The following is a 259,450-nucleotide window of genomic DNA, read 5'->3' as shown; positions in this document are numbered from 1 at the left end:
GGAATGCATTATGGATTCTCCCTCCTGACTTTCCTCCGTATCTTCAGTTAGATATACATTTCTCATTTCTCTTATGTATTTTGTGGAGCTGAATCCATTTTTCAGGATGGGGTTAAAAGCCAGATAAATGTCCCACATTTATTCAAGACAGGAATAGGATTACACAGATCCTCTATGTGGGATATTAAGACAGGCATTGACACACTCGAGATGAGTCCCCCAGGTCAGGTGGGCACAGCCTGAATTTTCTGGTGGGAGCCGCTAGTTTATTTCTCTAGTACACAATTTTCTCTCTATATCTTTTCACCATAAGCAAGAGGATTTTTGCCAGGTTGGATTATGGATGGACTATGGATGGACTATATCTCAGAAGAAAAGTTTACAGCACCCCCATTTCCACCAAGGTCAACCTTGGCATTATTGGTGCAGATTCCAAGCACAAAACAGAAAAGGAACATTTACTAAATACTTGTATGATGAAACATCAGGCACTGCTTTTTTCCCATGTCATTTAACCTTTTCTTGTATGATACAAACAGTCCCCAGTTTCTGATGGTTCAACTTAAGATTTTTTAACTTTTCAATGGAGTGAAAAATCTAACCTAAATCTAAAAAATCTGTTTCCCATGTTTAGTCAAGTAGTCAATAAATTACATGAGATAGTCAACACTTTGTTATTCACTAGGCTTTATGTTAGGTAATTCACTCAACTGTAAGTGAATATAAATTTTCTGAGAACATTTAAGGTGGGCTGTACTAAGCCATGATGTTTGGTGGTAAGTCAGATATACTAAATATATCTCCAACTTATGATTTCAACTCACAATGAGTTTATCAGGAAGTAATCCCATCCTACATGGAAGAACATGTTGAAAACCTCAACACTAATGGGCTGGCATTAGGAGGTGGGCTTTGGACTTGATTGGATTGTGAAGGCACACCTTCATGAATGGGATTAATGCCTTATAAGAAGCCCTAAAGGGTTGCCTTGCCTCTTCCATATTGACTATCTATGAATCAAGACATGAACTCTCACCAGAATGTAAATCTGCCAACCCCTTGATCTTGGATTTCCCAGCCTCCACAACAGTCAGAAATAAACTTCTATTGTTTATAAGCCACCTGGTTTATGGTATTTTGTTACAGCACCTAAAAAGGGTTAAGAGGGTACCACAAAATTTTACTGGAGCACAGCCACACTCAGTTTTTTTATAGGTAGGCAGGTTGCTTTTGCACTTTAATGGCAGAGTTGAGCAGTTTCCACAGAAATAACAGAATACGAGTGACTAAGGCATGGGGAAATAGGCAGAACATCATACCAGTGGAAATAATGTCCACATGACAAGGAGAGCCCAACATCCGTATCCATCCCACATGTCCAGTTGCTTGTCTTCTGCTTCTGCCACGCTGTCCTTCTCACCCTCCTCCCATTTCTGAGGTATAGAATACTCCCACAGCTTCCCCATATTTCACATGCCTGTTGGAAATACATGACCACAAAGCTACATATTTTCCTTGACCATGACCACAGGCCCACTGTGGCTCCCACAGCCCCAGCTGACTCAGCCCTGGTCAGGACGGACAGTCTGCAGAAGGCCCTTGATTTTGCCACAGTTTGAGTCATCCAGAGTAATTATAAGAGCTGATAAACTCTGCAGGAACCAATTTCTTCTCTCCTGTAATCAGAGGCACAGCTCTGCCTCTGTCTGGTACAAGGTGAATGACAGAAGGTCCTGGCCCAGTAGAAGTTCCCTTCAGCTCTACTACTCCTATGGGTACCTGTTTGCTTCAGGAAATGATGCACACCTTGAACTTATACTCTGACATCCTTTTTTTTTTTTTCCTGAAGAGCATGGGCAGTATGTTAAGAAGGACCTGTTTTGCATCTAGGCTCTCCCATTGGCTATGTGAGTGGCCACCTTGCTTCTTCTCACTTGCAAAATGAGTACAACGAGCTCTTCCTATAGACTGCGGGAACTGGCATGGACTCCCCACCCAACTTGAAAGCTTCTCCTGCCTCTGCTAATCCTCTCTTGTTTGAAAACTTCCCTCCACTTGTCCTGGCATCATGCTTCCTGTCCAGCTCCCCTAGAAAGTTTCCAAGTCCCAGGCTTGTTTGGTTGCCATTCCCCTGTGTCTCCTGTCCTCCCCACCCGCCTCCATGTCATAGCCCTTAATGCTTCCAAATTATTTCCACGCCTGCCTGCCTCACCTATTCATGAGCTCCTCCAAGACAGGAAGCTTGATTCTTTGTTCTTCATTTTCAAGTTCATTGCCTGCACATTGACCACTCTGGAAGGCAGGGTGAGGGGGATGGGATGGGAGGTGTTCCTATCACAGCATTCTATGAGAGTTCTAAAAAATCTGCAATTCATCCCTTTCAGTGTCTGCAACTGGCCTCTTAGAAATCTTAAAATCCGACCTCATATAACTGAAAACTTTCCTTTAAAGGCTGTCTGACACAAAGCACAGCAACTTAGCAGGAAGTTTTTCTGTTCCCGCACCACCCCCCCCTCGAGCCACAACCTCCCCCCACACACACACACTGCACACAGCACACACCACACCGGACTGGCTCTGCAGCTCCAGGCCCCTGATTACTGAATCTTTGGGGGTGGAGTGTCTGTCCTGGACACCACCACCCCCATCATGTGCGTCATGTGCACACAATCAGTAGCCTGTCCAATGCAAACAGCCCAGGAAAAGACAATACCAGTCTGTTCCTAAGAGAGAGGAACGCTAAGCAGTTGCTATTTCCTGGATGACTGAGTGTTCTTTACCCTGAAAACATGGACAGTCTAAACAGAAATTATTCCATAGCCTGTGTTCCCCTAATTTCATGTTCAGAGATGCAATGTTACCCCTGACCCATGGATGATAGTTATGTCCAAAAGAGGGAGGTCTCCAAAGAATATTTCAGAACTATTGCCGCCTCCAAGGAGTATGCAAATTCAAGTGCAAAAACCATAAATAAGAGTGCCAGAAGAATGTCAAGTGCAAGCATGCCATTTTCTAGTAGATCTGTAGGTATAATTTCTACCTCCAGTCAGTCTCCTTGTGCAAATGATTTTGCATGCACCATATAGACATATTTTTTTTTAGCTTAAATATCAGCCAAAGGAGGAAAACAGTGTGGTCCTTTATAAGAGAAGGCATCTCTCTCAGGAAATAATTGAGGGCCCCAATTGCTCCAGTCTTTCAAAAGAGACTGTACAAAGCACCCCTGAAACCCTGTGGGGAATAATTCTGTGTTCGCTGGGGAATTGGTTGGATGATCTAATAGGTCTTTGCCCTCACTCTAATTTCAATGATTCATGTGTGACTTATTTAATTGTTATCATCTATTGCAGATATATAAAAGAATGCTTTTATTCTTAAAAAAATCTAAATTCAAATCATCTTTAATATCACCAAGTTTTTACTCCCATCACCCTTCAGAACATTGACATATTAACTTTTTGACCTACCCTCAACCCTCCCACTACCTCCCAGGATACAAAAAGTACATCTGCTGCGCAGCTGGGTGTAATGGGGAGCCCCCACCCAACAGTGCATTGAAAACAGGTTGGAAAAAACTAAGGGTTAAATGAAATCCCCCAGGAATTCCAATCTGTTGTAAACTGCTAAATCAGAAGCTGCCTGGGGCCTAAGGTGTAACCACAGCTAGGGAAACAATGCCTAACTGCCTTATCCTCCATAGCATTTAGCATTTATCATGGTCAGAAAACCACCTGTTAGCTGAAAGAGAATCAAAAGAATTCTGAGCCATAATTAAAGCAATAATGAATAAAAACATATTGTGAATTGCTACAACAAAACCCTGGGCAGATGTGCTGTTTAACTGTTGGCCTGATCTGTGATATTAATTCAGAATAAAAACACAGACAACAAAACATATACCAATTCAAGATCCCTCTTGCCCCAGGGTTTTGGGGTTTTTTTTTTTTTTTTTTTTTGAAGACTTTGACAGTTGTGGTTAGTAGCCTAACTGCAAGCAGAGCTGATACATCTTGCAAATCTGACTGTGCTAGACAATACATTAGAACAGAGCTAGCAGCCAATCAGAATCACAGGAACCACTGGATCACTGCGAATATCCAAAAATGACAGTTGAAGCAGATGACAGATGAGCAGCATGAGCCCTTTGGTGTCCATCCTCCCTCTGCAGAGGGCTCTCTCTAGCCCAGGCCTTTTAACCCTGTCAAAACCAAGGGCCAATCTGCCCCGGAATGCATACCTGACTACCCAGCCCCAGCCAGAAGATAATTCCAGTGTTTCACTAGGCAACATCTGAAAACACAGCCAATAGGCAGTTAAACACAGAAACACAGGGAAGGTCAGTGGCAGGGTGTGTTAAGTTTCTTTTGGAGAGTTCTACTCAGTTTGGCAGCCACCGGTTTGTCTTTAAGGCTCTGGTTCCACCTCTGTAAGCTCCTTCTCCATCTTCAGAGAGGAATGTGCTCCAGAGAGGGTGAGGGTAAGGGCATGGGGATGTGAACCGAGGAAGAGAGGGGCAAAGCAATTTTGTGGTACGCGGGTGTTCATAACTTTGTATTAAGCATTGCTCTTAAAAGAATTCAGAGTTCAGTTGACAGATCTATGCAAATGTGTGAAAAGTGGAAAAAAGACAAGCTAGCATTCATTTAGGAGGTTGAAAGCATCGCTTTGATTTGCGATGATCTTTAATCTACCTCTTTCACCACAAGGAAACACTGCAGAGACAAAAGCCCCAAATGTCACAAAATAAAGCCTGCTAGTGTTCTGTTGGCATATCTTTTAATTCTTGAACAATTACCCTGCCATATACGTTTATTCTTGAATTTTATATAGTGACACATTAAATTTTGAAACTAAAAGAAAATGACACACGTACATACCTCCAAGTGCAAAACTGACTTTAAAATGCACTCTACTGGTAATGTGTGTGAGTGTGCGGCCATGGGTCTGTGCTGTGCGTGTACTAAGTCTGCAAATGTCTCATGTATTGTAATTGACTTAATATCACTCTCAAAGACTGGATGTACATTTTCCTGCCCTGAAAAGGTTTTGAGTAGATCTTCTTGGCACAGAAGATCTTCTATATTGAAGACTCAATCTCTATCCCTAGTTAAGTTACACTAATGAGAATTCATAGTAGAGAGTGGCCTTCATGTGGCCACAAGAATATTATGACCCTTCAATGGCTCCCTAGTACCTTTCAAAGATTCAAGACTGCCCAGCATAGCTCCACATCCTTTTTCTGGATTCACTTTCCATTACTCTACAAATGTCACACCAGCCATACAGAACTGCTGGATGTTTTATAAAGCTTGCTTATCATTCTTCATGCCTATGTCTTTGGCCATCCTATTTTCTCTTCTCAAAATGCCCTTTCAAACTCCCCCCATCCCAGTTAAAGTTTTACCCCAAAGTCATTCCCTAGGTACCCTGACTACATCTTATTTGTGGTTGTAAATCAGCACAATTCCCAGTGAAGGGTAGAGATTCAACCTGCATCGAACGAATGTATTTTCTATATCCTATTCAGCAATGCATTTTTAAATCAAGCCTTTTCTGATTCTGTCCTCGGCAGAGCATGACATTGAAGTTCTTCTGGTGTCTTTCATGTTCAGTCTGGAATCACTGTTCCTCCTTAGCCTTCCCTGCCCTCATCCCAGATCACAGTCTCCTCCACTTGCCAACTACCTGCCGAAGTTGTTGATTCACAGACCTCATGCACCACTTGCAGTCAGTCCATGTTGAATAAGAACAATAATAGTAATAGCTGAACAGCATAGAAAACTTAGAAAAGCACTCTCCCATTCCTTACCCATGTCATTCCTACAATCAGTCCAGTCAGCCCTCTATACCTATAGGCTCTGCTAGCTTGGATTCAATGAATTGTGGGTCGAAAAAAAAAATTTTTTTTAAAGAGCACATCTGTGCAAAACATGTATAGAGTTTTTCTTATCATTATCTCCTCAACAACACAGTATAACAACTGCTTGCATTATATGTTAAGGTAATCTAGAGATTATTTAGCATATGAGGGAAGATATGTGCGGGTTATATGAAAATACTGTTGTTTTATATAAGGGTATTGAGCATCTGAGTATCTGCTATCCAGAGGGGATCCTGAGAGACAACAGATACTGATACTGACAGACAACTCTATATAAAATAGGAAGGGCTACCATTTGGTAGATAATAATCACAGACAATATTTATGGAGGGCACATGAAGTACATAACCTGTTTAACCTTCAAACCCCTTAAGAATAGCCCTGTTTTTGTCCTCATTTTACAGAGGAGGAATCTGCAGCCCACTTCCTCAAAGTCAAAGACCAAGGGCACCCAGCTAATAACAGACACATGGTGCATGGGCCAGGTGGCTGTGATTCCAAGGTTTGTCCACGTGGTCATTGCCCCTGACTGAAGCTTCCAGAGTCCATCTTAATATCTCAGAGCTAAGACAGGATGTCCATGCTTTCCACCATACTCTCCATCTAGTATACTCTCCTACTAACCGGTATGGTATTGTGCAAGGTGGTTAGTATCTCTGCACCTCTGTACAGTGTAGGCAATAATAGTATCTCTTAAACAGGGTGTTGGAGACTGAGTTAATGTATGGTACACATAAGGACAGGAGTATATTTTATATACACAGGTGCCTTACCCCATTCAGTGGGGTCTGAAGCCAATGGATGATCCAAAGAACATTTTCTCAGGCTTTTGGGTTCTATGTTAGGACCACCTCTAAACATTCCAGAGAATGAATGGCCCTCACAGTGGGGGGCATCCTAGCCCCAGTATCATGACTTTGTGGTCACTCTACCATTTACCCAGCCTCGCCTGTGTGCCAAAGGCTGAGGCTGACACCTCCTGCTGGGGAAACACGGGCCTCCTGGTCTCATCCTACCAGCTCCTCCCAGAACTCACTGCTGGCCCACTGGGAATACACTAGCAACCATACAGATGCTCATTTTGTCCTTATTTCACACATGGGCCTCCAGATGGGACTGACATTCTACACTGTCCCATTTTCCATTTGTGCACACTTAACCCAACTAAAAGGCCACCAGTGGTGCCTGGGTGCACAAGCTCCCAAGCCCTCTTATCTGTCCATCTCTCTACTCCTAGCTCTCTGCCTCTCTCTTCCTTTGTCTCCTATTGCTCCACTCTCCTTTTCCCGGGGTCTCTCCCTCCATCTCTCCCAGTCTGCATCTGAGTTTTGTTCCTCTCAGCCACTTTCTCACAGAACACACGCATCTCTTTCTCTTCCCCCACCCTGGCTCTTAAACACAGGAACCACAATAACAATAACAACAACTCCCGCAACAACAGGACATGCTAATTGGGCTCCCCAGTGAGTTTGTTTCACCCCTACAGGCACAAGTGACTCAAGACGGGTTAGAAAGAACATACTTCACACCTGTCAATTAAGCTCAGTCGCTGATTGTGTGAAACAAGACCCCAATGCCCAGGGACAGGCCGACCTGGCTGGATTGGGTGAGCCTCAGCTGTCCCTCCAAACTGGGCTCAGGGAACAAATGCTCCTTCTGTTCTTAGTGGATGAGAGCATTCCCTGGAATGTCCGGGAAGCAGCTGTGGGCCTCTCCATAGGGTGGACAGTGGGGTCTGTTCTCAGCGAGTTGTTAGAACTATATGTACCGCAGTTGGTCAGCTATTTTTACAAAATTCCAATTACACAGCAAAAAGACCAACACTGCAGAAGGAGGAAGTCGGTGATGTCCTGGCACTGATGTGGCTTGAGTATCACAGCAGCAGGGAAATGTCTTAAGGGCTGGACTGGCCATAATAGGAAAGAAATATTACCCCAAACAAAGGTGCCTCTATTAATTTATTACTTTCGACTTATAAAGGTCTGCCAACTGGAGCCAAGCCCATAGGGAATGAACACTGGCTATGGCTGCAAAGAAGAAGAGGGAATATTTTTAAGAGTAGGCTGAGATCCAAAGCTTCATCTATCATTTCCTTTACTTGCCTCTTACTTGAGGGCTTCCAGCATTGAAATCCTGGTGTTAGCCACAGGGGATGTCCCCCCAGCCTCACAGAGCTTACAGTTTAGAGAATAAGGACACGTGAAAAAGAAATAACTATTGTGTGCGCTATTAGGAGCATGGAAGTCCAGGGACCTGTGTGCAAAAAGCAGACAGGTTGAAGTAGGTGAGGAGGCAGGTAGGACTCTCAAAAGGAGGAACATGGAGGCTGAGATCTGATTCATGCATGGGGACTAAGGAGCAAAGAGAAGGAAAGTCTGTTCTAGGTATAAAGGACAGGAAGCACAAAAGCCCCAAGTAGAGAGAGGTCAGGGAGTGGGGGAGAAGGCAAATGACAAAGGGTCTGATGGGCCCCATTAGGGAATGTGGGTCATGGAGTTTTAAGTGCAATGTAAGGGTACAAGGTAATCAGAATGCATTTCAACACTAGGGCTCTGGCTGTGGTGGAAAGAAAAGAATGGAGGCAAGCAGGAGGTGCTGCAGTAAACACAGCGGAGAAGGAAGGAATCAAAAGGCATTTAGGAGGCAAATCAATAGGGCTTGATGGTTGATTGTGTGAGGGGCTGGTTTAGAGTGAGAATCAGGATGACCCTTTGCCTTCACTGTGAATGGTGATGCCATGTCCTCCTGCAGGGACTTGTGGAAGGAGGGCAGAGTAGTCAGGAGGTGACAGGGCCCACCTGGAGCATGTTGAAGATGCTCATGGATATTGTGGCACCCAGATGCCAGAGTGGCCCCATGAAACCTTGGTGTTCCCACCCTTGAATAATCGCCTCCCATTGTGTGCAGGCAGGACTGTGACTTTGCTTTAACCGACAGAATATGGCAGAGGTGAGATGATGTCACTCCTGTACTTGCATTATAAGACACTCAGCTAGAGCTGGGTGCGGCGGTGCACATCTATAATCCCACAGATTTGAGAGGCTAAGGCAGGAGGATTGCAAGTGCAAGGCCAGCCTCAGAAACTTAGTGAGGCCCTAGGCAACTTAGCAAGACCCTATCTTGATATTTAAAAATAAAAAGGGCTAAGGATGTAGCTCAATGGAAAAGTGCCCCTGGGTTTCATCCTCAGTCAAAAAAAAAAAAAATTAAAGAAAAAAAAAAAAAAGACAGTCAGCCAGGTAAGGTGATGTGTGCTTGCAATCACAGCAACTTGGGAGGTTGAGGCAGGATGCCAAGTTCAAAGCCAGAAATGCAGTGAGACCCTCCGAAATGGCAATGTAGCAAGACCCTCAGCAACTTAGCAAGATCCTGTCTTAAAATAAAAAAATAAAAAGGACTGGTGGGGTAGCTCAGTGGTAAAGTGCCCCTGGGTTCAAGCCCCAGTACCAAAAAAAAAAAAAAAAAAAAGATTTACTTAGCCAGAGGGACTGAAGCTCCCCTGGGGGCTGGATGAAGTGAGCTTGTTGGGAAACCCCACGTGGCAAGGAACTGTGAGCAGCCTCTAGAACCTGAAGACAGCCTTCAGCAACAGCCAGCAGAACCCCGAGATCCACAGTCACACGACCACCAACAACCTAAGCAAGCCTGGAGATAGATTCCTTCCCAGTTGAGCCTCAGGATGAACACAGCCCAACCAAGACCATGACTGCAAGCTTGAAAGACCCTGACCAGAAGATGTGGTTAAGTCAAGCTCAGACTCCTGGCTCACGGGGACTATGAGATAATAAGTATGTGTGGGTTTAAGACACTATGCCTCTGATAATTTGTTATGAAGCAAGAGGGAAAATAATATAGCATCTCATTGGAGATGGTAAACAAGTAACTGGGTATTTGGGTCTGGACCCCAAGACAGAGGTCAGGCCTGGAGATAACACAGCTGACAATGGTTAGCATATAATCTGTGGCCAAAATCAGGAGAAAGTCTAGGACAGAAACCAGAGGACTTACAGAGGGTGCTAGGAAAAAATGGCCAGAGAGGCAAGAGGAAAACAAGGAATAGTTTTGTTTATAAAAGGCAACACTGACTAGGAATGTTCCATGCACCAGGTACTGTTTGTTCTAAGCAGATGACAGATATTAACTCATTCCATCTTTACAACCCCACTATCCAGCAAGTGCTATCATATTAGCCTCCTGATATTACAAATGAGGTGACTGAGGCACAGAAGGGCAATAGGTAACTTGCCCAAGACCACACTGCTAGGAAGGCAAAGTGATTCATGTAGCTGCTCCAGAGCCCACTTCTTACCCATGTATGCTATATTGATACTTTCTGTTCCAAGGAGCAAAACAATGCAAGCTGGTGGGTGTGGCATTGCCACCTGTAATCCCAGTGACTTGGGAGGCTGAGACAGGAGGATTGCAAGTTCAAGGCCAGCCTGCACAAGTTAGCTAGATCCAGTCTCAAAATAAAAATTACCAACGGTGAGGAATATAGCTCTGTGGTAGAGTGCTCAAAGGTTCAATCCCCGGTAGCAAAGAAAAAGAAGAGAAGGAAACAAACAAACAAAAAAAAACCATCTCAAATGCAAGCAGATTTAACCATAAAGGGGAATTACTGGTTCCCCAAAACTAAAATAAAAAGATAAGGGGTGGAACATATAACGTATACTGCTCAGCAAGGCCATTATTGAGGTCACCTTCAAAGTTATGTCAAGATCCAACAAGTTGGCACACTAGAGGCTCAGAAGTGAGTCACTCTCCTACAGCTAACACCTTCAAATGGACAGATTGTGTAAGTCACTCCAGATAAGAAGGATATGGGTAGCTGGATGTAGTTAACCTGGGGAGACTAAAGGTGACTCCCCTCCACCCCCAGCTCCGAACAGCAGCCACCAGCCAAGGCCATGGGTGAAGGATGCTGTTTCCATTCAATAAGTAAAAAGGGAAAGGGTTTTCCCCCCCTCCCCCATAGCAGCTCATCTTCCATTCTGCATGCCAGGGCTGAGCTTGCATTTCCAAAGAAATTTTTTTCTCCTTGAATTCTTTGGACACAACTAGATAAGAGAGCTGTCCCAGTTGTGGGCCCCAATTTAATCACAGAAAAAGCAGAATGGCTCTCGTTCCTTTGATCCTTTTCCAAAAGGTGAGACAGTTTCTGAGCTTCTGTTTTTTTTTTTTTTCTTTTATGACCTTCTTCTTAGGAACTCACCAAAAGGCAGTTACCCCATTTTATCAGTCCTAAGATGTACATTTTCCTTCCATGTGATCATCTCAGGAGGGGGGAATGCATTTTATAGTCTGTGGCACCTTAGTAGTAGTTCAATTGGTCCATTGTACAATCAAAGTCTTTGTTTTGATGACCACAGAAATTGCCCTTCAAGTGAATGATTCGGTGCAGGTACTTAAGTTACTTAAGTGTTTTCTACAATTTTAACCGCAACCCCATTATTTTGATATGACTCTCCCTGTTACAGTAGTACTCAAGGGTTAGACAGATGGGATGACCTGTTGAAGGTCACGTGATGAGGAAGTAATAGTGAAAAAGTGCAGTCATGCTGCCTCCTGAAATACGTCAGTCGGAAGCACTAACTACATCCATTGAACAATGCTGCCACTGTGGTGATGTGTACCCCAGAAGCTCAGATATTGCAAATTTGATGCCCAGTGCAACAACATTGGAGATGGGATGTTTGGGAGCTGACAGAGTCATAAGGGAGGAGCACTCATGAATAAATGTATTCATTTGTGGATTAATGGATTAATAGGTTTTCACAGGAGTGGCTTTATTATAAAAAAAAAACAGCTCTCTCTAGTATACCTCTGCCAGTCATGTCATGCCCTCTGCCATATTAACATGCAGCAATGAGGCTCTTACCAGGTAGGTGCCAGGTACTGTGCTCTTAAACTTCCCAAGCTCCAGGACAATGAACTTAATGCACTTCCATTATTTATATATTACCTAGGCTACAGCATTCAGTTACATCAAGGAAAGCAGACTAGAGGAGACAGGGGAACAGAAAGGGAGAAAATGAGCAAAGTACATAGGAGACTTGTAGCTTAAACTATTTTCAACATACTATGCAGACATACAATGACAGCCAAATACAGAGCATTTCAAAACCAGCAGTGGCAAGAAGCAACCATAGAATTGTTATCTCGCTAGAATCTCAGGCTCCTCCTCTGTAAATATGGTCACAATAGCAACAGTGGCTACCAATTGACTGAGGACTCGCCCATTATGGTAATTATGCCAAGCATTTTGCCACATTTGTCTTATTTCATTCTCACCATAGCTCCTCTCCTCCCCACCCCACCCCACCACCCCCCCCAAAAAAAAACAGATATCATTGTCCTCATTAGAAACTTTCTTAGAGTGTTCAAGTAGCTCACCAAGATGGCAGAGATGGCAAGTGTGGGCCTGGGGTTCAGCTCTACCTGTCTACACCAGGAAGCACATGATCCTTTTCTTATTCAGCATATCCATCAAGGGAGGTGACTGGACCAGAGGACTTCTGATGTCCTGTCTCTATGAAGAAATAGTCCTGCTTTCACAAATAAGTATACAATGGTCCCATGTTTGATGACCTTGACCCATGATAAGGTGCTTAAAGTGATTTGGCTTTATAGGATTCCTAAAAGCTAAACATAGAATGACCACATGATCCAGCATGTCCATTGTTAAGTATACACCCAAGGGCTGAGGATATGGCTCAGTTGGTAGAGTGCTTCTTGTCTTGTATTCACAAGGCCCTAGGTTCAATCCCCAGCACCACACACACACACACACACACACACACACACACACACACACACAAAGTATACCCCCAAAGAATTAGTAGTAGAAACTCAAACAGATACTTGTAAATTAATATTCATAGCAGCATTACACAGAGCAAGATGGAAACAATGCCAATGTCTGTCAACAGAAGAACTGACAAACAAAATGTGACATAGCTATACAGTGGAATATTACTCAGCCTACAAAAAAGACTGAAATTTTGAAATGCTACAACATCTATAAACATTGAAGACATTGTGCTAAATGAAAAAAAGAATATATATGATTCCATTTGGATGAGATATCTAGTCTAAGTAAATTCATATATACAGAAAGCTGAACATAGTCTCTTAGGGGTGAGAGGTAAGGGAGAATGGAGGGTTCAGAATTAATGGATAGAGTTTCTGTTTGGGATGATGGGAAAGTTCTGGAGATGAAGGGTGGTGATGGTTGTGAATGTACTCATGTCACTGAAGTGTGCACTTAAAGATGGTTAAAATGGCAATTTTTATGTCATATGCATTTTTCACCACATTTTTTTTAATCTCCAAGAAAAAAAGGATTTGAAGCTAAGTATGCCATCCCAAATGAAGAAAAGAAAAAATGTGGAGACCTGCGTTAGGGTAGAAGTGAGAAATCAGATTCCAGGAGGCTGGGCTGGAGGAGCAGGTGAGGGCCTGAGGAAGAAAGGCCAAGCTTTCTTGGGGAAAGGAAGACACAGAAAAGGCAGAGGACATGAGTTCTGCTAGGCAATCTTGGGCACAATCCCAGAGCATCTCAGAACAGATGGCAAGTTCCGTCTTGACAGCAAGAAACGGCCAAGGGATTCCATGTCCTTGAGAAATAAACCATGTCTCAGGACTTGGGGGATTTACTTTCTTAAACACACACACACACACACACACACACACACACACACACACACACTCACTAGCCCACACATATCAAACAATACCATATCCTTCCTCAACCCCAAATAAACATCTGTGCATCCTAATTTTAATTGCAATAAGGAAACAGTTGACTAATGAAGTCACTAGTTGGCCTTCAAGCGACATTGGTGCAGAGTCCAAATCCAGATTGCTGTGCTGCTCATGATAAATGCGTGCTGACGGGCAGTTCCTGCGTGGCAGGAGGTACTTCACAGGTGGACTCTGAGGGGCTCTTTCCCCATCAGCCGGACGGAGATGGAACAGTAGGAAGTCACCAAGCACCAACTCATGCCACACCTGCCTCCTGTCGAAACCAGCAGCACCCTGACCAGAGGCTTTCATACTGTCTTTTTCAGAGAAAGGAATCAAGTACTATGTTCAGAAGAATCAGGAAGGACTCTAGTAGTCAACCCGTCTCAACTCTTGTTTGTGTGGGTGTTGTGGGCGGAGATGAGACAAGAGATGAGACGGTGCATGTCTCATCTGGGTATGGTGGAGGCTGTGGAAGAGTCTGCGCTGGTTTCAAGATTTATCAGAAAAACAAACAAAGGAAAGTATTCTCTGAAAAAGCAGCAAAAGTCCCAACTCAGGATCAGAGGTCGATCTCATTTAATGACTCCAGTGGGTTTCCGCCAGTCTGCAAAGAACCTGGGTTTTACCTGCCCAGGGTAGGCAGCGGGGGTTGGTGGCTGGGCCTGAGCAGCAGCCAGGGCAGCTTGTTCAATCTGCAGTGGCTCCATGTCTTACTCCCAGATGGGGGTGTTTCTAAGGGCATTATCTATGCAATGTCTCCCCAAATACTGCACTTAAAATTTTAAAGGATAAGGGCGCTATAGCACATAATGATAAAATTCATGAAATAGGAACAAATTTGGGGTTGAAGATATAGTTCAGTGGCAGAGCATTTACCTAGCATTGGGGAAGTTCTGAGTTTCCTCCCCACAACACACATATACACACACATTACCACCACCACCACCATCATCATCATCATCATCATTGACTCTAATTCTAGTACCCTAACAAAAATACTTTAGCTTTATGAATTTTTAAAATATCTTTATTTATTTATTTTTATGTGGTGCTGAGGATAGATCCCAGTGCCTCACATATGCGAGGCAGGTGCTCTACCACTGAGCCACAGCCCAGCCCTAGTTTTATAAATTTTTAATCTTGCGGGATAAACGATGCATCGCTGGCTCTGAAAAGTATTGAAATGTTTTAGCTAATTTTTTTTTCTGAAAATTAATACACTTGATTTTTTTTTTCAAGGTTAAGCCTTTATACTTTCTAAACTCCAAGGTCTTATTCCATGTGGTGATGACTCTTGGTGAGTGCCAAGGGCTTAATTGAGCCCCCACCCCAATTTATATGTTAATGCTCAAACTCAAGTACCTCAAAATGTGAAATGTATCTGAAGATAAGGTCTTTTAAGAGAAGTGATTTAGTTAATGACATGGAACCATTAGAATAGGCCCTAATCCAAACTGACTTCATAAGAAGTAAAGATTGGGGTCACAGACACAGAGGAAGGGATGCCATGTGGAAGACCCAAGAAGGCAACCATCTGCAAGCTAAGAAGAGAGGCCTCGGAAAACCAAACCTAGTGACATGGTGATCTTAGCTGTCTAGCCTCCGGAACCATGAGAAAATCAATTCTTGCTATTTTTAAATAAAATTTTTATAGTTGTAGTTGGACACAATACCTTTGTTTTATTTATTTATTTTTATATGGTGCTGAGGATCGAACCCAGGGCCTCTCATGTGCTAGGCGAACGTTCTACCGCTGAGCCACAACCCCAGCCCCAATTCCTGCCATTTTTAATCCACCCAATCTGTGGTGCTTTATTATGGCGGTTCTAACAAACTAACACAACGATGGATGGCCTTTCTTGGTAAACAATACCAATCACATGTAAAAAGCACTGACCACAGAAATGCATTAGAGACCCAGGAAAACACCTACACATACATAGACATACTTACCCACACACATTCCTTTCATTGGTACAAACTTATTAAATTATAACATCAATGTGTTTTGCAACATTTTTTTTTATCCTTTAACAGAACTAGGGTCTTGCAAAGTAACCACATCCTCTGCCTTCAGCTGCTTCTCCCTTCCTGCCAATCAGTGACAGTCACGCCGATGCTACAAGAGTGAGCCCAGGACACGCACTTAAGTGGAGAAACTGCCTCCAACCGACCCTGACTCTTGAGTTCTTTCTGAAAAGATCTGGCTAACAGTTATCCACTTTTCCAAAAGAAGAAAGGAGAAACACCCCCTCCCACCCTCTCTACATGCCCAAAGCTTCTTCACAGAGTTCTAAGCAGGAAGCATTTGCCAGAGATCAGACCTCTGATGGTTCATTTCTACAGGGCCACAAATACTCCAGTGATTCCCAGCCACAGCCACAGCAGCCCCATTCACCTGTGGTAATGAGCACAGTGACATTATTGTTTGCTTTTGAATTTAAAGCTCCAGCTACCTCTTTCAGACCTGGGTGGCAGCTGCTTAGAGACTCAAATATGTCCTGATTACTGTAGCTTTAAACAACAACAAAGAACAGAGGGGGAGTCAGGCCGTCTTACTGTAGGTGAACAGGTCCATCAGTTGTGAGCTGGGATAACCAGAAACCACCAAGAGTTGAAAAGGTAAATAGTTCACCTTTTCTTCATTCCAGCAATGTTCTAAAGAGAAAGTAGAGGCTGACAGGTGAGTGACTGGTGCAAGACCAAATAACACAATGGAGTTGCTAAAAACATCTAGAGCCCAGCACCCAGGATAACCTCCAAGGGTAGGAAGCACAAATAAGCATCAGACCAAGAGCATGCTAAAAGCATCTTCCATGTGCTGAAGAGGAAGGGGTATGAAACAGAGGATTTCTGTTCTACCAACCAGCAACAGTGCCTGGCGTCATTGCTAAACAGCACCACCACCTTAATGAATATCAACAACCACTGCTGTGGTTACCACCTCACCTCCTTTCAGCTTCTGCCTCAGCCTCAGCTGGGCAATTCAACCTCTTTCTCTCATGGGGAACTCTCCCATGACCACGGTCACCTCCTCTCATTAAAAATCCTCTGCTCATTAGCATTTCCTTTGCACTGTCATTGAGGCCACAAGGTTGTCAGAGAGAGAGTGATACCCCAACTGGCCCAGCCCATAGGGCCTCCCTGCAGCCTCCCCAGGAAGTGAGGCTTCCCAGGGTCTCCCCTCCAAATCGAGGCTCCCCGAAGGAATTGCAAAATAGGGAAAACCATCATGGTCAGAGTCATCAGAGGAAGGACAGCCTTCTACCATTCAAAGATTTCAATGTCTGCATGTTTAGAAGGCATTGAGGAGACCAAGTCAGGTGGCCTGTCTCTGTGTGGACCTTTCCATGTATGTTTTCCCACTAACTCCCCATAAATTTGAGAAATATTAGTACCCCCTTTCAACAGATACTTCCCCTTCCTTTAGTCCTCTGCTCAGTATCAACACCGTTGGGAAGCCTTCCCTGACTGCAGTCTAAAGAAGCAACACACCACTCTCCTTGTGTCTTTTTCCTTACTTCTCTTATAATCTGTCTCCCAGATTAAAATACATAATATCTATAATTATCTAGTCATCCCACAGTATTCTCAGGGAATTGGTCCAGGAACCCCTGAGGATACCAAAATCTGAAGAGATGCTCAAGTCCCTTATGTAAAATGACATAGTATTTGCATATATCCTACACATACACTCCCAGACTACATTAAACTACATTATTTATAATACCTAACATAATATCTTATACAATGTAAATATCATATAAATAGTTGTTATACAGTATTGTTTAGGAAATAATAGCAAGAAAAAAGTTTGGACATGTTTAGTACGGAGCAAGTTTTTTGGTACTGGGGATTGAACCCAGGGGTGCTTTACCACTGAGCTACATCCCAGCCCCCCCCCCCTTTTTTTTTTAAGAGACCAGGTCTCTCTAAGTTGCTAAGGCTAGCCCTGAATTTTTGAACTTCCTGGTTCAGCCTCTGGAGAAGCTGGGACTATAGGCATGCACACCATGCCTGGTTCAGATGCAATGGAGTTTTGTTGTTTGTTTGTCCTTAATCTGCAATTGATTGAATCAACAGAAGTGGAATCTGCTACATAAAGGGCTAGTCTAGGGCTAAGCCATATCCACTTTGCTCAGCATTTCATCCCTTAGAGTGGTGCTCAGATAGTAGAGGCTCACACAAATTGGGTCAATGAATGAAGAAAGCACTGAAGCTCCCCAGGTTTGAACCCATCAGTTCAAGATATTAGAAGGCAGAACCAGTGCTGGACTGAAATTTTCAATATGTGATCATCTCTCAGGTCCACATGGCATCCCCTCCTCAGAGAAGTCAAAAAACTGCTACATAAGCTGGCATCATATGGAGACCACCAAACAAAATTAGTGCAAGAGGACCCAATGGGGAACAAACACATATTGTTTGTAACTTCTTTGAGGAGGAACAGAAAGTGACAGCTAATTCCAGGATGGCAAAGGAAGAAAAACATAGGAAGATGAGGCAATATGAAAATAAGAACAGAGCTCTGGGGCACATGAATCCCCTCCATTCCTGGGCAAGCCCACCAGCCCTTTTTATTTTGTATTTTGAGACAAGTTTCTCACTAAGTTGCTTAGGGCCTTACTAAATTGCTGAGGCTGGCTTCAGCCTCCAGAGTCACTGAGATTACAGACTGGTACGACCATGCCTAGCTCCCAGGGCTTTCTTTAGCAGCAGAGAGAGAAAGGAAAAATTTGTATAGCTTCCTGGAGAATCAAGAAAGGACAGAGAATGAGCAACATCTAAGAGATAAACTTCTGAAGAGCCTGAAAGACCTCTGAGGGTTGGTTTGAAGGAGGGGTAGGAATGAGGGTGAGGGGAAAGAAAGGGGTCCTAAACCAGGATGGAGAGGGTGGGGCAGGGAAGGCTTTTTTTTTGGAGTAACTCAATGAACAGTCAAAGAGTCTGGCTGGGTACAGGCCTCACATTGAAGCCTAGCGGAGTGAAATCTAAAGGTACCTCAGAGTCTTTCCAAAGCAAAAGTAATCCACACGGCTGGGCTGCTTCAAGGCCCACATTGGTGTCAGGAGGTTATGCTGGGCTTCACTGCCGGCCATTCCCAGGAACTGCGGCAGGAATGCCCTTTTCCAATATGAGTAATTGTAAGAAGGGGAAGGTAGCCCAGGGCAGCTTCCCTTGGGGTATGAGTTCAAGTCCTTGGAGAAGAGCCTCTGATTCAAAATATAATTGTGGGTTCACATTTTTATGGACATCACCCAGCCCAGTGAGATTCAAAGCTCCATTCTGGGGGAAGATGCCTTGTTAGGCAAACACTCCAGAGGAATCGATAGTCCTGGGAGTATACGATATAGACTGGGGATAACTACTGACGTTGAAAGACGTGGATCAGGTGGTACCCGAGGCCTGGCCAAAGCAGCTCGCCAGAAGATCCAGTGACACTCCAGCTCCTGACAGGCTTCAGTACAGAGGAAACCCTCAGGGGTGTTCTCACACCAAGATGTAGGCATGGCTTTTACAGAGAGAGGTGCTGGACTCCACCCCAGTGTGAAATGACCAGAAGGAAAGCTGGACTTCCTGGAAACACATAAAAGGCTTCTCCAGTATCCCCTGTAGAGTGTAGTGCTCCCAGCTTACTACGGAATTAAAAATCATCCATATGGGCAAAATGACAGGACAACTGGGATTTGCTTTAAAATTCTCCAGCAAACCAAACAAGTTGGGGGAGGGGATGAAGGAAACATGAGAAAATGTTATACATATTGAATCCGGAAGAGGGTTACCTAGGAATTTATTATATCAGTGGATCTCCCAGTGCCCTTTACAAGTCAGCAGTATATGGGAAAGCTAACAAAGTCACAAATTCTCAAATAGGGTCACCCCAGATTTAGTGAAAAAAATACACAATAAGCAAAACAAAACAAAAACAAAAACAAAAAGACAAAACCCTCTAGAATGGAGCCCAGTAATCTGGGACCTCCAGAAGATTCTGCTGAGAAAATTCTGCCCCACAGTTCTCAGACACCCTCATATTTGAAACCTGCTGAATAATATCATTCTGTTTTGTACGTGTGCCATGGATTTCCTTAATAAAAGGTTTTTAAACCATCCCTGTGGACATTTTTGTTGTTGAGTTGTTTATTTGTTACATCATTTGTCTCCAATTGCTATTTAACTATTGTTTTGATCTTTTCCAGGAGCCTGAACAAAAAGTCAGGAAGCAGAAGCCACCAAGACTCTCTCCCTCTCTCTCCTTTCTCGGATTCAAGTGTAAACTTCCTGTCACAGACACCCGGCTGGCCGGCGTGCACTCCACTCACACCTGAAGACTGCGGCTGCCAAGTGACCCGAGAGCAGCTCCCAGGGCGAGGTGCAGGCCGCACTGCGGAACTGCCCAGCTGTCTCTCGGACCTCCGGCGCAGCTCGCGGCGCACGACTGTCCTGGCCCCAGGCGCGCCCGCCTCCCGCCGTCGAAGCGTCGGGGGCCCAGGTGGCTCCATCCTGTTTGGTCACCGGGGCTTACGAGAAACTCTACCCAACCCCCATTCCCCTTTGACTTTCAGAATTGCAGCAAACGAAAAGTGGGTCCCCAGATCCTTTCCTTCCCCCTTTCAGAGGTTCAGTAGAAAGAAGACAGGGAAGGGGCAGGGAGGACAGTTTGAGGTCGGGTCACAGAGCGGTCCCCTTCGTGAGTGATCGTCTCCCCCCACCCCACCCCCCATGTTCCGGATCGTGGGTGCCGGTGGGAGGCTCAGAGAGACTTGTGCAGCAGCGGGAGAGGAAGGGTTAAGAAGCCAGGACCACCTCCCCCTCCCTGCATCCAGTGCCCCGTCCCCCCCTACCATCCCCGCCCCGTGCGCCTTCCCCCCTTGTGTGCTGTAAAACAATCCTTTTGTTTCCTCTTTAAGACATTAGCCTCAGGGGCCATTATAGGAAAGAAAGGTAGCCGGGCTCTTTTATCTGCAAGAATCCATTAAGCGTGGCCTCTGTGCAGCAAGCCGCTCGTTTATGGGTAACTCCTCGAGGGGTTCATGGGGGGACCCGTCCCAAAGCAGGACCCAGACGCACCTGTATCCCATCCCACTTCGTCCCCCTGGGATCCCTCCCAACTGGGATCTGGAGGCCCCCAAACAAGAGGTCCAATCGTAGAGTTGTGGAGCTCGGCCGCGAGGAGGGTGAACCCCCAACCTTCCCTCCCGCTCAGTTTCACATCTTCCGGCCCTTGCGGCCATCTCGTCCTACACACCCCGAAAGGAGGGGCAAACTTTCGATGGCGAAAGGGGAAATGACCCTCCCCTTCGGTTTCCTCTGTTCTGCACGCCAGTCTGCACACGTTTCCCCGGCCGTCTCGGTGTCGCGGCCCGGCCACCGAACGCAGAGACAGGACGCGCAGTTGCATCTCGCCTGGACTAGGTGGCGGGCACACGTGTGGCTGTCGGGCCGCGTGGCGGCGGGTCCGAGGGCACGAGTGAGCTGTCCGCGCTGCGGTCGGACGGGCGGGCACTCAACCGCACTCGCTGCCTTCCTCGCCCGCTGGATTGCGGTACTGCAGAACAGTCGCCAATTTTGCCCCTGGGAGACCAAAAGAGAGGGCCTTTTACCTTTCTTAGGAAGCTGTGATGCAAAATGCCGGCCGGAAAGCGCCAAGGCACTGAAGGTTTCGTGTGTCTCATCAGAGAGTAATCTAACACCGATTAATTATTTATAGCTCCCCCAAGAACCTGTCGCCCCAAATGCCCACTCTGCCTGTTCGCTCCGCCTTACCTAGTCGCCTAGTCAAAACCACAAACGCCGCCCGAGCAGCCTAAGGCACAGGCACAAGAGATGGCTTTGAGTGCTGGTCTTTGGGGGCCGAGGCAGGAGGAGGGGAAAGGGGAATCAAGTTGGGCAGGGCCCAGGCAAGGCCCAGTGTCAAGTTTAGGGGGAGGGATAGTCCCTGTTCCGAGGGCCAGCAATTCATATTAAGAGGAGGATAGATGGCAAGGAGAGCAACGAAAGAAATCCAAACTCTTTAAATTCTCCGTGGTGTCTGAGCCAAAGACAGAATACCAGGTCTGCAGCTCTCCTGCTTAAAATCTCAGTGGAATGACCCTCTTTGGATCTTCTCCTGTTCTTTCACCATGAATATAAATATTTTCTCCACTTACCATATGTTACCCACGCACTTCCACAGACCCCACCGCCACTGCCCTGCTGGGCTCCTTGCAAAAGGAAAGCGGCCCTCTCTCAGCCGGGAGGGCAGAGGGAGGAGGGAGCAGTGTTGTATAAGGGACAATGTCACTTTCCTCTTCATCAAGATTCTTTGTCAATTGCTGGGGAAATAATTGACCTCAAGCTACTTCAGTCACAACCAATAGAAAAATGGAACCGTGATGTGTCCAGCTGTTAAGGGGAGGCAGGCGAGCAGGCTGGGGAACAAAGGTGGCGGGGAACAGAGCTGACAAGGAAAATATGTAAAGCTTCACGTGGGAATTCTTGGCAAACAGGAATTTCACTTAGAAATCCAGCAAACAAAAACTAGAATTCTGTTGATGTGTTCTATCTCCAAGGTTTCCATCTTGAATGCCTGCCTTTGAACTGCTTTAAAAGGAGAATCCCAACACAGGAGCCCTTTAATACAGTTGCTGTGGTTTTGGATCTGTGACCCTTTCCTTAACTTGCACAATAGTACTTTCTTCCAACATCCTCCACTCAATTCATAGCCAGAATGATTCTGTCAGTGTCCAATTCAGGGACCTGGGGAAAATTCTAGAGTTCAGCCAGGATTGCTGGGGGGAGGGGTTGTCGTTTGAAAGCAGTGGGAGAGAGTGGCAGGGGAGAAAAAGGGGCACCAGGAGGAAAAAGAGGAGGGGTGGGGTGGGGACATAGCTCAGCAGAGCACTTGCCTACCACGTGCAGAGCTCTGGGTTTGATTCCAGAACTGCCAAAATAAATAAATAAATAGAAGTTCACAGAGACAAAGCCATGAGAAAATTCAGCATTGCCTTTCAGCAGTGGGTGTTCCCTCAGAGAGGTGATGGTTAAGAGTGATTTGTTAAAATAGATCTCATATTACAGACCACAAGATGTCCCATTTATGAGGCTGATCCTGGGCCAGTTTGCAGCAATCATGCAAAAATCAAGAAGGACATTTGATGCCATCAATGTGGGTAACAAGAAAGAGCAATATCAACCAGCCACTCGACTAGATCTCCTATGTGAGCTCTGAGCCTGACCTGTGTGGTCTCAGAAAAAGACGTCTGGAGGCAGACGGGTGGTGGAGCCAAATGCATTGGTGCTACACATTTTCTCCTTTAGTGTACAACGAAGTGATTGTAATAGGTGAGAGTGTTGACAAGCAGCCACATTTGGAAGAACCAAGGTCCCTGACTTCTTTGGGCTTAGCACTGAAATACAAAGGGCAAAGGTAATAATCAGTATGACCCTATCAGTATGACACAAACTCCTGTCACCTGGCAGGAAAGTTCATGAGAGCCATAAAAGTATTTCTCAACAGCCTTCCTCTTCTCCTTGGAGTTTCAGGGAGTGCTGGGTGTGTGCAAATCATTCTGGAAAGAAAGCATCAAAAGCAGTTGTATAGTTAAGACTGGTGATGATAAGTGGTATATTCAATGACAATATTTGGCGTTGCTTAGAAATTTCCCTAACAGCAGGATGCATTTTCCTTCAATAGAATTTTTTAAATCTAGTTTCTGCTCTAAGATGATCCTCAGTAAATGAGCTAATGGGTGCTTTGGGCTGAATGTTTGTGTCCCTTCGAAAGTCATATGTTGAAATCCTAGCCTTCAACTGGATTTGGGAGGTGATTATGCCATGAGGGCAGAGCATCCATGAATGGGATTAGTGTCTTTATAAAGAAATCTGAAAGAAATCCCTCACCCTTTTCACCACATTAAAACGTAGTAGAAGGCTCCATTTAAGAATCAAGAGGCAAGGCTTTACCGGGCACTGAATCTGCCTTCCTTGATCTTAGACATCCTAATCCCCAAAAGTGTGAGCAATAAATTTCTATTATTAACAAGCCCCTGAGTCTATGGTGTTCTGTTATAGCAGCTTGAACAGACTAAGACAGTGTATTAGTCAGTTTTTCATGGCAATGACCAAAATATTCTACATGAACATTTAAAGAAGGAAAAATTCATTTTGGCTCTCAGTTTCAGAGATTTTTGCCTGCAGTGGGCTGGCTCCATTGTTTTGGGCATGAAATGAGACAGTATATGATGGTGGGAAGGCAGAGGATAGAAAAGCTTAACAGTTTAACAGCTTATGAGATTCTGGAGGAGAGAAAGAGAGAGAGAGGGAGGGAAGACAGGACGGACCAGAAACAAGTCCCCAAAGGCACACGTACCCCACTGACCTGCTTCCCCAACCATGCCCCACCTGCCTACAGTTCCTCCTACCTCCCAGTAGTACATTCATCTATCAATAGATTAATCATTGATGAAGTTAAAGCCACTATGATCCAATCACTTCCCAAAAGCCCCACTTCTAACATAGCTGCACTGTGGACCAAGACTTCAACACATGAGACTTTGGGGGACAGTTCATATCCAAACTGTAAGAGACAGTCAGGGGTTGGGGCTGTAACTCAGTGGTAGAGTGCTTGCCTTGCACATGTGAGGCTCTGAGTTCAATCCTGAGCACCACATAAAAATAAATAAATAAAAGTAGATATTGTGTCCATCTACAACTAAAAAAAAATTTAAAAAGAGACAGTCAATATGGGCTAGGGCTGTAGCTTCATGGTAAAGTGCTTGCGTTGCATGTGAGGCACTTGGTTCAAGCCTCAACGCTACATAAAAATAAATAAAGATATTGCATATTTATCTACAACTAAAAAAAAGTTTAAATGAGACAGTATATTCCCCAAATTCTCCAACCTCCCACAAGCACTCTTCCTGATCTTCTCCAGGGTTCAGTCATGTCATGACACAATCAATAGCAAAATTTTGTCTCTCTCAGAATAACTCCGACCAGCCATAAGTGGTGGTACATGCCTATAATCCCAGTATTTTAGGAGGCTGAGGCAGGAGGATCATAAGTTTGAGGACAGCCTCAGCAATTTAGCAAGGTCTAAGCAACCTAGCAAGACCCTGTCTCAAAATTAAAAGGCTGGGAATGTGGCTCAGTGGTAAAATGTTCCAGGGTTCAATCCCCGGTACCAAAAATAAATGGAAAAAGGAAAAAGAAGAATTATTCCTGCCAAGTGGTGGTTACTTAACGAAATCCCTCCTGTAGGATTTCTCTAGTTTCCATAACTCTTTGGGCTCCCTGCTTCATTTGAAGTTAGAGACATTTTTACATGTAACATCTTGAAATGAGTTAGCTCTGGACTCATTGTTTTTTCCTGACTGGATCTAGTAATTTTGTTCTAGAATTTAACAATCATTCAATCATAAAATATTCTAACTGTGTCTATTAAGCTCCCCTTACTAGTTCATCAAGTTCAGCTAATGGTTCAAAACCAGAGCTGTCTATAACAATAATGGATCTACAACGAACCCTCCATGTTCTCTTTCAGTCTTCCTTGTGACCACTGACACTTGCAAGGAGAAAGCCCAAAATTGAGGTGAAATCTGTGGCCATATTAGTTAGTAACGCTAATTGGCTCATCTTAGGATGAAACCTATGGCTTGGCCTTGTTAGCCCTACATTAAATCTAACATATCTAAGTTTGAATGGGCATAGCTTTTGCCTGGAACATATTTGCAAACTGGTAGCGTCCAACATGGTAGAATCCTACATGGTAGAAGTCTACATGGTAGAACCCAAAATTGACATGGTCCTCAATGATGAACACCGTCCTATCCTTGGGTACAACCAAGGAAATTAGAGTAAGATGTCAATCAATACTCTAGATTAAGAAAAATCAAGTGCTTTTTAAAACATGTATCTTTCATTCTGAAAATGAAGTTTCAACATCTTACAACACTCTATTTTTATTGTGCATAAATTGTAATTCTATTTAAGTAAAAACAAAAATGCACCAGGAGCAGTGGTGCTAAACAACTCAGTGAGATCCTGTCTCTAAATAAAATACAAAACAGGGCTGGAGATGTGGCTCAGTGGTTGAGTGTCCCTGAGATCAATCGCCAGTACCAGAAAAAAAAACAGAAAAAGTTAAACAAAAAAAAAAAAAAAATCAAACAGTTTATATGTCTTTATTTATGTGGCAGGATTATGGGTAAATGACTTTTCTTTATCTCATTGTCCCAATGAATGATTGCAGCTACTTTTTAATAGAATAAAATATATGATCATCTCATAAATATTTGTTGATGTTCATGCATTGGAATCACCACAAAAAAAGTGACTTAACAAGTATATTTCCTGTTTTCTGAGAAAATAGTGGCTTGAGCAAGCAGAAAGGAGAAGTAACAGGAGAAAAGGAGCAGTCACTAAGTGCTTTCCACCATCTGTCGAGCATTTCACAGAGTTATCTCATTTAATTCATTCTCTCTCTCTCTCTCTCACACACACACACACATTATCATGGATTTTCCAGAGCAGGAAACCAAAGCTCTGTGAGTACAGTGTTTATAAATTGCCCAAAATTTTCCTGGCAAAGGGAATATTCACACTCAGCTTCATGTGCCCAGGTTCTTTCTTTCTGCAACTCTGCCACTTGAGAGATATAGAAGCCCCAGAATCAACATTTTTGAGGTTAGACAAGTAAACATATATCAATACTCTGTACTACCAAAAGCCCTATACTCTACATTACAACTGATTAGACCACACAGAAACACACACACACACACACACACACACACACACACACACACACACACACTGCTGTCACTGCTTGGACCAAAAAAAATAGTCATTTGACCTAAAGCCACCACATTATTGATTTCTCACTGGCCAATTAGATCCTTTCTTCTCAACAGTTTGAATTAAGAAATGTATACATTGTAGTAAAGTCCCTAGTAAGCTTTTAAATTCAGATCATTAAGTCATTTGGAGGGTAGAACAAGAGTCAGTTCTCAGGAGAGCAAAGTTATGCAGGATAAAGTCTCCATATATAAGCAGAGAAAAAGGGCCTACAAAGTGGGGGAGAAGGGAGCAGAAATGAAGGAACAATTGGCCACATTCCTCTGTGGAGTCCAGAAGAGCTGATCCCCTCCGAGAGTATCCCTGTGAGCAATGTTCCTCGTGTAGCCCTCTCTATTGGAACAATACCATGCTTTATTTAAGATAACTGGAGTGAATTTTTTCCCGTTACATCCAAAGACCTCAGATTCCAGCCGAAATAACTATAACTTATGGGAATCACTTTCTTAAGTCTATGCCTGACTTTGCTAATGATAACCAGTGTTCCCAAATGCATGCCTCTCCCAGGAACCTCAAACTCAATATGCAGAAAAGCAAATCCACACCTTCCTTTCATAATTTCTTTCCCTAGCACATTTCCAGGCTCAGTGATGTCCCTAATCCCCTTCCAGTTGTTTAAATCAGTGATCTAGGAGTTACCCTCAGCTTTCCTCTCTTCACTTCCTTATCCAACTTATTACAAGTCCTGTCAAACCTGCTCCAATCCATCCATCTCTCTGCCTCTCCCCTACCCCACCATAGCTCAGCCATCATCACTTCTCATCTGGCAAGCCCAACAGCCTTTTTACTGGTTTCCTAACTGGGTCTTGATCCTCTCCAAAAGCCAGATGGACTCTCTTAAAGTCTAATGGATGTACACACACACACACACACACACACACACACACACACACACACACACCAGCATTGAAAACCCTCCTGTGACTTTCCTTTGCCTTTTAGGGTAAAATCAAAACTTGTGTACATGTTCTACTGGCCCCTGCTCATTGCACGCTCTCCAGTCCGACCTCTCAGCATCCTGCCCACACTCTGCCCAGGCTGAACCTCTTTCAGTTCCTTAAAAATGTCATGCTTCTGTGCCTCAAGGACTTTGGTGTATCCTGTGCCTCTCAATGTGAACCTCTCCCTCTACCTGGTTGACTTCTACTCCTTTCTTATGTCTCAGCTTAGATTCTGGGTCCTCCACAAAGCCTTATCAGATTCCCCAAGCTTAAGGTTAAGTATCGATATCTAATCTGCATTCCTTCGACCTTTTGTCCATGATCACCCATAGCCCTTTAGACTTTCACTGTAATTACTTGTTTGCACTCACTGTCTTCCTTGCTTGACAGTAAACTCCAAGCACACAGGTCATGGCTCAGTTACATTCCAATGCTGAGCTCACAATCATGCTTGGGAAGCACTGGGGGAGTGTCTGTACCCGTGTATCAAAGCATTGCTCCTGTCTCATAAAACATGAGCATTTCTTCCAAACCAGCTCTTCTACTCATTTAATTACAGCTTACACTCCTTAAGGATCTGGAACAAGCCTGAAAGGAAAGGCAGGGGATGAAACTAGAGAACAACAATAATAATATTTATCATTAACATCATTATAAGCCCACCAGAAATTTCTCCTCCCTTATCACACCTCCACCAGTAGCTTATACCTATACTACTCTTGATTCTTCTCATCTGAAGGGTCAGTCCTTGCCCAGAACTATCATGCATATCAATCTGACAGATCTTTCCAGAAGTCTCTCTTCTTAACATTAAACCTATGATGGGTCTAGGCCAAAATACTTATGCTGGACATGTAAGAGTGGATCATGCAGAGGAGGAAACAGAGATCCCAAACAGTGAGGCTGAGACCACAATGTTCTCCCTCTCCACAGGCTGCCAAGAGTATGGCAGGATAACCAGAGGAGAGAATTTGGAGCCTGGGGACAGTTAGGTAGCATCGAGAGCATCACAGCCACGAGGTTCTAAAACCTAGACACCTATGACAGTCTTGGGAAAGAAACAGTTTTAAGTGGGAGACCTTGTGAGTATAGATGTTCCGGATGGAGAATAGATAGAGACAGTGGCTGAGGAGAATGATGCATGGCATTTTTGCCAGAACAGAGTGGTTGAGAGGTGATACCAGCAAGCCATTGATATAATGGTTATGTTAAGCTGTGTATATTAGACCCCTGCTGTCCACCATCTCGTGTGGATTCCCGGAGAGTTCCCATTAGTTGGGGAAGTGCCAGAGGAGGGAATTCCGGTGTGTATGGTTCCTGGAGGAGCCGGCGTGGCATTTTGGAGAGTTCCCGGGGAGCGTGTGTGGAGTGTGCTGGTGGAGTTCAGAAATAAAGTTTGTTCCTGCTTCAGTGGCTCGTGATTTGTGCCCAGCCAGACTGCGGCAGAAGAGTATGCAAGGAAAGATAGAAACAGTACAGCCCCAAGATGGACCCACTCATTTGCAAGTTGGGAAATTTGTGATTGAGAGGGAAGATGATAATTTGGTGTTTTGACAGATTTGATTTGGGATACCACAGGAAGCCCAAGGGGTGCCAGTCACAGAGGAGGTATGGGATGAAGATAACAATTGGGAGGTGATCTAAAGTTGATAGTGGTAAGATGGATAAGGGTGATTCTAAAGGGTGAGCCAATTCCCTCAGACAAAGAATCAGAAAAGAAGATGGAAGGAAAACTTCAAGGAGAGAGAGAAGGCAGAGAGCAGAGGCCATCCAGAACATGGATGGGGCAAGAAGTAGGAAGTCAGGAAGGTTAGAAAGGACGACATTAAGAAAGCCAAGGGAAGAGGGAATCTGAGGGGGAGCCCACCTGCAGGATCCAGCACTGATCCTTGTAATGGCCAAAAGGTTTGCGTCTTTGTTTTAAGGAACTCTTCACCAATGATCTCCTTTAATTCTCATGGCATCCTATCATCTTTGTTTCACGAATCAGCTGAATGATACTCTGAGAAATTAGGCCTATCAATGGCACAACTAGGATCCAACCCATTGTCCTGGAACCCAGAGGTGGATCTTGGGAGATCAGGCCATGATGGAGTGGTGGGGATTAGGCAGAATATCAGTTTTCTGTGACTCTAGAAACCTTGATAAAACAAAGCAGAATTCTCTGCCTTCTGGAAGATGACTGAAGTTGGAAAAGACAGGAAGCCCAGGTATGCTTCTGATAACATGGGGAAAGGAAAGGGTGGGCGTCCGAGGATATGAGAGTAGAAGCACCTGGCTGCAAGACCCAGGGCCCTGTTTCTCTTAGCTGCTGCCTCTGCCTGGGTAGACTAAGCAATGGAGACTTCTCCAAAGCCTTTTCCTTTCACTGCCTGGAAAGGCAGCCCAGGGTTGGCACTCTGGGTACTAAGGGCAAGGAGCCATGAGCACTGGCCCCTGGGGGTTGGGAGATAGGCGGGAGAAAAATCCCTGCAACATGGGAAGAGGCAGAGGCCCTGAGAGAAATTGGAAGTGGGCAGCCCAACTTATTTAGATGACCCAGGGGAACTCCTTAGGCAAACAGCTGGGGTGTGGCCACCACATCCCATAAAGAAGAAGCCAGAACAAGAATCATAGCAGCTCCTGAGTTTGCTTACAAGTGAAAATGATTCTCTTTCCCCAGTGTCTCTCAATTTCCCCAATCCTTACTTCCTTTTCTTCCTAGGCAACATGGAATATTCTTACATTTCTTACCTTCCCTCATATTCTACTCCAGGATGGAAAAATCCTAGTCCATCAAGAATCCAAGTTGAGGCCAAGTGTAATGGTGCATGCCTACAATCCCAGCCACCAGGGAGGCTGGGGCAGGAAGATCTCAAGTTTGAGGCCAGTCTGGGCAACTATTTGAGACGCTGTCTCAAAAAAAAAAAAAAAAATAGAAAGATGTAGCTCAGTGGAGAGAGTAAATTCCCATTAAAAAAAAAAAGTCCAAGAGAAAATTAGAATTAGCTGGGAAAGAAGAGAGATGGACTGCTTTTCCAGAGACTCACAGGCAGCATGGCGCTTTATAAAAGAGAAGAACCAAATCTGCCAATTCACTCCCTGGATGCTGTAACAGAAGAGAAAGTGAAGGATAATGTGTGAGCAATCTGAAGCAGACTGAGGGGCTGAATGTAGGGCCCCTGGGATGTATACAGGAAGAGAAGGAAAAGGAGAAAGGAAGGTCACACCCAGGTCTAAGGAAATTGCTTCTGATGGGCACAAACTCACCTGAAGAAAAATAGTGGTCCTGCAGTCATGGGTCATGACCATAATCTGAGACAGATCATGGATGCCTCTCTTCAGAACTATGGAACTCAAGGAGCCTGTCCCTTGCTCTACAAGATGGGCTCACCCACAACACTAACACCATTTTTTTTTTCCTCTGCTGCATCTACTGCGTTCATTAAACATGTTTGGGGTTGATGTTCAGGCAAAGGAAATATGCAGGTGAAGAAGACACTTCTCAGTGGTTTCGCTGGCTTCCATTGGAAGTTAACCAGGGCAGGTAGGCTAGAGCCAACGACAGCGCCGCTGGCATTGTGCAAATTGCCAACTCTAGCAAACACAGAAAAATTACGGAGTTTCCCTACCACCCTATTTTTCCTCAACCCTAAGACACAGGACTTCTTTCTTTTTCCAGGTCTCAGGCCTCCCTAAGTCTCTCTGCTTCTCCCATGTAGCACCTTTGCTGCCTCCCTTTAGTTTTTAGGTCTTAGCTCAGGTTATCAGCTCCTTGGAGAGCTCTACTCTCTGTCCTGTTGTATTATCTTCAAAGTATATCCCTTCCCAAATGATATTTTAAAAATTATGTCTCTCTGGCTGGGCACAGTGACCCATGCCTGTAATTCCAGCGGGCAGGAGGCTGAGACAGGAGGATCATGAGTTCAAAGCCAGTCTCAGCAAAAGTGAGGTGCTAAGCAACTCAGTGAAACCCTGTCTCTAAGAAAAATTCAAAACAGGGCTGGGGATGAGGCTCAACAAGTAAGTGCCTCTCAATTGTTTAATCACCCTTATAAAAAAATAAAATCATTTCTCCAGCCAGGGATGTAACTTAGGTAGAGCACTTGCCTGGCATGTGAGAGGCCCTGGGTTCAATCCCCAGCATTGCAAAAAACTAAAAAATAAAACATACTTCTTAGCTCTGTCCCTGTAGAGTATGGAACCCCAAGAGTGTGTGGCCATGATGTGTGTTTTCTGCTCCCTCCCCCACCCAGGGCACTGTGGCTTGTAACTACCTGGCTTTTACTGAGCGATTTAGTCAAAGAATGTCAAGTTGAATTCATTGAAATCAAAGTTTTGGGCCACAAAACAAAAAACAAAACAAACAAACAAAAAAAAAAACAAGTAGTCAAATGTTCAAAATGCTTTGTTGATCAGCCATTAAAATTTAATTACAAATCATTAATTTTGCCCAGCTCTCTCAACGGTCGTCCTTCATCCCCTTCACCGTTCCTGCTTTCCTTTATTTCAACAGATATTACATTTGGAACGTTGAGAATATCTGTAGACCCCCGGTGGTTAAAGGAAACCCATGGCTTTAAAAAGACGGTCATCCTGAAAATCGTATTAAACACGCTGTAAAAGGAAAATCTCCAAAGGAGATGAAGGGTGTCAGGAGTGGGGTGTCTCCTTTCTATGAACAGCTCTGAGGTAGGGCCTGGTCCAGCTGCCCCACCCAGCAGGGAAACCTACAGTGGTGGTCTCCTTTAACCCTTCCGTGGCCCTCACCTCGGGAAGATGCTGGGGAAGATCAGAGGGATGCAAGCTCTACTTGCTGACTGGAAGAAAACAGCAAAAGGAAGGGGGGAAAAAAAGACTGATTCCAATGTTGCTCCCCCACCCCCCATCCTTTCTTCTCCCAAAGAGCCTTCTGTTCCCAGAAATTAAAGGACTCTGATAGCAGATCACAAATTCAGGACAGAAAAGCTCCAGTATGTAGCCAGAGACTGTATTGTAGGTCACCAGACGCTGGACACTTTTTTGCTTATGAACTTTTGGAGACCGTTTATATAAAAGACTATTTGTTCCTAGACAAACACTCACCAGCAAAGAAGCCCTTAAGAGGAGGGAGAATTTTTGTTTTGCATTTTCTCTTTGTAAAAAGAGAGAGAGAGAGAGAGAGAGAGAGAGAGAGAGAGAGAGAGAGAGAGAGAGAGAGAGAGAGAGACTTGCTCTACTTAGTTTTCAGATAGAAAAGCTTAGACTAATTTGTTTACAATTGCTGGCGATTCATGTTTACAAGTTCCTGTGCCATTGTGGTAAAAGAAATGCTATTTTTAAGAAGTTAAAAACCCACACAAACCTCCGCATTTAGGGCTCTTCTTCCCCTTCCTGTCTTCTCAATTCCCACTTTCATTTTACCAATGGTCATCAATACATGGGCCAAGTCAAAGTAGTCAGAAGATTCTTTTCCTCCTAGGTTCACTTTCAGACTTCCCTCAGAAAAGGCCTTCTGTGAACTTGAAAAGCCATCTCTAGGCAAAGTTCAGTGCAATTTGACTTGCCTCTTCAGTCACACCCAGACTTGCTTGCTTTTCTTTTAGCAAACCTAACTCCTGGCACATTCGAAATCCACACCCCAGGTTTCAATCCCCCCACCCCACCCCTTATAGTTTTGTTCTTCCTTGTGTACACTGACGGTTTCTGAAATGGAGCTAGCAAGAAGTTGAATGATGTCCTTTTAAAAGAAGGTGTGCCATAACTGGGTCACTAACTGTGTGACTAATCACAGTTGCCTGTAACCACAGTGACTGGGGCTTCAACCTGACTTGGTCATTTGTAAACCACAAAATGACCCAGCCATCTGTAGGGGCTGTCAGCTCTGAAGTCTGCAGCTCTTCCCAGCCTGACCCCTCTTCACTGGGTAGGAGGAATGGGAACAGCCCTTAGCTAAGGGCCTCCCAGCACTTGCAGCCTCTAGGGCCAATCACTTCAAACCTCTTCCTCTTCAAGACTTTCAGTCTTCCCCTGCAGAGACAGTCATAGCAAGCCCTTGCAACAGTTCCTAGTAACTGGTTCCACTTAGTAACACCAAGTCCAAACAAGAAAAGGAACAAGTCTACAATAAATTTCTTTTGAAGGAAAAAAAAAAAAAAGAAGAGGTAACAATAAAGAGAAAACTTTCCTCTATGGGAAGTATGGGGCCCTGTATGATGCCTGTCACTTATTTATTGCACCAAAATTTCAATTAGATCCACAAAGCTTTCTCCTATCACTAAAGCAATTTAAGGAATTTTGGGGCCAGTAACACTTTTGCCCAAGGGTAGAAGGTATCCTAAATTAGAAGTGCCTAAGTTAAGCCACCAAGGAACAATGCAGACCCCCCCCCCCCCAGGGATCACCTGAGACCAGAGTAGCAGGGACGTGCAATTAACCCTATTCCTTCCTGCTATCCAAGTTAGCACAGAACAGAGTGGCTAAAAAAAATCACTTAAGGTCAATAGGCTATTTATAAACGAGCAGAGTGGTGGCGGTGGCAGATCTGTTCTGGCTACCATTCAGCACAAGCCCCACTTCAACTCTATGGAAATAGACTTGATTTTTTTTTTTTTTTGCTTAGTTTGGGTACAGTTAGTTCAGGTACGGACTAAGCAACCTCTCAGGCCCCCATCAACCCCTCTAGTAAAAAAAACCCCAGTGGTTTGTTTGTTTGTTTGGTTGGTTGGTTTTCTTACTGCTTCTGTCTTGGGGGGGGCATAGAATTTTCTCCAAAAGGACGAACAGAAGCAACAAATGGAAAGGAAACAGACAACACTTGTGAAATCCCAAACCGGATTGGTAAGAACAACATCATAAATTATGGATCCCTCGAGCCGCCTCCGGCCTGTCACTGCGTGGTCTGTCTCCATGGACATGCCCGGCTCAGGCGACACTGTTGTCCGGGAGCATGGGCCTCCCGGCCTCAGATGTCCCACCCGGCCAGGCCCCAGCGCCCCGCGGGGCATCCAGACCTAGGGCCGCAGGGACAGCTAGGCGCTCAGCCCTGAGGGAAGCGCCAGCTGCGGGGACATCGCCCTCCAGCCGGCAGAACACAGGCTCGCCATTGTTTCCAGGGACTCCCGCGGGAACACCCTGAGCTGGCCTGGGCGGTCAGGTCCCAGCGGGGCCAGGCCTGGGCAGGGAACGCGAGGGGCACTCGAGTAGGGAAGGTGCGAGTTGCGCCTGCCACCCCCCCACCCCCGGGGCACGCAGGCCCGCGCTCTTCTTGGGCGGCGTGGTAGGCCCGCAGGGGCAGCGTGCGACAGCTGTGCGAGAGCGCGGAGGCGGGAGGGGACGTCGTCACACTCAGGACGCCCATCTGGACCTACTCTCCTCCCGGTGCCAGAAGCCAGGAGGGAGAAGTCAAGGTTAAACGCTGTGGCTGGGCTGCGACCGGCTCCGCCCGCTGCCCAGCTCGGCTCGCGCGGTCTCGGTCGCTCCAGGAGCCACCACGCTGGCCACAGCGGCCCCACCTTGCCCTTTGTCTTTTCTCCAGAGCAGATGCGCTGTGACCCCTGGGTTGTATTCTTACGGTCAAGATTAAAGGAGCCTCTCCCCTGTTTAGAAACTGCAAGTCTAGTCCCCTGATGCGAACCCCACTTCTTTTTTTTTTTTTTTTTCTGGCGACAAGTCAACCATTCATTGTCAGGTGGGCAAACCCCTGAGTTCGCATTTAAATTTATTTGTGTGCCAGTTTGACTGCTGTTACACCCGTTTGGCGGCTGTAACCAGAATCACAGAAACAATGAATTACGAGATGAAAGTTACCAAAAAACTCATCCTGCTGATGATGTCTGCGGCAGGCTGTTCTTTTGGCGAACATGTAAAGGGTCTTTGTGTGTGTGTATGTGTGTGTGTGTGTGTGTGTGTGTGTGTGTGTGTCTGTGTGTGTGTGTGTGTGTGTGTGTGTGCGCGCGCGGGGGGGGGTACGGGGAGAGGAGCCAACAGCCTCACATTTGTTCTTTGGTCATTTGTCGTCAATATGCCTTTTTGATTTAATGATGAAAGTTCTATTACCAGACTCAAAAAATAAGCAACCTTATCTGGCAAGCCTTAGTTCTAGCAATGAATGGGAGAGTTGGGGATTCTCATGGGGCAGTGAAAAGGGAACTCCGAATCAAGCTTGAATTGTGTATGACTCAGACCCCGGAGAAAATTGTGGGTAGAGGAAATGTGTGTGTGTGTGTGTGGGGGGGTGTTTCCTGGATTTCTGTTGCAGGAAGAAACCACCGGTGGGAGGGAGGAGGGAGGAGGGAGGTGGGAGAGGAGTTAGGGAAGGGTGAGGGAGGGGTGGAGGAGGAGAGCGAGGCCAGTGGAGGGAGGGAGCAGGGCCTCCTTAAGGCGGAGAGGGAGGGGCGGGTGAATCGGTAGGAAGCCGGGGCTTTCTTTGTTTTGTTTGTGTGGGCAGGGGCTGGGTCCTGTGAATGCGCTTAAGTGTGCACAGTGCGGTCAGCTGCCCGGCGAGGTAACAGCTGGCACCTGTGCGCGAAATGCAGCGTGCATTAGCAGCATCATTATTTAGCATTAGAGCATTACAAAGATAATTAGAAAAGCAGAGGACAGAGGGAATTGAAACCCCAGAGCCCTTAGTAAACTAAGTCCCAGGTTACAAGTGTAATTTCAAGAGAGATTTGGAGGGCCTCCTCTCACAGAGCTCCCAGTCTGTGACTTTAAAGAGAACTGCCATGGAGACCAGACAGCTGGAACCAGTGTGGGGAATTGGGGGGCGGGGAGATTGTCTTTTTCAGGACTCATCCTGGCTCAAGGGTCAAATTAGGGTCAATAGATAAGATGTCAAAGGTCACTGCACTAACTTGTTTGTGTATGTGGTACATGGAGATTGAACCCAGGGATGATCTGCCACTAAGCTACATTCCCTGTCCCTTTTTAATTTTTTATTATTGAGACAGGGACTTGTTAAATTACCCAGGCTGGCCTTGAACTTGCCATCCTCCTGCCTCAGCCTTCTGTGTAGCTGGGGGTCACAGGTGTGCACCATACAGTCCACTAACATTTTCTAATATCCAAAGCAGCTCTACCTGGAATTTAATGGGTCAAATAAAAGAGAACAGGTACTTTAGACTTCGGCTGATAATAACCTCAACAGATGACCATTGTTGAGTTTTTTGTATGCATCAGATACCATAGAAGTACTCAGTCCTCACAGCAGCCTTAAAAGTGGGGCAGGATTAGTAGGGCCTTTTGAGAGATGAGAAAACTGAGGCTTAGAAAGGCCTGGAAAAGTACCTCTGCCAATTTCTGTGACTTTTCACTTCTGCGTTTGCTTTCTGCTCCCCACCCCCCTGGGTTGGGGATCAAACCCAGGGCTCCGTGCATAAAGTACTTAGGCACTGAGCTACACCCCCAGCCCCGATCTTTGATCTAGTGAAGACTTGACCTACTCTGCCTTACATTTCCCATGGATAGCACAGGAATATTCTTTGACCCTCCTGCCTGGAGGTTGAGAGGGTGTCATGAGATGCTAAAAACTGACCAAAGAGCAAGGGAACTGAGTACATGCCTTTTGGTTTTCCCCAGCCAATAAAGACCCTTTCCTAAAGCTGGGAGAATTAGGATAAATGCTATCCTTCTAAACACATCTTCTCTCTACATATATCATTTGGTCAAAATTAAATTTTGCAAAAGTAAATATTGTAAATTCTATCCAATAAAATATTCTGAAGGAGTTCCTTTTTTAAACCAATTAATGAAAATATCTCACAAACTTCCTTAGCAAAAAGCCTGCATGCAATACATGAACTTAATTACATGACAATAAAAAGGGAGAAAAATTGAGAAATCCATATTTGCTTCAAATTCAAGTCCTGCCTAAGGACTCATAAGTGTGGCATCCAGGCAGCAAGGACTCACTTCCTATCTCCTTATCTAAATTTTTTTTTTCCTGACATTGTAGTGACTGAATTCAGAGAGGGCATTTGATTTCAGGTATACATGCTGAATTATTTCTTCTTCTTCTTCTTCTTCCTCCTCCTCCTTCTCTTCCTCTTCTTCTTTTTCTTCTTTAAGTTGTTGATAAACCTTAATTTTATTTATTTATATGCAGTGCTGAGAGTCAAACCCAGTGCCTCACACATGACAGGCAAGTACGCTACTGCTGAGCCCTAGCCCCAGTCCCTAACATGTTGTATTTATACCATCACTTTATATTGCCAAATGGAAGCATTATTGTTAGTAATAGTAATGATAATTGCTAATAAAAATCACTGACATAACCAGACAAATATTATGTGTCAGGTATTATATAAAACATCCTTATTTAGGGCTGGGGTTGTGGCTCAGTGGTAGAACGCTTGCCTAGCATGAGTGAGGCACTGGGTTTGATTTCTCAGGACCACATATAAATATATTAATAAATAAAGTAAAGCCTATCAACAATTTTAAAAATATATTTTTAGAAAAATCCTTATTTAATCTTTAAAATGAAAGTCCTGGCTTCCAGTCCTTTTTAAAAACTAAATGAGGTCAAGTCTTGCCCATGGTTAGAGTCTTCTAATGGCTTCCCTCTGTATCCAGGAAAATTTTAGCTGCTTCCCTTGGCCTCTGAGGCAACACCACCTGGACATGCATCTGGCCCTTTTATTCTATCAGCCACATCACTTTCTTCCAACTACAGGTCACCTGCTTGGTTTGAACAGTCTTTGAAGACACTCCTATCTCAGGGCCTTTGCACATGCACCTTCCTTTGCCTGCAATATCTTTTTTTCATCCTTCAATTTGAATGTCTTCATGTCAGTAAAGCTTCCTTGAAAGCCTGTTCTTTCTTTCACAGCACTTGTCATTATGTAAAATTCGTTTTTGCTTGCTTTCTTTTCAGTTTTCTCCATGAGTCCTAACAGCATAGAGTCAGGGACACTTATTCAACATTGCTCCCCACTCTGTCCTCAGTACTTGACACTCCAGGGACAAGCAACAACGTTTGTTAAGCTAATAAATAGGAACCCTCAGAGGTAGACACTCTTACTGTTCTCACCTTTTATCTGAGGACCCTGAGGCACAGCATATTTTAAAACTTTTCAAAACCTGTACCACTGGACCTAGAACAGGCCCGTGATGATCTTAGATTGCTACTATTTTTATTTGTTTCTTTATTTTTTGGTGCTAGAACCCACTTTACCACTGAGCCACATCCCCAGCCCTTTTAATTTTTTATTTTGAGACAGAGTTTTGCTAAGTTGCTGAGAACCTCATTAAGTTGCTAAGGTTGGCTTTGAATTTGGTGTCCTCCTGCCTCAGCTTCCCAAGCTGCTGGGATTACAGGTGTGCATCACCATGCCCAGCTCAGATTGCTACTACTGATTGAAACCAGAAGCAAAAAGGACAAATACACATGATCTAACAAGGAAATGTTAGAATCCAGTTGGATTCTACAGACTGGGTGGTAAGGAGCTTGCTTAGCATGTGCAAGGCCCTGGGTTTGATTACCAGCACCACACGAAACAATTGTATTTTATAAACAATTTGCTTATCTTGTGATCAACCTCAGTTTATACAAAGGCAATGTCTCCAAATACATCAGAGACAGACTGCATCCCTATTCCAGCCACACAGGATAACATTGAAGCATTTAGGGACTTTGGAGGCTGTTTCCTACTAGTTCTGACTTTTAAAAAAGTTCCAAAGCTTTTGAGCATGTCAAGTATTCTTTTCAAATAGTATGGGTGGGGAGCATTTTGTTCAGTCATTTTGTGCTTATCTAAAGAAGGGGGTAAACATATTCTTATGGTACCAAATCAGGCCCCATGCCTAGCCACAAGCCCAGTAGCCTCCTGGCTACTTTCTCAATCTTTGCATGACTTATTAGCAGCCCTCACCCAAGTTTAAATAAAAAAGGAGGGGATGTTTTCATGCTTGAATCACTAGAGTGCCTTTAAAATCGGGTTTACTGTTTCCCCAGATCTTGTAACTTTTTTTGTAACAAGTTAAAAAAAATCATGGGCCGTGTCTTGGTGCAGTTTGCATAATTTAGATAAACCTATAGGTCCTTACAGAGGAAATGCAATGGGATTTCCAGTAAGGGAGTCTAGCCTGCAGAAGTAGCAGCTTCCAGACAACTGAAGTCTCTCCTTTCCTTCCGGCAGGAACCAGAGATGCTCTGTAGGAAAAGACAGGAATATGATTCACATAGAACAAAAATCAACAACCCCGGGGAGAGGGAGGGGTTTTCCTGAAATATGAGTGTCCCTGTTTTCACATGACACTATGTATGGTTTGTACTTCATGTACCACAGGAGGTTGAAAATTGTCATTTCCTGGCCCCTCCAGTGGTGGTTTTCCAGCGTGGAGAGCATTCTGACTAACCACTGTTATTTTTTCTTTTTCTTTCTTTTTCTTTTTTTTTTTTTTTACTTTGAGTTTTCATGCTTCTGAAAGAAGGCTGTCTTACATTTGCAGGGGGAAGGGATGAGAAGGTGGCCTGCAGAGAAACAACCTCCGTTGGTCTTATTATCAATCATCTTTGCCCATTGTGAATTTTAACTAGCAAAACCTATCCACACAGACCGGCATTGACATGCATTTTCAGCATGTTACTTAAAGCACAAAATGAGACATCATCTACCTTTCAATCCCATGGGGTTTTAAATACAAATATTCAGTCTATGCTGAGATTTTTAGAGCTTTGTAACACATGAACTCAACTGTCACGACAGGAGACATTACACATACTTCCAGTGTTTTTGTTTTGTTTTGTTTTGTTTTTTAGGACATACTTGTGTTCCCACTGATTCGCTTGCTTTTTCAGATGCTGAAGTTGTGCATGGATGGGCACACATGCACACGTGTGTGGGGAGGAGGGGCTTTCAAATCCTGAGACCTCAATGCAATGACTATTTGCTGTTACACATAAATGAGGTTGAAGCACAGCAGAAGGCAGACAAAGCAGGCCTTCAGGTCACTTTGGTTTCATAAATACATCCATCATTTCTTCTCTTTTGTGTGGTTGTTAAAATTGTCCAGGCATGGAGGCACCGCTAGGGCCACTCAGACCTCCAGGAAAGGCTCCCTGTGACGTTGGGAAATCTTTAGGGCACCAGATGCAATGAAATGCCTGCAGAAATGGTAGACTCTGAGGAAGGGCCAATGAATATATGGCTTAGAGAAATTCAAAAATCCCAGCCCTGCAGGGCGATGAGCACATATTCTCAGAAAGGCAAAATTACGTCATTGAATGGGCTCTGGACTGATCACACTGGGTAAATGAAAGACTCTTCCAGAACCAAAATGATTAATATGGAGACTTTTAAAAAGAGAATTAGAACTAAAGATTATCACTTTCCGTCCAGTATTGCTGAGGGAGAGGGAGAAGAGGATGACCTGACCCCTGAAGAAAATTATCATGTACTATGGGATGTACCTCCCTATAACCAAGATGGCTGCAGGAGGCTTTTGTGGATAGCAGCCACCAGCATTATACATATCCTTAACTGCCTGGTATATTTTGCTCTAAGTATGAATGAACTGGGTTGATGGTTCTCATTTTCTTGTGGTTTTGGTTAAGCAAGAGGCCATCATAAGCCAAACACCTCCAGGCACCCTAACAAATCATTTCTTGTCCTGGGAAGTCTAGAACCAGACTGGGGGGACTCGCTTCCCCTGGGAGACCAGCCTGACCGGCCAAGCAGCCCCCCTCGATGACATCTCCAGCCCTTGGAACTGAAACCACCAACCAACAAACACTAAAATGAAGCCCCCAGACATCCTGAGCCCATGACAGGGAAAGTGTTCATTTCTTCACCACACCCCATTACCAGAGTTGCAACACCATCTAATATTTTTTTTATCTGATTCATTATTGGCAATCGAAAGGCACTTGTTTTTTTTTTTTTTCCAACACAATCTGAAAACAGCCCTAAGTCAAGGTTTCTAAGGATTTTTCTTCCAGAATTAAATGTCTAAGGAAGACTCCTCCCACATGAACATAACTATTTCTAGTAGGGCAAGAAGACTGGTATATTTTCCAACAAAACATTATGCTTATCTTTTTTTTTCAAAGTGATTATACCATTTTATGTTCAGAATATGCTTATCGTTTTAAAGGATGCTCAACTTGGAAAATATGGCCTCTTCAGAAGTGGAAGAATAAATAAGTGAATGTATGAATACAGAACCACTCATTAAGAAAATGAGTAAGAATCAGTCTCACTGTTTTCTGAGAAACATCCTTGCTTATAGGTTTTTTTTCTCTTTCTTTCTTTCTTTCTCTCTCTTTTTTTTTTTCCTGCTGCTTGGAAGGAAGGAAAGCTGTGCATGATGTGGTCATGTCAAACAGCCTGGAGACAATTAACACAGGTTTTCAGAGACCATTCTGGTCCTCTCTGGGCTAGCGCTTGCCTCTAAGCCTTCCTCATCAACCTCTGAGTTACTCAGGTGATCCTTCAATTTACCTGAAGGCGTTAGACGAGTAATGTAAAAATCTAGAAGAATTGAGCTCACAACGTGATAAGTAACAGAACTCTGCAAGCCTATTAGAGGGGAAAATTGGAAAGGTTGCAGCCAATTATTAATAAGACAGATGAACATGAGATGTCTAGAAAGTGCTTGGACTATGGAGGAAAGATTGCCAATGTGAAAATGCTCAGAATAGAAGTGGCCACCTCACAGCCCTGGGGACAAATTCAGTCAGGAGTGGGTGTTTTGATAACTCCACAAGGAGGTTTTCTTTCTTCTTCTTCTTTTTTTTTTTTTTTAATAAGCTAACATGAAATTGAGATTTTTTTAATTTAGAAAAAACTTCATTTCTACCTTCTTTTCTCACACACAGGCAAATGAAATTCTTCATTTTTAGTTTGAGTCCATCAAGCCAGGTCAGAAAGAAGTATGAAATGCTTTGCTCATCGGAACCACCAAAGTTTTGTTTTTAGGAAAATGAAACTACCACACTTCCATTGAAGAGGGCCTAGAGCCCAGGGCTCAGCTATTAAGGAGTCCACACCCCACTTTCAGGTTCCTGCAAGTGCAGGCTTAGCACTCAGGAGTGAGGGCCTCCTTAAATTTTGAGTTAGTCTCACCCTAGCTGGGCACACTAGTAATTACCTTGGGGAGGAAGGATGACAGAATGCAGCTATAAGGAAGGCTCCTTTATTAATTAAAATTGGTTAAAGAAGTGATGGGTTCTGAAACTAGAAGGGAAACCAGCAGAGTAGAGGAAGGGGTTCAGGTAGGGGGAAGAAGGGAGGAAAAGGGGAGGTACTGGGGAATGAGACTGACCCAATTATGTTACGTGCATGTACGAATATGTCACAATGATTCCCACAATTATGTGTAATTATAAGGTAGCAATTAAGAAATTAATTTAAAAAGAAGTGACGGGCTCAATATATGCATGTGTGGAAATGTCTGTACAATTACTATGTGTTAAAAAAAAGGTTTAATAAAAATAAATAAAGTCTACTTTAAAGTATCTTAAGAGAAAAAAAAAGTGATAGGCCTCCCATTTCTATTATATTTCAGAACTCAAATTACAAAGCTCCTAAATTTCAGTCCCCCGTCTACATTGAAGTACTCTATGGCCCAATATAGGAATAGGCTCTTAGAATATAGAAACTTCTCTCACTACTTCCATCTCTAGTTAATAAGCTTGTTTCTTGCTACCATTGAAACTCATCTGCCACCATCTTGGATCCCTATATGTGTGAAATAGCTAAGCAATGTCTTTTTTAACTCTTATTTTTCTTAAAACATCTGGTAGTCACCTTTGAGCCTTTCTTAATCCCTTTCACCTTTTCTTATCAAATACATCTTCCTTTAATCATTGAGATGAACTTACATCTAGTCATCCACCCAACAGTAGTACCACCTAGAGTTGAAAAAAATGTATTGTTTCCAAAGATCTCTTTATAGGCCCAGATCTTCACCACTTCAGCCTTGGATCTGACTTCCTTAACAAGACTCCTGAAGCGCAAGAAGTAAAATCAAGAGTCAATAAATGGGATGGATTCAGGTTAAAGAGCTTCTTCTCAGCAAAGGAAACAATTACTAATGTGAGGAGAGAGCCTATACATTGGGAGAAAATCTTTACCACATGGACCTCCAATAAAGCATAATCTCTAGGATATACAAAGAACTCAAAAAACTTAACACTAAACAAACAAATAACCCAATCAATAAATGGGCTAAGGAACTGAACAGACACTTCACAGAAGAAATTCAATTGATCAACAAAAACATGAAAAAGTGTTCAACATCTCTAGCATTTAAAGAAATCAAAACTACTCAAAACTACTCTAAGATTTCATCTCACTCCTGTCATTATGGCAATCATCAAGAATACAGGTAACAATAAATGTTAGCGAGGATGTGGTGAAAAAGGTTTGCTCATACATTGCTGGTGGGACAGCAAATTGTGCAACCATTATAGAAAGCAGTATGGAGATTCCTCAGAAAATTGGGAATGGAACCACCATTTGACCCAGCTATCCCACTCCTTGATTTATACCCCAAAGACTTAAAATCATCATACTATTGCGACACAGCCACATCAATGTTTATAGCAGCTCAATTCAATAGATGAATGGATAAAGAAAATGTGGCATATATACTCAATGAAATATTACTCAGCTTTAAAGAAGAGTAAAATTATGGCAGTTGCCAGTAAATGGTTGGAATTGGAGAATATCATGCTAAGCAAAATAAGCCAATTCCACAAAACCAAAGGCTGAATGTTTTCTCTAATATGCAGATGCAGTCCCACCAGCAATGTATGAGTGTACCTTTTCCCCCATATTCTTGTCAACATTTACTGTATTCCTGATGATTGCCATTCTGACAGGAGTGAGAATTAGAATTAGAATTAGAATCAGATAAAAAAAAATATTAGATGGTGTTGCAACTCCGGTAATAGGGCATTGTGAAGAAATGAACACTTTCCCTGTCATAGGCTCAGAATGTCTGGGGGCTTCATTTTGGTGTTTGTTGGTTGGTGATTTCAGTTCCAAGCACTTGGAGATGTCATCGAAGGGTTCTTTTGGCTGGTCAGGCTGGTCTCCCAGGGAAGTGAGGGGGGGCCCTAGGGAGGAATAGCCTTACCTTAGATTAGGTAGAGGGAAGTGATGGGAGGGGAGGGGAGGGGAGGGGATGTGGGGATAGGAAAGATAGTAGAATGAAACTGACATTATTACTGTATGTATATATGTGACTACATGACCAATATGATTCTGCAAGATGTACACTCAGAAAAATGATAAATTATATCTCATCTATGAATGATATATCAAAGTGCATAAATGCATTCTACTGTCATGTATAATGAATTAAAACAAATTTTTAAAAACCAAAAAGGATCTCTTTCAGTAAATGTGACTTTAGATTTAAATGGTATACATCCTTTATGAAAAATAAAACAGATCTTCTTTCCACCATTAAGCTCTGATTATTGTACTTTGAGCAAAGTAGGAAAAGGCTGTACCTCCACATAGATCTCTTGACTTACTACACAGCTCATGGCTCTATCATCCTGCTTGATTTTCCCAGGCAAAGGGAGCGGACCTGAAGGAGACAATCTGTAGACATCTTGGTGGCTTTGGGATGGCTTCCCATGACCACCTTGTTTCATAGGAGACCTGCTATACTGGACACTGATGAGCCCAAGTAGACATACTTACAGGGAACAGGAATGGGAGGTTTTTAAGGAGGGACAACAGCAGAGGAGCAAAGAATTCAACCACTAAGGTATATCCCTAGAGGTCCCCTGTATACCCCCCCCCCCCGCCACATACACAAAGTTGGCTCTCTTTTGGAAAGAAGTGGAAAGAGACCCAGAACCAATGGATAACATGGTTCCATGCCTGGTGACAGATTATTTCTGATCTGTCAACAATGTTTCTTGGCTCTATTGATTGTCCCTCCCCCTTAATTCTGCCAGATGGCAGATGTGGCTCCAGTTGATTGGATATTTGCCTTGAATGACCGTCACTCCCTGTTGCAAATCTCTCTCTCTCATCCCCATACTGCCCACTCCACTCTATGTTCTCGACTTTTTCTAGATCCTCTCAGTCATGTCAAATCTTTATCCTTTCTGGGGTTAGCATGGATCACGGGTGCTAACTTGAGTTTCCTTTTAACGTGACTCTTCAGCCGCTTGAGGTCAAAACACTTTGACTTCTTGCTGTGATGTTGTGATGGTGGCTGGTTTTAACTACCCTGTTTTCCCTGGGCAGGGATCCCACAAATGCTCCCTCCATAAGGTCAGCTGTGGCCACGGAGGAAATGGTACAGGTGTTGGTTTTATCACTGACAGTCACAATCTTTGTGTTGCTGAACTCTTATTCTTGGACATATTCAAAACACTGTTTTAGAATTATCACAAAGTTTACTTTCTAACAAGGCTTCCTTTAGCCTCTCCTAATGTGCTGGGGGAAAGACAATCCGAACATGCAATACTTCTCAAATGGATGTGCCTGGTGGTTGATATTTGGGTGTCACCCCCATGAACTTCACCCAGGGGTGCTCTACCACTGAGCTAGATCTTCAGACCTTTTTTATTTTGAGACGGTTTCTTGCCAAGTTTCCCAGGCTGCAATTCTCCTGCCTCAGCCTCTCGAGATGCTGGGATTACAGGCATGTGCCTCCCTGCCCACTAGAGACAACTATTATAATGATTCAGGGACTAAGTCAGATAAAGCTTGTTTCAAATCCTTATTCTTCTCAACATGGGGCATGTTATTTCACTCTCCTTGCCTCGACTTCCCTGAATTACCAAGGATGGAGATAATAATTCTATATATCTCAGAGATTGGTCATGGGGATTATGAGACAATGGGTAAGAGAAAATGTGCAGTAAATATTAGTTGCTTCTGGGGTACTCTCTCCCATCCTTAATTATTTATGCAGTGCCTGTGATAACTTCTATGTGTATAGATTATTGATAAGCAACATTCTCCTCTGGGCATCCCAAGGCTGTATAGAATGCTTAGGATGTCACTTTGATCTTGTATGTGTTTACAGTCAGCAAAAATTAATTCACTACTAGATTTGTCAGTTACCATAGGCTTCAGGGTCCCACTTAGGAAAGACCTTGAGCAAAACAAAAAAGAGGCATTTGATGTCAATATGGGAATTTTAATTTTCGCAGAAGCAGGCTCTGATTCAAATGAAGCAGCTTGAGATGTGAAACTTCTTGGAATGTCCTCAATAATCAGGTGGTGGTTTGTGACTTTACAATCCAGGAAGTGGTTGTAAGAAACAAGCCTTTTCAAGGACCCCAAATCCACACCAGAAAGAAAACATTAGAAATATCTCTGCAACAGGCTGCATCACACACAACTTGTTGAGAAGCGGCTTCTAGCATTTGCAATTTTATTTATTTCTATTAAAGGATGGGTTTTCTCCAAGCAGACACCATTGGGGAACTGATTCTTATTTTAGAAGAATAAAGAGACATCCTTTGATGAAAAGAATATCACATATATTTTCTGCTGAATATGTTTACTGCAGAGTAGCTAGTTAACTGTGGTTAGTCTCCACGTGTGGTTCACAAAAGGAGATTTAAATTATGAAATCATCTACTCATCTTTTAGAAAGTAAACCATTTCAGAAAGTAGGCTCTGGTAATATTCACTGTAATTTTAAACATTTCCATTTTATCTCAGTCATAATTAATTTCATGGCTCAGGTACATGAAAAGATTTAAAGTGATGTTTATAAAACGAATTAGCCTGTCCTTCATCTTATTTAGAGTCCTCCATTGTGAATATACTCAGAGTAATGGAGACACAATTTATGAGAAAGCTCTCTGGTGTCATTGATTCTGGATCCTCTAAGAGGATTTATTATTTCAGCTCTGTTCCTACCTTGGGGCCAGAAGACAGATCATGTGGCCCAAAGACAGCAGCTTTGCCATTTGTTTTTATTTTAAAAAACTGTTGAGAGCTGGGTTTGATGGTACAAACCTGTAATCCCACCTATTCAGGAGGCTGAGGCAGGAGGATTGCAAGTTCAAGGCCAGCCTGGGCATCTTAGCAGAACAATAAAAAGGGATGAGTATGCAGCTGGAAGATAGAGCACCCCTGGGTTCTATCCCTAGTACCCGCCTCCCACCTCCTGCTTAATGGTGAGGCCAAGGGGTGTAGCTTTGTGGTAGAGCACAAGCATAGGATGCAAAAATCCTAGGTTCAATCTCCATCACAAACCTCTAGAGAGAGAGAGGAATTGTTCTTCCAACATGCATCTGGGGTATTTTGATGAGGCTCCATAGTGAGAGGTAGGAAGGAGCAAAGTAGGGTGTATCCATAGATCATTGGTATTGTTTTGAAATTTATTTTTCTAAGTTTGTTCTCAGCAAAAGAAACAATCAGTGAGGTGAAGAGAGAGCCTACAGAATGGGAGCAAATTTCTACCACACGCACATCAGATAGAGCACTCATCTCTAGGTTATATAAAGAACTCAAAAAGACCAAAAAAACAAACAACCCAACAATTAAATGGGCCAAGGAACTAAACAGACACTTCTCGGAATCAACCAATAAATACATGAAAAAATGTTCAACATCTCTAGCTATTAGAGAAATGCAAATCAAAACTACTGTTGGGAGCCCGCGACCGCACCCTGAAAATGGCGCTGGCCTCCTGCTTCTGATGACTTAGCGGTTAGAGTTGTTAGAAGTAAACAACTCCTTGTAAGGCTGTGGGGCTGGGCTCTGGCCTGCTTCTGCTGCGCTGTACCTATTAGACTCCTCTACGTGGTGCTAGTTCATTGGCGAGGCTGGGTACTTAAGCTAGGGCAGACCGGCCGCTCACGCTCTTTCCTTTCTTGTTCCTGTTTTCTCATCATGATTCAAAGGTCCTGAGTAAACTGCTGAAAGAAGAATCCTGTGTCGTGTTTCCCTTGCTGGCGAGGGGTTGCGACACTCTACGATTTCATCTCACTCCAGTCAGAATGGCAGCTATTAAGAATACAAACAACGATAAGTGTTGGCAAGGATGTGGGGGAAAAGGCACACTCATAGATTGCTGCAAATTGGTGTAACCAATCTGGAAAACAGTGTGGAAATTCCTTGGAAAACTTGGAATGGAGCCACCATTTGACCAGCTATCCAACTCCTTGGTCTACACCCAAAGGACTTAAAAACAGCATACTACAGTGATACAGCCACATCAATGCTTATAGCAGCACAATTCACATTAGCTAAACTGTGGAACCAACCTAGATGTCCTTCAATAGATGAATGGGTAAAGAAATTGTGGTATATATACACAATGGAATATTACTCAGCATTAAAAGAGAATAAAATCATGGTATTTTCATGTAAATTGATAGAGTTGGAGAATATTATGCTAAGTGAAGTAAGCCAATCCCCAAAAACCAAATGCTGACTGTGTCCTCTGATATGCGGATGGTGATCCATGATGGGGATGTGAGGAGGAGCATGGGGGAAATGGAAGAACTTTAGATAGGGCACAGGGGAGTGAGGTGGGGGGAGGGGGCATAGGAGTAGGAAAGATGGTGGGTGGAATAAGATGGACATCATTACCCTAAGAATATGTGTGAAGACATAAATGGTGTGACTCTAATATGTGTACAACCAGAGACATAAAAGATTGTGCTCTATATGTGTACTATAAATTGAATCACATTCTGTCATGTATAACAAATTAGAATAAATAAATTTTTTAGAAATTTATTTTTCTACAATCCAGTACTTAAGTCTCTCTTTAACCATGAATTTAATTTATTATTTATTTATTTTTGGCACCAGCATTTTAACTCAGGGGTAATTTACCACTGAGCCATATTCCAAGCCCTTATTTATTTATTTATTTATTTGTTTGTTTATTTATTTATTTATTTGAGACAGGATTTCACTAAGTTGTCCAGGATCTCACTACACTGCTGAGGCTGGGTTTGAGCTTGCAATCCTTCTGCCTTAGCTTCCCAAACCATTGGGAGTGTGCCACTGCACCTGACCTGCAGAAATTTCTATGGGATGGTGCTGTCATCAGAAGGAAAATGTGATGCCCAAACCTGGTTTCTTTTCCAAGGAGTTGTTCTTCATTCTAATCCCAGAACCATAAAACATGATCTCCAAAGCCAGTTCCAAAAGCAATCATTTGGGGGAAGAATTTAAAGCATCCTGAAGACCTGCTTAAAAATCTTTTCCCCGCTGAATGCTGCCTGCTTCTCCCTCCCTCCTCCCTCTGGTAATGTCCTTCCCCTTGCCCCTGTATCTGGTATCCTGAATGTAAGTGTCCCAGCAAGAGGCAACAGCTACAGAAGAGAGAAAACAGTGCTTCCCTTACATTGAAAGGTGCCACCAGTTGGAGGGCACAACATTGTTTCCTGGTTTTAGTTTTTCACTTGGATATAATTTTGGATGTAGAGATAAGAGATGAAAATAATCCAAAGCTTCCCCGTATGCCTCCTACAGCATCAGTTCATTAATTCCTTCCATGACCACAATATATGTATAAAATTGAGAAATTCCCTTAGAATGATTCTAATAGACAAAATGCAGACTTTCATTTGGATTTCACTGTTTTGTTTTTTTGTTTGTTTGTTGCTAACGAATGTCCTTTTTCTGTTCTGGGCTACACTCCAGGACCCTACATTGCATTGAGCTGTCTTGGCTGCATGGCTGCCTCTGATCTGTGACTGTTCTTCATTCTTTCCTTGTCTTTCATGACATCAGCACTTTTGAAGAGGACTGGTGAGGCATTATGTAGAATGTCCCTTCAGTTGGCTTTGTGACTAGTCAGAGGTTATGCATAATCAGGAAGGACACTAGAGGCGATGTGACCTTCTCAGTGCTTTATACTACAAGATACGATGTATCATGCTGTCAAGGAGGATTATAGAGCCAGGTGCCATGGCACACACCTGTAATCCCAGCGACTGGGGAGGTTGGGGAAGGAGGACTGAAGTTTGAGGCCAGCCTCAGCAACTGAGAGAGAACCTAAGAAACTTAAGAGACACTAAGGAACTTAGCAAGACTCAAGTCTCAAAATAAAAACTGGGAATGTAGCTCAAAAAGTATTATGACTGGTGAGGCTGGGGAGGTTAACCTTGATCCCTTGCTTAAGGTGGCATCTGCCAGTTTTCTTTAAAGTAACATTATTGTTTTATTTCTATAAGTTATTTTTTAAAATGAGGAATGTCATGGTTTGGGTGTGAGGTGTCCCCCAAAATCTCATGTGAGAGACAATGCAAGACCATTCAGAGGAAAAATTATTGGGTTGTGAGAATCTTAACCCAATCAGTGAATTAATCCCCTAATGGGGATTAACTAAGTGGTAAGTGAAGTGGGAGGGTGTTGATGGAGGAGGTGGGAATTGGGGCGTGGCTTTGGGTATATATTTGTATCTGGAGAGTGGAGTCTCTCTGCTTCTTGATCACCATGATGGGAGCTGCTTCTCTTTGCCACACACTCCTCCATGATGTTCAGCTTCAACTTGAGCCCCAAGAAAGGGAGCCAGCCTTCTATGGACTAAGACCTCTGAAATCGTGAGCCCTCAGAAAAATTCTTCCTCCTCTATAATTGTGCTGGCCATGTTCTTTAGTCACAGCAGAGAAAAACTGACTAAAACAGTGAAGAAGGACATGAGCTCTTCTGAGGCTATGCAAATATCCTGTTGCTCCTCAAACTTTCTCTTACTAATTTTATCATTCCTACATGCTAAGATTGCCAGCAGCAATTAGTACTGTGTTGTTAGTAAATATTGGTTTAACAACAGCTATGGGGCATTAGGGGGGAAACCATATTAAATATATGAATTCTAAAGTCTATCCTGATTTCAGAAATATTAAAATAGAAACAAAGGAGACATTTTTGAATGGGAGAAATACAGCCAGTCAGCTAATGCTGAAGTCTCTGAGGCTTTCAGAAGTTGGATGAGTCTCCCCTCCTGCCCAGGATGCTGAGTCTGTTCTTTAACCCTCTATGGGAGCAACTCAGCATAGTGGGTAAGATAAGGTTACAGTTCTCCACGTGTGTGCATTTAAATACCAATCTCAAGAACTGGATTCACTATCAAGGTACAAATGGGTTCTAGAGAATTCATGTCATGGGGGCTGGGGATATAGCTCAGTCAGTAGAGTGCTTGTCTGGCATGCACAAGGCCCTGGGTTCAATTCCCAGCACCACCAAAAAAAAAAAAAAAAAAAAAAGAAAAAAGGAAAAAAAGAAAGAAAGAGAATTCATGTCATTTTTGGATTTTGGAGATTTTTGATGCACATTAATCAATTTTGAATTCCCTCAGGCAAACAACAGTAAAGACACATGTTCAACTTTCTTTAACTTGGAGTCCAAACCCAATTCATGGCAGGACCCATTTTTTTTTTCATGTGTAAATATTGTAAATATTTTCACATCTAAATATTGTCTAGCGGGGACCGTGTGCCAGGAACTCATTGTGGCGATCCTAGACAGATCTAGAGTCAGACACATTTCCCACTTACAGGCAGTTTCGCTTTCTTTGGTTTCAGCTACCTGTGGTCAACCATGATCTGAAAATATTAAATGGAAAATTCCAGAAATAAACAACTCCTCAATTTAAAATTGCATCCTGTTCTGAGAAGGATGATGAAATCTTGCTCCATTTGGCCCAGAGTGTGAGTCATCCTTTGTCCAGCATATCTACACTGTATATGCTACCTACCTTTAGTCACTGATCCTTCCTGGTTCTCAGATCAGCAGTCAAGTATTGCCTTGCTTGTGCTGAACCTTTATTTCACTTAATAATGAGCTCAAAAACAGAAAAAAAGAAACCATAAAGTGCTTCCTTTAAGTGAAAAGATGAAAGGTTTTGACTGTCTAAGGGAAGAAAAACAATTGTAGGCTGAGGTTGCTAAGATCTATGTTAGGAACGAATCTTCTACCTGAAACTGTAAAGAAGGAAAAAGAAATCCATTCTGGTTTTGCCGTCAATACCTCAAACTGCAAAAGTTGTGTGGTAAGTACTCAATGAAGATGGAAAGGACATTGAATTATAGGGTCTGGTGCAAGCTTCAATTTCAGGCATCCAACAGGTCTCAGAATTTACCTCCTGCAATAAGGGGAGACTCCTACATCCTGATTCTGAGTTTCGCTCAGCTATTATTTATGTAGTAATGTTCTCCCCTTCTTCACTCCCCTTTTGCCCCTGGAAGACTCCTGGAAGTCTGGGTACTGCTGCTAGAGTTCCACTGAATTATCAAAATGGGAGTCCACATGCCCTCAATGGTCTAACACAGTGGGCAACTTTGGCCCTCACCCTGCTTGACTTTTTTGGGCACACACCTTCTCATTATTCCTTACTGAGGCTCTCTTTTAATTCTAATATCCTTCTCTCTCCCAATTTTCCTCTTATTCCCCATACCCTTCTCCAGTTCTTTCCCATTTAAAAACTAAGCACTGAAGATCCTGGGAATCAATCTGTTCTTATCAATCTTCCTCTGCTTTCCCTAGCCAACCACATTGGCTCTCAGGTCAGCTATAAAAACCTATGTGCCTATGAAACCCAAATCTGTATTTCCAGGGTGAATCTCTCTTCTGTTTCTAGGCCCAACCTTCCAGCCCAAATGCCTTCAAATGCCTAAGCTCAGAAATTCCAAAACCCAACAGGTCTTCTCATTTATCCCATCTCTTATTCCTGTATCAGTCAAAAGCTAAATAGCCAGCTTGGAAATTCAAACCAGAAACACTAGGGTTATTTTAAATTCTTCTCCTTCATTCATATCTCATATCTATTTTATGACCAATCCTCATCAGTTGTGCCTCTAAAGGACTCTCAGACAAACCCCATCCATTATCACAGCCATTTCTTACTTCTGACCCGATTCCCAGTTAGAATCATCTTCTAAAATTCTCTTTCTGAAGCAGAAGTTTCATGTTTTTTCCCCCTCTTTCTTTTTTTCTTGCTTAAAAGCCTTTAACCAGTTCTCTTTAGAGGATAAACATCGAATTTAGCTTTCAAGACCTCTAAATCTATACCCAACCTTCTCTTTTTAGATTGATCTATCCTACTAACTTTGACTATTTAAAGTTTCTTGAATATTCCATCAAGTTTAATAAATTTTACACTCTGGAAGGATCTCTCTACCTGCCCCATCCCATCCTCAACTCTCCCTTCTCTTCAATCAGCCATTACTTAGTCCTCTGGTCCTGAAGCAAATATCATTCCTTCTTTAAGTTTTCCACAGTTATCTCAGTCAGAATTAATGATTCCCTCTTCTGTGCTAACATAGCCTTTATAAACATTGCTACTAAGCATATTTTGCATTATTTCATAATTACTTAAATTTCTCACACTAGACTCTAAACTCCATAATTTTAGGGACTTTATGTTATTCATTTATGTGTCTCCAAGACACACAATAGGTACTCAGTGAGAATCTCTTGAACTCAGCTTCTGATGCACCATGTGAACACGTTGTAGTAAACATTTACAAAACTTTTGGACTATTCGTGCTGTGGTTTGAGATAGGGTTCATCTTTTAAGGGATCGTGTGTTGGAAGTCTAGTCCCCAATGCAGTGATGTTAAAGAGATGGTGGGACCTCTAAGAGGAAGGGCCTGGTAGAGAGAGTACTTAGGTCAACAAGGCCATGAAGTGAATTGATGTCGTTTTGGTGGGAGCTCGGTAAATTCTTGAGAGAGGGTTGTTATTAAAAAATGAGCCTAACCGCTCCTCATGTTTGGCTTCCTGTCTTGCCATGTCATCTCTTCATCTTCCAAGAACGCCTGCTGGAAAGCCATCCTCCATGTTGTGTTGTAGCCAGGAGTTCTTCACAAGAGTCAGCCCCAAGTTGTGGGGGATTTTCAGACTTCCAAACTGTGAGCTAAATAAACTTCTGTTCTGTATAAGTTCCACAGCTTCATGTATTTTGTTATAGCAATAGGGAATTCATACAATCTCCTTCCTGGGTTTAGAAAGTACTTTTCTCATGAGTTTCCTTAAAAGAGATGAAAACATCAGGTCTTTCTTTTCCTGGTCTCCCGAATGGCTAGGGCAAAGTCATGACTCTAGTCCCCAATGCAGTGATGTTAAAAGGTAGTGGGACCAAAGAACAGATGTGCCCTGCATGAGGCACACAGGAGTGGCACAAAGATGTGAGAACCCCAAGAAGTTTCTTGGTACAATGACAGTTATAGCAAATCATGTCCCTGGAAGAACAAATTCAAAAAGTCCTGATTCCTGTGTCTCATGACTTGAGCCAGTGGGGTGAGGCGTAGGAGGAGAGCCACCGGTCTTGATGGTATAAATTTAGTGATGTAATTTGGGAATGTTATTCCGTGTTCTCTTAGCCTCCTAGAAATTCTATGAGATTCATGATATATTTTTAAAATAAATTTGTTTTATGCTTAAATCAACTATAATAAATTTCTTCTGCTTACAACCAAGAATGCTCACAGATGCAGAAATTGGAACCAGAAGTGGTTATAGGAAACAGACCTCACAGTAATGAGGGAAATCTGGGATTGGTTATCAGGGCTCTTTGGGGCTGATGGCAGGGGGAAAAAAAATAAAAACACAAGGATGTGACTCTGACAGGTCTTATGGCATGATGGCAATTGGCTCATCATGACCTGCCGTGCTACAAATGAAATGCCCATTCCCTCATGGCAGGCTTCAGGGTGACACATGGCCTCAGCCAACGGTGGTGTGAAGGACCTGAGGAATTCAAGACAAGAGTGGGGAAGGTATTTCTACCATGATGGACAACTTAAAGAAAGTTCAAATACATCAATTCTTGGTGCAAAGCAGAGTCATTAAACTTGGAACTGTTAAATTCTTTTTTCTTGCAATCATAGCCTTCTAAACCAAAATCCAAGTTAAATCTTGCAGGCCACTGAATTCACTCTTACTCTATCTTTCATATAAAATGCAGGGCATTGATCAGGAAAGAATAACAGACTACAAATTGGAATGGGGACTTGGGAGACCCAGTGAAGTCTGAGTGGTGGAGGATCTGTGGTTCTCCCTAGTCTTACCTGGACGCCAAGGATAGACATCCTCCCTTTTCTGACAAGGACATTGCTGTCTTGTGGAAGACTCTCTACAACTACTTTGCCTAAGTCAAAATGTATTCACACACCACACTCACAACTCTTGTAGACCTCTAATAAGCTCTACAACTAGGGTCACGCCCCAGAATGTTCTGAAAGGTCAAGTGTAATACCAGATCTGAATGGGAAAGACTTGCACACCCAATCAGTAATTTATTTTAGCAAAAATCTGACAAACACATATGGGGATGTATTCTAAAGTGCCACACCGAGGTGGCAAGTATACACTTGTAGACTGAACTGAATTTAATTGATGTAGGCAGATTTTCCAGAGAGTCTGGATTCATGGAGCCAGCTCAAGCAGCTGGGAGCAGTTTTAGTTGTTTGTTTGTTTATTTGACTGAAATCTGCACTCATTGATAGTCCCTGTTGAATGAGATTGAGATGCCAGACATTTGTTGATAAAATGCAGTTGAAGGAATACAAAGACTTGGGGGTTGTAGAGAAATAAATGTTGAAAGCAGATTTGTCATGAGTTAATGAGTAGAATGCATTTTTTTAAACCTTGCCATGTTTCCAAAGAGGGCCCCGGGAAGATACTCCCTTCATCAAAGCATTGAGAAATGCATGGGTTAGGGGAGGGCCAAATTTTCATTGTATAGCACGCTGATTGCCATTTTTTTTTGTAGGGTGGGTTACCGATATCCTTAGAAAACATCAAATCTTGTCAACCAGGATCACAACTACAGTACTCTAGTCACAAAGAGGGAGCTTTGGGAGAAGGAGGTAAGGAATAGAATTTTGACCAAAGTTCCTTTCAGTAGATTCAGTGAATTCTGAACCTCCCTCTGCCCCCTCTCCCTCAGTTACTATGTGTTTCATTTGAATAGTTAGAATCCTAGGTTTGGCTATCCTTTAGAGGTAGAGTAAAAACTACTATGGTTGAAAAATGGAATAAAAGTCCCTGAAATGTACTATTTCTAGCAAATAGTATATTAAAAACTGTTCTATGTTCTCTGAGGGAATTGCAAGGCTAAGTCCTTTTACCAAAGACTTCAGAGTTGTACTATATAGATAGTACATTTGTCAGCCAAAACCAGTTTATCTTGCTTCAGACTAAAGTTGCTCATTGCTAAAGGAACTGTAGCCAGAAGTGGTTACAGACAACAGACCTGATGCAGAGCATGGATGGGTTTTGGAGAAGGAAGGACAATGGATTATTATAAGATTAATAACATCCTTGTTCTAATTCCCACTACTGCGTGCAATGTGGTTTCTCGTTACTGAAATAAACCAGTTCAATTCCAAATACTTCCTATGCAGGTTCTGGCCTCAAAAATGCTTTCTCCTCCATTCAAATGAGGAGAAAGCATCATAAGAAATTTATTTTTTGCCTGACTGGGCACCAGTATCTCTTCATGATTTTGCTTCAGGGCTCCATGTCTAAAGACCACTGACCATCTCATTTCCCCCAAAGATATTACACTGGCCTATTACACTGTGATGGGACTTGGAGAAAAGGAACTAGCAGGTACCACAGATACCTTGATAATATATATATATATATATATATATATATATATATATATATATATATATATATATAACCAAAAATATGAGGTATATTCCATTAAAACAAAGACCATGTGTTAACTTTCTGCCACTACAATAAAACCTGAAATAAAACAACTTATAAAGAGAAAAGGTTTATTTGGGTCCACAGTTTTGGAGGTTTCAGTTTCATAATTGGTTGGTCCATTGCTTTAGGGCCTATGGTGAGGTAATGCGTGATGGCAGCAGCGTGGGTGGAGCAAAACTCTTCACCTTAAGACTGGAAAGTAATAACAGGAAAGAAAAAGACTGGACTCCCACAGTTGCCTTCAAGGGAACACCACCAAGGACCTAAAGACCTCCCACTAGGCCCTACCCCTTAAAAGTTCCACTGCCTACCAACTGCACTGCAGGCTAGGGACCAAGCCTTTAAACATATGGACTTTGAGGGTACATTTTAGATCCAACCTAAAGCAGGCCACATCAGTACAATTTCTGGAAAGACCATAGCAGTATGAAGGCATATCTTCTCAAAAGTAAAGAACAATTTGTTACATCTTGCAGACCCTAAGACAGAAGCACAATACTTTGTGAATCTTTTTAGAGTTTGGTGGCAACATATATTATATGTTCCAGGTTAACTAGAAAGCCTGCTGGCTTTAAGTAGGGCCTCACTAGTCTCCAAGTGTACAAGTGTGCAGTAGAAACAGCTCTCCTCTTCTGTTTGGATTTTTAAGACAATGAATCCAATGGGACCCCAAGTATATGTAGCAGAAGAGGTTACTATATGTTACTACTGCCAGGTTCCACATGGTATCACAGCTCAGGCCTCTAGGTTTCAGGGGCAAAGCCACATGCTGTTGGCAATAATTCTTTTTCTTTGAAAAGGGATTGCTACTGGACTCTGATGGATGTTGGAAATCTAATCATAGAACACCAGGTGAACCTGAACGGTGCATCATGAAGTAGGTTTTATCTCATCTGCCTGGCCATAAATTCAGGCATTCCCAGAAGCACCCATCTTTCAGGCTTAACGAGTTCTAAAGACATAAGAAAATAGTATGAGCAGATGGCTTACATGCCCAGTCTGCACCCTTCTTCTATATTATGACACTTCCTTCAACACACATGTAAGCCTCCTGGGGAATCTTCTTCATCATTTGATGGAAAGTGAAAAAAAAATGATTAGCGCATATATAACTTTCACAATATAAAGATGCTAACTGGAGACAGACCATTAAAGAGCTACCAACTTGGGGGTGACCTTGAAGGATGCTGTAATAGAAAGGAAATATTACTAGTATAAACTTTTTTTTTTTTTTGAGGCTGGGGATATACCCCCGGGCCTTGTGTATGCTAAGCAAGTGCTTTACCACTGAGCTACATTCTCAGCCCCCAATTCAACTTTAACTGGTTGTTTTCATTTTCTATTTTACCTAGGAGATGAGAGCTAAGGTCAGGCTATATGGATGGTGGTTGATTGTTTGACCATATGGTAAGTAATAAGGAAAGAGAAAGGTTTATCATTTGATGATACTAGGGAAGGAATATGGATTGACCTCTGAGAATAGGCACCCAGAGGTCATTATTTTGGTCTGCTTTCCATTGCTATAAAAGAAACAGTACCTGAGAGCAATCAACTTAAAGGAGAAAAGGTTTGTTTGGGTTCATGGTTTCAGTCTGTGGTCACTTGGTTCATTGTTTTTGGTCTGTGGTAATGCAGAACGTCATGGTGGGGAGCAGAGGATGGATAAGAAGCAAAGAGAGAGAGAAAGAGGAAGAGGCTGTGACTACTCCAGTGACCTACTTCCTGCAGCTAAGTCCCACCTCCAATAGAACCCCACTAGCCCATTAATTAATTAATTAATTTTTAAAATCTTATTTTATTTGTTCTTCTTAGTCATATATGACACTAGAATCCATTTTGATAAAGTTATACAAGAATAAGGTATATCTTATTAGTCCATTAAATTATGAACCCATAAATGGATAGATCCATTGGTGAGATCACACCTCTTATGATCCACTCACCTTCCAAAGGCCCTGATTCTGAACACTGCTGCACTGAGGACTAAGCTTTCAACACATGAGCTTTGGGGAATGTTTCTGATGAAAATCATAGCAGTCATGTAATACTTACCAAAAGTCCATTTGGTGGAAGAGGTTCTCTTCAATAAAATGGAGATGATGATCTACTGTCTGGATATCAGTTAGTCACTATCCCAGCAAACTAATGCTCACTCAAAAGGTTTTTGAGATAATTGGTTGTGGAGAAATGAAGAAAAGCTATGCACAGGCTCAAAAACATGGACATACCCTCACCTGGCTGAGTATCCAACTCATCTGCTGCAGAAAAGAACTCTGAGGGTCAATATGGCACCACACTCTGGAGAAGCAGCCTGCCTCATGGTAGCTGGTTGATTCCATCAGATCCTATCTATAATCAAAGAAGTAGCAATTTGTTCTCAGTGGAACAAACTTGTACTGTGAACTTGGATTGCATTTGCTTTCTTCCTAACGAGCTTCTTTCCTGGTCCACATGGTCGTAACAAATGCCTTATTGATCACAGTGGCATTTCACATTCATAAAATGTCTTCCCACCAAAGCACTTACTTCAAAGAGTAAGAAGACTGACAATGGTCTGATGCCCATGGGTTTCACCAATATTACCATACAGCCCATTTCTTAGAAGCAGCTGTCCTTACAGATCAGCAGGTAACTGAATGAAGTCACAGTTCTCACAACAGTGAAAATAGGAAAAAAAAAAAAAAAACTACCTTGAACCAAATGATATTGTCAGTATACAACCATTTTTTTGACCTACGAAATAGCAAGTTCATGCCATTCGACCTAACAGTTTGGAGTATACAGAATGTGCTGAATCAGCAATCAATATGTGATGTTTTTCTAGAGACAAAGTGTGGTCAGGGGAATGGTGTAGCCTCATGACCATTTACAACTGTCTTGCATAAGCTCTGGGCTTTATTTTGAGGTCTGACTACATAAGGGAAAAAATGCTTCAACCAGGCTAGACAGCAATAATTCCATTGTATTTAAACCTGAAACTCACATCTGGGTGTTTCAGGGCCCTCCTGCCATTGAGTGAAGAGATAGATAAATACATACATACATACATACATAAACACATGTGTGAGTGAGGGTATAGGATAGGTTTTCACTGAAGCAGTTGATCTTGACATCAAAAGACAATAGAGTTGCTGCTCCATAGTAGGACAGAGAGGAACATGGAGTAAGTCCCAAGAGAATTCCAGGGGGTGTTCATAGAACTGCAGTCTTCTTGGAATCCGGGTTAATGCATTCTGTTAAGTTTTCTCTTACTCCTTAAAAAAGCCAGATTTGGTGTCTATAACTTGTAACTAAGAACTCTGCCACCTTGGGCTGTACTGTTAAGTCTATCGCTGTAAGATGAAGGTAAGAAAACTGCCCATCCATAAGGTAATGGATAGGCAATTACTAAGCACACAGATCTATGTACTAGAGAGTTCATAATTTGAGTTCTTGCTCTGGCACTGTCTAGTTATGGATCTCAGGCAAGTTATTTGACATTTCCAAGCCTACTTTTTCATCTACAATCTAGGAATAAAATTACATCCATATCATGTAGCTTTCATGGGGATTAAACAAGATAATCTGCATGAAATGCATATAAAGGATCAATGACGTTTTTCTCAATTGATGTGAATATTACAGAAAAATACATAAAATTATGCAGGACTAGTTATTATTTGGGTTGTATGGAGTTCAGTGGTAAGGTGCTTGCCTAGCTTGAATAGGGCCCTGGGTTTGATCCCCAGCACCACAAAAATAAATAAATAAAAATTAAAAGTTAAAAAAAATTAAACACCATTTTCAGCGTGATCAACCTATTAAAATTTTAAGCAATTCTTTATGTCAGAAAATACCCAAGAAGAAATTAAAAAAAAAAATAATAAGGACCTTCATTCCTTGTAGCCACAAAATCTACAAAGTATGTATGAATTGGCCAATAATCCTGAAGTCTTCTGTGGATAAAATCAAAACTTGATGAATACAGAAGATGTTCTGAAAAATGGGAAGACATTTTATGCTTAGATGGATACATACTTAACAGTTTAAGTATGTCAATGTTTCTAAATAAATCCACAGTTTCAATGCGATCACAATATGATTAGTAATCAAATTTTTGAGCCACCCATATTTATATTACCAAGAATATAGAGGAATAAAACATCTAAATCCCTCTTTAAAATAGTTGAGAGGACTTTCCACACTAGATAATAAAACATATCATAGTAATAATAATAAAAAAGATATGATATTGGTGCAAGAACAGAGAAACTAGGGGAATATTACCCACAGAGAGATAGAGAGGAAGGGAGAGGAACTCAGTATATGATAATGGTAGCAATACTAATGAATAGAGAACGAGCAAAATTTTTAGTAGCTGGTAATGGAAAAACTAGCTCACTCTAGGGAGAAAAATAATATGGCAACTGTATGTAATAGCACAAATTTGACACCAGATAGATAAGATCCTATGCATGAAAGATAAAATTATGAAGTTAAAAAAGAAAAAAAGAAGTTGCATAAGACTTTTTTTTTCTTTTTTTTTCTTTTTGCAGTGCTGGAGATTGAACCCAGCTCCTTCCACACACAGGACAAAGTCTCTACCATTGAGCTACATCCCAGCCAAGACCTTTCTGACAGAGGGTAGAAGACTTTCTAAGTAAAATCAGATCTCTGAGAGAAAGGTAATCCCAGGAGAAAAATGGGCAAAGGGGTTCAACAGGCCCTTTACCAAAACAAAAATAAGAAAGCTTACAGCATGACAAGATATCCAAACTCACTGGTAATTAAAGAACAGCAAAATGAAACTATAATTTTACATCTGGTGCCGATTAAAAAGATAAACAAGGGCAAATGTTGATGAAGAGGTCCAGACAGCGCATTTCTGCAATTTCTGTAAGTCGCTGGACTGCAGACTGCCACAACCTTTTTGAACAACTATTCATACCCTACCATGCTAAATGTCTGTACCTGTCAATGACCCTGCAAATCCTAAGGAAATTTGTACATGAGGAGTCCATAGGAGGACATCAATGAGGCTGCTCTTTGCAGCCTTCTTTTAGTATCAGGAAGTAAAGGCCAACTTGGGACTGATCACTGGGAAAGTGGGTACCTAAAATGTGGTGGATTCATATCCCCTATGGTAGGCTGAAAAATGGCCTCCAACTTTACCCTGTTCTGATCCCTAGAAACTGTATATGTTTTCTTTATTTGTTGAAAGCAATTTTGCAGATGCAATAGTTAAGGATTTTGAGATAGGAAGGCTACACTGAATTATCCGGGTGGGCCTGACAGAATCACAACAGTCTTTATAAGAGGGAGCCAGAAGAAATCAGAGGAGAAGGAAGTGTGATAAGGAAAATAGAAAGGGACCATAGTCAAAGAATACACTATATTTGTGTTGTCTAAGGCATTAAGACTTTAATAATTTCAAAAGCAACATTATGAAACCAGTCCAGGTATACATCTATAGATAAACGGGTAAAGAAAATGTGATTGATAAATACACACACACACAGTGGAATTTTACTCATCCATGAAGAGGAATGAAATTATGACATTTGCTGATAAATGGATGAAATTGTAGAACAACGTGCTAAGTGAAACAGGCCAGACTTAGAAAGTCAAGGGTTCAATGTTTGGCATCAATAAAGACAAATAGATCAATGGACCAGAATCAAGAATCTAGTTAACAACAGCAAAAGTATGGTCGATTAAACAACAAATTAGTAAATTATTATTATCTTGATTGTCTCAATGGTTTCACAGGTGTCAAAACAGGTGTCAGTGTCATGTGCCAATTTATACTTCAATAAAGCTGTTAAAAATAAGATAAATTCAGAGAAGATAAAAAAGTAAAATGAGATATGTAACATACCACTTACATAATTAAAATATACACACACAAATAATGCTCATTTTGAACATACACATATATATGTAATAATCACATTAGAAAACAGTCTTTGGGGTTGTGGGGTTGTGGCTCAAGTGGTAGAGCACTTGCCTCGCATGCCTGAGGTGCTGGGTTTGATCCTTATAAAAATAAAATAAAGATATGTGTCCACCTAAAACTAAAAAGTAAATAAAAAGAAAAGAAAACAGTCTTAAGGGTGGGCTGGGTGGGTGGGAGCTGCGGGTCTAGACCTGGGGTAAAAGAATAAAGAAAGAAAGAAAGAAAACAGGACAGAGATTCATAAAGACAATGATGATAAACCAAAGGCTTCTGCAGAAAAACAATTGTTTCTAAAATTATCTTTATTATAGAAAAACATTTCCTAGGTCAATAAGATAGAATTTTGCCTTAATTTAAAAAGGGAAGAATTTTGAGACTTTTATAAAACTGATGCAATCATGTTACCGTCAAAGGGAGACAAGTTATATTTTAGCACTCTGGGAGACTGATTTGTGGATTACATATGCCACGTCTCTGAAAATCCTGTTAGACATTCTGTTAGCAGAAAAAAAGCTGCAATTCAATAAGGGCATAATCACCACAATGTTTATAAAGCTCCATCACACCCTCTACATAGGCCCATTGCACAGATGTTTAAGAACCCTCAAGCTGTGTTTTCATATGTAGACCTAACAACTAATTCCTAGCTGTAGTTTTCCTTTAAATAAAGCCAAGAGTAACTGAAGGTATGCTTAGCAGAGAGGTTTCCCTATGTAAAACATCATTTATTTTTCGTTTATTGTAGATGTAGGGAGGGAGTTAGAAAATAATTAGAAGTGTGTGCTTCCTTATAACATGCTATCTCCACTAACTGAACTTCTAACCTGACATAAATACATTGCATACTGTAACCTGTTTCTCCTGATTATTAACCTTGAGCATGGCAACCTATAAATCATCCCCGAAACAGCTGGCGCTCAGCATTGCCCCAAAGGTACATGATTACGATCGTTTTATATATATCTTGGTATGCAGACATGAAAAATTCATTGAAGAGGTTGGTATTGTAAGACTTATTGTAATGAATTTTCTCAAAAACATAGATCATGCTTAAAATAGGTGTCTGCGTATTATAATGCAGCCATTTATATCTTCTTGAATTACCTTGCCCATAGCTCAGCCATTTTCTTAAAGTCAAACATGATGATACCTAAACAGATTTACTGCATCACTTTGCACTGCTTGAAAGTAGAAGTTTGCTCTTTTCTTCCTGTGTGTGTGTGTGTGTGTGTGTGTGTGTGTGTGTGTATGTATGAGAGAGAGAATACCTACAGAAGCCAAGGGTACAGCTTTTTTTCTTTTCTTTTTTTTTTTTTTTTAAAGGGATTTATTTGGAAAGACATTCCTTAAAGGCGTCCACATTTGCCTGGGTTTGTCAAACATGAACTCATAGAGAAACCCCCAAACATGTTATGCATCTTACTAACTTATGAAGATGTCCCACTACTCCCTGCAAAATGTAGTTCATTATGTTAACATTAGAAAAATGAAACATTAGCACTGAAAGGCTCTGCAAGTCTTTTGCTGCAGAAGAGTGGAGAGAAGGTCCAAGTTTCGGGCCCACATCTCAGGTTCACAATAATAATGAAATAATCAGACGAATGCTGCTTATCAGGCATGAGTTCAGTGCTTAATGCCTGATGCCCGGACCTGGTGGAATTCTCACTGAAGTCTCATGAAATGGTCTATTAAGATCACCACTACCTCCACCATCGTCACTGTTCCAACTTCACATCTAAGGAAAATATCCAGACAGGTGAAGTCGCTTGTCCAAGGCACAAAACCTGCAATTGGCTGAGCGGGATTGAACTGGACTGGCTTCAACCTGCCTCTTTCCTCCTAACCACAACAGTAGATTGCTTTTTACTTCACATGGTGATTTCATACTTTCTCCTTTTTGATGTGGTTGGCTAGGCTTGTAAATTGGAATAGTAATGTGCACTCATAAGACAGTTGCCTCCTTTGAGAGGGCTGCCATAACAAAAGGAGTATGGACTGGGTGGCTTAAACAACAAAAAGGTATTTTCTCACAGTTCTGGAGTCAGGAAGTCCAAGGTCAGGGCATCTATAGGGTTGGTGTCTTCCAAGGCCTGGCTCCTTGGCTTGTAGAACTTTTATCTTCTCTCTGTGCCTTGGTGTCCCGGTCTCTTACAAATAAACACCAGTTGGATTGGATTAGGCACGCCCATAGGACCTCATTTTACCTCAATTATCTCTTTAGAACCCTATCTTCAAATGCAGTCATGTACAAAGATACTGGAAGTTGGGACTTCAACATATAAATGGGGTGGGGACATAATTCAGCCCTTAATGAATGGGATGCCTTTTTCTGGTGGAAAGCTGCCCATAAAGACGCCTGATTAGAAACCAATACGTCTGGTCCCTGTAGGTGTTTAAATCTTTCTTTGCCAGGTGAGAGCTGTTAAAACTAGCAAACTCTTTGTAGCTGCCTGTGCCTTTTTAAACTGAGCTTTGGGAAAGAGAGAGGGTTCCTGGAAGTCAACCTCTGGGGCCCATGTCCTGTCTCTCCTGGGCCCTAGAGCTGGGCCCCATAGCCCACTGGTCTCCAATTCAGTTTCCAGTCAGCTGCGTCTGCTGACCACAGCCCCCTGACGGTGACACTGCAGCTTGGGGTCCTAACATTCAGGGCTGAACAGTGAGGCTGCAAATAAGATGTTGAACTTTTTCATCAAGAAGGGAGAAATGATAAGCACTCTATGCAGAAAGGTCTTTTTGCTTTTCACCTCGGCTTCCTCCTCATCAGGAGGGAAAGCTGAAAGCAGCTCTCCAGGGCCTATTTTGTTTTGTTTTGATGTGATTTTTATACTGAAGGGCGAGTAGGAACAGGAGTGCGGGCCCTGGGCGTGCTGGGGCGGAGGGAGTGGCGACCGTGGGCGCTGTCTGCCATCTGGCAGGGGCGGGCACACCCTGGGCGTCCGGGAACCGCGTTAGCTTGGCAGGGATGCCATTCTGGTCCCGTGGCCAGCTTCCAGAAGCCAGACAGGGAGGAAACGACTCCTTTCTGTCTTCTGGCTTTGTGTGAGGACTAGAGAGAGGCCGAGAGGTGTATTCGATTGCCCCGATTTTCTCTGGGCCTCTGTGAATGAAGGAAATAATTCATTCCACCCCAAACAAACACATTTACACACATAAGCATTGGATAGATACAATGGGGACAGCATTCCCCGTGGTACTGCCACCCGCAGGGACAGTAAGCACAATAGTTGACATTGTGAGTGTTCACTCTGTACCAGTCTGCTGAGGAGCTCTAAGCATGATGTCATCAGCCCTCGTACACTGACACCCCCACTGTGTGCAGGGGACAAGGACAGTCTGCACTGCTGGCTTTGTCACACATGGAGAGGAGGGTCCTTGGCACAGAGATATTTGGGGGGAACACAATTTAACTGGATTTTCTTCTTCAGGGTCTAGTCCTCCATCAGTTTTCCATTTCTAAAATGGCACTGAAAGCGAAGCCCCATAACCTCATAGGGCTTTGCCACCTTATTTTCTTACTCCCCTATCAGAGAGGGGTCAAAAACCCTTTGAGGATCAAAGGCAATGCAGGGATCCTCTTTCAAGAGAAACACAAACACACACATAATTATGTCTCCAAGTTTAGGCAATTTGGAGCCACTGTTACAAATCCCTCTGTGGACTTAGGGAAAGAACCCTGGTTTTAAAGCCGGATTTTTCAAAGTGTAGGCTACCAAACATTTTGGATTATAAATCAAGTTAGAGGGGAGTATTTATTTATTTGGGGTACCGAAGATTGAACTCAGGGGTGCTGAGTCAGTGAGCCACATCCCCAGTCCTTTTTATTTATTTTTGAGACAACGTCTTGCAAAGTTACTTAGGGTATCACTAAGTTGCTGAGGCTGGCTTTGAACTTGCAATCTTCCTGCCTCAGCCTCCCAAGTTGCTGGGAGGTGTGTGCCACTGCACCGGCTTATTTATTTTAATGAAATAAAACACAACAGAAAATATCAAAGTGTATTAGAGGGAGCAAGAATATATTTTGTGAAGCCTGTTTAAAAAATTCATTTGAATATTCCTACTTGAATGTAGGAATGTACAGGAGGCCCCAGTGTTAGTTTTGATTGAGAACCTGATTCTAGAAGCCTCACACCCAGCCCTGGCTCGCTCCTCCAGGCTCAAGTCTATGTTGCTCTCTCAGCTGAGAACTGCCTGTGTTTCAGGATGGACACCAGCTCTATTCCTGTAGAACATTCCTTACAGTCCAGAACACCTGGCCCCACTGATTCAGTGGCTTTTACACAGCATTCTTCTATGCCACTTCTTTAGAACTCCTCAAGGGATGATGATGGCCAGGCATGGTGGTACATGCCTGTCATCCCAGTGGCTTGGGAGGCTGAAGCAGGAGGATCATGAGTTCAAAGTCAGCCTCAGCAACTCAGCAAGGCCCCAAGCAACTCAGTGAGGCCCTGTCTCTAAATAAAATAAAAGAAAGGGTGGGGATGTGGCTTAGTGGTTAAGCACCCTTGGGTTCATTGCCAAGTTATGCTTTATTGAGGGCCAATTCAGTGCCACATGCCAAGGACTTTACATATTCCCTATTTCTAATCCTTATACAACACTACAAAGAAGGCCTGACGATTATTGTTAAGTCCAGTGTACAAATGAGAAAATTGAGGCTCGGAAACGGACCCAAATCTCTTCTCTCACTGTGTGTGTGGTAGGAGCTATCTGGTTGGTGTTGCAACATGGAAGAAAAACCACATTATGTGGTTTAGTGTCCACAAACCTGCCTGCAAGATCCAGCGAAGCCAATGGCTCACTGTATGTCACTGAATCTTAATATCTTTAAAGTCCCAACCAACTTGCCTATTTCAAAGTGACAAGTATCAGTTGAGAAAATGTGTGTATGAATGCTCTAGAACATTTGATGTGTGTGATTTGTATTAACTACCTCAGGAACATGGGAAGGCCCTTAGGACCAAGGAGCTTGACCACATCCTCTCCTTCCCAATTCACCCTCCAATTTCACATTAAATATTTGGCAGTTGATTGCTGCTTAAGGACAAGAATGATGCCGATTGCTTTTCTGTTTGTCTAGTATAACAAGCTTTGAAAAAAGTATCCTTAATTAATTTGCAAAAAGACTCCATGACATTTGTTCTTAAGAGGCTTAATGTAGGAAGCCCAAAGAAAGCAAGCAAGCTGCATAAAGCTGCACTAACCCATCAATTGAGTGTCCAGGTCCAGAAGGAAATTGGCATGAGGACACTGGTGGCAGGGATGCCATTCTCTGGCCATGGCTGCCACCATCCCCACCCCATCCACCACCACCCCCATACACACCCCCATCCGCTTCTCTTTTTTGTGGTGCTGAGGTGTTGCAGATTGAACCTAGGACTTCGTGTATGTCAGGTAGGCACTTTATCACTGAACCACATCCCCAGCCCAGCTGCCACCATTTTTAGGTCACCATTGGTGGCACCTTTAAGTGAAGTGAGATATGAGCATGTTAACGCAGGAGAGGTTAATATGTGGGTAGTTTAACTGAAGTGCTTCAACTGTTTTTAATTTTTTGAAGTAATTTAGAAGCCTAGATGGTCTGTCTTTAGAGCAAAACAAGATTAATTTAAGCTGTCCCTTCTGGATGAGGTTAGGTGAGGAAGCTACAATTACAGGGAGCTGAGGACAACTGATCAAGTCACAGGTCCTCTCCCTGGATCTCTGGTTTCGGTATCTTCTTACTTAATTATTCAACACATTTAGCCATAACTGACAATCAACTGGCTAGGATAATTTGTACCTGTAACAGCTACTGAAACAGTAAGTCTGCCTAAACCTTCAAGTTCTGGTAGATTTCAGTGTCTCCCTGAGGGCAGGGAGAGGCATCAAGTGCTGTCTCATCCATGAAGATAAATATGCCACATCCACACGCATTTTAAATCTGCAGGGAGGAGTCCAATAGCATGTCATTGTAATCAAGTCTACTCTTTGTCTTTAGTTTTTAAGGCTATACCATACTACAAAGCAAGATTGTAAACTGCTTTGGAGAAGCTTTCTGATAAACATGTTGGAATCATTTCAACTGGAGATGAGTGTTTGGTCATTTAGTCATTGAAGCTCTAAATGCCAGAGAAAGTACTGATTCTCAAAGTTGCATTTCTTCTTGCATGTAGTCCAAAACGCCAGTATCTCCTAGTCCCCTCCCTCCTCTGGAAGGCTACTGTGGCTTTGCTCTTTTGGGCCTGATGAAAATCACATTAAGAACCCAACATAAAAACAAAACGCTCCCCGGCTCCATGATATCATAAACAATATTCAGATTTTGCAGTAACAATCTGCAACAATGAGGTTTATTGGAAATAAACAATCAATTGGTGCACGCGCATCAATAAGATAGCTTTTTGGTTGAAATGTAAAGCGTCCTCTTCCGCTTTAATTGTGTATATCCCTCACGGCCATGTATTCTGATGGCCAGTGGATTCTTTTCTCTAAGTGGGGCTGGGGGCTGAAGGGCCAAGCTCAGAACCTTACCTTGGGTTGTCATGGCCATGTTACTATTTTATCCTCAGAACACAGAAGTTCTGCACAAAATGGGACAGGCGTTGTTTGTAACTTTACAGTTTTAAGAGTGAGGGGGAAAGGGAGATTTTAAAATGGTTTTACATAACCCTGTGGGCTATTCTGAGTCAGTCCAGCTGCTCCTCAGAAGCTAGCTATGGCTGAAGGAGCAGACCCGGAGCTGAGAAACAGGGCAGCTTCATCTGGGGAAGAACAATGGCTCTGCAGTCAGACACAATGGCTGCCTCTCATTTTCCAGAGACTCTCACAATAAGATGGAAAGGACCATGGAGTTGCCTTGCAGGGCCCCCAGAGCCTAGTGAGGGAACACTAGCTCTGCAGCTACAGATATGCAAATCTGTCATGAGAGCTACAATAGCCCAGAAAAGCCCTGTGGGTGGGGACTGATCGAAGCAACACCAGTTCCACTGGGGCTAGCTATTTTCTGTCCTCACAGGAACCACAGGTTCCACACTTTGTCATCTCCACTTCTACAAGCTGGGGCTGCCTATTAGGGCCCTTCAGTTCCAAGGTAGCCAGGGACAAAGAAGCCATATTTCTATCCAGAAATCCTAGAGAATATGCAATAACATGCAAAAACATTTAGACTGTCAGTTGCATAGGCCATATCAGTATGCACAGACAGCATGCTTGCAACTGTTTAGTCATCTGTTTCTGTGTGTACACATATGTACACACACGTTTATATCATTTTAATGTTTCTGTAGTTGAATATACATATATTTTAAACTTGAATGTCTTTTAGACATCCTTTACTAGTCACTTTTGTACCATAAAATTCTGGAAACTTCTCATGTATTCTTCAGATCCTACCCTCAGTGGTTATTAAGACTTTGTAGCCAGATTCATTTTAGGTTTTTGTACTTTTAAGATTGTAGGTTGGATTGTTAATGGCAGCTTTCTACTTGAGACAGATGGTCCACAGCTAGCCACAGCTCCCACTGGAGAAGTCTAAATTCTCATTTTGGCCACCACACTTGTCTTAGCACTTGGCCTTGGGCAAATGATCTGACTCCGCAGGTAAAGGGGTGGTGGCAAGGACATGGATCTAACTCAATGGGGTGTGGCATAGATTAACTCACAAGTGCCTATTGACAAAAATGCTGAATTCTACAACGGGAGCTTCCTGGCTCCCAAGGAAGCATGGGGAAACATGTTAACAGGAGGGGGCTTCCATTCTCCAATGCTTTGTACACTCTGGAAAACTATTACATGTTCAGCCTGCTTAAGTTTTAGTCATCCATCCTTCACCCAAGTGGAAGCTTCTTCAACCGAGGCTGACAATGATGAGCCAGTTTGGGGTTGCAAAGCATATGAAGTCACCACAGGACCTGGCTCCTGTCACAGAAAAAAAGTCAAGTTCCTCTCCTCAGTAGTTTTGAGCTTTCAGACCAAAATGCAGAGACTGGTTGGGAAAGGACAAAGGAGGAAGCCACCTAGATTAATTCCTAAACAATATTTTGACCTGGAGGTTCTATTTGTTATACACTGGAAATCTATTGTGTTTTCCTTGAGTTACAACACAAAAAGTTCACCATGACATATTTCTCTTAGAACCCAGGGAAGACTGTAAAGAAGGAAGGCTCATAGGAAGGATGCTATTATGAAAAGGCACTGCCACACCTAAAAGACACATCTGTGAACATGTGGATACAAATTCTGCCATCTTTGCTCAAGTGATGAAAAATTTCGATATTTGAAATTTAGTCACTCCCTATTCTTCCATTTCTTTTAAATTATATGGTAAACATTTGATTATGGAGATCTAAATTAAAATTCAACTGTACATTGGAAGATACAAAATAAGACCTATAGACCCACAGAGATCCATTCGAGGCTGATTGTATGTGGTACTGGATAGCGACTTACAGATTCCAAAATACCTCGACAAGGACCATTCTCATCCTGACCAGGAAATTCCCCAAGTTGGATGACTCCTCCACCAAAAAAATTCAGTGATGAAATGCTTGTCACTGAAGGAGTCTTACATTAGATGAAATTTCAGCAGGTAATTTATCTTTTTTTTTGCCAAATGGAGTCTACTTTACTGTAAGACATCCTATGAAACTGTGGTAAATCTTACCTGTGCTGAGAAAATACATAAAACTGCTCATTAGAGAGCCATGTTGACTGAGTAAGAGCGATCTCAAGTTTTAAGTGCTTGTTAGTAAGAAGTCGTTTATGTTGTTTTGTGTCCTAATTTAAATTTATGGATGGCTTGAGAGACAGAGATGTTCACTGCACACACATCACTTGGGCATGCTCAGACATTCTCACCCACTCTACCTGTCAGAAGTCACTTCCAAAGAGATTTCAGAAGTAACTTCTAAAATCTCTTCCCCAAGACAATTAACAAATGTTTTTCATTGAATCAAAAATTAACAGGACATGAAGGAAAAAATTTGTTCTCAGTATTCTTATTCTATTCTCATAACACGAGTCTCAGCATTATTTTTTAAAAAGGCACAGTGGACGTTCTTTACCTGTTGGTTTTTCAGGTGCTTTCAGTAGTACTAGTCCTGAATTAATTGAATGTATTCACCAGAGTTAAATAGGAGGCTCTACCTCTTTAAAAATATATCTGGAATCCATCCACTGCTTTCCAATTTTGTCACCACCAACTACCTAGATCAAAGGCTGCTACAGCAGTCTCTCAGTTGGAATTCCTGACTCCCTTTTACAAGTCCTTATTTTTGCAATTGCTGCTGCACTGAACTTTTAAAAACACACATGATCGTATCACTTCCCTCCATAAAACCAAGAACTTAACTTAGTGCATAGAAGGACACCAACCCTCCCACCAAGGCCTTCCAGGACCTGTGTGATAGGGGGCTCCTGCTTCCCAATGCTTATTCCAAGTTTGTTGCCAATTCCAAATACTCTTCCCTTTGCCTGGAACATTTTCCAATCAGATCTTCATCTGCCTACTGCTTCTCAGCTGTGAGCCGAGTTCTCTCTCCACAGCGTCATGCTTCCTTACCACCTATTGCCTTATTTAATAGTATAATAATCCATCAGCCACCTCTTCCTACTGGAATGTTACATGACAGCAGGGATTGGTCTGTTTTCATTTCATTCATTTTAATTTCCAGCATAGCATCTAGCACAAGGCACCCAATATACGTTTGCCAGTGAATGTTGAACATGCTAGCACAGTAGCTAAAAGGTTGGGCTTTGGAGTTAAGCCAATCTGGGTTTAAATACCAGGTTTTAAATTGACAAGTTCTGTGATTCATTTGGGTTAAGTTTTTTTTTTTTTTAAAGACTTGATTTCTTTATGATATAAATATTTGTAGGGCAAAGCAAATCCAAATGTAAATGAGCTAACTGGGACTCAAGTTTACTTTGCCAGAGTTCACAACATTCATCTGTTATTCAAGGAGCAGGGAGACGTAAAAATACAGGAATATCAAACACTTCAGATCATCACTAGAAAATGATTTTCTTTCAAGACCCAAGAAGCGCTGTGCTTTAGAAGGGCGTGCATAGTCTCTGAAGTCAGGACTACCTGGTCCACACCTTGCTCCTGCACTTGCACGTTGGCCAGTTGCCCGCACTCCCCATGCCTTGCTCAGCTTCCTCGTGAAGAGCAGTATCTCCCTCAGAGACAGGCAGCAATGCCTGGGACAGCTCTCAGCACCTGGCTACTTCGATCACACTAAGTGTACACTGGTTACTATCAGACTGAATTGAAAATAGTTCTTAGACTAAAAATCTAATTATCAAGAATTCCACTGGAATGGAAAAATGCACTTCATCGATGTGCAAATCTGAATGAATTTAAAATCATGTCAACAGGTGAACCGTGAACAGAGTGGGCTTTGACTTAGCAACTCAGGGCTCCTGCTGGCTGCAAACAACTGATACCTTCCTTTGAAGTTCATCATCATTGCTCTTAACATTTGATGTTGTGGGGACAGTCATATTGCCTTCTCTATTTATGGAAGCTCACCGGAAAATTTCCAATACATATAGAATCACGGGAAAAGACTTCATAATGTATTCAACACATTCTCCCTACTCTTTCAGTTATTTAAATACTTCAATTCCCTGTACTTGGTGCAGAGCTGGTCTTACATTCCATGTCCAGTGAATTCCAGGTCAGAAGATATGCTAAGGCACTTCCTTCCAATGCGCACTGCCCATTAAAGTTCAAGAGATAATCGTACTAGATGCAAATGAACTGAATCCCGTGTCTAAAAAGGAATTTACACACGCTGTCTTATCACGAATTGGGTGGGGGATGGCCTGTGTGTATACCAGGGCGGAGGAGGAAGGGGAGGGGACAAAGGGCAGGCAGGGGGCAACACGAACAAATCAATTTCACCTACATTTCCTCTTCTTTTTGGCTGGATGGAAATATTGCTTTGTTTGTTCAGGTGACATAAAGGTGAAAATGGTAGGTCTCAATTTATATTTTACTTCAAATATCAAAGGTCATAAAGGGGTCTGCAAACCAAGGGCTCTTTAGACTTTGTGTGCGTGCATACGTGTGCTGAAGTGGTTCCGTTTTAATGCCACATGGGTTTTTCCACACACTGGTTTCTGGCATCAAGCTCTGGTCTGCAGGACTCCAGAGCGCCTTTGTGTCCCTTGCTGACACTATGGCATTGTGTTTTTCTACCCATTATCCAAGGATAAATGACCTAGATATTGTGCCTATTAAAGCCTCCTTTTTTCCTTTGCCCTTTTGTTCTTCGGTGTACCACATTATCACACGCTGCACACATTTTTAAGTATTCTCTGTCTCAGATGCCCTTTGGGGGAAGAGTAGGAGGAGGATTTTGTGTGCTTTTTCTGTTGAGATATCCGGCATAGAACTGAGTGAAGGTAATTCAAGGTTTTCCTTCCCGTCTAGTCTCGAAGACAATCAGTTTAGGGTATTACTAATAGCTAATCTGGTATAGGAGGATATATCAAGAAACTGTACAAAAGCCAGAATGCTGTATTTGCATCTATTGCGAATACAAAAAATAGAGTGAACACCAGTTTCCCTACATACTACATTCTATAATTACATCTCTGCATATCATGGGTCACTTTTATTAAAAGCATCATTACTACAGTTGGCAGCAATTTACATTTTATCTTACATGATAGCAGTTTTCAAAGGAAAAATAAAAGGACATCACAACAAAGAAAAACAATACATTTACAAAGTCATGTCTGTAAACTTCAAGGCTAGTTTAGAGCTGAGGTAATGCTGTTTTAGCTTTGTGGCTAAAGTAACAAAGTCCTTTAATTTAAAAAAGGTACCTGATTCTCACTTCTCTCACTCTTTATTTATTTTTCTATTTATTTTGTTTATACCAGTGCATTACAAGACCACGAGACAATGGAACTGTAGTTCTGTCTGGCAAGAACCCTCCCAGTAGGTTAATTTTCCAAAGGGACCCTTCACATTCAACAGCTGCCTTATTATTGCTGCGCCTCGGGACAGAGGCGTTCACACTAGCGTGGAGATTGTCAGAGTGTGTGGATGTGTGTGTATGCGCAACGTGGGAACCCCCGTACAGTCCAAAAGGGAAACGAATGAGCAAGTATGATATGTATGGTAAATTTCATCTTGACCTTCACAGCAAAAAAAAAAAAAAAAAAAATTAAAAGTTAAAATTAAAAAATTAAATATATAACTTCATACTTCCTTTGAGCAGCACTTCCTTCCATTAGTGCCACTCAGTTACAAATTGCTCTTTATTATAATACCAATGGTACCAAAAGAAAAAAAAAGCAGAGCATTATGTAAGTTTCCTTAAAAAGACATGATCACCTCTCAAATTTCATCTCTCCTAGGGATAATAAATAATGCACTGCACAATACTTAATGACCAAGATACCTTTTGACACACCTGTATAACATGACTTGGACTTTTTTTTTTCTTTTTTTTTCTTTTGCTACACTATGTTACAGAACAGCTTATAAAACTAGGTATGAACATTAACTGTGAGTGTAAACAGTAGGACTACCACTTGTCAAAAGTTTTAAACACTTTAACTGGAACTGGTACTGGTTATTCATCATTTTCATTGTTTTCTATCTCGTCCCCCCCATCGAGCGAGTCGAGCTCTTCACCCTGTGCTGTCTCGTCTTCGAGGACGGAGGACTCCGCAGTCTTGTCCAGGCTCTCCTCCGCATCGCTGCCTTCCAGGTTCTCTGCATCCTTAAAGGGGCCTCCCTCGGCCTTGTCAGCAGCCTTTTCTTCACTGGAACCCACGGCATTCTGGAGTCCGGCCAATGCTGGGAACCCAGGCAGCGTCAATCCCCCCAGTCCTGGAGGTAGAAACATGGATGGGTAGAAGAGGCCTGGGGCCATGGTGGACAGGAGGAAAGGGTTGAAGGCTAGCGGGTTGGAGGGCAATCCGGCCGGGGCAGTAGCAGCACCAACAGATCCATTCGCAGAGTCAGTAGCTGAAACAGCATCTGTGCTTTTCTCAGAGTCTTTGTTCTCGTCTTCGTTCTCCTTTCCTTTCTCTTCTCCTTTTGAAGTGCCGTCTTCCGGTTCTCCTTGACTAGAAGCAGTAGTGGTGTTTCCAGTAGCAGCTGAGAGAGGGCTGTTCAGCAGCCCGCCCAGTCCGAACACATTGGGCAGGCCTGCCATTCCTGGCAGCATCAGGGGCAGCACGGCAGCAGGGTTCTTAGCGTCGCCTCCGGCGGTGGCAGCTGTCGCCAGTCCTGGAGGGAAGCCCATGAGACCCGCCAGCTGGAGGGACTGGAGATTCTGGAGGTTCTGCAGGCTCGTCAGGTCCATCCCAGCAAACAGGCTGTTCACCAACAAGGGGTTGATCCCTGACGTGGAGGCGACAGCAGCAGCGGCTGCAGCTGCTCGGGCGATTTCGCTCTTGGGCCTTCTTCCTCTTCTGCTTGCTCCTTCTCCCCTCACCACAGGTCCAGTGAGAAGGCGGTCAAACATGGACTCGGGAACAAAACCCTAAAGGAACAACGGCAAAGGCAAACAACGGCTTCAGAGGTTGCAGAAGAAAACTTGATTTCACTGTGGGCACCTGTGATAACTGGAAGGGATATTCTAAAGGGAAATAGGTCAGCCATCATTCCCATTTTAAAAGCTCAATGGTAAAACTTAGGAAAGAAAAAGTTGTGTGTTCGTTATCATCATGCCAGCTTGCTGAATTGCAGAAAAATTGTCCAAGGCTACTCTATCACCAAGGTAAATGTCACGTCAACTACTTCTGTCATGCAAGAACTAAGCCATCAAAAAGCAGCCGATGACTGGTGACAGTATGTGACGCATACACACACCATACCACCACACCACCACGCTGTACCCCTTCAATGTGGATAATTTTCATGTGCAAATTAAATAGCTTTCAATTAAAAAAATGACTATGGGAGAAAATTTATCAAATAATGAAAGTTATATACATTATAGGATTTTTATACACATGACAATCTTTTCTTTTGGGTATTTAAAAAAATGAAATAATAAGAAAAAAGTAATTGAAAGAGATGGAAAATTGAATTAACTCAGATTACATGTTAGTGTCCATCCTAGAGAAATAAAAGTTTTTGTTTACAACAAAACCTGTATACAAATGTTTGTAGCAGCTCCATTTTAAATTTCAAAAACCTGAAGTCCACTCAGAGGTCCTTCTGTGGATGCTGGACTAACAGTGGAGGTATATCCAAGCAATGTACTATTCAATAATGGAACAGAACCAACTTTTAAGACACACAACCCCTTAGATGAATAATATAATAAGCAGAAGAAGTCATCTCAGAACGTTGCAGACTTTATATTTTCATTTTTACCTTCTCAACAACATAGAACTCTAGGGTATGGAGACAGGTCAGTAATAGTTAGGAGCTTGGGTCAGGGAGAGGGCAGCACAAGGAGACGGGCGGGAGGGAATCTATCCTGACCATAGTGGCAGTTCATGACAGTGATGCATGTCACAACTGATGGAACACACCAGCAGGAAATAGTCAATTATATTGTATAATCCAAACATATATAAAACAATCCATGTCATTAACCAGTAATTTTAAAATTGGAAATCACAATTAATACTCTTAATGAACTCAACCAGCACAAACTCCACTGTATAGAGGAGCTGTTCAATAGGCTTACCAGGAGCAAGTCCACCTCCAAGACTGTGAATGTGTTTCTACACAAGCCTTTTAAACCACAGCCAATTCACTTCAGATTAATGAGGTATTGATGTAAGAAATGATGATGTGTTAATGAAATAGTAAAATCATGTACAATGTCCGTTCTTTTAAGATAAGAATAAGTTACAGCTAAATAATCAATGGCCAAAGGAAGATAAAGGAACACAGTTGTATATGGATATCATTCTCAAAAGAGATGCAGAGTTTGTACTTACAGACTGCTTAACTATATCGGTCCAGTCTGGAGCAACTGCAAATTCAGGATTTTCTTCTAGCCACCTGGGTAGATCCTTCATTGGAGGTGCCATAGCTCCACCCATCTGGGAAAGGCATTTTAGGAAGGATTAAAAACCCCAAAGTCTTCCCTCCCAACTCCCCTCATTTCTTCTTCCTGCCCCACCTGTATACACACGCATACACATACTCTAGGAGAAATGGAATTCTTCCTCCTTACAAACAATGGCAGGAAAAGACACTTCTTTCGGGGTTTAAAAAAAAAAAGAAAAAAAATCATGGCGATCAAGTCCCTTTTCCAACCTTTACCTTCTTCCCATTTCGCTTATTGACAACAGGCACCCTTTCTTCTCCTGTCAAAGTGTTTATATCCAATTTATTAGGATTTCGACATCGATGTCGTTTCTGTTTCGGTTTCTGAAACGAGGAAAACAGCACATCTGTGTTCTTCTGCAAAAGAAAAAATGCATTCAGTAAAACTGTTTTTATCACCAATTCTTTCCTATACAAATGCCAAAGAGAAGAGTCAAGTCATTTTCAACTCTTATGGAGGTTTCAAGAACCATTTGAAGCATTCATAGGCTGTACTGTTCTTTAAAAGGAACCCCAGGCCCTGGACTATCAAGAACTAAGCAAACATATAAGCTAAGAATCTGCTCAATCAATAATTCCTTTAAAGGTTTTGTTCAAAAGTTTAACCAATTTATGGTATTTAAACAGCAAAACAGCTTTCTATAGTCCCTTCACTGATTTCTAGTCAGCAACTTGAACACAGAGACAACGTGAGATTTTTGTTCCGGAGTCTTGTGTATTGATGATGTGATAAGGGTGGGGCAGTGAGGAGGTCTTTAACAGCAAGAACTGAGCTGGCCTAAACCAACCACCACAACAACAATCCGAAACCAAGACCCAGAACACTTTGTATTTTTAAAAACACTAATCACGTAAGTATAGGAAATAAAAGATTTGTATTGCCAGCTAGCAAAGGGTTTGTAACCAATTGTCTGGAGATATTAACCACCTATTGCTTGATATTAGTCAATGAAATCTATGGCCATCAGGGCCTAGTGGCATGTATCTGTAATCCTAGCAACTCCGGGAGGCTGAGACAGAAGGATCTTAAGGCCAGCCTTAGCAACTTAATGAGGTCCTCGGCAACTTAGTGAAACCTGGTCTTGATAAATAAAACAAGTTGGGGAAGCAGCTCAGTGGTTAAAAAAAAAAAAAAAAAAAAAAAAATCTCGAGCCAAATTAACTGATCAAATCTCTGAAATGGTTAAACCTTGTCTGAAACCCCCTAAAGTGCATTTGAGACTGTTACCCCAACAATGAGTCCACCTGGGAAGCGTGCTACGGGAAGACCAGCTGAAGAAATCATGTCTCTTATGAGGGAGAAGTATAAAAATGAACAATGAACATCTACAAGGAACTCTAAGAACGTACTTCAGCAGGACAGAACCTGTAGCTAGTTTTTCTAATTTAAGAGACACAATGACAAGAAACTGGGGAAGGTTCAAAGAGGATGCATTCAAGCAAAAGGCAGAGGGACCTGTCATCAGGGATTTCCATGTTGGATGGGAATGAGGAGGCCTGGCCCGACAAGGTTCCTGCCAATTCTAAACTCCATAATACTTACTGGTACGTAACTTGGCATGTCAACAGTGTAAGTAGGGTGAAGCTTCAGCCATTCAACTAAATCCTTATTTTTAGGAGCATCTTCCCCCACCAGCCTTGTCCCATCTTCCAGATTGATAACAGGGATCCGAGTGTCTGGGTCCAGCTGTCCGGGAGAAGGAATGTTTCTTATTGGTGGAGTTTCTATATCTTCTTCAAAAGCTTTGGTCACCTCAGCATCCTCCTGCAGAAAGTTGACAATGATCTGAATTCTCAGATGAAGACAGAGATCCTGACAATGTCCTATCCCAAGAAAACACTCTTAGCCTAATGGATCTTTCAAAGGGGGGGGAAAAAAAGTTCCTTGAAACAATGCCGGTTTTGGAATGACTATTAAATTAGAACACGATGCTTTATAGTATTCTTCACAATGTAGAATTAGTAATTAGGCAGAAAATTCCAAGTCCGTCATGGCTCCATGCTTTGAAATGCTAGGCAAGCCACTAGAACACAATGTGGACAACGAGGTCTGAGCTCAACAGGCACAAAAGGTGGGCTGAGAAGCATCTGTTCAAGGTATAGTTTTGTTGGTGGAGTGACATTTTGTGGTAGGTATGTGGCAATTCTGGAAAGAACAACCCTAACAGAAGCCAGCATCCAGTTACTGGTCCTTAAACTCTATTCTCTCAACCTCCAGACCCCCATTTCTCTACTCCCACAGTTTCATCTTTTCCCACCATGGTCTTCCAACTTTCCCAAACGGTCTGATTCTAGTCCCAGCCCACTTCAATTCAATCTCCCCACTGCTCCAGTGGAATGAGTTTCCCAAAATACCACTTTGGTTCGATATTTAATGCTCCCTTACTTAAACCACTGTGACAACTGGATCCCTTGCTTTCAGGGTAGTCCAAGTTCCTCAGCATGGCAACCCAGGCCCTCCACAATCTGCACCTGCCTTATCTCCAAGCTTCTCTCCGCTGAAGTCTGCCTCCTCACCAAGTTTCCCAGCCAGTAACTTCCAGTTCATCAGACACTGAGGCTCTCTCTTGCTCCATACCTCTGGCTCCTACGTGATCTTCAAAACTTAATGAAAATATGACCATCTCTGGAAAAATTTCCTCCTGGATCTCCCTCCACCTCCCGCCCATGCACTCCGCCCATTTTCTCCTCCTTCCACTCCCAGTCTTCCTTTGGACTCAAAATGTACCTGGGGCACACCTTGGTCATGACACACATATTACAAGTTGAGCCTCTCTTTGAAATGCTTGGAACCAGGAAGTGTTTCAGATTTTGGATATTTTTTTAGATTTTGGAATATTTGCTTATACCTAATGAGATATATCCGGGATAGCCTTCAAGTCTAAACATGCAATTCATTTATGTTTTATATAACCTTTATACACAGAGCGTAAAGGTAGTTTTGTGCAATATTCTTAGGGGATCTACATTTTGACTGTGACCTTTCATGTGAGGTCAGATGTGGAATTTTCTACTTGCAGTGTCATGTTGGTTGAAAGTTTCAGATTTTTGAGCATTCTGGATTTGTGAATTAGGGATGCTCCACCTGTACTTATCTGTCATCCTAACCCCAATTGTGAGAGGGCAAGCACCAGTAACAGCAAGACCTTACTCTTTGAATCTCAATGCCTGTCACAAAAAACAAGCCCTGCTTCTACAATTTTTCTGGAGAGACCCTGACTTATCATGGCAGCAGGAAACAGTCTCCAGTTAGAGTGTTGACTAATATAAGATTTTAGGGTTCATTCTGCTCCACAGTGCTGACTTTTACATTTCTTCCCACTCATTGTTTATAGATCAATCAGCATTTTTTCTTATATTTTATTTGCATGCACATCAACCCTATGACATCAAATGGGGAACTCCCCCACCAATTCCAAAATTTGGCAATTAAAAAAAAGCCTTCAAAGTACACTCCCCTAAAATCTATTAGGGGTTTTCTGAGGCTTGAGCCAGATTGCTAAATGTGACTTCAGAAAAAGAAAAAAAAATCAACAAATTCTTTGAGATGGCCTAAGGTAGGTGAAGTGAATAAAGTCAGCCTCGAGTTTATTTCCAGGTAGGTCTTCACAATAGGGAAATAGCACCTGCACTGCACTATTAATTCCTTACACCTGGTCCCCAGATAAGTAGGCCTTATGGTACAAATACAAAACTCGAGAGGAAATGAAAAGAGGTGTTGAACTGTAGGAACTCCCCATCGTGCTCATGTGTATGGAGAAGAAATCTTTTCCGTCAATAAAGTAACAAAGTGCTAGGTAGTTTCACGCAGGAAGGCTAACCATCAGTGGGACAACTTTGCCTGGCTTCCACACCCTAGAAATGCATTCTAAATGTGGAACACACGTTAAGTCATAGCTGACCCATTGCAAAGTGTATTTGCCCAAGATTCTAAAAGTAACTGAATAATCAACAACTATATCCATTATTACAAGTAGTAAATGATTTTGAGAGTGTACCCTTAACCTCCTGTATACTTCTTTTTTTTAGGTCACACCAAGGGGCAAACATTGCAGTGAATGCTATTTCATCATTTCTCCACCAGGCCTTTTCCTAACTTATTAAAAAAATACAAAGTATGCCACCTGTGGTGGCACATGCCTATAATCCCAGTGACTCAGGAAGCTGAGGCAGGAGGATAACAGGTTTGATTCGGCCTCAGCAACTTAGTGAGATCCTGTCTCAAAATAAAAAATAAAAAGGGCTAGGGATGTGGCTCAGTGGTTAAGGGCCCCTTGGGTTCAATTCTTAGTACCAAAAAAAAAAAAAAGGAAAGAAAAAGTTATTATTATTTACCAATTATCTTGAACTTTCTCTAGATTTAGGAAATATAAAATTCAACAAATAATAATAGGGATGTAATAAGGAGAAACATGTTAAACAGCCATCTTCTCTTAATCTTAAATTTTTGTGTTTCCCAAACTATCCCACTTCCCATGGAAAGGGGGTCATAGAGGCCTGGGTCCAATGCTGCTTCACTGACTGGAGTTTCAATCAATAGACTAAGGACACTGAATGCTAATTAACCTTTCAGGAAGACAGCACAAGTAATAGGAGTTCTTTGGTTTGGTAAAACCTTTGTATTGGTGAATCAGATGCCACATTTTTGGGTGGCATGGTTGAAGCAAATAAAGGAAGAGAATTACTTTGATTATAATGCATTAATTTCCTGCAAATTGAAAAACAACAGTCAAAAATCCATCGGCCCATACATTTCATTCAAATGTAAACTAGCAAAATATTTTGAAAACATCCAGTCATGGAGGTAGGTGCATTTGCAATCACTGGCTTTACACATGAACATAAATCTTAAGCCTGAAACTAAACGTTTATACGAATCTAATAGATGCCAGGCCCTAAACATCAATATTTTTAAAAAGACAAGCTTTTTTCCACCTCAAGAATTCAGAGATAACAATCCTGGGCTCAGAAAAACTTGTTTTTGTACTGGGCTATCCTTCCAAGAACAATCGATACGTCAGAACCTTGGGAAGAATAAATATTCAAACTACACTTGGTTTAGGCTGAGTGATCTGTGTCAATGATCAACACAATCTTCCAGCTCTGAACCATGACTCTTCATTCTAATTCTGTTTCTCTGGTAGAAGAAGCCAGCTGTCCCACTACATCACTGAGAAGCACACAGCCAGCGTTGTCAGCAGGGCCCCTGGCCATCAAGGTGGGCACACACAGTGGAAGCCAATTCCCCAACTTACTGCACTCAAGGACGTCCGTTTGTGGCTCATGAAAAGCAGATCAAGGCCCTCCACGTTTTTCCTCCTGCCCCGCCTCCTCTTCATGGGAGGCTCTCCATCCACTAGGGAGCCATTAAGCAGATGCCTTGTGGGTGTGCGCGAAAGGCCTGCTTGGAGCAGTTCCATTTGAGTCTTAAAGGCATCGGACATGGGTGTCGAGACGTTAGGCAAGATGAACTTAGAAGTAAGAGATGAAAAATTTGAGGTAGAACTTGTTGCCTCTCTTGAGGCCTTTGATAAATCTACAACTTTTTCTTGTCCATTTTCTGAGACCACCTGAGACTCCCGCAGCTGGGCAACCATCTCCATGAGATTTCGCCTCTTGGCAGCTCTTTCAGCCTCAATTTCAATTTTTCTTCTTCGCCGCCGCCGCTGGCGAGGGACCGAGAGGTTGAGGGCATCTTCCTATTGAAAATGTCCAACAGAAAAGAGCTGCAATGAGCCAAACTGTACCTGCTATAGAGACTGGCAGTAGAAATAAGCAGCTTAGGAAATTAAACATTCATGACTGGGGACCAGAAAGGAGGAAATAAGCAACCACCTTATTTCTAAACTGAAACAGTTAGCAGAGTGGCACACACCTGGGACCCAGCTACTCAGGAGACTCAGGCAGGAGGATCACTTAAGCCCAGGGACTTGGGGTCACTCTGGGCCACATAGTGAGACCCTGTGTCAAAACCAAGTAGGATGGGGTGGGGGGGGGTTGTGGTTTAGTGGTAGAGCGCTGGCCTAGCATGTGAGGCACTGGGTTCGATCCCTGGCACCACAAAAAAATAAAGACAAATAAAATAAATGTACTCTATCCATCAAAACTAAAAAAAAAAAAAAAAATTTAAAAAAACAACAACAAAACAAAAAACCAAGGACGACAAGCAAAACACAAACTCCCAAACCACATTAAGATTTGGAAGCTAGGCCTAATGGTGCACACCTGGAATTCCAACAACTCAGGAGGCTGAGGCAGGAGGTTTAAGCCCAGCCTGGGCACCTCAGCAAGGCCCTGTCCCAAAATAACAAATAAAAGAGGGCTGGGGATGCTGCTCAGTGGTAACAGCCCTGGATCTGATCCATAGTACCAAAAAACAAAGAAAGAAAAGAAAAAAAAAATTTTTGCATTCTTTTTTCCTTTAAACTAAAAACACAAACCTCTCTAACTTACCTTTGATAACTGAGGGGAAGTGGTGATATCCTCACTCCCACTAATGCTGGCCTGCCCGACCATGGAGAGCTCGGCAAAGCTCCTCTTCTGCAAGGGACTGTCCACAGTGGTGGGTGTGTAGCCAGGGATGAGGCCCTGGAAATCAAACATCTGGCGCCTATTTACTGGCCATTTGCCTTTCAACACTGCTTCACAGATGTTGTCTAATCGGTTTATCATTACTCTATCCTGGAGGGAGAAGAAAAGTCACATGAAATTGTAACAAAGACCTGGTTAAAATTACTAGATAAATATATCCATCAAGATGTTAAAGAGCATAAAATGTTTAAAAGTCAATTGTGTGCGTTTATGGGGGTGGGAGTGGGGAGAACAAAGTAAGAAAACCAAACAAGAAAGTAAATACACAGAATCCACCAAAATGGCTTTGTTCTGATGAGGAGTCCTAGGTGGCTCCAATAAAGAAAGCTGACTGTTTTCCAACCATGAACACGAAACTGCAGAAAACATCAAATAACCGCCACCTTCAAAACAGCCTCGTAGTTTCCCAATGAACTCTCAGACTCCCCCTAGACCGGCTGGGGGACCGTGGTGGATGACAATGGGACACTGCACTCAGCATCTCCATGCAGTGTCCCAGCAGATCCACAGGCTAGATCGCAGTGTGTCCCAGGAAGGGGGACATCATTAGCGTCACTATTAATAAAGTTCAGCATTATGAAATGGGCACCAACCTAGGAATGTCAATTTGCATTCCCCACCTATTATCGCTTCAAATTTCATTGAAGCGTGCACATTAAAATTTTCTAATTACAGCTCTTAAACCAAGTTTCCATAGATTAAAAGTGCCTGCTACTATAAATCTTTGATCTGAAAAACTCCCTACAATATTCAATAAGGGAGATTAGCATAAGGTGGGTACTGAAAGGATATAGAGAGGGGTTCAAAATACAAAAAAAAAAAAATCTTGATACTACTGTCAAAAATTTCACCTGTGAAGCAACATTAACTCTGTGAAGACCTGCCTGGGGATGAGCCAATAAAGCCTGTTTGGGGGTTGCTTGTTTTAAACCAGACAGTGCTGTTATGGTGATTAGGATAATGATTTCCCCACTCTAAGAAACAGACTCAAATGACACAGGGACTTATTATAAAATTATGCTGTTTAGCCGAAAATGTAATTTCCATTTGTGTCTTGTTACAGATAACATTTGGAATGATCTCATGATGTATTGGAGCAAATGGGCCACATACACTTTCAAGATGAATTCACTGAAACAAGAATCCACTGGACAACAAGATTCTACTGGACAACTTGTGTAACTGACCTAAAATGGCCCCAGGAACCAAAGATATGAATAGTTCTGTTTCTTATTATTTTTCTTCTGGGTCTCTTTTCTTATAAAGTGTGCTATAGATCTTTTTCTTTGGGCTTTTTCACATCATTCTCTAAAAACGTAAGAAAAACCCAGTCATTGTGTCAAAGCTTACCTTAAAATTTGGAAGGGGGGGTGGAAATCAAACTAGAAAGATTTCCTCTACCTTGCTCTTTTTCAGTCAACAAAATAGCAAAAAGAAAACTTGCCAACCTTAGGCCAAAATGAGAAGGCAAATGTTCTTTCGTGAAGGAGCTGAGCTACTGAAGGATCTCCATCCTCCATGTAGAATCCATCTCGGGTTTCATCCCTAGCAGTGCTCATAGAAGCATTGCTTTCTTCATCAAAATTCTTCCCTCTGGAGACAGCTCCTGCTGAGAAATGAGTTCATGTGCATTACTCACAACCAGAATATCACTGAAACTGAAGTTTAGAAATGACACAGTTAAAAATGGGAATACCAATCAGGTCCATTTTATTGAGTAGTTACTATACATCTCGAATGGCCCTGGGCCTTGTATAACTCTTTGTCTTCTAAAACTTGCATGACCTTCTGATGTCGAGGGTGCTGTTTCCATCTCATAGGTGAGAAAGCAGAGGCTTATAGAGGTTTCATCACTATTGGTGTGGCCTTGTACAACTAAATCTCAGAGAAGACTGGAAGTTAAACCCTGTCTGTGACCCAAGAGCCTCTGCTCTTCTGCACAAGAACAAGGCCAAGCTTTGAACTGATGCTGAAGGTTCGAGCTATGGCCCAAGGTGGTGCCTTATTTCTACTTTGTGCCAGCCACAGCTAACTGCAACTTGAGGCAGGAGGATCCCAAGTTCAAAGCCAGCCTTAGCAACTTAACTTAGTTAGGTCCTAAGCAACTTAGCAAGACCGTGTCTCAAAAAATTTTAAAAAGGGGGCTGAGGATGTGATTCAGTGGTTGAGCACCCTTGGGTTCAATCTCTGGTACCAAATAAATAAATAAAATAAAATAAAACAATTAATAACATTTAATGACTCTCTTCCCTGACATTTGTCCAAATTAATATCACACAGGAAATTTTATACACTCAACCATGAAGCTATCCTCTCTCCTTCAACTAGCAGCTAGTAAATGCACACAACTCTTCTAATGTTTGAGTGCCGAAAGCAGCAAGAAGAAGACATTGAATCATGGCTGAAATCACCTCTTTGCAGAAGAAAATGGACACTAATTACTCTCTAGAGAAGGAAAAACCCAGTGCTGGTGGGGCGGGGCGACAGACTGAGCGAGCCCAGGTAAGGTGCCGTGAGTCGGCACAGAGCTCAGCTATTAGGAGTTACCTTCAGGCTGGGAAGACTCCTCTGACTTGTCGTCGTCCTCCAGCTTTTCTTCTTCATCTTCTTCAGAACCTTTCTCCGAGACAGACTTGGACCCAGGGTCTGCGCTGCCCTCTGCCCCTTTTAGCTCGCTCTTGATGGAGCTGGCCTCGGCTTCACAGCCCTGTGCGCTGTCCTTGCCCCCACCCTCGGCTTCGTCTTCTTCTTCCTTCACCTCTGACTTCTCTTTGGCCGCTAGGTTCTCAGACTCCTCCACTTTGCCTTCAGCCTGCTCTGCTGCCTTGTCCTCGTGACCATGAGCTGACGGGACGACTGGAGGAGTCTGGCCAAAGCCCACTGCCAGTGCGTTCAAGGAAGAGACGTTACCTGCCCCTCGGTTTTGAGCAAAGTTTTTATGTGCATCCAAGAAGGACAGCTCAGGGTCGTTGAGGATGTGGTAGTCTGTGCGACTGACCCCATGCTTAGCAGCGCCCACCAGCAGGTCCCGGTCATGCTTTCCGCACTCCCACCACTCGGGAAGATCCAGGCTGGGTTGGCAGAGCTTCAGCCTCTCCCCTAGCTGCGGGTGATGCAGGACCTGCTCACGGATCTTCCGCAGCAGCTCAATGCGGTACAGAGTTCTAGAGGCCCGCTCCTCCGTGATGGGCTCAATCAGGGAGGCGAGGTCAGGCGGCTCTGCAACACGGAAGCACTTGTGTTTACTTGGAAATCCCTGAGCACACGGTAAACCATACGCTTCCTTATTTCTCACCACACTGGTCATCTAGTACCGAATGCCGCTACTAAGTGTACCTACCATCATCTGGCTTGGCAGGCATTCGACACACCCGCCTACACATGGCCACAAAGCAGCTGAAGTATTTCTCCAAACTCTCGTCAGACTTTTTGTCAAGTCTGGCAAAGGCTCGGAACTGGTTCCAGTCAAACTGCTGTTTCACGGGGTCAAAAATAACCCCAAAGGTGGATACCACGCGGTAAAAATCAGCCTCTTCTCTCCTCGTCCACCTGTGGGGAAGAAGACACAATCACACTGGGGAAAAAGAGACCGTTTGTTTCTTCCCCTCTTCCCCCAGACCCTACCCATGGCACTTATTTGGGGTTGGAGATCCTTTCTGTGCTGGGCACATCTCTGATGTGACCACTGTCTCTGGTGGGGCTGAAAGGGCAGCGGGTAGGGAATGCACTGGGACCTTAAAGAAACTCACTTTTGCCGTTTCTCAGATATAATAGCTTCCCTTTCCGCCTCTAATGCTCTCACTTCCTCCCGAGGCCGCCGTCTGCGCCGGTCAGTCTTCATTAGGGCCTCTTGCCTCATTTGTTGCCGTTTATAGCTGCGCTGATAGGCAGTAATGAGCCGGCGCAGACGCGTAGTCAGGGTTGAGGTGTTAGGCCAGTAAAGTTGGCCTAGCTCAGCACTGCTCTCGCTGTGCTTGCCTGGGGAAGTGGGAAAGATGTTCTTGAGATGTGCTATTGCAATCTTGCAACACACAGGATTTTCCAACAACAAAAAAATGACTCATTAACATTGAAACAACAGCGTGGGAAAGGGCATCTCAGTGCCCTTGTTTTAAAAATATAAATAAATAATAATACAAGTATAGAACTTATAACCCACTTCTTTTTCAACTTTTAAGGGAATTGAAAAACAAGTCTGTCAGTCTTACACAAAGAAACATACTTTACATTATGAACTACTTGATAAGGATCCATCCTGTAAGGGACTTACTATAACAACCTTGAACGTAACAAATAATCGCATGACTGTTGCCTAATGATTTTACATTAAGTACAAAGTCAATATTCTAAACAAACTGGCAATATTTCAGATTAATACTTAGCCAATGTCCTACTCCCAAGAGACTTTTTTTTTAAAGACGCTTAAAATTTTTCACCAATCAGTATGAATATAAATCAATCATATATATATTAAAAAAAACCCCTCTATCATAAAGAAAGTCAATGTGAGGGAAAACTCAACCATAAATAAAAACTAAAAACTATTCACAAAGAGGTGGGTCAGCTTGGATGAAATGACATTTTAAGACACCACCACAGTAGTGTGGCTTGAGGCCCTGCAACATGAACAGTGGCTGTCAAGAGTTTTTCTGGGGCCTTACTTGCAGTGTGCATTTCCATGGGTTCTTCCTTATCCTCTGGAGGAGAATTTGCAAATTCCTTGAAAGCAAAGTAAGAAACAGTTACTTTAATTTGGGGTTTCATTTTGCTTTATCTTTTAAAGAAAAGGCCATTATCTATAAAGTTTAACAAGTCTTATATGGGCATATAATATTTTAATGGCACTGTAAAAGCCAATAACTCAAGTTCTTACATCTATTTCATCTTTGAATGGTGTTCTGGTTGGTTTATATTCTGGGTCTTCATCTTCTCTATCAAATTCTCCACTGTGTTAAAAAAAAAAAAAAGTTTAAATCACACCAATAAGTCGGGGGGTGGGCGGGCAAGAGTAACAATCTGGCTAAATGCTACTTTCAATTCTGTGTTTGACAACAAAAGCAGATCTATCAGTATTTAAAACAAGCAGGCATGACAGGGTTGGGGTGGAGATGCTACTTGGAAAAGACAAACAAGTTTCCGATTATCTAGATGTTGTATTTTGTTTAATATTTTGTATATCATATCATTATGATATACAAATGGAACGTACTGGTAAAAACTGCTGACGTTCAAATCAGACACAATACAGTGTGTAGCGTAGTATTAAGAACTGAACCCTGCTGGTAGATAAGAAAGTGACATAAAGTTTATTAAAATTTTAAAATGTCCTTCTTACCCGTCACCACCATCTGCTAGCATGTCTGTTCCTCTTTGCTCGGCGGCGATGGCCTTGGCATCGGGCATACCAACTCGTTCCAGAAAGCACAGTGCGGGGTCAGCTCGCATAGAATTGTACTTCTCATAGCCTGTGTCATGCCCACCAGCCCACAGAGGACGCACACAGAAACAAAGAAAGGCCCCGTCACTGTCAAAATCACAGCACCACCACAACACACAAGTTTGTTTCTCAGGGAAGATGACCATCTTTGGCCGAACAGACCTTGTTTTAGGGGAGCATTCTATAGACTGCTCCTTCTGAGGAAGCTTTGGGGGCCCAAGTTACACTTCAGGGACATTATCAGAATCACCACAAATACAAATAGAAAAACAGGTTCAAAATAACTGCGGGATGCCTGGGAGGATTTCTGGCCCTATTTTTCCCGAGATCTAATTTTGCTTGACATTTAAAAGGCTTCATAATGTTCCTTCATGACCTCTGCAGGGGTACTCCAAGTCTACCCCCAACCTCCTTGTGAATAGCTTCAGTCCTGCAGGAACTTGCACGGCTGGCTGAAAAATCCCCGTATACGTAAGGCCAACGAACCTGTCTTATTAGGTTTAGGATGATGCATGTCAGTAAGATGACACTGTTCCCTCTATGGTTTTCAAACTGCAATTTGCTTTTTGACTGCCCAAGTTGACTAGATGGAAAATGGCAGATCCCAACAGTGCACTGCGGGAAAATGATTTTGAGGCTGAGCTCACAAAACGCGGCTGCAGTACATAGGCAGAACAGCACAATTCAATTAGGATGTGTACTACAACACACCGCTCCTAACTGCTGTAGAGCCGCAAGCCAAACTGTAATCATGAAAGGTTTTATAAGCCATCATTCTCCCCTTTAGTCAGGCTGGGCTGCTGAGAATACCTCTGCGACCTCCAGAGAATTGGGATTATAATCAGGAATCGCTCACTGTATATATCATGCCAGTTCTGCATCCCCAGCCTTTCAAAGTTAACAAGGCTGCATCCCACTCAGGGGAGCCGCGAGTTCTCAGCACTGACATTTGTGAAATATTGCTTGGAACAAAGCCCAGGAGGCACTTGTACAGATTAATAGCAGAGGTTAAGCCCACCGTCCACTTTGACACTGGTTGGCAGAGTTAGCAAGGGAAGCCGTGCTGGAAGCAAAGTTTAGGGAGAGCTATAGTACAACTTGGCTATTATTAAAACAAATATGGTTTGGGTTTTATTTACAGCCAAGAAAGAAATGTTTTCTTCTCAAATGCTCAACAAACATTCAAAAACAGCATCTGATATTTACAGTTCATATTAGATTTTTAGTACAGAAAAACGGTAGACGTCAAGAGTCCTCTGGAACTATCCTCATTAATATTATGACTTTGGAAGAGAGTATGCAGAGTTCTAAATAAAGACAAATTCATTCTGTGGAGATGTATCAAACAGAAACGTCACTTACCATGTTTGAACACTCCAATTAAGAGGGATTTATCTGCTTCCTTATCCCACCAATCTGTAGGAACTTCTGCATGGAAAGGTTCAGGGATCCACACATCTGCTTCACTAGAAAGACAGCCATTTAAAAGGTATTTAAAAGAAATACTAGTATTAAAAAAGAATTCTAATTCCAAGTAGTGACTATGAGACCACACACTCGGGTGCTCCCCTCCCACAAGAAACATCTCATCGTGGTAAGGAGCATCCACCAAAGATGAAGGGTAGGGCACAGGTGAGTTGCCCTTCACCATAACCAGAAATGAACACTTAGTACCCCAATTTAAGGTCATCTCAGAATACCAGTCATTTAGTTCAGACCTTCTTTTTACACAAACATGGACACACACACACACACAGCCATTTCCTCATTCTCATCACATCCCCAAGCTCAGAGGACAAACACTGCATTCAAGATGCGGAAAAGGAGGCTGAGCTACTGATGGTTTGTGAAGATTCTGAGACACAACCCGTGATATTTTCCGACTACCTGGATTACCTCAGAGAGGTGCAGAACAAACGTGCGCTTGCACCAACCTTGAGTCGGCGCCCTCTAGGATCTTATCTGCCTGGTCTCCTATAACCTCTTGTCTTAGGTAGTACAGCATGCGGACACGCAGCAGGACCCTGGAGAGGAAGACAGAGGGGGAAAAAGTTCTTAACTTCAGGACTGTTTGCCAACAGTGGCTTTTGGCAGCTGCTGCTGTTCATCCATCATCCTGCCAAGGCTGATTAGCCATGCTGTATGGTAGGCTTGAAGCGTGACAGATGGTGGCACATAATCACCTCTGTGTGGTGCTTTCTGCTGGCTTCCAACAGGCCTGCCTGGCAACCGCTCACACTGCACAGAGAGGGACCGAGCTCAGCCCAGCCCAGGCGCACTTCATTTAGTTCTACCTAGTGCAGCTTGTGAAGTTTAGACACGTACCCTACCATTGCCTCTGAAGTATTGAAGGAAGTTTGTAAACAACTGAGCAGATGGCTTTCAGTAACTGTTCTGCTTCATTATCTCATAAAATTTCCTCAGCTGCTGCCTTAATACCATTTTTGGAAGCACATCAGAAGTTGTAGGAATAAACGAGATATAAAATCTGGTTTTACTACCTTACAATAAACCCTCAATATGGAATGTCAGGTTTTTCAGATTATACAACTTTGCTTCCGAGAAAGGAAGATGGTGACGGGGGTGGGGTAGGAGGTGGGTCCTTGTTCTTCTCAAGGAACACTAAACCTTTTTTTACTCCTTCTAGATTATATTACCCGGGAACCCACGTTGTAGCTTAGGGGAAAAAAATTACAAGGTAAAATGCATCCAGTTAATCGACAGTTTTAGTCATTTTCAAGGAAAGTTTATTTTAAAATCCCTGCAATTAGCAAGGAATCAGACAGTCAACCCTCTTTAGATTTCCTCAATTGCTAAAATACAATTCTTTCAATTAAGTCCACCTGATATATCTCAAGGATCTCCATCTTCTCTGAATGAAACATCCCCTGCTGGATAACCCCTGGTGTGCATTCTTGATTGAAACCTGAAGACCACCTTCTTGGTGGTGGGCAATTACACAGGGTGCCATTTCCCTAGCTGAATAATCCCATTACATACTTGCCTAACACTTTACAACCAATGTATCGCATTTACATATACTGGCTCATTTGCTCTTCACAATAACCCTATGATGAAGTGGGGCAAGTTACAATTTCCATTTTATAAACACAAAAACTGTTGGTAACAGAAGACAAGTGGTATCTCCAAGGTCACAGAGTCACCTTGAACATGGAACACTCAGAACTCGGTCTTCTGACTATCACATCACACTGTCTCTCAGGACATGACAACTAGGGGCAGTATCACCAAAACAGACTATTCCTGATCAGACAGAAATAGATATTAGGAAACACACCAGCCTGCCTTCTTTGCTTCTCACTGTGGTTCTACTCATGGCCAATGAGGCTCTGGATGGACTAAGTTTGAGGTTGTAAAAATATAAATATATTCCAAGACAAGCCATCATTTTGGCTAACAACTTTTAATTTTTAAAATTTTCTTTTATTAACTCCTAAGATTACACATGGGCTGTCTCACACTGAACCAATGAAGGCAAAGGGACAGCCCAAGACCCCGTGGCTGGACCTTGTTTCTCTTCTGGGTAGAGAAGAATCTGCAGGGTCGCTTCTGCTTATGATTCAGGATGCTCAGAAAGGGTAGTTCCAAAGGAAATACCCTCCAGCTTTGCCTAGACTCTTCACAATTCACAGCAAAATTTGATACAGGGCAAGGGAACTTAATGGTTCTCTTCCGTCTGGTAAAAGTCAAAGACTTCCACTTTGGGAGCAGTTTTAGCTCTAGGGAGACTTTCATGAACTAGCTGTGAATGTCACCTTTCTTAGAGAGGAGAAAATTCAAACCAATACCGCTGCTGAGCTGAGTGCCCTGTGGAGTGCACAGTGCTCGCCGGCTAAGGACAGGCAAGAGGACAGCCAGGACATGGCCCCTGATCTGAAGAGGTGGGTGCTCTCTGAGGCAGACAGATACTACTGTTACCCAATCCTCAGGCCTTATCCACATTCCTTCAGCTGTCCCACTAGTGACTGTTTCTGGACCAGCCCTCAGCCCAGGACAAAGCATGGCACAAAACTCTTCTGTCCCCCTCATCTCCTTTAATCCTGTTTTGGCGACTCATGCCCTTGAAACTTGTGAAGTTGCCAGTTATTTTCTAAGATGTCCTTCTATTGGGTCTCTTTTTCCCATGTTAACATCTACATTTGCTCACTTTAGATCTGTCAAGATCTAACCTCAAGGCATGATCTACTGGGAAAGGGCAAGGGGACCGCTCATTTCATCTCAGAGATGAACTGGATGGCGTCAACCGCCTTCTGAGACTGAATGGAAAGATCTGAAGAGCTCCTGTTACTTCTCATGCCCTAATTAGGGAGCTTGCACCATGGAAGCCTGTTACTGACAGTAAAATGGAAATTAAAAACCACTACCACCACACTGACATCCGGGAACAGGAGCCATGGTTCCCACACTAAACCACTTCACTTCCTTTGTTTGAATCCAGAACTCAAAAGGCTACTGACCCAAAGTTGATATGAACCACAAGGACATACAAAATTTTCTAACAGCTCTCAGCGGCGTAGAAATATTGAGAGAGAACTACCACGCCACTGCAGTAACAAGTTTCTGTGACATCAAATGGTTTGAGGGAGTGGTTTTGAAGACTCCTGGGAGCCTCACAGGAATCCCAAGGAGGTGGTGGTTGGACTTCTGAGATGAGGTGGGCAGATGACCTTGGTGGTGAGAACAAGGGTGCTGCCCACGTCTTCTCCACCCTTAACTGGTCAAAGGACTTCAAATAGTTATTCAACTCGTGTTTCAGTTTCTTTAGTTAAATGGGGTTAAAACAGCACTCCTGTCAGGTGTGGTAGGCAGCACCTGTAGTCCCAGCTTCCTGGAAGGCTGAGGCATGAGAATCACTTGAGCCTTGGAGTTTGAGGCCAATGTGGGCAAATATAAAAAGGCCCTATCTCAAAATTAAAACAAAAACAAACAAACAAAAAAAACAAAACCACCATTTCTACCTTAGAGAATTTAAACACATAATTTATACCTAAAGCACCTGACATACTGCCAGCATCATGTGCTCAGACTTTTGTCTTTTTAAAACAAAAATATGTGTGTGTTTATATTCTGCCTCATCCAATAGAGATCTTGATGCCAGCTCTATCTGACTCTCAGGAAGTGAGTACTGAAGACGTGGAGCAACTTGCTCAAGGCCACACAAAACTGAGGACTGGTCAAGCTGTTCAGTACCACTGCTGTCTATATTATTGATACTGAAAAATGTATACTGAGAATAAGGAAATGACATGTTAGTTTAATGTGGACACAATCAACAGAGTTCTAAGAAATAAAATCAATACAGATTCAATATTCTCCAATTATCTTTGAATTTCTGGAAATAAAGGTAAAGAATATGATTCTAAACTCATAAGACCCGGCAACTGAGATATTATTAAAGCAAAAATAACATGTAAACTTGCCAGACCACTATGGAAGCAGGGTGGGGTTGTATAAAGCTAACCACAATTCTCTACCACACTGGCTTAAAAAAAAAAAAAAATCAGTCATGTGCAATGTTCATAGAGACACTGTTCACAACAGATAAAGGTAGGAACAACCCAAGTACCCACAAATGGATGAATGGATCAACAAAATGTGACACATTTACAACGGGGTAATATTCAGCCATCAAAAGGGATGAAATTCTGATATACATTGCAACACGAAGGGACTGTGAAAACGTTATGCTAAGTGAAACAAGTCCAACACAGGACAAGTACTGTACGATTCACTTACGAGATGCCTACAATGAACTTAAGTGAATAGTGGTTACCAAGGGCTGGTGGGAGGGCAGTCACTATTTAACACAGGGTTCCTATTGGGGGGCGATGAGAAAGTCTAGGGTACAGACAGTGGTGACAAGTACACAGCACTGTGAATACAATTAATGCCAATACGTTGCTTCCGTACAAATAGTTGAAACAGTAAATGTCACATTATGTTTTTTTTTTTTTTTAATCATATAAGAAGCAATCAATCACCTGAAGATATGCTCTTTGAGGACTTGGCAGCATGTTTCAAGAAAAATGGGGAGGTTGTACAAAGGCAGCACCCACCGAGTGTCATGGTTTTCACACCATATGTCTTACAGAACAAGCAGCAGCCGAGCCCTGCACCCCAAACACGTACTTGTTGCAGTGGTGCTTCAGGTGCTTCTTGTAGCTGTCCTCCTGGAACAGTGTGTCCGGGTTGCAGCTGGCCAGCCAGTCAGCATCCTGCACCACTGGCTGTGTGCTCTGAGCTTTCACCTTCTTCCCCTTCCTTCCCCTGGGCACTGGGGCTGAGAGACCTGAAAGAAGCATCATCATCCTGAGCAGCAGCAGCAGCAGCAGCACTGAAGCCTTTGACACTCCAAGTTACAGTGTCAGAAGCAGATATTGTAAAGAGGAAAAAAAAGGGTCTGTGTTGTATCTCTTTATCAGGGTGTGTCACAAAGTTTCCAGTGAATGTCACCACATGAAAGGCATACAGCAGACCTACCAGAATGATTGACCAAGGCTCGAGTCTGGCCATCAGCCGTGGGTGTGATGAGATCCCAGATGAAGCTTTTGATATTCTCGTCCCCTTTATAATGGTGGAGACAGTACACCAGGATGGTTCGGCAAATGGTTTCCACATCTTGCTCCGTGAGTTGACGTTTGTAGCGTCCGTGGGAAAGGATGTCTGTCCACCTGCCCCAACTGTAAAGCAAATAGCTTGCATGCGGATGGTGCCTCTAACTACAGATCTGAAGTTGTACCTTAATAGTCAGGTACCAGTGTTGGGATATTCTGGTCAAAACTGTAATGTTTTCTATTAGGTGATAGGAAAGCAAACCAGGGTACAAAAGTTAAGCACACCCCCTTTCAGAGTGGCCCAGGAGTTCATTGCTCATAAGTGCAGGAGTTAAACTACCACCCTCAGGACCCAAACTGGATTTTCAAGGCAGAAGCAGGCCAGTGGCAGGCATTTTCAGGACTTGAATGTAATCCAGGAGGCCCAGAAATTGTATGTGCTGCTTCCTTCTGCTATGGTTTATGTGTTTGGATGCTGACCAACCATTTGAGATGAAAGGTGACTCAAGGTAGCTGTGACTACCCCCCAAAAGAATGCAATGCTGAGGAGTTCAGCTGCCCCAATCCACCACAAAGGGACATACTCCAATAACTGGTGCAGGACTGTGAAAGGCTTTGCCATCCCTTTTGAAACAGGGAGTAGTGACTCCCGAGGACAAGAACACTCACACACAGGTCCTTACATGGAAAGGGTGGGAGAAAAGTCTACGGGTAAAGGCAAACAAGTAACACCCTGCTGACCCTGACCATGCACTGTGTCACAGTCCCAGGCTGTACTCCTATGCTACCCTTTGGGAATTGTGGGTGTGACCAGACAGCAAACAGCATGGGTGAAGGAAAAGGCAGATGCTGCCCAAGACCCACCCTCCCACCCCTTACCCACTGTAACAGCAGACAAGCTAGGGCAGTGCTTATGGTGCAAACAGTCCTCTGCTGCCTTTGAAGATAACTAGCTGGTGGCTGCGGCATAGGGAGGACTTGGTCTTAGCTGCAGGGAGCAGTATGTGTCTCTTTTCCCATGCCCTGCCTTTCTCCCTGGTCTGGTTTCTTACCACTCTCTGGTCCTCTCTGGCTCCTATCAGTTCTTCCAAACACAAGGCCAGTCTCAACTCCACGCCTTTGGACATGCTGCTCTCTTCTCCCTACACAAACTCCGATACTCCCTCTTACCCTGGCTGATTAATGATGTCTACCTGTTCACAGACTGTACCTATTCTGTGCAATTCCTTCTTTGACTTCTACCCCAGAAGCGGGGGGATGATACCTGAGTTGTGTCTTACAGGTAAGGTGCTGTGCTTCTGTACTCCATCAGCCAAGTGATACCTGATACAGCAGCACAGTATACTGCCATTTCTGTTCACCCACTTGCCTGCCTTGGGATATGCCAATCTTGGTCACACTGTATAAATGAGTCTGAGACCACCCTAGCCCAGTGCCCAGGCCACAGCAGGTGTTCCAAGAAGTGTGATGACTATGGGAGAAGGGCAGGCTTGACAGAGACAACATGCCCTGGGCATCCTTCTTAACACTGGGAGTTATTAACATGTTCCATTCCTAGGGTTTCCAAGAATGTCCTAGACTCTGATCATTAGTTGAAACAAGGAAGCAGGTGCATGTCACAAAGGGCTTAGGTGGGGAGAGTCTCCCACATAAGAACGAGCGAAAGAGGATCTTGGATTTGCATAGATAATGAGTATCAGTGGCAAAGCTGTTGAGATACAGGATGGGCTTTTGCTGAACTTCACATATTCCATAAACAAGCCTTCATTCACAAGTCACTGAATGGGGAGTTGCTCTTGGCAGTGGGAACAGCCTGTGCAAAGAAAAAGATGAAGTGGTCTGTCTGAACAGAGGCTTGGGTTGCCGGTGGGCAAGAACCAACAGGGCAGACAAGGCCAGCTAGAGAGTTCTGTAAGCCATGCAAACACACGTTTGTATCTATTCTGAACTAACTGTGATCCACTGGAAGAAATCACTGCAGACAGGATCTCATCAGGTTGGCAAAAAGACTGCCTTGGTGGCAGTTTTATTTTAATGAAGTCTGCCTACAGTCCCACAATCTCTGAGAAACCTCTCATTTACTGATTCAGGTATTTTGTAGCACGCTGTCATACAAAGTACCCTGTGGGATGGCACAGCAATTCAGAGATGTTTTAGAGGTGGATCCAGCCTTTGAGGAGTCTGAAGTCCAGCAGGAGAAACACAACACATTCACAAAAGTCAAATGACCACTCATATTTTGGAAGAATGTTTTGAGAAAAATGGGGAGACTGTGCAAGGGCGGGACCACTTGTGAGCAGAAAGACAAAGATGAACAAGTGAGAATATGGACTTTACTTCTAGAGACCTGTCCACATCCAGGAGGTTCTGAATGACGTGATCACTTTAACCAAGTGACCCCTAAGCTGTGCTGGGTTACTATAGAAGCTTTCATTTGATTCACAAGGGGGGAGTCACACAGACCCAAACACAAATCGTCTTCGATACCATCTGGGAATTCTAACTACTGTCAGAACAAAATTTCACTTTATGTAGTGAGTCCACCTTACCCATAGACGAGCAGATTCTTCTCAACTCGGAAACACTCGCTCCTGGCATAGCCCTGTGACTTATCCTGGGGCCGCCGTGGTTTTGCACAAGGCTTTTCTTCTGAATCACTTTCCAAGTCTGAGAACTCCATCAGCTCATCCTCCTTCACCGCGCTGTACAGCCTGGTTTGTTTTCTCACTCTTGGAGTGTCGATAACCAGGTTGTTCTGACAAAAGAGCAGATACACTTGAAACTTCTGAAACAGCGACCCTTGGGTTACATCAGACCGACATCTGAATGGGATTTCTCACTCACCCTCCCGTTTAAGGCATCAATGTCCAATTCAGCCTTCTTAGCCCACTTTTGCCAGAAATTTGGATCATCCAAAGAAATATCGGTCCTATTTCCAGATGCAACAAAACTGGCCTAAAAGGGGGGGAAATGAAAAAACAAATGCATTACTTTGAAATGCTTTTCTCATGGTTAGAATGCAAGGCAGATTTTGTTTATTCATTCACTCAAGTATGTGTGTATGCTTCTCCACGTGTGCAGACACTACAGTGAATGGACCTGGGATGAGAGCCTCCTCAGGCAGCCTAGCTCACTGTAAAGAGGCCCAGACAGACCAGGAAACAAAGGTGCACACCTCAGCATGAAAAGTGACAGGGAACCGAGGTATGTGTAGGTGCAGGTAACACAAAGAGGAGGGTCACTTACTCTGGCAGGCCATTTCAGGGAACTGAGAAGCAAGGGGTCTCCTGGAAGGATGATACTTGAGCCATACTTTAAAACATTCATGAAACAGGACAGCATTGAAAATATTTTTTGGCAGAGCATATGCAAAGGTACAGAGGAGAGGAAAGGGGATGTGGGTACTCAGAAAAGAGCAGCCCAAGGGCAAGTTGATGACAGAGACGGAAGCCAGATCAAGCAGGGCCCTGTGTGAGCTGTTAATAGTGTCAGAATTCCTTCCTCAGGGAGAAGTGAGCAATTTGAAAATAAGGAGTCCTCTAAAGATGGACACCATCCTGTCCAGAGTCAGTGTTAGATCATACCAGTGTCTCAGCAGGAGAGTAGAAAAGGCTGCTGTAGTAGTTCAGAGAAGAAATAAGGAAGTCAGAAAACAGATACCATTAAAATGACGAAAAAAGAAGCTGTCTAGAAAGCCATTCTTTAAAAGGCAAAATTTAATGGAAACTCTGGGTAAATATGAAGCATGAAAAAGGAGGAGGAAGCCAGGAAAAGGAAAAAAAAAAAAATCAGTATTCAACTCTGTCACCTGAATGGCGTTACTCAGGCAGGCAGACAGGTGTGTGGGTGTGTGTATGAGTATGTGTGTCTTTTAAGGTGTGGAGGAACAGGGGTGATGAGTTTGGTTTTTGCCTATATAGTGCCTGTGACGACTGAGGTTAAAAACCTCTTTTAAGAGGCTGAAAGATGTAAAAGAGAAGAGGCTGTGTCACAGAACCCAGAGAAGAGCTGTTGCAGACTGGAACAGGTAGAAAGGGAATCCTGGGCATACCGAGCAGCTGGAGCCCGACCTCACACCACACACAAAGCTCAGCCCATAAGAGACTGCAGACCTGACAGAGCTAAAAATGTAAAACCTGTAAGAAGGAATGAATCTTTGTGGGCTAGACAACACGCTAAAAGCACAAGCGATAAAAGGAAAAAAAAAAAAAAAAAACAACTGGAAACTGGATTTTTTTTTAAAAAGTACACACACATTAAGAAAAAAACTAGGAGAGAATATCTGTAATCTACTATTAAACCTTTGTCTAGAATATATGGAGAAGTTATAAAACTCAGTAATAAAAAGACTAATTCCTCAAAAAAAAAAAAAAAAACTGAACAAGCATTTCTCCAAAGACTATAAATGACTAACAAATATAAGAAAATGCAGAGTGGGAGACCACATCACACCCACTGGATGTCTGTAACTAAAAATCAAATCATCTAAAGTACTGATCAGGCTGTGAAGAAAATGGAATTCAAATATACTGCTGGTGGGAGGGGAACATGGCATAATTTTGTTAGCAAAACGTCTAGTAGTTCCTTGAAGAGTTAAATTTGAGACATATGACCCAGCAATTCCACTCACATATGTCCACACAAAAAACAGTATACAAATGTTTATAATGACATTATTCATAAAACCCTAAAGTAGAAACAACTCAAATGTCCACTGTCAACTGATAAAAAAATGGTATACTCAGGTAACAGAATATTGTCCAGCAATTTAAAGGGACAAACTAATGATATATGCTTACAACATAGATGAACCTCAAAAATGTTATTTCAAGTGAATGAAGCCAGACACAGAAGATCATGTATTGCATGTCTCAGTAGGTAAATCTAATACAGAAAGAAAAGTACATCACTAGTCTCCAGGGACTGCAGAGGAGGAGCAGGAAGAGGGTTAGGGAGTAACTACAAACAAGCAAGAGGATCTTTCTGGGGTGAAGGGAATATTTGAACTTAGACTGAGCTGAAGGTTGCACAATTCTGTAATATGGTAAAGATGCTGAATTACATAGCCAATTTTATGGTAAGTAATGTACACTTTAATAAAGTTGATAAAAATAAAAATGTAGAGTGGTTCCTGGTGTGGATGGCTGGAATGAGATGCAGGGGGAACCTCTGAAGGGGCTCTCAGGTGGGTGGCTGGGTGCTCAATGCAGCCTTGGCCAGAGCAGTTCTGACAGGCAGGAGGAGGGCAGGATAGGGGGTGAAACTAAGTGGGAGGCAGGCAGTGGAGAAAGCTGGCGTGGACTACACTGGGTGGATCTGAATTATGAAAAGAGTTATAGAGTTGCTGTAGCTACAGGGGAAAAGAGATGAAAGATCTTTTAAAAACAGGAATGACTTGGTCATTCTTATAGGCTATTTCAGAAATCAGGCTCTGGGGAGAGGATGGGGTTAAGAACATAGATAAAGAGGGCCCCCACTGGTACCATATACACGGAAGAGGACCCAAATGTTTTGTGGCAGGGACTCCCTAGGGAGATAACTAATAATTTTGCTAATTCATAACATAAAGGTTGGTTTGCAGCTGGTGAGCACTTTCACAGGATGCTCTTACATGTACTCTATCATGCTGTTAGAGAAAACTTGGCCTCTTCAGACAGATTCACACCTTAGCAAATGTGGAACCTTTTCCTTCAGACTCAATGGTGATAGTGTGGGTTCGCCGTAGGAGAATTTGGTCGATGTCTTCTTCACAGAACTTAGACCCTTCATCTTCTTCATCCATGAGTGCACCATAAGCCCCCTTTCGTAGAAGATCCTCTATTTCTTTCTTGGAAAGCTGTTGTACCTGTTTTACAGAAATATTTAAAATGTTGGAAAAATAATCTAGTACAGAATAATTTCTTACTATTAGCTAAGAAAGAACCAGAGTAAATGAATGATTTGGGCAAGTCTTAGTTTACCCCATTGGTAGCATTTTCTCTTCCACTCATAGACTGCAGCACGGCTTTATCCAGACCAAGCTTCAAACTAGCCTTGTCGAACATTTCCCTTTCATAGGAATTTCTTGTAATTAACCTGTAGATTTTCACAGATTTGCTTTGTCCTATTCTATGACATCTAGCTTGAGCCTGGAAGCAAAAGAAAATTAATGGCTATTGCAATGCGTAAGTGTTTGTGTTCCCCCCAAATTCATGTTAAAACCACTATTCGAAAGTGACAGAACTTAAGAGATGGAGACTTAGGGAGGTAATTTTGTCTTGAGGGTGGAGCCTTCATGAATGAGATCAGTGCTTGGATAAAAGAGGCCAGAAAAATCCAAGTGTGATGGCACACACCTGCAATCCCAGCTACTTGGGAGGCTGAGGCAGGAGGATCGCTAAGTTTGAGGCCAGCCTAGGCAAATTAGTAAAGCCTGTCTCAAAATAAAATAAAAAGGGCTAGAGACACAGATAGGTGGTAGAGTGCCCCTGGGGTTCAATCCCCAGTATGGGGATGGGGTTGGGAGGGAGAAGAGTCCGGACAACGAGTTTGCTCTCTTTGGCTATGTGTTAACCAGGCAATTTCTTTACTGAGAACACAACCCTGCTGGCATATTAACTCAGACTTCCAACCTCCATAAATTTTGAGAAATTCATTTTTATTGTTTAAACTGCTCAATTTATGGCATTTTTGTTTCAGTAACCCAAATTAAGACAGCTATCAAATACAAACAAGTTCTAATAATTAAAGTAGCCATTTGGAAGCAGATTAACAACTTAAGAAATTTCTTCACACATTATTAATACATTTATTATTACTTGATTTCCCTCAACTTTAATTTTCTTTTTTTTAAAGGCATCGGTAAGATTTCCTTGTGTGTTTACCTGGAGGTCATTTTGGGGATTCCAGTCTGAATCGAAGATGATGCAGGTATCAGCAGCAGTGAGATTAATGCCTAGCCCTCCTGCCCTCGTACACAGGAGGAAAACAAACCTATCGGAATCAGGTTTGGAGAATCTGTCAATAGCTGCCTGGCGGAGGTTACCTCTTACTCGGCCATCGATCCTTTCATATGGGTACCTGAAAAAAAAATATTAATGAGGAGCTTGACAAATGGCTACAACAAAGGTGCTCCTTTTTAATTGTTAAGTAAGTATCAAAACATGGACTAAATACTAATAGAACAATCTAATTTAACAGAAATAATTTCAGAGCCAGCAATTTTTTTTATAGCTTTTCATCCAACTGGCTCAAAGCTCAAAGATTGTTTTTTACTTCCTCATCAGTGACACAGCTAAACTCTAAAAATAGCTGACCCTTTTAACAGTAAGATAACAAACAATTTCAATTTTAAGAACTATTCTCTAGTCAAATGAAAGCCATGGAGGAAAAACTGCTCACAGAAGTATGTAGTGTCTGCCTGTATCATCATAGAAAATAAACTGATGTACAATTAGTTTTGAGGAGGAGATGTCACACATTTTTCCCATTCTACCCTCTTTTATCATAAATGTCACTTCTAGGTGAACCACTTGGAGCCCGTGTAGGGCAATTTTTTCTTTCCTCTTTGTTATTCTGACACGGTGGCCCTCACCGTCTCTGAATGAGGTAGTCTTCCAGTATGTCCAAGCAGCGCACCATCTGGGAAAAGATAAGCACCCTGTGGCCACCAGCCTTCAGTTTTGGCAGCAGCTTGTCAATCAGCACTAGCTTGCCAGCAGCCTGGATCATTGCCTGGAGCTGAAAATCTGGAGACTCTGCATTGTGTGTTTCTTTAAACTCTTCCAAAATTTTCTCTTCAGCACCTGCAGAGATTGGACAGCATAAGTGAATACTGTAAAAGGTTTTTATTGCTAAAAACAATGAATTTGCCTTCAAAACCTACCGCAAACTGTAGGAACCAGAATACCACATTTTTGTTTGTCAACAAGAATCCATCCACTTACTCAAAGTTGGGTCTACACAAAACCACGGTGGTACAAAAGGGATCAAAGTTTTAAGCACAACACATTGAGGCATTTAGAGGGGAAAAAACCACATTTTCCAACAAACAAATGTTTGCTGTGTGTAAAAACTGAATCTCAACAACAGACTGTCAAGGCAGAAGTGGTAGAAACAAGCCAAGGGCCAGATACCTACAGAAAATTTGGAACCTAAATTGCTAAAGAAATGAAGAACTGTTTACTAGCTGAATATAAACACAAACAACAAAATCTGTTCTAAGAAACAAAAGGATGGAGTCCTAGCAAAGTGTGAGGGCTGTTCTTTGAGTCTATAATGGCATATTAATATTAACATAAGGATGACAGAAAGGGAAGCTCAGTTTCTGGATACTCTTCAGGGATTTTTTTAAAAAAAAAACCTGAGCACACATCTACTATTCTAATCTCTTAATCTCCCTCTGTGTCCATTACCACCTGACAATCTCTTAAAATGCAAAAATCCCATCTTGAATGACCCAAACCTTTTAAAGCTAAAAACACTGAAACAACCTTTAAGTATTTAGTACAAGACTTTCTTAATTCAAGATTTTCATGTTTAACTCTCTTTCTGCTCATAGCTCCACATGGACTTTTTGCTTGTTCAAAGACTTCAGGGAATTAGAAGTTTCAAGAAAATGGCTCCTTCCTAAGGAAGAGGCCCCACCACTTCCTCTCCTGACCCCCTCCCCTGTTTATTCAGGAAGCAGCAACTTCTTAGGTGGCTGGAATTGGAATTGGGCAGCACTGGCTGGCAGTCTTTGCCTCAGGCTACCAGGGCACAGCAACATGCTCAGCCCTCCATACGGTGGAGATGTGCTCACCTGTTCTTCAGAAAATACACCAAATGCATGCATCTAATGGGATCCATCCCCAGCTCAAACTGTGCTAGAAACTTTAAACTACACCTCCTATCACTGGCTTCAAACATGTGAACTAAGTAAACACAAGACAGGGCTACATAAACCTCAAAAGGGTTTTAAAGGTTGGGACACACAGGCCATCACAACAACTCAGATGGCACTTTTGCAAGAAGCGCAAGATGGAACAAAACAGCAAGCTGCTTTGCATTTTAAGGGTGCCTGTGGAACTTACCTTAAGGACATGGTCATGTGAATAAAGATGGTGTGTTTTATCGTGAATCAACAAAGAATTCACCGAGAACGTTAAAGTCACTTAGTGCCTTGACCAAGCACCAGGGCCTTCCACAAAGCCACCTTCTCACAAAAGGGACTGGCAGAAAATACCAGCTCCTTCGACAGTATTAGCCCCCCAGGCCTTCTTCAGTAAATAAAGCTAATATTCTGATTTTTTTCTATAAGTATAGAAAAAGAGCAAAGGGTTTTCACTAAGGAAAAAAAAAATGCTATTTAAGAGAATTAGCAAAAACGTTTGCCAAAGTAGTTAAACAATGTTTTTCAAAACATGAATTTATAAACCCGGGTTCTAGATTTGGGAGGTAGAGGTGCTTAAGAGGTGGGAAATACATTTAAGTTTATACATTACATTAGATCTTCAAATTTGTACTTTTGAATGATGTGAGAATTTTACAATGTAGAAATGGCAGATTAAGTATTTTTTATCCATATGAAACTAAATCCATAATCAAAATAAAAGATGATGTTTTAATAATTTAAAGCAAATTTATGATTAATAAATATTTTTCAAAAAATGAGATAATCATTTTAATGAAATAAAAAATCAAATTTTAGCAGAAATATCATTTTTAATATTAAACTTATTCAGAGATGAAAAAAAAATCTGCCTTTTCAATGCTACCAACAACTTCTCATCTAGAACAGGACAGAAAACTGTACTTTCTTACCCAACAAAACCTACTGCTAAATTATCAATTCAGCTCTTTGTTATGAATTTAGAGTATTCAAGTAGTAGCCAGATTATACTAACAAGTAATGTCAGCAAACATTTTCTGTATGGTGCTCTTGTGAAAGAAGGTATGGGGTAAATATTAGGGAGGAGGGCAATTTCTACCTTTTGGTGTCACACCCACGTTTTCAAAACTACCAATTAAAGATTTACCCTGATAATAGGTACATATCATTCAGGAAATTAACTGGAAATGTGTTATGATAAGTCAAAACACTTAGTTGGCTCTGCCCTAAATTGAAGTATGGCTGGTACTACATTTACAAGGACATGTGTTATTAAAGGCAACTTGTAGCAAGGATGTATTCACTTCCAACCTGAAGTCTTTTCACTTCAGCAGATGGTCACTATCAGGGCAGTGACAGTAATATCATCTAGTTATATTAGTTATGGACAGGAAAATATTTTATTACTGAAGATTACATTGGAAAAAAAACTACTATTGTTTCTCTAAAACTCATTCCATTGGGTAAGTCCTGTTTTTATTTTATTTCTGTTTTCTATTTTCTGTATTCTCCCTACTTCCAACCGTGACAGCCACCAACTCTGTTTATTTATTTATTTATTTGGCAGATTGGGGATGGAAAAGGAATGCTCTGTCACCGAGCTACAACCCCAATCCTTTTTATTTTTTTTTCATTTTGAGATGAGGAAGGGTCTCGCTAAGTTGCCGAAGATCTCACTAAATTGCGGAGGCTGGCCTCCAATTTGCCCTTCTCCCTCAGCCTCCAGAGCAGCAGAACTTACAGATGTATACCATTGCACCTGGCTAATAAAAACCAATTATTCCTAAGTTACCTCTGTCCATCAGGGGACTCTTGGATATGTTTTTCAACATGATTCTGACTCTTACATTAGGAAATCTGAAGTTGAAAATTTCATTCAAATAAAGGTTGGGCTGGTAAGAGTGACCTCATTTGTTACCGAGTTACCTGCTTAACTTTTAGCAAGAAAAACAAGTAGCAACAGTTGCTGGTGCTTATAGTGTGCTGGACACTGTTTCAAGTGCTTAAGTAAAACTATTAAGTCCATTAAAAGGATTTCTTAAGTACTTTGCATTCTACAATCCCCGTAGATTCTCTGCCTCCTGGGTAGGTTACTGCTTTCACCTTGTGCACACTGTTGCTTCTATTTTTCACAAGTGCAGAAAGGTAGTGCTGAATGGAACTAAAGTTTAGTTTGACAGGCAGCTTTACTCTGCCGTAACTCAGACCAATTTCAGCTTCATATTTCCTTCCAATGTTCAATAGTGTCCAGAGATGGCTCTGTGACAGGGTGCCATCTCCAGATGGTGGGTCAGAATGAACAGCACAGGCCCTGGAGCAACCTCTGTGAGAGGCAACTGTCTCCATGAGTTATTGGGAAAGCTGTATGCTTTTTTAAAAATTGTAATTTTTTAAAAAATTACAATTTTCCAAAAAATAAAGGCATAAAGACACATATGTAACAGATATTTCATAACTTGTGGTAAGGACAGAAGAGCTAACCTCAAGGAATGACCCATCAGAACAAATGCCTTAAAATCCAAGCCTCAAGAAGCCCTAGGAGGCTCCTGGGAAACTAGCGTCCTGAATCAGGTAACACTGAAGAGCAAGCAGCCCGGGGAAGGTCCCCACCAGCTGTGGGTCGGAGGAAGCCACCCGGGACTGCTCAATGCATGTCATTACACGTGATCTAACAGGGTGGACTTGTGGCTCAGGGACCTCTATCTGCTGTCACTGACGTTTCTCTCTTCACATCCACTCTACTGGCGGCATTCCAGTCTTGCTGTTAGTATATCCTTTTCTCTTCTCCCCACTTGGAGGCTTTTATCATTTATTTTCTCCTCATCATCTACTTTTTGTGAAATATGCTGTGTGCACACACGTATTTTCAAATAACACCATGACTGGGCCTAAGCCCCAACTCAACAATGGGCTGGTTAACGTGCCTAAACACACTGTGATTAGAAGGCTGGTATATTAAACATATAATCATCACAAACAACACTCTCTCTAGAAGACGAAGCTACAAATATTAACTTTTAAAAAGAAATTCACTGATGTCACATGAAAGCAATAAACGACCTCAGGGTCCTTGCTCTGAGCCCATCTTCCAGGGACAGACCACTTTTTTTTTTTTGGGCGGGGGGAATAACGGGGATTGAACTAGGGGCACTCGACCCCCAAGCCACATCCCCAGCTGTACTTTGTATTTTATTGAGAGACAGAGTCTGAGTTGCTCAGTGCCTGTTTTTTTGTTTTTTATTCTTTGTTGTTGTTTTTTTTTTGCTGAGGTTGGCTTTGAACTCGAAATCCTCCTGCCTCCGCTTCCCAAGCTGCTGAGATCACAGGCTTGCGTCACTGTGCCCAGCTTCAGGGACAGACCACTTTTTGTCCTATGATAACAGAAACTTCTGGATCCAGGGTACATTGTGAAAGGGGGAAAGATTAGGAACTCTTTAAATCAGCTGTTCTAGAACCTTGTGGACTGTGATAAAGAGAGTAGGCTTTGCTCCTTCTTCCCTGGAAGGCCCCTAACTGCACTGCAGGCCAATTGTAACTGTACACAAGAACCCTTAAATTAGCCTCGAGTCGCCATCTTTAATGCATATCACCTGCCCAGACCGCAGCCACCGCCTCGGAGCTGATTGGCCTGCTCGCCTGCTTCCCATCCCATTCTTTTTACACTGTTGCCCAACTCCTCATCCTGAGTCATGTACCTTATCACTGCTCAGCTCAAACACCAGCAGTGGTTCCCCTGCCAACACATTGGCCAAAGCCCAGTATCTGAGATCACAGGGCCCCGTGGTGTCAATCCCGTGGTGTCCAAGTGTCTGGCCCCACTGTTCACACATGTGCCTTACACTCTGGGCAATTTCCCCTTTGTGTTCCATGCCTCCATCTTTTTGCTCGTGTTATAACTTCCATCTGAACGTCATTTTTTTCTCTAATCCATCCTAGCAAAAATACCTTCTGCCCTTAAGGCTTGTCTCAAATGACAACTAACGGCTTTCCTGATCTCAATCCCTCAATATACTGCAGGCTCCTTGAGGCAGGTGCTCCCACAGCCATGAAACACGCACCCCTTAATGTTTCCTGAAAGCATAGAAGAGAGGTTCAGTCCCCATGTGTTAAGTAATACGATGGGTTTTATGAAGAAAAGAGTAGAGCCATATACGGTCCATTAGTAATAGGGATGAACCATGGCCAGGGCTTTGCGACCATCTCTTATTCTCAGGGAACAGGTGCTGAAGGCCTCCAGACTGTGAGGAATATGAGGGCTTTAGCAAAGGTCTTAAACAGCTGAGAGCTGTTGGCCCACACCACTGGAATTCCTCTTTAGCACCTCTGATTTAAACACACATTCACCAAGAAAACCTCAACCGGGGCTAATCTGTCTTTAGCTAGCATTTCTGATGATTTCTAGCCAGGGAGCACAAATGCTTCCCTTTAAAGGTCAAAGGAGGAAGGGGACAAGGTGAGAACATGCTCCCAGGACCACAGGGGCACCTGGCATGCGTCTTCAGCACCACAGAGGGAGGCATCTCAGAGAAGAGGAAGCTGGAGAAGCTCACACAAGTGGTCAGGGCAGTACCAACTGCACACCACGAAAGCCTTGATCTGGGAACGAAAGGGACCTCTGGAGCCTCTACGGTCGTTCAAGTAAAGTTCACAAGCAGGCAGGCTTACCATTGATTAGGTACGGATGATTGCAGCACTTCCGTAATTCCATCATAGTGTTTAAAAGGTTAGGTACGTTAGCTTGTCCACCACCTTTGGAAAGAAATGTAAAATTCTTCTCAAGGATGGCTCGGTAATATTTCTTCTGAATGTTTGTTAGCTCAACTTCAATAATAGTTTCTTCTTTGGGGGCCAAGTTCTTTTCTACATCCTCTTTGAGACGTCTCAACATCATTGGCTTTAGAATAGCCTGAAGTTTTTGCACCTAAAAAAGGACCTTAGGTAAATACTGGTATCAAGTTTTGCTTCATATTAAACATATGCTATGAAAAATTAGGAACAGCTCATTAATTTACTATCCATTTTCACTTTTCAAAGTCTAATAAGGGTATAAAGGAGCTAATCTTTTAGCTTTCATGAAAGAAATCTGAGAAGGGTTGGAAAAATTCTATGTCAAATGTACTGCTTCACCTACCCAAGAGTTCTGAATACCCAGAAGGGCTTGGAAAATAGTATATAGCAGGGGAGAAGAAATAAAGAAAGAACTTTATTCATTTAGCTTTCCCTTCTTTTTGTCTTAAGCCAAAGGGATGGTGAGGAACAGGAAAGAAACCATGTCACAGAGTGCTATACTTCTGTTCTTTTTCTCTGTAGAAAGAGCTAAAGAACAAGAACAAGGAGCCTCAATGAGCAGGGGAGAAATGTCTCTACCTGGTTCTCTTTTCTGCTGATTGGCAAGAGGACACAGCACAACATACAGTTTTAACTTTAGAAAAGCAAAACAAAACAGACGCCACTCTAAACTAAGCTAAGAAGTTTTAGTGAACAGAAGAAGGGGTACATAAAGACCAAGATTTCAACCTATCTCCACATTTATTTCAAAGATGGCACATGAAACATAGCAAATGATACCCGCATAACTCTTATGGTGTATATACAAAAGTATCCATGTGCTTGCTTTTCACACACAATACCTGATTTACTTCTCCTAGAAATCTTGTGGGCTAGTAAAATGAAAGGATCTGGACTTGAAGAAACATACAACGTGGCCAGGTATACATGCTTCAGAAATAAGAGTGGAAACCAAAACTTCAGCAGGTAGACAGCTCCACCAACTTCAGGGGCTTCTACCACTATCCCAGGAGCATGCAGAGCAAAACCACCAATATGAATAGCAGAGAAACCTCTGAAAATTACCTCAACAGCTATGTAACCTCTGTACAAAACCCAATAGCCCTCCATGAAGGTGAACGGACAAATGAACAAACCAAAAAACCTTCATAATGTTGAAGGTCCAAGGGAACAAATTGTAACATAACTTACATTTTTAAATACTTAAGCACTTTTCCATTTCATGAGTTAATCATCAATTTTGATGACTGAGATAAAAACTTGAAGTGATAAGTACCTGCTCTTCTGTTTTTAGATCACCAAATTCTTGCATAAAGGTGGTTTCTGAAGGGAAGCGACTTGGTTCCAAGAAATGCAGCAAGCTAAAGAGCTCTTCCACAGTGTTCTGTAGTGGGGTCCCCGTCAGCAGCACTTTGTGTTCCTATGGTAACACAAGAAGAGCAACTGACCACACTGCAACCAAATGGACTTCTTAGGACGAATGCTTTCCCCTAGGTCTCCATTTCTCTGCTTCTGTTTGTCAGTGGCAATTCAGCACCCACCCTACACCAAGTATAGAAATGAGGCATAAAGACAGAGACTTGGGAAGGATACGACTCCTGCTCCAGATGAGTGGACATGTGTGGGGTGCTCTCTAGAGCTCCACAGGCTTCTTCAGTGTCCTTTTGTTTCTTCTGGAGGTTATTAGGTCAATATTTTAATAGGATGGCTTTCTAAATCCCCTAAGTCTCAGTGTTTTTTCTCGACCAAAGTTAAGTTTTTCCCTGAAATCCCTAGGCCAAGAAAAGGCGTTCACGTTTCTTTCTGTTCTCTACATCAACAGTGCTCTCATCTTTCCATCTGCTTCCTGCATGACTCACTTTAGACACAAAAGAAGTTCTTCTAAATGCAACAGCATATGAAAAACTATTTTGTTCTGCAAAAATTTCCAACTGGCAAAGAGGTCATCTTGGTCTTAAATACCACAATCATTTGAAAAAAAAATCAAATGCTATTTCTAACTTTTGTCTCTTTGAACCAAGTTAGGTATTTCTTTAATTAATTCTCCCTGTTTATGAACTTTTTCCAGCTTTCCTTTTGTACTATGAGACAAAAAAGCTGTTTTAAAACAATCAGTCTTAAGAGTGATAAGTTTATAAATCTTAAGAGTCTTATTATTTCCTACCTTGGTGTATATTATTACCTTATTATTTCCTACATTTGGTGTTTAGCACAACTAATCTTCTAGTAGTTACAAAATCAATATTCTGACTTACTTGGAATCTGAGTAGACTTAGTTGTCAAACATACCTTACGCTCAGTAAATACTAGTTGAATGAGATAAAAGAAGAATACATTTAATTTTTCTTCATAACTATCATATCTTATTTGTCAATGAGGCTCTGTGAAAGTGAGGTGAAGCACTTCATATATTTTCCCCTCCTTTTCTCCCCTCCAAATAGATGAGATTGATCAAAGATGCATATGCCAATATCACCTTCAGAGTCTTAAATCATTAAGAGTAAAGAGTCTGCAAATCAGTTCAAGCGTTTCTAATTAATAACCATACTAGTGGAGTTACATGGGCCATAATGGCTGATATGGCCAAGTTCTGAATGACCCTATGAAATAATTTTTTTAAAAGTACTCAGGAAAACATTATTATACAGAGAGAGAGAGAGAGAGAGAGAGAAAGGGGGCGGGGGAAAGGGAGAGAGGTATCATATTATATTTTCTCCAGTTTTTTAATATCTTTTATTGCTGAGTTAAATTCTAAATATTTAATCAAATCCTTTAAAAGAAGTGATTTTAATTCACTAATTTCAAAATAAATGTACTCGTATAAGGGAAAGGAGGTCCTTTTTGGTGCTGCTTCACTTCAATGACTGCTTCACAGGCAAATACACCGAGTAATCACCAACATGACCTTTACAACCCTTTTGTACAGTTATATATGAGTAATGGAATAAAACTAGGTTTCAGTTTGAAAGTGGATAACAAATTTTAAAATATGGGATTACTACAACAGTGTAACAGGTGTCCTGAGAGACTCAGGCTATCAACCATACCACCTCCAAGCTCAACTATGCCAGCAGATATGCTTTTGTCCTGCAAATATTACCATTCTTTTTAGTTCTGATGGCGTGATACACATTTAGTTTCATTAAATTTGTGTGGGACCTCCTGGCAACAAAATGACAAGAAAACAGAATCCGTGAAGAACAACTACAACCTCCCTGGCTTCTCCTTGTCGAGAAGGGACAAGGGGTCAGTTTTGCTTTCCCATAGCTCCAATGGAGAACTGAGAAGATGGTGACTGTCCCTCCACATATCATCTCCACAAACAGTTTCTTTTCTCAGGAGAAGGGAAGACACTCAGTGGTCTTCATTTCCTGAGAATAACCTGGGGATCACCCTACCAAGGACATTTTCATCTAACTCAGTACAGCTCAGGTAGCAGCAGTTCCCTAAGACCTGCACTGGAATTGGGTACAATTACTACCCACTGTTTTGACTGTGACTTATTCCAGGAAAGGAAACATGAAGAGTGATAAGTGGGTAAGTTCTAATGATACTTATTTTAAGTAATGATTTAAATACCAAGCAATGAGCTGTTCAGAGCACACGAATACAATTATATTACGTCTCTGACCAACAACGTCCATCTTCCATCTTAAAAACATCTCTTCTGAGATTTAAAAAAAAAAATCCTAATTGTAAAAAGAAAATAATATTTTGGGGGTTGGGGATACAGCTCAGTTGGTAGAGTGCTTGCCTTATATGCACAAAGCCCTGAGTTTAATCTCCAACACCACAAAATAATAATAATAATAATAGTAATTATTATTATTATTTGTTCATTTGATAAATGGTGGTCCCTAGTCAGATAGCCAGAGATGAGTTACAGGTACTCTGAGTACTTGGGCTGGCCAGCAAGACTGGTCTCCTGTGGTAGTGGGCAGCCTTCTCTGTCTACCCCAGTGTGGCATACAGATATTATCATTTTATATGTATGTCATTATGGAAAAGGTTTAAGGAACACTGTGATGTAACAAAATTATTTAGACAAAAGATCCCAATCCACTAATGAAATATTAATATAAGTAACAGAAAATTCTTCAAAGTGTTTCAAAGACAATCGCACTGTCTGATGTTGATAGTTTAACTAATTTGTACTCATCAGTAAAGAACTATTTTGCAGTAAGAATCTACTATATGGGAACACAAGACTAGTAATAGAACAACTGACAAACTGTCAGATGACTATGTAGGACTTCAGGAAATGGTCTATAAGCCTCTAGTGGATCACCACTATGAATGTACCTTCACTAATGCTGAAGGGCCAAAGAGAGCCATGGGGTTTCTCCTTCCACGAGTATACCACATGTCTTCAAGACTATTCCCTGTTTCTAAGTGCTCTCTCCACTTGTCTTGTGGGTTAGCCACCAAATAATACTAAATTGCTTTGCATAAGACTTAGGACAGTGTCTGTAACAGTTCATTAGGGAGAAAAATGGGAAATTCTACCCTAAATAATATAACAGTCAGATGTCTTCCTTTAAACAAAACTCGATTTTGCCTGTTTTTAATTAAAAGAATAGTAGGCTAATCCAATCCCCCTAATTTAAGAATAAAAGGAGCTTCTTCAAAGAAGCCGCAACAGAAAGCTTTTAGGTGTTCTTTGCAGTAATACCAGCATTTAGTTAAAAAAAAAAAAAAGTATAGCTATGAACATACAAAATAGTCCTTCCCATCTCCAATTCACAATTAGCTAGAGATCAAATTTATAGAAGTCAGCATTAAAGGGATTTTTAATTTTATTTATTTAATTTTTTTACTTTCTTGGAGCTCATCAAATCACCTAAGACATCCTGAATGACAACAGCATTGTCTTCATACTGTACATTGAAAATAAAAACAAATGATCATAACCAATTTGTAAAACTATGGAGTGAAATGTCGTCCAAAGATAATAGGTCAAGTAGCAATTTCTGCTAGAACATCACACACAGCCACAGAGCATGACAAATCAACCAAATTCTACTATCCTACAATATGTGGTTCCCGAGAAAACTCCCAGGAAAGTTAATCTCAGAGAAAGCTAGAAGGGTATGGGATAGATGTGGCATAAAACTTCAGGTCAAACTTGAGGTCTTATAATGCCCCAAACTTTCATGCATCTTTGCAAACTGAACCAACACCAGATATCATAGCCAACTTCCTAAGAACTAGAATCCTCAAGTCCAGCTGGCCCTGGTAGGGCAAAACCTAGGGATCCTGGAATGTAACTGAATTATTACCCCTGAAATGAAGCTTGGTCTAACAGCTAAGGAATCAGATGACTTTGTGAACAAAAGGGTTGAAGCAAATACTTTAAACTCACATCACTGAAAATATCCTGACTCAACTCCGCTAGGATACTACTGTTTTAAAACACCAGCATACAATTTAAGAGTTAGGAAGGCAGTAACAGTTTTTGAGAATGGAGAATTCAGAATGCATCATGATATTGCACAGGCTTTGAAGATAGCCTATGAAGAGAGGCATTAAGTCATATTCAGAGCAGTGCAACTACCAAGTCAGAAAAAATTCTATTCAGATTCAGTGGTATCACCAATATGATCACTGACCAGGTCCATCATCTTGAGTCCCTCCAAGAGCTTGCAGTTCCTATTCTTCAGCCTGTGGGCTTCATCAATAACCACACAGCGCCATGGAATATTCCGCAGCTCAGGACAATCGGTCAAAATCATCTCAAATGTAGTGATGATGGCATGAAACTTATAGGACCCCTTTATCACTCGACCCTACAAGAAAAACTCAGAATCATTATTTAGCACTAATGACAACACTGATCATTTTAGGATGAATACATAGCATAAAACAGAAGTATTTGTCTCTTTGGACCCATCTTCATTTCAGGTATTCTGTTTGAAAAGTTATTTTGAAGGCTTTCAGGTGTTATGAAAAAACAAAGTTTTAAAATCTTTCCTTTTAAAAAGTAATTAGAAAACTATCATTGTATTTCAGATACAAGTCCCTTCTAGATCACATGCAGTAAAGTACCAGTAAATGCACCCCATCTACTGACATCCTACAGACTCTAAACAGTGAAAGGCCAAAGGGACTGGGTGCTATACTAACTTTTGAAACTTATAAAATGTTTGTTTTTTTTTTTTACTTTTGCAACTCATTTTATTCTTTTAACACTTCCTATAAAATGCTAAGACATTTGAAATTAAAAAAACAACATTCACTTAGGATAGAACTTTCCAAATCTCAAGATAAATACAAATATAGATTTCAATATTTTTCTCATTTAAAATTACATAATAATATGTCAGACTTCAGGAATAAAAAAAGAAACAAACATACATATATAAAACAACTTTTGTTTTCAATTACAGATTGAACTTCCATTTATTACTTATAGTTTAAAACTGTTTTAACAAATATGATCCTTATCACATCATTCATAATGTTTCACTGTTAATATCATTTTATAAACAGGCACTGAGAATAACAAAAATTATAGCACTTGCTACTAAAAGCCAAAGTATATATTCCTCCTCTGGTGTATATTTGGATTTTTGCAATGCTTAATATTTTTCAATTGTAGCAATAGTATTATAAAATATTCTTCTATTCACATTTAATATCATTTTTGTTTAGTTTTGTCTTAGGAATACAAAATAAAGCTAACATAGTAATACATTATATGATTTTCAGTGATCATCTAGGTAAAACAGATATTTTATTATATTTAAATAATCAAAATGAAAAAAAAAAGCTATAAAAATAAGGTCATTGACACTGCAGAAAGATAATACAAACTAACTGGGCAAGAAATCTCAAGCCATTTTCCCAATTTAGCAAAAACTGAGACCTTCCCTCAAGTCACCGAAAGTGACTTTTTAAGTCGAAACTTTCAACACCTTAAAATGCATGTAATAATAAGCACAAGGAACACAACCTGTGAAGTTTTACCTGGGGATCTTTGAAGTACATTTCATACAACTGAATGGTCCGACGACTAGCTTGACTCCCATGATACACAACCACGTTCAACTCTGTCCAGGTTCGGAATTCCCTTTCCCAGTTGGGGATCGTGGACAATGGGGCAATTACTAAAAAAGGGCCATGGATTCCTTTCAAATATATCTCATAGAGAAATGTAATGGACTGGATAGTTTTTCCCAAACCCATTTCATCTGCTAAAATGCAGTTTCGCCTTTGGGAAGGAAGTAAAATAAGAAAGTTTAGTGACTACAGATATTAGGTACTGATGTCTTTTATACACACACACACATACACACACACACACACATTACTCACAAACGCTAGCCATATGGATTTAGATTTTTTTTTAGAGTCAACAAAATACAATCTCAAACACAATTATCTGAGAAATAAAAATTGCTTCTACATACTTCTGTCAATCTCTGTATTAACATTTGTTAAATAAATATTAAAACTGTTACCAATGCTTGCTTAAAAACTTTTCATTAGAGTTAAATATTATTTACATTCTTTTTGATTACTTTTTCCAATAACTATAAAGAGCTACAATATTTTCTAAAAGTAAAGACAAACGTGTCATACATACATGTTGTACCAATTGAAAAGCAGCCAGTTCACTCCCTCCAACTGGTATTCCCTGAGTTTGTTATTGTTTTTATACTCCCTGGAACTCTCCGATTTCTTCCAATCATCAGCAGGAGGTCGCTCCTGTTTCAAATATAGTAAATCCCATTAGTGGTTTCTTGAAGACCACACCACTATGCTATTTTCAAATTAAATCCTCTACCATGAGCCAATTCTTACCACACGCTCTGTTTCCGGCTCCCTGGACATGAGTTTCTCAAACTCTTCGATCTTGGCTTGATCTATGTCCTGCCTCAGCTCCCACGTGCTGTCTTCATAGGGAAGTGAGCACCACTTCACCAGATAATGAGTCACAGGCTGGGCCAGGTTTAAATAAACCAAAATTGAATTCACTTGACCAAATATAATATAATAAGGAAAAACATGTGCTCTATTTCATCTATCAACAGATACTACTGCAGTGTCAGGAACGCCAAATTGACAGATGCCTTAAAACTATACCCACTGCTAAATCCTTGCTTCGAGTCTAAACTGGAAACAGAGTTATGGGGCATTATCAGAACAAAATTAACTTTTAATCTAAATCATTGGCAATGTTCAAAAGTCAAAAAGTGTACAGGAATAGCTAGTAAACACCAAGAAGCTAAAGCTGAGTCTTCTTTTCCCCTGTGCAAATCATTAAGAGTATGATTCAGGCTTCTCAAGTAAGATCATTGGCATACTTATGTTTATATAATTGGCTAGTTTCTTAAAGAATGAAAAATAGGCAGATTTATTAGGATATCTGCCTTTTCCTTGGAGAAAGAGATGCTGTTTGTATACAACCACATTTTAAAAATACTATATTTGAGCTCTAGAAGACTGGAGGGCAAAATATTTTGGGTAATGCAAACCAGTAGGATTTCCTCTTTGTCTTTCCTCTAGAAAACACTTTGGTTTGTTGACCTTCATTTCAAGAGCAAGGTACACTGACCTGGTTGATGTTAAAAATATTTGCTGTACAATGCAAACAAGGTTTGAAATAAAATTTAAAAAATAAAGATATTGTTACAGTCTTTGAAACATCATGGAATTCCACTATCTAGAGTTCGGAATAAAATGGGAGTCCCTTGACAAGTCTCTCTAGATAAGCAAGATCTCTAAACACTTAAAACATAAAACTCAATTTACTTGAAGCAGCCAGGAATGACAGAACTCATGGTAGGTCACCACACTGTCACCAAGACACATGCTCAGAAATCACTTGAACTGTTTTTATTCTTATGTCCCTATCAAATGTTCTTGACAACCTCATAGAGTTTGCAAAGCAACATAAAATGCCAGGTCTGGGATCTCATGAAAAGAAGTACTTTCTATTAGCCTCTGTGTACTTCATTAAATGAAGTTTATACTTCATTAAGGAAATCCAATGCTAAATAACATTAAACCGAATCCTGCTATAATCGTACTCTTGACTACATAAAGGAACTTTGTGCTACATGATGGATGCACACCAAAACACATTGAGGTCTTTATTGATCATATTCTAGAATTGTGAAAAATGTCAATGTAGTTCAGATTGAAAATTGATTTTTTTAAAAAAGCTCCAGACTAAACAAAAAACATATTTAGTATTATTATGTCATAAAACTAATAATAAATCATTAAATTCCAATTAAATTTAGACCATATGTATCATGATCAAGAATAGACCTAAGTTCCTCTCATCTCTGAACACACAAGCTGCCTGAACCACCATTCTGTAATACACACAAATTATCTCCTATTACCTCTCCCCGGTCATCTGTGCTACGTGCAAAGTCCATTATCCGGTCAACCTCCACATAATCTGGATTAAAAAGCTCATCCTCAATCTGCACCAAAGGGGAAAAAAAGAAATTAAATGTTTATTTCCTGAGAGGAAACAGTGTTTCACTTTTCACAAGGCAATAATATTTTGGATCATAGTGATACAAAATTTATATTTGGCAAATTCTATTATATTAATTGAAAAACTACAATTTAGCAAAATCACTCCCCATGAGGAAATCAGACTTCTTAGACTTTGTTAACAGAGTCTTTTAATTACTGTGTGAAATCTTTTACTGTGAGAGAATGTTTAAGAATATTTTAAATGAAGTGTGAAATTACAATTCGCTAATGAGCAATCCAAAAGGCTTATGGCATGCAATGCATTTAGCATTCTTGAAACTACAGTTTGCAATAAAGAATCAGAGCCATGCACAGTAAGTGCTACAGGAGTCTCATCACTACTTGAGTTGCCTGGTGCTCTACAGCATCATTTACAGAATGTTATTCAAAAGCTATAAACACTGAAACCAATGGATTTCCTTTTTTAGCATGAAAAAGTTTATGAGGTTTGGTAGTCTTTGCCAATCAATATTAGTACCTCATTTAGAATAACAGTCTTGTCATTAATCTTAAATGTGTGAATGATTTATTTGTACTGAATATAGAGTGAGTAAAAGAATTCAGGATAAAGAAATGAGGTCTAAATAATTGAGTCATTTAGCCACTATTTCAACAATTTTTACAAAACTAAAGTAAAACTGAGTGTTCACAAAGTCATCTCATGTGAAAGAATAGAATGTGGCTCAAAAGGAAGTTATAGACCAATTCATACTCAAAAGCAGCCAGGGTCAAATGAGTTTTCATATCTGAGTTATAAAGCAAAAGATACATCATTATATGTTGCTACAGGTTAATAATATAGCTTTGTTAAAATACTTAACAAAAGACATATTAGAAGTCACTTGGACACCATTGGTATCCCCTGAATTGCAGGTTGAAAAGACAAGCTATCAGTCACTCTATCAAGGAGAATGAACATTCTCTGAGTTACCAAACCCATTTAAAACACCCAGTTGGGTCCTTTGAATTGTGACTTATGAACCAAAAAGCAAAAATGCAAGAATGTGCTCTGTGTCAGGTTTTTTTCACATGGGTGAACAGTAATGAAACACACGGCAATGAAATGTCCAGTTAGAGTGTTAACGTACTCATACATTGGCTTTCTCAAAATCTCCTAGATTGAGAGAAACAATATGTATGTATGATTCGTGAACCCTAAAATGTTCCACAAAGCAGGTTTTGATGGCAAGAGCTCTCTTTAAGACAACTTGTTCTTCAACATAAGTTTTCATACTCAGTGCTAAATTGAACTTTTCCCACATCTCTGCTCATTAAGTGAGTAATCTATGTCATCATGCATGCGATGAAATCTCTAAACAATCTGCTGAAACAGACTTCAGGTGTAGCAGACTTATAAGGAAGCCCAACATGCAATAAAGAATGTAAAAGAGGGGGATAGGAAGGGCAGCAGAATAGACAATATGATTGATGTATACACATTCCATGTATGTATTATATGTCAAAATACATTCTGATGTCATGTATGACTAAAAAACAATACATAAATAAATCGTATGGTTAAAAAAAAAAAACAATGTAAAAGAAACTACAACTGAAAATGGAAAGTAGGAGAGCCTTGGAATACTGGAAGCCATGATCTCTTATGGGATAAAACAAACAGGTAGGTTGTGTGTGTGTGTGTGTGTGTGTGTGTGTGTGTGTGTGTGTGTGTAAAAGCAGGGATGAGTTATGTTGTTATTATTCTCTGAAAACTCTCATTCAGGACAGAACTTAAAATTTCTGGTTGCCAGTTTACCAGCAAGATAATGTTTTCCAGTCATGGTATATTCAACTCACAGAGGCGACAGGTTCAGACAGTCTGTGTAGCTAGGGCCAGGCACAAATCCCTACAGACCATATGACTACAGGAAACAGAGATCCAATAAATTTAATAAACAGGACCAGGATTTAAGGATGGAGGAAAGCTGCCATTGTGCTTTTCCCCTTTTTCCTCCCACAGACCTTCAGAAAAGGTCAGTAGAACATATGGCATCTTTCTGGAGGGAGGCTAATAATTTCAACTCACCCAATGTCACAAAAATTTAACTTTAGTTTCTCTACGAAGGGCATGGAAAACAGAAACTTATAATATTTCCTCAAAATCGCCCTTTCAAAAAAGAAATCATCTTAATATTCTCTGACATGTAAGAAATGAGTCATATTCAAGTAACTCGATGTCACTCAGTGCAAACTACTACACTGGCTAACAGGCTGGGTCCTCAAGTCACACAGCTGGTGGTCCAGAAGTGGGTCTGGGGAAGAGCACCAGTCAGATCTCCATACAGACTTAACTGTTCACTGGCTGGGATCACAGATATCAGGTTCCCGGGAGAGCAGAGACTGGTCACCTGAGATTGGAAGGATTTTGTGACATCAAAATACTAAATGCTCTTCTCACACTTCTCGTCTCCACAAAGGGGCTGGCAGTGCAAGGAAGGATATTAAGCCAGGTATTGTTTTGCATCAATTTTCATCCTTCTTTAGTTTACATTCAGTTAATTCTTTTATAAGGAGGGGAATGAAGAAATCAGTAAATCTTAATCTTTCAATGTTAAAGAGGTTTTTTTTCCATCTATTTGAAGCTTATAAGTAAAACCAAACTAGTGATCAAAAAGTCCATACACCCCAGGAAGCAGCTTGTGAAAAAAAAATATATATATATATTTGCGCAATTGATTATGCTGGGAAGAAATAACCTAGCACTTCTTGTACAGGCAGGTTTTCTCCCCTGCTGTAGGCATTGCCATTTTCCATAACTTACAACCTAGGATACAGGGGCATAGACAAAGACACCATTCCAGCTCCTACATCATGGCACAGCGTTTGTGAAAATGAGCACTGACTTGAACAGAAGAAATTTTCCATATACTTCTCCCAACAGAAGTTAAATTTTTATATCCTGGAACTTGTACTTCATATTGACTGTAGAGTTTTTTTTTTTTTTTTTTTTTTACCTGCCAACTCAACAGAATGTCTGTCTATACTTACTTTTCTCATCAACTACTAACTGCATTTTCATTACAAGCTTTTAATCATACCATCACCTCTATTTCCACATAATATCTTAAGGACCAGTATCTTCTAGACTAAGCAACAGGAAGAATGAGAAATTTCCTGTTTACAAAATTTTTAGCAATAACCAGTAACCAATATGCAAGTAAGAGCACCAAATGAAGCAAACTAGTTTTTCTTAATACGTTGCTGAACTAAAATACAAAATTCAGAATATTTTAATAAAGCAAATACTTTAGAAAATTAGCCAGGTATCTCATACCTCTGAAAGGAATTTGTTCTGGCCCTGTTTTGCCTTAAATCGTTTAATCTTTTGCTGAATTCTCTTATCTTTTTCCAGATCTTCTACGGATGCCCATTGACAATGAAGATAAGAGCTGAAAGAACAAAATAATAACATGTAGAAAATAATCCTTTGATATGTCTTCTAACATTCAAAAAAAATCAACAGATCATTAACAAAATAACCTCAATTACTTATAGGGATGCTCAGCGACATTCAGTAACTGGAGTAACACAGAAACAATAACAGTGCCTAGAATTCAGCCTCTGCCCCAAGCCTCCAACTCTCTTACTCCATACAAATGAAAAAAAAAAAAAAAACCCAAAGCAGAAAAAGGCCTATCAAGCAGCTTTTTTTCATAAGTGATTGAATTACACTTCAGTATAAAACAATTAGCACTACATGGAGGCCTTAATTGTGCATTTATGCTTTGAGCCTTATATTATTGAGAAAGAAGAGGTGTTGTGTGCCCATGACTCACACAAGGCCTATCATGCCTGCCCCCAAGATGAACCTGACCTAGTGTTTCTAGAGCAACCAGGAAGAGAGGACCACCCTCTGCACCCGCACCCATGGCCCATACACCCACTCAGTTCCTGTCTCCCAGTCTGTGCTCTTCCAGGAGCTGAAACAACTTCTCTGGTGAACTTTCACTCACCAAGGTACACGCGTGTGATGGGCAAGTCCCACCCACTTCAAACTCGCCACCCTGAGAGCACTTTTCTGCCTTCCCTAACCTGAACACGAACACACTCAACCCTCTCTTTTCCTTCCTGCGACTCCCAGGCACAAAGTCAATGTTTTTTTGGTACCTCCCACATTCTTCTGTTGGATATTTCAGTAGTCTTTTGCACTGTCATTTTCTCCCTGCCCAGCAATAGCCTCTCCTGTCTCATTTCTCTTTCTGATGATGACATTAAAAAGAAATGCAGTGCTTGAATGTAAACCTCTTCCAGAATCAAGGCACTGCAACTTAGAAATTACGTAGTCATTATAAAATCCTTTAAAATGGTTAGTAATATGGAAAATTCTTGTGATACAAAAAAATGACAAAATTGATATTTATACAATGTCTAATACACATTTTCAAAAGTTGGACTTATTCCTTCTATAACTGACTAAAGGAAAAAAAGGATCTTAAGTACATTGCATTATACAGATACGATTTAATAGAAACCCTCTATAGGAGCTGGGGTTGTAGTTCAGTGGTGGAGTGCTTGCCTCCCATTATGAGGCACTGTGTTTGATTCTCAGCACCGCATATAAATAAATAAAGGTCCATCAACAATTAAAAAATATTTTTAAAAAAACCCTGTACATGCACAGAAAATAGATCAAATGAACATGTATCAGAATGTTAATAATAATTATTTCTGAGTAGTAACATCATAGGTACCTTATTTTCTACTTTGAGGCATTCTTATTTCAAAAAATAGTTAAATAATGCTGTCATAGTCAGACAGCATTATTTAACTACTCTAGTTTTCTAGTAATTTGACTGAAAAGGCACATGTGTAATCAGTATTCCTGTCCTGGATACGGGAAAAATGCAAGCAAGGCACCACCAGTCTTCCCCTTCCCCAATAGGACACAGGCCCTGACACAAGGGGTCCAGCCATGCTCTACTGCTTATAACTGTGCTGATCATTCTAGTCAGTGACTTTGCTTTCTAACCCCTGATGATAATCCACTCTAGAGGCTCATTAAGGAAGAAGAGGAAGGAAAAGAAACAGTGTGCAAGGTTGGCTGCCATGTCTGAGTACAGAATTAAGGAAAACGAGGGAAAAAAAATCTTACTGATGGAACAGTAATAGTAATTTCATCTTTTTTTTTTTTTTTTAAGAGAAAGTGAGAGAGGGGGACAGAGAGAGAGAGAGAGAGAATTTTAACATCTATTTATTTTTTCCTAGTTCTCGGCGGACACAACATCTTTGTTGGTATGTGGTGCTGCTGAGGATCGAACCCGGGCCGCACGCATGCTAGGCGAGCGCGCCACCCCTTGAGCCACATCCCAGCCCAGTAATTTCATCTTGAAATACTAAGGAAAATATTACAAAGGAGTAAAACTCTACGCAAAATACCATAAAACTAATAAGAAAGTATCTGAACCAGACCCTACAAATAATATAGTTTTGAATTCATTTCAAAACATAATTTTTCTTAATGAAACAAGAGCAATAATATTTATATCTAATGCTAATAAAGACAGTACCAAAAAAACAAAAAGGAGGAAAAAAAGACCATAACTCTTCTACATATTAGGGCAAAGTTCTACATAGAATATTAGCAAACATGTTTCTACACATTAAGAAAAGAATATATTGGCCTGGAGATGTAGTTCATCAGTGGAGCCAACCAAAAAAAAAAGCATGCATCATGACCAAGCAGGATATGCTCCAGGAATGCAAGGCTGGTTCAATATAAGGGACTCTTAAAAAATACACAACAATAATGGGTCTGAGAAAAAAAATCACATAATTATACCCACTGATATTGCAAACGTTTTGACAAAAATTCGTATCCATAAAGGACTTTTTAAAACTCAAGAAAACAGGAATCAATAGGTACTTCATAACATACTTAAACATACAGAGATTTTAGTCCTAAAGCCACATTGTAATAATTTTAGAAACAACACAGGCGTTACCACAAAGAATAGAAACAAGGTTTGGACACCTACTACCTCTACTGGGCATCGAATATACCAAAACCATAAAAGGCACAATAACTCAAAAATAATAAATAACACTATCTCTGCTTGCAGATTATATGATCATGTACCTGGAAAACCCTAGAGAATCAATTAGAAAACTAATCTAAAGAATAAAACAAAATAATTCAGTAATACATCAGGATATAAAATTAACATTCAGAAGTCAATAAATAGCTTTCAATCACACAGACAATAACCAGCAAGAAGATATGACGCTCATGAAAACCTCTTTTATAATACCATCAGAGATGAAGTACTTAGCAACAAATTTAATAAGAAATGCACACAATTCATCCAAGAAAATATTTAAAGGCACACTTTAAAAATATGAAATTATCACTGAACTGGAAAGACAGCCTGTTTTTATGTAGCATAACTCAACATCCTAAATCATACATTTGTAAAGTTAATACAATATAAATATAAACAAGTATTTTCATGGACTACGAAAGTTAATACAAGACTTTCTATATAAAAATAAAGATGCAAGAATATCCATGAAAACATTCAAAAGGAGACACTACAGGGGAAAACTAGATCCACCAGGTAATAAAATACACTATAAAGCCTCTGTGAATAAATGTGATTCTGGCTCATGAACACAGACACAGATCAAAGGAATAAAGTACAGCTATAGGCCCTAATAAACACACAAGGTTAGCACTTCATGAAGACTGCATCTCAAATCACTGTGTCAAAGGCAGACTTTTTAATAACAGCATTAGAAAAATATAGTCATATGCTATATTTGTTTTGGTCAATGACAGACCACATAAAATAGTGGTCTCGTAAGTTTATAATGGAGTTGAATATTTTCAACTGCCTATTGATGCTGTGGATGTTTTAATGTCATAGCACAACACATACTTGTGTTTGTGGTGATGCTGGTGTGAATAAACCTACTGCAGTAGTATAGTATACACAATTACGCACCATTCATAATACTCAATAATAAGCAACTGTGTTATTGTCTTGTGTATTTAGTAGACTATTCTTTTATCATCATTTCATAGTGAACTCCTTCTACTTCAAAAAGTTTACAAAACTATGCCATGTTACCCTGGCAGCAGCCTCACATAGCTCATCTTCACCATGTCTCTTGGCTACATGAAGAGGCCACGCAGGATGACTGATGTGTTCCGTGTTTGTATGTGTGCTCTATGGTATTCACACAATGAGTAAATTAACTAATGATGTGTTTCTCAGAATGTATCCCTGTAGTTAGGCGATGTATGACTGTATTTGGAAATGGATAAAATTACAGTCGTGTCTTATATCATACACAAGAGTATACAAAACGAACCATGCACTGAAACAGAGAAAATGAAACCATTCGAGTACTAGAGGAAAACATGGGCTAATTCTTCTTTAACATGGGTATAGAGAAGGGTTTCTAGCTATAACACAAAAGTCAGATACAGTAAGATAAAAAACATTGAGCTATAATACATTTTTAAAAAATTTATAGCTCAATAAATATCATAAATCAAGTCAGAAGGCAACAGAAACAGAAAAGACAGAGCACCCACAACCTAAATAAAGTACTAATATAAAACACTTAAAAATTGAAGGAAGCACAACAAAAAATGAGCAAAAGACATACACACATACACAGACAAGTGACGATGTAAACATGGCCATTAAGTTTATGAAGATATTCTTATTCACAATAAGAGAAAATGCTGACTAAAACTTTCTGAAATGCAATCTCTCACAATAATTAAGTACAATACACTATATTTGGAAGGCTGTGAGAAAATAGGTGTTCACATCTACTACTGACAGGAATACAAACAAACATAGTACTCATAGAAGGAAATCTGGCAGGATCTCTCAAACTACACACATATTTGCCTTTTGATTTAGCAATTCCATTGGTAGGAATTTTACCCAAAAGCTGTGTCTTCGACAATTTGAAAATATGTATAGGCATGCATGAAAATAGATGTTGTAGCATTATCGGTAATTATAAAATATCACAAGCCATTTATATGCTCACATAATAGAAAACTGATTGAACAGTTGTGGTACTATGTAACTGTAACAAAGAATGAGGATCCCTATGAACTGAAGCAGAGAGATATCCACTGTTCCAGCCTATCCACTGATAGGGCCGAGTAGCCACGTCTCCTCGGTAGCAATGAGCACAGCAAGGTCCAAATCTCATTTTGGAAAGGCCCTCATCAAAACAATAACAACGTTCCTTGGAGCAGGACGGAAAAGGGAAGCCACAGGTTAAGCCTAGAACATTCTCTGTCGCCAGTGCTCAAAGAAAGATGCAGACAAGGCATAAGGACAGAGGAGTTATGAATAAAGTAAATAATACCATAACAGTAAAAAAATATATAATCCATTTACTATAATGAGAATCCTCACGTGTACACAGCTATAAATTAACAAATGGGCAAGGTGGTAAAAGTCTTCCTAACAGCAGAGACCCAACTAATAAATCTAGAAAGAATGATGGAATGAGTAAACCACCACTTAGCAGCCATTATAGTATTTAATAGTCTTAAAGTACTTTTATAGAAGATATGTATGCATTTCAAAAAGAAAAACAATTCTTTCCATCTTTACAATTTTCCTATAAATCTGAAATTATGGCTAAAGAGACTGATAAAAACTGGTAGTTTTATAGAAACTCTAACTTCCCTGATAACTTAACAATAGTAGGGAGGAAAACTCATTTTAGAACTCCCTTTGCCTCAACTCAAGTTACTGAGGACTCACCTCTCCTGGCCTGGTAGCAGTACCTGTGCCCTTCTTTAGAATCACTAACAGGCTCAAATGAACGGAGGCACCTCGGGGCCCGGGGTCGCTATGATTTGGATGCCTGCCTAATGGTGTTATTTTTCGATAACCAATACTTAAACTCTGTTCTCATGTTGACTTTGTTTCTACATCCACAAGGGAGCCCTTACCTCTGGTTTACCTCCTCCTCACCTATCTTGACTTCTCTCCTTAAGGATTCAGCCACAGAAAATCATGGCCTACGCATAATTTCCACATGTGTAAACTCATCATGCTCTGAGGACAAAATGATGACAACAGCTAACATTTACTGAGCATTTTTACTGCTAGACTATGTATCGCATGGAACTCTCGTCGAGAAAAAACTGACAGAGACATCTTCATCTTTTTACTTGGTAAAAGGTTTTGCTTGCAACTTCTTCTGAAGGGCATCCGTTTATAAACGCGGTGCCAACTAGAACAAGGGAGAATTAGGAAAACCAGGGTGCCTGAGGCTTTCGTTTTCTGAGGCAGGGTAAATTTTTCTGAGGCTATTTTCCCAGCAACTCATAAAACCCTCTCTTTAAAAACCCTACAATTTAAATGGTGCTTTTGTTCTTTGTCTTAAAAAGGATAAAGTAAATGTTTACGCTATCAATGACTGTTTTTGTCTTTATGGCCTCGTTGCTCTTCAACAGGATAAGGACTGATCCTCAGAACCAGGCAGGCTCACGACAACGCGTGTTTGGACCCGGTGCACTGCCTACGTCTACAACACAGAATCCATGAGGACGGCTCGCTGTGTTTCTCCATTCAGATTTTTAAAAGTTATGCAATTCAAGTCCACTAAACAAATAATAGAAACAAACCCAGATAAAACCATAGCTCACTGCATTTTAAAGGCTGAGTGATGTCATGATTTTCTAGAGCCTTCGTCTGATAGCAGAGTTCTCGTCTCAAGTGCCCGGCATCCCATGCACTGATGAAGGGAAGGAGAGCAGCCCTGGAGAGTAAAATTCATTCTCGGAGGATAGGCAATTACTGCTCTATTTAGTTATTTCTCTATCGTCTTAGAAGTTTTTATTTTGTCTAAAAAGAACTTCTTGGCTATACATATATACATATATATACATACATATACACTTATATGTATAAAACAAAGTTAGTCAACTTTTACACCAATTATACATTTTTTTCAGAAGAATTAAATTCATAAAATATCAAAGATACAAAAATTAGTAGGAAATGACCATGTTTCCTACCTCACAATTTAAAAAAACAAGTTGTTTGGTACTATGAAAATATATCCCCGCCCCCCCCTTTAATAGAAAAAAAAAAATTTTTTTTACTTACAAGTTTTTGTACTTCACATAAAACTCTTCAACTTCTACCTCCTCTCCAGATTCCTTCTGCAACAAAAGAAAAGTTCCAGGCACATACTTAAAACAGTATACTCAAATACTTCCAAAGTAATGATTTATTCCCACATGAGCAAAAAATTGGCCCGAGAAGAGCAGCACAGGATCTTCTTGGAAAGATGCACACGCTGTAAGCTGTAGGAACCCCGTGCGATGAGGACTGAGGAGCTCAGGCCCATGCCCGCTACTCTACTTGACGTGCTTGAGCTTCTAAGACATGAATCATTTTAACTCCTCCCTAACCACATGCAGCTTCATTCACAACAACCTGACCCCAAAGCTGGCTTTCTGCCAAACCCACAGTGTTAAGTAGACGCCAAGTGTACCATTTTCTCAGGCAGCAGCCAATTAGCAACTGCTCTCCTGAATGCCATATGTATTATTTTTGGCTGCCTCATGGCAACTTTACATTGTGGGTTTTGTAATGTTTTAAAATATTTAAAAGACATTTATTCCTCCATATAGTTAATAACTCTAAACAAGAAACCATATAAAACTAAACCTTGTTCTAATGCAAGTAATTTCAGAGCATCACTATTCATAGTTCTAGTTTTACTCAATGGTACAATTAAATGTCTCAGACAAGATGTCTCACATACATAGCAGCCAAATAAAATTAACACTCCAAATACTACATTTAGGTAGGGTTAAAATTGTGATACATGTCAGCCAAATTGAGAGTTTTCAGTGGCAAGATTATCTATAACATCTCCTTGATCCTACCTGCTGTTGCATATGCAGCAGACAACGTTTACATGGTATTTTAGACATCTCTGCCCCCAACCCCTCTCTTTCTTTTTAGTTTTAGGCTGTTAAACAAGTCATAATATGTAATTTTCTTCTGGAACATTTGATCAAATAAAGCAGAAATATAAAACATAAACACCCCTTACAGATGTTTCATGAATGCTTTTGCACTTGTTCAAGATGCCCCAAGCCTGTCTTGAGGGTCACTTTGTGGGTGCTATGCTGGCTAATAGATGGTTCTAAAAAAAATTACGGCAAGTAGGAACATGGCAGAGGACAAATGAAACAGAAAAGACTCCAGGAAAACACACTGGAATTCAAAGGGATGACAATTCTCCTCAATTTATAATTTCACACTACTATGAACTTAAAACTCTTCTTTGAAACTTTCACCTGTTATCAGTTAAACCTGCATTTTGAAGTTTTCACCTGTCTAGAGATCACCAATAAAAAGATTATATTCAGAAATGTGGTCAACACCTATTAACATCTGGTTGTACCCTGATGAGTCTTTAAAAGGTCATAACGATAAAGCAACTTTTTAAACCAACGTATTCCATATACCACACCTATGCTGTAGACTTTCAGTTACCCAAAATGAAAATAAAAAATAAAATAGGTAAAGAAACCACAAAGACCTGCAATTAACTGATAAATTCTAGTTGATTCAAGTAACAATGTCTTCAGGACACACCTCACTTTTTTCTAGCCCTAATATTCCCCCATTTGATTTCTATCTTTATGCAGAATTAGAAATTCCAGTAAAAAAGGCAAAGGTGAGATGGTAGACAACCAGAGAAAATTGGGAAGCAAGGGAAGAGACTAGATCTTTTGATGCCTGTCAGCATGTCATAAAATTCAAACCCAGAATGGAGCTCATAATATCTCTTGATGCCAATCTCTTTCAATTCTGGATTTCCGACACCAACTTACACTTCTTTTAGGTAGTGATCAAGATTTATCATTTCTATGTTCTATTATTTCCTCTGATTTCCCTGTTTCTGGCCTTCTCTTCCATCTTGTCCTTTCTATCTTATTTGAAATGGTTTCACTGTCCCATAATTCTAAGTGGGCACCAAAATACACAGGATCAGATCTTGAACAGCCGAGATAGTTTTCATTCTGTCCCAGTTTTGTTCCCAGAAAGCTCTGACTCTTAACAACCATCTGTCCCCAACTCTCATTAATACCCATTTTCTTGTCATGATCTACTATTCCCCTGGGAACCTGCTGTGAAGATACCTAGCAAGAGGGTTTGGAGCTGTCTGGGAAGAAGTGACTTGGTTCCGAGACCTCATTTAACAGCACCTGGAGCTGGCACACCATTGCCCCAGGGCCTATATCTTTTGGATGTCTCCAAATGTAACCCTGTTTTCTTTAACTGATTGCACATGTAGGATAACCACCTTCTTGCCCAGAACTATAAATAGAGCTATTTTTCAGCTTTTCCTTTTATATAAATATGATCATGTTGACCTCGTTTGCTTTGCTAGTAAAACAATTAACAAAAGCTTGTGAATTCATGAGTCCTCAGGAACATCATTTCAATTAGTCACTAAATGGCAGACACTTTGGCCTCTAACATCCCAATTTTCAGAAGATACTCTATAATGTTCTTACCCCATAAATAACAGGATCGAAGCACTAGTGACACACATATAGCACTCATATTTATTTTTTGGACAGCTACAACTAAATTTGAGAGTACTCTAAGTAATTTCATGTGCTCAATAGAGTATTTCTGAGAAACGTGTCTAGTCTATGAAAATAGACTTTATTATTCACATGAAATTGAAAGCTCCAGGTATATTAAACCACTTTTGTCCCATTATTCATATGAACCAGAACCCTTGATCAGGCAATAAAATAACTGCTCTGGCCACTTGGATTTGAACTAGCCATCTAGCAAATGATAGTCTTATGGCCTGAAAAATATGAATGACCATTCCTAAGCATTCTATTACTAACTGAAGTAGTCACAGGGGACCAAGCTAAATCACAGTGCAGAGAGAGAGAGAGAGAAAATTTTTGTTAAACAATGCTTAAAAGAATGAAAAAGTACTTAAACAAAGATAACAATAAAGCATGGGCCTGAATCCCTTCCTACTTATAGCCCAACCTATTGCATACGCTAATAGACATACCACTTAGGGAGAAAATAAGGACATGATAATGAATGAGTTTAAGAGTCCTGCCTTAACTTTATACTCTCTCTATATTTTTAAAAATTCTGCTGGGTTCAATTAGGAAGAATTAAAACCAATCACTGAAATTTAAAATAAGTTTTTAGAAAGCAAATAGAGCATGTAGATAAAGTCAAATAAAGAATTGCATAAAATGCAGTCCGAATTTGACTTAATGTTGTTTTTGACATTCTGATCCAAAAAAATTTTTGAATTTTTCTCCAAAGACAGAAGACTCATAGCAGAAAGGACTATGACTAAATGTGGAAAACAAAAGAATTATATTTTATACAATCCACAATCTATCTATCTATCTATCTCTCTCTCTCTCTCTCTCTCTCACACACACACACACACACCTCTCTTTACCTAACTCAGAATTCAGCCCTTCCACTAAGCCTCATGATGTTTTTTACAGCAACACATCAATGACTAAGCCAGGCCCACTTCACACCTGGTGCTGAAGTAGGGAGGGTCTGCTGTGGAGCTTTGTGAATATGCACAGCTCCACCACAATAGATCCTCATCCTTAGGCCACAGCCATGAGGATGACTTGACTTGAGAACCACAGTCCCCACTATGTGTGAGCACTCCTCAGGACAGACTCCATGAGCTCACGGCTAGTTTCCACAGTGCTGCAGGGAGAGAGAAAGATACCTTCTCACAGCCAATTCTTACATTATTCATGGTAATAGGAAACAGACCAGCAGGCACAGCTAGAATCCACAGAAAAATCTCAAATTTCCTTTTGTTAGTTCTCCCCCGCCAACCAACCCCAGTGTTTTTAAAGCTGATAACTGAAGTAACCACTCTGAGAATGCTGGCAGTTTTAAAAGTTAGTACCTGTTAATGTTTAATATTTTCTAATGGACTTTTATTGCCCTTAAAGAAATGCCAGTAATAGAAAAACAATTCAATGAGCGCCACTTCTCTTCCTTACTTTAAATCAAACTTCAATGAATCCTGAACCTTCCAGAGGAATTTTTTCCACTAATTTTCTCTATCCTCAAATACACCAAATCAATAAATGCTTTGTCCTCATTTACAATTAAAATGATTTTTAATGTCCCATGGCCATTGATAAATAGTAATAATACCTATTCCTAAACCTGGAGAACTTGCCTTTAAAGGGTGCTTAGGGGCAGGGGGGTGGAGGTGGGAGGAGGAGAGAAAGCCCTAAAGTGGGCAAAACAGAAAGAAAAAGCAGTGTCCTACATAATGCATAGCCTAAGCGGCTCTGAATAATAGAGCTAATTATAATTTGCAACCCCCAAACCTGCTGAGTATGCCTGCTGAAGTACTATCAATTGAATGAAAATTAGTATATCCCATCCAAACGACAGGCTATTTACTCAAACAAGTCACTCCAATTCCGTGAAGGGGATTATTCTTTAAAGCATGTCAAGTATTTAAATTTCACCATATATCTACAATTCACCAATTAACAGTTCTGGAGTCATTAGCAGGACAAAAATGCAACCTTTCTAATGAGTTAAACAGTGCTCATTTCTGCTTTAACAGGTGGGAAATTTGGTTGAGATTTTATTGTTTAATTCATCGGGACAGAAATCTTACAAAGAGGCACCAGTTAAGCCATCCATACACCCACCCTAAACACAATGTAAAAATATCTCAGTTTCTTGATCCTCATTATTTTCATATGAACTGGAATTGTATAGGCTGATAAAAATCCATACCTTGAACCACACAATAGAAAAGTAAACAGTATTGAAATGAAGGCACAGAGAAGTTTATTTTTGGTGTAATTTCATTTTCAAGGATGTCTTGATGGAGGTGTTTGAATAGCAAAGATTTCCTATTTAATAAGCCTGGGATCTCACTTTAATTCCCATAATTATTCTGTTACTCATCTTTTTTACTGGGACGTTATACTTCACATTTTACTAAGAAGAAAACATGTTTATTTCATATGTCAAAAGTAAAGTTGTAATTCCACCTGCCTTGAAAGCAATAAAGACCTGTGGACTTGACAAATTTAAGGTGAGGAACAGACCCCATATCTAAAGGGGACCACTTTCTAGAGACACTGAAAATTCCATGTTGGACCATGTAAATGCAAACTAGATGTCTAAATCATTATTCAAAACAAGTTAGACACTTTCCCAAATTAGGCAAGAAGAGAAGTAGTTGGGGGGAAACAAGGAATTTCCATCTGTAAAAGAAAATACAGTGTCACTAGAATTCTTCCTTCAAGAGTATATTTGTCCCTAAAAGACAAGATAATCCAGCTAACGACAAGTATGTAGAGCTCACCTTTGCACACCAACATGAACTGTGAGTAACTTAGAAAACTGTACTCAAAACAGTCCAGTATTTCACCTGTGCACTGGCAACAGATATTTTGAATAGTTCAATTGTATATTTAAAAAAAAATGTTGTAAAACGAATGAGAAAACACCTTCTTGTCAAAATGATAAGAGAACTTCCATTCCACCATGAGGGGGGGGGGGAGCTGGGATGGGTGGAGGACCTCCGAAAGACAGATGAGAGGTGAATACAGGTCTATAATTCATATGACTAATTCTTATGAAAAGGATGTAACTCTGGAAGTCCTATACATTTCCTGGGAGACTTTCTTGCCTACTATGAATGGCATAATAAAATGGATGTATTTGATGTTGACTAACACGATGATTTCTACTATCCTAGTAAATGAGACAGGTTTAGAAAATACTGCCAGAATTTTTGTTTTACAAGAGTGGAATCTTAAAAGAGAATTAAAAAACAATCCTACAATAGTAATGCACACTCCATAGATTTGCGTCATTTCAAATGGTGCTTACCTGCTTTTTCACAGAACGACTACTCATGATTTTCTCTACCACTGGGCCTTCTGCATCAACAGATTCCTAAAACATAAAGAGGCGTGAATCAATTCAAATGGAAAACATTTTATCCTATAATACAAAAATAAGAAATCATTTGTTCCCCTTTGCCACTACCTCCCTACCCTTTAAACCATAGTAGCAAGTTACCAGTGGAAAATATGACTGAAAAGAACAAAAATTTCACCCTACAGAAAGGAAAAAGGAAGAGCTGTGCTTGTTACTTCATGATTATGTGGCTTAATTACATGGACTAGCATGGGTTCCACAAGCCAGAGAGCATTCAGAAACTCCAGCTGCCAAGAGAAAATAATCTCTGCATGATAGCAGTCAAAAATATAACTTTTCTTCATCTATACCCATGGGGTAAATATACTCATCATTCTGTTATCGTAGGCAGCTTTTATCTATGGAGGTCACATAAAACTTCATACAACAACTTAACATAGCACAGATTACCAAATAAGTAAAACATAAAACTGCATTTAATATACTTTTCAATGGCTACCAGCAGTTTGTTAACTAAAGTACAGTAACAGTAAGAAAAGAGCATTACTTTTTAAAAAAGTCTTTAAAATAATCAATCCTACATTACTATCCATATTTTATACTAACTATTTTATCCATCATTTACATTGCACAGAGAATAAAGCGTGCCCTGCTGGGTACTACAAGGCAGTAATTTCATAAAGGGGTTCTTACAGTGCCGAACAGCAGGAGACGAGCTCAAGTGGTTTATTAAAGTCCCAGAAGCCACAGCACTGAATTCTCAGAGGTAAATTCAGCCGCCTCATATTCTAGCTCTGATTCTTCCTCAACATAGACCATTAATTCTCCAAAATTGTGTCAAATTACATATCACAGGCTTGTATAAAAATAAATTTCAGTGAACAGAGCTTTTTAAAAGACACTGCTAAATAACTAATTTCCCATAACACATTAGCCAACATTAGATGAATGTTCCCCTGCTGAAAGTCCGATGCTTCCACGGAACTTCTCTGATTCCAGCTATAAAATGTGCAGTCCATCTTCTAACATGCAGATTCAAGTCACACAAATCTGGCTGCTGACCTGCTGCTCTGACTGTGAAGTGTTGGAGGGGGAGTCTCTCCCAGCAGCATCTGCATCATCTGCCTCCTCATCAGAAATCTTGAACTCCAAGTCTTCAGTGTATCGCTTTCTCTTCACCTGCCTGCTAGACCGTCTCTTCTAAAACAAAACCCCAACAAAGAGGGTTTTAAAAAGCAATCATGGATGTTCTTTAACATGGCTCAGAATGGTAAGATACATTATTTAAAAAAAAATAGTAAAGAAAAACCAATAACTCCTCTAAGTCAAGCAAAAAGACCATTGTGGCAATAAGTATAAGAGAAATGGGGGAAGGGGGGGATCTGAAGTCCTGGGACACCTGTCCTTCAGCCACTCCCATGTCCATGCCCTTCAACAGGAAAAAACGGAAGTAACAAATCTTGTTTGTTCATCCAAAGTGATAGCCACACTAGAGCTGGGAAATGGGTCCTATGGGTTCATTACACTATTTTCTCTACTTTTATGTGACTAAAAATGTTTTCTACAAAAAAGTGAACGTGTCAGAGAATACTCTGAAAATTACGAAGTTCTATTCATATACTTGTTATACTATTATCCAAGGTACTCCAAGATATATCTCAGAAAGCCATTTAAATAAAAACTTTTTGCATTTTCATTTTGGTCCTAAAAGAAATAGTCTGAACTTTTTGGAGATGAAAGGTTGAGTGGCAAAATTCACAATGGACTAAGAAAAGTAATCTGAATTTTTTAAATTAATTTTTCACCTTGGTTAAAATTTAAAACATTGCTAATAGCTAACAGTCAATACAATCATTGGCAAAATGAGTAGTCTCATACTCCTGTGGTCAAAACAACCCAGCTCAGCTTTTGCAGAACACCATGGTCATATCTACTCATTTTTAAAATATGCCAACCCTTCCAATATGCTACAAAACTTATCTTGGGAATATCTGCAAGATAAATTGTTAAGTTAAAGTTAAAACAAGCTACACAACAATAAGAAGTTTATGTTTCTATTTAAGATAAATTTTAAAGATGTTTATCTATTTGGGTACGTGGATTATCAATAAACTCCAAAACAAAGGGAATACATCTCTATGCCTCAATAAATGTGCATCGCTATGCCTCAATAAATGTTCGATAAAAAATTAATTATGTATATGCTTTCAATACAACCACCAAAACAAAAACAAAAATAAAACCCCAAAACACAATTGTTAGTAGGTATTAATTCTGAAGAAAGAAGTAAATGGACCAGGGGGAAGTTTACATTTTAATTTTGGTCCTAAAAGAAACATTCTGAAAATGTTTGAAGAGATAAAGGGTTGAATGGCAAATCCATAATGAATGACCATAAAAAGTAATTTTACTTTTCCTAAATAGGAAAATTTGTAAATCTTTTTTGCACTTTCTTGTCAAAATCATTCTATGTCGACTTTTAATGAGAATATTTTCTTGTTATGGTTGTTTATTTGTTTTGGTACTAAGGATTGAACCCAGGGAGCTACATCCTCAATCTTTTTTGTTTTATTTTGAGACACAGTCTTACTAAATCGCTGAAGGTTTTGCTAAATTTCTGACGCTGGCAATCAAAACTTGCAATCCTCCTGACTCAGCCTCCTAAGTCACTATGCCCAGCTACAAATAGTGTTTTATAAGTTAAAAATGGCGAGGAAAAAGTTTTTCATTAATAAGTATATGTGGAAAAAAAATCTAAGATTAAAAATGACACATGTTGGGGTGGGGATATAGCTCAGCAGTTTTTTGCAAGGACCCAAGTTCAAAGCCCAGGACGGTGCACACAGAAAAACCAAACCCCAAAAAACCAAAGCAAAGCATATCCAAGTTTTAAACTGCTAACGAACACAATAATATTACAACCTAGAAACTAAGTTGACACTAAGACTTTTACTGAATTTTAAAGTTGGGACAGTAAGGCAGAAAGAGGCAAAATATCCATCACGTACCACTATGATCCCACCGCATGACTGACTTAACCTTATCAAGTTTGTGCTCTCCCTGCTCTTGGAAATGGATTTGAAACAGTTTACAATGCCAGCTTAGTATAACATAAGTATCAAATGGATAAGACAGGCACCTCCCAGCTCTACACACTCATGGCAGCAGAGGTACAAAGCAGTTTTCGTGAGACCATGTGGGTAAGGTTTTACTAACAGACTTGCCAGTGGCCTCGACCAGAGGGAACAGTGACTTGCACCAGAGCTTTCTCCAGGAATCTTCCTCTCCAAGGACAGATCTTCTCTGTTTCCTGGAATAGTCCATACTGCGGAGCTTTCACAGAAACCTGTGGAGGTTCTGCCTCATGGACCCTTTCCCACATCACAGGAGACAGTTTGTTTGATCTCCTGAGCCCTAGAGCTCAGTGTTCCTTATTGAACTGGCCCTAACTCTAACGTGGCCTTGGATGAGTAATTTTGTGGATCTCAGTTTCCTGGTCTGTAGAATGGGGTTAATGATAGTAACTACCCCATACAAATGCTGTGAAGACACATAAGGGAATTTATTCAAAGCCTTGTGAAATGCAATTAGTAGGTTTAAAGCCATCATTAATCAGTTCGAGCTTTCCAAAGAAAAATGTCCCAGTTACCTTGTAAAGCTTCCCTTCTCTCTTTCCAAAGCTGACCTACTTACTCCTGCTCTCAGGCCCAATTTACCATCCCTTACTTCTGGACTGTCAATCTCTTTAAGACATAAAAGGCTATTATGAAGAACAATGTTTTAATTTTGTGAAACTTAGCATAATGTCTGTATTTCATCTGATATATCAGTTTAACTAAATTGAAATGGATTAATTTACATTTCCATCTTTATACCATTACTGTAAGGAGGGCTGTACTACTAATGATCCGTCTGTAATGTTTTACCAGGTTTCCATGCTTGAGGCCACACTGTCACAGTATTCTTCCAGCATAAGTAACTGAATAAGGTTGGACAGGGTCTAAGACAAGCCTACTTCACATTTAATACCACTCTGATTATTTTTTTAAAAAAGAAGTTCCACTACAATAAGACAGGGAGCTCTTTTTTTAAAAAGAAAGAAATGTATGTATTGGTGAATATAATTTTTATAATGTAAGTTCTTCCATGTCAACTTTGTGATATAAAACTGAAATAGTGATCAATTTAAATTAATTGTAATTAGCTACAAAGTCACTTCTTAAGTGCTATTAAAAAAAAAAAACCAAAACACAATTAGAAGTCAATTTTCTGAAATTTTTAAATGTGACATGGTTTCTTTCTATGTAATAATTGATCTTCCCTTCCCCGCCCCCATTTTTTTGTGGCATTGGGGATAGAACTCAGGGGAATTTTACCACTGAGCTACATTCCCAGTCCTTTTTATTATTATAGCACTAGGTTGCTGAGGGTCTTGCTAAGTTGCTGAGGTCAGCCTCAAATCTGCAATTCTGCCTCAGGCCCCCAAGTCGCCAGGATTACATGGATGCACCATGGTGTTCATAACAACTGATCTTAAGGTCATTTATTTGGGGTTTCAAGGTCCCTTTTATAATTTCCCAATATAAGATTAAAATTGTTAATTATGTAACATGTTTCTATTATGGTCTGTTAAACTATTATCTGAAAGATTTTTGTGAATCTAAATGAAATGTAAGATTTGTACTTAAACCTTAACTCAAAATTTGAGTTAATATTAAAATAATATATCAACTTTTTAAACTTGGATTGCTTTAGGACAGTTTAAACAGGTATACTGAATAGAAGATTTAAATGTTTCTATGATCTGTTTTAATACCTTGTGAACAATTATACATTAGTTAAAATTTTCAGGAAATTTACTTTTAAAAATCAAGAATTAACTTTAGATTCTTCATACACGTGTCACAGGAAGAAAATAAATAAAGCAGTCAACATCACTTCCTGTGTGACAGACACCAGGAAAGCACAGCCTTCAAGAGTCAGATCTCTTCATGTGGCTGCGTAGATTAGCTCTTGAACCTGTAACAGTTATGCACTGTAGCCAATCAGAAAGCAAGCACTGAAGTTCATTTCAATTGATTATTATTTTTGTGTAACTGAAATGAGGAAGAAAAATAAACCCCAAACTAGTATTTTATGAAATCCAAGTCTGAATTAATACAAATAGACTGTTTCAAAATGGCAACAATATTTTTAAAAGAAAAACAGAATTTCCTTGAATTGTATGAATAAATCTTCTGAATGTTGTCCGATTACTACTGTCACAGAGGTCCTAACAAATACAAAGCAGGAAAAAACAGCCTTGAGAATAAAAATAGAATTAAAAATCACTAAAATACTTTTCATAAAAACTCTTTAAGCAATTAAAAAAAAAAAAAAGGTATCTACTTACCTTCCTGGTATCTTCCCTCTGACATAATAAAACAAAAATCACATAATAAACCCATACCACAAAAACATCCATACACATTCTCTCTCCATTTCTCTCTCTTCTGGGTGCTTAGCTTAGGCCACAATTACAACTATTAAAGAGATACACTCAACAAAAAACCATACCCTATAAACACACCACACAAAATAGGCATAAACAGCCCTGAAATTCTTTAGAATAGAGCTACATATTTTGAATATTTTGCTTCTAATTGGTAGGGATGCAGGTGAAAGTCTTCAGTGTGCACTAAATGATAAGAGGAAGTCCAGTAAGCTCCTCGGGGCTGGCTTCCCACTCCAGTGGGAATCCTCAGTAACCGCTCCCTGATAACTCAGATGTCATTCACACAAGTCACATTCCCAGCCATCCCAGAGGACCAGACTGGCATGCTTCCAGGGAACCTAACAAGGAAATAATTTTTAACTGTCACGTGTAAGAAGCCCTCTCAGTCCAATCAGCGAAGGCAGCGTGCTTTATATAGAGGAACCCAAATTCCTAATGTTTTTTTCAGGGCTAGCTTTTTAATTCATTCCTACAAAACTCTCCCAAAGTCGAGAGACTCTATCACTGGGCAAGTCTGTAGAACTGCCATTTGGAAAATCACTTGTTCAAAGAAAGTTTAGTATTATACAAATATATCTCATCTGTGACCATCAGATGTCAGAAACCTTCAGACAAGCTACAAATTATACCTTGGTTTTTTATTCTGCAAAATAAAAAGGAGCACGGGCTGGGGATATAGCACAGTGGTAGAGTGATAGCCGAACATGTGTGAGGCCCTGGGTTCAATCCCCAGCACGGATAAACAAACAAATAAGCAACCAAGGTTCAACAAAATTTAAAAATCTGAATGAAGCTGTAAATGAACCAGTGTTCACACACACACACACACACACACACACACACACACACACACACACAACACAGTCAAGATATAAATCTACAGCAATAAAGGAAGGATGTTTATTATGAAGCCAAAGATGGTAAAATGCAACAGCTCTGGTCAGGAGTCCTTTCTCATGTTGACCCCCAGTTCTCATCACTATGGATATAATGTTCCAGACAACAATAAAGACATCTGACAAGCACCTCTGTAACAAAGCTGGGGAGGGCTAGCATACTTCATACGTGGCTAAAGTTACCACGCTAAATCACAGAGGCTCAGGGACAGCATAATGGTATTACCTGAACACCTGGATCTTCGTCTTCCTCAGGAGGAGGAGATGGCGGGGGCGTTTTGTCTAAGTCTGAATTTTCAGAACCTTCTGTTTTTCCCTTGTTGACCTTTTTCTTCAAAGCACTGGCTTCTGAATCAGGTTTCTTATTACTAGAATTCAAAGCAGATCACTCAGTGTTCATTTCTTAATGCAGTTCTCCTGCATGTCCCATGCCCTTCCATGGCCCACACCCAACATCCTGAAAGGATCGACGACAAGTGATAAGTCAATGCATGTTGGCCCGTAACAGCTGAATGGCACTCTCAAATAAATTTTTACAGTAAATCTCACTGATCACCTTTAGCAAGTTTCTGACCTAATTAAGGTAAAACTGCATGCAAAAATCCCTCACACCACACTGTATAATAGTTCATTTGTTCCAAATGCCTGTCAATACACAAGGCTGTAATAAACAATCAGACTAAAACGTAGTTTTGTTATCAAGTTTTTAAAGCATAAAACACTTTTGTTTTTAACTGTCAAAAAAAAAATACAACATATCTCCTTGTCTCTTTCAGGTAGTTTTACATACTCCTAGTTAAGTCCTTTTTTGACCAGTACTACCTAAGGGTACTTTTATACCACCCAGTTACATTTCTATCCAATTTATGATATTTTATGGATAAAAACATATAGCAATCTCCTGAAACATGCAATTTTACTTAAAGCTGTGTTTTTAGTAAGTTTTATTTTTATACTAAGCATTTTTGAGATAATCTTATCCTTTATTCTATGGTGCTAGGAATTGGATCCAGAGCCTCTGTATACTAGGCAGGCCCTCTACCACTGAACTACAATCTCATCCTCACAATTCGTGTTTTTTTCAAAAGCTGTGTCTCTGAAACACACAAAAAAACACAGCAAATAGACCCCAATAATTAAAGCACATGTTCCAAAGTATGTTGCTGACAAACATTAATAGGATTTGAATGTTACATGAGAAAGATACATAAATAAACTCTAAGAAAAAATGTTTTTTTTAAATTTTATCTTCACCTCTAGATCCCTTATGGACATTTGGTTTGAATGTACATTTAATGCTACTTTCAATTTCCAAACCAGCTCCAAGATTTTCTACAGATTATCATTTAGTATACAACACTGAAAATAATTCAACCTCATAATAATTGTTTTACTATTTCTAAGGATTCTCAAACCACCATTAATTCTAAAAATAAAAGATATATTTTTAAAAAACTAAATTTCTTTATTGAAGTTCGTAAATTTCCAGAATAGTGTGCTGACAGAATGCATTAAACATCATGTTTTTAACCTCAGCCTCTACAAAAGGAAGAAGCCAAGGGATCTATAAGCTCTTATTTGAGTAAAGCATGTCTCATGCAAAATATTTCAAAAGTACTATTAATATAAAAATGCATCCAGCACATACCTAAAATGTGTTTCTCGACTAATGATTTGATCATCTTAAACTAGTCATTTTTAAATACTCAGTTTATTTTTATTTTGTTAACATTTTAGCATAGTAAATAGCCACATAAGAGATAACTTAAAACAATTAAGGATTGCAGCAAACAGCAGTTAGCTTAAGAGTTCATTCTATTTAAAAAAAAAAAAAAGGCAATGTCCTTAAAACTTTAAATCACCAAAAGATCTGCAGAAAGCATAATATTTTTTAAATTAAAAAAAAATCCATACAACAGTTCCTCATCCAACTGTCCTAGTGTTTACGCTACACATGGACAGAAGTCTCCCCTACTATGAGGCTCCATTTCCAGCATTTATTTCCGCTCTAACTGCCACAAATTATACAATACTACAGCTGAACACTGGGCCCCTTTCCTTTCATCTGCACGCCAAGAGCAATCAGATTACCCTGGTAACCAGCGGTCACATGACCAGCACCTGCTCTTTTGGCTGGATGCCACTGACTAAAGCCATCTGCTTCCCTCAATCAGCTTTCAAACATTCTCAACACCTGCGCTGCAGTGTTTTGTGGTTTCTTTTATCAAATCAGTGCAAAACTGCTTCCAAAACTTTACATATTTCTCAAATTTGTTTAAATCAGAGGTAGGCCTGTCAAAGAGTTGAACCACAGCCAGGTAAAGTGAGCTGGCAGCTAGTTTCCACGGTGACCTCTCTCTACCAGGGCGAAGTACACACAGTGGGGTTGCCGGGCCCTGCCTGCACTGTCCTACAGGAGCAAAAGGCTTACTGTCTGGAAGCCGCCCAGAGCCCAGGTTTGAGGAAACATCTATTTGCTGGAGGAGAGAAGTGCTAATGATTTTCCATCTGCCCTTCCCAAGAATGAACTATATGGAACTTCCAAGATGGCTGAAAGTCAGGAAGGACCTCTCCAAGTGCTTAGACAAAAAGCCTGCGGCCAAGGAAAGCACTTAACCCCAGATCTGATTGTTCAAAGACTGCAGACTCATTAGGCCTTGCACCATTAATGTTCAGAAAGAGCATTTCCATGCCTCGACATACAAATCAACACCCTAAAATGTCAAAAGGCTACAAAATCTTCAATATCCACCCAAACACACTACAATCCAGAACAAAACTGTTAGTTATGCTAAACTGCCTTTGTTACTATTTTGCAATAAGCCAATGTGAGTTTTCAACCAAGTGTTCCTGAGCCACAGTTTCCTGATGTATAAAACAAAGTTAAATAATTGTTTCTTCCTCCATCTTAGTTATGTGGTTTAAATGAGATAGTGGGAAAAAGCTCAAGTAGCACCGGGCACAGATGGTTAACATTTACTCACATCTGGAAGACAACCAGCCACATCTGAGAAGGATTCGCTGTGGCTGAGACCCACCTGGGCCAAATCAACTGCAGGAACTTATAGATAGGACCCCACTTGCACTGAGGATAACTTTATCTAAGCATCATAAATTTCCTAATCTCCAGGTAAAAGAACAAACAAGCAAAGAGAACCACAGACTGCCCTTCCCCAAGCCCACTACCACTGCTTTAATCCAGACAGCTGCCATTCCCCACCCAAAGACTACAGCTTCTCTCTACCTTATCACCCTTATGAGCCATGAGAAGGGCTACACAGCATCCGACTGGTAGAAAAAAGACAGTCCATATTCAGAGTCATTATTTAAATGTATTAAGCTTCAAAACTGGTCTTTTGTAATGTCAGGGCCAAAATATACATTCTTCTCCAAATTATTATAGAAGCTTGAATGTACAAAGAGGGCGGCTCTTTCAGTTGCAGGTTGAGAATATTGTTAATAAAACAATATTCCATTAAACCAACACTGAAATGCTGAGGATGAGGCCACTGAGCTGTCAAGCACAGACATAGAACCTCATGTGCCTCCAACAGCTGCAGTGATGTCTACTCCCAGGGCTGAGCCACAGCTGGCTGCCATACAGCAACCTCTGAGTGGGATCACAAGAAAAATGGGGCATGTTTTTGACAATGTGGAAATTGTCAAAAATCTAGCCCTGAATGGCACCAGTCCTGAAGAAATCATATCTGCCTCTCCTGAACCTGCTCTACCTTCTGCATTCCCAGCTTAGCCTCATAGTAATACCAGCCACCACCACTCACAAATCCATCTCTAAAAGTCACCAGATTGACTGGCTGAAATGAAACTCTGACTGGATCATTCTGCTTAAATACAGTCCCCTACATATCACAACAGAGACTCTCAGTACTAGTGTGCAATGGCCTCTGTGATTTTTACAACTGAGCACTGCCTTTGTTTTCATAGGCTAGTCTCTTACCCCTTATTCTCCAGGCATACAGAACCATTCCTAAAATACATATCTCCTTTCCTACCTCCACGTGTTGTTCCAGTCTACTCACCTGCAAAACTTGGATTGCACACCACTCATTTCAAGAAGCATTTTCTGGACTTGAATCTACCTGCTGCACACCACATGCTATACCCCATACATGGAGTATTTACAATATACAAAATCTGTTGTCAACACTATAATGTATTAAACTCAAAGCACTCTGTTTATGTTCATTGTCAACCATCCTGTAAGATCCAGAGAGGAACTGTCCTATTCATCGCACGCCGAGTGCCTGCTCAGATATGTAAGTTCTCTACTTAATTAGACAGTACAAGAAATAGCAATAACAGTAAACAAGTACATTACATAGCCTTTACTGTGCAGGCATTACTCTTCAGTGATTTCCTTATTAAGTCATTAAAACAAAATAAAATGCCCCACACAGCTTCTCTCTTTATGATGAGATACCTACGAAGCTCAGATAAAAGGGGCTAAAGTAATAGCAAAACAAGGGGAATGCAGCAGTTTTTCAAAGCCAAAAGAAAGGAATATTATTCCTCAAACTCCACCTTCCAACTCACGAAGTTCCTTCTTTTCCTATCATTTTGATGTGAACAAAATGCAGAGCCGTCCACCCGTGCGTGAAGCTAGAGACTGAGATACAGTCATCCACTCATGAGGAAAGATGCTCAGATTCAGAGCCATCCACTCATAAAGCCAGACTCTGAAGTACTGAGTTGTCCGCTTTTCAAGCTACACAAACCCCTATAAACTTGGAAGGGACATCATTTCCTAGGATTGGGCTGGAGGCCTGAAGGCCCACTATTCTCCAACAGCCTTACCTTCACATTTCATTATGAGGCTGGAATCACCCTGGCAGGCAGGTAGGCAGATGTGCTCAGGGTTCACCGCTAAGTGACAAAGCTTCATAGTTCTGATTACCCCCAATTCCATCAAGGCATACAAATCCTTGATAAGAACTCTCAGCAGCAAGCATTAGGAGAACACAAACTGTATTCAGAGAGCAGCGTCTGTCACATGGACAGAAAGACACTAGGTAACCTACCCTTATGGAAGAATTTGTACTCAGCTTAAGATGGTATGCATCCATAAGGACAGCTGGGTGCTAGTTCCCAAGATGGGGTTAGATGGATTCATCTGGAATAAAAGGCAGCATAGATAACTAGTTCCTTTTGCTCTAAAAGAGTATGTGCTTTCTACATAAGGTTTTCTACAAAGGGCTGAAGAGCCAGGAAGCTGCCCTGATTTATTAAAAAAAACAAAACAGAATGCAGTTAAACCTTGATTAGTGTTAGTCTATGGATCTATGTTCTCAACAGAAAATTTGAAAAGGAGCCATATTGTGGAACCAGATGTGATGAGAAGAGCATGGTCAGTTACTAAAGACATCTGGGCAATGAGGGAGTTTTCAATCCAGCGGGCCCTTCAGATGGAATAGGTCAATATAGAGTCTCATCACATTGGGGAAAATCAACCTTGAGACCCAGGGTCAGGAAAATTAATCAGGGTCATATTTAGAGACTCAAATTTCTCCAAAATGATATGCTATCATCTTTTAGGAGAAGAGCAAAGGTACAGAGGCATAATCTTATGCTTCACAGGCTAAGAAAACTTTTTAAAAATTTAACCTTTATTTATTTGTTGTCGTTTATTTGTTTTCATGAGGTGCTGAGGACTGAACCCAGTGCCTCACCTGTCCTGGGCAGGTGCGCTACCACTGAGCCACAACCCAGCCCTAAGAAAAGTTTTAACAAAAAGTGAGCCCAAGGGATAAGAAGAGAGGCATTTGCTGTACAAGATACCACCCCATAACACAGCTGGGCTGCCATAATAAAAGTACACAAGCAGCCACCAGGGTCAAAGGCTCAAGGCTGGTAGGGAAAAGCACCCGGACTCTTAAGAGCACAGATTTCCCGTAAGCCCTACCTATTTGCTAAGCTTTGTAAAGAATGAAAATCAAAATTAAAAGATAAAAGTAAAGTCAAAAAAAGGTACAAAAAGTCTTAAAAGATCTCCGGGTGCGGTAGTGCACACCTGTATTTCCAGTGGCTCTGGATGCTGAAACAGGAGAATCATGAGTTTAAAGCCAGCCTCAGTTAAAAAAAAAAAAAAAAAAGCGAGGCTCTAAGCAACTATAAGACCCTGTTTCTAAATAAAATACCAAATAGGGCTGAGAATGTGGCTCAGTGGTTGAGTGCCCCCGAGTTCAATCCTCAGTACCTCACCCCCCACAAAAGTTTTAAAAGATCAATTAAAACAGCATAAAATGTGGTGCATCATATAAAATTAAGTCCACAAAATGAAAAATTTAAATAAAGTCCTATAACTAAAACTAGAATATGATAAATTATAGAGAAAAGAATTAACTAATGAGAAAAGATACAAAACAAACTGAGTGGCAGACAGTCAATTCAAAGACCAACACCTTCACTCCCAAACAAGCAGCACTTCTTTGGTGAAGGCCCCAAGAGTGCCCTTTAGACTGCCAGGCACCTGCCATTCTGCAACAGGCAACCTCGTTCACTCACCTCTGGTGATCTGAGTGACCCAGTCTGGCATACACCCGTTTCACTCCAAGTAGGTTTATCTCAGCACCCTGACTCTCAAACTCCACCCACAAAGTCTTTGTACAACTTTCATTCAAAACAGACAAGGCAGAGGTGTTGGGGGAGGTGGGTCCGTTTTTCTCATTAATAACAACATATGATTTCAATGATAAATCATGAACAGACTTAAGTTCTGTGAAAGTCACTAAATGAAACACCTATAAGACAACTAGTCTAATGAATTGTTGCCTTACGTAGCCATTACAGAAAAAAGTACTCCCTTACTACCATAACTATGCAAAATTGTTAGGGAAGTAAGCAAAGAAGATGAGAAAAGATCCAGGAGCCTAATTCGCTTTCATTTAAAGTATGTATTTCAAACCCAACACACCTCGCTTTTGCGTTTTACAATCCAACTTGCAACAGTGGCAGTCCTAGGACTGCAGCCAGAACCTGCAGGGCTTGAGAGCCACCTTTGAATCCTGGCAGTGGGAGTCCAGAGCTGGCCTGCCCTTCTGTGGTATCCTTCAGGCCTCTGAAAGCTTTCCTGGTGGACATGTGCTACTTGGCACCATCCCCAGGTAAATTTCAGTCTTCCAATTTATACCAGAACCCTGTCTTTAGGAGTAGCTACAGTGTTGACTATTTTCTAAAGGATAATTCTTAGAAATAATAAATGTAGTACAAAAAGAACTCTCAAAAAGTGGAATCCATTTCTAATATTAATATACTGTAAAGAAAAAACAGACATTTGTCATGCAGTCAAAAATTAACCTTGAAAATCTACAAGTTATCACATTTTGTGGATTGAATTAAGATCTGCCAGAGGAATGTGGACAAGAAGTCCAGTTAACTAATATGCTATTCGATTACAGAAGCTCTACATAGACATTGACCACTATTGCTATGTGGTATCATCTGGCCCAATAATACAACATAAAGAATGAAACAAACTAAATATTATGACCTGAAGCAAAGGAAAGCCCTTCAATGACCTTTTCTAGTAGACTCTTTCAGGTGCCAAACCATAAGGCACATATTTGACTACATGTGTCATGTTCTAAAATGTCACTTTTATTTATGGATAGTATTCCCATAACTCTGGAAGAGAGACAAGTGAGGGTTAACTCTGACAATCAGAATACCACTCCCTAAATTCATAATTATCTTCTCTGATATGCCAGGGTGACTAATACAACAGAGACATACTACCCACCCACATTTCAATCAGGTGTGTAGGTAGTATGAGAATTAGGTAGATCCAATGGTAAAGCCACAAAGGAGGAAATACCACCATCCCCTTAACTGGAGAAGCCAAACTCCCTTGCAATTGTATTGCTTCTACAGAATTCAGGGATACACATAAAATTAGTATTCTAATGTAAGTTTTAGGGTACTATCTTTTTTTTTTTTTAATTTTCCAACTTACTTTAATTTTTATCTCTTCCAGAAATTCCCTCTCCTTTTTAACCTGACACTGTTTAACTCCAACTATAACTTTATAAACCTCCAACCTAGAACAAAGCAACTTTGCTTTTGCATAAAGTATTTATCTTATCTAAATTTTGTGATGAACAAGAAATGACAAAGCCTTTACAGAAAACAGTATTTGGGACAAAATTCATAGCAAAATTTACCTTTTTTATCCAGCAATGACAGAATAAAAAATCCCAGGAATCTATAACACCAAAGATAGGGTATTATCTTCTAACAATTAAAAAGGAAAAAAAATAATGTCTTTTTCTTCCCCTTAATCCATGTGCCCATTTCCCTTTTTAACATTTTAACACTAAGCTACAAGAGTTCTACACAGAGGTGGCCACAATGAGGGCTGGTCTTTTCGGGTGACACATGCTCTGTTCACTGGCTTTTGCATAAGCATAGAGGGACTCAAGGAGCAATTTGTCTATTGGGGCTTTCTCTAGGCAGAAGACAACCATCCAAAAGATCTTTATATATTAGGAGACAAATCACATTTGTACAGAATTCCATAGTCTTCTAAAGAATTTTCACATAACACACATTTTTTAAATTAAAAAATAAAAATCAACCCATGACTCCTTCTAATCTTTATCTCTGCCAACCCTAAGATCACAACTACATCTCCTGTGGCAATATGTGCTCCACCATCAAATTCTACTCCAGAAAGATTTCAAGGCTATGTGTCTCAAGAAAATCTCCTCCTTAACACCCTGCAGTTGCTGTGGACACCTCTGAACTTTCATGTGGTGGGTGCAGTAAGAGCTGGAAGTGGGAGCTACATCATTCTCTTCCACATGAGCCAATGCGCGTAGCAGGCAGGTCTGCTTTGAAGTCCACCATAGACCACTGGAGGGGCAGTTATGCACTTCCAGCAGGCCCAGGCAGCCCATTCCTGCATCTAGTTCAGGGCAAGAGTGAGTTGAACTTGCTTTTAGGGTCAGTGCTATTGGGCATCCTCTCTCCAAGTGAATATAAAGTGAACAATATATTGTCAAAGATACCAAGATCTGTGCTAAAAAGTGGCTGATGATTCCCCCACCCTGCTCATTTTGCTGATATAAGATGTATCAGAGACAAGAAGGGGGACACATGGGTTAGGGCAATGGATAGGACAATGGAAAGACCTTAGGGGGTTATCCCAAAGGAAAGGAGAACTGGGGATTTAAATGATCTTTCTGTCCTTTTGCCATCCCTTTGTCAAATAAAAAAAGAGAAGCTTAGAGACAGCAGGACTAGTTATACATGGTCCCATCCCTAATTTGGAATTTAGATTTAATGAGCCAGAGACTGAGCAGAACAAGCTGATGGACAGAGCCACATGATGCTCATGGGTACCTTTTCTTCTTTGTACCTTGCCAATACTGAAAGGGCTCAAAAGTTCGTAGGATCACACACTTTAAAAATATTCATCTTAACTAGGTACATGTATGACTGCACATATGGTGCAATGCCACATCGTGTACAACCAGAGAAATAAAAAATTGTGCTGCAAAAAATATATATATACATCTTCTCCCACAGGTACAGTGGCCAAAACATTCAATATCTGCTCAACTGTCCAACATCTTGGGTTAAGACTAAATCACTGCACGTGAGTAAAAGAAAGAACAAGAAGAAAGGTAAAAAAGAAAAGCTATGGTTTTAATTTATTGCATTACCTATGTACCTGATAAGTAACTTGGCTTCAATGATTTGCTTTTATTTCTAATATTAATTGAGAAATTTTACAGATACAAGGCTATACTATAAACTATATATTAGTTTAACAAAACATACCACTGTTGGGCTTGTTGATTGTGTATAAATATTTCTTGGTAAACACCGCTACTCTCTTAGATCATAATTTGAAAAGAATATCTTAAAGTAAGTTCCTCAGAAGAAAGCTGCTACATAAATATAACTACGATGGTAATTACAGCATGGCTTACAAAAAGCACACCTATAATGTTTTTGGTATTTGTGTGATTTTTAAAAATAAGACTGATGCATTTACTTTCCAGCTTAATAAAAAAAATGTCTTCACTTAATTGAAAAATAACATTCTGGTTTTCTACTAAATTTAACCTTGAAGGTGAAGAAAAGAGCCTGGAACAAAATGTGTTCCTAGAAACTGCATTAGTAGCATTCCTACATTGCTTCATTTAACTTAGGCTTCAGTAGTCAAGTCACAATCTTTGGCCAAGTTCCCTTCTTTCTGTACATTCAAAGAATCTTTATATAGCTAAATGGACCACTAAATCCTTCAAGAGTCATTCAAAGGAAGCACTTCCTCTAAATTCCCTCTCATTTCACAGAGCCCATGCATGCACAACAGAAAACACATTGAAACGAAGAATGCAAATCCTCATATTTCAGCTCCATGAATTTTTCCATACACAAAATGGCATCCCTCCAGCCCACAAAGGCCTTAGATTTTATTTTGAATATTAACAGCCAATATTTGGAAGCTATAAGGACACCTAGGAAGAGCACTGAAAATACGGACAGAAAACAAAAATATATTTAAATTAAGAAGAGAAAGGGGAAAAAAAGATACAGTTCTACTAGAAAAGAGGAGTGTGGCCCATTTTTTCTCCTCATCAAGGTTTTCAATGTCTTTTCCTGAGATGCAATATGATTTTTTTGTTATTGTTACTGCTTCGGTACCATTCTACCTAACAGCTTCTGGAAAGGTTCTTTTAGATTCTCCTGTATAGGAAAGACACACAATTATTTTTTGGTTGTCAAAAGGTCCAGTTCTCTGGGAATGGCCATAAATTCAAGCTTCTGCCACTTTACAGAACAGGGCAGGATACCAGGGAGTGAGGTGGCTGCTGCCAAGACACAAGGAAAGTCCGCCCACTGACAACAGCCCCCTCTCCAGTCCTCTGCTACCAGAGGTATGCAGATGACGCAGACCAACTTCTCTTCCTGCCAGTGACACAATGCAGAGGGGGCCAGACCACCAGCGGCTTACTTCTTCCCGGCCCACTCAAAGGACAGCAGAGCACAGCGTGTTTGTTTGTGAAACCACAGCAATGATGTGGCACACAGGGCTACCAGGAGAGATGTGAGTCGTACTAAGCCAAATTTTTCATTTCACTTCTGTTTATTCCCTCTGTTTCAGGCCTCTGTAGGAAAATTATTTTCTGTATAAACAAATTCATCAAGTTAACTTATTCAAGGATGGAAATAACTGGTATCACATAACATTTTGCAAAACAAAATTGCCTCTGTTGTATTCCAGTGCTTAAAAGCAAACTGCTATGGCAATTCAACCCCAGCACTAACATAACCCAAACCCCCTATTACCTTCATCACTGCATATTCAATTTACATAATTATTCTGCTATGCTATTCAGAATTTACATGTAGTTGTATGCATTCTAGTCACCCTTGATTCAGGGGATGCTGTTTCCTCGTAGATGTAGCCAAACAAGGAGACCACAACTCAACATCCTCGATTCACCTGACCAATAAAAACAATGTGGTTCAACAAAGTAATGCTTTGGTTTGTTAATTTACTTAAAACCTCAATCCAATTACCATGTGTTTAAACAGCCAAACCTAAAAGTCCATCAACAACAGGAAAGCCTCTCAGGAGCATCCTCGCAGGACTTTGTTGTAAACCAGCAAGCAGCAGCTAAGTGCTGAGTTTACCCTGGGCCAATGGTGGAGACACCACACCCTCAGTGTCCCCCCAGTGTGGCCTCTCTAGTCTCCGGAAACACATTACATCAGCTCCCTCCTTCACTTGTACATCTCCAGACTCATCAGAACTGTTCCATTCAACTATTTTCCTACCACTTGGGGTAAAAACAACTGTCGCCTATAGCACACACTGACTGCAACAATTAGTCAAAAGCAACAGGGGGAAAGAGAAAAGCTAGACTTTCTTCCTCGGAGAGAACATATCCTCTTCTTCCTACCAAACGTGTATGGCTCTAGCACATACTCCTGACTCAGGTCCTGCAGTGCCAAGCCCTGCACAGACTGATCCAAGCTTCAGGGTGACAGCTGATGGCCCACCCAGGAGGCCTGCCCCGATGCTTCTCTGTGGGGGTAAACAGAGGGTCTCTCTCTGTACCACGGAGGCATGGCATGGCCAGGACTGGTGACATTTGATGCCCCCATTTCAAACAGTTGCTTCCAGTTGTTAGGGAAACTTAACCAGTTTCATTGTTAAATACAATCTTTTAATATTCTGCCCCCTGGCTCTGTATAGGAGTTTGCTAAAGTTTTAAAAGATGAGACTAATCTGACATAGACTCAGAAGAGTTTGAAAGGATATAAATATACTTGGAAATATTTGACAATTTCTCCAATATTGTCACTTTTCTTTTATCAATGTTTACCACTAGGTGCAGAAATTTTAAAAATTGAAGTGAGAACTGAAGCCAGATATATCCTGATGCTAAAATTAATATTGGTTATGTATTTTATGAACTTCAGAAAGCTTAGAACAGAGACTCCTTTTTTTTGGTAAGAAAAAAGAATAAGTTCTTTTTTAAGATTTTTGCTTTGATTTCTTTTCCCCTTGGGAGAAACAAGCACATGCTTCTTCCTATCAAAAGCATAGTACTTAGATTTAGGCAATTACATATTTTTTAAATCATCTAATAAAGTCAGAATGAAATTCCAACTGTGTCTTCCTTGATCACCATTATATCCCTAACACTTGAAATAGTACCTGAAAATACTAGGCAATTCATGAATGAAATATTTCTCAAATAAATGACAACAGATTTTGCAGTGAGTTCTGAGTTTAGAAGAATTTTTTTTTAAGAATGTTCATCAGAAGAAAAAAAGTAATGCTTTTCAATTAAGAGACCAGATGTCGAAGCATCAAATAAAACTCAAAAGTAAGTGCAAATATTTCATTATTGGCAAGTTAGAGTTCTTGAATATAACTGAGTTATGTGGGTACAATGAAAGGTATTAATACCAAGAATTTTAAAGGACTATGATTTAAACTTTTGACATCCCACAGTATAATGTATTTGAGTTGTTTAGATATTTTCAACAGAAAACTGAAAAGCCAGGTTCATTCTTTTGCTTTCCATCTTAAAAAAAAAAAAATCTTTCTCATTACAAACTTAATTTCCTCCTCTGGTATCTGTGAACCTACACATGTGCACACAGCACAGCCCTGAAGTGAAAGAGTTTATGGGCCAGCAATCTGAAAAAGCTCTAGGCAACTGGTGAGTTAAGCATGTGTGCACATGCATATGTGCTTGCGTGTGTTTGTACATGCACATGCAGGCAGAGGGAGAAACATGTTTTCTAATGAAGCTTGCAAATAGGCTCAGATTAACCAAGTCTGACCATATTTCCATCTGGAAACTATATTTTCTAACATAAGCCATATTCTGAAAAATAGATTCAGATGTTTGGAACTGGTTCAGAACAGTTGTTAGAAATGTTCAGTACAAATGAAAAAAATTAGTCTTCAATGTCTTCTCCTCTCAGCTTTTCTTACTGAATAAATATGCCTTCTGGGGGGTCAGAGTGTTGGTGGGGAGCACAGATTGAAGAAGGTTCTTTTCCAAAACCCAAAATTCATGCTACTCTTGAATACATATTATAATGGATGAGTGATACTTGATTTCTCCCACACTGCCCACTCCAACTTCAACCTGCCACTGTAAGGCTTACTCCGCCAAGTGAAGAAAACTAATTCTCCTGTTTCAAATTCTGGGAAACAGGGTTGAAATGCTTAGTGACATAGTGACCTTGCCTTCTCCTGTAATCCTTCCTATCCAGTTCTACATAGCCACTGAAGATGAGATTGCTGCTCTATGCTTACAAATGATTGTGCTGTTAACTTGGTTTCTGTGCATTCAATGACAAACTCACCAAAAATAGAAAAAGCTGATTTTTAAATATTTATCCAGTAAGATCTCTAAATTAACAGTTCATAAGAACGGAGTCCTAAATCTCAGAATATATGAAAAACCTTTTCTTTTTAATTTGAATGTTAGTGAAAGACACTCAAAAATGATGAACACACGCATGTGCCCCTCCCACCCCTTCTCCCAACTCATCCACCACCACCGCCACCGCCGGCCGCTCCTTTCTGGACCATCTGTGCGGGTGGTTTCTTCCCACCGCCTACCTTGACTTTTTGCTGGATTTGGGTTTTGGCGTGGCAGTTTTTGCTTTCTTTTCCTTTGGCTCTTTGGGAATCTTGGGGGCTTTCGGGGTCTTGGGTTCCTTGGGCTCCTTCTTCTCCTTGGGTTCTTTCGGTTCCTTCAGGTCTTTTTTTGCCTTCGGCCTTTTCTTTTTCTTTTTTTCTTCTTGGGACCCATCCAGTGAGTTCCTATTTAGTTCTTGGCTATCAACCCCACCAGGGAAGTCATCTTTACCAAAACTTTTACTGGGATCCTCTGCAACAATGTGGTTGTTTTTCTTCTTCTTCTTCTTCTGCTGTGGCTGCTGCTCTATGGACGGCAGGTAATCATCGCTCTTCACTAGCTGAGCATTCGGCCCACTAACCTGAGTCATATCCGGCACTGGTTTCTCTAGAAAGGGCTCCGATGGAGAATGCTGAGAGACACAAATGGGAATTGAAATTAGTTTATCATTCTTCATAATGAGGAAAGGAACTGAAATTAAGTGGCGGCTTGTTTCTGAAACTATACTCAAGGTAACGCCCACTTGATCCACTCTACAGAAGAAGAATCTATAATTTTCTTTCATCAAACAAAGAAATGCTTCCTCAAGAGGAATACTCCTAAATAAGAAAGTAAAACAATTTCAATTTAATAATAATAAAAAAAATTCAGTACAAGAAGGGAAAAACTGTCAGTTAACTATTCTTTTAAACAGACTTGTGTGAGAAATGGTATGTTACAAAAGAGTAACAAAAGCTAAACCACAAAAGTAAATTTAAGCAGAGTTCTTTTTTCTCTTGTGAGAATGGGAACTCAAATTAAACCTATATAATTTAGCCATTTTTAAGGAGATCAAGTATAGTGAACATTGAAAGATTCTGAAATCATGAAGTATAAAATCAGAGTGTAAACACAACACATAAACCTTAGAGTGCAAGTCATTTCTGATTTAAATGACATAGAAATGTCAAATTAAAGCCCATATCTAAACCTTTATAATTTTGTTTTAAATTTCTCATACTGATATGGACTGTGAACAATATTTCTCTTAATTTCGTAAAGCTTTGCATTTTGAAATTTCACTGAGGAAGAGAGAACTCAATAGTTATTTTGATATGCCTTGCCGAAGATTCCTGGCATTCACCAGGGACATACCCAGAGACTGTCTTTAGAACAGCAGAAAAGGCCAGTAGTTGGGATGGGATGCTGAGTGGTCAGCTGAGATCAGAGCAAATGACTCCTGTATAAAACAGCCTTCACAGCTTATGACCTGAACCAGAGGTAAGTTATTATTTATCTAGTGACTGATGACATCTAATAAATCTATATCTCAACAAGTTAAATCTACAGTTGTTACTCATATTTTTGGCCTCCTCGTGTGCTTCTCCAGGCATACAGGAAATGTAAGATAAGCAATCTGACTACATGCCAAGCATGTGCTTCGCACCCATGATACCACTGAATTCCTGCACCAGCCCTAAGAGAGAAATATGATGATCCTTCTAATTTTATAGATGAGGACAGTAACACTCTAAGATAAAGTAACTTGTCCAAGGAATTACAGATGGTAAGTGACAGAACTGAGACTGACATGGAAACTGACACCACACAACCTACAAAAGCAGACCAGACAGGAGAGCCCCAGGCCACTCCACAGAGACTGGCTACTAACGCAGTGTGCAACGTACACCATGGCTTGCCATGGTCCAAGGAGAATGTTCGACTCAAACATGAAAATACAGGCAATAAAAATCAGATCCCAATATTTATTAAACATCTACCTGACAATGAGAATTGAGATGCTGTGTGTAAGTTCACTTGACTGTTAACAACAAAAATATGAGAATTTATCCCCATCTTTCAGGAAGGAAGGGTTCAAGGAGGCTAAGGAGCTACCCGGGGGCTACATGAGGGACATAGGAAACGTAGACTCAAATGTCAGCTAAGTTCAGTGCTCTTCCAACTCTTTCCGTCTCCTCCTGAAATCTTATCACAGGCAGCTTTCTGAGAAGGCTCCACGGGTTTCACTCAATGTCTACAGTAGTGACTCAGAAATCCCTCTAAAAATCAAACCATTGCCTGCGTACCAAGTAGTTACAACATTCTCCCTAAAACCCGCCTTGGTCGCTCAACACACCTTTCTTCAATTCTCCAGCTACACTGGCAGAAGAGAAAGAGCCCAGAACTTTGAGTTGAGGAAGTAAAATTCTAGACTGGTCCCCACCATGAACTGCATTATCTGGGGAAATCACTTGATCTATCTGGGAGTTGAGTTTCTTCATCTATGAAGCAAAGGCTTTGGACGAGATGACTTCCAAAGTCTGTTCCAAATGCTTATGACATTAAAAACTCTTAAAACACATACTGCCCTTTCTTGGCCATAATTGAGAAGGAAGGATCCTGACAAAGGCTGAGAACATAACAGAAGGGACAGAATCAAAGTTGAAGTTTGAGAAAGTACATTATGTAAATCTACATGAGCAGCTTCTGTACAGGGGTAACACACCTGAACCACACAGGAGTAGCCCTCTGTCCCTTACTTTTCCCTCAGAAACACTCTGAAGTTTCAACTGAATCACTATCCATGACTATTAGGTAATTTAACTGTTTTATTATATTTAAATAGCTTAAGTCCAGTTAATCGTTACATATTATTTCCTAATATTAAAAAAGGAAAAGCTATATCTTTTTTGCAAGAGACATAGAAATCAAACTTATTTAAGGGAAGCTATTTTTCAGGTCATGGAAGAAAAAGTTGTTCTTAGAATTTTAATCATCTTAACAATGATTAAAATTTAGAATATTAGATTAATACCAGGTATGTGTGACCTTCTTCAATATGCATGGCATCAACTCCAATAACAGAACACCAACTTCTAATGAGAGATTCCCCAGCATACATTTACGAATTAGAAAAAGCATATAACACACAACACAGAAAGACTGAAAATTTATCTATATACTTTTACATACAAATCATTTTAGATGCCTCTTTAAAAAATAAATGATGCCATAAATTAGTAACTCAGTAAAAAAAAAAAAAAGAATTTAATCTTCCATAAGGAGGAAAAAAGTAAAGATTAAATACAAAAAAAAGTATTAATCATGTTTGATATGCAGCAGAATGATGTTTTGGTACTATCTGAAATAGGGTGAAAAAGGTGCTCAGAAATATTATAGTGTTTACCAGACCTACATCTCCTTAAATCTTTTAGAGAAAAGCTGTTTTTGTAAACATTTAACAAAGAACAGATGGCCTGCCTTAATCATGTGGGGAAAAAAAACCTGGAGCTCCCAGTAATACCCTGACAAAGTCTCCCAGGCCCAACGTCCCCTACCACCCCCACCAGATGCATGGTGCCGTCTTCACTAATGCTATTTAATTTTACAGCGGACATTTTCCCATCAATTCCCACTGCCTGACAGGTAATCAATGCCATTAACATCTGATATTACCATATACGGCATTCCGAAAACCTTGCATTTATTAGACCAAACGTGGATACGTTTGGTCAGATACCAAAGGTATTCCTACACACTGTAGGACTTTCTGCATGACATATTTTCAATTATAATTCCACAAACCTTTGAAACATTATGGAATATATAATAATTGTGCCATAAACTTTGGAATTTAAACAGCATGACTGGTATTTAGACAACAAATAAAAGTGACTCTGGATGTGTGTGTTTTGTTGAAAAGATTACCATAAGCTAAGGATTATTGTTTTTACTTTAACTCCACTATTCTTAGCACATAAATTAGAAAACACACAAGGAAGTGATCTTCTATAAAACAGCAAAATGAACAGGTTGCAAATTAAACCAAAGGAGACCTGAGGTAGGGGAAATGAGGGTAATCCCTCTGCTGGTTTTAGGCACACCTGACCCAAAATGCTTAGAAGCATTACTGGGGGGAGGAGAGGGTGGAAGGAGAAACTTTTAATCTCAAGTGTGATTTTCTTCCACATTTTCTGCCTGAAAAGCTACGTTATTGGTCTAGGGATATAGCTCAGCTGATAGAGTGCTTGCCTGGAATACACAAGGCCCTGGGTTCAATCCCCAGCACCACAAACAAACAAAAAACTTGAGAGAGTTTTTTTTTAATCATATTTTCCCTTAATTATTATACTCCTGAAGCCTCAACCTGTTACTAATGTTGAGGTGAGCCATGCAATCTTAACAGTATGCTTCCAACATGTATAATCTTTGTAAATCCAGAATATTTAGTAATCTAGAGTATCTGTGGATAAATATTTTATTTGCAGAAAAACATGTACTTATTTGCATGAATTTATTTACACACAAACAATCCTAACATCAAAATAATGGTTTACGCCTAGTATGGTGGTGCAGCCTATAATCCCACCAGCTCCGGAGGCTGAGGCAGGAGGATCCAAGTTCAAAGCCAGCATCAGCAACAGTGAGGCACTAAGCAACTCAGTGAGACCCTGTCTCTAAATAAAATACAAAATAGGGCTGGGGGTATGGCTTAGTGGTTGAGTGTCCCTCAGTTCAATCTCCAGGACCAATAATAATAATAATAATAATAATAATAATAGTAATTATTATTATTATTATTTCTAAAAATGAAGATACTACCAACTGGACCAGAGTGATGCGATACTTCAGAAGAGGTATGCATTCCTGCAAATTAAGCTAAAGAGAAGTAATAAAAAAGGATGCATATGAGCTCTCGGAGAAAATTCGATCCTAGTAAAAAAAATGGCAAGTCACTGAAGATCCTAGTAAAAAGAAATTCAAGCTTTAAACATGCCAAGCTGCAGTTTAAATGGTTTATAAAAATACAAATATTAAATTTGTTATCTAAGACCAAAATGTTCTAGTTGGTGTTTTTTAAATGGCTTTGGAGACACATTTTTGTTGTTGACATTCTTAACTTTGTCCAACATTTCCATGATCTTGATCTCTCTATACTCTTTAGAAAGGAATTCTGATATGAAAACTAAAACTCAATCTCCAGCCAGGAGTGTGAGACAATTCAAAGAGTAATTTAGCAAAGGTCCAGTATATGCTACTGAGATGTAACAAGGACTTTGACAAAAATAAGATGCACTAAATATCTGGTGCCCAATTTGTTTATTCATTGCAACAGGGAACAAGGCAGCCACAGCACCTTCTGTGGGGGTAAGGGTTGGAATACAGAGCACCTAACCAGACTGAGAGCAATGAGGCTTCCTGAAGGAAGTCAGCCCTGGCTGGGACAGTAGGTAGTCAGGTGTTGACCAGGAGTGTGCATCTCAATGGAAGCAGCCTGAACATCAAATCATGCCTCACACTCAGTGGTCAGAGGTATAAAACACATTATAAAGCAAGGTTTAAAGACATGTTTTATGAGAGAGTAAATCAAGATGAGCAGACATTTATTTGAATTGAAAACTAAAACAATTTTTGACTTTAGACCTCTGATATAGAATAATAAATACAAAAATATTCTTAATATTCAACCAGGGACTGGAATATTTTCTTCTTGGTTATATTTAATATGAAAAAAGTTGGCCTCAAGCTCAAGGTTTTTTGTTTGCTTATTTTTTAATGCCATCTAGTTTTACTCATCTTCTTATCAATTTCCAGAAAAAAATGTTTGTTAAATGGATACATTTGGGCTGGGGTTCTGGCTCAGTGATAGAGCACTTGCCTAGCATGTGTGAGGCACTGGGTTCGATCCCTGGCACCACATAAAAAAACTAAATAAAAAAAGTACAGGTTTGTTTTTTTTTAAAAAATGGATATATTTACAAACACCAAAACACAAATGAACAACATCAGGCTTGTTGGTCATATGACTAGTTAGAGAAGTCAAGAACTACTGGATATGTTTTAACTTTAGGATATTCAAAGGTGTCACATAAAAGGAAAGATTCAGGGCTGGGAGCAGGGGGACTGAAGACACAGGTTGAGCATTCCTAATACAAAAATCCAAAATCTGAAATGCTCCAAAATTAGAAACTTTCTGAGCATTGACAGGACATCAAAAGTAGAAAATTTGACACCCTGAAACTGTTTCATGAAAAAAAAATTATTTAAGATATTATATAAAAATTACTTAAAGGCCATATTATGTAAATAATATTAAAGTTCATACAAAACACAAATGAATTTTGTGTGTAGACGTGTGTTCCATCTCCAAGACAGTATATGCAAATATTCAAAATCCCTTCCCAAAATATAATAATAAACCAGATCCTAAACACTTCTGGTCCCAAGAATTTTGGATAAATCATATTCATCTCATGTCCTAAAGGTATTTAACAATGCCATCCCGTTCTTCCAATATCTTGAGTAAAGATGTTCTTTAAAATATACTTCTGATAATACTATTATAGCCTAAAGCAAGACAAAGCCATTACCTTCTCTGGGACAGGGATAAATGTATTGTATGTGTGTATATGTCTGTCTCAAAGCAGGGATTATCAAAGGTTTTTAAAGATAGCACACAACTCCACCAACAAATATGATTTCACATATAATGCACTGAAGCAGCTCACTGAATTGGCAGTTTCTCTTATGCTCCATTTAAGTCACTGGTAGGAATAGAATAGGATATTAGCGTAATCATAAGAATGGCTTGCACAGTTTGTTTTAATACACAGTCAAGAGAATTAACAAGTTAAATGAGTTCTAAAATATAATGTAATATCTTAGTGCTTTTCAGATTCATTAAATTTCAGAATTGAACTTTTTTTGAAAGTTACTGCTAAAATATCTAACTTAAAAAAATCATCTGAAGGCATTTCTAAACCTTTGGTTTTCTGCTTATATTTTTAAGTTATGCTTAACACAGATTCACTCTTCAAACTACTTTTTTTGGGGGGTGGGGGGTAGCTGGGATTGAACTCAGAGGCTCTCGACCACTGAGCCACATCCCCCGTCCTATTTTGTAATTTATTTAGAGACAGGGTCTCACTGAGTTGCTTAGCCTCTCACCATTGCTGAGGCTGGCTTTGAACTCTTGATCCTCCTGCCTCAGCCTCCAGAGGCTCTGGGATTATAGGCGTGTGCCACTGTGCCTGGTTCAAACAACATCTTAAACAGCTACAAATCAACATGAGCCATTTTTATGGCATCTAAATTATAAACACATTTTGAATTAGTAGAGCCAAAATAATGAAAATAATGAAACAAGCAGTCATAACAAATTTAATGTTGAATAGTTTCACATCAGATACAGAATACTAAGCATTTTCTTCACATTTTGGAGTGCAGCCATACCATAGGAACTGTCAAACAGCATTTTTGACGTGTAAAACACTACATGGTGGTATTTCTCCAGTCAGTTTGAAGGGAATAATACAGCAGTGAAAGTCCACCGATGCTCACGCCTTTAACTAAAGGCCTGACAAATTCCACCTGGACAGGCACCTTTCCTTCCAGGGGAGGAACACATGCTGTTTGTACACAGTTCTTCATTCTGTACCTACTGCCACCCCTGTGGTCACCTCCCCTGACCTGCATCTTCTCCACCTGCATGACTGTGATGAGGTATCACACACAGGACTGGGTGCCTCCCTGTAGCCCTGGAAGGGAAGGGGCAGCCCATGGGCCCCTGAGCCATGCTACTATGCCAATGAGGCCACCTCCAGCCAGGCCCTCCTCAGGCAATGGAAAGAGAGTGCTGTGACCTACCCTTGTGTGAGGCGAGAGACCCCACCAAGTCCTGGAGCCCTCTCAGGGCACTTCACTGATATGTTCTTTTAACCATTTGTTGCACAGTTAACTCGCCATGCCATGAGCTCCAGTAAGTGTTTGATACACACCTCTTCTCTTCAGTGCTTTGAAGAGCCCTCTGAAGCGATAGTAGCACTGCCTGACAGAGGAGGAAACTGAAACTTTCAGATAAATCTACCCAAAATTATACTGGCAGAAAATGACTAAACCAGAATTCTGATACAGGAGATGCAGCTACAAGGTCAGGCACTTTACCCACCCTTCCCTGAGAAGTTCTGAAATGTGACTGGGCACCCCGCGGTGGAGATCCACAGCAGCAGGGGTGGCTGTAGTGGTTTCCAAGTCTGATTGTGGCCATAGCATAAGCCCAGGTAATAGCTTGCTCTCCTTCTTCAAAACCCAAAAGGCTTTTCATTCAAAAACCAGAACTCCTGTTTACAGATTACAATGGCTTTTAATTAAATACAAATTAGGAACTTTTAACTTCAAAGGGTCAGAGGAGCGTATCCCTAGCTTTTCAAACAAAGATTAAAAATGCAGACAAGAACTGATATTCTCATTGTGCTCCACAGGTGACAAACATATCTAGTATGATTCTCAAAATCTCCGTTGGCTAGAACTGTAATTCAGTTCAATCAATACTGAGACCTACCTTGTTGTCCCAAGGACTGACTGTTCCATGTCTTTAAGAAACAAATAGATAAGCCCTCTCCCTGCCCTAAAAACTGTCCACAAACCACCTATAAAGAACTGCTTATGACATTTTTTATTTAATCTATTGTATTTCAAGGACATTAAGCCAATTGTTTTCTTCAGTCTCTTAAGAAATCAATTGTTACTTCTTAGGATAAGCACCAGATGAAGTGGTAGGTTTGCATTTAGGGATCATAGGGTTGAAACAGCCTGTCTACACATGCACCCCTAGGGCACAATGGTGAACTAATGTTAAATTGAACATGCTTTTGATATGTCTCCATCACTTTGTAAGTGCTTGGAAAAATTAGCTTAATTGTTTCTATGAGACTTGAGTGCTGTTTTTACATTTGCCGGTTTTCCAAAAAGGGTATGCAAGTAATAAGTTTGCTCCTGATTTTGAACATCTCCTGCATCTGAGATTGTTTAGATAGAATGAAGAGAAACACAGAGGGATCAACAGAAACTGTCACTATATCCACAGGCAGGGAGGTAAAAAAAAAAAAAATACTCCACAAACACAACATAATCCAAAGCTTATGGCAGGAATGGTAAATAATTTCTTGGTCTCCCATTCCACAAGACAAGAGTGGCCCCTGTTCACAGTAGGTGTTCCCACCTGTTTTCCTACAAGTGTGACACCTTGAGAAAAAGCAGGGTCAGCAACATGGGTGTGATGATGCCTCTAAAATATGAATCTATTAGGGGAATCTAAAACAGTCACACTTTCACCCGCTTACTCTGAATTTCTCAACTCCTTAGGGTATTAAATCAAGTGTTATCTTTTATTGGACATTTCTTGCTACAAGTAAAAATGGCAAAGATGATAGGCTCCCAGTGCTGAGCACACTGAACTTTATGATCTCTCCCTTCTGTATTCTTTCTTTGCTACCTTGCAGAGTGTCCCTCCCTTAGTGGGCTCACCTCCATAACTACTGATGAATGAGAATCTACAGAAACGACTCCCACTTCACACGATTTGTCACGTTTGCTTCAGGTTGGCAGTGAATTTGGCAGTGGACATGCATACCTGACGCTGCTACCCAGCTTACCCAGGACCAAACTCGGTAAAGTGCTTGCATGCTGACTAGAATGCTTTGCCTGAACAGATCCTATTCAAAGACACTAAAGGCAAGGGCCAAACTTACATACTAAAAAGAATTTAACTCAGTTCAAGAAGTTTTTACTGTATACTGAACACAGTATTTTGCTAACATTGGTATACTCAACAGCAAGTTTGGTGAAACTATATATTTTTCTCTGTAAAAGTAATTTATACCAAGTTTACATTTAGGTTTCTACTACTTTTAAAAGGCCAATATTAAAAGCAACTTACTAGAAATAATGTGTTCCTATGGATTTAAAAAGCCCAACTTCAAAGACTGACAAGCGGTGCATCTGTAACACTGAACAATGCCAGGAGTGTGTGCAGAACTGGAAATAGAGGAACCTTTGAAAGGGAAAACAATCAATTTATAAGGAGCTCAGTGATAAAGTTAATTTACACACTCTAGGCAAGTTCTCCAGGATTCAGAGACTGAAAGTCTAGCTAATTTAGTATTCAATAAATGCTTAATGATAGACTACTTTGATTCTATAAAATGTATTCACATCTTGTGGGAGGCAAAATTCTATGATGGCCCCATTATCTCTCGGAGTGTGAAGAGAACTGTGACTTCAAGCAAAGAGAATATGAAGAGGTGAAAGGATTTCACGGGTCTGACCAAGGTTCCCAGATCACTGCTTTGGAGTTACTCAAAAGGGCGATTATGCTGGGTGGGACCCACTGGACTTACTCAGGGGAGGCTTTTTCTTAAAGAGAGTGGAATGCTCTGTTAGAGGTTTTGAAGAAGCCAGCAATCACAGGAACAGCAGGCAGCCTGTACCAGCTGAGGGTGGCCTTGGGTGAAAGCCATCCAGAACTGGAGCCCCGGAGTCACATGGTGCAGGAAGTAAATTCTGTCAACAACCCAAATGAATCTGGAAGTAGATTTCTCTCCAGTGAAGACTCTGGCTGAGGACACAGTCCCCAGGACACCCAACTCTGGCCTCATGAGACTCTAAGCAGGAGACCCGGCCAAACATGCCCACACACTGATCCCTTGAAACAGAGAGAGGAAATAGACACTGCTTTTAGCCACAAAGCTTACGGTGTCATACACAAACACACATTAAAATTAACACATACTTTAAATCCTCTTAATTCTGTTTGAAATGCTTTCTGACCTTTTCACCTAGGTACCCCCACACACACCTTCCTAGTGAGATAGTCGGGCTTCCACAGACAGGAACGGCAGTTTCCCCCACTGCTGTCAAGACACTGCTTCTGAGGCGCCAATGAGCACTTCAGCGCCAAGCTCTGTTTCACACTCACAGGAACCTTGTCAGATGTCCCCAGTTTCCAAATGGGGAAAACAAGGTACTGGAAGAGGTGATACAATTTAAGGATAAGAGGAGAGAGGAGTCAAACCAGGCAACCTCGCTCAAAGCCCACCTTATCAGCCACTTGTGACCACGACCCTCACTGCTGCAGCTCCCTGCTCAAGTTCTTCCAAAGGGAAGGAAGAGTCATGGCCAGGAGAGCAGGGTGCAAGGTACCAACTGAACACAGAAGGGACCTACTCAGACAGAAGAGCCAGGTGCTGTCACAAACAAGATTGACGTTAGTTAGGTACCACTTCAACTGTCACAAGGAGAAAATTTTTAAAGAAAAAACTCTTTGATTAAAAAAAAAAAAAATCAAGAAACTGTGCAGTAAGCAATATTAAAGGCTCTTGATACTTATTTTAAAAGAAAGTTTACTGCACATTAGAAGCAGTCGGTTTAACACTTAAAAGGGGACTATGTCCCCATGACTCCTTCCAGCTGGAATCACACACAAAACAGAAGATACCAAAGCAATTAAGTATTTTATAAACACTGCTGAGGGGTCAAAAAGAGGGAGGTTCATTCACTGACTAATAACGCAGTAATAAACAAACAGCAATGTTATGCAACTGAGAAAATTATTATAATTGAATCTACACAGCTGGGCAAGAAGAGAAGCCCGGCTATGTATATTAGCTCAGAAATGTTTTGTGTGCGTAGGTTTTAGTTTTAGAATGGTTAGGATTCAAGTCCCTTTTATAGAAAGACTTTTCCCTCTTATCTGAATAGAATTCCACAATCGCAACAACACAACCGAATAACCCCTAATGACATACCCCACATATTATTCCCTATTTTTACAAAAGAGAAACAAATATGTGCATGAATGGATTGGCAGTTGAATTTCACTGAGATGCACTCATTTCTTAGCTCTTCAAGAGACCTCTCACCTTGCTTGTGCACATTTATGTGAATAATGAAGGACTGTGACATGCTAGCATAGTGGAAGGAAAAGCCCAGCAAGAAGCAGCTCTTCACGTTGTGTGTTCTTGGATTTTCCTTCACATGTTGACATTTCCCCCTTTGCAGGGTTTGTGTTTTTGTCTACAATTATTCACCAGAAGATAGGCAGAGATACACCTCCAATTACCACATTTAAATGTATACAGATGTGTCAAATAGGGACAGAAATGTGTGTCTTACCCTTGACTTGATCACAGTATTACAATCAAAGAACACTCCTCTTGGGTTCAAGAGAGGACTGGTAAAAATCCACCACTGTTCCATCAATTAAGTGTAGAAAAAAATGTAAACCAAAACAAAAATAGGTTCTCCACGGAAGGTATTCTAGCTAGATGTTGCCCTTACTACTACTGGAATTTCTTCTTAATTAAATGAGTAAATCAGAACAAATTTTCAATCTATGCCATGTTCCCATCTGCATAAAACCTAACTAACTTCAGACTCAAATGGGTGATTAGCCAACTATAAGGGCAGAGGTACACATGTATCTTCAATAGGCATACATTTTACATCAATGATATCTATTTTTATGAGATAAAAGTACTAAAGCTTTAATGGTGGCAATTAAAACAGCCAAGAGTTTGAGTAGCTCGATGGCTGAGTCACAGACCTTTTACCTATAATGGGATCCATTATATCTCTGAACTCAGTTTGAGGGAGTAAAAGAGGAACAAGATTTTTAAATACGGTTATAAAACAGCAGTACCCTCTGAACTAAGCTGCTTCAGTTTAAACAGCTGTGTGATTTAGCTGGACTACATCCATTCCCTAACCTTCTTCAGGGTTTTAGATACTTGTATCTATTTGAAAATACGTGAATACTGAAAATACTACTGAGACACTAAGGATCTGTATTTGAGTAATCTTTTTCTATCTTATTTACATCAAAACTTCACCATTACTTTGAAAATATATTACCTTCAGATGACTACGAACAGAATAACTCCATTTCTGTCTAAAATACAGACATTTAGGTTCTTATATTCTCATTTAAAGTACAATTCAGGGGAAATGAATAAGAAAGTATATATTCACATTAAGATGGAATATTGTAGCAATATTTACATATGAATATCAGCAAAGGGATCCAGGGTTCCCCATCCCATGGTAGTTTAAACATTTACCATGCAAAATTGTGAGAATACGCTTGGTAGTTCTACTATGTAATAATCATCTAATACCTAGTCCAACACTAACCAATTCTCTAGTTCAAGAACCTAGACCTCTTCTCTTTAGTTTCTAATACAAAAAATGCAGTACTGTAAATAGAAACTATTGGAAAGTATTCTTACAGGCTTTTGTATCTGTGACCACCACCACCATCCCCAGGGACAGCTGGCAAACAGGAAACACAGATGGATTTACCTCCAACTAGGAAAGACCAAACCAGCACAGATGGGGGCAGCCTCAGAGCAGCCGAGGCCCAGATGGCCCTAATGCCACCAAGGCCTCGCAGTTGCTGGGGTCTGCAGTCACCCCACCCAGGCACATCAGCACCAGACAGACAGCGTCAGACTGCTCCTCGGGGATGTCCCTCCATGTGCTGGCAGCTCCTTTTAGACAAGCTGTTGTTAAAAGGAAGAACTTGGGAGATTTCACATGAGATTTGGTTGTTGACCACAACAAGCCAGAAAACAATCAACGCAACATGCCTAAAATTCCGCTTCTTGGAATAAGCTGGATGAGCTTATCTATAAAGTCACTTCTCTGAGACCCTCAGAGGCTCTTTGCATTCAGCCCTGCTCCAATGATAACCAATAAAGTAGGGAAAGCAAAAAAAAAAGAAAAAAGAAAGAAAGAAAAAAAAACTGATATGAAAACCTATGATTAGAAGGGCCAAGTTAAATAAGAGATGTCAAAATAAGAAATCTAAATGAAACATTTAAATACAATTTCCTTTCCACATTAAAAAACTTTCAGAACATTCGATAATAAACAATCTCACTTCATAGACACCTAACTAACATCTGAGGTTTTCTTGAAGTGATTTTAGTCTCTGCTCGATATAATGTGTCTTAAAATAATATTTATTAAACAGCTCACTAAGCACAGAATAATAACGCTTAGGTGTACAAAATTCATTCATGCTGTGAACCTCTGAAGTCCTAGATCCATAACAAATAAACCACAGAGAGGCAACAAGGGAGGGGAGGAGGGAGGGAGGGCAAAGAGGGCAAAACACAGAAGCCATTCTGCCTGAGCTCCATGAGAGACTCAGGACAAGAGCCAGTGGACCAGGAAAGTGTCAACCAGAGAGGTTTTGTGAGACCTCAAACAGGGGACAAAATACTGGCTTCAGAGATGTGACAGGGAAGCCTCCAGGCACTGAATACCTCCCAGCAATGCCTCCCCCGCATAGCTGAGCCTCAGCTGCAGCAGCACTGATACTCACCACCAGGGTGCCATGAGCCTTGGAAGCCAAGAAACAAATCCAAGGCAAACCCAACACACCGCACCCTTGTAGCAACACTCTTTAAAGCAGTCCTGTTAAAGAAGTCTGCCTCGGGGAAAAATTTAAATTGCGATCTCCTCCAAACCGATCTTCCAATCTTCTTTTGAATTTGCCTCCTGCCTGACCAGTTCCTTTCCACCTGCATATCCTTCTTGACTTGCCAAATATTTACTGAGCCTCCCTGGACATGTCTTCCTTTTGCTCTGGCCCCGCTTTTCTGCTCCCCTTTAGAAAAGAGGCCTTGAAAAAGTGACAATATTTACCGTCTTCACTTCCTCTCCTACTTTGCTCTTGAATTTGCTCTAACCCAGCTTAATATTTCACAAAAATGGCTCTCTCATCAAGGTGACTCCCAAGGGTCCCCGGTCCCTCTCGTCTCAACTCACCTATCACCAGCACTTGACACAGCTGCACATTTCTTTCTCCTTCATGTGACATCCAGGACCCCCTCTCCTACCCTCAAGATTCCTCCTGGCTGACCTTCTCTGCCTGTCATTTTTGTGGTTTGGACCTCATCTACATCTACACTTCTGCCCTTGCTCGGCACCAAACTCTGAATTAAATACTACCCCGGACGCATTCACAATTCCTAAAGCCCTTCCTCCAGCTCAGACCTTTCCCTTTAACTCTGGCCTTCCCTATCCAACTGTCTACTCAATACATCTGTTTAGGTGTCCAGTAGCTCCATCTTAATGCCACTCCACTCGACCACCCGCAGAGGTTAAATAGCTGGCAATTGGGCTGGGGATGTGGCTCAAGCGCCTGGCATGCGTGTGGCCCGGGTTCGATCCTCAGCACCACATACAAACAAAGATGTTGTGTCCGCCGAAAACTAAAAAATAAATATTAATATATTCTCTCTCTCTCTTAAAAAAAAAAAATAGCTGGCAACATCCTTGACCTTTCACTTAAAATGATGTTAACTCCACCTTCAGTACAACAGAGCACACCCATCCAACAGCCTCTTCACTGCTGAGTCCTGGCCATGGGAGACCCTGCCTGGACACTGCAGCAGCCTCCAGCTGACCTACTTGCTTCCAGCCTTGCCTCCACCAGGGTCTGTCTGCTACAAAGTCTGAATGATCCTTTGAAAACATAAACCAGCTGGGGGTGGTAGCTCACACCTATAATTCCAGTGATTTGGGACCTAAGGCAGGAGGATTTTGAGTTCAAAGCCAGCCTCAGCAACTTAGCAAAGCCCTAAGCATCTCAGTGAGACCCTGTCTCAAAATAAAATATAAAAAAAGAGCTGGGAATGTGGCTCAGCGGTTAAGTGTCCCTGAGGTTAATCCTTGGAACAAAAACACTATATATATTATCATATAACATCTCTAAAAGATCTCCAATACCTTCCCTTCTCATTCCCAGGAGTACCTAAAGTCCTTCCCATGGCCTACAAGGCCCTATTTAAACAATATGAGTTCCTACCACCTCGTTCTTAATCTCCTCTAATTGTCCCCCTTTCTCTCTTCACTCCAGCCATACCAATTCCTTGCTTATTAGCAAACACAAGCTAATCATCCTACTACCTCAGTGCCTTTGCCCAAGCTGCATCTGCCCTCAGAGGTCCTCACTAGAAAATCTCCACAGCTACCTCCTTTGTTTCCTTCAGGAGGTTTTAGGAAAAAATAGATTAAAGCAAATGTGACAAAATGTCAACAGTTGTTAATTCTATGTGAAAAATTTGCAGGTGTTCATTGTATTAGCCATTTGACTTTTCTAGAGTGTTTAAACTTTTCAAAAAAGGAAAAAAAAAAAAGAAACAATAACATTGCCCCGTTATGTCTTATCACTGACCATTTTCCCTCATGCCCTGCCCTAATCAGTCTATATTCCCCCTTAAGCTTTAAGTCCTCAAGATTCTATTTCCATGAGACCTAGCCAGGTGCTTATTTCTATATAAAGACTGAATCCTTCCTCTTGGCATCTGAAAATCAGCACATTAGAAATCAAAACCACCTTCCTCTGCTAACCACCCCCACTTTCCTGCCTTGGTTGACACCACTGGGACCCAGTCACTCCAACCAGACAGAAACCTAGCTTCTTCCTCGCTTCCATAAGCCCTATAGTTCTCAACCACCTGCCTCCCTCCCAAGTCCCCTCAGCAATCCTGACTCCTCCATCTGCTTCTCTCATCCAGGCCTCCAATGGAGGACTTCTTCACTAAGCTTGTCTTCTACAATGCACCTCTGAATCTTAGCAAAGTACCCATCCTAAAATGTAAACTGCCAGTGCTTTGTACATGCACTGAGGATTCCCTGCAACCCTCAAATTGGCTGCTGAGGCCCTGCCCTGTGCCCACCTTTCCAAGCTGTATCCTACCTCTCCTAGCACATACTGCACCTTGCCAAGCCTAATGACTGCAGTCACACAGAAGCGATTTGCTCTTTCCCATTTTAGTACTTGTGGACATATCATCCCTCATGCCTAGAACATCCTCTCCCACTCTCCTCCCAGTTAATTCCTACTCAATCTTTGAAACTCAACATCAATATAACCTCTTCCTCAGGCCTTCCCTGATCTCTGCAGATGATGTCAAGTGCCTTCACAAGGCCAAGGAACATTTATCACATTGCCTGACCACAGGTTAGAAAACCTCTAGCCCTCTGTACCATGAGCCCCTGAAGGACAACAGAGAGCAGCGTGTTATGCTCCCTGCTTTATATAATATACGTACATATATCCAGCACCTAAAGCAGGGACTGACACACTCTGTAGGCTTAGTGTTTGTGGGTGGAATATCAAAGTCTCTCTATGTCGTCAAATGTGAATGCGAATGTCACGTCTCCACCCTCGTTCTGGGCACGGCAGCTGTTCACATGCTCTCTGCTCTCTTGGAAAGGGCACTCATGTGCCTCACGCATTTACACTTTACAGCAGCTGCACCGCCACAGTGCCCAGCAACAGTGCCTTAAACCTTTGGTTGAATGATTAAATGCAAATGTAAATGAAGGCACGCTTTACTGACTAGTCCAAGGCAATGTTGCAACATTTGCTATCCTCTGAAAGCAGTGTGCTCTGTACTGTATCTGTATAAATTTCTCCTTCATCACCCCTTTTACTTGGCTCAAGCGTCACCTTTATTCTGGGCCCTGCAAATAATTAAGTTGCGTATCTACTCCCATACAAGTGCGCATTTCTCTTTCTTTATGGCAGTTACATCACTGCGTGGTAACTGGGATTTTTTTTAAAGAACAGCTTATTTCTGTACCTCCGGGACCTTGCAAAGAGAATGGTACATTGTAAATGCATAAAAAGATTGACTGATGGGATGGATGGATGGATGGATGGATGGATGGGCGGGCAGGGTTAAGAGTCAATGAGCAACACAGGCAGCAAAGTGGCCTCCCTACTATGAGCAAATCATGGTCACTCATCACACTCCTAGAGAGATTCTGCCAAACAGAAATAGTACCTAGAAAGAGACCTAGAAGAGTTCTCAGAATTTCAACTCCAAAAATAAAAAAGTTCAATATCTTCTAGTAATAGCTGAACTACATCATTAATACTTTTTTCAACTTTAAGAAAAAAAAATGACTTGATTCCATTTCACATAATTTAAAAGTAAAGCTTAAAATTGAAATGGCTCATGAAATTGTGAAACATTTCACTTCGGATGGAAAGATAAGGCATGTTTGAAAATTACGACGCATGATGCTTCTCTTGTTCCTCTGACCACAGCCCATCTCCTGGGGGGAGGGGGGTGGGCAGGGAAGGGTGTGATTATTTACCTTTCCCTGAAGCCCAAGAGAGCCCCCAAGTCAGAATAAGGGAAGGAGGGTGAGGGACAGCACAGAGGGTCATGCCAGGTTTACAAAGTACCAGTTCTACCTCCCAGGCCTTAGGACCATAAAACCCTTGAGGTCTAAGCTCCACATCCACGAAGCCCATATCCCACCTAAAATTCAAACTTAACTCATCAGCTTATCTCCTGCCCCTCTATCCCCAAAACCAAAAATGAATCCTACATTCATTTCCTGAATTCTATTTGACAGTAAGGCCACCACTCCCACAGTAAGCACACAAGTAGCCATCATCCTGTATAGTTCAAGCCCTTGGTCGCTCTCCACCCACAGTGCCAGTGTCTCTAGACAAGATCCATTACTTTCCAATTGTCTTACTAAGGCCCTCGCTGTCCGATGTGGCAGCCATATCGTGAAGCCGCTGAGCTCTCGGAACATGATGGGCCCAAACTGACATGTGCTACAAATGTATAATCACACCAGATCTCACAGACTTAGGACCAAAAAAAAAAAAAAAAAGAAAAGAAAGGTAAAATATCTTGTCAATGTTTTATACTAAATATTATTTGCTGAAGTGATATTAAATATTATCTGTTAAAGGCAAAATTTTGGATACATTTTCCATTAAATAGAATATATTACAATCCATTTTGCATGTTTCTTTTTACTCTCTTCATGTGGTCACTAGACATTTTTGTGTGACTTATTTTGTTCCCACTGAGCGGTGCCCAGGACAGTTCCCAGTTCCTCTGCTGGCCTCACCTCTGCAGTCCTATCTTTTTCAACCATCCTCCCCAGAGTCCTCCGTTTTCTATCACCTGATTCTTGATCCTGGTTATCTTCCCGCCATCAGTACTGCTCAGCCCAGAGGACATCTCCTCCAGCGGCAGGACATCCCTAAGGACCATTCTCTCCCCTCAAGCTGCCCAAGACACCTCTTTGCTCCCACACTGTGAGCACACTGCACATTCAACGAGTACCTATAAAACGCAGGTGTATGCACTGAGGATACGATGAAGATGATGCTGGGCAGGGATCCTGACCTTAGGCTACTTAAACATAATGGAGGCAACAGAGTATTCTGGCAAAAACACAGTCCTGGTAGCAGTGATAATAGTACTGATGGGGCAGAATAGCAGCAATAACTTTTAGACAATTTACCATGTGCGAGGCACAAGTCTGAGCACATTACACACATCATGTTACTTTTTCTTCCTAATAACACTATTAGACAAGTTCAAGTATGAGTCCCATTGTGAAGGGGAGAGGTTTGGGACCCAGAGAAGCCTGTAATTCACCCTAAGTCACGCAGCTCCTTAAGTGTCAGCGCCAGGACTCCAAGGCCACTCGCTCTTCAACACTGTGTGTGCTGCCATCAAAGACAAAATGAGCAATGATCATGAGACAGAGAGAACCCAGACTGGGCTGGAGGAACTGCCTGAACCCTCATTTAGTCAGGGCAGAAGAGTCTGCAGAGGAAGGGACTTCTAACTAGGGGTGAGTACGCTGGGCTGAAGGTTCTGGAATGAAAACGTTCTGAGCTACAGCAATTCACCATGACCAAGAAAGAAAAAGAAAGGGCAAAGAGCTAGAGGAAAATGGGGCTTTGTTCAGCTGTAATTAAAGAAGGAACTTTCTAAGAGAACCTTCCCAGAAAGGGGACACCAGAGGCCCATGAAGAGATGGCACAGATGAAGGACTCAGAGGTCTGATGATGGTCTAACTGAAAACAGAGCCGGGGCCCTGCCCCATGGCCTTGGAAGGAAATGGCAGGAAGACTGCAGTCCTGTTCCTGACTGTGACCAGCACAGCCAGGACCTTGCCACTTCTCTCCCAGGACACCCTGAGCGTGCCCAGCTGACAGACCTTCTCTACTAGCACTGGACAAGGGCTTCTGAAGATTTTTACCTACTTTATCCAACTATGTCTAGATTTTGAGAAAATTGTTAGTTTACAAAGTTAAAAACAGGTTGTAGAGTAGAAGTGTTACAAAACCACCAGCATGAGCACTACCCTAGGAGCACACGCCGAGCATACCAAGGGGGTTCAAAGCAAAAAAAACAGCATGTCTTCCTTAAGCATCAGAATGTTTGCTTGAAGATTTGGGGCAGGAGAGGGCTAAATAATTTCACTGCTAAGCAAACATGATGTATTTCAGTGGACTGCAAACTTCACGTTTATTGTAGAAATGAAATGTGAGATTTAAAACAAATGCCTATCTCACTAATTCAAGCGACACCAAAGACCCCCCTCTCTGCACATGCGCCCACCAACCTGGTTTGCTCTTCACTGTCAGTGGTAGCATCAGGAATAGGAAAGTGAGACAACGAAAATGCACAAACTCGGATAGAAAGAAGATCCTATCTGTGCCCCCCACAATGGGAAGCTAATTTCTTATCCTGACTGAAAAATTTCTCCTGCAATACCTTGGAAGTGATTTTTTTTTCCCAAATGGATATACTCTCTTAAATATTTTCATAAGCTTTAAGACGGGTTTCGTATACATGAAGATGCCTGCTGAAGTAAGGGGAGTAGAAGTAGAAACTGAAAGCCAAGAGGTCTTGGTTCTAATATCCGTCTTGGCACCACCTAACTGGCACTGTTTGATCCTTAGTTTCTATACAGAATGCACTATGCATTGCACTACAACCCTTACAGGCACTCTCTTCTGGAATCACAAGTGGTCTGGCCAGTTTATAAGGACCGTTCAAATTCATTTTGTACGAATGTAGTACAGGGTAGACAACCAAGTACTGTTGCAAGAACCTCTCGGTGAACTACAACCGTGGATTCAGAATGCTGCTAAAATTCAACCACAAATGACAATGTCAGTGACCTAATATACAGTTGAGAAGCATAGAAGAATATGGAAAAGGCTAACCGTGAAGACAGAGACTGGTGAGATCTGGTCCTCACTTTCTGGGCCTGTAGCATCTGACGCGGTCAATTACTTCCTCCTGGAAAGTCTCTCTTCACTTGGGCTCCAGAACATGCATCCTCCTGTGTTCTTCTCCCTTCCTGACTACTCTTCTCACTGTCCTTTCCTGGATCTTCCAGTCAAGAAGAATAAACTGTAGACTGTACTAGAACCTCATCCTCATGCTGCTCCTCTACCCACAGGCTCCGATGATCTCATCCAAGCCCATGGCAGAAAATACCACCTACAAGAAGAGGACTCCTGAATGCTTTCGTCGAGCCCAACCTTTCCCCTAAATTCTAAATTCCTATATCCAACTGCCTATCTAAAATCTCCACCTGAGTCCACCAAGCATCTCCGAATTAACATGTCTAAACCAAACTTGATTTTTCTGCCCTAACCTGCTTCCCCTCCGGTTTTCCCAATCTTCTGTCCACTCATGCCAAAATCTTGAGTCTCTCTTATTCTCTCAAATCCTATTTCAAATCCATCAGCACATCTGGTCATCACTACCCTGGACTATCTGGCCTACCACCACCACTTCCTACACACCACCATTCTACTCTAGTCCACACTTTATTCTTCCTGATCAATTGTACTAGCCCCCAATTTGTCTCCTAGATCAGCTAATTTGCCTTTTTATCTAATCTTTACAAATAAAAATAGCAAAAACCTGGTAAGACACACAATGGATCACTTCACTCTCAAGCTCAAAACTCTTCAATAACTTTCCATTGTAGAGTAAATTCAAATTGTACCCCTAGTTATCCCCAACCAAAGCTCCAAGCACATTCCTCCTCCCTGTCTGCATTCTATGCACACTGACCTCATGGATGCTCCAGAACATGCATCCTCCTGTGTTCTTCTCCCTTCCTGACTACTCTTCTCACTGTCCTTTCCTGGATCAAGCACCTTCCAGCTTCAGGGCCTCTGCACAGGCAAAGGTCTTCTCCAAGAGTGTGCATGGCTTGCCACATTTACTTCATTCAGGTTTTCTGCTCATTGACACTTTCCAAGGAAGCATCTCTTGATCTAGTTATCCAAATCATCACCCTCCAAACTTCTCTATCCCCTTAACTCAGCCTGTCTGTCTTTATAACTTGTACCACTACTTGAAATCATACACATATATTTTATTTGGTTGATAAACAGTCCCCTTCCCTAAAATCTTAGCTCTATGATCAATGTTATACCCAAAATAATTCTTGGCAGTTAAAAAATGGGTTTTGTGTGCTGTTCAATTAATAAAAATAAATGAGTAAAATATCTAACAAAGCAACCAATTCTTAGGAATGGTAAAAAGGTACCTAAACTGAGTTTGGGAAACATTAACAGCCAGTTGTACCCAAGAAAAATAAACAAAGAGTTGTATAAGAAGGCATTTACAATGCCTTCAGCATTGTAAAATGTCAGCATATTACAGTGATACCTGGTAAGACACACATCAATGTTCAAAGCAACTCACTCACAATAGCTAAACTATAGAACCAACCTAGTTGCCCTTCAACAGAAGAATGGATTAAAAAATGATGGGGAGTATATGTGTATATATACATATATATACACACACACACACACATACATATCCATCTCATATATATACCATAATATTTCATCATATATGATGGAATATTACTCAGCCTTAAATAAGAATGTAATTATGGCATTTCTTCTAAATGAATGGAGCTAGAGAATATCATGCTAAGTGAAATAAGCCAATCCCCAAAAAGCCAAAGGCTGAATGTTTTCTCTGATAAGTGGATGCTAATTCACAATGTTGGGGTGGGGGTGTAGGGAAGAACAGAGTTATTTTAGATTAGGTAGAGGGGAGTGAAGGGAGGGGAGAGGGTAATGAGGTAGTAAGGATAGAATGAATCAGACATTATTACCCTATGTACATATAAAACTGTATGAGCCATGGTATTCTACATCCTGCACAACCAGAAGAATGGGAAATTATACTCCATTATATATAATGTATCAAAGTGCATTCTACTAATATGTACAACTTATTGAAACAAATTTTAAAACTCTTTTAAAAAGAAGGCATTTACAGGAGGGGCAGAGTCATCTAACCAACAAGGTCTAGGGGATATCTGGATTAAAGAAGCTCTCTCCTCTACCAACACCTCTGCTATGTGACAGTTAAAAGGAGACTGAAATGAAAGTGCTAATTAAACAAATTTCAGAAACCTAACTGGCCTTTGCCCCTACGTCTTCTCAACATACAAGGTTTGAGTATGAATCTGGGTTCTGGAGTACTTTGAGAACAGAAAAAGGTGATGGTGAAAACTGTAAATACTGCTAATGTCCAATACGGACCAGCCCCTGCCATCTTCAGGTATGAATCAGCTCCTCCTACCTTTTTAAATCAGTCAACCCCAAGGAACCTGATCAACTCTGGATTTCTGAACCTGAAAACTTCTGGGAAGCCTTGTCTAAACCTAAATTGAAGAGTCTCCCTTCGCCCCGAAACCAAACCCTAGGGTCACACTTAACCAGCTGTCTACTATACAGCAATGGGAACACATGCTTACCAATCAGTGGCAGCCACAGCTGAGCCCCTTGAAGGCAAGAAAGGGTATCATTTAGCATTACATTACCAGTATTTATCACAGGCCAGGGTCACTGAACACCTGATGAAGGAACTGAATGAGCCAATGCCCTCACTAAAAACTCGCCCTCCTCCTTTCTTAACTATCCTGGTTTGTTTTGTTTTGTTTTGGTACTGGGGATTGAACCCAGGGATGCTTAACCACTGAGCCACATCCCCAGCCCTTTTTTTATATTTTATTTTGAGACAAGGTCTTGCTGAGTTGCTTAAGGCCTCACTAAGTTGCTGGGGCTGGCTTTGAAACTGCGATCAACCTCCTGAGTCACTGGGATTACAGGCGTGCACCACCACACCCAGCTCAACTATCCTGTTTTTTTTACAATATGGCTTAAACAATTTATCATGTGTTAAACATGACTTTCACAAAGAGAACCTTTTCACCTATGAATAAGCAGAGATGTGGGCATGCACTTCCTCCCTAGGGCAGCAGGATGAGTGAGGGTAAGGCTGAAGTGTTTCACCAATGCACAGGAATGCTTTCCAGCTACCCAGCACCGGGCCCTGTCTGAAGTGCACTGTTTGCTAGAAATGCTCTCTCACCAAAAGGCTATAATAAATAGAGTGAAGCAAAGGGCGTTAGAAGTCACAGGTTGCTCAATGGTTAAAAACCAGTCTATGTGTTCCCTTCTCCCACTGGCACCAGACTCTCTCCAGCTGCAGACAGAGCTCGGAGTGTCGGCTCCCAAACAACTGGTTGGACTTTTCCTATGGAAAAAAAAAAAAAAACCCAGAAAAAAAAAAAAAAGATTTTCAATTTTCTAAGGAAAGCTGTTGGAATATCCTTTGAAACCAGCAGTCCTCAAAATATGTTGAATGGGTGTTTAGGAACCCCAGGACTCTTTGAGGGCATCCATAACAAAGAGTTCTTCTTCACAATTTACCAAGACATCACATCATCTGCCCTTTGCCTGTGTTGGTACCTACAGGTATGGCACAAATGCAGCCAAGGCAGTAAGCACAAACCATACTAGTAATCATTATTCTTCTCATGGACACAAATTCACATTAAGTTGTGGGGGAGTCAGCTCACTTAAGAATGTCCTTGATAAAGCAGTAAAAATTGATTTGTATTATCCCTGACCCTTTTCCCATCCCAAGAGGAAAAGGGAAGTGATGTGAAGCATTTCTGCTGCACCCGAGGCACCAAGGCCACCAACGTGGGAAGCACTTGAGTGACCTTCCGGCATTGAGAGTTGAATGGCCGCCTTTTTCAGGGAACACTACTTTTTACTTGAAAGAGCGACTGAAAGACAAACCCACGTGATCCAAGCTCAGGTACTGGACAGAAACTTTCTTGAAACAAAGTGAGCCTGTCATTTCAGGGGAAGAAACTGACAGTATTTGTTTCCAATACTAAAACGCAAGCTTTCAATCAAAAACCAGAATGTTGAAAAATGACCGTGATAAACAAAGGTGTTTTTTAAAAAAATATTGTACACACAAAATTTGAAAGATCAACATAATTCAATGAACCCATATTTTCAAAATAATGTATGATATTACAAAATTTTGCATGGTTAAAAGAGCTTTTTGAAATTTAAGTAGCTGACCAATAGATGCTAATATAGCAGTGTATAATAAGTTAACCAGCATAGCTCAGCTCCCACTTTTTTATTTTTTTGGTGGGGGTGTTTCTGGGGATTGAACCCAGGGCCAGTGCATGCAAGGCAAGCACTCTACCAACTGAGCTATATCCCAGCCCCATTTTTTCTTTTTAAATGTGGTGCTGAGGATCAAACCCAATGCCTCACACATGCCAAACAAGTGCTCTACCACTGAGCTATAACCCCAATCCCAGCTGAGCTATAATCCCAGACCCCAGCTCCTCCATTTCAACTGACATTTAATAAACTACCACTTGTTGAGTTGTGGTGTAATATCAAAGAATATTTCCTAGAAAGATATCAAAATAGTTCTATTTTTAACTACATGTCTATGTGTGGATTGATCATCTTCATATGGGAATTGATCCCAGGTTCTCTATTACTGAGTTACAATCTACATCCTTTTTTATTATTTTTAAATATGAGACCAATGCTCACTAAATTACCCATGCTGGACTCAAACTTGCCATTCTCCTGCCTTCACCTCCTGAGTAGCTGGGGTTATAACACATGTATACCACTACACACACCCTACATCTTCATATATTTCAACCAAAAAAACAGACTGCAACAGAATGAAGCAGCAGATACAGGTTTCAGCTGTCTGTCTTTCCACAGTGAGTCCACTTGTTCAGTTACCTGAACCTAGTTTTGTCTAATTCATTTTACTGAACATACTAGCTGGCTATCCTGCTCCACAATCCATAGAAAAATTAGTGAAGACTTTCCACCGAGATGGACAGTGAGTGGTAAAGCCTGCTCTGAAAGTTTTCAGGCTCAAACTAACTTGGCCATGCTTTACAGAAGTCCTTCTGAGCCTCTGATGCACATAAGAATCACCTAATGAGCTTCTTCGTCAGACCAGGAAAAAGCCTCACATCAGCAGTTTATGCAACTTTGTTGAGAAAACATGTGGGTGACTCCAATGTTCAGCAGATACTAAGAACCAATATGAAATGAGATTTTGGTCTTTGAACCAGGTAAGTGAATCCCTGGAGAACCCTCAAGAGTTTCCAAAGGGTAGGAATACATTAAGGGACCATTTCTAGTTTCCTAACAATGACCTGAACTGCCTACTAAAATTCATTGGTTTCCTACTGTTTCTCCTTTTCTATCTTCCTTTCCACAATCACTTCTTTTTATCAAAATGCTCTTTACCCATTTCAAATGATATTATAGTGCATTGTCCTAGAATACCAAAAACAAAAAACAAAACAAAAAAAAACCTGTTTTCACCAACTTCTTCCCTGGGCAACAAAGCAGAGTCTGGATAACAGATATCCAAGAAGGTGCTGCCTCCTTCACCCAGGCAGCAAATGCCTTAGTTAAATGACTGTCATTCAGACAAACACATTCTAATCCCCTACCACTACCCCATGCTGAGGACCCAACCCAAAGCCTCCTGCATGCAAGGCAAGCATTCTGAGCTACAATCCCAGCCACACTTCTAACTTACAATTCAAAGAGAATGATACAATCTGAATTAAAAAAAAAAAAAAAAAAAAAGTTTTTTTGAAATTTTTAGTGGAAAAAGAAATGAAGACTAGGACTCTAGAATTACATTAATACAGTAGTCCAATGTGGTAGTCACTAGCTAAATGTGGCTATTTTTTAGCTGGTTAAAATTAAATGAGATTTAAAATTCAGGTCCTCAGATTTACCATTCCCAATTCGAGCGCCTCCTAAACACAAGTAGCTACAGGTTTTTGAATTAAGATACCACAGAGAACATTCCATCATCCCAAGAAATTCCACTAAACAGGTGCTCTGGAATTTTGATCTAATAAAGGGCTGAATCCCTTTCCCAGGGAAATCCTAGGTTTATCCGTCCCCTACCCCCAAACAGGAAATTGAACCTGGTCTTACACATGCCAGTCAACCACTGTTTCATCAAGCTATATTTCCAGATCTTTTATTTATTTACTTATTTATTTATTCATTCATTCATTCTGTTAATTTTGAGACAGGGTCCTGATGAATGGCCCAAGCTGGCCTTAAAACTCATGATACTACTGCCTCGGACTCCTCAGCAGCTGGGATCACACTATGCCTGGCTCTCTACAATCATGTTTATGGATCCAAAGCCAGCAGAAAGGGGGACATTTCTGTCCAGATGAGAACAAATGTTAGGAACTCAACTTTCCTAACAGATAATAATTGTTATTATCTGGTTTCCAAAGAATAGGACTCCTCTCTTCAACAATTAAATACAAAATTGCTACTTTAGAATTTTTATAATTAAATTAGAGAGTCATATTATATAAAATAATTAAGCATCTTAAACTGAACATTTCATTAATATACATACTCCCAATAAGTTAGACTCAATGACCTAAAGAACTGACGACATTATTTTCTACCAACTGAGGTTTTATCCATGACCTAATTAACAGATCAAAACCTAGGGGATGCTATCTACAATGTGGAGTGTGCCTACCTCAGACACTTTGAATGTTTTATATGAAGTTATGTCACTAGGATATTTGGGGGTATTAATAGCTGTTTTTGTTTGTTTAGAACGGAATAAAAATGTGAAGCACGATTTTTTTCCCTTCCCACAAATAACTTTTGAAAGTGTCATTAACAGTATGCTGTTTAACAATTGGTTAACACATAGCAAAAATGTATTCTAAAAATAACAAAGTGAGTTGTGCTAGCATTACCACTATATCCTATCACTACCTAGCAGGGTCAAAAGAAACACAAGGAAACTGTTGCTAGGGCCACCTGGTAAGAGTCAAAAGAGAAACACGAAGCTTAGACCGGCTACACACAACAAAAAACTCGCCTACCTAGTTTCAGTTGTGCTCCATATCTTATTTTCTGGTAATTTAAGTAATTTGTCTTGTTTGGTTATACTTGAGTGGTCTTACAGAGAAGTCACTAGCCACATATGGTTAAATTTAAATTAAATAAAACTAAATTTTCAGTTCAGTCTTGCTAAATCCCATTTCAAGGAATCAACAGTCATATGTGGCTGGGAGCTACCATACTGGCCAGGGCAAATCTGGAACATTTTCATCATGACAGAAAGTTCACAGGGATAAGTTATATATTTGCTATAAAAATTCATTATTACCACTATATCAAAGTACAAGGCAAACTCTCTTTAAAAAATAACTTGGGAGGGGCTGGGGCTGTAGCTCAGTGGTAGAGCACCTGCCTTGCCCAGGTGAGGCACTGGGTTGGATCCTCAGCACCACATAAAAATAAATTTTAAAAAAGATATTGTGTCCAACTACAATTAAAAATTATTTTTAAAAAATAACTTGGGAAACACCAGACACATTCTGGCAAATTTCATCCAGTACATAGCATATTTAAAATATTTTCTTTTTCCTAAACTCTAAACTCAGTGACAGTCAGATATGTGACCAATGTACAGTTATTTTCACATTATGAAGGGAACACTTAATTTTATACAGACTGTATACAGATTGCACTTCAATAAATATATACAAACATCATACATGACATTTGGTAAACACGTTATATTTGATAGGTATAATACAATTACAGCTTTTCAATTTACTTCCTATCACATTTTTCTTGAACAATATTTTAAAATAAGTGTGAAAACATAAAATATTTAAATCATTGAAAAACTATAGTACATAAAGTTTAATGATAAACAAAAGGGCTGTTCCCCATATTTAAAATGCAACAAAGATATAAACGCTCTTGGGCTGGGGATGTGGCTCAAGCGGTAGCGCGCTTGCCTGGCATGTGTGGGGCACTAGGTTTGATCCTCAACACCACATAAAAAATAAAATAAAGATGTTGTGTCCACCGAAAACTAAAAAATAAATATTAAAAAATTCAAAAAAAAAGATATAACTGCTCTCCTTCCTGTATTCCAGGCTCAATGCTAACATGAATCTTTTATCTCTAAAATTCTATAGCTCTCTATGGTAAACTTTAAAAAGTTCTGTTATGAGATGGATAAAAATTGTCTCCAAAAATGTAAACTTCACATAGTTGGAAAATGTGGATTCCCCTTGCTAGCAATTCTTTTTTAAATTTAACTCTACATTAAACCTCAACAATCCTCTTTATTTTCTTTCACGCCCTTCCCACTTTTAAGGCAAGTGAAGTTACTTAAGAAAAAGAAACAGATTAGAAGAAAGAAGCATTAATAAGATCTGAAGTGCTACAGCCTTCACACATCAGATGAATTCACAACTGTGTGTTCGTGTGGCCATAACCCATTCACAAAACAAAGGTAGAGTATCTCAGGGCTGTGGAAAACCAGCAGGAAGGTGCTGGTAACAACCAAGGGGTGAAGTGGGTCTCTGACATTAAATTTACATTTCACGAAGTATAGACTTAGTGCTACTGAACTATACATACACCTATGGATCATTCAGTAGATTAACTTCTTGGGTCCTGGAGGGAATACCAACAAACCTCCCCAGTAATATGAACCAGGATGTCAACTAAACCTGCCACTTGAAGTTTCTAAAAATTAAGTGATGGTTTTCACCTTGATTGAAATTAAACACGGAGGAAGTAGCTGGCATTTTACACACAGTACCACATTTCCTAGAGATTCAATTAAAAAGAAAAAAAAATAATGTCATAGTAATTTTGCTTCCCCCCCAAATAAAAACATGATGAATTTTGGTTTGCTTTCCAAAGAATCTGATAAATCTACTTTTAAGGCATTGATAGTTAATGTCCTGTTTTACAAAATAAGGGAAATTCTTTCCACTTTAAGGTGAAAGAGTAAAATGTGAAAACAGAAAGCATTCCAAGAGCTCATTTCAACAACCACAGTAGCAGCAGTTATAATAGAAGTATTTAACATTTATTGGGCACTTATCGCATGCCACATGCTGTGCTAAAAACTTTACAGCCATTATCTCATTTAAGCCTCATAATAATCCTGCGCAATTGGTACAATTATTATCCTCAGGAAACTAAGGCTCAAGGAAGTTAAGTAAGTATTTCAAATGACTTAACAAAAAATTTAGAAGAATCACATGCAAATGGATCTCTCAGTGAGCATGAAGGCTGTGGTCTTCATAGCTCTGGGCTCCTGCTCCCACCAACCTGTGCCAGGTGTGAGGAGCAGAGTCCTGGCAGCATCACCCAGTGTGTGTCCACGGGACAGACTAGTAGGGGGTGTGAAATGGCACAGGAAACACTAAGTGAAAGAAGTAAACTGACACCTCTTTCCACTTTCCTATTCTTGGAATTAAATTTATAGTTAACATGAAATACCACTCCAGCATCTAACATCATTCAATACTTCAATGTGAGAAGTTTATTAAAACTGATCTTGTGATTTTATGAATGGCAAGTCTTTAAACTGGTTTTTTGTTTGTTTGTTTTTCTAAAGACCTTATTTACATGTCAATGTTGATTTTTTCACTTTCTTGCAAAAACTAATGCCCTAAGCTTTAAGCTCAGCTCTAAAGACAGATCTTTTCCAAAATTAGACTGTAAAATGCTTCCTTTCTTGAGCTAAGTCTTCTACCACCATTTCCAAGTAAGAGGGACACCTGCTGAGTGAGAGGTCAAGGGGTGTGGGACGTGCACAGGAAGGCCACAGTTACCTTACACCAGTGGAAAGATGATGGTACTCCCGTAACACGTTCCACTGTTCAGATTATACATACTGTAAGTGAAGGGGGTGGGGGGACCACAGGAATAGCTGATGGAAAAGAAATACAACGTGGCATTTCACTCAATCATCAAACACTTTCCCAAACAACTCTGACTTTTCTCCTTTAATCAGGGTATGCCTCCATGTACTCCAAAAGCTCTCCTTCATGGAAAGGTCTCTGGTATGAGAGCAGTCAAAAATGGAGTCAGCTCAGTAATGGGCAATTTAAAGCAAAGTCAGCATCTCCTACATACTTATTGCCCCAGCTCCCTTTCTCCCTGAGGTTACTCACAGATTATCATGGATTTACAGTTGGTACAACAGACGATGGAGAGTAACATTATTAAGATGTCAAGAATAAGGTGAAAGGTTAAATTCTCCAGGTTAGTTCCTGACTGCCCATTTCTGGCCACCTCTAAAGTGATATTAGTTTAGTGTCTCTTCATGCTAACATTTAGCACCGTTTTTAAAATTAACAGTGAAAACAAACACATCATAACTCTGAATAACCCCACAGTTTTATGTTTTTTTAAAGTTAATGGGAATGTTCAGGCCATAAAAGTATGTTCAAGCCATAAGAGTCCATAAAGAAATATCATCTAAAAATTAATTTAAAATATTCTTCTATTCATTAAGAATGTTAAGTCTATATACACCCCTTTCGTTGAAGAGCATATTAAAGATATAACTTAAAAGGTTAGAAAAAGGATGATCTCGATTTCCTTGCCTACTAACTAGCAGGGAAATACACCCTGCAACCTCCTAACCCTCTGCACTAAGCAGCCACTGGCAAGAAGCCAGAAACTTCACAGTCCACCAAGAGGAGGAGGGTAGGATTCCTATGCTGGCGCTGCAACTCCACTGCAGCCAGCCAAGGAGGAGGCAGGCAGGATACAACACAACTCCAGTGAGAACACCTGCCATTCAGAAACAAAGTTTCCCAACATTCCCACCTATAAATCCTAGAGAGCCTACAACTCTTCAGCCCTCAGCCCAAACAGAAAGGCTCTTGGGATTAGTAACTCTTGCTCACATCTTAAAATAACCATTTTTGCTTTTACAAAGATAGGGCTAAAGTCTTGGGATTCTCCTGAAGTCTAAGGTGCAGAACTATTTAGAATTAAACCCAGTGAGCAGTGGAGAAGAACAGGTCAAACCCATTTTAAAATCCATCAGAAACATTTTCTTCATTAGGAAGCATTGAAAAGGCATGTTTCCTTTGAATAACTATCTGAATAGCTGAAGGCTAATTCAGACACTGAAACAAGAGGTAAAGAAACACCTTACCTGGCCATCACCTTTCATTGTCCTAGAAACTGCCTGCCAAAAAAGCAAGCAGGACGATGAGTGTATCTACACCAACTTTTTAAGATGGTGCCAGTTGCTTAGTTTTTTACCAACTCCTTTCAATTCTCCACTACCGCCATCCCTGCGTGGCATGCTATAGTCCCTAGAAGGTTCTCCTGTATTTTTTACACTAAGTGAAGAACAAAAGAAGAAAATCTCGATCCTGGTATGACAACAATGCACTATCACCTACTAAAGTTTTGCAAGGCAAAGCACAAGTTTGCTACTGACTTCCTTTACAGATAAAGATAAGAGCTGCATTCAGCAACAGGGTAAATGAGGGCCACTTCTCTGTGGTGACTTAAAGCTTATCTACTGATTTACAGCTATAACCACAGACAATGGAACATAACATCAGGATAACAAGACCAAGGAAAATTGTCCAGGTTAGTTCTAGCAGTGGTCTCCCCCAAACTGCCCCTAACCCACTTCCCAATACCTGCCCAGTGAATCATCATTCTGCAGGTACTACCTTTCTCAATGATTGATGAAATGTAAGAAAAAGAAAAAAAACTAAAGCAGAGAAGAAAAAGTCAAAGAAAAATGTGGGGGGGACACATAACAGTTAAAATGAAGGCTTTCTCCCTTACCCTTGTGGACCAATTTCATGAAGAAACAAGCAGTACTTCTGGAAACAAAGAGAAATTCTCAGTTGCCAGGGTGGTTGTTGTGGGGTGAGAGGGTAATTTTAATTACTGAGTGTATCCAACAAAACGCTGAACTAAAATGTTCAGAATGCTACTTCTTCCTATAGGATAGACACAACTTAAAACATCTTACTAGGGACTCCAAACAAATGAAATCTCCCTTCTTTTCATAAAATGATACTGATCTCTCTTTTACACACATACACCTCCAATACTGTCCTTACTGATGATAACCAGTGATTCTACTTTAATACTTACCAAAGGTGGGTAACATATATCTTGGAAGACGGCTGCCACAGATTAAACCACTTAAAATGTATTATTTTTCATGAATTTATAATGACTTTTTTTTTTTAATCCTTTGAAGCAACTAGCATGGCACTGTCTGGTACCGTGCTGTTCAATATGGCAGTCATCAGCCACACACAGCTACTGAGCAACCAAAATAATATTCACCCCGCACACCGTGTAAAACACACCAATCTCAAATACTTATGTGAAATATCTCACTTGTTACAATGATTATATGTTGGAATAACAACCGTGATGTACTGGGGGGTTGTGGCTCAGTGGTAGAGTGCTCACTTAGCACATGCGAGGCGCTGGGATCAAACCTCAGCATCACATACAAAAAAAATAAACAAATAAAATAAAAGTATTGTGCCCAATTACAACTAGATTTAAAAAAAAACTGTGATATACTGGATTAATAATAATTACTAAAATTAGTTTTATCGGGTTTTTTAATATGGCTACTAGAATATCTTTTTAATATATTTTTTTTAGTTGTCAATGGAACTTTATTTTATTTATTTATTTATAAGTGGTGCTGAGAATTTAACACAGTACCTCGAACATGCTAGGCAATGCTCTACCACTGAGCTACAATCCCAGCCCCATAGAATACCTTAACTAACATGTGGCTTATACTTGTGGCAGCTCTCTGATCCGGAACATAGTAAATACTCAAAATGTTATAAATAACAAAATTCTCCATCTACCCTACTAGTGGAGGTTTTTGTCTCCCTTCCATACTCACCCCTCCCTCCGTCTTCCACCATACTGCCAATCTCAGTCCTTAATATGGTGCTTGCAACCTAACAAGCACTAAATTAAAATTTCTTTAATGTAGTCGAATGAGGGCAACCAAGATACAAAACAGAAACGCAGTATGTAAATGTGACTTTTTAAAAGTTAAGAAAGTCAACTGGCTCTTGGGATACAGCCAGAGGCCCAATACACAGCTTCAAAAGAAAACTGTAAAACTAAATTCTCATTACCTACAACACTTTTCATAACCTCAGAAAATAATACTCCTTTACAATTTAGGCCCATCATGGTGGCACACACCTATAATCCCAGTGACCTAAGAAGCTAAGGCAGGAAAATTACAAGTTTAAGGCTGGCCTTGAACTTGTAATTTTCCTGCCTTAGCTTCTCAAAAAAAGAAAAAGAAAGAAAGAAAAAAGAAGTAGAGATGTAATTCAGTGGTAAAGCACCCAGGGTTCAATACCCAGTGCCCAAAAAATTTAAAAAAGTTACCTAATCAGCAAGGCTACCACGAAGCTGGCTCCTGCTTTCAGACCACGGGGTGAAAGGAAGGGCTGATGGACTAGAAATTTTCCTCTGCTTGAACTCTACATTTGGCATGTTCTACTTTAACCCACTGAATTTCTGATCTCTGGGATGAACCAGCAGCTATTCTGAGGGAAAAATGCAAGCAGTTACTTATTAAGCCATTCTGTTAAGTATATTCAGGTAGTCAGAAGAAAAACTTCAGAGCCTTCATGAAAAACAATACTGGTGCAAGCAACCAGTGGGCCAAGCAAGCAGCAGTAAAGGCCAATGACTTGCTTTACCAAAGGTTGGGAAGAGAGAACCACAGGCCACCAGGATGTGGGAAATACAGTGGGGTCCTCTGCCTTCTGGGAGCACCAGAAGGGCCACCTGCTTCAATGAGGTCCAGCTGGAGTGCCTGTCTTCTGGGTACACTTGGAAAAGCCCCTGAAATGCCACTTAGGTGACAAGATATTCTATTTTCCATCTTCCTCTGCCTTTTTTTTTTTTTTTCCTGCTAGGAATAGAACCTCCAGAGGTATCCCCAGCCCTTTCTATTTTTTTCTTTTGAGACAGGGCCTTGCTAAGTTGCCCAGGCTGGTCTCGGCCTCCTGAGTCATTGGGATTACAAGCCTGCACCACTATGTCCAGTTTCCTCAGATTTTTAAGAGTGTGAAAGTATGATGTCAAAAGTAGTGTTGTTAGGTACCTTTCTCCATTAAAAACACTTTTTTTTTTCTATTTCTAATCATAACTTGCACTGAAGACGCTTGAGATGTATGGCCATCTTTTTGCACAGATTTACCTTAGAGTTACCAATTACTCTGCCCATATCTGAAATTCTCCATTTACCAGTAATTTCAGTTAAGAATTGATTCCACTTGAGATTTAACAGGAAAAGATTTTCCCAGACAGGATTTAAAAAAAAATGTTCAAAAAATGTCATGGAAAGAGAGAATTGAAAAAACACCACTTCTAAATCTTTTTTAATCTCATAAGGGAAAATGATTACCCATTTCCTCAATCTTATGTCTTCTGGTCCCTCAAACTTTTTTCCTACTTCTGTTTTACTTTATGACGACTGTATTTCAGGATCAAATTAAGGAAAGGGACGCAAATATATCCAAAATATGCTTATTCTAAGAATACAAAGTTATAGACCCTAAAAATTCCACAAAAACTTTCTGAAAGAGCAACCCACCAACAGCAACACCTGTGTAGACTGCACAGTTCAAGTTATTCGAAGCTCATGAACTTGCCTGTGACCTGAAGGATAATCAATCCACTTATTCATCTTTTTTTGGATAAGTTTTTCAAATGAACCAAAAACCATTCTTTGGGCTGTGGCTGTGGCTCAGCAGTAGAGTGTTCACGTAGCATGTGTGCAGTGTGGGTTCGATCCTGGCACTACATATGGATAAAAAAATAAAATAAAGGTATTGTGTCCAACTACAACTAAAAAAATATTTAAAAAAAAAAAAAAAGCTATTCTTGCTTTTCTTCTGTGTTGTTTGCATCCATGTCCATGGTGAATGGATAAATGCTCCATGCCTGTTACAACCCCCTCTCTACTCTGCACACTCCTGAGTGATATAGAGCGCCCAAGGGTGCCATTTCCATGCTGAAAATCTCCCAGAGCACCCCGAGGACAAGGCCAGGCCTACGTAGCTCTCTCTCTCCCAGACCTCAGTATCACATTCCAGTATACAGGGGACACAGCAGGCCCATGGGGCTCTCATCTTTGCACTCACTGTGTGCGCCTAAGACTCAAACTCCCCGTTACTCATCCATTTCCCAACTGGGATTCTGCACATCTCAGCAAGAACATCAACTGCCCCCCAAAACCCTTCACAGACTGCCGTGACCCAGTGCTGGTCTCAATGGTGCACTTTTCATGGCATATCCTTGCCAGCAAGATCATTCTCTTCCCCCTGTGAGGGCATACAGAGAGCCTCAACATTTGATCAATGTTCCCTGAAACCAAGGAATTAAACTCAAACAACTATGACTACCTTTGACATTGAAATAAGTGACTTTTTTTAAAAACTTTTAAACAGTGGTGAACACTAGCAAACACTAGAGAGATAATCACATACCAATTTGGGGTCCCTGCCATGTACTTAAACCGTGTTACTCTTAATCTCATTATGCCTCTATCCAGAAAGGTGTGTGAAACTTTAGAAATAATCAAATCAAGGCGATCCAACCCAGGGCCTCACATGTGCTAAGAATACACTCTACCACTAAACTACACTCCTGGAACCTGGTCTATTTTTAAATGATTAAGGAACCAATATTTTTAACTTTCCTCAGTTTAAATATCTTCAACAGTAGATAGACATTCTTACATATAACCCACATAAACACAAGTTCTTTGGAATTCCCAATCATTTTTAAGAATGTGGAGGTCTGAGATAAAAAAAAGATTTGAGAACCACTGTTCTAATAAGGTAAAAGAAACATAACTTAGAGTTTTCCTTTCCTCTGTAAATCTTACTAAATAATCAAAAGTCAAGAGCTTTACTTAAAGGATATGTCCATAGACCAAAATGTACAAATTTGCATGTTTTAGTTCAGTGAATTTTTTAAAAATATTTTCCTTTAACTTTTCAATATAAAGTTGAGTTTCTCTCTAAAGAAACCTAGATGTTACATGATTTAGAAAATATCAATTCAGAATGCATGAAACAAAGAGCATAACTTGTTCTTTAAAAATGTAAAATTTAAGAGTCAACAAGTCTATATAAAATAAGCTAAACTGCATGCTTATTTCAAACTAAGCTAGTTACCTTCCTTACTACCTAACGTAATTTTGAACCACCAATCTGTAATATATAAAATGGAAAAAAAAATCTAATAGTTCCAAAACAAAGCATAGTTAGACAGTTCATATTTGGCAAAAGAGAGGAAGTCATTTAAGGGAGAGAGAGATTTTTCAGCTATGTGACAGCATTGTGGATTACCCATATCATTATCCTTCTCACACCTTGTAACATGAACTGAAGCAGAGGAGGATTCTTGTACAAATCATACTTTTAGTTATTTTATAACTAAGGCTATATTTCATAATATTTAACTGTTTCTTAAAAATAAAATTAATTTTACATTGTACCTATGTCGGTAATGACAATTATAAAACAAGGTCTGAGTTTTTGGAGATAAGAAACTAAAACCTGGAGAACTACCATCCACAGGATATCATGGACATTATACAAGGCACTTGATATCTATCGACCCACTTGATGTCAAAGTGCTTTTGGGATAGGCACTATTTTTCCTGTTTTACTGATGAAAATCTGAGGTTCAGAGAGATTAGATCACTTGCCCAAGATTGCCAAGCTACTACTACATGGTGAAAGAGGGATTCAAATACCTTGCTCACTTTATGCTCTTCCCAAGACTTTGTGCCCCGCTAGTGTTGTTTTCAAAACTGGGTATGTCAAAATCTTAAGCGGATACAAAGTTAAATGCAAATAAGAAAGCAAATATGTAACTGTACTTATAAGAAAACTACATATATTCCTTCAAAAGTCCCAAAATGTGGGGCTGGGGTTGTGGCTGAGTGGTAGAGCACTTGTCTAGCATGTGTGAGGCACTGGGTTCGATCCTCAGCACCACATAAAAATAAATAAATAAATAAATAAATAAATAAATAAATAAATAAATAAATAAATAAATAAATAAAGGTATTGCGTCCATCTACTAAACTAAAAATATGTTAAAAAAAAAAAAAAGTTCCAAAATTCGTCAATAAAGACACCAGAAGGAGTAGCCACACTTGAGGTCTCCAAATCTCTAGCTCAAGGCATGAAGCCTCTGGCACTCAGACGCCCAATTGCCACAGTCACTAATGTCCTTTGAAATGTACATAGAGGTATCTTAAAAGGAAATATGGGGGAAAGCAACAATACCCATCCAGGGATTTGACCACAATCAATCACAGGGCATCTCCTGCAAATTGAGCTCTTCCTCCAGCTGCTGGAACAAAGACTGAGAAACCAGTACTCTAAAAAGATCCCTTCTTTATTAAGACACTTTCCAAAGAATGCAAAAAAAGAATATTACTGGACACTAAGTCACAGTCATTCCTGCCCTAGAGGCCCCCACGCCCTGGCCTCACTCTGCACTCTGGGCCCCACCCCTTCCCACCTCCTTTGTCGGCAAGACTGGGAGAACAGGTCCCAGAATCCTGTTCTACAGGGGAACACCATTCAGCACTCCAGGTCAGCTGTCAGCTGTGGGCACAGAACCTTCTGACTTCACACCTCTCCTGGGACTCACGGAGGGTGAGTAGACCGCTTCCCTGAAGGCCTCCACATTCTGAGGTCCCAGGAGCTTTCCAGACCACCACTCCCATAGTCCGGCCCAGGCCCAAGCTTCAGAGTCCCTGGAGTGAATTCCACCTAGATGCCTGAGTGGCTTCCTTTCTTGACCAAACCCACATTGCTTCAACCCCTCTGCTCCCACTATCTGATCCAAACTGTCCTTGCAAGCCTGGACAAGTAGTTCACACTTCATCTGTTGCTTCCCCATCTTCCCTGCGTCTCATCACTGTCACTGACCCTCCATTTAGTCCAAATTCCTTAAAACAACACAAAAACCCAACAGTCTGGCCCTGACCTGCACTTTTCCACCTAAAACCCAGGTTTATTTCCCATGCCTATTCAGCAAGCTCGCCGTGCCATTGCCCGGTTTAGGAAAACCACCCAAAATGTCTTCCCCAGGACCACTTTCTCAGAGTAAATCCTAGCCAAATTCCAAGCACCCTCATCCACAGGCATTTCCTCTGTCTGGACACTTGTCACATAAACAAGTGCTTGGTCTTTTACTGTTTCATATTTTCACATTCAGGTTTTGTTTCCCCCAAATTATTTTAAGATCAGGAAGAACAAGCACTATTCCTTTACAGCTCTAAAACCAACTACTGTAACCAAAAAAACCAGTTGCATCTCTAGATAACCAATACATATTTTTTTATAGCACTCAGAATAACCTGTACACACAGATATTGTTTTCACATAAATCAAGGACACAAACACCAAACATTATAATGGAAAGATGTCTTTGTTAACAATAGAGCTTAAAATTTAAATGTGCTCTCTCGTGAATGCTGAAGGATAACAAAATTCTCAGCTTACAAAAAAAAGAAAACTCCTACATCGGTGTTGGGTACCCAAATCTCTCTAAATTCTGTAGATTATGGTTTACTGCGGTTTCCTACAGTTTGAAATTTAAATTTATATCAACATTCAACAGTTGGTAAAATAAGTATTACAGAAGTACATATTTTGCAGCTTCCCAAGAAAAATATCGTATGAAAGGAGAGAAGAGGGAGACTATTTTGCTGGATACCGAGTTTCTATTTTGCTGGAAACCAAGTTTCAGGGTATTTTTTAAAAGGAGAGGAAGAGAAAACAAGAAAGAATAGAGAAAGAAGGAAGACAAAAACATTTGTCTCAGAGTTGTCTTGGGTGCACTGTCCAACTCCCTGCTAGCAAGGACTCAGCTCCTTACAGGCAGGGACTCGTCTGTTACCTACACATCTGCATCCTGACACAATTCCTGAGATGGGGGTGTTCTGAGGATTCTTGAATAGATGAATAGGTGCATAAGCCAAAACGGTGAGTAAATAAAGAGAGCAACGGGGAAAACAAGAGAGATTCTGAGGCAACTTACAAGATTAAAAAGTAAGGAGCTCATAATGAAAAACCTTTCATGAAGTTTAAAGGAAATTCTATTAGACAAGTTAACCATGCTGAATTTTACACTGCAGTGCAGGCGGCCTCTGCGTCCCCTTACCTGATGCACAGGCACTTTCTGCGGGGTGTTCTGGGGTGATGGGTGGAGCTGTGCCCAAGGCTGGTGATGAGGGTGAGGGGGTGAAGACTGGTGGTGCAAGCCCGGGTGGGGCTGCAGAGGAGGACAGGTTGGCAACTGCTGAAAAGACGGCTGCTGACCAGGATGTTGTTGGCCAGGTATCAGTCGTTCCTGGATTGCTTGTGGATCTGCAAGGCCAACACCAGGACAACCATTTGGTCTCATGTGCCCGGTCAACTCCCTCGGTGCCGAGGACATGCCCATAAACGGACGAGACTGCTGCATGTTTCTGGGGCCCATATTCCTCTGTCCAATTCCCATGGCACCAGGGGGCTGGTGAGACGGTTGAGGGTGGGGCATATTTGGATAACTGCCAACTTCCATTGGTATCCCAGCACTTCCAGGCCTGACTTGCGGAGGAGGAGTGCCTGCTGGGTTACTCATTGCTTTCATGGGTGACATGGGAGGTGGAGAGGCATAAGTTCCCTGAGGCTGTGAAGGATGCATAGTTTGTGTGTTCATTTGGTTAAGTGAGCCACTGGGGTGGATGGGCTGCTGGTGCATTAGTCCTTGACCACTGTTTGATGGGAATCCTACAGCATTGGGGTATCTTGGTACGGACTGATTCATTGGAGTATTATTTGTAAGGCCTAAATTTTGATTCATCCCTGTATTGTTAACTAATCCCTGATTTAGGTTACTGTAAGGATATCGAGAATACTGCCCTGAGTTGTTTATAGTAGGAGAGGGGACTGTCTGGCTCCGAGAACTAAAGTTAAGGGTTTGTGGTCTAACAGCCCCTTGTTGAGGAGGATTCGGGGAGAATCTGGGACTGTGGGCAACGGATTCTCCATGGAGAGCAGTAGGGGGGTGGTGATGGAACTGCTGCACCGAGTGACGCAAGGAAGGTGCCATGCTGGGACTCTGTTGGGGCACGTGGGACAAGTGGCCAGGTCCTGAGGTGGCAATAAAAGGATTTCCCTGATTGAGGCCCTCTTGACCTTGGGAAAACTGGCTCATCCTCTGCTGTGGCTGACCGTGCTGCTGCATGGAAAAATCCCCACGTGCCATATAGCTGCCCATCTGCTGCATGTGCGGAGGGTGGCCCTGCGCTGGTGGCCCCGATGGAGCCGGCTGCGGTGGCTGTGGCTGTGGCTGCTGCTGCTGGTAGGGGGCTCGTATCTGGTCTGGTACCTGAACAGCCCGGGGCCCCCACATAGAGCCACTGTCCACAAAAGATTGCCCGTGCCTTTCATTCTGCATGCCAGGGTAGACTCCCATTTGACCCCCGCTACTGCCCCCATGGGGCACCTGGGGAACGGGAGGGGCGTGATACTGCGAGTGCGGAGAGGCCAGTCCGTTCCCAGGGGCATTGCTCATCATTCTGTTAGGCTGATCCATCAGATGCATCTTCTGTTGTTCGTACTGATTATAGTGATCGAAATGGGTCAACTTTGTTTGATTTTGATTAGTGGAGGGATGATGAAGGGATGGCTGCAAAGAGGCAAAGCCTTGATCTATCGGCATTTGCTGACCCATGGGATTTACTGGATTTTCAGGGTATCCACATTCTCCAAGGCCTTCAAGGCCTTCGCTGAAGATATTCCCATCCTCGCCAAAAAGACTCATCATTCCTGGATCTGCCATCTTCTTCCAACACACGGCTCCTCCAAACTACAGCTCAGGAGCTTGTCTGTGCTTCACTTCACTGAGGTGTCTGTCCTCAAAGCCTATAATCCTTAACTAATCTTCTTCATGTCATTCCATATTTCTTTAATTCTCTTGGACCCTGCAGTGTCAGGCAAAGTCTGGATATAGGTCCTAGAAGGGAGTGGGAGATGGGGAGGAGGAAGGAAGAAAACAAAGAATTAGGAACAAATAATAAAAACTGACAGTATTTTATACATTTGAATTTGGTTTCCATCAACAATACTAATCTAGCCCCCTCGCTGAGCTGTATTTTATAAATCTAGTTCACTTTAAGAGAAACTCATTAGCTTCTACCAGAAGCATTATTATGATCGGTTACTTAGAAAGCAAGCAAAACACTAACCTTAACCTTAAATTAATCCATTCACTACACTTCCTAGCGTTCCATTCTTGGATGGAACAGAACAAAAGAACACAACATGAAGCAGCAGCAGCTGCCACAGCAGGCAAGCAGATGTATGAATATAGCCAAGCAGCCCATCTGCTGAACTAAAGCCCTGGAAATGCTCTGGTTACCAACAGCCCGCCCTTAACCTTATTCCCCTGAGCGGTGTAATCAGATGAGCGGCCGCAGCACCGAGGGCTGTGAAAAGCCCAACTTAGTTAAATTGACTAGCGGATTATACAAATACCAAAATCAGTCATTTTGCACAAATTAGATATTTACAGCCTATATAAAACTATATAACAGCAGCAGAGGCACTGAACAAGAGAGTACCCATAACAACGTTGAAAAGCAAGCTTGAAAACAGTATTAATAAATTCATAATTTCATTATGTTTAATGGCAGGAATACACAAGATTCAGAAAGAGACTACAAGAAAAGCTTTCATTCTCCAAGAGGACCAATTTCACTCATGGCTCTGGGCCCACCATGTTCCCAATCTGTGCTGATGGCAGAAGGATCCAATCACCAGGCTCATTTTTCACCCACAGGCACACGACGCTCTGGTAATGGACCAGGACCCCATGTGCCCACTCAAGGAAACTCTTAACTGGATGGACACTTTGTAGAGGATGATTACTCTTGTTAGTAGAAACAAAGACCCTCTCCCCAAACTAGTCAATACTGAAACTTATTTTAATAGAACAAGGTTCAAAATATCCATGAGAACCTCACCACTCCCTTAAGCCCTTTTCGGACAAGGCAGGCATGCGGGAAAGTGGGCAGGCACATCCGTCAGCATCCTATGTGCTCCCAACACACAGTGCACACTACCAAATGCTCTGCATTTTTATCCAAACTCTTCACAGATTTACTGTCAGATTAAAATAACCAATTTAAAGAATAATTCAACAATCAAAACAGGAAAATGTTTTTGTTGAGGGTTAATAGAACTAAACCTAAGAAAGAACTAATTCATGTAAGAAAAATGCCTAAAATCTTAGACATCTTTGGAATTTAATCATTTTTTTTCTCTTTTAAGCACATTAAGCATTGTGTGATATTGGTCCACTTAGGAGGAAAACAGTATGTTGTTGAAGAATTTCCAAAGTGATGCTATAAAACAGGCTCAGTCCTAACCTCCACTGACAGGCTTCCACAGGAGTAGGGCAATGAACAATGGCGGACCAACTCCACTGCAGACTTACCAGTGAGGCAGATAAAAATTCCATCTCTGCCCATCTTATTCTAACATATTCCTAACAAGGGGAGAATTCTGCTTACAGACAATGTAAACAACATTTCTGCTCACTGTCAGGACTACAGACAGAACACCTGAGAAGGTCTCCAGGTCTGCAGTTTTCAGGTGACAGCTGTCAACTAAAGGCAAAGGTCTCCTCACTCCACCGCTAACTGCCATGAATTTTCTGATCTACTTTCTCCAAATACAGAGGTCAAACGGGCGAGAATCAGGGGTGCATGAAAGCAGTGTTGCCGGAAACAGGCCGCTTTCCTGCACAGCTACTCAAGTTCCAAAAATCAAGAGCAGTAAAAATATCCCATGCCAAATGCAACGAATGTTTACAAACTGAATTTACTCCCGAAAGGCTTGAGTAGTCAGCCTTCATTTATTCAAGGTTCATTCTAACTTTTATGAAAATAAACCCCGGAATAGACTTGATAATAGCTTAACACAGCCACAGAGACGAACCACATATCAAAACAACCTTTCGCGTTCGCTTAGGGAAAGTAGTAACATCTACTTTTAAATGTCCTAGAAAGCCTTGTTCCATGGGATAAACAAGAGATCCATCAAGTGTCACAGGAGGAAATGCCAGTGACTGGATGGAGCCACCAACTCCAGTAGGGGGTAGAGGGAGTTAGGTGGCCTGGCTCTATGGTGCCAAGCTCTTGTAGGCCCCATGAGCAGGTAGCAGAGGCAGAATCAGTTCAGAGAAGCCATGGCAGAATTGCTGCTTACTTTTTATCAAGTTAAGGCTCAACAGAACGTGGTAAAGAAGTTGCCTACAGATGTGGGGATCAAGACAGAGTCTGAGAGTAACTGGACCTCACTTAGCTTTACTCCTCTCAGTAAGAGACCATCTCTGTGAAGACTTGAAATAGGCCAGCATCACATAGTACCAAGTAAACATGTCACCCACAACTGCAACCACGCTCAGGTGAAACCCCGCAGAGAAGTTCAAAACTTGTGGTTTTACGACTGGTGTTGTCAGGAATCACTCGCACTTTGGACACCACCAGTGTCTTTCTGCCTCTTTTCTGACCTCCAGACCCAGCTGGCGGCTAAACCAGGAAATCCATCTGGTAGCTGCAGTTCGTATTTCTGATTTGAGCTAATCTAATTAAATTATTTTGCTCCTCTTTTTATTTGATTTCATTTGAATGACCACTTCCCCAAGTCACAGCTGCAATGTATAATTCTGTGTTTCTATAAAAGATACTTAAAACTCCTTTTTGAAGGCTCCTCCCTTCTCTGCATTCCATGTGTTTTCTATGCCTAGATTAGCACTGTTCAACAGACCAAAAATAACAGCTATTATCTGTAATTTTTAATTTTCTAGTAGCCACCTTTTAAAAGTTGCCCCCCAAAAGGAGCAGAATAAATTTAATGGTTTTCACTTAACTCCACTTGTGAAACGTGACGTCTGAACTATAGGATAGGTCACCGGGGAACAGGTTTGGGGGTGAGGAAGAGGCACAACGAGGCAACGTGGCTAAGAGCATCACTGATGCTACAGAGGTGCATGGTGACACCAATCCCAGCCACTTCAGAGCTGGCAAACACTTGGAGACCTTCTGATCCAAACCTCTCTTCACGTAAAGACTACAAAGCACTTTTACAGACTGAGAAGACCAAACATCTTGTACAAAATACCTTAGTGACCAACAACTCCCTAGAACAAAAGCAGTAAATGGATGAAATGGAAGCTTACTAGTAGAATAGCAAAGGCCTACCCTGGATCCCCTTTATACAGAGATGAGCTAAAACAACTTGCTGCCATCACTGAACACAAGTGCTTCCTTTCAAAGAAATGTAACCTTTATGAAAATAAAATATGGCAAATACACTCCACTGATATGATGACTACATATATTAGAACTGAGTTGAAGCTCCTGGTAAGTAAGTATTAGTAGGAATAAGCAGGATTAAAAACAGGGAGAGCCAAATCAACAAACGGCACACAAGAGACCAAATGAAAGATTCGTTATAAAAAAAAAATTTTCTCTATATATTTGCTATTCAAGTATAAGTTTAATTCTATTTATTATTATTAAACAGCTTATATATTTAATATGTAAACTTAAATATAAATATATATTTGATAAAGTGAATTTTTGACCTAAACAAAATGTAAACAATTCCTAACTACTCTGAGATTCTCACAGTCCAAAGGTATCTGTACAGCTGAGTTTTAATTTAGTACCACGGTGAAACAGAACTTTTCACATCACAGCTGTGAACTGGAAACCTAGCAAGGAAACAGGTGAAAACAAAACACCTTTCTCTACAAAATATTTCATACAGCTCAACCACTTTTCATCTAATTGTGTATGCAAAAACTCAACCCAAGGAAACTTTTTTTTTTTTAATTTTTTAGTTCTCGGCGGACACAACATCTTTGTTTGTATGTGGTGCTGAAAATCGAACCCAGGCCGCATGCATGCCAGGCGAGCGCGCTACCGCTTGAGCCACATCCCCAACCCCAAGGAAACTTAAAAAAAAAAAAAAAAAATCCAATACATTTGGCAAGTGTGGTGTCATAAGATGTCTGCCTATTAAATGCTGAAGATTATTTTGCCGGTGCATAGTTTGATTTTCAATTGTCCTCTTTGTATCTCTCCCCTCCACCCCCAGAGCCTAAGGTATAGAACATAAGTGTGGCAGTGATTCTGGGGGAATGAGGGTGCAGCATGTACCAGAATTTTCAAGGGAGTGTCTAACCACCACCACCACAACCCGTGAGGATGCTTCTCTACTATCAAGGTGACAAATCACATTGAGAGAGGGAAAGGACCTACACGCCGATTCAGTGGACATAGGGAAGATAAAGGGCTCACGTGCTGCTGAGCTTCCGTTCCAACTGAAAGCTCTTCCTGGAGGATCAAGATGTCTGTGGACAGCCTCACCTCCACAAAGGCTCTGAAAGTCACTTAGGAAAAAGCAAAGTCCAGCAGGAAGAATGCAACTGTCCAGCTGACAAGCACCCAGTTAAACCAGGAAGTTTCTCCCAAGCTACCAACATGAGAACATCAATTCCTCACCAGTCCATTCCCCATCGGCCTCCTGGACCACACAATGCCCTTCCTGAACCCTCTAACCAAGACCACATTTTCCTCCTCAGAAATATGTTTGGGCACTGCCCATAAACTATAATCATGCTGTCTCTGCCAGCAGCTACAAGCCACATGTTGTCATTTAATTTAATTTAAACTAAATAAAGTTTAAAATTCAGTTTCTTAGTCTCACAAGCCACATTTCAAGTGCTCAACAGTCACATGTGGTTGGCGCCTATTTGTTAGCACATAGATGGAACATTTCCATCATTGCAGAAAATCCTGTGAAAAACCCGATACTTCCTAGAAGTCATATTTTTAGACAAAGACCATATCAAAGAGTAGCAATCCTCTTTTACAAAAAAACTATTTTCTCCTGTTCAGATTAGTATTCTTTTAAACGTCCCTACCCATCACCTGTGATGAAATGTGTGGTTTTTTTCCCCCTGGGTGGTATTTTGTGTCAAGTACACTTCGTAGCCGATAAAAACTCCTCTTTCTCTACCTCTCAACATATATTTCTATTTCTTAATAAATAACTTTCACTATGGTAGGAATGATTCTTAACTATACAAAATAAATAAGATTCAGAAGGATGTAAAGTCCTTCAGAAGGTCTCTGTTAGTCCAAGCACCATATTAAAAATAAAACTGGTGCTGGGATGCAGCCCAGTGGAAAAGTGTTTGCTTAGCAATCATGAGGCACCACAAAAACAATAATTTTATTAAAAACCATTAAAAGTAATAATGATTGCATTGGTGGTTTTCATTTATACCGCTAGGGAACCTCTGATTTTGCTAATTTTTTTGAAAAGGAACATTATTTTTGTTGTGGTGGTGGTGGCAGAAATAGTGCTGGGGACTGAACAAACACTATTTCTAGAAGGGAAAAATATGCCCTGAACTGCTGTTGTACAGAGTGCCGTGCATTGTGTCAGCAGTCCACGCCACACAGCAGTTCACAGTATCTCCATCCACCTTTCGACTTAGCCAAACAATGGGAAATAGTCCTAGATCCCTCCTGTCATCGGTCACTTACAAAGTATTTAATGAGCGCCTCCTTTGGGTAAAACATTAAACATGTTGGGCGTCCAACACTGAACAGACCGGCCGTGGCCGATGCTCATGCAGCTTGCTCTTCTAGCAAACGCCCTTCAGATATGCTGCATTTTCAACCTGTTGCCCAACCTGCTGATTCTTTCTCCTAAACACCTCACGAGTCTACCTTACCCTTCCCTCTCACACTACCTGTGGTGAAGTCAGGCCTTCATTGCTTAGTGAAGGACCAAAAAGTCCAGGCTCAACACTGGTGCTGACTGAAGGATCCTCCAAAACACAGACTGTACCAGGCCTCGCCCGGAATAAAACCCTTAAAGGACACCCCATAACTTTCAGGATCCAGCCCAAATGCTCCAGCATGGCTGCACTTTGTCATCCAGGTCCCAATGGACACTTTCACTCTCAGATTTCCCAAACTCCCTTCCGTCTGTCTCACAAAACATTCAGAAATGCCCCCATGGGTTGCAGCCAACCTTGGAAGTTCCCCACCTGTCCCTTTGCTTTCTTGGGCCTTCCTTGCCTCCACCCTACAGTCAGTCTCTGGTCTCCTTACACCCCCTACTGTGCGCTTGGTCTCTTTCATCTCAGATCCCTCCCTTCCACCTGTCTGGGGTGCCTCCTATCTTCACCCTCTCTCCTCAGGGGGGTTCTGAAGCCCTCCCTGGTATTACTGTCACACTACCAGGGGGCACCGGCCACAAAAGCACCAGGCACTCTGCCACATTCGCTTGTCTCCCTGCCTCTCTCCCAGGAGAACAGAGCCTTGCCATTTGCGGTCGAGTCCTGGAAGCACCACTGGCATCCCTGGGAGCTGTGAGAGTTGGAGAATCTCAGACCACTTGTCCCAGGATCTGCCATTTCTTAACACGGGTGCAAGGTGACATCTGTGGATGTGAACGTCTGGGAAATCTGCTCTGAGACTCAGAGCTCCTCCACCATCACAGTGGACTGATCACTCAAGAATGAATAATCAACAACAATGGACACCTCTCCCCCACGCATTACAAAGCAAGCAATACAAAGTATAACATGTAAAGAAAGAAAGGTAGTTTTGACATTTGTGCCTCACAAAGAAACAATAATAACTTCATCCAAAGTATTACCAATAGCCCTCAGACACAAATTTTAATCTCACGGTTTACAAAGAGTGGATACCTAAAGGCAGTTTACTTTTAAGATATGCCCATCTGTTTGTCAATCATTTCTGCAAGTCAAAAAAAAAATGCAGTTAACATTAATATCTAATACTGTTACATAACATACTATTTCACAGGTTTCTTGCAGAAATCTTTCAGTTATTTCTAAATAACTTTCAGGAGTCTGGATAGTCTAAACTGCCTTTCAGATAAAGATTTTTTTCCTCTACATATAGTGCTGGGGTTAACGTTTCCTTTCAAAGCAACTTAGGAAACAGCACTAGGCTAACAATTTATATTGAAATGCCCACAGCCCTAACTTCTTTTTTAAATGGTCAAAAATGCATATTGCCATACCCAACTTGTGCCACTGAAGCACAAGAATCATAGAAATTATGTACTACAGAAAAGGGCCTTTACACCTTGCAATTCAAAGACTAAACCCACTGAGAAGGCAGCCAGCCCAGTGACAGCTGACCTGCTGCCCACAGAGACCCTAGAAAATACATCCAGCGTGGTCTTCATTCCACACACAACTTAATATGACCACACAGTAGACCAGCACATACTGAAGTAACACCAGAAACCTTCAATACTTTATAGCAGAAGAGAAATAAGGACAAATACATATCTATACACATACACACATGTGCATACACACACACACACCCCATGTCTAAGCATATAGATAGAAACATTTTATCTATAAAATCTAGACACATTTTAAGTATTATCCATCCCATAACTTTTTAATGCTATCCTAAGTAATTTTAACTTTAATAGAGATGATAGGGGAAAGCAAATGAAGAGACAGGTCCAAAAATCAGTAAATGAAAATTTTGGAGTAATTTACTTGGGACCAGGAACAATTAAAATTTTCAAAGGTATATTTCACCTACCAAAGATGTTTATAATACAAGTTAATGGAAGAGTAATGTAAGCTTTACAAAATTTGCAGATTGCTACTATGTATCTTGCTTAATATTGTAAAATATCCTAGAATATTTTAAACAAACAAAGCTTGGCTGGAATGTAAAGACCAATAACACCACATGCCTGTTAGCCTAATTTTTAAAAATTGGGATTAGAAAATGTTTTTCTACTCAGTTTAGACGTCTAGCTACTGACTTGATACACACACACCTGAGTGACGTCAAGCCTAACGAGAGAGGAATGGAAGGACGAGAAGGCAGGAGCTGCCCCATGCTCACCCTCTGCCCAGGGGTCCAGGCCTGTGAAGCCTAGAAAGCTGACATAAACCATTGGAGGACACCAAGGAACACTGAGGGGCTGAGAAACAGCCAGCAGCTCTTGCAGGAACCAGGCTTTGTGTGCTTTTTGTACTTTCCGCAATTGTCACTAACTACCTGATTTGGCAATTTCCTAGATTCTTTTACACTGAAAAAGGTTCTAGAGAGCTGAAAAGGGATCTTTTTCATATTCCAGGGGGAGCTGAGTCCACTTTTAAATGTACTCAACTCTGCTTGATTTGTAAGGCAAGAATAGAGAGGGTGCTGTTAAACAGCCATTTCCAAAACACACTACCAACATTCTTCTCCTTGTAGGAAGAAAAAAAAAATCCTGGAGCAACACTTTGAAGAATCTGTTAATTCTCTGCAAGAGTGAAGTCTATGTAACAGGAAGGGATTTGTATCCATTAAGAATAAACTTGGGCACAGTGACAGGCAAGTGTCACAGGACTCCAAGAGCAGGGGCCAAAGGGCAAGATGGAGGCCCCATAGGACTAATGCCAGGTAGGCTCCATACTTAGTACAAAGGAGAAAAATACGGTCACTGTGAAAAGTCAAGACTGCCATCAGAGAAGGAAGCAATGTAACAGGTAAACCAAACTTTAAAGAAATGCTGACGAGATCTTTGAAAGAATATTAGAGAAAATATTTTAGAAAATTCACAAAATCTCAGAAAGTAAATGTATTCGGTGAGGACAATATTAAATTCCTGTTTCAAATAAATTATACCTGACAAAAGCAATAGAATTGAGGCTAGTGTATATAGTAAACAGTTTCACACCCACTATTCATGTCATTGACATTTTACATAATTAGAAAACATTTTTTACATATCCACATTTACCATAAATGCAATAGTTTCTACGATGCCACCATAATCAAAACTCTCAATCTCATGCAGCTGAACACACACCTGACACGAAACACACTTGATAACATCTTTTGGCCAAATTAAATGTTTTCATTCACAGTAGCAGATGGTAAACATAAAAGATTTACCCAGAAACTCTGTATCTAACTTTACATTTTCCTTTTTTTTTTTTTTTTTTTTTGCGGTGCTGGGGTTTGAACCCAGGGCCTTGTACATGCAAGACAAGCAGTCTACCAACTGAGCTATATCCCCACCCCATTTTCCTACATTTACAGCAAAGCTCAACCTTAAACAGGCTGCTCTCCTCATTCCACAGCAACCTTCCAGGTTTCTTTTCCCTAAAAAGCAGGGTACTACAGGGAAAAGTCACTGTGTGAAACATCTTTTTTAATATTCTAAGTATATTAATTCATAAACTAAATCTCATTTTTTAAAAAAACATAGACATTCTGTAACAAAGTCTCTTAATATTTTCTGCACAACCATGCTGTTCTATATCACTGAAAGCAGACTGTAATGGCAGGATTCTGCCTCCCGTATTTTCCCTAAAAAATCATTTGACTAGCCAATTTTAACAGTTCATACAGAATTTTGAACAAGAGTCTTGGTATTAGGATGTTGTTCTGACTTGCAGGTTAATATTATATTGGTTTTAAAAGAATCCCAACCTAAATCACAAATTTCTACATTGTGTCCATTTTGATCATAGATTAATTTTTAAGTATACCTCAAGCTGGCAAGTAAGAGAGACTACAATATAAGAAAAGGTAAGTAAAGTGAGGAGATGAGCTACTACCAGTCATGACATTTGTTTCACATAATGAGGATGATTAAAATAATTTAAGGCTACCTAGGAAGCTTTATAATTGAATTTTGTACTTGGTTTAATCAAAGATTACAGAGAGAACCAGACACCATGTAGGCACTAAAACATGGAGCTTACTGAGGCCTCAGACCACTGCACCCACCATTTTTATGACTTTAACAAATAGAACTACTATTTATCATTTGCTAGTAAAATTATGATCCAGATTAGAAACTAAATAAGTTTATGGGTCATAGTATTTACATCATATTATACCTACCTATTTTCAAGTTTTCTCCCCCTTATCTATTGCTTCCCTAAACACACTACATCCTCTACTTAGTGCCCATTTCTCAGGAATAGCTTGAAAATAGTCACTATTTTTCCTGGAAAACATAAATAAGAGTTTCCCACTCTCTACTGAGAGACCAGTGTCTATGACTAACATATCTAAATTTTCTAAAAGTCTTAAAGATTCTATGTATAAATTCAATTGTTCCAGAAAACAAAATATTAGCTACTATGTATCTTGTACCTAGAAGGGGCAAAAACCATTCTGACATACCACATATCTCAATTTCCTACTTTAAATACATACTCACAGGCAGCCCGAGCTGCGTGGGTACCTGTCTGGAGCTGCATGACTTTGGCTGCCAAGGTCCCAAGGCACTAGACCTCTGCCACCCTGCAGCAGCAAGACTGCTTACAGTAAAAGTTCCTAAGTACTACACTTGGGATTGCTTGAATCATCAGTGTCTGAATAACGTTTACTGGCTGCATACAAACTGGGTAGTAAGTAGATTCTGACCTATCTGAATCATGTTCTTTTTTACAGAATGAATATAAAATTTTCTATTACTTATGAAGACTCCTTTCCATTTTCCTATTTTACTTTGAATAAGCAATGTACTTTTGAAAAGTTAACCTGTAAATATGGACTATATTTTGATATTTTTCATTACAAACCACTTCAATGCCCTTGTTGTACTTCTATAAACATGCCCAGTGTACCCAGAAACATGGGCACACCAAGAAGACCTTATGTGTATCACTTTATACTCCTAATGCCAGAACCATGTGCCATCTTGGCACATCTCAATGTTAGATTTCAGCCACAAAAACATGGAAGAGACAGTAGCGGCTCTGGCTCAAGACTTATTCACACAAGAGAGAAGGGGGACTTGGATTGGGACTCAGAACTGAAGCATCTTCCATCTCTAAGTTAATACTGTGCCATTCAAAAGAACAGCACACCCTCTCACCTTTCTTGCTTTGGGGCCCACTGCCTATGCAAGGACTTGCTCTAGCCTTCAGAGAAGCCTTCCAGGGCAACATGGCCTGGAGTGTTTCCCACCAACAGGGCCAAAGAGCCCAGAAATCTGTTGTCCCTGCTTTACCTGTACCTACACTCTGATGCACCCAAGAAACTAATGCTTAAATGCTATTTATTGCTTATAACATTTGAACACATTTTCTCCAAAAAGTCTAAAGTTCTCTACAACTGCTTTCTCACCTATTTTAAGTTCCACCAATCTTTGTTAATAATCCAACATCAAATATCATAAACTATATTATTATTGTTTTCAGTTTACAGTTTAAACATTTCAGATACAATTCCACATAAAACAAGGAACCATATAAATATGCTAAAATAACTGGTTCTTGATCAATTAAAATAATTCTTTTAGCAAAAAAAATATGCACTTTAATATCTTTATATTTTCCTGTAAATATACTGTGAGTTCTTGAATTTGAAAGGGGTGTGTGTGTGTGTGTGTGTGTGTTTGAGAGAGAGAGAGAGATTTGATTTTCTGAACCCTGCAATATAAATTATTTTGTTGTTCTTGGGATAAGGAAAGTAAGATTTGGTCAAAGAAAGAGCGGAATGCCAACAAGCATAGAGGCGTCCCTCAACTGGCCAGTGCTGGCCAGTACAATAGCTATTATCCCCTTGTGGTTGGTTAAATTCAAATCAACTAAAATTAAATTTGAAAACTTCAGTTCCTTTGTCACACTAGCTACAGGCAAGTGATTAACAGTCATATGTGGCCAGTGCCACCAAAATGGGCAAAGCAAACACAGAACATTTGCATCAGGACAGAAAATTCATAGAAACGGAGTTCAGTTTAGAGCTCATGCTGAGCATCTGTGAGGCCCAGGGTTTAATACCCAGCACCAAAAAAGATGATGATGATGATGATGATTCACAGACAGTGCTGGTCTAGAAGACTCTACCTAAGCTAAGCCCAAAAAGCAAGTAGGAGATTGCCAGGTAGAGGAGCCGAGCAGATGGATAAAAGCCCTTCCCTGAGGGCGACAGAAATAAAACATACTCAGATGTCTGCAAATGACTCAGTGTGGCTTCAACAGATGCCAGACCATGAAGGCCCTATAACTCATCCTGAATTCATGGAAAAGTAATTCCCAATAATTTAAGGTAGGTTTTTAGAATGCACGTTTCAGAAGGAACTGCCATTACCAAAATGTGGAGCACAGACTGAGAGAGGTCTGAGTGATGCAAGGCTGGGGCCAGGAAGACCGTTAGAGGGCTCTCCCAGGGAGCCAGGCCAGAGAAGATGGCGCCACAGGGGAGACGGACATGCTTGAGAGAGAACCACCAACCCTCTGGCCTGGTTTCTGAAGGAAGGGGACCTAGGATGATAACCAGGACCCTGATGTGGGTAACTGAGCAGATGGTAACACCAGCCACTGAAATGTGAAGAAAACAGAAGACACAGGATTCACCTGGGATAGGAAAGAGGTGTAGAGGAAATCCACACAAGGCTCTCCCACAGGCACCACAATATAAAGTGAAGAGCTCAAGAGAGAAAACTGAGCTGAAAATACAGCTGCTTCTTTCTGCTCCATTCGCAGGAGGCAGGCAGAGTCTGGGAGTGGAACAGATCAGCCTGAGAACATGTTTAGAAGGACAAAAGAAAAGGACAGGATTCTGAAGAACTCCGCCACTTACAAGGCAGGCAGAGTAGTCAGCAATACAGAAACAAACTCCAAGGAAAAGTCTTAACATGGAAGTTCTCAGTAAGTTTGAATGTTACAGAGGAAGAAATAGGCAAGTATCCATCAGACTGTGATCCCAACCATGGGGGGTGGGGGGGAGGGGGCGGGGCAGGAGGATAGCAAGTCCAAGGCCAGTCTGGGTAACTTATATTCTGCCTAGGAAAAAAAAAAATATGTGTATACACACACACACACACTTATATTTTTATATATATGTAAATATTTTTTCCTTGAAAGGGCTGGGGATATCGCTTAGAGGTAAAGCACTTGCCCAGCATGTATGAGCCCTAGGTTCAATCCCCAGTACTACCACCAAAAAAGAAAGAGAGAGAAAGAGAGAGAGAGAGAGAGAGAGAGAGAGAGAGAGAGAGAGAGAGAGAGAGAGAGAGAGAGAATATTTACAAAAAAATTGTGGTAACAGAAGTTCATGCTATGGTGAGGGGTGAAGAGGAGCAGTGAAGATTGCGAGACAGCTGATCAAGTATCCACCTACTCAAATGTGAAGAAATGGGATTGGGCTCAAACCCAAGCCATACAATCCTGGGCAAATTTCTTGACCTCTGTTCCTCAATTTAAAATGAGGACAATATTTATTTCAGAAGGTATTAGGATAATTAAGGGCATTAATATTTGTAAAGCACTCAAAACACTGCCTGACACTTAGTAAGCACTAAAAACATGTTCATTAAGATATACAAAAATGGGGCTGGGGATGTGGCTCAAGTGGTAGTGCGCTCGCCTGGCATGCGTGCAGCCCGGGTTCGATTCTCAGCACCACATACCAACAAAGATGTTGTGACCACCTAGAACTGAAAAATAAATGTTTAAAAAAAAAATTCTCTCACTCTCTCTCTCCTCTCTCACTCTCTCTTTAAAAAAAAAAAAAAAGATATACAAAAATATATTAATGAAGTAGGCAGAGAGAGGGAGAGGAGTGAGAAGGGCACAAAGTGAAGGGGGCCAAACACGGAATGAGTCTGTGAAGAGGTGGACCCAGAAGAGGGAGGAGCTAGAAGAGGGAGAATGGAAACAGCAGAATCTGTCTCTTCCCCGGGACAAGCAGGAAGATGGGTATGGACTGTAGGTCTGGTGAGGTTGGAAAGAGGTGGCAGTCATGGGAATTTGTTTTAAGGAGAAAATAAACAACAAAATGACATAGAACACTGTGAACCCACTGATGGTCTGGGACTGACTTTGAAGGAACTCAACCTGCTCTTCTGTAGTGTGCAGAGATACCTCTAATTTCTGAGAACTAAATCAGATTGTGTATATAAAGCGCTTACTTAACATAGTACCTGGTATATAATTAGCACTCAGTGCAGATGATCAAACAGTTTCTGCTTCAACCTGAGGATTTTAAATATGCAAAATAAGTCAACCAAGCTGGATGTCCTTGACTCAGATACTTAGTTTCTAACTCTTGGTTTCCCACCTGCAGAGTAAAGAGGTAGAAAGACAGCTAAAGGGAAAAGTCTCTCCACTCTAAGATGCTAAGCTAACTGGCTACGCCATTAAATATGTGCTAATGATAGCTATCCTCTTTTGAAATTCACATTTTTTTAATTTTTTTGTTTTGTTTTAATTAGTTATACATGACAGTAGAAAGCATTTATGCACTTTGATACATTTTTCTGAGTGTACATGTTGCAGAATAAATATTGGTCATATAATCACATATATACAGTAAAAATGTCTGTTTCATACTACTATCTTTCCTATGCCCAAATCCCCTCTCCTTCCCTCCTATCACTTCCCTCTACTTAATCTAAGGTAACGCTATTCTTCCCTAGTGCCCCCCACCTTCTTGTGAATTAGCATCCACATATTACAGAAAACATACAGCCTTTGGTTTTGTGGGATTGGCTTATTTTGCTTAGCATGATATTCTCCAAATCCAATCATTTACTGGCAAATGTCAGAATTTCACTCTTCTTTAAAACTGAGTAATATTCCATTGAGTGTGTGTGTATATATATCACATTTTCTTTATCCATTCATCTATTGAAGGACACCTGGATTGGTTCCATAATCTAGCTATTGTGAATTGAGCTGCTATAAACATTGATGTGGCTGCATCACTATAGCATGCTGACTTTAGGTCCTTTGGTATAAACCAAGGAGTGGGAATATTGGTGCACAATAATGATACATAATATGGGACTCATTATATGCCATATTTGTATTTGTACATAACACAATTTGATTAATCTCACTCCCCAGTACACTTCTAAGTGATAAAAAGTACAGATAATTGATAAAATGATTGTATAGATACATTGAATGCACATGTTGTATAAATAATTCAGCAAAGCTTCAGTTTTAAATGTAAAATTACCAAAAAACTACCAGCAGTTCTAAAGAACTGCTCCTTCCCTAAAAGTAAATGCACCTAGTTCCACAGAGAAATTGTGTAGTTCTGATGTCAAGTAAACTTTCATTCCCTAAAACACTTTTACCTCTCATCCCTTGAAGAAGCATCAGAGAAAACCCCTCTGCCCCAGCCCACCTAGAAGAAAGGAAGTCAGCACTGGGGCACCTGCTGGCACCACCTCTGGGAACAAGGCCTCAGAGGTGCCCTTAGAGTGTTGATCTTAAGATAGAGGAGTCAGCTGAAGCATTTTCTCAGAAGAGGGAAAGCTAAGCAGATCTGGCAGCACACAATCTCTCACAGTCACCAACAACACAAGCTCTGCCATCAACAGCAACTCTCCCATTAAAATACCAAGTCAAGAGCTGGGGCTGCAGGCCTGCATGTGTGAGGCACTGGGTTCGATCCTCAGCATCACATAAAAATAAAAAAATAAAATACAGGCACACTGTCCATCTACAACTACAAAAAAAAAAAAAATACCAAGTCAAGGGCTCACAATGGAAGTGCAGGACATCCTGTAACACTGATGAAAGAACTGAATTCTATTTTTTTTCCCACTTCCCATTTATTTGCTGAACATATTTGCATGAGAAGCAACCTCCATACTTTCCTTTTCTGATAACCAAATAGTTTAATGTCAACTGTCATCACCAGGGATGCTGTAGGGATGAGTTAACTACTTCAAATTCCTACCAACAAAATATGCTTAGTAATACAAAAAATACACAAAAATTCTCTTCTCTACAATGATTAGTCCTGACAGCTTACCTTAAGACATTTTTCTCAGAATTCCTGACTACACAAATGGAAGAGACACTCTCATTGAGAAATTATAAGAAATTCTATCCAGGGGCTGGGGTTGTGGGTGAGTGGGGTAGAGCACTTGCCTAGCATGTTTGAGGCACTGGATTCGATTTGCAGCATCACATATAAATAAGTGAATAAAATAAAGGTCCATCAACGTCTAAAAAAATTTTTAAAAAGAAAAAGAAATCCCATCCTTAAGCTATCCTGGATATCGATCTCTATAATTTCAAACTCTCAGGACAGATCCACGGAACATTCCTGTAAAATATCTCTGTCTCTGACAACCCAGCATCAGTGTGTTTCTCCACGTCTGGGATCCAGCTTGTTTCCAGTTTTCTGGAATCTGCAGTTTTCGTTGCAGGATTTGGGAACCAAGGCTCTCAACCTCTCCCTAGAGTGTGGCTCTTGGAAGTCCCCAGGCCACGGGTGCTCCTGATGGTTTTTATGCTCAGTACTTATCGTGTTAAAGCAGGATCCCAAACAACCTTGTTGAAGTTTTCAGTAAGTAGTCCACCAAAATTTGAATTTTTAACTCTCCATATGGAAAGGCAAAGTGGAAGCACATCAATGCCAGGTTGGCAATGCCCTGTCCTTTTTTGTGAACTTGTCCCAGGCTTATTGGCTCTCAGTCTTCATAGCTAAGAGAACTAGGCCAGCCCCATTTCAGCACAAATCTATGATTTAACACCAGCTTTTTATCATCTTTAGATTTTATTGACTGTTGCCAAAAGTTTATAAGTGTTAAAATTTATTCATGAAATCACCACTTCTCAAAGATATAACATTGTCCAGTGGTACTACCCCTTCAGCACTTTAGAAGAGATTAAAATAGTCATTGAGAAAAATGAAAAACAAAGTCTCATGGCTAGAGAGGAATGGAGAAAAGAGCAGCACCTAGAAGAGCCTGGAGAAGACCAGCTGTGGAGCTGCAAACACTCCACCTCAGGCAGCTTAAAGCAGCTGTCTCCTCTGTGAGAACTAGCATTCCATCCCCTCCCTCGAAGGGCTGCTTGGAAAGTGACTTCATGCAACTGCCACAAGCAGCCGTTAACAGAATGCCTCGCACACAGCAGTCAGAAAACGTCAGTTGTTCTTTTCCCTGTTCTGCACCACCTTACCCTAGTCACCCAACTTTCCTTGCTCCCAGTTTCATACCCCAAACACAGCAAGTATCTCCACAGGAGTTGACAATTTATGAAACTCAAATGCCGTGTTCAGAACTCTTGTGCTATATTAAGTCAAACACTAGGATTGGGGACATAGCTCAGTGGTAAAGTGCTTGACAGGCATGCACAAGACCCCAGGTTCAACTCCCAGCACCAAGGAAAAAAGAATGAAATCAAACGTTTCTTTTAAAAATCATAATCACAGCTGGGTGCACACACCTGTAATCCCAGGGGATTGGGAAGCTGAGGCAGGAGGATGGCAAGTTCAAAGCCAGCCTCAGCAAATTAGTGAGGCCCAATGCAATTCAGTGAAACCCTGTCTCTAAATAAAATCCAAAACAGGGCTGGGGATGTGGCTTAGTGGTCAAGTGCCTCTGAGTTCAATCCCCAGTATATATTTAAAAAAAAAAAATCTACCACAGGGGTTGTAGGTGCAGCTCAGTGGTAAAGTGCATGGAGCCCTGAGTATAAATTCCCAGGATTGGGGGAAAGGAATTTTTAAAAAGAAAAGAAAAATCACAACCACAGGACACCTACTGCCTTGCTAGACCAGAGCCAGGGTTGGCCAGAAAGAACAAAGCTACAGGGTAAGCCTCCAACAGACCACCTTCCCAGATTGTGAAGGGAATCCTGATTTCATGCCTCCAGAATCTGTGAATCTCAGAACACGGGAGTTAAAAGACTCAACACCTACACCAACACTTGCCCTCACAGAGAAACAGTGGCAAGGTTAAGTCGCCCAGCCAGCCAGAGGAAGAGCAAAGGACAGGAGCCCATTCCAATTCTGAGAACGGTGCTTGCTCCACACCATGCTGGATCTAACTGCAATACAAACCCTAAATTGGCAAAGAATGTATCCACATGGTTTGGTTAGGCAACAGGGTCCTCTCAGACTAGATAACTATATCTATAGGCAATTGGAAAAAGGCTAATGAAAAAAAAAAAGGCATTTGAAGCCAAATAATTTTAAAACGGAACATCCAAACACAACCTCTGGACTAAGCTTAGAGTCATAACTTGAAGTGATTCCAAATAAGGTAGCATTCTAACAACGTTCTAACTATTGGTGTTATCACTGAATGTGGTGTCCTGTCTCCAAGGTCACTGTGTTGGAAGAAATAACATTCATTTACATAATTTCTGGTGTACTGAGTCAACTATGCTATGAGAATTCTTTCTTTTATGTATCTGCAGAGTACTTGCTTCCCCCTGAGTAGCCCTTCTAGACACAAAGAGCTCTGCCCTCCTATAAGCTTGCAGCCGTCTAGATGGTGGTTAAATGTCAGAAACCATTTGATTCAAAGCAGATTGAGAAGTGGATTGCGTGACTGAGGTACAACCTCTTTTCAAAGAACACCATTTTCACTTGGAAGAAAAATGACTGACAAACTATGGTTATGCAGACTTGAGTATTTGGCAGGCGTTTCAAAAATGAACAAAATAATCTGTCACTTCAAGGAAAACAATTGACAGTTTTGTTTGCCAATGATAAAATCTGAGCATTCAAGTGAAAATTAGAATTTTGGAAAAACTACATCTACTATCATGAACCTGACAGTTTTCTAATGCTTCCTTAAAGACTTCTCCAAATTTTTTAAATATTATATAATGAAATATGTCAATAAAGATTTATACAATTTACTGAACCTATATTTTCCAAACAACTAATGATGGTATTACTAAACTATGAATGGATAAAAGATCCAAAGTACAAGATCAACCAATGAATTTTAATGAAACCAGCACAAAAATTACACTGAGAGGGGCTGGGGATGTGGCTCAAGCGGTAGCACGCTCCCCTGGCATGGGTGCGGCCCGGGTTCGATCCTCAGCACCACATACAAAGATGTTGTCTCTGCCGAAAACTAAAATGTAAATAAAATATTTTTTTAAAAAAATTATACTGAGATTTCAGATTCCATATTGCAACTAACCTCTAAGAATCTACTCCTTCTTTAAGTTTTTTTGATTGTTTGTTTGGGGGTTTGTTTTTGTTTTTGCTTTTTGGTACTGGGGATTTAATCCAGGGGCACTTTACCACTGAGCTACATCCACAGCCCTTTTTTAGTTTTTGAGACAAGATCGCCGTAAATTGCTTAGGGCCTCACTGTGTTGCTGACGCTGGCCTTGAATTTGCAATCCCCCAACCTCAGCCTCTAAAGTCCCTGGGATTACAGGCATGCGCCACTGTGCCCAGGCATCTTGTAGAGTTTTAACATAGTATCAAATTATCTGAAAAAGCTATTCAAATACTCTTTTCTGCTGGGCATGGTGGTGCACACTTATAGTCCTAGCTACCTGGAAGGTTGAAACAGGAAGACTGCTTGAGCCTAGGACTTCAACCTGGGCAATATAGAAAGACCCTGTATTTAAAAAAAAAAAAAAAAAAAGCCAACTTTCTTTTCAATTATATGTTCACATAAGCCAGATTTGCTTCATGCTCTTTAACCAAAACAATAAACTGCAATAGTGAATATAGAAGCAGCTATAAGAATCTGTTTTCTCAAGCCAGGTATGAAAGAGATATACAAGAATATAAAGCAATGTCATCTATTCTCGCTTAACTTGTATTTTGAAAAATAATAACTATTTATTACAAAAAGTATTTATGGTTACTTTATTTAAAACAAGTTGATTTCAATATAAAAACGTTTAAATAATTTTATATTTAAAATTATAAATGGATAAAATTCATATTAAAATGTTGTTCATATTAAAATTGTTATTAATATCAAAATATTAAAAATATTTTAATATAAAAATTGTTTTGAAAAAAGCTGTCTATGTTAACATGTAATGGATTTAATGTCACTTTTGAATAAATGAAATAAACATTTTTAAACTCAGATTTAATTTCTAACATAATAAATATCAGTAAATAGAATCCCCACACAGAAGAGCTCTTTGGAGTTCTCAATAAGAACATAAACTTATCTTGGACTTTCATACTTAAGACCTATAATTCTAATGAAGAGCATCATTTTGGCAGAAAATGCAATATGCCTAAGTTTTATATGCATAAATATGGAAATGACATAAATTTACTTTAAATACATATGTGTAATTTTTACAACAAAATATTTTAAGCATGGCAAAACAAAGCCAAAAACAGGGATTTTTTAAAAATCCAATACTCTGAATATAAACGGCATGGCCATGCTTACACTTGGAAGTAGAACTATCAAATCAGTAATTTCTTTCTGTTATGTGTCTGGTACAGGGGATCAAACCCAAGGATACTTTGCCACAGCACTACATCCAGAGCCCTTTTTTCATTTGAGGCAGGGTCTTGCTGATGCTCCGGGTCTCATTAAGTTGCTGAGCATGGCCTTGAACTTGAGATCCTCCTTCTTCAGCCTCCTGAGTCACTGAGATTACAGGCATGCACCACCAGGCCCAGCAAAAAATTCAAGTGATTTCTACTGCCACAATAATCAAAAAAGTGAAGCCATGATTAAAAAGGGAAAGCCCAATTAACGAGTCAGAGACAGGCTTCTTAGCCAAAATACTTGCTTCCAAGAGAAGTTAAAAATAGGGAATAAAGAAAAATGAATAAAGAGAAAATCCCAGCGGCCAGTAGAGCAGATGACCAAGCTATATTCACTGAAGGAAAAAAAAAGATGGGGAATACCTTACTTTTGCTTTGTAGTTTACCACTAGGATACTTAAGGAATCACTTTTTCTTCTTTTTGTACAAGAATAATGCAATGTCCTCCCACTCCACCCCAACCACTTTGCAGGAAGATCAAAAAACTTGATCTTGACCAAGGCCAAGGTGTGGGCAAAGTAGGTTTCATTCTGAGGCCTCTGCTCTTGGCTTACAGGCAGACATCTCACTATGAGCCCACATGGCCTTCTTTGTAAGCTAGCAAGCACTCTTTTCCTCACCTTTTAAGGCCACCAATTCTACTGCAAGAGGACCCATCCTTACGTCTTTAACTTTAATAACCTCCCTAAGGGCCATGTCTCCAAATACAGTCACATTGGGGATTCCTCAGGGTTTCAACGTCTGACCTAGAAGGAGGGCAGCTGCACATAAGTCCGTAACACCAACCTGAAGAAAAATACTCCTGGGAAAACAGCAGGAATCCCAGCACTGAGAAGGATCCAAAGTAGTTGGGTGGACTCACAGTGAAGAGAGAAAGGAGAGAAAGCAGTTTCCCACACTGGTACTGACATGACAGTGGCTGACAGTTACTGGGCATTTCCACACACTGATGTGTGTCCTAGGTCCTATGCTAAGGCCCTGGGTACACTTGTTCATTAAGCTCTTGTTATTCCCATTACAGAAATGGAAAATGAGAGCCTGAAGGTTAAGTAGCCTGCCGAAGAGCCACCGCCAGCAAGTGGCAGCCAAGGGAACAGTCCCCAAGACTGCCTTGAGGCAGCATCTTAAACCTCCACTTCTCTCCACTAGAACATCTGATATTCAGTCACAGAGAGTGATTGATTACAGGAGCTAGGGGCTGTGTGACACAGTGGTGGAAGAGAGGCTTTAAGAAAACACGAGAGGCCAGAAACACATGTGGATCAACACTCAACTTCACAGGTAATGAAATAATTGTATCTACAAAACTAGCAAAGGGTGCTAACATCCAGTTAGTGGGTACAGAGGGTGCAGAAACAATGGGCAACCCCAATACCACCAAAGAAACATGAAGTCCTTTCTAGGGCCGGTCCAGAACATGTGCCATGATGAACATCGTGTGGGACCCTGAAATAGAGTTTTTCTATGAATTTATCCCAAGGTGCATAGAAAGGAGTTTAAAAGGCTGATCATGAACTGCTGGATTATTTTAAAGTGTAAAAGACTAAAATGATCTAAATAACCATTTAAGTGGACAGGTAAATAAAGTCACATGGAACAGGGTGTCAATGTTTGAGCAAGTTAAAAAGAAACTAGACTTGCTATGCCTCAGTGTGGAAAAAAAAAAAATCAGCTATAAGATTCAGGGCAGAGGTTGCATATGTATAAGAATAATGTACGTAAGTTTATCAAGGGTGGGACCTTTCAGTGTCTACTCCACACATTTCATGGCTTGAGCATTTTGAAATAAGCATACTTATAATCAGATCGATGTCCTATGTCAAATAGATGTGGCTTCCGTCCAAGTTCTGCTAGCTGGTCACTCTGGCTAAGCTATGGTTATCTCCAAAGCTTGTTTCCTGGTAGGCAACAGGAACACCTGTGGGGACGAGGCAGCCGGTAGGCTAATCGCAGAATAGATCCTCTGCCACTCATGCACACACATCCACACTCCATGTGCTGTGAGGAGAGTCTGCAGAAGCAAGAGCCCCCTGAGGATGGGTACGCAATGTGCTTGTGAACCTTTATTCTCCTAGAGCCCCCAAAGTGCCAGGTACAAAGAGGTGATCTATTAATTTACTGGCAAAACAGACTAACTCCTTGAATATTTAACCAATATTAAATAATATAAGAATGCGTCAATCCAAGATTAATAAATATTTCACCTTCAGAGAAATTTTAGGAAAAAAAATTTATGAATTTTTTAAATAAATTTCTGTGGGACAAACTATTAGCATTACAACTGGTGATATAGCTCCAAATATCTTAAAGATACAAAACTGACCTACCTGAACTTCTCAACAATTGTAGAAATTCAAAATCAACTGTGTCCAAATTTTCTATATTCCTGTTTTGGAACTTCACAAAATATGTTCAGTTCACTCATCTGAAATCATAATTCAGATTTATTGGAATTTAAAAAAAAAAAAAAAAAAAGGAAGGCTGTCATCACCAAAGCCAAGTGACGTGTAAATACCAACCAGTGCTACTCATCCTTCACACGTCAGTCCAGGATGCGACAAGTCATCCATGAGCCTATCACCAACTTAAATCTATTGATTTTTAGGGCTTGTTACATTACACGTTTCAACTTATCCCACCTGCCAATATCTACATCGATAAGATTTAACAACATAACTACCTGCTGACCAAATGCAAAGTAACTGTGAAGAGACTGAGGTTTTATGTACTGTGGCCACCACCATGACCCATTTATATCAAGATTCTATTAGCCTTCTCTTTACATAAGCAAAGCATGCAGCACTGGCATTACTCTGAAATAATAACTAGGCTCTCAGAAAGACTTGTGTAAAGGTATTGCCAAGTCTAACAACTAACGAACGTTCAGTCAACAAGTAACTAAATGAAAATACCACAACACCACACTTACCTTAATTTTCAGGCTAGCAATCCTACCTTGACAGTGAACTAATAAACAGAATTCTAATAATTCTTTTCAAGACAGAATGAAATCATCCTCACCAAATAAGCAAACTTAGCTCACCGGTAAACAGGAGGAACTGATATCACGGCCCTGACACCATGCCCTAAGGGAAAAGGTATCATCACTCAAGCTTTACTCTGACCAAAAAAAAAAAAAGGGGGGCTGGGGATGTGGCTCAAGCGGTAGCGCGCTCGCCTAGCATGCGTGCGGCCCGGGTTCGATCCTCAGCAGCACCACATACCAACAAAGATGTTGTGTCCGCCAAGAACTAAGAAAAAATAAATAAATGTTAAAATTCTCTCTCTCTCTCTCTGTCCCCCTCTCTCTCTCACTCTCTCTTTAAAAAAAAAAAAAAAAAAAAAAAAAAAAAAGATTTAAATCTAAACAAGGGGAAGAGGGATTATGATTTGGTAATTAGGGCTAGCTCAAAAGGAAAAACTGTCTTCAATTCCTGAAAGCCTCTATAGTATAATATTTGCTATCTTACTTACAAAATTTCACCAGCTGTAATGCTAAAAGGTTTGTCCCACAGAAAACAGAACTGAAGACATTTTTCCCCTCCAACTACCATGATTAGCTTCCACAATATTTTAAGCCACCGATATTTACTGGGTACCTCCCATCTGTAAAACATTGTTCTAGGCACAGGGCATGAATCAGCAAACATGAGAGACAGTAAATCTTTCACAAAGCTTAATTATAGTCTAGGGTGGAGAGAATCAAATCAAATAAATAAGGAAAATATAAGGAAATAATTAAAAGATCAGTACACTAGAAAAACTTCAAAACAGGAGGCATGTCAGGAAATTTGGAGGAAGGGGTGTGATCTTCAACTGGGCGGTGAGGGGATGCCTCATTGGAAAGAGGCACTGAGGAGTAGGACCAACCATAAGAGGACAGTGTTCAAGGAGGACAAATCGACAGCAGGATAGAGAAGCGAGCCTGCACCTGAGCATCCTAAGGCCAGCAAGGACCAAAAGCAGGGTTTTTCAAGAGAGTCCTGGAAGGGAGGCTGGGGCAGAAAGTTTTTCTGTGATGACTGAGGTTTTACCTGAAGTAAGTAGGCCAGGGACACGTTTTCAGCAGAGGAAGGACGTGATCTGACAGATAACTTACACGGCTGGGTCAGAAGGAGACTAAAGACAGAGACCAGTTGGGGAGCTACTGAAAGCGGGCTGGCAAGACAAGAAGCCAGAAGGCCATTGGCAGTAGAAGACAGGGGTTGCTGGACTCTGCGGACACTCTGGAGGCAGTCAACAGGACCAACAACAAACCACTTAGCGCACGAGAATAAGAGGAGTCAAGGAGGATTCCGAGGCTCCAGGTACCTCGGTGTCAGAAAGGCTCTGAAAGGCAATGGTGTTGGAAAGCCCTTTGATCCCAGCTACCTCAACTGACACCGCAAAGCTCTGCGAGGTAGGCTCTGATGGTAATAGGTGTTTTGCCCATAGGTCCAGCGGCATTGTAAACAAGAGGAGCCCAGATTTCCAATTCAAGGCTAGGGCTTCTTCCCCTATATAACCTGGCTGTGTTTGTTTTCTTTTTATACTTTAAGGCACAGTGTTAGCATATACCGAAAAAGGAGAAACCCTGGCCTGGGGTGTTCCAGAAGGCTGGCTTACACCAGCCAGCTTGTTAACACGGGCTCAGCTGCTGCCCCAGGCGGGGAAGCTCCTTTGACCAAATGGAAGCCAGACATAGCAGGGCCCTCTGTATGCTGGAATGTTCCCTCGCTGAGCTGGCGTCTGATTCCATGAGGGATACATACAAGTGGAAAAACAGCAATGGTTCATCCATCCCTATTAATCAAAAATGCACTCCAAAGTTTAGCCCAAAGCTGTCAGCTCTTCACTCTGATCTCTCTCAGGAAGCAAATCATGTCAATGTTGCTGCTGTTGTTTTTTAATGTGACCTGTAAAACTCTAGTTTTTCTCCAGTTACATTTCTCACTGATCAAAGGAGACATGCATTAGCTATCCTACCCACTTAAAAAACAAATGTTTCAGATGGAATATTTCTCTTTCTGACTGGCTGCCAGCAGAATCTTCCCTCCGGCCCCTCCCCACCAAGCCACCTGCACCCTGAGTGCTTCACCACTGCCCTTCCCAGCCTGCTGTCTTCCATTCATCTGTGGAGCACCACTCAGAGGAGCGCTAAGCCACTCTAGACCCTCTGTCCATGCCATCCCATCTCCCTGCAGGCAGACACAGAATGCTAATTAATTACAAGTGGGCTGAGGGCTACAAAAGCAGAACTTCCTGCTGAGGGAGGTGACCAGGGCCTAACTAAGGCTATGGCACATTAGGCTATGACCAGAAGCGGAGGAGGAGCAGGAACCAGACAGAGAGGGAAGGCAGGTGGGCAGGGCTCAAGACAGTGAACTGGCTAGCAAAGTGCCTGAGGCCAAAGATGAGAAGGCCTCCAGCCCTTGGGACGTGGGGTGAGCCGGGTGGTGCAGAACTTCAGAAATCACCTCCTCTCTGTGACACGAGGTGTGACACTTCTTCCTGTTGGCCTAACCTCAATGTGTCCCTCACCTGCCCAAGTCCTGTTTGGGAGCAGTGGGAAGTCCTTGTTCTCCTTCTCCTTTCTATCCCCACCATGTTTTCAGGCTGTGTCTACCTTGTTGGAAAGTGGCTTATAAGCCCCAGGGGATTCCTGGGCTGATAAGACCAGGCAATTCCAGGGCAGGGAGGCCCAGGTGTGGGCAGCAATTGGTGGTTCATGGTGAGTGTCATGATGATGAGGGCTACTGGAGGTCTGGGGAGGACAGCCCCCACTCCATTCCTGCAGTCATATCTAACTGTAGAGACCCTCCTCTTGAGCTGCTCCTGGTCTTCATTCCATGTTCACTCTCCTGTGCAGTCTCTGGGCTTTGTCTCCTACCCCAGGAGTGAGTGCCTGGGAGCTAAAAGCACCAGATCCACCCAGGCTACAACTGATTTGAATGAGAGCAATGAAAAGCCCACATAAAGTCCCTAAGCAGAAAAGTGACAAGATATGGATTTTTGGAAAGGTCATTTTGATTACAGTGTGAAGCATTTCCCAACTGACTTCTCCTAGAATCTATGTTGGTTTACTCCACTCGGCCACAGCACAGAAGAGCAGCTCCCCAACTCTGCCCACCTCCCCAAAGACTGTGGCCTCCAAGTGTCATGACATCAACTTCTTAGAACACTGTTTCTGTCAATGAAATAATGGTCTGACCCCATCATTCTGTGATTATTCCTGAAACCAAATTCAACCTACTGACTCTAACCACCTAACAGGCTGCCCACCAACCCCGATATTCTAGCTAAGATAACGTGCTTACAAATCTCTCCACAAATACAGTACCATCTTTCAATTAAAAAAAAAAATCTTTAAAATGTCTACACAAACAATTTAATTGGGAAAGAATGTTTTTCCTTTTTCAGTGATAATTACTGAAGTATTTCAAAATAAAATACGCTATCTGGGATTCGCCTCCAGATGACAGAACATGGGGGCAGCAGGTGGAGAGCATGAGTGAAAGGAGGCATCTTGGGCTGACAGGCTTGGTGAGGGGCTGCTCCTGACATCCTGTGACTTGTGCGCCACAAAGTTCCACTAGTCAGGCTTCTCAAGCATCTTAAAGAGTCCTCGAAGGCATAAATTCCTCTTCTTTTGCTATTACTTTTCTTATAAAAGATGACACTGCTTGGAATAAAACCAACCATCATCCTTGGAGATTAAGTTGTAGTAATTCTATCAGCAGACAATTCAGAAAAGAAAACTAATTTTAAAGCAAGTAACTCCATAGAACATTTGTAATTTTCCACTAGTCCTGTGTAAACATCTTTCTTTCACCAAAATTGTTTTAGTTGAACACTGAAACTTGGCATTTGTAGCCTTTCTAAACCTGAAGTTGATTTGTGTTAATAGACACCTAGGCGTTTTCAAATAACCCTCTTATATCAAGTAGTATCCTCTACATCATTTGTAACGCCCATGTATGAAAAAATGTTCATCGAATGTGGTATATCAACTGACAGAATCATTGAATTCCAAGGTTGTAAAGGACATTCTTGGTTCTCTGACCACCAGTCACTTAAGGTTTTTGTTTTTAGATTAATATACATATGTAATCTGCGAAGATTTAATGCTGCATACTACATATACCACACAAACCGGGGCATGTGAGGGACTAGCGACCACTTCCTCAGCCACAACAGTAGGATCAGTTACCAGGGCTTCCTAATCTCACTCTGAAAAGCTATCACTTTAGGAAATAAAAGAATGCTAATATTTCTAAATGATGTCATAGTTTCTATCATAGGCAATTATAGGCTAAAGAAATTTTGTACTCGACACCTTCCAAATAGCATGCTTCACCATACTGCGTTCAGTGGTCGGGGCTTCGCCACAATTAGTGTGAGGAATAACACCATTTCCACTCCTTGCTCAACATTTAAAGTCAAAGTCATCAAATAACGAAAGATTTCATTACCACCCTGTACTGACAGAGACCAATATTAATTATTATTTGAATTAACCTCTGAGCCATGGTTTTCATCAGTACTCAGAAAAGACACGGACAATTTCTAATTACACGCCACCCTCATTATAAGTCACTAGGCCGCCAAGCTGTACCTGACGAGGCTGCTATACTTTGCCTTGGAACTGTTCTGGACTCCATTATAAGCCCTTCATTTTGTCCATGAGGAAATGGAGCTCACAGACCCCAGGGAGTCTTTCCCCAGAGTTAACTCTCCCCCACACCTCCTCCTTTAAAGTTGCAACGTGGGACTCTACATAACTATATTAGTAAAAGTCCCTAAATACAATTACTCAAAATGGTTACACTGTCTACATTTTCCTCCAAGCTGGACAGTCTGTATTGTTGTCCTTTTGTTTTTTTTAAAGAGCGCCACAAGACTTTGGAGGTGCTCATAAGTGGAACCGAATTGAAAGGAACCTGGGGATATCACCACCCATGTTCACCAAATGTCAACTGGTCTATTTCACCCAATGTAAAAGTAGCCTATGATATGACAAAGGAAAAAATTCCAACAGTAGAGAAGACTAAAAACTGGGGTGGGGGGGAGATTGCGGGGGTGTTCCCCCCCCTCTTCTGCCAAGCCCCACTCTCCAAAGATACACAACTTGAGAATTTCCTGTGCATCCTTTCCTGCCCACATGAGCTCATGCAGACACATGCCTGGATACAACATGTACTTTAAACAGGAATCTTGGAAGTGGACATCACAGCCCTCTATTAGCATCTCAGCTGGAGTGTTCCTCCATAAAGTTTAGATGCTGACCTCTTCCAACCGCACCACTCTCTGAAGTATACATTGAGTTCTAGTCTCTTCAAAATGCAATATTTTGGTCTGGGGTTGTGGCTCAATGGCAGAACACTTGCTTAGCATGTGTGATGCACTGGGTTCGATTCTCGGCACCACATAGAAAAATAAATAAAGTTATGTCCTACTACAACTAATATATATATATATTTTTAAATGCAACATTTTTAAATCCAAAAGATTTCAGGCTAACTGTTCATGATATAAATATTCACATTTAACTTATCAAAAGGTTAAGAATTTAGGTATGGCAAATGATCTCTAAAGTGATGTCTAAAGGCCACGGAAAGCAGATAAAAATGGATCTGTGTCCTAAAGAACACAAAAGACACCAAGTTTCTAAATTAGAACTTGACTTTTTTTAAAAATTACAAAATCAACTAAGTGTATACCAGAAGGTAATTTACCAACTTCAATAGAGTCGCTAGAGAGAAGAAAGAAAAGCTGTTCATCTTCCACAAGGTAAAGAGACAGAGCTAAAGGCACATTTGGAATGAATCACTTCCTCTGTACACATAGCAGCCACAGTGTCTGTCCTCTGCCATTACTAAGCCCAAGGTGAGTGCTGTTTTGAGACTGGAAAAGAATACTACTGCTGGGACTAACTCCATTAGCAAGACAAAGAAGGATTTCTACAAGGCAAAGTCTACACAAGAAGTATAATGGATTGAGAGTGTATTTTGACATCTAAATTCCTTCAAGAACCTCTTCCCTTCTTATGAATAGAAAAGAACTTTTTCTCTAGGCAAGTTAGACATACAAGACTCTTCTGTGGTGCACTCCTGTAATCCCAACTACTCAGGAGGCTGAGGCACAAGAATCAAGGACAGCCTGGGCAATTTAACAAGAGCTAAGTCTCAAAATAAAAAAGGGCTAAGGATGTAGCTCAGTGGTAAAGTACTGTGGCCTCAATTGCCAGTAACAAAAGAGGAGGGGGTATAGAAAGAACAAAAATAAATAGAAACTAACTAGTACTGGGAACATCATTTCCAAAAAATGCAGTGAATTTTGTAATCAGTCCAAGAACAGCTATCATAAACAACGCTATCAAGGTTAACAAGATCTAAAATTTATAAAATAATCAAAATTATTCACAGCAACCCATACTTATGAATATCACATTACTAATAACAAATCAAAAATACATTGATTTATGGAAAGTATTATAAAACATTCTTAAATCTTCTGTGAAATTGTCTCCCCCACTCCCACAAAGGGATTGAACCCAGGTGCACTGAATCACTGAGCCACATGCCCAGTCCTTTTTAGTGTTTTTTTTAGAGACAGGGTCTCATTGAGTTGCATAGGGCCTTGTTAAGTTGTTGAGACTGGCTTTGAACTTGCAATCCTCCTGCCTCAGCCTCCAGAGCCAGTGGGATTACAGGTGTGCACCCGGCTAAAATCACTCTTTGAATGTAATTTTCATGGCCAGATGTGGTCATGCCCACCTGTAGTCCCAGCTGCTCAAGAGTGAGGCAGGAGGATGCTTTGAGCCAAGGAGTTCAAGGCTAGCCTAGGAAACACAGCAAGATCCCAATTTCAGAAAAATGGAGAAGAAGGGAAGGGAGCTGAGGGGAGAAGAGATATCATTTTCTGTTGTTACTGCTAGTAGAAGTAAGAATAAACTGGAGTTTTTATTGCATGTATTTCAGAAATACAAGATGTTATTTAGATATTCATAGTGAAAAAGTTACTGAGGTCAAGCAAATTTACATATGTATCATCTTTTTTAATATTTATTTTTTAGTTATAGGTAGACACAATATCTTTATTTATTTTTTTATTTTTAATGTGGTGCTGAGGATCGAATCCAGTGCCTCACACATGCTAGGCGAGCGCTCTACCACTGAACCACAACCCCAGCCCCCTATCATCTTTCATAGTTACCTTTTCTTTTTGAGATAAAAAGTAAAGTATAATTAAGGTTTCCTTTCACCCTTAAATACAGTTTTCGATTTCTATTTTAAAATGTAAATGTACATAGGATGTGTCAGACACTGGGCTAGGTGCTAGGCATAAAAAGTGAACAAGAAATTCTTGACGAATTCAAGGTAGTCAGAAAAATAAAGAAACAAAGTAACAATGACATATTCAATGTTATAATTTAGTTGCAAGATAAAAAACTCAGGTGAAAGTTTTGTTATTTAATTTTCAATTCAACCAAAACCTGGGTTTGCTGTCTGCTACAGATACAAAAATAAAATGAATAAGCTTTGGTTGATTTTTACACTATATTTATCTCCGCCAACTACTTCTGCCCTCCACTGAGTTCTAGTCTTGTACACACAGGATTCCCTCCTTAAGGAATCCACCATTTTATCAAATTAGTAGAAATGTAACAAAGCTCTACAAAGCACCTTGCTTACTATTAGGAAATGTTACAATGTAACTACCCATTTTAGAGTTCTGACTTTAACTCTTAACAGGAGAATACGAATTTAAAAAAATACTAAAATACGGGTTGAGGCTGTGACTACTCAGTGGTTGAGCGCTCACCTAGCACGTGCAAGGCCCTGGATTGGATTCCTCAGCACCACATAAAAATAAAGGTATCGTGTCCATCTACAACTAAAATATAAATATTAAAAAAATACTAAAATAGCCCTAGGTTGCCATCAAAAAGCTTATAACCTAAAAGAATAAAATAGATTATAGATAATTAAATATGATAAATCATAGAGACTCTGCAAAAAAAAAAAAAAAGCTATGGTCAGAAGGAAGTCCCAAGGGCAGAGTGATGAGTCTCCCCCAAAGGGCAGGGGGCATGTGCCACAATGAGCTCGAAAGGGAAGATGATATGAAAGTTGAAAAGCATCAGAAATCATTCTACAGAAAGGGGAGCATCTGAAACAGAACCTGAGATGAGCAGAATCTCAGCCAGCAATGCTGGAGTGGGTGGGCAAAATGGCCTGGAAAAGAACAAGACAATAGCAGCGCGTGGATGAGGAAAGCCAGTGTGCTCAGAAGCCAGGGTAACCCTGTTAGGCCTGATTGTGGAATACGGCTAAAGGAGAGGGGATACCACAGAAAGCTAGGTCAGCAGGAAAAACAGAAGGCCTACATGCCGGGCGGAAGCCGTCCATTTGGTTTTCCATGGAAAACACAGAGCTGAAGTCCAGAAGTGTGGTGCGTTGAGATGTGAGCAGGAGAGACACTAATTGGAGCAGCTGAGACACCTTTGCAATAGTCCAGTCGACACTAAAGGGTGGACAGGCTGGAGAGAAACAATTTACAAACTTCCTCAAGGTTCTGGATATGGATGACTGCCAAAGGAGAGAGAGTCGGGGATGGAGTGGATATTGTGTTCCTGGAAGGCTGGGGGCATGGCTGCAGAGAAAGCTTTGACTATGGACGCCTAGAGCTCAGTGCACAGCAGTCATCATCCCTGTATGGCTCACTCAAAACGCTCTCATTTCTAACTTCACCCCAATTCTTCCCTTTTCTTAAACACAAAACTATACTCCTTTCCGCACAGGTACTCCCTGCACCTCATCGCCACACTCAACCCCCACAAAAACTAACTCCTCCAGCAACCCTCCCGACACTAACTGGCTGGATGTGATGAACGTTTAACTAGTCTGATGTTCTGATGGGCTACACTCAATGTCTGGTTCAAATCTGTATGCACTGTACGTGCTGGTGATTACTACTAAAATAGCTATCCAATTCTGGTAATCAATTCTTCCTAATTACGATTAAATCCCTCAAAGCGGATTCTTATAGAAGGGTAACTTGTAAACTCTTTTCATTAATCCAACCCATTAACAGGTAGGTGAGAAATCTGTCACATTAAAAGACATACTAAGGTATTTTATAGGGAACAAGTCAATGGTAAGACAGTAAGCGACAATCTTCAAATCTAGCAGGAATAGCAAATAGTCACCCAGGGAAAAGCAGAGCTGCCAGTCAGGGGAGGCTGCTGATGTACAGACTCAAAATATTTTCAAAGTCTCTATCAATACATACAGTGTTGTTACTATTTGCATATTCCAGCCTCTGTGGATGCAGAAATAAACAAGTTCCAAAATCACACAGGCAGCATCAAAAGGTGCATCATACTAACATTGATCAGATTTTATATCACAAATTCAGAACTACACAGAATCTTCATATCTATATATTTAAAGATCTCTGCAGATTAGAATTTTCAAAGAGCTTCCCTTTTCTTCATATGTGGAAAATTAATTTTCAGCATATTGACTTTACAAAACTGGCAAAATATTTTCCTTTAAGGATTTAAAACTTGTTAAAGCACCAAACTGCAGATAAAGCACAAGAATTTTGTCTTGGCAATCTGAAGATAGCTGTGCTATTGAGTAATTTATCATTTTATCTGCTACGACTCTTAATGGGCATTATGACTATTCAAGAGCAAGATCCTCTAGAACAAGAAGTTCTGTAACAGGCAGTTACATAACCAGTGGTCTTCCCTTCATCTTTCCTCATCATTGGTCAGTATTTTAACACATTCTTTAAAATATTTTTATTAATGTGTGCAAATTTGTAATAAAACACAAGTGTTCCCTGGTATCATAAAACTCACTGTTTCACCAAGTATGAAAAAATACAGAATACTAGAAAAATGTGCAAATAAAATCATTCCCACAGACTTCTGAATGTTACCAACTTAAGCAATTCATAATGGTTCTACCATCTTAACCCCAAATTTAAATTTTAAGCATTTTAAAATATTTTTGTATTGGTAAAATACACCAAATATTAATCAGGAAACTTACTGCACCACTCAACAATACTTGCATCAAATGTGCACAATCATAAGTGTGAAAGCATCTGTGTGTCTGTGTTACTTAGAACTGCATTAAGAGGGTGCATGTGGAAGGAAGGAAGGAAGGAAGGAAGGAAGGGAGGGAGGGAGGGAGGGAGGGAGGGAGGGAGGGAGGGAGGGAGGGAGGGAGGGAAGGAAGGAAGGAAGGAAGGAAGGAAGGAAGGAAGGAAGGAAGGAAGGAAGGAAGGAAGGAAGGAAATTAAAAAAAAAAAAAAGACTCCCTCCTCTCAGGATGCTCAAAGTGGAACAGCACTTGGCTGCTTCAGCCCCCTGAGACCTAGAGCCTGCATACTCCTCCTTCAACTGCATGTGTGACCTTGGAGAAAGCCTATATTTCTCCTTCTGTGAAACACCACCTTTCCTATGTGGATTACGCTGCCAACATGTGTTAAAGTGCCTGGTAAGAAACAGCAATGCACATATTGTTGAGGAGGACAGGGGTGAAGTAAAGAGCTGTTCTCCCATGCAGCTTGTCTCCTTTTCTGCTTCTTCTTCCATTATCTTTGCACTTTATTTCAAAATCTCAATGAGTGGGTAGTGTGCATTTCCCAAAAGCCTAGGCACCAAAAATTAGCACAAGTTTGCCATTTTTACTCTATAAGTTTTGGTTTTTGCTACTTTATTATGAATTGAATCAGTAACATTCAAGAAGTTAGAAATAATTTTGTATGGCACGTGTTTATAGCATTTAATATTTTTGCAAACTTGATAAAGAGTAAGTTATCTTTTAAATGCAGTTTCATTATCAGCCAAGTAACTAGTCAAACTTTTCAATAAATTTTTCATCAAAATGAAATTTTAATTGGAATTTCAATTTTTCACTGAAACCCAATAAATTAGTAACTTCCAGACTAGTGCTGTGAAAAAAACAAACAAGTATATTTATACATACATGTCTCTTTGTCCTCAATCAATGTGTACTCTCATTGAAGGGACAAAGCAAATAAGTAATCTCACTTTCTATTCTGCAGTTGGACTAACATGCACTCGTCGATTCCTCCTGCCCCCCTGTGACCTCAGAGCAGCTGTATCTTCCAGGCTAAGGCCCACTTCTGGACTCCACACTTCTCTCCCTTTCAGGACTTTTATGCCACAATTGCCACTCACTCCTCTTCCTATATGGTCCTTTACAGCTCACCTTTCAATGGAATCCTTCCCACTTGCTTTTACACACTCAAGTGTCTGCAATTTGATTCTTTATAAGGAGACATATCTTCAAGGGAAAGAGAGAAAGCAAGCTGGTGAGCTCCTGTATCTTGGTGGCTGACCAAGGGCTGCTCCAGTAGGTGTGTGACCAGACAGTCCCTTTGCTGCACAACCCACTAGGGTAAGGAAGTAGATGTCAATGTCCACCCAATACTCCACTAGACAAGCCACATGTTCTGGAGAAAGGGCACCTCCTGTTAATTTGCAGAAGCACTGTGGGGCTAGGGGTGTCCCCATGAACATCAGCCACCGAGCTACAAGTAATCCAAGAGTCACCAGGATTCCTTCTTCCTCACACAGCTCACACATCCAATCCATCAACAAAATTATTGATTTTTGTCTGCTAAGCTTTCTCAGACCAACCTGCTTTCATCCATATCCACAACCACCACACTGAAAGGAATCACCCTCACCTTTCACTGAACTATACAATAGTATTTCCCCACCCTCGCCCATGGTTCAGCCAAGGTGCCTGTTTCCCAGTGCTCTCGGGAAACAGACCAATTCTCTCCAGTGTAGACACTGCAGCTCAAGCTCACCATCCTCGAGAGTACAGTCTTTCTAAGTCAAATGCCTCTATATTCCATTACAGTATATGCAGCTCCTTTTCCCCCCACATACACAAATATTACAGTGGTCCTTTTTCAGAGATCATGATTACCTAGCTGACATCCGTCTGACCCACTTGTCTTGGGTGCCTGGCATACTTTCATTCACCTCTGCACCCCTAGCACTCAGCATGATACCCAGCCCACAAATACTCCTAATTATTCCTTAGATCAATTAATAAACATGAAACCATTTTATTATCAATACCTTAGGAAGAATGAAATCAAAACACATGATCAAGTACATCTGTACTGAAGAAACGTTTGAAAAAGATAAATTCTCCTATGAGCAGGTTTAAAAGAAAAAAAAAATCTTTAATAAAATAAAAGGTGAGTATGTGGGGGGCAGGGCATCCTAAGACAGGGCACAAGTCTGAGAACAGCACAAGTGGGGCTGGGCCATGCTGAAAGAGACAGAGAACTGGGACAGCAAAGACAGGATGTGGGCAGAGGGTCTTGAGAGATGAAGTAAAAGTTTACGTTATCCAGGAGCTGAAACATGGGCAAATTGAGATTAATCTGACAAATAAAGTCAGACACAGGAAGGGACAAGAGCGGTGAGCTACTTCAGAGACGCCCAGATCAGCAGCCTGGGTCTGACTACTGGCTGAATATGGGGAAGAAGACCAGAGGGCAGGCTGAAATCCGAAGCAGCTGCCCTAGCCCACACCACATGGAGGGCGGTTTGTTGGTGTGATGGCCCTTCCAGAAAAGGGTGGTGGATCAAGACAGAGCTCAGTTTATCATCACAGACAGTAATATAGCTAAACAAAATGAGAGCTCTGTGGTCCCAGTTACCAAAGGATCATGAGTTTGTGTTCCTCCCCTTCTTGGTGAGGAGTGGAGTATAGATTATTTTAAGTTGACAAATGTTTTCTTAAAATAGGATTAAGAATTTTCCTTAAAATGGTCTCTAAAAGTTAATGGGGAGCTTCTGTCCTTGTCTTCTTGATTCCTACCCATGAAACCTACCTGGAACAATGAGATGACAATGCAATGAATTCTACCATGTTCCCCTGTAGGTCAACCCTGGTCAAAGGCATTTTATGGAAGAATTAAGACATGCACACCAATGGGAGGGGAAAGCGTGCTATAACTTAACGGGTAGAGTGTCAGTTTTACAAGTTGAAAAGAATTATAGAGATAGATGCTGGTGATGGATGAATGCCATGAATGTATTTAATACTACTGAAATAAATACTTAAAAACAGTTAAGACAGTAAATTTTATGTTATATAAATTTTGTCAGAATCAAAAGAAATGGGGGCAGAGACAGAGAGACACGAATATTCACCATAAAAGATGGCTGCCATGAGGGTCTTGACATGTTCACAACTCCCTGGAGAAGTCCCTGCCACACTGCCTGGCCATGTGACCTGCTCTGGACAGAGAAACAGCAGCCAACTTCAGGCTAACAGAATTAAAAAGTGCATGAACACTGGGTTTGCCCTCCCACCTGCTACCATGTCAACAAACCTAGGTCAACCCATTGGAACAAACAGTTCAGTGTCTTTGTGTCTGTGTGTAGGTCTCTCTCTCTCTCTCTCTCTCTCTCTCTCTCTCTCTCTCTCTCTCTCTCTCACACACACACACACACACACACACACACACAAACACACACACACACGCAGCCCTAGCTAATCAACCATCAGCTGAACCTAAAAATGCACGTAGTCCAAAGGAGACCAGTTCAAATTGCCAACCCACAAATCTGTGAGCTAAGTAGATGGCTGATGTTTGCCACTAGGTTTCAGAATGGTCTGTTCCACAGCAACAGATAACTGACAAAATTCACTAGGGGAATGAAGCTGTAGATACCTGGGAACATGAGCACATTGCTCAACACTTATATTCTAGTAATTGAAAAGCTTTGACAGGGAAAAGATTGGTGTAAGATTTTACCTTTACAATCAAAATCACAATCTCCACCTTCTCACAAGCTTGTCGCTGGACACCCCAACTACCCAGACAATCCTCACAACTAACCCTAATGTATTTTCTTCCCAAACAATGTAAATGAGGAAATTGAAATCAAACAAACTAAGCAAATCTCCTCCAACCATAATACTCATGAGTGGAGGAGCTGGTATTCAGTATTAGATGACACTAATTTTATAGCCCAGATTTTTCCCTGCAGGGAAGAAAGCACAAGCCTGCACTCCCTAACAACTCCACAGGGAGCATGACACCCAGAGATGAGGACTGGCACAGGCAGAAAAATCACCCTTCATCAAGACATACATGCAGGGCTAGGGCTGTGGCTCAAGTGGTAAAGTGCTCGCCTAGCATGTGTGAGGCACTGGATTCGATCCTCAGCATCACGTAAAGATATTATGTCCACCTAAAACTAAAAATTAAACATTAAAAAAAAACACACACGCTCCACAGAGAACCTGAGCATGAAACAATGGTGATGGGCCCCAAGAAAGAGGGGGCATAGGCTTCTTTAACTCTCCAGGAAGGTTAACATGTTTCCTCAGTTCACATGGAGTCGCTACTAAGCCAATCACCTATCAAACCAGCAGAGTTTTTTTCTCACCCAAACTCATCTTTCTAAATGAAACTTAGAAAATTTGTAATTGCCTGATAAAAAGTTGCTCCAAGAGAGAATCATTAAATTAAAAAAATATTCTCATTACTTAGTGTAGACGGCGACACAAGAGAAAGAACTATGATACAACAACAATCCACACTGTAATGATTACATGGGGAGAAGGCACAATAAAATCTTTGGGTGAGAAAAGCTCTCCCCACCAAATTTAAGAAGATCCAACCATTCCCAACTAAACATCCAGTATGACAGAAAAAAAAAAAAAAAAAGCAAAAAGAGGGAAAAATAATCTACTTAACTTTAAGGGACTTATACCTACTTTAAAGGGAAATAAAAGGGATGGTCCTCAAATATAAGATTCTGAGATGTTCCAGGGGTCCAGTGGTTCTCATCTATAATCCTAGTTACTTGGGAGCTGAGGCAGGAGGATCACAAGTTCAAGGCCAGCCTGGGCAACTTAGTGAGATCCCAGTCTTAAAATTTAAAAAAATCAAAAAGACTGGAGATATAGCTCAGTGGGTTAAAGAATCCCTTGGTCAATCCCCAGTACCTCAAAAATAAAAAAGATAACTGAAGTTTTAAAACTTTGTTCCAACAGATGAATTCCTGGCTGAAAAAGACAGGTGCCCTGAGCTGTATAACCTCTTCTATCCCAATGACCACTGCCTAGTACTTGCCTGAGTACTCAGGACTATAGAACTTATGGGCATTTTATATGTGCTCTCTCACATGGGCAGTGATTAACCTTTTTCTGTTGTTTATGTAAAGATGTATTAATCAGGACTTTTTTCCCATTTTACCTAAATTCTGATGATTTGGTCAAAATGCTGCTACATATATGTTACTAGATTATCAAGAAATTCTGAATAGCCTAAAGTTCACATTGGGGTACATCCTGTGTTCATTTTCTATCCGATTATTTTCCAGCCCAAACAGACATTATTCACAAAACTCTGCTCAGCTCAAAAACTAAGACGTAATCCAAATGAACAAACTGCTCTAACCTGTGACATCAGCCCACCACTTCTGAAAAGTACTGCAAGAGTTGCCAAACCTGAGATGCCACTGTCCTCATGTCATCTTCTCCGTCACTCCACTTAGAAAGCATGCGTCAGGCACTGGTCTCCTCTTCCAAATGTAAGTGGCTTTCCCAAGGTCACGTGGGAAGTGAGGAGTCTAAATTAGAACCAGGCTCTGAGTCCAGAACCTGTGCTCTGAACTGTTGGGTTACACTGCCTCCCGTGGCTACAGCAATGGCAACAGCACAGGGAGCCTTTGAAATCTTCCCACTCACACTCCACGGGATTGGTTGAACCGGCTCCTGGCCAGAGCCCAAGGTGGCAATCCTTTTAAGTTTCTACAACTATGCAGTCACTTGATGTGGCGTCATCTCATCATGTCAGGCCATATGCAGTAATCTCCTAATTCTGCGGTACTGATTCCTCTGGGTTTGATGGGGTCTTTATCTAGTTTGGACTGAGATATAAATGGAACCCTGGTTTTCATAAGGTCAGTACAAGTCTCAGCAGAGCGTCAACTGACAAGCTCCACAACCAGTTAGGTAACATGTACCTACTCCAGAACAGTCACTGGCAGTTATAATTACTCTAAGATAGTAAGCCCTTTGCAAATGTCCCAGACACAATTTAATGAAGGTGAAAAGCTATCAATATGGTTATAAAGAGTCTAGGGCAAGCAATCATCAAGTATTAATTTAGTATTTAGTTTCATTTCTACTTTTAATCTTTTGAAATTTAGCTGTTTAGAATTTGAAGTATTTCCATAGAAATAATCTCAAGCTACCACAACAAGAACAATAATCAATGAGGGAAAAAAACGTTTTATCTAACCCATTATGAAACAGAGAGTAGAATGATAACTCTTGAAGTAAGTGGAGGGAGGAGTAGAAAGAGGAGTTGAACTGCAAGATCCTTAACCCCACCCTGTTTCATTTCTTATTCTAATTTCCAGTGCCTTCCCATTCCCATCCACCAGTAGAAAGAGGCTCCGGGGAAGGAATAGAAAAGTTATGATATACTCCAAAGCAAGTGGGGAGGCACAGAGCTGGTTACAGCAAAACCAGACACACAAGGCTTTCAAAACAACAACAGGGCTGGGGATGTGTGCTCGCCTGGCATGCGTGCTGCCCAGGTTCGATCCTCAGCACCACATACAAACAAAGATGTTGTGTCGGCCAAAAACTAAAAGTTAAAAATTCTCTCTCTAAAAAAACAACAACAACAACAAAAAGTGAAAAGCAATAAAACAGGACTCACCCTAGATGACTAGAAACAACAGTTAAAATATACCAAGTATGGCAATTTTGAAATCGTTTTAGTTATTCTGGGTGGTCATATAATTTTTGGTGACATTAATATATTTGGTTATATCATCTAAGATATAAAAATCCATGCACTAAAGCAGAGAAGCCCTTATTATGTTGGGCAAAGCCCAGCTTCTACACTTGGTTATAACCTAAATCCAGATTGCCACACTGAAATCACTCCCTATTTAACCACATGACATAAGGGGAAATCTAGAAGAGTCTGCCAGCAAAATATCCCATAGGTAGTAACTGTTAACATACTTTCAAACTTTTCTTTCAAAGATGTTTTTATCTTATTGCTCTCAAGGTGCACAGTGCTCATTATAATGTCTAAAAGGTACTATCTGCCACCTTTATTTGAAAGCTCCACAGTCATAACAACAGACACCAAGGTTTTGCAAACCTTTACATCTCAGTTGCATATTCTCTTCACTAAGAAAGAAAGTAGACTATAACAATATCAATACAGCTCAGTTTAATGAATGTGTGACATTTTGCCAGGCATGGAGGAAGGTACTATTAGTGATCCTGTCTATGACAAGGAAACTGAAACACAGGCTACTTGATCAAGGTCCCAAGGCTACAAATTGTTGGAACTAACTTTGAACCCAGGCAGTCTAACTCCAGAGCTAGTTAGTCTAACTCTAAGGCTTATGCCAAACTGCCTTTTCCAGCCTCTATTTAAGAAATTTAAATTTAAATTCCTCTTATTTTATCTGAAAATGCATTCTTTATCACTGGTGGACAAGGACTCTCTGAAGTCATTAAGTGGGTCTACATTTGAGTTTGCAGAAAACTAAGCCTGTATTCTTTTTTGTATTCACCTCACACTGATGCAAACTGCTCTCAAAATTATGCAAGATATAAAAAAACTGAAGAGGACCATTCCTAGCTTTGTATCACTAACTAGATTTTAAACATCTTACAAACAGAAACCATTCTTTTTTCTACTTTTGCATACATACAATATGATCCTAGTGCTAATACTCAGAATCTATACTGAAATACTTGATTGTTGTCAAGCTTAGCTTTACATTTCTCGTTTTACTGTGAGTTTTAATAGATTTTGGCATCACTCTTCTGGAACAGTCTTGGTGACACTGTTTTATGGTAGTCAATGTGTTGACAGCAGTCTGGCAGATTAACACTATAAAAAGTTGCCCACTGTCTGCTCACATTAGTCCAGTATCCGAGCAGGGTAATGTCGAAATGCCTGACTCACGAATCCATCTGTGCTGTACTCTCTGTGCTGAGCATGACGTCAGGAAGAAGGTAAGAGGTGGTATCCAGTATGACGTACAGTGGGGGACATCTTTTCACTAAAGATTAGAAGCCTAAGCTCCAGTTTTAGACACATTCTAATGAGTTTCCTTTTTGTTCTGTGAAGAAAACTGCAAAGCAAGTGATTGTAAGCAAGGTTGTTTTGTTTGGTTGGTAATGGGGATCAAACCCAGAGCCTTGTATGCATGCTAGGCAAGCGCTCTTCCCTGAACCACATACCCTGGTGGGTATGTGTTTCTTTCTTTCCACTCACTTCTATAGCAATTCTAAGATAATTTTTTCTCACATTTTGATATATTAGGAATACGATACGGCTTATAGTTGATGCCCTCTTACACTTAATCAAACAATAATAAAATACAGTTGCTTATATTCTGGATTCTATGGCTTTTAAGTTTTATGTTACTATTAACCCACTTATTGATAATTAACTTAGGGGACAATGCTAACAACTTGCCACTGTTTTTCCTTTTCTTACCCTCCTCTGTTTGCCACAGATGATACGAAAAAGAATGAGAGTAAATTAAAGGTAAAGTAACTTGGAGAGAAAAACTTTGAAGCTATTTTATTAGGAGTGCAAAGCTGTTGCCCTCCTGTGAAGAAAACATGGCCTCAAAGACTCCAGGCTGAAAGCCGCCCAAATGTATTTCTTCTGCGAAAAAAGACACAATTCCAAGGTGAAAGAGTTCCAGATGCCAAAGCCTTCCTACTAACCTACATAAACTCATGCCAAGACACAATAAGCCTTTTAACTCAAGCGCAGAAGTCTCAGGGGGTTTCTCCTCCACCTCCCAAATATCAAAATCATGCTCACATATTTAAACAATTAGGCAAGATGTACAGAAGCTAGCACTAAATAGGTCTGAAATCTGAATGTGCAGTCAAACTAGCCAAATTCAGATTTCATCCATAGAAAATTTTTAAAAGATGATTGTTTTATTTCACTTCAGAAAAGAAAAAAAAAAGGAGGTAAGGAGGGAGGGCAGTTTCTTTTAAATATAGTTTACTGCAGAATAAAATTTCTCTAGGATAGGAAAAACATTGCCAAGCAACCCAGCAAAAAAGAAAGCCCCAACAGACAAAAGTTGCAAATATTTATTTCGGATGTATCAACTGATTAAAATGGGTTTAAAAAAATAGCCCATCTACACGGGCAATTTAATAATTTCAGTATAAAAATACTGAAAAATAGAGTCCTTCAAGACACAATGGTCAGATAGCTTCTCCTATTTTATTAGCCCCCTTCAGCTTAAAATTTGAAAAATATAGCCAGATGCAATGGTGCACACCTGTAATCCCAGTGACTCGGGAGGCTAAAGCAGGAAGATCCCAGGTTCAAGGCCAGCCTCAGCAACTTAGCAAGGCCCTAAGCAACTTATCAAAACCCTGTCTCAAAGTAAAACGTAAAAAGGGCTGAGGATGTGGCTCAGTGGTTAAGCACCCTTGAGTTCAATCCCTAGTACCAAAAAAATATATATATATATATTAAGTTGAAGCACTAAAATAAGAACTAAAAATGAATAAAAATGTTCATTATGCAAATAATGAACACATATTGAGGTCTGATAATACAATTAACAGTATGTGCAATATTTTAGATGCATTATTGCATCAACCCACATAAGCACCGAAGTCCTCACCATTCCCATGGCACAGGTGAAGAAACTGAGGCTTACAATAAATTAAGTAATTTGCCTATGATCACAGCGTTAAAAAGTCACTTGTCCAAGAATAGAGCTAGTAGTTGAGCAGGAATTCAAAACAAATCTGGTTAACTCACAGCTTTTAACTAAGTGAAACTGACAATCCCTGAAACTAACCACTTTTTAAATTGATGTATTTCTCCTAGTCTTTTTCTATGCTTATAATTAACTTATACAAAATCAGGACCATAGTTAATATATTGTTAGATTCTCTACTCTTTTAAGCTTATATTTTTTTCAAAAGCATGATATGTAATGCCTGCATATTATTCTAACATAAGAACAGAGCATAAATTTAACCATTCTCAATTTTTCACTGTCTCAAACTGCTGTTCTTACTCATAACAGTTGCTAAGCTTTCAGATTGTTCTCTAGGATAGATGACTGCTACAACTTAGATGGCCAGATCTCTATGCATACAATCTTCATTTTGTTCCAAACTGTTTGTACTTTTTGAACTTTGGACAACAATGAGGGTGCAGGTCTGACAGCATGAAGAATCTTTTTTAAGGCTTTGCAACTTGAAGGAAAAAAAAGTTATCTCATTTTAATTTGCATTCTTTTAGTACTCCCATAATTTGGAAATTTTTGTGTTTACTGAAAATTAAGTTTTCTTTCTATTCATTACTTATATTCATCACTTATATCCACTACTTCTATCCATTGCTGATTTTCTAGTGGGCTGCAATTGTATTGATTCACATATACAAAAACTAGTCATTCAGAGCAGAAAACCTAGGTGACAGCTAATCCTAATGCTAGAGCATATACACCAAAAAGAAAGGTAAGCTACCATACACTGAGAAACTTTTAATCTGTAAGTGTATATGTACAGCACTCTTATATAGTCCCAAAAATTACTGCTGCTATTTTGACTCTGAAAATCTAATATTAATAATCTATAGAATTCTGCCATTGTTTCTCATGCTGTGAGAATATTTATAAAAACAAAGATTACATGAGGATAGTTTTAACATCATTTTTTAAGACCCTAACTTAATTTTTTTTTTAAATTGAGGTTTTATATAGCTTAGTGGTAGCATGCTTGCCAAGCATGCATGAGGCCCTGCTTCAACTCTCAGCATCACAAAAACCAAAAAGTTAAATTTTTGCCTATTTTTGACCTACAAGTTGCAGAATCTCAACAGTGAGGCAGCATTATTTCAGAACCTTTCTAATGTAATGTTTTTATATTTCTTGTTCTACTCAAATGTTTTCCATTTGGGGATGAAATTTTTAGTTTCGAATATCAAACTTGAGTTCTCCTGAAAAGAGGCTTTCTAAGCCATTCTCCACTCCAGACTACACCTTGGAGGAGACTGGGTCCTTTCCCCCCAGGGTACAAGGCTGTGTCTCTTCCTTTCCCACTCAATTTTCCCTCTCCTCACCAGAGCTCACTGCCTCCTGGCCGGGCTATTTCAACAGCCTCTGACTTTTTGCCTCTAGTCTCTCTTCAATTGCAATCCATCACATGTGGCCAAACTAACCTTTCATCTCCATTTCTTCCACATAACCCAAGTCAGGATCTCACTCAGTCTGAACTCCCAATTTCACCACAGCTCAACCCTCCCTACCTATCCAACCTGCTGCCCTTCAGTAGGCCAACCCTGGTCCACTCCATTCCTCCCTGAGCATTGGGCAGCAGGCCCCTTGCACTGAAGGTTGAAAGAAGGAGTGGGCAGAGGTGTATCAGTGGCTGTGTTCCCTTCCAGAGGGCCACAGCTCCTGATAAGACACCCTCCCTATGAGGGCATGGGGGACAGAAGGTTACAGTCCTGGCACTTGCAGGTGGTCCTGGGCTGGATGTCTGTTTCCTACTAGGGTCTTTGGCTGATGTTCTAGGATTCTGTTCATACCATCATTCAGTTTCTCCATCCTCTCAAAGGAGAGGACAAGCTACACCTTCCTGATTTTTCTCCACTACGACTACACTAACCACACGTCACATCTTTTAGCACTTAATTACCTACAGCACTGTTACCATCCATGTGGTCATATGGGTTAACCGGTACTTCCAAACTAGAGGTAACATTTTTATTATCTCCCACAGAGATTAACATGGCTTTGGTTTTACACCAGCATACCATCACCAACAGTAAAGTCATAACAAAAATTAGTGGGACATCCCAAAGATTTGCAGTCATAATTCTGGTCTATCTTTGAAAGGGGTTAATAAGTTTTCAACAAGCACATCCAGGTTTCCAAAAGCCAAAAAGGTATTTTTAGAAATCTCACCACTGCCATTTGTTCTTTAGAGATAGAAATCTGAAAACACTATTGAATTCTTTCCTTGTCTTTAATGGCCACGCCCTTGTATTCACTGAAGTCCTTAGAATTGACCTGGAGAAGCCCAGTATTCTGAAACACATTCCTGAAATCCTGCTTGCAAGGCAAGTAAATGTCTAAATGTGGGTATCACCAAATAGGTCCATGGTGCTGACATCTCACTCTGCAGAGGGTCCTTAAGTCAGCTCAGTTCAGCAAGTTGCTCCTCCCCAGAAGGTCTTCAATGCTAGTTTAGCAATTTTCTCTCTGACACAATATTATAATATGGACATTATCGTGATAACCTAGAATAGCCCTGGATTAACCCCTGGTGTTCCCTAAGTACCTAATGATAACAATGCTCCCATCATATGCCTGGAATGTGGTAACAGGGCCACAGTAATTCAGCTCCACTCCTTCACCCACATTCTGAGCCAGCTGGGAGGGGACAAGCAGGAGCTGGCACCTGGGTCACTGACAATACCAGGGCCACCTTACACTAAGATGGAAAGCCTGCACTCACATCAGAGCTCATGGAGGCCACCCCACAAACTCTGCAGAAGGGCAGAGCCGGAAACAACCCCTCACCCCACCCCCACTAACTGCAGGCACCCTGAGGAGGGCTGATGGCAAGAGCGTCAAGCCTTCTGGGGTGGGAAAGTCTCCAGGACACAGACACCAGTCCAGGGACCCTCTCCACAGAGCAGCAGGAAGGAAACAAGGGGATATTCTCCCAAATACTGTTCACTGCCTTGTTCCTGCCTGAGCAAGGAGGCCTGGGACTATGATCTAACAGCCACAGGTGTCAGGGAGAGCACAAGGACACAGGAGGCAAGACGTGCATGCCCTGAAGTGACGGAGTCTGCACCAGCCCAGCAGCTGCTTGTGCTGGCAGCCAGAATACAGAGTCCAGGCTCAAGAGAAAGAGCTGGGTGTGCAGTCTCACGCTTTCATTAGGGGACTTACGATGACTTTAGTTTTAGACAGATTGGGAAGGACAGGCATTTGGGGGGTGATGCCCAAAACAATACAGATTTGGGAGTTGTTCACATGGAAACAAAAGCTGAAGCTACAGGCATAAATTAGTCCCTAGAGAAGGCCAAGAGCAGAACCCCAAGTTTGGACTGTATTCAGAAAGCAGGAAGGAGAGGAATGAGAATACAGGCAGCATCAGAGGAAGGCCTCCGGTCAAGATCCAGAACCACAAGTTTGAAGGCTGGATACTTGTAAGGACTTAACTGGCAGAGGGGAGGACGACCGCCCAGAAGAGCTGTGTGTGTGTGTGTGTGTGTGTGTGTGTGTGCGCGCGCGCGCGCGCGCGTTCCTTCTTCACTAGCATCCTGTCTTACACAGAATTATGCTAACAAGTCCTACAAGACAAACAAACCCACTCATTGAACTACCTTTTGAGATGACTCTCCTCCTCAGTGTTATTACATGCCCTTGGAAATAACACCAGCTTGATATGGGCTGCCCCACAACAGTCACTGCTGCTTATCAAATCTATCAGCCTTGCGTATATCTACCACACAAACCATAACTACCCATGAAACAGGGTTTTCTCCTTTTTCCAGTTTTTAAATGTTTCATATTTTAAAAATCAGCACGCAACAAAATTGTGTAGTCTGGGTGTATAGTTTTAAGGACCTTAACACGTAATAGATACATTCATATAACTAAAACCATGATTAGGATATAGCACAGTGCTGCCACCCCCGAAAAACCTCCCTTTGTAGTCATGTCTTCCCCCTTTCCTTAACCTGTGGCAAGATCTGATCTAATCACTCCATGGAAGACATGAAAATAAAATTTAATAAATAAGTACAAAGCAAGTGATCCTTCATCCCCTTAATATCACTTTTTTTGGGGGGGAGGGGGGCACGGAGGGTGGGACACTGGGGATCGAACCCAGAAGCAGGGTCTCATTAAGTTCCTGAGGCTGGGCCTCAAACCTATGATCCTCCTACCTCAGCCTCCCAAGTCTCTGGGATTATAGGCATGTGCCAGCTCCTTAGTGTCATTTTTAAAGATAATACTCTCAAAATCCTTAATCAATTGTCAGTCTTCACCTTGTATAACTGTTGCCAAATAGCTACATTTCACTCATTCACATGTATGACAATAACATTACCTGCAACATTCCACATACACTCTAAAAAGCACCTGGATAGAAATTCAGATGATGGATGAACTATGAAATTTTAATTCAACAAATCTGATGTGCAGTTGAGGAGACTGCATTTTTAGTAAGAGATACAAAGGTAAATTTTATAAAGGTATGAATTACTGCTTTAGTGCCTTGAATAAGATCTATTTTCTCACCCCTCACCTAGTGTTAGTGAAACAAGTCAAACCACTAAATATACTCAATAGCTGACCCAAGTAGTCTCTTTTTTTCAGTGCTGGTAATCAAATGCAGGGCCTTACAAGTCAGGCAAGCACTTTAACACTGAGCCACATTCCCAGCCCTTCCAAACAGTCTTTTAAAGAGCAGGTTAAGAGTCACTTTACAGGGGCTGCAGTTGTGGCTCAGTGGTAGAGCCTGTATGAGGCACTGGGTTTGATCCTCAGTACCACATAAGAATAAAAAATGAAATAAAGGTATTGTGTCCATCTACAGCTTAAAAAAATAAATTAAAAAAAAATTTTAAAGTCACTTTACAGGTATGCCCAATAAGGGTGTTAGTGTTACTGTCATGGTAGTGATCCATAAAGAATAATTCCAAAAATATTGGCTTTTTCCTGAGTTCTGAAAATCCTTGGCTGTGGAGAATGACAGGGAGTCCTTAACTGTCAACCATTCTGCTTGGACAGCCTGAGTTTCTGTGAGGATCCTGCAGACTGTCCATCACCTTTCTTTTACCATGCCAAGATGACAATCAAACAACAGCTAAGATGCAAATTTTTCAGCTAGAACACAGTAGCATGGCCTGCGAGACAGCAAATTCAGCTCTAGCAGTGTCACCACCTGTGTTCTCAATGGTGTCAGAAATTACCTATTTCGTTCAATTCTGTCCTTATTAATGCATCTGATAGCATATAAAACAGAGCTTTCCTTTTCCTGCTGGACCCTAGCAGTTAAATGAAATGGTTCTTGGAAGCCCAGACTAGCAAGGGGTTCTGTATAAACTGATTCATACAGCAGCCCAGATTGGTGGTGGTGGTGGTGGTTTTAATAAGGAGGAAAACTGGAAAGCTCAAAATGATAATTTTGGTGATAAATATAAATCTGAAAACATAACTGAAACAAACACTGAAATTTCAAGTGCACCAAAAATAACAAAACTTACATTTTAACTACAAGTTCATTGTATTCAAGCTAAACAACTCTTTATTTAATTATGAAGGAAAAAGCTACAAATGTACAAAATACAGAAATGCATCATCGTAGACTATTTCTATGAGGCAAAATACCATTAGGACTTGGGACTATCTCTTTTTTTTTTTTCCCCTCAATTTCCTGGCAAAGGAACATCAACCCCAAGAACATATAATGAATCTAACTGATTTATACGTTTGAATTCTATACCTACATGAATAGAGTAACAGATCACCTAACAACAGGGACACATTTCAGCATGTGTGTTGTGCTAGGGATGGAACCCAGGGTCTCATACCTGTTAGGCAAGTGCTCTACCAAGAGGTACACCCCCAGCCCTTAGGCAATAAAATCAACGGGGGCCACTGCATATACAGTTCTTCACTGACAGTTAGGTGATTGTCAAAAATGGCCTTTTTCTGAAGGTTAGCAGAGCAGTTTGTATTTTATGGGGGCTGCATATTCACACAAGTTAATGTGTAAACAAGGAACAAGAACTGTAATTGGGAACCTAAGCAGCATCCCAGGTTTCTACGTAGGCAACTCTTCTCCTGTGCAGTGAGAAAAAAAAGGCCAAGTGAATTAAATCTTGGATAAACACTGGGGAGAAACTTTGAGAAAACCAATTCTGTAATAAATTAAATACTTGAATGTTGGCTGTGTCTTGAATTGATCAATGAAAACAGAGTTGGGAACCAGGTGCAGTGGCAGATGTGTATAATCCCAGAGATTCTGGAAGCTGAGGCAGAAGGATCACAAGATCAAGGCCAACTTCACCAACTTAGTGAGACTCTGTCTAAAAATAAAAAGACCTGGGAATGTAGCTCAGCAGTAAAGAGCCCCTGGGTTCAATCCCCAGAAGGAAGGAAAAGAAAAGAAGGAGGTAGAGAGGAAGGAAGGGAGGCAGGCAGGCAGAGCTAAAATACTATAAGTTTTGCAATGAGCACATGTCTTTTAGGTGGAAAATGTTTTCAACTGATAAGATACGGCATCTGAGGAAAAGAGGCCTCACTAACTATAGTCTGTTAATAGCCTCTCAATTTCTCTCCAGGAGCTGTCCTAAAAAGCACAGGTGTGTACGATCTTGATCTATGTTCTTCCTACCCTTCTAGATCTAGGTTATTTTGATGGGACCACTCAAAGCAATTTCTACAGAGCAGTTAATGCTACAGGTTATTAAATGGGCCTGTCCTCATTTGAGTCAACTGCCACCTATTAAAATTTGTGATCTTGGGCAAATTTGTTAAACAATTTCTAAAATTCTACTTCATCAACTGTAAAATAGCAATTATTGCTCCTACTACCTACCTCCCTGTTTTGACTAATCCTCCTCCAGCATTCAGTGAAAACAGTTTATGTAAATAGCTTAGCAAAATGCTCACTTGTACAATGTCCCATTCTCCATAAATGTCAGCTACTCAGATCAATTCCTTGTAGCTAATTCTTTTTTTAAAAAAAATTATTTTTACTTTGATACAATTTCAAAGTTGGAGGAATAGTGTACAAGGATCTCCCATAAATTCATATTTATCAATAATTTATATTTTATCCCATTTACTTTATGATTCCCTTGGAGTCACTCTTAAGTGAAAATAAAATAGAATGAGAACTGTCTACATGCCATCTCTTACATTTCTGTGTCAGCCTGGTTAACAGTGTAATTCTCAGGAAGTTATCCCAGCTTTTTCCCTTTCCTGAAGACAGGAACCTTCTCACATTCTAACTGCCACTCATATCCCAGACTCCATTCCCAAACCTACTCTGGGTTTAGATCCCATCTTGTCTCCTCCTTACACAGTAAATGGAAGTTGGGAAATAAGGACTAAGCCAAGCATTCCGAGATCTAAGGACCTAGAGCTCCTACAGATTTTGAGAACACCCTGCGGGTGCCGACTCTGGCGAGAATCAGAAAGTTCTAATATTCCAAAATAGAATATGCCACGCCACTCATTGATCAGGATAACCTTACCCACCATGTTCAGAGGAAAGAAGGAGTGATTGGAAAGTCAGCCATAATGCAGAGAACAACAACTGCTCCCTCAAAGTTGTAGGTTTTAGGACGAGAGATACCTGAATCATGTCTGTGTAATCAACAAGAGAATTATGTAAATAACACCTGGTTGCTCTGCTGGACAAAGGTACATGTAAATATTAATTTTCAAAAGTCTACTCCTGGGCTGGGGTTGTGGCTCAGTGGTAGAGTGCTTGCCTAGGCTGAGTTCAATCCTCAGCACCATATAAAAACAAATAAAATAAAGGTATTGTGTCCATCTACCAAAAAAAAAAAAATGTTTTTAATTAAAAAATTTTTTTAAAGTCTACTCCTGAGGAAAAGTGAAAATTGTCACTAATTGCTATTTCAGGTTACTAATTCTTGTGACCATAGTTTGGAATTATGGTTTGGTGAACTTTTAAATTAAAAACAAAAGCAACACACATAGTTTGAAACTAGTAACACAGTAACAGCTAGTAAACACAGTAACTGCTCCATAAACATGGCACATACTCTACCCAGTGCTTCTACAAGAGTATCTCACCCATCTTCACCAGACCCTAATTACCTAGCTGTATCTTTATATCTGTTTTTTTATTTTTCATACCCTGATTTGTCTAAAGTAAGAACTCAAGTTCTCAGCTACCACAAAATATGTCCCCTACAAGAACATCTCCACGGGCCAGGAAGAGTCTTGAGGGTGAAAAAAATGTACATCTTGGTCAATCTTAGGTACCAAGATGTTCCAAGATGCCCCACAGATGCAGAAAGCATAGAGGAAATATGAACAAAAACAATCTGGCTTGATAAGACAGAGAGAGCAAAGGGGCATGATATATGACTACAGTGTGTTGCTGGTATTTTTGCTTATTTGAAGCAAGCTTCAGAGTTGGTTAGGTGGCAACGTTATCATGAAGGTTATCCCATACAGATTCTATAATCTGGTCAATGTGGATTCAAATCACTCCTCCCCATCTTATAAGTGTTGCAGAGTCCTGGGCAATGTAACCCCTCAGCCCTCTCAGTCTCCTTATCTATAAAATGGGAATAACAATTCTACTTAGTACTTGGAGTTGTTCTGATGAGTAAAATAAATGATCCATTAAAACACCAGTTGGGAGGGAGCAGGGTTGTGGCTTGCCTAGCATGCGTGAGGCAGTGGGTTCGATCCTCAGAACCACATAAAAATAAACAAATAAAATAAAGGCATTCTGTCCATCTACAACTACAAAAAAAAAAAACCCACTCAGTGTAATACCTAACCAACTCAAAATGCTCAATAATTGTCAACTAGTGATTATGGTTATTACAGTTATTTTAAAGTTCACTGTCTCCACATAATTTTACTTCATTGCCCCAACACATGAGGAAAAGGGTACTGTTTCTGAATTTAATCAAGATTTTGAAATTCTCAGGATGAGTCTGCATGATTTTTCTGACAAGATCAATACACCTGCAATTGGTCAAAGCAAAATTTCAAGCACAAACAAGGTCAAGTACACAAGAATATAAAATACTGCAACAGAGATTTTTTTAAAAGTTCACTTTAAGGATCCAGATTTAAGTTTCACTACACTTTAAATCACAACACAAACAAAGAACTATTTTTTATTGTATTTCTGTGCTCAAACTGATTTTATTATTCACTTAGTTCACCAGCAGGCTTGCATTGGAAACTAAACGCATGCTTATAATTCTTCAAGGGACTTCTCACTATTTACCTCCTTAGTATAATATTAAAGACGTTTAATAGTTTTTAGGTGTGTTGAATTAATATGCACATCTATAATTATGTCTTAACTATCAATAATAGATTTCAAAATGTTTATGGTTTCTTCTCAAAAGGATAAAAAGGGGACAAAGTGCACTCTTTAAAAGGTCAAGGTAATCTCCCAAACCTGCTGCAGAACTAGGAGGAAAATTAATTACCAAGGAAGAGTATCACGTACCCTTTATTAGACACACTGCAAACACGGTGTGGAAATTTGTTTCAAGTTTGAGGAGACTAGGGAGAGTAGGTGACATATCAATACTAACGTGTCTCTAATTCCCTACACAAATGCTGGGTACGGAAACCCTGGCTGCCTGCAGTCCCTGCTCAAAAGCAGTGGTTCTTTGCCCCACCTGCACACTGATGAAATAGGTGGTAGAAAACTCAAATCCAAATCTGCTACCTGACCTATGCTGCCGCCTCAGCCAGTTCAGAAGTCAGGAGGCGAGGAGGCCCCCCTAAACGTATCCTGTATGCCTCCAATAAAAGCCACATCACAAGAACCTGTATGCACTTTTCCACTTAGAGCCTGCCCCCCTCAGATAAAAATGCTCTCTCAAACTACAAGAACATACCACTGACTGGACCAAACAGAAAATAGAAAATTTAAAGCCAACAAGTTAAAGACAATTAGAAATAAACTATGGATAAGTAGGTGGCACAAGACCATCTCAAGCCAAGATCAGCACACCAAGGTTCTGTGCTATTCTTCACTCAGGAAGCTTACTTACCTTGAATTTAAATTTATTCAAATCATTCAAAACCACTAAAAGTAGAGCCCATCACCACAGCATATACCTGTAATCCCAGCAACTCAAGAGGCTGAGGAAGGAAGACTGTGAGCTTGAGGACAGCCGCAGCAACAGAGTGAGAACAAAAAGAACCGGGATGTAGCTCAGTGCTAAAGCACTCCTGGGTTCAACCCTCAGAAAAATAAATAAATAAATAAACCACTATAGGTGAAGGCAAGAGTCATGAGTCATGTCCCCACAACCTATTAAACCCTACATTAGTCTATAAGCCACACAATCTTGCCCATCTGAAGGAGACAGGAAGTTACTCTGGTGGACCAGACAAGTCAATGGCCACCAGAAAGGCCTAGGAGGAATACACAGTAGCAACAAGAGCACCTTTGAAACCAACCCCTAATCAAAGACAGAGTCTCAGGGAGAACATCTGTATGCACACCAAGAACAAAATCTCACTTATAACAACAACAAAAGAATACCTTTATGCTAGCCAGAACAAAAATACAAACATTTATTCTAAGAACCTTTTTTGTTTGTTTCAAGGTTAGTGTTCAGAATTTTCATTATTTGTTATCTCATGTAATATTAAAGTCTGATACTCAAAAGCTTTTCTGGATTTATTCATCCACCAAAAATCATGCAGTATAATCCACTTTTTATAGCAACAAAATGGCTTTGAAGATAATTTACGTATTAAACTGGTTTATACACTCTCACCTAAAAAGCAGGTGATTTTCTCCACAATTTTTTAAATAACATATTCATTTCTACTGCACTTATAGACTGTAACTGACTTATAAAACACAACATACTCCAAGAGAGCAGCTCAGTCCTGAGAGCACAGTACCCACCAGCTCTCTCCAGAAGCCCAAGGGCCTTGTCTCACTATGTAACTAGCAACAGAAAGCAGCCTCCAGAAAAGAAGATACAGGAGAACAAAATGTAATGTGTCAAGATCTGGTTAATGCAGGATTCCAGGCTCAGCCTACAATGAGCAAACTCCTACAAAGTGCTACACATTAGGCAAGCAACACTGGCTTCCTCCCCCTCCCATTTCCCTAACCCACCAGCAATCCCTAGTGGGCTCACCAAACACTAACAACTTTTGGGGGGAAGCTAGCAGATTATTTCTGGAAAGTTTCAGAATGGGACTAACAATGCAAAGATGACTAAAACAACTGTTATCATGATCAGTTATCAGTGCGCTGGGTCAAGAGATCAAGAACGCATGATTCTTCTTCCTCAAATCTGATCCCAGTCAGGTGTTCCCTGCCTCCCTGAAATAGTATCACCAGCTAGACAAGCAGGCAATATGCTAAAAAACATACACCTCCAAGAGTGGTCTCTCCCCGAGAGCACATCTAGTCTCAAGCCAGATTGATTTAAACTCCTAAATATTTCTCAAATTTATTTTTCTCCATCACCATGGCCATCAATCTAGTCCAAATTCTTGCTATTTCCCCATCCCTTGAATCAAAACAAAAGCAGGTAAGACACCATCCACAACCTATTCTCCTTCCTCCACCGGCCTACCAACTCAATCTTCTTCAAAACACCATTCTGCTCATGTCAAATCTGCTTAACACATATCAGTAGCTCCAACTGCGTTCTTCAAAAATCCCAAATTCCATACCCTGTAAACCCTGTGTAAGCTAGATACTGCCTGCCTCTCGGGACTCATCTCGAAATTCTGTGAAGGCCTCAAACATGCAACCTCCTTCAAGTCAGTTGGCACTGCCTGGAATGCCCTTACCCTTTCTTCTATGGCTGTGTGGGTGGCAGTGCTAAAGCCACTTCCTCAGGGCCAAGACCACATGCATGTGGTTGAATCCCAAAGTCAAAAGCTTTCACTCTTTCCATTATCCACTGCACAGCAGCAGCTTTATTTACTTATTTATTTATTTTTGGTAGGTCTACCATATTTTCTCATGTCACCACTGTGTTCCCAATTCATGGCAGTCTATCTATCAAGTAGCAGGTACCCAATAGTTGACTCAATAAATAAGAAAATAGATTAAACAGGAAACCTAATCAAAGTCCAGAATCACTTGCCACAAAAACCAAGACTGATGCCTATGCAGGTATTGTGAGGCTCAATGGTCCACTTAAAAAATATCTCCAACTTCACATTAGCATAAGCAAATGAGACTGAGAACCAACCAGACTTTTACCAAGTTTAATGTTTCTTTATTAGTTGACTACTCTTTTTTATTTTAAAAAATATTTTTTTAAAAAAAAGATGTTTTTAATTTTCAAAGTAAAAGCAAGACAGACCCTCCCAAAGAAATGCTTCTCTGAGAAAACAATTATGTTTGCAGTTGCCTGACACTGGTAAAAATGTACAGAAATCTAGTTATGGTAATGAATACATGCTTCTAAAGTGAAAACAGTAATCAAATCTTGAAATAATTATCATTGCATTTTTCTAGATGGATAATCATAGTTTTAATAAAGAAAACTTCAAACCCAGTAGAGGTAAATTATTATTGGCTTTAAGAACACCTTTAAGAGCTATGTTTTTATATGCTGTAGAAGCCAGAAGGTACTTTTGACTCTTACATGAAGACAGTCTTTTCCAGAGCCAGCTCAGTCTCCATCCAACAAACACATACCCAGCAGCTCTCCTACAAGACACTTTGCTAGGCACCAGAGGACAACTGTGACTAAGAAAGGTTCTGTAGTAACTGGGTGACCAGCCAGAGGCAGTTTGTTTAATTAATCTCTCTGGACTCTAGTTTCTTAATTTGTAAAATGAGAAAGTTCAACTAGCTCTCTAAGGTCCTCATGCTCTAAATATCCAACGACTCTAATAATTATAAAATGAATTTCTATTTGATAATATCATTATGATTTCCTATTTCTATTTACCCTTTTTTACCACACAGATGTGATTTCATTTAAAATTCCTAATACATTGATAAAAGTAAAACAGAGGAGCAAGAAGTGTTTTTAATTACTTTTCTTCTCTTAACCACTACATAATCAGCTTTGAACTTAAGCCATAACTGCAACCTGAGAGACCCAAATTGCAACAAATCATTCCAATTTTATATTTACAGAAAACCAAGTGATTGTTTACTCTCAATTTCTTTTATATTTTTACATCATCAAACTGATGATTTCTTTAAATGTCAAAAGATTTTTTTTACAAGACTAAATAATAGTCCAGCATAGTGGTGCACACCTGTAATGCCAGTGAGTCCCGAGGCTGAGACAGGAGGATGACAAGTTTCAAGCCAGCTTTAACAACTTGGCAAGACCCTCAGCAATTTTAGAAGACCCTGTCTCAAAATAAAAACTCAAAAGGGGATGTAACTGAGGGGTAAAGGGCCCCTGATTTCAGGCCCCAGTACCAAAAACAAAAAATAAAATATGAAGCATAAAGTTTTCACAAGAAAGAGGAATTATTTATCTCCCAAACTAACAAAGCTACGATGATTTTAGAAAACTGTTAAGATTGGAGAATGCTAAATTCTGACTTTTGAATGACATAAAAAGTAGAGCTCTTTTTCTACTCATGTGTCCATATTTGAATAAGACAATTTAGAGTCACACAGTGCCAATATGGTCCTGACATCATCTCAAAAATCACCCAAAATATCCCTTCTCCGTTCTTTCTAGTGAATTTAGCTAAGCAACCTACATTTATATGCCTATGTGTTTTGCACATAAAAATTATTTGAATTTTGAAAATGAATCACTTTCTAAACATGAAGTTTTAAGAGCCATTTTTTGTAGTCAAACACTTTGCTCAGCCCTAAACATTTTTATTCTTGCAATGCTTTATTTATAGTACATGGTTATAAGATGTTCATGCTGTTTGCTAGGCCATGGTGCTTGCTATCAAACCCAAAAGGCTGTATTTGGATAACGAAGGATATGAACGGTAACTAGTACCTCTAAAGTTAATCTTAAAAAGTCAAAGACAAGTATTTAGTTCTCATAGAAAGAAATCTCTCTCTTAGTAGATGATAAACTCCCTGAGAGAAAGTACTGCTCTTATCCCTTGTTTTACACATGGAAAGCTTGCCAAGATTTGCCTAATGGAAATAAACCAAATGCTTGGTAACTGGAGACAAGCAAACTTTCTCATGCACAGGGAGTAAAATGCTGTAATCCTAGGTTTGAAAAAACCACCCTAAATTTGGCACTTACATGGCTTTTATGGGTTACACAGCAGGTACACAGATGAAAATAATCTTTTTCTTTAGGCCTGTTTAAAAACTCAAAGTATGTAATTATTGAATTTGCATCTGTAATAGGAAAAGATTGTAACATTTCCTTGATACACAGTATTATTAATGTACTTCTCAGAGGTTCGTTTTAACTGAATAAAGGTATGGGTAGCCCAGAAAATTCTTATTATGGAAAAGTTTTTGAAAAATGATTAAAAACTAGACCAAGTCCAGGTAAACCTATGCAGGTACTATTTAAAACTAAGTTACTACATATGTTATTTTAAATTTGACTTCCATATTTTCAACTTGGAAGGAAGAGTGCTAGTTTCCTAGAAAGAAAAGTGTTTGAGATTTTAACCACCACCTATACAACCACTCTTTAGCATTTCTCTATTCTGCCTTCCGTGTCAAGACACAGAAAAGGAAGCAATTTTTTTAAAAAGCTAGTTTAAGAATAAATTCATTTAGAGTTTAGATTTCCATAGCAGTGTTTTGTTATAATTCCTTCCTTATCTAGAATCATTCAAAATTGAAACCATAAACCTACAGCAGAATTTATCAAACTTCAACTTAGAATTTGTACAGTGAGAAAAATAGGAAATATTGAGACTATAAATAATAAAGCACACAGCACCAGAAAAGAATTCCAATTCCTGAGAGTTGGGCTAAGGAAATTCACCTGTTACAAGTCTGACAAAAATCCATTATGTTCCTTAATCAGATTATTTTTTAAAAATGGGGGGATGCCATATTTCCACTACTGGACAACATAAAAAAAAAAAATAGCTGCTAAAATTTGCTGCTCCGGTCCTTTTCCAATTCCAAATTCTGATTTTACTTTATAACTTTTTTCCTGCAGTAGTTGTTCAGGGAAAATAAACTTTTCACGAGAAAACTGGAAGACGTAAAATGTCTCCTCCTTATCACCTAGAAAGGCAACCCGAGTCCTACTCCGTGCCCCAAGCATCTAGCTTTCAGCCTCTTTATTATCATTGTCAATGAATGGGCCCCAGTCAAATGAAAGCTGCCATTTTAGGGTAAAGACTGGAGGGCTTCTGTTGTGCAACAGCAAGACAAAAACACTGCGCGACAGATGTACTCTGGGGGCTGGGGGAAGGATTCAACTTCATAAAATCACTGCTCAAGTTATTTCTGAAATAGGAATTACCCAGTACTTGGACATTACAGCAATCTAAATGTAATTATAACTAGGATAAATCAGGTACTCATGCTGCTAAGGTCATAGTCACTAAGATTTTTTGTCCCCGTTAGAATAGATCTGTGAGGAAATAAAGAGATGTATTTTCCCTACTGATTATTATGTACGATGAGTACTTCCCCCACACACACACTCACTGAAAGAATTGGGGGAAAATAACACTCAACCCCTTAATAAGGTGTCGTCCACTGCAAAGACAGCTTAAATTAAATTTTTTAGAAAATAAAAATCAGGGCCTTCATATAATCCTTTAAAACTAAATTAAGATATTTAATGTATTCCAGAAATCAAGCCCAGAGGATAGGTACATTTTAAGATAAGTTATTTAAATCGATTGCTAGATAATATACAATGGGAAACTAAAAAGTATACTTAGCAAGTGGAAAGCTGGATAGTGTATCTAATTCTAGCAATTCAAAAGGAAACTCTCCATGTGGGTTGCTACTTTTCTTTTGTCCATTGTCTGTTCAGAAGAGGGGGAAAAAAAAAACTAGTTTAAAACCAAGGCGTGAACAGTCTCTAAAAGTGACCTCCAGGAAAACCGTCCTACCCTAGCCCGAGCACTCCCCGCACCGCCCGCTCCATGGGGGCGCTCACAAAGCGGGCGACCGGCCGGGAGTTTGGGGTGCGCTCCCACGGCGCGGGGCTACTCGAGGCAGAGCCATCCGGAGAAAGGCGGCTCGGTAATGATGGCTGCTCGGGGCCGGCGGCTCCTTCCCCGGAGCCTCCTGACCAGCCCCCCCAACCCCCGCCCCGTGTCCACCGACCTCCCCCCACCCCGGCCGCGCTTACCCCGCGCCGCTGCGCCCGCCCCGCACCGCAGCCCACCCGGTGTCCGCGCCCCCGCCCGAGCCCCGCGTCTCTCCGGCGAGCCCAGTCCCTGGTGCGAACCAAACAAACAACGCGTCCCCCGCCGCCCTCCTTCCTCTCCCCGCTGACCGCTTGGCCTCCAGCCACCTCACCCGTTCACGCTCCGAGCCGCGGCTCTCTGCGGGGCAGAGCGCACCCGGGCCAACTCGGGGGCCACCTGGTGACCCCCTCCCCGGCGCTGATCCACGGCAGGCTGGGGGGTTGGTGGGGGCGGAGGACCCGAGTTGCGTTAGGGGGTTAAAGTCGCTATTATGCAGTCGCCGCCGCCGCCACCACCGGCCCGGCCAGCTCGGCAAGGTGGGGTCCCCTCCTTGCCGCGCCTCCCCGCGCTGGTCCCGGCCCGACTCCCTTTCTTCTCCTCCTCGCGCACTTGGGAGCCAACGGGGAGCCCTAGGAGCCCCGAGCTGCAGGCTCGCAACTCCGCGCCCGCGGCTGGCACCGACTGGGCTCGGGACGCCCCCCGCACCGCGTGTTCGCGCCGCCCCCGCCCCACGCGGCGCCCCGCGCACTTTCCCTGCCGCCAACCCACCTCGCCCGGTGGCCGTCCCCTCGCGGGCTGGCGCCGCAGCGCCGGGAGGGACGCACTTTGTTCGCGCCCGTGCGGCCGCCGCTCCCGGCGAGCGCGGCGTGGTCGGTCCGGAGCGGGGGGCGGGGGCGGGAGGCGGGGGTCGCCGCCGTCCCCGAGCCACCGCCGCCGCCGCTCAGCCGCCCCGCGCCCGCGCGCCCATCGCCCGCTCGCACTTGAGTTGAAGCCCAACTTTTCCTCCTTCCCTTTTCTCTCGAATGGAGCCGGCAACTCGTGCTCGGCGCCGGCGGGAGGAAACGCGCTCGCGCTCCCCCGCGCGCAGACACGCTCCCTCCTGTCCCCCGTCCCCCCCCAACGCCGGCAGCACAACAAAAAGCCATTTACATGCGAGGAAGTGACCCTCGGCCGCACCGCGCGCCCCCGCCGCCGCCAGTCCTGCGGACGCAGGCAAAAGTTGGGGCGCCGGGCGGCGCTCCGGGCGCGGGTTCGGGCCCCGCGGGCGGCGACGCCGGCGACACGGAGCGGGCGGCGCTGCGCTCCTGCGCTGGCCCCGGCCCCCGCCCGCCCTCGCCCCTCGCCCCGCACACGCCCAACTCCTCGCTCCCAACTCCTCGCGCGGCCCCGGCCACGGCCCGGAGCGATTTCCTGCCGCCGCCGCCCCTCCCGGGGGCGCCGGGCGAACTCTCGCGCTCACCGGGTCGGTCGGTCGGGCTCCTCCGCTGCCCTGTGCCGAGGGGAAAACAAAACGCAGAGCGGGCTCAGGAGTTGGCTCGGCGGCCACGGCCAGGGGGCTGAATCCACGGGCGCGGAGTTGACCAGGGGCGAACGGGGCTCTGGCGAGTTTCAGGGTCTCCGGGTCCCCGGGCCGCCTCCTCCGCGGCGCTCCTTTGTGTAATTTCACTCGATTCAAGTTTAATCCGATAGTTCCCGAGCACGAGCGCGTCCGCACCACCACGGCTCAACCCCCGCGCCGCCGCCGCCACCGCTGCCGCCGCCGCCGCCGCCGCCGCGGCCCCAGCACGCCAGCGCCTGCGCGCGCCCCGCACGCCGCGCGCGCCCGGGACCGCGGGGCCGCGCGCGCCCGCCGCTGGCTCCCTCCGCGCCGCGCCCGCGCCCGCGCGCCGCCACCTGACGTCAGGCGCGCCTGGTATAATTTATGCAAGAATTCGGCCGGGGTGGCGGAGGCCGAGGGAGAGGCCGAAAGAAAGGGGGCGGCGCGGGGCTGCGGGGCGGCGGGCTGCGAAGGGCGGGCTGGGCGCCACTTCCCGTCCCCGGGCGGGCGCCGGCGCTGCGGGCGGTTCTCCCCACCGGCGGGTGCGCGGTCTCCGCGCTGCCTTTCTCGCTGGGCTCCTTGGAGCGCACGGCCGCGGCGGCGCCCCGGGCGCGGGCTGGAGAGGGTGCCACGTTTCCCCGCGCAGCACCTTCGCGGAGTCAGGGTGCGCCGCCCCGGGGCAGGAAGCGGAGGCTC

General features: G+C 41.0%; 1 protein-coding gene and 1 long non-coding RNA gene across 7 annotated transcripts; both read right to left on the bottom strand.

Moving 5' to 3' along the window:
• Nucleotides 1-20,616: 20,616 nt before the first annotated feature.
• LOC144365298 (uncharacterized) lies at nucleotides 20,617-32,972 on the bottom strand. The gene is made up of 2 exons (XR_013423608.1): nucleotides 32,726-32,972; nucleotides 20,617-21,199 (listed from the first exon to the last, which is right to left on the bottom strand). It is a non-coding gene; the product is annotated as an uncharacterized LOC144365298 (long non-coding RNA).
• Nucleotides 32,973-74,395: 41,423 nt separating this feature from the next.
• Chd7 (chromodomain helicase DNA binding protein 7) lies at nucleotides 74,396-258,988 on the bottom strand. 6 transcript variants are annotated; one of them, XM_078017078.1, is made up of 38 exons: nucleotides 258,677-258,988; nucleotides 196,166-198,004; nucleotides 156,108-156,538; nucleotides 142,218-142,359; nucleotides 136,664-136,801; nucleotides 135,551-135,616; nucleotides 129,752-129,807; nucleotides 122,935-123,049; nucleotides 119,519-119,602; nucleotides 117,969-118,106; nucleotides 117,751-117,872; nucleotides 117,132-117,375; nucleotides 115,775-115,951; nucleotides 111,442-111,585; nucleotides 110,043-110,298; nucleotides 104,100-104,310; nucleotides 103,390-103,585; nucleotides 102,487-102,654; nucleotides 102,192-102,371; nucleotides 99,371-99,481; nucleotides 99,076-99,281; nucleotides 96,453-96,652; nucleotides 96,102-96,261; nucleotides 91,886-91,975; nucleotides 91,314-91,417; nucleotides 89,850-89,979; nucleotides 89,388-89,460; nucleotides 89,176-89,233; nucleotides 88,264-88,492; nucleotides 87,855-88,063; nucleotides 87,062-87,733; nucleotides 85,963-86,123; nucleotides 84,377-84,604; nucleotides 83,179-83,622; nucleotides 79,467-79,688; nucleotides 78,140-78,280; nucleotides 77,812-77,916; nucleotides 74,396-76,397 (listed from the first exon to the last, which is right to left on the bottom strand). In XM_078017078.1, exons 2-38 carry the CDS (start codon nucleotides 197,828-197,830, stop codon nucleotides 75,480-75,482), a joined length of 8,994 nt encoding a protein of 2,997 aa, XP_077873204.1. In that variant the 5' UTR covers nucleotides 197,831-198,004; nucleotides 258,677-258,988; the 3' UTR covers nucleotides 74,396-75,479. The 6 variants fall into 6 exon arrangements, with proteins under 6 accessions (XP_077873204.1, XP_077873207.1, XP_077873206.1 ...); XM_078017081.1 differs by having other exon boundaries at nucleotides 78,140-78,247; XM_078017080.1 differs by having other exon boundaries at nucleotides 85,963-86,120.
• Nucleotides 258,989-259,450: the final 462 nt, after the last annotated feature.

This window comes from Ictidomys tridecemlineatus, chromosome 7 (assembly GCF_052094955.1).
Source record: "Ictidomys tridecemlineatus isolate mIctTri1 chromosome 7, mIctTri1.hap1, whole genome shotgun sequence".
NCBI classification, from domain to species: Eukaryota; Metazoa; Chordata; class Mammalia; order Rodentia; family Sciuridae; genus Ictidomys; species Ictidomys tridecemlineatus.
Note: the sequence above shows the minus strand (reverse complement) of the source record. Positions and strands in the feature narration are given on the sequence as shown.

Excerpts from the sequence above, each read along its gene's own strand:
- Chd7 (XM_078017078.1), bottom strand. The coding sequence starts at position 197,830 with ATGGCAGATCCAGGAATGATGAGTCTTTTTGGCGAGGATGGGAATATC. Across the intron at positions 83,623-84,376 it reads CTTCCCCTCAGTTATCAAAG|GAAGATGCCCTCAACCTCTC; the intron begins GTAAGTTAGAGA and ends CATTTTCAATAG. Across the intron at positions 76,398-77,811 it reads CCGATATAGTTAAGCAGTCT|GGTTTTGTTCCCGAGTCCAT; the intron begins GTAAGTACAAAC and ends TTGTTCCTTTAG.